Here is a 205,857-nt window from a genome sequence, read left to right as displayed (position 1 = left end):
TACGTGCTGTTGGGTTCATTTGTGGGTCTTTAGTTTTTTTCTCCTTTTATGTTTCATGGGGAAGCTTCCAGCCAAGACAGCAACCCCTCTGGAGGAAGTTCAAGCTGAGGCCTGCCCAGGAGTGGGGTGCCCAGAGGGACAAACCCTGGGGGTGCAGACCCCTGCTCTGTCTGGGCAGGGAGCATGCCACCCTCGGCCGCGGTGGGCTCAGTGAAGCGGGTGCTGTCGTTCCCACTGCGCAGGTCTAGCGCCTGGGGTGCAGTGAGCTAGGGACTTGCTGAGGGCCAACAGTTAGCGAGGGGCGGGGCTGCGACTGGGAAGGTCCAGCCCCGCCTCCCAGGCCCTTCTGAGCACCTTCTGCAGTGCTGCTTCCCTCGCTTGCCTGCAATCCTCCCTCGGGGTGTGGTGACACCCCCCACCATGGCTGACTTTCTGGCTGAGCCAGGGCACCGGTGTCCTCGCTCTAGAGATGGGCTCTTCTGAGGGGTGAGGTCCAGCCCCACCGGCAGTGGTCTTGTAACCCCTAAGCCTATTACCCTGTCTACAAAATACGGGGATTCACTTCCTTAGCAGGCACTTCCTGACCCCACAGGGTGCCCTGTCCCCTAGCTGGAGCTGATGAGGCGTGCCCTGATGCTTGCCGGGGGTCGGTGCTGCCCAGAAGTGAGGGTCCTTCCAGCAGTCTGACCATTTCCAGCATGTGGAGGGGGCCCGGGCCCTGGCAGAGACGGTGTGGAGCCGCCGGCCACATGTGGGGCTGCAGCTCGGGGCTGGCAGTGGGCTAAGGCCCTGTGTTCGGCACACGTATGAACTGCTATGAAAAGACTCTCAACACCCAGGGCCACAGGCCAGGGGGGCTCCCAAGGGTCTTTCCCACCAAGGTCCCAGGTGAGCCGCAGCCTGGGCCCAGCCACGCCTCCCAGGCTCCCAAGCTGCCAGGCCCAACCACTGAGAGTAGCAGCAGGGTAGGGGGCGGAGGGGCGGCAGAGAGAGCGGCACCCCTCTCCGGGGCCTCACCCACCCTCGCCCCTCCCAGCTCTAGGGCCCACACAGTACCAAGCCTAGATTAGTGTGCCACTTACGAACACTCAAAGTGGCTCAGTCCAACAAGAGACCTCGTGGTCTCAGGACCTAAAAGCCCAGGCCTGGCTGGGTCCAGGGTCCCAAGCGCCATCACAGGAACCCCTCTCTTCCCATCGCAGCTACTTGGCAGGTGGCAGAATGGCCCCACCCCCCCCAGACTTCCCCCTACCTGCTCAGCAACCCCAGGACTCAGACTGGCAAAGAGACCAGGCGGACCAGGAACAAGGGCGCAGTCTCCATCTCAACCAAACCCCAACCAGAGAAGACGGCATGTGGTGCCAGGCGGAGGACCGAGGCCGGTGAATGCCACTTCCTCAAATGACTGTCAAGACTCAGTTGTGGGCCGGGCACAGTGGCTCTCTTCTGTAATCCCAGCACTTTGGGAGGCTGAGGCAGGCGGATCACTTGAGGTCAGGAGTTCGAGACCAGCCTGGCCAAATGGCAAAATCCTGTCTCTACTAAAAAAACACAAAAAAAGTTAGCCAGGCATGGTGGCGGGCATCTGTAATTCCAGTTACTCACAAGCTGAGGCAGGAGAATCACTTAAACCCAAGAGGCAGAGGTTGCAGTGAGCCAAAAAAAGAAAAGGGCTCTGGGACGATAAGGGAATGTCCATGTCCTCATCTCGCTGACATGAGGCTGGGAACTGGGCCAAGTGAGGCAGAGGCCTCCACGTCAGATGGGAGTGCCCCTGGGCCAGCTGACTTCAGCTCTTTCCTCCTTCCGTTCATCTTGAGCCCGCGTAAAGGCTGAGGCCTGACCTGGTGCCACCGTCCTGGACCTGTCCTGCTGGGTGGTGGTTCCTGCCCCTCTCAGGGAGGCTGGCCAGCAGCTGGCAGGTGGCAAGGCTCCTGTATGTTAACTCAGGGCAGAGGTGGGGACATAGGGTGGGATGGACGAGTGTGGCGCAGCTCTCGGGTAGGTGCTCCGGAGTCCGCCTCCCGACCCAGAATGGTGCCAGCAGCTCCAGCTGCCCTCAGAACTGTCCTGGTGTAGGCGGTGACCACACTGGGCAGCCTGCATTCAGTTCTGATTTTTGTTTTTTGGGTTTTTTTTAACATCATAAAAGCAGCATGTGTTATTACAGGATATTTAACAGAAAAGTCTACAGGAAGAAACCAAGAGCCACCCGGGGGCCTGAGCACTGCGGTCTCTGTGGCATTTCCTCCCGGCCTTCCTCCGGCCCTCTTCCTGCACACTGGACAGAGTGGCCATCCAGGGTGGCCGCGGGGTTCACATTGATTCTCTCGTAAGCCCACAGGGTTATGATCGCCGTGCAGATAAGGAGACTCCATGTGTGTCCCATGTCAGAAGCACGTGCGCCTGGCCTGGGCACTGCACTGGGGTGAGGCCTAGGGACAGGCCCCACGGCAGGGCAGAATGGAGCTGCCACCCAGCCAGGGACCTCATCTGGGGATGGCGGGCGGCAAGGGGCTGACAAGGGCCAGAGGTTCTTCCAGGGCCACTCTGTGCCCTACCCATAGGTGGGGGCACTATGCTTGGTAGAAGCCCCCTGCCAGCCTCTGCCCTGCCTCATCCATCAGATACAAGGCAGGGGTGAGGGTGGGCTGGGGAAGTTGCTGCGTCCAGCCTCAGATCAGTGAGTCCCTGGGCCTTGGGTGCAGCAGTGGGGATGAGGGGCTCACCTCTCCCAGCGGCCCTGCTTCCCCCGTTTCTTGAGTTCAGTGTCCATAAACTTTTTTTTTAAGGCTCTTGCTAAAAGGAAAAACAAATCAAAAGAGAGGAGCGAGATTCCCAAGGGGCTGCCCTGGCCCTCACAAGTGTTCTAGGCCAGGCTTCCATGGGCAGATCATGTGGGCAAGTGTTGAGTTACAGAAACTGAACCTCTCCACACCTGCCCTCTAGGCCGCAAGCACCCCACTCCCGAGTCGGGGAAAGCAGAGGGCCACGCACGGGGACAGTGAGCCACACTGGGCTGGGTCTCGTGCTTCTGGGGCCCCCACAATTCATGCAGCAGAAGTCCGCACTGTGCTGCTTGCTGCGGGGGCAGAAACCTAGAGTGCTTTGTGCACCGCTCCTCCGCTACCCCGGTGGGTGGGTGGTAGGCGCCATCCCAGGCCCTACCTGGCTCTAGGCCAGGCTGGCTCAGCACCCCGCAGTGCGGCCTTGCCTCCCGGCACTGTCGAAGGCTGAGCTGATGTGCTCAAAAAGGCAGACTCCTCCGCTGCTCCTAACTCAAATGACATTAAGGAGCGTCTCCCCGCTGCTGTCCTGGGGGTCCCGGCTGGAGCCAGAACAGCCCAGCCCTGGAAGGGCTCCCACGACGCAGCTGTGGCCACGGTCAGCCTTCCCCCTTCCCCGGCTGCTCCCACACCATCCTGCGCCCGAGCCTCTCCACAGCTCTGTGACGTCTGCTAGCCCCATTTTACAGATTCAGACCCTGAGACTTGGAGGGGACAGAAGGGTCCAATCGTGTCCCTCCCAGCCCAGAGCTAATGCTCCTGCGGGCAGGGGGGTACCTGCCAGTTCACCACACCCAACAGAAACCACACAGCTGGCACCAGACACGTGGGGACTGAACCAGGAAGCTTTATTTACACAGTAAAAGTAACAAGCAAATTCCTGAGAGACTAGAGCGGCTGGAGTGCAAGCCACGGCCCGTGCGGGGAGGCCAGGCCGAGGGGGCGGCAGACCCTGGGCCCCGGGTCTCCGCTTTCTGCCCGCCACACTTCCTGAAGCTCTGCAACACCGACACGTCCAGCTCGGGAAGCTCCTGCACCCTCAGGGACACTGTGCTATCCATCACCCGACCCCCCAGGACAGCTTCCCCACGCGTGAAAACACAAATCATTTGCCAAAAAGACTATGCTAGAAGGTCAGACTATCCTACCTAGGCTAAACGATCTCCATTCGGTCTGCCATTAAAAAAAAAAAATCTTTCTCTTCTTTTCTCTTTAAAGAGGCATGACAAAGGGGTTTGACCAACAGCGTCGACATGGCAAGGTGCGGCATCATTGCCAGTGTGGGGCCAGGCGCCTGAGCCCCGGTGCGCAGCCAGCCTGCTGCCTCCCTGCCGGCCGGCGTCTGGAGTGGCCATGATTCAAGCGACCACCCCCGTATCCACAGACGGCACATCAGTGGAAACGGGGGTGCAGTGGGCGTGACACCAAAGCCGAGCCAGCAGCAGGGGGTCAGGGGTTCCGCAGCTGGGGAAGCTTGCTCACACAGGCAGCACAGCTAGAGCACGGCCACTCACGCCCCCGCGCCAGAAGACCCATTTGGAAGTTGGGGTTGGTTTTCTTTTTAATATGGACTTCCCCTTTAAACTTTCCTTCAGTGTACAAATTCACAAAACTGGCTACAAAAAATCTGTTGAAAAGTAAGGCTTTCTGAGAATGAAAATCTGTACGTCTGGTCAGAACAAGCTCCCTGTGGACCCGTGGCCCAGGGCAGCTCCGGCCTCCACTGCGAGTAAGGCAAGAGGGTGTGGTGATGAAAACAGCGAGGCTGTGGCCCCGGTCCCGGGCCCCACAGGTGGACAGCAGCCTCAGGCATTTGGGTGGCTTTACAATGAGTGGGTTGCACGTGGTGCAAAGCCCCTCCTCCCACCCGGCTTCCCTGCAGGCTTAGCCCACTCTTCAGGGTCCCAAGAGCAGGGAGGTGGCCTGGCAAGGCTTGCTCCTGGCCCTGCCCTTCCTCAGTCTCCCCTCAGAGGCAGGGCTCGTGGGCAAAAGTGAGGCTTCTGCTGCTGCCCCCGGCTGGTGGGGGTGAGCTATCTGCTGCCTGTGGGGACACCAACGTGGGGGGGCCATCTCCTGGGCGAGCCTCTCTCCCAGAGCTCTGAGACCAGAAGCCCTGGGGCCAGCAGGGTGGAGTGCAGGAACAGGCTGCTCCAGGCAGTGTGGTGGCTTGGATGACGGGGTGGCAACTATAGATGGGGTCTGCTCTCCAGCCAAAAGACAAATATGAAAACAGCTGAAGGCCATTTCTTTCTCTAAGCAGAAGGGACAGCCGCCATTTTCTCCCCTGACTGCTGCGTGGTGGGCTTGGGCTAGGAGCTGTGGTGGGCACAGGACAGGCAGGCGGGGTCTGAGGAGGCTGGGTCATTTCTGCCTAAGCGCCCTGGGGCTGAGCTTGCTGATGGATGGGACCAGCTTTGAGGGAGGCGGGGAGGTGGCTGTGACTTGGTCAGCTCCATGGCTTGTCCCACCCTGCCACCAGGCCTGAGTGGGGAGGTGGCAGGCAGGGTTTGAGGACAGGTCACCTCGCCCCCAGTTCCACGACACACACTTAACACTCTGTGCCTCCCATCCCAGCCCAAAGCAGAGGGAGCTGGGGGCTGCGGCACACCTCAGCCTCCGCTGCCACCACCTGCCTCCGTTACTGCCTCTGCCTCCCACAGGACAGCCTGCTTTAGAGGCTGTGTGTCCTCGGTGGCCACACAGGAGTGTGGTGCCAGGACCTCCTGTGCCCAGTGGTACTCTGGGGGCAAGGCATGGGATTGTGCCCTCTACTTTCACCCAATAAGTGCCCGGCCTCCTCCACACTTGCTCTAAGAGGACATGGTTTCCATGACCCCTAGGCAGGGACAGGGCACAAGGTCTCTGTCTGCTCAGAGCCCCCAGCTTTGGGTTTGGCTGTCTGGGGTCACAAGTAGATGTGCCTCTGGCAGGAGTTACGGCCACTGGAGGCGAGCTGGTTCCCCCACTCTGGGACCTGTCCAGTGCCTGGCACACCCCAAGTGCCACCCACCCTGAGCTGGCAACACCATCTCTCAGGGCCGTGGGGCTGGGGGCTTTCTGCCAGCTCCTTACAGCTGATTTTTAAGAACCACCACCCACATACTGGAATTTGAACCACCACCCTTTTGATGTAGTTAAAAAAGAAGGTTTAAACAAAGTTTCCCGAAAAGCATCTTTCTCTTTAGGAGAAAGAAGGTGAGAACCACCTGGACTCGACCTGCAGAAGCGAGGCATTCACTCGTCCACGGAAGACGAGCAAAAGCAAAGTGACTACAAAAGTGCTTTTAACGCATGTCAGCCAACACAAGGAGCGCGCCAGTTATTTTTAGCCTTATGGGAAAATGAGCCACTTGTTCCTAAGCCAGCCCAATTGCTATTGTCTGCAGAAGACGCCAAGTTCGCTAAAAGCCAGATTCCCATAGTGCAGAGCCTATGTGATGGTGTCTGCACGGCAGGGGAGAGGAGCTGCCCGAGAGCAAACCCTCAGGGGCCCAGGCTCCTTGGAGGCCCCCGGGTAGGGAGCCAGGGTGGGAGAGGGTGGGGCGGGGAGTATGAATCCAGCTTTGTGCCCGTGGCTGGGCCTACGGCAGAGACACAGCCTTCAGAACTGGGCTCCCCCTAAGCTGACAAGGGTGTGGGCTTGTCTTGGGGTGGGTGGTACACCCTGGTTACAGCCAGCAGTCCTCAAGAACAAATGGGAGGTGCTTGGAATCCTGCAGGGGCCCTGCAGAGCGGCCAGCGGACGCCCCTCACTCCTGACTGTGCACAGCACCTGCATCTGCGCACCCGCTCACAGCTCCTATCTCCCGCGGTCATTTCAAGAGATACCCCCTGGTATCGCGCCATCCCTAAACTCACCGGAATCAACCACATTGATCACTCAGTGACCAGCCAGCCACAGAGAAGGGCTGCCATCTGCTAACCTGCCTCAACGGTGGCGGAACCACGGGGCCCGGCTCTCCATGCTGCAGGAGGCACAGTGAGTCTGTCTTTTCAGCCAACAGATCCACCAAATTTCCACCCAGCGTGGAAGGCCCCTAACAAGCACCCTCCAAGCTGCTCCTTGGGCCTAAGACTCCGGACACAGGCTCACCCTCTGGAAGGCCAGTCCAGTACCCCAGGGATTCTGTCTCTCACACTTGGAATTAAGGCCAAATGGTTCTGGTGTTACAGAAAGAAGCATCTCCCGAACCTTCCCAAGCCTGAAGCAGGGAGCCCCGGGAGAGAAGGCACGGAATAGAACTGAGTGAAAGAAGCTGTGGGGCCAACTCCCCAAAAGCGAACCTGAGCGAGGCCACAAAGGGCCCTGGCGTAGCAGATGGCCCCCGGCCCCCACTCCAGGCCCTCCCTGACCGCCCCCACCAGGGGGATCCAGAGCGGCGCCCAGTTCTGCCGGGAACAACAGACTGCCCGACATCCCATGAGGAAAAAGGCAGAAAAGACCCAGACTCCAAAGCTGCTCCCTGGGCGCTGCAGTAGTTCCAAGGACCTGGTGGCTGCCACGCTTGGGGAGCTGGCGAGAGGCTAACACCTGGCTGTGTGGTGCGGCCAGGCCAGGCTCTCCCCCAGGCAGCGGGTGGGCTCCCTCTCTGGGACCCGACACCGCTCAGGAAGCTTTCATCAGGCCAAAGAGTTGGGCTTCCCTTCAAGGGCCGACCTAGTGCCCAGAGGGAGGGCTGTGGATTCCAGCACACCCAGCCCTACCTGGGCCCGCACCCCTCAGTTCTTCTCTATCTGCTCGATGTCCAACTCGCCATCCAGGGAGCAGAGGCTGTTCCCGGGGACCCCGCGGTCCCTCCAGGCTGTGGCCGGCTCCACTCTCCTGCCGCAATCCTCGTCCAGGGCGCAGCCGTCTGACTCCTCACAGGACAGGTCCTCCTGGCAGGTGAGGTGGTCGTCGAAGGAAGAGGGAAGAGGCTCAGGGACTGGGGTCCCAGCGGGGGTCCTGCCCCCTGGGCCGGAGGCTGAGAGCAGGGCGGTCCAGGCCCTGGTGGTGCTGACGTGGCAGGCGAAGGGGTTCTGGGGGCCGCAGTCCTCTGTCCCTGCGCTCAAGCAGCTGAGGCTGCTGAAGGCCTGACAGTTCTGTGGAGGGGCAGACATACAGGTTACTAAGGGCCACTCCCCTCCCGGAGCCCCAGGATTGCACACCCCACAAAGCGACCGCCAAAACCAGGTTGTGGTGAGACCACTCAAGTCCCAGGCTCCTCCCATCCAGGCAAGGACAGGGGCCATCAGCAACGCACTCATGAAGACACACCTCCGGCCCGTGCACGCGCTGTGCTCACGAAGACAGGCAAAGTTCCACTATTCACCTACTAACTCGGCAAAGCACACACATGTGATGCAGGCCCAGTTCTGGGGAAGCTGAAATGGAATGCTCCTAACACTTCATGCACAGCCCTTCTGAAGGGCGACCTGGGAAAAATGTGTCCAATTCCTTGATCAGGTGATTTCACTACTCGGATTTTTATCTTAAGAAAACATTCTAAGATGCACATAAAAGCTCAGCAGCTTACTGTTAGATGGAAATGAGGAGAGTCATCCACCCCACAACGGTGGTGACATCAAGGGTGCTTTTCAGACAGGACTTCTGCAAACACATGAATGAGCTGATGCACCGCGACGCTCCCCGTGAAAAGGGACCTGACTCGGAGATGTGGCCAGGCTGTACTGCTACACACAGGGTGATACGATGCCCGCTCTACCCACCCTCCGCAACCCGAGAGGGAGACGTGGGTGAAGGGGCGGAGCTGGTCCTGAACCTGGTGTGAAACAGAACCATGCGGGGAGCTGGCGGAATCATGAGTTCTAGGCTCGCCTGGATATGCCGAGTCTCTAGAGGGGAGTGGCCCAGTGCCCTCCACAGGTGCTGGGGACTGGGGAGTCTGGTCTGCTGAGCAGGGGCCAGGCTCCAGGTTCTGGTGCTTACCAGCTGGGGACCTCTTCTAAGAGCATGACGGTCCTTGCCTGCCTTGCTGGGCCCTTTGAGGCCCTAGAGAGAGAGTAGGCTGCACAAAAGCTTCTCTGCCCACCAAGTGCTCCCTGAGTGTGGGGGCTGGCCTGGGGCAGGAGGCGGCCTGGGGCCTGACCCAGCATCAGGTAAAGCACGAACAAGAATTCAAGGATACGCAGGCCGGGTCTGTTTGGAGTCACCTGCCAGCAATGGGCGTAGGGTAGGGTGCTGTGGTTCAAAGCCTGCTCCCAGGGCAAAGCACAAAACCCAGCCTTCTCCTCAGAATGATGCCCATGCCACCATCCAGCCAGTCAAGACGGAGGCTGGGACAGTGAGGGCCACCCGCGGCCCAGCCCTGGATATCCCCAACGGGACTGCCGCATGGAGGTCGCATCCCAGAGGGGAGCGCGGGGAGAGCTGCACACAGGGGGCAGCGGGATTCCAGCCTTTGGTTTCTTCCCTGAAGGGGGTGGGGACCGGGGGAGCAAAGCGAGGCCCTGGAGCACCCCCCGCCTCCCTCATCACACGCTGGCCAAGGCCAAGACCACAGACCTGTCCTGAGGGCTTGATCCTTTCAAAGGCTGCAGTGTTTGTGTGTCTCTTTGAAATACAGGTGACCACCGGCTGTCACAGCCAGCAAGCTGTCGGACCAGCCTCAGCAACCGGGAAATAAAAGGCACTGTCTCTGCCGTGGGCACGCGCATTGTTCCCAAACACTCCGTGGAGGAAGCCGTTCTGACGGGTTTGCTTTTCTTGGAATCTTTTGATTAACTGAGAAAGCTGAAGGCTGAGGTGCTGGAAGGAGCTGTGCACAGGGACTGGGGAGATGGGCAGGGCACCCGTGAGACTGGAGATGCTGGCCCAGGCCGCGGGGGAGCCCCTTCCCTGCAGTTGCCCCCATGGAGCCACAGGCCCGCCCTCCGGGCCACGGTGGGATTCAGCGCAGCCCAGGGTGTGCACAGAGCACAGTCTCCCCACCATGGGAGAGGGTGGGAGACGGCGACCCCTGCACGACAGCCCCGGGATTCTTGCCTGCCCCCGCCAGGGCTGGGTGACGGGCCAGCAGCTCCTGAGTGTGAGGTGGGGTTTTGAGGAAAGGGTCTCGGAGGCTCCTCCTGCTTCTCAGCCACCCTCCTGACTGGCCTAGACCTGAGCCAGGACAGGAGAACTGAGCAGGGGGCACAAAACAGGGGCGAGATGGCCCAGCCTGGGTGGCCTCAGCCGTGTGTCCCAGGTTCTGCCCAGCCAGGCTGCCCTGATAGAGGAGGCCTAGGGAGAGGCCAGGAGGGGCCCAGGGAGCCAGGCCCACCTCTCCCAACGCTGGCTGAGCAGCCTGTTTCTCGGCCTGTATAGAAGCCATGGTGTGTAAGAATAAGCAGTCATGTCCAGCCGAGGCCAGAGCAGCTGGATGATGTGCTGTGAACCGGTTCTAGGTGGGTGACTGAGTCTGTTGAGACCAGTGTGCCTGACGCCCGAACACGTGCCCATGTTTTCTGCGAGCTGTCATGTGAAAGGCTGTGAGTGTTTCTGTGGCCTCTCAGGTGGACGGAGTGGGAGCACAGCCTGCACACTCAACTGTGCTCGCCTTCTCGGTCCTACTCGGGGCGCCTATCTTGAGCCACCATGGCTGTGCAGGTCTGGGCACTAATCGTGGTGCTATGGTCTAAATTTGTGCCTCCTCCCCAATTCCGACATTGAAAGCTAAGGCTCAGTGCAAAAGTATGAAGAGGTGGGGCCTCTGGGAGGCAATGAAGTCATGCCAGGGGCCTTCATGGATGGGACTAGGGCTCATAACAGTGACTGGAGGGGGCGCAGGTGCCTCTCCCGCCAGGCAAGGACATGAGAAAGTGCCAACTATGAAGAGCGGGCCCTCACGAGACCCAAGTCTGCTGGCACCTGGGTCGTGGACTTCCCAGCTTCTAGCTAACAGCAATGCGTTTCTGCGGTGTGTAGGTTTCCCCAGTCTAAGGCTTCTTTGTCACAGCTGCCCAAAGTCAGCCACATTCTGCATTAGCCACAGCCAGGCAAGGGCGCTGGGGACCCATCGGCTGGACCTTTCACAGATGTGTGGCTTTTACCTCACTGTGACCCAGAAGGGGCTGAGGTCAGACAGGCAATACAGGGGCAGACTCCATCCATGTGGGCATCACAACGTCAGGCAATTCTTCCACCTCTGGGCTGCGGCCAGCCTGCCTGCCAAGTCGGGGTGTTCAGGGCTATCTGGACTAACTGAGCTCTTTCCGCTGTGATGCAGGGGGAATCTATGAGGACGTGCTGGTGAATCTCGTCACAGGCAAACCAGAGAATGCCACTGGGCCCCTCATATTCTTCAAATATACCTGCTCCTTGGCCTCAAAGCCAGTGTCACCTTGAGAACACTGTTGACTCAAAACTCAGCCATTTCAGCCACACTGAGAGAAGGCCAAGAACCACCCACTGTTTGCCCCAGCTGGTGGCGGGCCTCACCTGTAAGGAAGGAATGTGGCGGCCACAATGGGCGATGTGTGTTCTGCTCAAGCCCCATCCCTCGCGAGCCCTCCCCATGCAGACTCCCATGGCGTGCCACACCCAGGCCCTGCAGCTGCCCTGTGCCCTCCACGGCCCAGAGGCAAGGTCCTGCCCAGCATCTTCTAGCAGCTCCACCTACCGCATGAAAGAACACTGCACGACCAGTTGGAAGCCTGGCAGCCTGTGTGTCCTCAAAAACATCTGCAAAAAGCTGCAAAATGGCTAAGTTCAAAGTGCCACATGAACACATTATTCCAGGGTGAAACTGCTGCGCCGGGACCAACTGTCCCCCAGCCCGCCAACTTCTGTTCTCTTGACATCCAGCCCTATACCTGGACTGGGCCACCTACTCTGGCACAGCCCTGCCCAGGTGAAAAGCTCTGTGGGAACTGTCCATACAGCCTGAGGCCAGTGGCCAGGGACATGCATCAGGACCTACTCTTAGAGTCTGCAAAAGCTAGGCCACTGCAGCCTGCTGGAGAGGTAACTTTGGGATGGAGCCCCTGCCTTTCCCATCAGACCCCCTAGACCTCAGCTCTAGCCACGACAGAGACCCTAGTCACACCCACTGGCTGCAGCTTGGATTTCCTTCTCAGCCTGCCCCAGCCGGCCTCCCCAGGGCTTCCCAGCTAGGAGCAACAGCCCCTCTTCTGCAGGGCTGTTCTGTGCAGGTATTTATTCCTACACTTTCTCCTGAGTGGGAGGTCCCTGGCTGGGCACGGGAGTAAAGACGAAGGTGGCCTGGTCCCTGCCTTCTAGGTGCAAGCTGAAATCCAGTCCCGCCTTAGGAAACACGCTGACTCAGCATGACAGCTCTGTACTGCTGCCAGGCAGACCGCCACTTACCCTGTCCAGCCTCAGCCCAGCAAGCTCATTCCCTGCCCCATGTGCTGCTGTTCCTGGGCCTGCAGGGTGAAGATGTAGTAGAGACTCCAGAAACGTCTCCTGAGCTGAACTAAACCCCATGTTTTATCAGTAGTGACCAGAACCCACTCTGGGCTGTGAAGGGCAAGGCCTAGGAAGTGGAGGGGAAACAGCTCCCGGATTTCTCTAGGGAGAGCTGCCAGGGGCCTGGGAGTCCCCAGAACTCATGAACTACATCCTCACACACAGGAGTGGGCATCTGGTGACAAAGACTAAGCTGGCTGGTCAGGTGATGTATCTGGGAGCAGTGGCCACTCCTCTTTGTCCTGGTTGCCTTCTCTGAAGGAGGCCGGGTATTCTCACCCCATGGGCTCTGGCTCTGCCCTGAACCTGGAGAGCTCCGGGGAGGAGCAAGGGGAACCAGATTCTGCAGTTGGAGGCACTGAGTTCCTCTGCTGACCAAGTGGCCTCACTTCCTGTTTCCCCTCCTGGGAAGCGGAACTGCTGTCCCCGGCCAGGCTGCTTCACAGGGCCACTGCAAGGATCCCAAGAGGAAAGCCAGGCTGCTGGTGCCCCACCTGGAGTCCTAAACCCTGGGCAGCGCGCACTCTCCACTGTTGTGAGTGCTGGCTCTGACAGCTCATGGCTGCCGCTTCCAGAACTACTCTGGGCTGGGAGACCTAGGATAGGAGGTTATCCTTTCCCTTTGGGGTCGCCCCCGACCAATGACCAACGGATACAAGGACAGGAGCTGCCCCTCGCCTGGGCAGGATCAAGACCAAGGTGCCAATCACACTTCACAGTTTCCGAAGTGCCAGGCTGAGAAGTGACTTGAGCTGATCCCGCCTCCTTGCTGGGCCTCTGCCAGTCATGGGCTTCCCCTGCCTCCCTGAAGGCTCGTACTGGGAGCATCCCTCTATCTGTCACTGGCACAAGAATCCCCAGCTCAGGCCCTGCTTCCTAGGGACCCAATCTAAAGCCACAGGTAAAAAGCACCCCGGGTGTTAATGTAATTATAGTTGCACACTTGCTTCTTCTTGGTACTACTGTTATTTCTAGAAGAGAAATGTCAAGCTGTGGTCGGAGATGGGCCACCGCGACCCTGGGGCGTCCAGCTGCTGTTGGCATGTGCTGGGAGCAGTGGTGGCTGGGGACTCCTCTCCTCGGTTAGTCAGTGTCCTAAGGGTAGTGCCCACATGAGGCTTCCTCTCGGCCCCTGCCTGCGCCACGCCTGAGTGCGTCTCTTGAGCGAGTGGTGACCAATTCCCTCCTGTGCCGCCACTCCTCACAGCGGGCAGAACTGCGTTTCCTCCTTCCATTGCTCTCTCCCTCTTTTTAGTCCAGTTTTATGGCACTCTGTGTTACACGTCTTCATGGAGCTACCTCAAGTCCCTCTAAGAAAAGGCCATCAACAAACCCAACTCACAAGTCAGGAGCAGAGCTGGTCCCCAGCCTGGCCTGGCAGCTTCCCTGCTGGAAGCTGTGGGGGCTCCAGGCTCTGGCTGAGCGGAGGCATTCCCTCCCCAAACAGACGCTTGCATGAGAACGGAATTCTCCAAGTATCCAGAAAACACCAGGCTATGAGAACGATGGCCAACGGCCTGGAAATTTTCTAAGTCCCATTTGTGCTGGAAGCTGGCACAGAAACAACTAAGACGGCGAGGCATGTGGTTTCCTAGGCTTTTAAAAAACTATTTCGAAAAAGAAAAAAAGGCGCAAGCATATTTTTGGCCTATCTGTAATCCATCTTTGGTAAATCTGGATTTTGCATGAAGGCTGTTCTCTTTCTCACAGGAAGCTGCTGCCCCTGCCCCCTGGGGCCAGAGGGGTCAGGTGGCGGGGACTGCTTTTCCTCAGAGGTTGCAGGTGCTAGCGATGCCTCGAAGGCCGTGGGCATGGCCAACCTTTCCCTAGGGGCTGACTGCCCTGCCTCTGCAGGGCCCTTCCTCTGGGCATTTGGTCTGCTGCTCGTCCAGGGTCCTGTTGGTGCCCAGTTTTAAAAAGGGATAGCATCAGCCGGGCATGGTGGCTCACAGCTGTAATCCCACAACTTTGGGAAGCCAAGGCAGGTGGATTGCTTGAGCCCAGGAGTTCAAGATCAGCCTGGGCAACATGGCAAAACCTCATCTCTACCAAAAAAAACACCCTAAAAATTAGCCTGGCATAGTGGTACATGCCTGTGTCCCTGCTACTCAGGAGGCTGAGGTGGGAGGATCACTTGAGCTCAGGTGGCAGAGGTAGCAGTGAGCTGAGATGGCACCACTGCACTCTGGCCTGGGCAACAGAGCACAACCCTGTCTCTCCAAAAAAAAAAAAAAAAAAAAAAAAAAAAGTGGAGGACAGTTATCACGCCCAGCCCATTTTTGTGAAATGCTTGCCACCTCTGGACCCCAAAAGAGGCAGCCCTTCTGAGTGTGGTCTGTCCCTTACCCTCAGGAAGAAGGGCAGCAGTGCCAGCAAAACCCAGATGGGGAAGTCAGGTTGCCAGGGCCTGAAAAGAGGGAAATAAAGTTGCCAGGAGCAGGAAGGGACTCCAGGGTCCTGGGAGCACCACTGATTTGGCACTGAATACACAAGGCTCTTCCCAGACCACAAGTTCTAGAAGCAAATGGCCCAGTGTGGGCAGTAAATATCTATGGTGGGAGGCTGCCCTGCTCAGTTACTAGGGAAGTGCCCGCCTTCCTGTGAGTGTTTCCTCAGCTCATTTCTGCACAGGCCAACGAACGTGTACGGAGTGCCTGCCACACGCCAGAGAATGTGGTCACTCCTATTCCAGGAGCCAGTACAGCAGGGGACAGACTTCAGAGGCATTGTCTTGGGCTGGTCAGGCTCATGGGGCAGGCACCATTTTTCCTTTTCTGTGGACAAGGTATCTTGCCCCAAATCTGACATCCCCTCCAGGTCTGGGAGGCCCAGGTGGTGCCAGAGCCAGGTCAGGCCACCCTGTCACTTCAGGAAGGGTGGCACCCAGCTTGGGGCTCTCTCATGGCCTCCCCACCCCCAGCCATCCCTTGGCCCTGCTGTCCCTGCTCTGGTGGCTCTCTTGGGGCTCCCATCCCGTGCATCCTGGGGGCAGCCCTCCCACTGGATTCTTCATGCAGCGTGGCCTTGCCTCTAGTAACTCAAGGCCTAGGGCCCAGCTGAGGACAAGAACTATAAGGAAAAGGACCTATGGCCTTTGGAGGCTGAAGGAATGGGGGAAGGAGGAGTTGATCTTGGGGACAGCCCATCCCCAGCTCAGACACCTAAAAACCCAGGCCTCTGAAGACAGACCAAGAGCCAACAGGCCCAGTCTACTGTCTCCCCTGCCAGACTCACGGAAGGCAAGTGCAGGCTCCAGCAGCTCCTCTGTGGACTCCACTCATCCCGTGCGCTGTCGGCCACAGAGGGTTCCTCATAACGGAGCCCTGGAAAGTCACTCGGTCGGCCGGGGAGGTTGCAAAGTTCACCAGAGTGCTGCTCATCAGGCCAAGCCCGCCAAGCAGGCCAGAGCCTGGCCACCACTCTCGGGCTGGCCCTCCCCAAGGACCCTCTTCCTCCGTCTCTGCTGCCTGGGCCCCTCCGCCCTCACTGCTCCCACACATGCTCTGGCCCCTTCTACAGCAAAACTCTTTCAGCCACAGAAACCCCCTCTGCACCAGCCCTGGGTCAGCGCCAGCCTGGCGGCCCCACCCTGTCTCCCTCTTCACTGGCGGATTCCTTCTCTCCCAGCAAAACCCGCCTCTGCAGCAGCCACGCCGGAAGCAGGCCCAAATTCCTGTGTGTACCCCGTTTCCTGCCAGGCGTGCAGGGAACCCTGACCCCACATGCCATGGACTGGCTCACAGTGGGTGCATCGTGCAGCCTGGGGGCAAAGGGTCAATGGGAAGGAAGGGCCCACCCCAGTTGTGTGCACAGCCCTGGGGTCCTGAGGCCTACACCCCAGGGTGCTGTGGGTAGGAACAGGCCTTGGAGGCCCAGAGCCACGCACGCCCTCTGAATGGTGGCCAACCCTGTGGCCCCTCTCTGCGGGCACTCCACAGGCCACACGGTGGCGACGTTGTTTCTGCACCAGGTCCCAGATGGCCTGCCCCAACACAGAAGGTGTGGGAGCTGATGCCAAAGGGCCTCCCCGTGCTCTCACAATTGGAAAACAAACATTTTGTTTCTGCGGTGTACATTCCAGCCAGCACACACTCAGGACGGGACTTGTGAAACCACCTCACTCACAGCTTGGCGTGAAGAGAATTCTTTGCCTAACAAAAGTCGAGGGACCTTTCCAAAGCACACAGGGTTCTGGCGGGGCGGTGAGGCTGATGCACGGCCTGCGCCCACAGACCTTGAACAGAGCCAACCAGCAGGGCGCACAGTTCCAGGGGTGGCTTCTGAGCAGGACTAGGGATGCAGCAGGTATGTCCAAGGCTCTCAGAGGGGCTGGTGGGCACTCGTTTGGGGACACAGCAGGGTGCTAAAGACAGGACTCCTGGGCACGGGGGCCCTCTGGGCTCCACCCCAGCAGCTCACAGCTCAGTTCCAGATATTGCCTTCCACGGAAGGCGCACTGGAGAAAAGGGATCCTTCTTGTTGAGGTGAGCAAATCACCAACCGGTTTAGCCACTCTTGCAGATGAGCAGACAGAGGCCGAGCGAGGAGAAGGGACTTGCCCCAGACTGCACAGCTGCTTGATATGCAATCGGACCTCGTCACTCCCAGGCCATGCTCAGGAAAGCCCACGGTCCTCCGGCAGGACGGTGGGGCAGTGCGGGCTGGAATTCCAGCTCAGGGGATTGCCTCCAGGGACCCTGGCCAATCATTAAAGTTTAGTGCCTCAGTTTCTCATGTGTACGAGGCTCATAAGAGCCTCAAAGCCTCAGAGGTGTTCGGAGAGATAAACTGAGACCATCAAGGGGGGTGTGACCCCCCTTCCTACAGTCCAGCCCCGCACTGCGCCTGTGGCTCCTGGTGGTCTGGGAGCTCTGCTTCTATTCAACCTCTCTTGCTAACAAAAACCTGCTTTCAAAAGCAAGAAGACACGCCAGCAATGCTAAAGATAAAATACCTAGGAATAAACTTACCAGAACTGGCAAAATTGATAGAAAAAAAGAAAACTTTAAAAAACAGAAAAACAAGACTGAACAAATGGAAATAAATCCTGTGTCATGGATAGGAAGACTCAACCTCAAAAAGGTACAGATTCTTCCTAAATTAATTCATAAATCTAATATGATCCCAATCTAAAGTATCAACAGCACTCCCAATCCCCATGGTCTTAAGACAAACTAATTTTCAAGTTTTTAACGAAAAAATAAACAAGTGAGATTAGTCAGGAAAACTCTATAAAGAACAGTAGAGAAGCTAACCCTCCTAGACTACCCCATACCATATATAATACACCAGAACACATTCAGCCTCCATAATTAAAACAGCATATTAGTAGGAACGTACACACATAGCTATAGAGACCAATGAAACACTGTTCTGAAATAAACCCAGTTTAGTATATGATAAAGGTAAAATCTCAAAGCAGAGAGAAAAAGATGGCATTTTCAATAGATGGTACTGAAACAGACAGGCAGCTACATTAAAGAAAAAAGATTGGCTCTATATTCACAGCACACACAAGATAAACTCAACACAGACCAAAGAGCGTAACATAACCCATAAAAGTGCTAGAAGAAAACAGGAGACTTCCTTTATCATTTTGAGAAAAAAAAAAAGACCTTTCTAAAACTCAAAATCCAGAGCCATAAAAGTAATAAATTTGATAAAAACATTTACATGTCCACAAATGCCAGAAGCACTGGTAGGAATGTAAAATGATGCAGTCACTGTGGAAAACAGTTTGGCAGCTTCTCAAAATGTTACACACAGAGTTACCATTAGACCCAGCAATTCCACTTCTAGGAAATGAAAACGTATGTCTATGCAGAAACCTGTACATAAATGTTTACACAGCATTATTCGTAATATCCAAAAAGTAGAAACAGCCCAATGCCTATCAACTGGTGAATGAATACATAAAATGTGGTCTAGCCATACAACAGAACGTTATTTGGCCAAAAAAAGAAAAGAGATACTGCTACATGCTATGGTGTGGATGACCCTTGAAAGCATGATGCTAAGTGAAGGAAGCCAGACGCAAAAGGCCACATACTGTGTGGATCCGTTGATATGAAATGTCCAGAACAGGGAAACCCACTGACATGGTTTGGCTGTGTCCCCACCCAAATCTCATCTTGAATCGTAGTTCCCATAATTCCCATGGGTTGTGGGAGGATGCAGTCGAAGGCAACTGACTCCTGGGGGTGGTTACCTTCATGCTGTTCTCATGATAGTGAGTTATTTCTCATGAGATCTGATGGTTTTATAAGAGGCTTTCCCCGTTTTGTTCAGCACTTCTCTCTCCTGCCGCCATGTGAAGAAGGATGTGTTTGCTTCCCCTTCTCCAGTCATTCTAAGTTTCCTAAGTCCTCCCCAGCCGTGTGAAACTATGAGTCAATTAAGCCTCTTTCCTTCAAAATTACCCAGTCTCATGTATTTCCTTACAGTAATGTGAGAATGCACCAATACACCCATGGAGACAGAAAGCAGTTTCGTGGTTGCCAGTGGCCGGGAGTGGGGGTGGCTGAAGGGGATGCAGAGTGACTGCTAAGAGGCAGGGACTTTCTTTTGGGGTGACAAAAATGTTCTAAAATTGATTGTGATGATGCCTGCAGAACTCTGTGAATACATTCAAGACCACTAAGTTGTACACCTTAAATGGGTGAATTGTGTGGTATATGAATTCTACCTCAGTAAAGCTCAAGAATGTCAGAAGCAAAGTTAGAAAACAAAGAACAAATTAGTAGTAAAGATTTGTAACTCATATCACAGGCAAAAATTAATCTAATATACAACTGAGAAGAAAAAGACCAATGACACAATTTTTTTAAAAGGGCAAATGAAATGAACACAGTAAAGGACACACAAATGGCCTTTAAAGATACAAAAAGATGTTCAAGTGATTAGAAAAATACAAACTAAAATGACAGGGAAACTGTTTTTTACCTATCTGGTTGTGAAAAAGTCAAACGTTGGACCAGTGTCTACTGAGATGGCAGTGGGGAAACAAAGCACCCTGAACATGGCCCTCGGGATGCAAGGAGGAAGGGCTCCTACGGTGGTAACCTGGCACAGCCTCCGAGAGGCCAAATGCACACGGCCTGTGGCCAAGCAATCCTACTGACAGGAATTCACCGTGCAGAAGAAGATCCATCTCCCGTGTCCAAAAGGACTCATGAACTTGAAATTCATAGTTCAAGAAGCCTGGAAGAGTCTGCAGGGGGCCAGGCTAAGTGGGCACATCTGTGCAGTAGAACACCTCCAGGGTTTATTACTCAAAAAAACAAGGTGCAGCAAGGTATGTATCACATGCTATTATATCCTCTGTTATAAGAAAGGAGAATAAAATAAGTTGAAATTCCTATTTGCTTATATTTGTAAAAAGAAGCACAAGAAACAAGCCAGTCTTCTGAGGGCATGGGGGCTGGGAGAGATGGGGGATGGGAGAGATGGGGGATGGGGGGATGAGGGCTGGGAGAGATGGGGGATGGGGGGTGAGGGCTGGGAGATGCGAGGGATGGGGATGCGAGGGATGGGGGATGCGAGGGATGGGGATGCGAGGGATGGGGGATGGGAGGGATGGGGGATGGGAGGGATGGGGGATGCGAGGGATGGGGATGGGAGGGATGGGGGATGTGAGAGATGGAGGATGGGGGGATGGGAGATGGGAGAGATGGGGGATGGGAGGGATGGGGGATGGGGGAGGGGGGCTGGGAGAGATGGGGGATGCAAGGGCTGGGAGATGCGAGGGATGGGGGAAGCAAGGGATAGGGATGGGAGGGATGGGGGAAGCAAGGGATAGGGATGGGAGGGATGGGGGATGCAAGGGATGGGGATGGGAGGGATGGGGGATGCGAGGGATGGAGGATGGGAGGGATGGGGGATGCGAGGGATGGGGATGGGAGGGATGGGGGATGCGAGGGATGGGGGATGTGAGAGATGGGGGATGTGAGCGATGGGGGATGGGAGGGATGGGGGATGCGAGAGATGGAGGATGGGGGGATGGGAGATGGGAGAGATGGGGGATGGGAGGGATGGGGGATGGGAGGGATGGAGGACGGGAGGGATGGGGATGGGAGGGATGGGGGATGGGGGGAGGGGGGTTGGGAGAGATGGGGGATGCGAGGGCTGGGAGATGCGAGGGATGGGGGAAGCAAGGGATAGGGATGCGAGGGATGGGAGATGTGAGGGATGGGGATGGGAGGGATGGGGGATTCGAGAGATGGGGGATGTGAGAGATGGGGGATGGGAGGGATGGGGGATGTGAGGGATGGGGGATGTGAGGGATGGGGGATGCGAGGGATGGGGGATGCGAGAGATGGGGATGGGAGGGATGGGGGATGCGAGGGATGGGGGATGTGAGGGATGGGGATGGGAGGGATGGGGGATGCGAGAGATGGGGGATGTGAGAGATGGGGGATGGGAGGGATGGGGGATGTGAGAGATGGGGGATGGGGGGATGGGAGATGGGAGAGATGGGGGATGGGAGGGATGGGGGATGGGAGGGATGGAGGATGGGAGGGATGGGAGGGATGGGGGATGGGGGGAGGGGGGCTGGGAGAGATGGGGGATGCAAGGGCTGGGAGATGCGAGGGATGGGGGAAGCAAGGGATAGGGATGGGAGGGATGGGGGATGCAAGGGATGGGGATGGGAGGGACGGGGGATGCGAGGGATGGGGGATGGGAGGGACGGGGGATGCGAGGGATGGGGGATGGGAGGGATGGGGGATGCGAGGGATGGGGATGGGAGGGATGGGGGATGCGAGGGATGGGGGATGGGAGGGATGGGGGATGCGAGAGATGGGGGATGGGAGGGATGGGGGATGCGAGAGATGGGGTTGGGGGATGGGGGATGGGAGAGATGGGGGATGGGAGGGATGGTGGATGGGAGGGATGGAGGACAGGAGGGATGGGGAATGCGAGAGATAGGGAATAGGAGGGATGGGGCAAGAGTTTACTCTGTACATGGTTTTAACTTTTGAACATGTGAATGTACTATCCAAAAATGAAATGCATATGCCTATCTCTGTGTTTATGCATCTTAAGGGCAGAGGACACACTAAGTTAGAAATAAAGAAAAGGCTAAAATCCTATTCACATGATTGCTTGTATTTTCCAAAGTAGAATCCCCACCCCATCTCCATATTAAAATTTCTCAGTGTTTCTCTACCAAAGTTCTTTTCTTTCCTTTTCTCTTTATTGGTAACAACAAAGCGTATGCATTCTTTTTAAAGGCAATTTGCAAAATTTGTGGACAAAAAACCTCCACCAGCCCCAGGTTCCTGCACTTAATAATCACCAAATTAAATCTGAGTTTCACACAAGTGGGACATGCAGACATCAGGAGGGGCCAACCCCTGGGCGGCCAATGAGCCAGCCCTGTGCCAGACACCTGCATGTGGGCGGTTAGCCGGGTGGCTTTTCACATGGTTGGTAGGTGCTTTCACAGAACAACAGGAAGGGGGAGAGCCCAGGAAAACACTCAGTGTTCTGCTGTTACAGAGGTTCCGGTGGACCTGCCCGCCCACCCGGGAGCTGCTTTGCGCCTGCAGCCTCAGCTGTACCTGCCTTGTCCACAGAGGCCCACGTGGGGCACTGGGGGCCGCTGCCAGGCCTGGCCCCATCCTGTGGAGGTTAGAGGAGGAGGCTGCCTGTTTGTCACCAACGGTTCTTGGAGGGGAATGGCCTCTCGTGTCTGTGAGCAGCCTCGGTGTCCGCAGGAACATTCTGACACACGGGAACGCGGACACTTGGGCCAGGTGTCTACAGTTCTGATGCTTGTGAAGACCGAGCCCCGCTTCCACGGCTGTATTTTTACACCTACTGAGCAGATGAGATGCAGGGGCGGAGTTCAGAGTCAGATGCAGCTCGATTTCCTTTCGATTTGGGGGGAGCGAGACTTCTTTCCTCCCACATTGAAATAGAAGTCGTAAGGCGAAGGCAGGCAAGCACTACAGAAACACAACTGCTTTATCTGCCCAAACAGGCCTTAGCACAGAAAACTCTAGAAGCAAGCAGTCACCCCGACCCTTCACAGGCTGCTCTTTCTGCCTGACAAAGTGCTCCCTGCTCCCACTCGAGAGGGTCCCCTTGGAAATGGAGTCTAAACGCATCTCTGGGCACCTCCATCTCTCCTCTATTCTGAGCAGTGTCTGGGTCACCCTTGCTGGTGCTGGACCTCGCAGGGTCTGCAGGTGGCAGGAGACAACCAGATGTGCCATGAGGCAGCGCGGGTCCCGGGTGTGCCTGGCTTTGGCTCTGGCCACCTCATGCTGGGGGTGCCCTGGGGAAGCCTTGCCTCTTCTGGGCCCATCTGCACAACAAGGGTCTTCAGCTTGAGCCCCAGGCGGCCGTGCCCTGCCCTGCGAGGCCCCTGCACCGAGATGAGCTTCGCCTCCAGCTCTCAGAATGAAAAGCAAACGCCTCACTCCAGGGCTAAAGGCCTGGCATCTCCAGTCCCATCTCACTCATACCCTCCCTGCCGCTCAGGCTCCACTGAACACAGAGGTTTAGGAAGGGGGTGATCCTGGCCGATGGAGGGCACTCCTAAACCTCTGTCTCCCTGAAAGACTCTTCCTCTCATTGCACAGCCCAGCTCAAATAGGTACCCCAGCCCCCTTAAAGCCTCTCTGTCCAGGCGGAGGGAACTTAGCTCTCCACCCTGGAGCCCCCCACACGCATGAGCTGGTGGGCCCTTCCTGCCTGAGTGCCTCTGTCGGCTGTATCCCTGACACCTGGAAAAACAGGGTCAGGTGGCTGAATGAAGGACTGAAAATGACAGTCCATTTGGGGTGGAATCCTGCCTCTCAACACTAGGACCAGTATTTCCTTGGGCATGTTATGCAATCTGAGTTTCTCCTTCCCCGTCTGTAAAATGGGGAAACAAAACTGCCCTAGAGCGGTTATATGGAGTTGACATGAGATCACCAGCAGCACCGGGCTCAGAGGGGTTTGAACAGCACTTGATGGTGCCAGCTGTACCACAACAGAGGGAGCAGCCCACGCTCCCCACAAGCAGCCCCAGGCAGAGGCAGCACAAGGAGGGCCATTGACCACCTCGTCCCACCCACAAACAGTCCATGAGAGCAGAGATCCCAGGCATGCTGGGGACGGGGGCGGCCGTGCTGGCCCTCGCTGGCTACTGGAGCCCTTCAAGGGCGAGGACAAGGAGGCCGCCCAGCAAGCCTTGGCCAGCATGTCCCAGCATGCCCAGCAGGGCAGCTGGCCATGGACACACCCGCTGGTGGTGGGTGTGGCAGGACATTCCTGGGCACATTCTATTTCTCTGGGCTCACCTAGCCCCACCTGCAGTGCCAGAGATGAGTGGTGGGGACAAAGTATGTGGGGCCCTGGTGCTCCCTGAACCCCAGAGGACCTATTAGAAGACTGCATTTGCTAAGGTTTTTCTCACCTGGAGGCAAACCAAACACTTGCTTAGCTACTGGGTAGAGACGTGGGGAGACTCACCCCAGACTTACCCATCAGGGACCCCTCCTGGGGTGGCCCAGCCCCTTGCCCATGTAAGTCCCATCTCTCTAACCCAATGTGATGCCCTGACAGGGAGCCCCTAATTCAGGGCTTCCGGACCATAGGGATTCATTCGGGGTGAGGCCTGGGAGGGAGTTCTGTATTCTCTATCAGGACCAGGCCAGCCCCACCTGAGCAGGAGGTCAGGATTCTGGGCCAGGGACAGGCCCCAGGAAATGCTTCCTTAAAGGAGGAGGAAGATCCCCAAGAGGCTACTGAGGACAGCGCCCATCCTCAGCAGTGGGCATGCAGCCCAAGGCCTGCTGTTTGCCGCCAAACAGACACAGAAATAGAGAATCTGCCCTGTCTAGCTGAGTGGCCTTGGGCAGGTCATGGTGGGCATCATGAGTCAGACCTCTCAAGGCACTGTGCAGGCTGCATCAGGAAGGGCCCAGGGAGGCCCAGCTCAAGGCCCAGGGTGCCTGGCAGGTATGGCTCCCACTCGGAGGCCCGACTCAGGCTCCAGAAGGATTGGCCAGGGTGGGTCTCTGTTCTTTTGACTTTCCCAGGGACACACCTCAACATAACTATGTATTTCCTGATAGGCTTTTTTCCCCTCCTTTCTAGATTTTCCCCTTTTGTTCATTGCTGTTTAAATGCTCAGCAGAACACAAAAACACAGCACCCACATTCCAGAGTGCCTAGAAGCCCCAGACACCTTGCAGTCTGTGAAAGTGCTGGAGACGGATGCCTGGGACGGGCACGGGGGGACCTCTCACCTCCATTAGCTCATCATCCAGGCACGAGAGACGGCCTCTGCCAGCTTCCTGTTTACACCGGAGAGACCGAAGCTGTCTTGGGCAAACTCCCACCAAACGGCAATGGCAGGGCCAGGTTCAAATCTGGATCTGTCTGTTCAAAGCCTGCACCCACCCTTAACCACCACGCTTGACCTCACTGCTGCCGAAAACACCAGAATTCAGGACGGCAGAAAAGCACTTTCTACCCCTAGGAACCCCCAGCAATCCTTGTCTGTTGCTTGGTAAAAATTCCCAACTACAAGGCTGAAGGCCCTGGGGTACAGTCACCCCACCAACTGGAAGCAAATAAGGCAATTCAGGAAGCGCCGACAGCTGCACCTCGCGACAGGGGCATTCTGGGTCTGCAAGTGTGAGGAGCAGCACGGCCTTGGCCCGCCACGCCTCTCTGGCCACTGCCCTCAGCCTGCACAGCTCTGCAGGGCAGGTAGGGAGGGGCCACGTCCCTGAGCTGCCAAGCCTTGGCCCGTGAAAGGGTAGGCAGGCTGGGCTAACAAGGCAGGGGCACCAGGATGGCCCCTGAAGAATGTGCAGGGTTTGGAACTGCGCTAAATCACTCTTAAATCCACACATTTCTTCCTGTGCAGAAAACCAACCCAAAGGTGGAGCTGCCATAAATCCCACCAGTCCGACATCCCCTAGAATCCTGTCTTGTCCTGGGGGAAAGGCAGGGCATTTCTGGAGGTTCATTCTGGTGTCCTAGCAGCTGCAGAGCCTCGAATGATGGCAGAGCTAATGTTTACTAGGAATTTGCCCTGAGCTCCATGGGATCTTCCCAACCTTGGGAGGGGACGCTATTGTCATCAGAGGTTTGGAAACTTGCTGAGGCCACACACGGAGCGAGCGGGGAGGATCTGAGTGCCAGCAGTCTGAATCCAGGACCAAGCACTGACCACTGTGCGATACGGCCCCGGGCGCAGGACGAGAAGAGGAAAAAGACAGGCCTCCCTACAGCAGAGCAGAGTGAGGCAACAGCCTGGCAAAGGCCACAGAGGGCACGCCCCGCTGACCCCACACTACAGCCCTCAGCCAGATGGGAGGAAGGGGACAAAGGCCGTGGGGATTTTACTTTCCTCTGGAGCATACCCTCTAGTTGACACATGATGTGTCGGGGAGAGGCTGAAAGCATCCAGAAGACAAAACAGGCAAGAAACCAGGAGAGTGCCCAGTTCAGACACCCTGGGGGGCACCCAGAGTCCCGGGCAGCCTCCGAGGGACCCCGTTTGGCTCTCACCCAGTTCTTTTCCTTAAAGGTAAATGCTCACACATCACACGCATACCTCTTCCTCGCTATGTTGGATTCACTTCAAGATGTTGCAATTTCTACAGTGACCAATAATGCTGGGACCAGTCTGACTCTGAGCCCCCAGTGGCCCTCCCAATGCAGATGGGAAGTGAGAGCTGTGGTGGAGCAGTGAGAAGAGGGGTGCCTACCACACTACCCCAAGACCAGCTTCAGGGCAGGGCCCCAGCCTCTGGCTGAGACCATCACTGACTCAGCCCACCTCAGGAGATGAGCCGACTCCGTCCTGGCACCAACATCTGGTGCTTTGGAGAAAGCACAGAATCACCCAGGGAGGTGCCTCCCCTCCCATCAGCAAGCGGCTACCACACAAAGGAGCTACCAGACGCCATGTGTCATCAGCTGAGGCCCATGTTCACTAGAAAAAGGGAGCTGAGAGCCACGGGGACTTGGAGATGAGATTCTAAAATCCACAAGGAAGCCACCAACATGGCCTTAGGGGAAAGGAGACCTGCTGCCAGCCACCCCAACAGACTGGATCCCCTGGGCCTGCAAGAGGCCCCTTCCTTGGCAGCCACGGACCACAGAGAGAGGGGCCCCTTCTTGACCCTCTGTCCCAGGCAGACAGGTGGGTCATATTAAGAAGGCAAGTACTGATAAGACTTCTAGCTCCCATGAACTGTGTGCTGGGCACTGCAAAAGGAACTTGGCACACCGTGACTCACTGGTTCCTCCAGAACCCTCAGGAGGCCTGTCCAGTGATACTACTTTAGAGCTGAGAAAACTGAGGCCTAGAGAGACTGAGGAGCCTGTGAAGGTCACCCAGCTGGAGAGCCGGAAGCCTAAAGCAGGTATTTATCTGAGCAAACGGCGTGCATAGGCACGTACACACATGCCCACCCTGTGAACCTGAGCGTTCGAGGAAGAATGAGCCATCGGAGCCCCAAATGGAAGTCACTACGACTGCAGTCAGTGGCTGTGCCAGGCAGGCTCAGGCCACAGGGTGGCCACGTCTGACTCCGACCCTCAAGAACAGCAGCCCTCCCTGCTGAGCGAGGCTTTATGGGCAACCTGCCACATCCGCAGGCCCTGGAGATCTGAAAAGTCATGGGCTCCAGGCAAGGAGAGGACAGCCAGAGCACCATGCATGTGAACTCATCCACGGCGACTGGCCTCACGCTCACACCAATGCCTCTCCGGTGGCTGTGGGAAAAGCAGGCCAGCTTCAAGGTGGGGCAGTGAAGGCAGCGACTGTGCCACAATGGAAGGGCAGCCAGCATAGCCCAGATGGCCCAGATGTCACCTGCTCAAGCCTGATGACCCCCTCTGCAGAACCTGCCCGGTGGCCCAACAGGCAGATGGGTGCCTAGGCTGGCTTGCAGATGGGTGCCTAGGCTGGCTTGCAGATGGGTGCCTAGGCTGGCTTGCAGGCGTCCCGCTCAGCCACGGCAGCCAGACTGGTTAACATGCTTTGGCAGCAATGTCCGAGTGAACAAGGAACCTGAAATCCTTGTGAGTTAGTGTCCCCGAGACACACAGACACGTGCAAATGATGACCACAGAAGCTTTAAGACAGTGACTCCAGGCAGAAAGGGCAGCCTTCTCTTCTTGTGCAGTTGGAATTGGTTCTCACTGTACAATTAAAGAGGAGCCAAGAATTTTCCCCATAATTGTCCTGCAGGGTGGAGGTGAGTCTAGGAGAAGCCTCTAAGTCACGGCACACAGCCCTCCTGGGCCCGCAGGGGTGCCTTTTCCGTGTTACTTGCCCTCCTCTCCTTCCTTCCTTCATCTCCACCACTGTCTCCTCTAAGAGAGACCTCACAGTGTCTTCATGAAAGCAAGAAAAACTGACATTCCTGACAGTACTGTGGAAGCTGTCGAGGCAGAATCACTCACATATGCCTTTTCTCACTGTTAGCTTGAGATGATCTTAAAGAAAGAAAAGAAAGAGCACGAAGAGGACACACAAAACACAAATAAAAAAAGTCCCTTTCTCGATGGCCGACAGGAAATAAAGGCGGCTCTCCACCTCTGGAGAGAAACATCAATTGTTGGAACGCTCAGGTTAACGGAGAATCACAGAATCAAGGATCCCACTCACCCAGCTGAAAGCAAGAAAGTAACTTGCAATTGATGGAGGGAAAAAAATTAATTGCAGCTTTAGAAAAACCTTTTCTCTGAGGCAGGGCTGTGGGGCCATTGAAGCCCAGGCGGCTCTGCGGGGTTCGCAGCAGTTCTCTCTATTCACGACTCGCAGGTGGCTGATACGTTTCCCAGGGTTTCTCGGCGCAGTGATTGCGCCTGGCTCTTTCAGCGCGGCTGCAGGAATCTATACAGGTCCACTTAAATCAGTCTGAGGCTGTGAAAGGCTCCATCACTCGCCGTCCAGCCCGGCCGCCCAAACAGAGCCCCGGGAGGGCTGGCGGGCGGGTGCAGGGCTGGGCGGACAGCGCCAATTAAAAATCCGAGCCTGTGGGCCTTTCTCTTTCTCGTTTTCATTCCTACAGCTACATTGTGTCCACTGGCAGCGGATTCCAAAGGCGAAGCGGCTGCATTCACGGCCCAGAGCTTTAGAGCCGCCATCCTGAACCAGGCTAATTAAAAACGTGATCTCCTCCCACCCCCAGGCTGCCCCGGGGAGCAGTGAGGACCAAAGGCTCAGGAGATGAGGCGCAACTGTGCACGCGGAGCTCTCCTGGAGGGGCTGACAGGCTAGGAGGACAGGGCCCTTTCTGCCCACCACCCCACCCTCAGAGAGAGACACAGGGCATCTATTGGCTGTAGGGGCCCACCTGCACATGGCATCTGCCACCAGAAAAGGCTGGTCCCTTGGGTCTCTGAAACATTCTAGTGTTTCCTGCTCATGCCAGGGGCCTCCACACCTGCTGGGGAGAAAGGGCAAACCTGGCAGGGTAGGAGAGGGCTAGCTCACATAGCCCCACTCCAACGAGGTTGTGATTCAGGTAAATTCACCACCTGGTACCTACTCCCAAGGCACCTGTTGGGCCACAAGCCACCAGGCCGGCCGGCCAGTGCTTACTATTGAGCTGCTTACAGTTGGAGGAACAGAACACCCAGGCCTGGTCACTTGGCTCCTCCGAGCCTGCCTCCTCAATTGAAAAACGCCAGCAAGGAGAGCTAGCTCACTGAGTTAGCCGGGCTAGAAGTCAAGGCACACAGCCCTTACACGGTGACAGCTAAGATCACAACCCGTAGCACTACCAGTGGCTACAGCCCCTTCACGTCCTCTGCCAGCAAATCAAGGAGCTTTAGCTCTGCAAAGGCCAATTAGAAACCCCAGAGACAGGACTGGGGCTGCTCACTGCCCGCCTTCTTTCCTTCCCTTTAGAATTCTAGGACAGCTCCTAGCCTAGAAATGGATGAAGATGTGGGTGGCAACTCTTGTTCTTTCAGTGAAATGCACATCACTTCTGGCTGACCTGCCTGGCATTCAGCAACCCGTCTCCAAATTACCAGGGTTTCCTCCTGGCAGGCACAGCTCAGAAATGCACCACTCAAAGGTTTTTGCCACTGAGGGAGACCTGAGAGGTGACCTTCCTGGGTTGCTAGAGAAGCTTGGGACATCAGTTTCCCAGATGGCTGTGGGTAGGGGAACTGAGATGGCAGATGGGTCCTGGGGGTGGCAGCAGGGATAGGAATGGGGAGGGAGGCACAGAGGGGCCACTTGGGCGGGTTTTTCCAGACAGAGCCTGCTGTGACAGGTAGGCTGGGGACAGAAAGGGATGGCACATCAGTCCCTCTCTGCAGGACTCAGTGCTGTGGCCACATCTGCCCCTAAGTGGGTGACGGTGGTCTCCTATACATGCAGAGTTCTGAGGGGCCTGCCTCTTGCTCTCCCCCTGAATGCCAGGGGAGGAGCCCTGTGACTGTCACTTGCAGGGCTAAAGCCAGGCCACACAGCCAAGGCACCTAGCAGGGGTCACCTTGGGGACTACAGCAGAGCCATGACCAGGTTTTAGCCTCGGGCTGGGGCCCAGGGTACCTGTGGCCACAAGGAGCTGGCCAGAGTCCTTGGCATAGGATGGGGCAGCCGGGGCAGCCAGGGCAGCTAGGTCCTCCCAGGAGGCCTCAGGCACAGAGTGGGCCTTGCCATCACTGCCATTCTGTGGTCAGACCGCCTATCTGCTCTCTCAGCCTCTTCCTCAAGAGAGTAACTGGGAAAATCCTTCTTCTCTTTCACTTTTTAAAATTGAAAATGGAGAACAATAATAATTGAGAGCAATAATAAAAATAACACTAATTCTAACTGAGTACCCCCTAGGCCCTGCTGAGAGATGCAAAATCAAAGCCCCTGAGACAGGCTCTAGGGACCCGAGAAGGGCCCAGGCCAGCAGCATTCCCCACCCCACCCCCATCCACCAACAACCTTCCCAGCCTCTGCTGAAGGCAGACAGGTGAGGGTAAATTGAGTAGGGATTTTGCCAGGCAGTTGCTAAGATCACTCCGAGAATCCTGCAATCCTGATTAATGGGCAAGATGGCTCTGTGCTTTGGCAGAGGGTCTCAGCACCTTTTCTTATGGAAAGCAGTGCTGTACGCTGTTGGCGGCTGTCTGGCATAATGCCTGCTCGCCTGGCCTCATTCGAGGGGCTCAGGAGACCCCTGCATCACCCGGGAGCTGGCAGAAGTGCGCCAGGAAACTATCAACGTGACCATCCTTCCCAGCTCCTGGGGACGTGGACCCAGGGATAGAGAGGACGGAAAACGTGGGGCCAATGAAGATAAGCAGCCTGTCCCAGGGGGCAGCAGGCCTGTGTCGACAGGTAACAGGATGCCCTGCCGCCCAGCTCCAGCCCGCACAGCATGGCATTTGAGCTGAATGGGCACCGAGAAGGTGCGTCTCCCTTGCCACTGCCCAATTCAGAAGGATCAGCTTTCCTGTCTGAGGCCAAACAGGTAACAGGGCCTCAGGGACTGCAGCCACCAGGGAGGTCAGGGCCTCTCTCTCCCGCCAGGCTCCCCCACAGCAATGTTGTCCCCAGGTGATGATCACCTGTCAGGACTGGGGGAGGGGGAACAACGAGCATCTAGGGATGCAGCCAGGGATCCTCCAATGAAGGACAGCTCTCCGAAGGACAGCTCTCCAAAGGTCCGCAAGCCCCAGTGTCACTCTTAGCATCACAGCACTTCTCGCTCTGATCGCCTGTCAGAGTGCAGCTTGCTCTCTTCAGGCATTTGCTCTGTGCCTTAAAGAATGTTCCCATCGTGGCTTCAACACAGATTGGCTACATCTGCTCTGGCCCTGCAATGGGCTCCAACATCTTCCCCAGGCCTCTCAGGCCTGATAGGAGAGAGGAGGAGAAACGCAATTCTACAGCAAAGCGTGTAAGAAGTCCTAGAACAAATGGAACCGTTTTCTTACCATCGACCCCAGACCAAGGCCCTCCCATTGTGCCAGCGCCTCCTGTTTCCTCCCTGGGCCTTTGCTGTCAGCCCGGGACCTCTGGAATACGTGAGACAAGGTTCCCAACAAGTGCTGGGCTTTAGGGCTCCCTCGATGTCCCTGCATCCAGCTCAGATGGCCACCCTGTGACGCTCTTTCGCCCAGTCTCCTCCTGCTGCTGGGAGACCTGGCCTCCACCCAACCCCCTTATGTGAACTCTGACTTCCCTTCTTCTCTAACACATGGGCCTGCAATACTGGGGTGATTCATTTGATTACTTTAGGGGGAGACTGGAAGCAGCCATGATGGATGCCAGGGAGTCTGGGAACACTGCTGGCATCTCTTGCCCACTGCAGAAACATCCAAGGCGAGCAAAGAGGCAAGTGTGGGTGCACGGGTGTCAGCCTCTCCAGGTCCTGAGTGAGGCCCTATCCATGGAATCTCACATAGCCAGCCTCCTGGCAGGGCCATTCCTGGGCACCAAGCCCTCCTTTGGCAGACCCTGCACCAGGCGATGAGAGCTCAGAGCAGAACAGCCTCCACCTCTGAGGAGCCCACACTCAGCAAAGAGGCAGGGCTGGTGAGCAGCACGCACCAGGACGGGATGTGGAGCGGGGCCACACGTGCTGATGCTCAGGCTGTGCAGGGCACTCTGCCAGGCATGTGGGGAAATAGCATCTCATTTAATGTGTATCACTGCCCTGAAGCTCTCAACTTTACTGTTAGACCCATTTTGTAAACGGGGACTCTGAGCCTAAGTAACTTGAATGACAGGCGCAGATCGCCCTGTCTCTGAGGAGGCGGCCCTGAGGCCCCAGTCCTCAGGTGTTTCTTTTGCTCATAAACCCCTCGCCCCAAGCTGCAACAATCAGGTTTTTCAGGGTCTCAAGCTGAGTGTTGATCTGTACATTCTGAAGTTCCAAATGAACCGGAAGCTCCCTGTAGACAGGCAGGCAAGAGAAGAAAGGGAAATCAGCTGGCCGAGACCCCACCACATGTGGGAGCTTTCCATTAGCAGGACTGTGCTCAGAAGACAGTGAGCAGAGAGGCATGTCACCAACACGCTCGTGTGGCAGCTGAAGCTCAGGGAGGAAAGTGTGTGCCCAGTGTCACAGCTAGGAAGCAGCAGAGGACAGGGAAGGCCTATACCCTTCCCATGTCATCCCACAGGGTGGGGGGACTGCATCTCCCTTGAGGTCACCCGCTCCCCAAGGCACCATGCTGAAGTGTTGAGGGCAGACCCAAGACGGCTGCTTGAGATGAGCCAAGGAAAGTGTCTTTGGCTTCACCAGATACTGTAGGAGCTTAGAGCTCAAGGGATGGCCCCAGCCTGTTCACTGTTCCCTACCAAGCCCAGATCAGCCCGGTGGACATGAAGCAGGTCAGCAGTCACATGGAGCCATCAGCCAGCAGAGGGCTCAGGGTGGAGCCCGTATGGGAAAGGAAGTGGGTGTGGGCACGGGGAGAGTCAACAGGAAATGCACTGGGGACACCATGGGGCTGGCTGAGGCCTCACCGTCCCCAGACTTCTGCATTCTTGGTTCTTCCTTGCATGCTGAAGCTCTGGTTGGCCCTGCAGGGTACAATGGCATGCCCTGCCTGCTCCAGAAAGACCTCTCTGGGAGCACTGCAGCAGCCAAGCTTCCAGGAGGAAACCAAGACACATCGAGGCTCCGAGGCTCTGGAAGCGTCCGCTGGAAAACCCCACATCAAGACCACAGGCCTGGGCATGGCAGAGGGCCAAGCCTTGGGCAGGAAACCTCCAGGATGGAGAGGGACAGATGGGCAATGACTGCCTCCAGCCCAGTGTGCCCAGTGCCCACGAGCCTGCAGTCTCCACGGAGGGGAAGGTCTGGGGAGCTGGGGGAGGACGGGCTGCAGCCTGCTGTGTCCTGGCCTGGCTCTCCACCAGCTGCCATAAAGTCATCACGCATCTCCCCTTCCTGAGAGCCTCCCCCATCTGTAAAATGGCAACCATGGCCTGTCCTGACTGCCTCCTAGGAATGCCACGAGACCTCAAGGATAATCGCCGTAAGGCTTCACGAGGGAGAACTCACTAGGAGAGCCACAGCAGAGCCCGCCACCGTGCCTCACGATGGGCCAGGCACTGTGTGCACCAACCACAAGGCCCCAGAGGTGCTCTTTTTTGCTCTGCAGATGAGCAAACAGGCTCAGAGAAGCGAAGTAACTTGCCCAAGGTCCTGCAGATGAAACACCTCAGACCTAGTCCACCTGTCCCGCCTGTGCAGGACTCCTCTTGCTGCTGAGAGGCCTGGCCAGGATGGGCAGTCGTGGGAAGCTGCTCTGAGAACAGAAAGCGCCATCCCAGGCCTTAAGGAATGTGCAGCATCACTGGAGAGACTGGTGTGGAACATGCTTGCCACAACAAGCGAGCCACCTGCACTTGCAGGAGGCAGGATGGGACCGGCAGGGGACGAGAGGACCAGCGGGGTGAGAGCTGTGTCCTACTGACTTGCAGAAGCAGCTGCAGGCCTGCTGGGCAGATGCCAAAGGCAGGCGAGAGCAGCAGGGGAAGGCCAGGGCTGGCCACCGCCCCATCACCAGCTAACTTTCTAAGTGACCAAGGGCAAAGGACTGCAACTCTCTAGGCCTGTTTCACCAGATACATAATGACAGTTCCCTTCAAGCTCTGAAACTTACGGGCTCCAGTTAGAACCTTCTGCACCTACCTCTTCAACCTCTAACCTGGGAGTAAGGAAACCAGCCAGGATTATTTTGAAGTTTCCATGTCTTCCAAGTGAAAATATTGTTGTCTCAATAGATGGCAGCAAACAAACCCTGGCAGAGGCCTTCCTGCTATGGCTGGACCGGCTTGGCACCCTCCAACCACCCACCTGACCAAGCAGAATGGGGGGCGGGGTAGAGAGGGTGCTACAGGCAGGCTGGCCCAGGCATCAAAGCCATGGCGGGAAAGAGAAACAGCAGGCCTGGCCGGCCCCATGCCCGGGCACATCCACAGCTGTTTCTCCCAACACGGCTGCAGTCCATCACATCACACAAGGTAGTGCTAAAATCACAATCGCTGCAAGGATTTGGACAATGCCAGTTCTCAACGAGCTTCCAGCTCAAGCCTCAGTCTGCTTTCTCACAACTGGATAAAGGCCACCTACCATGAACACTGTCCCCTAGAAGATGGAGGGCTTACGGCCAGAGAGCTGCTCTCCCCAGAACCCAGGCTGCCAGTGTCCCTGGCCTCCCTGACACACTCTGTGAAGTGTGCACTTGATTCTTTGTACTCCCTCAGACCTCAAAAGCAACTAACATTTGCCAAATATACACCAGTCCCAGGAAGCGTGCCATGCATTTTATGTCTCCGTGGGGCCTTACTATTCCCGATTTTCAGATGAGAGCTCTGAGGCCCAGGACAGTCACTTGCCCAGGCCCTCTCCTCGCAGGCTCACTCCCTCTGCACTCTGCCTGCAGATTTCCAGGCATCTACTAGATATTTCTAGCAGTAAATGCTAACGTCATAACAGGACGAGTTGGAGACAGGTACAGATGACATAATTATCTATCAGACGACTTCTTTCCCTAATGGAGCCGGAATATTTTATTCTTAGTAATATAATTAAGTATAGGATAATTTTATAATACTGTAGGCTCTGCTCTGCCCCCAGAGTAAGCACTAAGGAGGCAGACCTCTTCCTCCAAGGAAGAACTTTCTACCAGTCGGAGGAGGCCAAAGATGAGAGAGGCCCAGGTCACTGCAGCACCCATGAGATGACAGGCATCGTCCACCCTGAGCCAGAGAACCAGGCATGAGCCGGGGTCTTCTCAGTGTTCCAGGTGGACCCCCCACACTAGATGATGACAATGATGGTGGTCTTGGTGGTGGTGCTTGTCATGGCGTGGATGGTGATGACAGCAGCTGCCATCTGCCTGGCACCCACAGTGTGGCCGGATGTGCTAGGTGCTTCACACCCTTCGGCTTATGTGATCTTCACACCAACCCTGTGAGGGAAGTTCTTCTCACTCCACTTTACAAATGAGGGCGCTGCGGCTCAGAGCTCACCTTGCCAGAGCGCAGCGAGGCTGGGCGCTGACCCCTAACCACAGGACTCCAGAGGCGCTGTTCTCTTCCACCTAATGCCTCTCCAAGGGAGGCATTCCTCCTCCAGAAGGAAAACCACTTCTGCAGATGATCCATTTCCAGACTGTTTCCATGGTACAAATGTCCCCAACCCCCCTAGGAAGCCAACATTCCTCTGCCATCAGCCATTTGCTTTGAGAGAGAGATGTATTTGAAAAGAAAGGGTTCATCCTAAAGGGAATTTTCTGTGCCCTAAACTCTGAACCCCCTCTTGCCTTCAACAATGAGATTGAAATCAAACCTAAGATAACAAAGAAAAAAGAGTCGCGGGGACCCATGGGCACTGGGTCACACCGGGGGCTCCGTGCATGTGAATTAACTACGCCAGACACCGGGAGCCCCTCAACCTCCCTTCGGAAGCCACTTCCTGCCCAAACCACCCCAAAACCAAAGCCACGATAGCAAAGCAGTGGCAGAGCAGGGCCAGCTGCACTCAGCACCGGGGCAAAGCCGAGCCTTCTGTCCTTGCCGGCCTCGGTTTCTCCCTTTGCACCACAGGGAGACGGAGCCAGGTGGCCCCCACTTGTCCTCAGAGCTTCTGTTGCGGACCTGCCGTCAGCCTTTTCTTAGGAGTTAAGGCCTCAGGGCCCTAACTCAGTTCTCCTGTGTTCCATTTCCCTCTGGTGCCAAAGGTGCAGGAGGAGGCCAGAGGGGTGGAGCTGAGCAAAGGGTAAGCCCAGCATCCTCCTGGGCCTGCCCTGTCCTCCCAGCTGCACAGGACAGGCAGGGACGAAGCTGAGAGGGCTGCCCAGGAGGCAGTATCCAGGTATGCGGTAGCCTCGCTGCCGAACTGCAGCCACTGCAGCACGGAGCCCAGCTGCTGGACAGAAGCGCGAGCCCACACACAGGCACCAGGGGCCTGGACGATGCACCCCACTTCTGTTCTCCCTGCCACGCCCGCCCCCTCGAGACAGCCAGGCCCAGCGGCCTCCTTATTTCCTCCTCAGGGGAGTCCTGTGGAGACTGTCAGTGGACTTCCTGCCCTGGGGCTGCCTGCTCTGCAGGGTCAAGGTCAGCAGAGTCCCGCAGATGTCTAGCCCCTGCCTCAGGTTGGCAGCGACCGGGCACTGGCACATGGCAGGGACACGCCACCGCTGCTACCGTGACTGGGCCTGGAACGTTCACACCAGTCCCAGCGTTAGGACAACTGCGACTGAGGCGGTTCGCTTGCTGGTTCCTTATTTGTCTCCCATCTGTGAAGCATCTGTGGTCCGCCAGGTGCTGCCTGAGCAACGTGAACTTGGGCCAGCAAGCGAGGCCCCTGCCCTCCTGGAGTCCCTTCCGAAGGGCGTGCCTGGAGAATTTCAAAGCCAACATCAAGGTGTGATAAGAATGAGCATCCTTTTGCAGCTGGAATTATCCCCGCTAGTTTTCATTTCCAGTCCTCCCTTCCACTTGAGTCCCAAGACTTTCCCAAGCCTGTCCCTGCGTGTCCAGACATGGCTGTGAACGCCTGCAGAGGGAAACACCGTCAGCTCCCAGCTGTTCTACTCAGCAGGTGTGAGCCCTGACACCAGTGCTCAGGACCATCCAGGGTTTCACCACATACACAACACGTCCACGCCCAGCCCTGCCCAGGGGTGAACTCAGCAAGCAACTCAGGCCCAATTCACAGATCAGGAAACTGAGGCCCTGGGCAGCACCAGGATGGGCTGAGTTCATGCTGCTGTGAGGTGTCAGAGGAGGCTGTGGCCACAGCCTTGGGGAGAAGGAGCCTGGCCCACAGCTGTCCTCAGATCTGGTCCCAGCCTGTCACCCAGGGTTATAACCAGCCACTTCCCTCCTCTGGGCCTTGGTGGCTTCACCTGCAGAGGCAAGGGGTCCAATGAGGTGAGTGACATTCCAGGGTTATAATAAACACCAGTCCCAGAGGTAGTGGGAAAGGACAGTATGTATTTTAATGACCACGAAGAAGCCTCGTGGTGAGGGCCTGAAACAGCAGCGCTCCCCATCTGTCCTATCTGGTTCCAGTTCGGGGTCCTACTTCCTTCAATGCGGAAGGTAGCAAGAGTACCCGGGGAACAGCCAAGCAAACCACAGAAAGGTAAAAAATCTCCTCCTAGCTGGAACCCTCAGGCCTGTCCCCTGGACAGAGGAGCCTCTTGCCTCTCCTCCAGCCCACACATGCAGACGACGCCCTGTGTGGGTGTACACTCGACCAATCAAAGGAAATGTAGACAAAATGGCCCTACCCTCCCTTGGGCACCCAGATACCTTTGCCATGAGGAGACTGTGCTTCCAGGCCCTAAGAGGGGGGACCCACATGCCCTTGAGGCCAGGAGAGCACTTTTCAATCAGGTCCCCAAGGGCTCTGAAGATAACTCAGCTAAACAGAGCCCCGAGGGCTGCCTGCCTCACCTCATATGCCCCAAAGACACTGGCAGGGTCTTGCTCCACAAAGACTATATGATTTCTATCACTGCTCAATGAATGGGGAGTTCCATAGGCTCTGATATGTTTCTCTGATGAAGCCCCAAGCTCAAGGCCAGCCAGGAAGTAATGTCCTCCAGATTTCTGGAAGAGTTGTGCCTGAAGCTGGGGCAACCAGCTTCCTTTATGCCAGGAGGGCTGGCATAAAGCAGGGGCTTGCAAGAAGGGCTCTGGCTTGGGACCCTGATGCTGATTCAACGGGCATCTCACAGAGCTGAAAACAGCCAGGCACTGCCAGGATTCTGGATGGCCAGGCCTCACTCTCCATGTTCCACTTTCAATAGGTCTTACAGGAGCAGGACAGATGGGCTGACTGCACTCGTCCGTAGGGCAGAGGGGTCCAGCTAGGTCTCACCGGCACAGCAAGATCAGACTCATGAGCCAGGCAGACTTGGGTCAAAGCCCTCTCTTAACCACTTCTTCTTAGGGTAACCTTGGCCAGGCCCCTCCCATCTAAGCCTCGCTTTCCTCATCCACGTGGGGCAAGCGGAGCCTATCTCAGAGAGATCCTGTGAGGAAGAAATGAATAGGGTGCAAGAACGTACTTCGGAACCTCCAAGATGCTGGGTAGATGGGGGATCTACGTGTGGCCAGGTCTGCAACACCTGCTGCCCAGCTCAGGGCTGATGCCAGCTGGAGTCTCCAGCTTCTTTATACTGACCAGTGCTGGGCAGAAACTCAGCTGGAAAGTCACAGGAGCCCGGTCCCACCCAGCAGCCTTCTGGAAGCTCACCAGGCAGCTCCCATCAGCACCCTTCCTGGGCCAAAGTCTTCCAAGTTGCTGAGGACACAGGAAGGACAGGCACTCAGAGCCAGTAAGGCACCCGCTGGACACCAGCCACAAGCTAGGCTGCCACATGTCCCCTTATTTGGAAAAACTGTGGCTCTGGGAACTCTTAGGGGCTATCCTAAAGAAAGAGGCTCATCATTGCCAAAGGAAATAATTACGTAGCATTAAATGAGAAAGATGCAGGTTGTGAGTGAAATGCTGTGCCCAGTCATGCCAAGTGTGTCTGTCATCATCATGCAATGCCATAGTGCTCAGAAAAAAAAAATCTTCAGACAAAGGACCTAGAGCCTGGGGCCTGGCCCTCCCAACCCCTGGGCCTGAGCAGGGACTTCCTCTCTCCACACCAGGACCAAAACTAGACCACACTGGAGCATCGACTCTGGGAAGGGACACTTCCAGTCTGTCGCCATGCTGGCAAGGATGGGTAGGAAGGGCGCTCCCAGGGAGGGGATGTTTGGTTCCCTGAAGGTCTGCAGGCATGGGGATGGCAGCAGAGATGGTAAGCAGTGACTTTCCACTTAGAGCAGAACAAAGAGAGTTACTGGAAGGCAGAATCCGCCTCTGATTCACCTCCCTGTGGCCCTCCCTGCCCAGGGCCAGGGTAGAAAACCCGACTCCAGGCATGCGCAGGAGTCCCCACCCCCAGCTTGGGCGGTGGCAGAGCCCACTCCCTTCCATTATAGAGGAGGGGTCAGCTCTGAGGACACAAGTGGCGTTGTGGGTAAGGCTGTAGCTGTTTGGCCTTCCTGAGGCCTGGGACCTTCTGCTCCCCCAGCTCCGATTCCCTGGGTTTGTGAGCAGGCCCCTTCCAGAAGAAGGTGAGGAGGCCGTGGCGTGCCTCTGCTCGCCCTGTCCGTGTCTGGTCTGAGGAACTCCATGGGGGAAGAAGTCACACCAGGCCCCTCGGGCTCCTTCTGAAAGCAAGACAGGCAGGAAATGCACAATGATTGCTTTGCCAACAGTCAGGACCGCCTTGAACCACAGGTTCCAAAGCAATGCCCAGCTTAGGGACCCGTTCATAACTTCACTCCACACTGGATACTCTTGGCTGGTGAGGGTAGACTGACCACAGTGTCCTGTCACATTCAGGTGACAAGGCCAGCTTCAGCCTATTGTCATCTCCCATCTCCCCACCCACACCCCATCTCACACAGCAGGAGGCCATTTGGAGGCTCAGCATTTCCACATGAATTTCGGGTCAGTGTCAGGACCTGCTGGCCTGGTGAGGGGCCTGAAAGCCACACCCTCTTGAACTAGGGACCCCTTGAACTTGCTACCTCCTTGACTTTCCCCACCAAGACATCTCATCCCATGAACTGCCTCAGGCCAATACCAGCAAGAAACACAGGATGCTGAGGAATGAGCGCTGGGGCTCTGGAGGTGGCTTCCCCTCTTCTCCATGTGGATTCTCTTCTCCACGCTTCACTGGAGTGAGCGTGGCCAGTCCAGGCAATGCCCACTATCATCCAGGGACTGCTTAGTGGCAGAGCTGGGGCTCCTGACTATGGCAGGGAATCAGCAGGCACAGATGAATATCCAGCAGCCTGTTCTCTGCTGGGGTCTCCCTGCCCCAGCCACAGCCAGCTCCTCCCACACACGCCAGCCTTGGAGGTCACTCATGCCAACCTTCCACATGGAAGATCCTTTTACTCCTCTGCTTGTCACCTCTGTCCCATTACCCATGTGTCTTTGCAGCACCTACTTTATCAACATCATCTGCTTTGCTCCTAATTCTGTCTGTCTACACTAGACAGAAGCTGCCAGAGCGAAGGGCCCATGGCCATCCTGTGCCACCCAGTCCTCAGTGCCAAGAGCAGTGTGTGCAAACAGTAGGTACATACCAAACAGAACTGCCCCAGAACAGGATCCATCCAACAGCAGGCAACGGGGCACTGCTTCTGTTTTTCCTGCTCTGCGGCAGAAGCACGGTACCCAGCACACATTAGGTCCCAGAAAGACATGCTGGATTGAACAGATGGCAAAGAGAGACCTGAACATGGGTCCTTTATGGGTGCAAAGGAAATTAGGAGGCAGGCTGGATTTTGTCCACTGGAACAGGGCAAGGCCTGAGATCTGGAAGGCCAACACACAGCAAAGGCGCAACCAGGTCTGCTCATTTACAGCAGCCACTCCCGCTGTGGAGGCGCAGTCTGGAGGCACACCAGGCCCGGCAATAAGCGTGCTCTGAATGACCAAGAGGGTCAAAGCCTCCAGGTAGCCCTGTTATAGTGGGAGCGCAGGTGTTTCCAGGCGCCATGGCCCTAGCAGAGGGCTGGTTTGGACACAATGCCACAGTGAGCACAGACCCCTGCTATTCATTAAGAACAAAACCAGAAAGTAAATAAAATAAAATAAAATAAAGAACAAAACCAAACTGGCCAGGCGGGATGGTTCACGCCTGTAATCCCAGCACTTTGGGAGGCCAAGGCAGACGGATCACGAGGTCAAGAGATCGAGACCATCCTGGCCAACACGGTGAAACACCATTTCTACTAAAACTGCAAAAATTAGCTGGGTGTGGTGGCGCATGCCTGTAGTCTCACCTACTTGGGAGGCTGAGGCAGGAGAAATGCTTGAACCCAGGAGGCGGAGGTTGCAGTGAGCCCAGATTGCGCCACTGCACTCCAGCCTGGAGACAGAGTGAGACTCCGTCTCAAAAAAAAAAAAAAAATTAATCTTAGAGCAGTGCCCCATCAGCACCCTTGCTCCAGTGTCCATGGCACAGGCCAATATTGGAAATAACTCTTGTTCATGGACAGGCTAGAAACAGTTGGTCAAACTGTGCTCGGTGCAGCCAGGACAGCCCCGCCCCTAAGGTCAGACAACACGACCCTCCCAAAGGGACAATCGGGTTGATTAAATCATAGGTGACGCGCTGCTCTCCCGCTGATGGAGTGTGTTCTTTGGTTTGAAGAGGAAATAGCATTATTACAAACTACGGATACAAGAGCATCAACACATTCAGTCTTTTCAACTGAACAGCTAAAATAATTCAATTCTATGTTGTACAAGCCAGTTTTTTTTTTTAACTGTATCTGCTTTTCATATTGGGCAGAGTTAAGAAACCAGTACTAAGCTCAGATGTTTTAATTCGTGTTTCCACCTTTAAAAGCAACAAATTTCTTGTAGTTGTTCCACACGTTGGTAGATGCTGATTATTTAAAATATGCATTTGAACCTGTGGAATCCACGGACTCCTGGGGCTAGAAAGGGTGTCAAGAGTCGCTCCTCAGTGTTGTAACTGCTTAGAAAAAGGACTGCATGGAACTACACTAAATATTTAAAGATCATTATCTCTGTAGGTGGATTTCAGAGGAATTTAAATTTCTGTGCTTTTACATTTCCAAACTATATTTTTTTGTCTTCTGAATTTCGAACTTTTTTTACATGAATGCATTAATTTTTAACCAGTAGAAACAGTGAATGTCAATAAGTCTGAAACTGACATACTCCTGAGCCGATGTACAAGTGTTTGTGTCCTCCACCAACAAGAATATGACTATTTCCCATGAATTAAGCATTTGTTGCATGCCGTTAGTCCTGAAGTCCTTTTTCACACCCATTTTACAAATGAGGAAACAGGCTCAGAGAAATCCAGTGACTTGCTCAAGGTCCCACAGCTAGAGCCGCACGCAGCTCCAAATGCCTCACTCTCAGCCAGCCTATTCCACAGCTTCTCCGCAGCCAGGAAGGTTCCTTTCTACTTGCTCCCTTTTCTACTCAGCCACTGAAAGCAGCTGTGATGATATGTAGGTCATACTAACCACAAATATTACAGAGACCACGGGACTGGGTGGGCATCGTGGTTGTGACTAGTGACTTTTCTCCCACAGTCAAAGAACCAGGTCAGTTCCCAGCCTCGCCCAGCAGAGAGTCTGGGGCAGAGACAGGGGCAGCGAGCAAGAGCCTAGGGGAGGGGCTTTATTATGCAAGAAACTAAGGAAAACACTCAGGTGCTTGGGGACAGGGGTCCCACTTGGCAAACGGAGGCCTGGCCATCTTCTGTGCTGCCATACATGACGCCACCCAAGGAGGTTTCAGGACTAGAAGCATCCCAGGTACCTCAGCAGGAGTCCCAGGCTATGGACCTCTGAATAGATGTCAAGGGAGTCTCTCTTGCCCACGGCCACATCCCTGCCCTGGTAACGTGACTGGTGTTTCTCAAAGGCTGTTTTGCCAAGGAAGTGGCCCCCACTCACACATACAAAATGGGATAAGAGGTGTATTCCTCACCCCTTCCAGGAGACACGAGCCGATTCAGACCTGGAGAGGCGTCACCTCAGTGAGCTCTATTTAATTGTGCTGGACCTTTGAGAACCGTCTATACAAGTCCTGAGAATAGCAAACTACCACAGGAGACAGGGAGTTGCACATGGCATGTGGAAGCAGTGAGATCCCAGGAATAGGCTAGGTGCCTCCGGCGGCACCCCTGTACTTCACCCCAGCAACCCAGGCCGCAGCTGAAGTGCAGTGAGCTAAAAGGCCACAGCCTGGAAGTGGTGGGACACCAAGGCCACGTTCCCTGCCTCCACTCCCCATGTCCACCTAGCAAAGCTTCTCCAGCCTTCTGGTCCTCAGACCCTGATCCCTGTGCCCCCTCTGAGACTGGGCTACCTGGGCTCAGCACACATACTGCTAGCCACACCACCCAAGTTCAAATCCCACACCTACCTGGAGCCGGCACCATGGCCCTAGGGGAGTAATTAAGTCTGTGCTTCTTTGTCTGTGGTGGTAACCTGGCATGACAATAACAGTATCTGTGTCCCAGACACTGGGGTGGCGACGGTGGGGATGGGCGGGTATGGTGGCTGACGTGCACCCACCCTTTCTGGCAGTGTCTTGTACATAGTGGGAGCTGGGTGTACATTTGTAGGACTTGCAGGACACAGACAACCTTTGAAGCTAAACTACCCTTTGGAAAATCATGACTCCTTCCACCTCTAGCCTTCCTGCTTTCAGCCGTGATAGCCCTGACATCTAAGCAGAGCTGCTCACCAAGCGGGGACAAAGGGGAGCCACAGGGAGCAGCTTTATTCAAAAGGGAGAGACACCCTGATCATCAGCTTTTCCTCCTCGCTCCTCATTTTCTCGTCATCAGCTTCAAAAAGGCCAGTGCCAGGGCCAGCGCCAACAGGAGTGGTGGAAGTGTTCTTGGTTACAGTAAGAACTTTCTACCACATTTCTGAGTCCCCAAAGATGCCCCAGCCCACGCAACAGCCTCCGGGCTCCGGGTTGGCTGCGGGTTTCTCAGACAACGGCAGCATCTGCCCTGGGACAGCCTCCACTGCCGAACTTCGAGGTGGGCACAGGATAAAACCACGGCCGGCTGAGGCTTTCAAATCTAAGCCAACCATTCCCACCCTTATTCTCACAGAGCAGCTGCAAAACCACCTTGCCAGGCCAAGCTCCATTACCACAAGCTCATCAACTCCACAAACTTCTGAGCTGGCTGTCTGCCTCAGGGCCAGAAGATTTCTGGCTGACAGAGAGATTTTTGGGTCCCAAGCCAGAATGACCTTTCTTTTTTCTTTTTTTGAGACGAAGTCTTGCTCTGTCGCCCAGGCTGGAGTGCCGTGGCGCAGCAATGCAACCTCTGTCTCCCAGGTTTGAGCAATTCTCCTGCCTCAGCCTCCTGAGTAGCTGGGATTACAGGCATGCACCACCAAGCCCAGCTAATTTTTGTATTTTTAGTAGAGACGGAGTTTCGTCATGATGGCCAGGCTGGTCTCAAACTCCTGACCACAAGTGACCCACCTGCCTCGACCTCCCACAGTGCTGGGATTACAGGTGTGAGCACCGTGCCCGGCCCAGAGTGAACTTTCTAGGGGTTTGTCTTCAGTTGTGAGAACCCCAATGCTGCCCTTGCTGTCTGTGTTTGGGTTTCGTTTCACCGTATAGAGCAGAACAGCCCCACCAAAATTCTTCAGGAGACAGAGAAAACTAAGGCAGCAAATGAAAGCAGAAACGATCCATCCTCGCTGTGGTCCACACTGTCTCAAGCATGAGGGCAACAGGAGACAGCTTGGAAAAGACAGCTCACTGGGACCGGACGAGCAACCCAGCTGGTGCTTCCAGAGGAATGCCCAAGACAACACAGTTTTCATTTTAAAAGTTACACTAATGCACAAGGAGATCCGTCGAATACACAACTCACCCTGACGCCAACGCTCGTTAGCCAACCCTCACGAGCACTAAGTGCCCCTTTCCCATGGCCCCCTCGCCAGCATGCCTGCTTACCACCTGGGGGCACAGGAAGGGGCCACACGAGGCCAACGGTGAGCACGGCAGAGCCTGAGACAGCCAAGCCGGCTGCAGCCGCACCACATTCTTGACTGGGTCCTATCGAGGGCCAGCTTTAGCTTTTGGTGAGACATTGCCAAGCAAATCCAATGACTTTCCAAACGAGAAAACAGAGATGTAAGGTCATCTAGATCAGGTGCCAGCAAACTCTTCTTAGAGAGCCAGAGGGTAAATATTTATGTTCTGTAGGCTATCGGGCTCTGTCGTAATGACCCAGCCCTGCCACTACACAAAGCTGCCACTGTAGCATGAATGCAGCCGGAGACAACAGGAACATACACAAGCAGAGCTGCGTGCCAATAAAACTTTATTTATGGCCGGGCGCAGTGGCTCAAGCCTGTAATCCCAGCACTTTGGGAGGCCGAGGCGGGTGGATCACGAGGTCAAGAAATCGAGACCATCCTGGTCAACATGGTGAAACCCCATCTCTACTAAAAATACAAAAAATTAGCTGGGCATAGTGGCACGTGCCTGTAATCCCAGTTACTCAGGAGGCTGAGGCAGGAGAATTGCCTGAACCCAGGAGGCGGAGGTTGCGGTGAGCCGAGATCGCGCCATTGCACTCCAGCCTGGGTAGCAAGAGCGAAACTCCGTCTCAAAAAAAAAAAAAACAAAAAAAAACTTTATTTATAAAAACCGGCAATCACTACATATTAGGTACATTGTACACTACTTGGGTGACCAGTGCACTAAAATCTCAGACTTCACCACTATACAATTCATCATGAAACCAAAAGCCACCTGTACCCCAAAAGCTATTAAAATTCTTTAAAAAAAAAAAAAAAACAGGCTTCTAAAGTTCCATGGCGCTGCCAGACGATGTCTCCGTGCCGGATGGTGGACTGCACTCTGGGAGCTAGAAGCTCTCCATGGTGATTTTCAGGCTTTCAACAAGGGTTCATCGTCCCGTATTCCAGAACAATCATTTATTAGTGTGTCTAGGTACTGCTAAATTCTTTCACGTTAACCCAGTGAGTTCTTCTTTTACCCAATTTTCAGACCAAGAAACTGAGGCACAGAGAGGTTAAGTAACCTGCCCCGGGCAGAAGGCCCATCATCTCACTGCGTGGGGCCAGAGGGAAGTCCCAAAGCCTCCTTCCACTGCCACTCGATCCAGGAGTGTTGCCTCTGGCTTTCTCGTCTCCGGACTTCTGACTCGGGTTGGCTCCCCAAGGACAAACATGGCGAAGCTCCTTTTTCCCTGACGAACTCTCCCTTCCTGGTAAGGCGGAAGGAGAACCCACCTGACTGGCTACGGAGCTCAACCCCAACCAGTGGCCCCGGCTTGTGTGCACCAGGCCCTTAGACCCGCCCTGAGAACCAGGCAAGACATTCCCAAGGGTCCGGGCACAAGCAGCTCATAGCCTCCAGTGCTCCGCATAGCTCCACAGCCCCCTTCTCCACTGAAGGGCACCAAATATGTGGGCATAGCCTTCTCTTCCTGCCCCAACCTGTCCACTGCCTGAGTGAGGTTCAAGTCCCTGGCCACCTGCCCAGGGTCATCCTTGGCTGCCCAGTGCCCACAGAAGAAAGCCCCAACTCTCCAGCTGGCTCTCAGGGCCGTGTTCTCCACCCCGCCCCCAGCTCTAGCCCGACTGTCTGCTCCTGGTCTCAGGAACACCTAAGTGCCTGTCTCTCTCCTCTCCACTCCAACTGCAGTGCAGCCCAGGTCTGTCCACTGGCTAGAGAGCTTCTTAGCTCCCCTGTAAAGGAGCCAATGCTAGGTCCTGCCCATGACAGGCAGAACCCACCATGTGCCCCTCGCTTCCTATTCCTGGCTTGCTAGAACATTATCCCATATGCATACTAAGTGCGAAAATGAAGGCCCCGTGTCCATCATCTTACTTCATCCTAGCAATGGCTATTATGGATCCTGCTAGATGGGTGAGAAAAACCAAGGCTCAGAGGGCAGAGCCCTGGGTGTTGGTCACGTGGGCAGGTGGTATGACCCCTTCCATGTTTCCAGGTCATCAGGTGATGACCTGCTGGTGCTGCGGCCTCCAGGGGCCAGGGCTAACTATTCTCTCTACTGCTGCATTCCTGGTGCCTACAAGGGCCTGACTCACAGCAAATGCTTGGTAAATAAATAGTGGCTGAACATAGAGATTAATCTAGAATTGAATCTTGATCCTCGGAGGACGAGACTAGCCCATCGTACTGTGACTCGGCTTATAGCCGGCTACACAGACACAGCTGTCCCCATCCCAGCCCTGTAGCCTGCACTACCTTGCAGGTAAGGATGGGGTCTTGTACATGCTAGTCTTCCCTGAGCCCTGGCCCATGCAGGGTACGCAGCTGGTGTTCAATCAATGCATTCTGATTTGAACCAGCTTACAGGGTTGTTGGCTGCCTGGACTCTGAAGGTCCAGAAAGTTCCCCTGGTAGGCAGGGCTACGTTCCCGAAGCTCCTAGGCTGATAAGCTAGAGGACCTGACATTCCTGTGAATCCCTCCCAGAAGGGCAGGGCAAACTAGAGCCACAAAGGCAGTCTTCCAGGAGAACCATGGTGAAGAGACCCTCCACCTGCCACTGCAACCTTCCAGGCTCACGCTCACTGCCCAAGTGCCAGTAGGTGGGGGCTCACCCCAAGGAGCTCCCTGCAGATGGGGCTTGCAGCTGGCCTGCTGTGTAGCACCTGATGCAAGTGGCTCGAGCAGGGGACGTGTGCGGACAAAGGCACAGGCCAGTCATGATATGCGGGCTCATGAGCATGGAAAAATAGCCCAGGGCTTGTCATGCTGCAAGCTGTCTTCTCAGCACCCCCTGATGAGAAGCCCCCACCTTCCTGTACCACTCCGTCTCCTGCCACCTCCCATCTCCCCCAGTCCTGCCCCAGCCACACACCAAGAACATCAGGCTGAGTGGATACAGTCGAAAAGCAGGCCTCAGAGACCAGGGCAGGATGCTCAGAGAAACAGAAACTCCCTGGGACCCCCAGAACAGCCCCACGATGGGGGTGGAGCAGGTGAGCCTAGGAACCTCTAGTTCCACCATGGAGCAGCTCCGTGGGCACAAGATGCTCTGGTCCTTGGGCCTCCTGTGCCTGAGGCAGAGGGCACAGCCTGGAGCACCCAGCACCCAGACCTCAGGCTGGGGCCTCTTGCCCAGCCCCTCCTTTACCAGCTGGCACTGGGGCCTTCCAGAGGAAAAGGGCCTATGGCAGCACCGAGTGGGAACCAAGGCTGACCCCCGATCCCTGAGCTTACACCTATACCCTAAAGCCCCACTCGGCAAAGCTACATGCAGCCGCTGAATGCTGGAGCAGTGGCCAGGCCAAACTGAGACCTACTGTCACCTGACACAACAGTGGATCTCTGAAACCAGGACTGAAAAACATAAAATAGTGCATTAATGATGTACTTACATTGATGACATGTGGAAATGATAGTATTTTGGAAATACTGGGTTAAACATATTATTTAAAATCATTTCACTTCTCTTTGTAACTGGTAGGAATTTGAAATTATATATGTGGCTTGAGTTCTGGTTTCACTGGACTGCTTCCTCTAAGACCCAGCCACCGCCTCTAAAATGGATAATGACATGCCTTCCTCACGGGGCTATCTGGAGGAGAAAATGCAACAGGCAGGTTTCTTCTGCAAATCTTCCCACCTCACCTGACAACAGTCAGCAGCCCACAGCTGTGGCCTGGCACTCCACCTGCGTGGTCAGAGGCTGCCCTCTGCACCTCCACATCCCCAGGGCTGAGGAGGGCTAGGCAGGGCTGGGAGGGGCTCCCATCCCTGATGCCTGGAGCGCGGGGCACAAGACTCTCCCCATTCTCGCACTGCAGACCCCCAGCCCCGTGCAGGGTCACAGGACCAAGGGCTGCTTCCTCTGTCACTGAACTGCCCCTCAAGCTAATGAGAATGATGCCTCCAGAGAGGCCACAAATGGAACATTTCATAGGAAGCAGAGACCCTACTTGAAGATCACAAGCAGCAAACAACAAAATAAGATCAAGGACACGGAGCCGGCACAGAGGCCTCTCCAGAGGGTGCTGCACAGGACCTCTGCCCTCATCACACACCTTAACTCCCACAGCACGAGGCCCAGGGAGGGGCAGCGACTTGCTCTGGGATACGTGGCTGGTGAGGGCACACCAGAACTGCAGACCAGGCCCCCCTATCTCTGGAGCCCAGACTCCTCCCAGAAGGGGACCCAGGCCAGACACTGCCTTCCACTCCCTGGTGCCCTAGGTTTGGAGCAGATGCTGGCATGCATATTTGCTCATAGTTTTCCCTGTGTGATTCAAGCTGAAGATCTGGTGTCTCTGCTGAGTGACAATTAACCTCACACCATTTCAGATGAGCTCCTCTTTCTTGCCAAACAGTTAATGCTGCATAATCAGCCCACATCTGCTGAAAGGCTCTCTCCAAACACAAGGCCGTCTCGCCCCTGTGCCTAAGCTGCTTCTGAGCAGCACTGCACCTCCAAAGCAGGGTCTTTCTTGCCACTGGCTCCCCTGCCTCGGTATTTGTTCCCATGTTTATCTCCCATCAATTCTCAAAAAATTCTGTGGTCCGAGATTGTTCTAGATTACAGTGAGATGGAAACTCTCGAGGTGAATCAGGCTTGTTTAAAGCTGGCTACCAGCTAGCAAGGGGGATACAGGCACATGCACTTTCACTGAGAACTGCCTGGACAATAGCACAGCGCTGAGCCCCCGGCGGGATCTGTCCTCCACAAGGGACACACAGTACCGAGCCAGAAAGGCACAAGGCCCAGGCAGCCCACGAGGGCCCTCTCCTTGTCTTATATTCCTGGGGGAGGCACACGAGGAATGAGGCAGATGGGAAATGGGGCCATGAGGCAAGAAGGGACCTCATGGACGCTGAGCAGGCACAGGAGCAAGTGTGACACAGACCAGGCCTGGCGTGGCATGACGTGGCGTGGCACGGTGTGGTATAGCCGCCGTTACAGTGAGCCCTCAAACCACCTTCCCCTTGTGTACCAAGTTTCAAGTATAGGCACTGGTAGGCTTTTTCCTTCTGGAACAGAGAATGCCAGGTTCTCCTACCACTCCTTCCTGAGGCTTGTGCCAGTCACTTCAAAGGTGCCCCTCAGGGAGAGAAGTGAGTGGAGGCAACCAGTGCTCGGCCAAGAGGTCCGAGAGCAGAGCCCAGCCAGACCCCTGGCCTGGGGAAAGTGCGGGGCTGGCTTGGACCTCCTCTCCACCATTCAAGACAAGCTGCTTTGTGGGGTGTGGGGTGTAGAAGGCAGTGGCCGAATGCTCAGAGGTCTTCAGCAAAGTCACCAAAAAAATGGTTTGTAAAGGTTCTGCTACAGGCAGTAAGGATTATTTCAAATATTGGATACATCCACTTGAGGGATGTCACCCGCACTGTCCACGCGCCTCAGCTTGGTGTGGCAGAGCGCCAGATCGCTGGGCCCTTCTGTCTCATGTCCTGGACTTATATAACAGGACAGCTGAACCACAGTGCCAGGCAGAGCTAAAGCGCTCTTCCAGAGACACCATGGTGCTGACCACAGAGCCTCTCTATGTCTCCGTGCCCAGCTTTGCCAACCTGCCAACAGTTCAGGAAGTGCAGAGTCTGTTCAAGGGCTGGGCGGAGGAGTCAGGGCCACTGGGGTTTCCATGATCCATCAGTTTATGGGCTCAGGGGATGTGATAAGTAACAGCCACACATTCCGAGTACCAGGCCCTTGGACCAAAGGCTGTGAGCTGCCCCTGTGAGGATGTCGCCATACCCACCATCATCGAACCCAAAGCCTCAGGCAAATACCAGATGTCCCTGGACCCTGTGCTTCACACGTGCTGGGGGAGTCACCCCAGGAAAGCAGCCCTATGGAAATGGAGGCCCACAGGCTGTAGAGGCCAAAGAGTGAGTGGGGTCCATTCAGCGCTCTGCCACGCAGCCAGTGAGCACATGGCTTCGGCACTCCACGTTCCTCCCTGAAAAGTAGGACAGGAGCCCCTCAGGGTCAGTGAGAGGACCACACAACTGAGGGAGGACACCCTGCAAACACTGGCCTGCGGTTTAGGAGTTGGTGACCCACTTCTCAGAGCCAGGGTCAGGCTGATGCGTGTGCAGATAAGGGAGGGGAGGACTCAGACACCCCCATGAGCCTCGGGCCACTTGCTGCCACTGTTCAGCAAGAGAGGGTGGGAGCTGACTCTCTTCACCATGACAGGCACTTGCAGAGGTGCCTAACTTCCTCCAAGCCTCTCCCTGACAATGGGGCCCTGCTTAAGGGTCTCTCTGGTAGCTTTCACGCTCATCATATGCCTTCTGCCCATGACCTCCTTGCACCGGTTTCTCCGGGGCTGTCTGCGGTCAAACCCCCGAGGTGGAAAATACACACAGCAGTCAGGTAAGGCAGGTGACTGAGCATCCCATCAGATCCTGGCCCCAAAACCCCGATGGCATTCCAACCCTGGGCTCCAAGCAAAAAGCCCGCTCCTCACCCCAGCCCGCAAGGCAGACCGTGATGGCACCTCCGACATCGCTGTGCACTGCAAGGGCTTGCCTTCCCTCTACTCAGGATGTTCTCCCTGATTATCTCTGCAAAGCTGATCTCATCATCTGTGACTTTGTGCCAGTGTCACCTCCTCAGCAAGGCCTCCCTGTCCCTCCAATCTGAAGCTGGCCACTTTCCACTTCTACCCGCTCTCATCCTGCCTGGAGATCCAAACCACACTGGCCTGCTGGATTCTCATTATCGCACATATCGCCAACTGAAATGGCCCCGCTGTCATCCATCCACCCACTTTCTGCATTGCAGAAACATGCCCAGGGCCTAGCTGAGTGCCGGGTGGCCAGGACACTCTAGGCAATGATCTGCTGAGTGAAGAATGAACTGGGACGGAGCCGCGATGTGCGCTAGAGGAGATCCCCAGCCCCGCTGGAAGAAGTTAGCACTCGACAGAAGGATGCTGAGCAGAGCGAGGCTGGGGGACAGTGGCGGCTATGCGTCTCCCCGTCTGCTTCCTGTGCTGTCACCGTCACACCGCCATGCTGCGGGACCTGCAGGAACAATCTGCTCCATTCGCAGCAGTTGCTTCCCGTTTGCTGCATTTCCAACATTCACAGAAGCAATTTCATCGCCTTCCCTTTCCGCGGGACCAGCTGGCCGGCACCCCCGCCTCTGAGGTCTTGTCCGAGCCCTGTGGGGCCAGTGGACTCCAAGCTGCCAAGCGTTCAGAAGTGCAGTCTCTGCCGGGGGGGTCCCCTCGCCTGTAGCTGCTTCTGCGTGATATTAGTACTTCGTTTTCTCTTCTTGGCTTTTCAATTCTTCAGAAACTGAGTTAACCACTGCTCACAGTGAATTCGCATGGATCTAACGGGCGGGTTTCTGTCTCCGACAGGCCCTGGCTCGTCCAGGGAGGCCTGCCTCACCCGCTCCATGCACAGAGCTCCAGCAGGGAAACAGGAGGTCACTCCAGCACTGCCACCCCACCACTCCAGGGAAGGGGTGGGGTGCCTGATGACCTCTGGTGACACATTACTGATGTAAGCTTGCCATTACTGCTCACAAATTAAGCTTCTGGTGGTTGCATTATATTTTGGAACCAATCGTTTCTTTTGTTTTCCAAGAGATCTTTTTTTTAAAGCCACTCCTCCCCCTCCCAAAAAGGAATTATCCAAGAGCACTACTATGTCTAACTTTCAAAGGAGGCATTGTTAATCTTTTGGCCATAAATAGGCAATTAACACCCACTCTGAGTCTAGTCGAACCAAGTTCCCACCGGTGTGGGGACTGCAGCAAAGGGTTTGTTCTTCGTGTGGCGTTTGGTTTCTGGTTTCTCGACTGTGGCTTGAAGCTGCAAGCAAGAGTGGTAATTTGGATGGCTGATACCACAAAAACAGTACATAAATGGGCTCCTGTCAGCAGGAGAAATTCTCTATCAACGCAGTGCTTGGGGAGACAGAGGACCACGCTGCCAAAGGCAAAGTGGGCTCAAGTGGCTTCACGCTGACGGGCCCAGAGGCCAGCGGCCTGCACGGTGTCAGGAAAAGGCCAGGTCAGGCGCCAGCCGTGCTCGGCTCTGGGCATAGCTGTCGCCATGCCATGCCCATCTCAAGGACATACCTCTTTCTGCTTCCTGCTCTGGCCCTCACTGGGCTCTCAACAGCCCACAGGCACCATGCTAACCTCAGGCTGGGAGGGCCTTCTCTGGGTGTCCCAGATAAGGAAGCAGAAGTAAGGCAAGGAACACCAAAATCCTCCTGGGGTTGCCAGGCGCTCCTTTCCCTGCATCCTCTGAGGCCCAGCTGGAGATTACTCGGCTTCATTAGGAGAATAGAGGAGACCATCACGGGCCCCTTGTTTCCCAGAGCTGCTGTCCCAGCTGTTGTAAACGGACCAGATGTGGCACAGCTGAGACAAGATCCAGCGTGACACATGTTAGAAACCATGAAAGAGTCCTCCTATGGCCCTAAGCTGCCCCCAGCCCTTCTGCAGCCCAGAGTTCAGAATGGGCAGCCGCTTTCAAAGGGACAAGAACAGAGACACTTGGGCAAAGGATTCAGAGGTTTGCAAACTGAAGGCTGACAGGAAAGGATCAGGAACGGGGCCTCCACGGGGGGGAAGGAGCAGCAAGGCTAGCGATCACAGATGCGCAAGCACTGTGGGTAAGACGGTCCCGCGGATACCTTCACACGGAGACAAAACAGGTCATGGTGATCCACGAGACTGCGTTTCTACTACTGACAGATCAAGAAGAAATACAGTCAAAGTGAGGGCTGCAGGTTAGATAACAAGAGGGACTTCCAATCAGCAAACACTAAACAGGGCAGCTTAAAGAAAGTTGCCACCTTTGGGGATTAGAGGATTGATTCTCTGTCCAGTGAATCCTATGACCAGGATTAGCTGGAAGCCAGTAACAAGATGAACCCTTCGGCCAGCCTGGCTGCTTTCACCGAGAGAACATTTCTCGAGCCCCTTATGCCTATCACCACTTCCACTGCCCCCGCCCTCGTCCAGCCCAGCTTCATGTTTGCCAAAAGCCTCCTGACTGGCCTCCCCATCTCCTCCAGAACCCACAGTCTATGCTGCTCACTGTTGTCCCAAAGGAGCTTTTTGTTGTTCCCCTGCTTAAAACCTTCTGATGCTTCCACCCTGCACCTAAGGTTCCCGGTCATTCATTCCCTCTGCTGCTGCACACAGGACAGGACGTGAAACAGCAATGTGGAACTTGCCCTCAGCAACCCCCCCATAAGAACTTGCCCTGGAAATCTTCAACGCTAGGTACCAGAACAGTTTTTTCAGACATTTCTGAAGCAGCGCCTTATACTCAACTCAGCAGAAGCCAACCCTGAGCCCTCCTGCGTGGGATATTTCACTGCCAGGAGGGGACACCATTGCTCTGCTGGGCACAGCAGCTCAGGGGGCACTCACCCTAGGACCTGGATCCCTCCTCCAGGTCAGGCCCTTCCTAATCCAGGTGGAGCTGGCACCTCCTGAGGGCCTGAACTCTCAACGCCATCTCCACATGGTACAATTTGGTCCCTGGGCATCTGTGGAGTCACTGGGCTGGTCATGTGCCCATCTCTGCTGCTCCCTCAAGTCCCAGACTTACCCAGGGAACTTCTGAGACCTCCAAGGTACTGGGGCTCTGTCCTAGACTTGCTAATTCAGGCTCTCTGGGACAAGGGCTAGGAACCTGCAGTGTGCTGGCTTCCCAGACAACTCTGATGCCCATGGTGACACCTGGGCAGATGCATGCAAGGTCAGAAACCCCAGGCTCAGAGAAGCAGGGCAACCGGCTCAGTCACCACACGGCTGGGTGGCAGACAGCCTCTCAAACCCAGGTCTTCTGACTCCAACCACAGCTCTGTTCCAACCACAGTCCACCTCTGTTTCCCTTAGGACATGACAGGCCTCTACCACACAGCGACAAGGCAAGACCCGGCCCTCAGAGTTACAGAGTCTTGGACTCACACCCCTGCAGCACAGCTCAGCAACTCCGCCATGCCCTCAGACGAGGCCTCCTTCTGGGGAGCAGGGATGCAGCACAGCACAGCGCTATAGAGACAAGGAATTCCTGAGGTGAGGCTGGTTCATGCTGACGAGCAGCAGTTCCCACCTTCTGCCAAATTTCTCTCCTTACTCCTAAAGTGCAACTCCCAATATGGCAGCCAACTCTGAGCACGTGTCCTGCGTACACAGAACTAAGCTCCAAGCACTTCATACAAATGAACTCATTTAATGAGTGAGACATTTAATGCAATGAGAGAAGGCGTACCACCTGTCCTCGTGGATGGGGAAACTGAGCCATGAAGAGGTTCCACAAGTTGCTCAGGGTAAGGATGGAGTTCACTCCACGGGCAGGGCTCCAGCCTGAGGCCCCACTTCCCACCAGCCCTGTCTCCTCGTCTCAGCCCATGCTCTCTGCTTCTCCTTCAGCAGCCTGGAAACATGAGGGTTTCTCTAAACTCTCCTCTGTGGGCCCTTGGAGTTGAACCAGTCAAAGGGGCAAGAGCCAGCTGACCCACAGGCCTTTCTTACTCTGGCTTCCACAAAGTAACACTGGCCATGTCCTCAGATGTGGCGAGGCCTCAGCTAGTAAGGCCTCGTTCTCCCTGCAGCCCATAGGCTGGGCCTCCCAAGCCTCTTTGCCAGCACCAGAGCAGGGCCTGGCAAACCAAGAGCGCTCACAGCACGCCCGGGGCTCTCATCTGAGCAGCTGGCTTTGGAAAAGGCCCCTACTTCAGAAAGTCCAAGCCTCCCAGCTTCTCAAACACTCTCTGCTCAGGATGGCTTTCAACTGAAGCGTGGAAATCACCAAGTGGCACTAAAAGCTGCCTCCCTAGCAGTCCCCAGATGAACTCCCATTTTCCTCTTCCCCAGGAGATCAAAGCTACTACGTCGACACTCGCCCCGATCCCAATGACCTTAAGCAGATTGCTTGTGCAACCCGAGGGCCGTGACTAGAGTCGGCAAGGAGGGATCTGGGCGGAGGCTGCAGTCAGCCGAGATCTCACCACTGCACTCCAGCCTGGCCACAGAGCAAGACTCTGTCAAAAGAAAGGGAGGGAAAGGAAGGGAGGGAAGCAGGGATGAGGACTAGAGCTGAAACGAGTCTCCTGGAACCCTGACGCCAGCATGCGCCATGGGTGGCAGGATCCTGGCCCACCAAGAGTGGAGAGCCCAGGAGACTGCCCAGAGCAGCAGAGGGAGCGACAAGATAAAGGCGGCGGCAGGCCTGGGCCTTCTTTGTTCATCAAAGCTGGCATCCGTTGAGTGCCAACCGTGTGTCAGATCCATGCCACGTGATTCCTCCCACACTCATGAGAAACAGGCACAGTTATTCCCATTTTACAGACACAGACACGAGGCCTGAGGCACACAGCTCAGAAGTGGCAGAATGGGGACACAGCCCCAATTATCTGACTCCACAGCTCCCAGTTCTCTCTGCCACACTCTCTATGTCCCATGGGCAGCATTTCTCCGGAAAGGCCAGCTCAGTGGTCGTCACCCAGGACCAAGCACAGCAGCGGGAGCACTGAGCCAGGGTCAGGAGGCCAGGGCTCCCACTTTCCAGGGTGTCTCACTAACCAGGTGACTTTGGCAAGGCCCCAACTCTCCCTGGACTCTAGAGGTCTCATCCTCAAGTGAGGGGATGGATTAGAACAGAGACGGCAGATGACGTTCAATTACTCATGAATTAGCAATGGCCACCAAGACCGACAAGGGGAGGATCCTAAGACCTCAGCTAAATTCACCTGAAAAGACTGCCATGACTGATTAGCCATGTCTGTCAAGAGCACGGAAGGAGGTGTGCTAGTTCAGCACCCAAAGCTGCCCCCTTGACGTCCCTCAACTCTAACAGTCCAGGTCTTCTTACCGGCTCTCTTCCTTTGTTCAAGACTATCCTAACTATCTCCAGGTCAGAGGCAACTATTCCCATGTGCCTGCCCACAAAAGGTTTTGCCTTTACTTGTATTTAGCATTTCTTTCATTCCAATGGGCTTTCTAGGGCTTTCCATGTCTACCTGTCTCACCAGATCTTCACACTGTCTGCAGTCGTGTTATAAGGGGTGTTCCACCTCTACCTGCCGTCGGCACAGCTCCCCACCCTGAGAGGAAGGGTGCTGAGGGTGCAGGGCGGCGGGAACCCTAGGCAGCTGAAGGGGAACAGTCACTGGCAGGGTGGACACAAGAAAGCCACAAAGGCGCGAGCAAGCTAGGCTTGCCACACAGGAAGTTGGCAAGGAAAGGCACAGCTGGCCTGCAGCTGCTGGGGGTGCCAGAGCAAGAAGTCATGCAGCCACCCCACATGGTGACCAAGAAGGGCCACTGTCCCTCAGAGGCGGCCCCCACCGGCACAAAAGATGGAAAGTGGAAGTTGGCTGGGGGGCTTCACCTGGGGAGGACCTGTCCAGCAAAGAGCTGCCGGTCACTGATGAGCGTCTGCACGAGCTCTCACGACTTCCTGCAGCAGCCCCCCATCCTGCGCAGCCCCTATGGTCCTGCCCACCCAGTTCTCCTGGACTCATCCCCAGGAACACGGCTCTCGGAGGCTTCCCAAAGACGTGCTGGCATGCTGGTTTCTACCTCATACTTCTTTTCTACCCCAAACTGCCCCTGGCCAGCTTTCACGGTCCCTCAAACATCTGCTAACACAACAGTTGCTGCCTGTTCTGAGGCCTGCTGGGGGAGGTTCGGGCCTCGGTGTGTGGGCAGCTGCAATCAATCAAACCTCTGTTTCGGCATCCCGACCCCTCCCCACAAACATCTTGCTTCTGTTTGAAGCACTGCTGAGAAATACAATTTGTTGCTCTTTCAAGCTGACCAGCTTGGAGTTAAAAATACGGCAGGGACTATGACACCCGGGGGACTGCATTCAATGGGTGATCTTTTTCATTGTTGCTTTTTTCTGAAATCTACACGTGATCCATGTCTAAATGGCCGCCTATAGCTCAAGTCTTGCTGGGAGCCAACCAATGCTGGGTGGTCAAACCAGGTCTCAAAAAAGCAGTAAGGAAAATGTCAGCAAAAGTCCTGCTAATAAACAACTTACACCCTCAGGCTGGGCCCTGCCCTCAATGGCACACATTGTCATATTGCAAAAGGAAGGCTACAGCTTCACAGAGAACAGCAACCAGAAGGGACGAAAACACCACGTGAGGGAGGCTGTGCAGGAGGTCCCGGAGCCGGCTGGAGCAGGGATCACAGCGTAACCAGTCCTCTGAGCTGCCTGTGGGCAACTTACTCTGTGGAACCGAGTGGTTGTAATTACAAGTCCAGGGAGGGCGGACACTGCTGCACTAGGTCCTTGCATCATTCCCCGCAGTAGGGCTTTCCTCACTAGTCAGCCTCCCCTGCTGAGGACCCAGATGGCCTGCTCACCTGCAGCCTCATTCAGCAGCTGTGCCTGCTCTCCTGGCACTGGGGTTTTAAGAAGATGTGAGCAAAGACCACCTGAAAGCAATGTCTACACCCCACCCAGGGCATCTCATCCCCGAGAGACAAGAGCCCCCACTGCCGTTAATTGGACAGCTGTGCCCCAGAGATGGGCTCGGAAGGGGTGGGGCGGCTGGCGGGCCCCTGGGATATTTCCACCCTAGTTTCAAGGGTGACAGACATGAGAATGCTCACACACGGCCAACTTCCTCTGGCGAGGGGTGCAAATCTGATTCCGTCACCATTTCATAACCCTGGGCTCTGAACAGAACTGACCGCAAGCTGAGCTGAGCCACAGGGCAGGGCTCCTTCCCATTTACCAAAGAAAAGCGATGAGGCAAGAAGATGAACGAATAAGACAAAGTGGCATGAACAGAAAAGGGAGGATGGAAACACAGGGAAAACGGTGGACAAAGAAAAAGAGGCATTCTCATAGCAGACTGAGGGCACCTCCCGGGAACGTCCACCCTCTGCTCCTAGTTCTGCCTCTGGAGGCACCCAGAAGCAGCCCACACCTTTCCTCCAAGTCCTGTGACTGTGACAATGATCACGGGTGTTTGTCAGCACCCACCCTGCTGGGCCAGCCAGTGCACTGGGTGCAGTGTGTGTGTACACATAGATACAGATACACACACGCATATCAACCGATGTGGATACACACACACACAGCTATAGATACCCATATGGACTGACACACACGTCCACATAAGCACATTCTCCACACACGTCGTTTCCCTTGCACCTGCCACAGTCCTGTCCTCCCACATGTTAAGCAATTTGCCCAGGGCTTCCAGTCTCTGGCCCCACCTCTGGAGGCCTTCTGGTTTGTCAATGTCACCTTCTAAATGCAGACCCAAAAGTGAATACCACGCCCAGACAAGCCCTGGTGGGCAGAGGGACCAACAGAGCTTCAGTTTCCTCAGGAGGGACTGGAATGGCCAACCTCTGAGGTCACATCTCCTGACATCCCCTGCACAGAGTCTATACCCAGGGCACCTGCTCCTGCTGCACTCAACTGTGGATACAGACAAGGGCAGGGCCTGGGACCTCAGCGCTTCCAGCCCTCTACTCTCTCGGGTTCTCTCTCTGGTCCCCTTCCTGCTGGCGGGTTGGAGGGGCTCCAGCTAGCACAGTCCATCTGGCTACACCGAATCATGGTCAGAGGGAAGCCCCTGTGTTCTCACGCACACCCTCAAGATCTGCTCTGGGACCCAGTCGGGGCCTCTAGGGGAGCTGGGGCTTTTCAGAATGGCCAGCTGCTCCAAAGGTCTAACTGAAAAGGCTGTCTGCACCTTTAACCTGAGGCGCTCACACACCTGGCCTCAGAACCCACAGGCGAAGGGCGCCTTTATAAGAATGCACAAGTGTAGCTCTCACCCCCAAAGGCAAAGGTGTAAACCGAGTTCAAAAGGCCCAGGAAAGAGAGGCCAGAGAACAGCAGAAGGAAGCGGGCCTTACCTGGTGCAAGCCTGCCCTTCCAAAGATATGGAAAGCCCAACTCCAAGCCTTACTTCCATAGGCAGGCAGGGCAGGCCCCACCCCCTTCTCGGTGGTCCCAAATGTTGAGTGAAGCCACAGCACGCAGATGCTGGGGTCTGTGGCCAGTGGTCCCACCTCAGTGGCCTTCTGGCAACATGTTAGTCCTTGTACACCAGCAACACGCCCAGCTCATCAGGTTCCCATGCACGAGGCCCTGCACTGTCCAGGGCTCTTGACAAATATACACAGGGATACCCTAGGCCTCGTTCTCAGGGCCCCATAGAAAAGCAAGGCCCACCTCCCCAGGCTGGAGATCATCTAATGGCAGAGTCTGACGGAGAGAGGGCTGGCCAGGGTCTAGACTCCAGGTGCGGACATGGCTCAGCGTCCACAGGCCCAGCCTCAGGGCTCATGCTTCCCAGAGGCCCCTCTCTACTTTCCCTGTGTCCAAGACCCACTGCCAAGCAGGCAGCCAAGGACAGACAGGCTGAACCAGAGCAGGCTCCTCAGGCTCCATGCACTTCCCAGATCCAGGAGGCCCGCCTGGAGCCAACGAAGCCATCTATACAACTGGGCACAGCCCCACTGAGCAATATATTTTTAAATAGTTTCTCACCAAACGAGGTCAGGAAATGTCTCCAATGATGCCAGTGGTGTTATTCCAACTGTGGCTAGTAAAATATAATAGCACGTATGTTGTTTTTATTACCTATCTAGCTTATTAGGTAATAAAATACGCTCAGCATTAAAAATTTAACTGAAGCCGTTATCATACCCAGAACTCTGGACTCTGGGTTTTCATCAGAAGTCACCCAAATCTGTCACCTCTCCAGCCTGTTTACCTATGTAAATTTTTCTAGAGAAGAGAAATTCCTCTTGGTATCCAATAAATGTGTTCAATCCCTGTCCAGCTAGTAAAGTCAAAAACGTCCACTATGCAGGAAAGAGAACGGCACATGCCTGGAGCCACAACGGAAGAAACAGAAACTGGATGAGGAGGGGCAGCAGCTCCGCCCCACACCCCTGCAGGCCCTCCCCCAAGCGGACCGCGCTGGCACAGAGGAGACACAAGCACACCACCATCTTGCCCTCCCATTGCCCCAGCCAGCACCCAGGCTCCTGAACAGAGGTGGCCAGAAAGTCTGGACTCGGGGCCAGGTATGCTCTGGACCTAAGACACCTGCACCTCTTCCCTTCTGCGTAGACCTCTATGTTAGTGGGAACTAAAGGAGAAAGGGGCAAAACCCCATGAAGAGAAACTGCACTTTCTTTGTAAAAGGAAAGAAGACCCAACTGAGAAAACAACATCGGGCACTGAAGGAAGTCAGCTATGCCCGCCTGAAACACGGTGAGCACGATGACCCTGCCTGCCCTGGATCCGGCCATAATGCTGAGTGACCAAGGCCAACCCCTCTGAAACCATCCTCACCAACAAGATCTTCACCTTCAAACCCAGTGAGGACCAATGTTTATAGAAACAAGTCCAGAAATGGTCAGACCGTGGCATTAAGCAACTGACAGCATCCTGAATGAACACAGAACCAAGAGCGTTGATCCTTGAGTCAGAGGTCACGGGGGCCAGAACCACTTCCTGGGCCTCACGATCACCTTGCCATCCCCAGCCACAACCAGATGCAGCAGGCTCAGAGACTCTCCTGATGACAGAGTATTAACTCCAAGTTCATCTCATTCAAATCAATATCCAAGATCAGTGTTAGCACCAGGCAGGGCTCCAAGACAAAGAGGATAAAAAGTCCAAGTGACAGGGGCGTGTGGCCAGGCACGTCCTCTACAGTGAAAGGCAAGGATGACTGCAGAGGCAGCTCAGAGGATACTGATCACAACTTCTCGACGGCCTCATATTTCAAGTTTAATCGAAGGAATAAACTGCCCCCAGTCACTAGTCTCAGCAACCATTACCCACAAGCCCAATCTCAGGATCAGCATCATCCAAGGGACACCGAATCCCAGTGTGTGTGAATGTTTCTTGCAGCAGCTACAGGGGGGGCTTCCTGGGAGAAACGGCTCCAGTGAAGGGCCAGAGGGGATTCCCAGTGTTTGGTCCCCGAGTCTGCCCACCAACGCCCCGCCTCTCACCATCTGCCTGCCCTTGTACCCCTAGCACTGTGCTCACAGTGAAAGGGAATATTTGGTTGTAAATAGAAAAAAACATGTTTTAAAAACAAACTGGAAATAAGCTTTCTTTGAACAGGTTTAAAACACAAAGAAATTAACTGACTCCTGGGTATTTCGGAAACCAGAGTTCTACGCTTGTCTAGGATGGCCCAGAACCAGCAGAGGCTCCAGTGAGCACCAAGGTGACTCCAGGCTGCCAGGACTCTTACCTGTGCCATCTTGGCAAGGTCTAGAGAAGGCCTCTGCTCCTGAACTTCTTCAGGGCGCCGCCTTTTAACACCGACCTTCTTGTCATTAAGGACACACGGCTGGGAGCGGCTGCGGGAAAGGCCGCTGGAGCGTCTCGCCAGCTCTGGCGTTGAGGCAGGTGTACTGCTGGCTGAGGGAGGACAGTATTCCACGAAGGAAAACTGCTCATGTGAGCAAGAGAGGGACCGCTGCAGGTCCAGCCGGCCCCCTCCCACGCGGTACGGGTCAGGGCTCCAGGTGTCACCTGCCTGTCCACAGGGGGCTGAACCTGGCACCCCTTGGCAGTGCGGCCCTCCAAATCGGTGGTGGAGTCCTGCCTGGTCACAGGGGGAGGAGAGCACGTTGGCCCGGGAAGGGAGGCTGAAGCTGGAGCTCCTCTGCATGGTGCTGAAGCCGTTGGAATAGCGCTGGACGCTGCCCCCGCTGTAGCAGCGTCTCTTTTCCACAGGAGTCCAGACTTTGGAGCCCAAGGGCCTCCATGATGTCCGGCAGCTGGACATCTCATCGGAGAAGGACAGTGAGCGGCACTGGCGCTTGCTAGGGGGTGCTGAGGGGTTCCCGTTGTGGTCACTGATGCTGAGGTCTTTGATCAGACTGGTCACAGCACAGGCGGTCACTCCCTCCCGGTGCCACAGTGAGCTGTCCTTTTCAGGCAGGCATTCCCAGATGCTGGTGCTCGGTTGGTCAATCTGAAGAGGGCATTTCCTGTCCAGGTCTCGCCATCTGTCATTTTCTGGTTCATAAATGACAAGGAGAAAACAGAATTTGAGAAGGCCTTCACTCCAGCCCTCTATTATCTCCACACCAACGGCCCATTTCAAACATAGCATCTTAAGAGCCAAAAGGCCCCTAGAAACCATCCAGTCCAACCTCATTTTACAGATGAGAAACTGAGGCTCAGAGACAGGAAGTGAATCCCAAGGCTTTGAGTTGAAAGTGGAAGCAGAGCAGGGCCTAGAATCCAGATATACCCCCGGGACTTCTGACAGGGTTTTCTTTCCAGTGTACCACACTGCCTCTCAGGAGAATCCAAAGCACATTTTCATCCAAAATGCCTTCTCATCTTATGGATGGGAAACCGAATCGCCCTGAACCCTGCCCTGGCTGGCAAAAGAGTCAGGACAAGACATGTGTTAAGTGCCACTAGGTTCTCTGCAGCTCTCAGGACTGGGACTTGATGCCCTGGCAGAAGACCACAACCAAAAATGTCTCTCAACACAAGACGGCTGGGGCACTGCCAGGTTAGTTCACCCGAATTCCATCTTTAAAGCCTTTGCTGAGAAGAGAAGCTGGAGCTTGTAGTGATTCAGGTCACTTCCACCAAAATGGTCAACACCAACCTCATCAATGGCTGCCAATCACAGCGCTTTCTCTGTGTTCACTTGATTTTTCACTTAAAGCAATTAAAATCTGTAAGGACAAGTCTTGGGCTTCACAGACTTAAGGGCACCACTTAAACTTATGTATTCAGGTCTTTACTTGAATACATGAATAAATAAGCTACATGAAATGCTACATTTGCACTTGAACCTTTATTTCTGTGAAATATTCAAGAACTAGATATTGTTTTTCTACTATGGAATCAGGCAAACCATGCTGGGAATTTTAAGAGATGCAAAGATAAATTTGACATAGTTCCTGTATTCAAGTTTATAGTAGAAAAGCAAAGTTAGGAGATATGCCGTGCTGTCAGGGAACAACTTGTTAGCACTATTTCCTCGAACCTATATATATTTACAAACCATGCACATGTGGATGGCTTGAGCCAGTCAAGAGAATAGAAGTGAAACCTGCAATGCTACTCGGTAGGTATTTAAATGCACGCCGGGTCTCAGAGCAATGCAGATCACTTACTGAGCATTTACCCTGGGCTGTGTCTACACAGCACCCTGTGTGCAGGTACAATCATGGACCAGATCGGGAGACTGAGGCTTGGGGGACATTGAGCAACTAGCCCAAGGCCACACGGCTAATACCTGACAGGATGTACACCCAGGTTAGTCAGGCCCCAGAGCACAGGCCCTTTTCTATACTACAAAGGGAGGGCCAGGAGCCCAGAGTAAAAGCCAAGGCAGAGCTAACAGTGGTACTCCTTCTTCTTGGGCATCCTGCCAAGGTCATGAGATAAGGATTGAGGGGCTGGGACCCTGGCAGGGAACACGGGAAGAAACTGTCCAGAGGCTGTGTTCACGGAGCACCTCAGAAGCTGGAGATGCAGGAGGGAGACAAAAGCCCAGGCAAGCCGGCTGCAACAAAGCAGGACTGTCGCTAAACATCGATTCATTCATCATACACTGTTCATCTCATCTCTGAGATTTCCCAGGCCCTGACCATGGCAGGTCTCGATATCTGCTCCTCCAAAAATCATCCAAAGTACCTTCCTGAAAGTTGCATTAGGATATTCAAATATGCTTCAGCACCCAAGGAAACCACTTCCTTTGGGTATTCACCATTCTGTTAAATCAGTTTCAGCTTGACACTAGTCAGCAGCTGAAAGTTCAATAAACTAATATAAAAAATTTTTTTTGAGACAGGACCTGGCTCTGTCGTCCAGGCTGGAGTGCAGTGGCATGATTTCAGCTTACTGCAACCTCCACCTCCCAGATTCAAGCTATTCTGGTGCCTCACCCTCCTGAGTAGCTGGGATTACAGGCATGTACCACACACCCAGCTAATTCTTTTTATTTTTTATAGACATGGGGTTTTACCATGTTAGCCAGGCTGGTCTCAAACTCTCGGTCTCAAGTGATCCGCCCACCCTGGCCTCCCAAAGTGCTGGGATTACAGGAGTGAGTCACCATGACCAACTATAAAGTAAAATTAAAGGAAATGTAAACTCTTGTTGACAGAGTCACAACTACCCCAGTTATCTGACTTAAAAGAAAACAAGTGAAGATGTATGTGTGATTACATTCATCAAAATGATGAGTGATAGCAAAATGGTAAACATAATTCAAACATCTTACAGCACGGGGCTGGTTAAAACAATTACCAAGGAATAACACGGAGCATGAAGAAGCAGAGTTTCAAAGAATATTAAACGACGTGGGGAAATGCTAGTAATATAAAGCTAAGCGTAAAGAAACAGGATATAGAACTATATAGATGGTGTGATTCCTACTTAGCAAAATGTGTATGTTGTGCTAGGAAGGAAATAAACCAAAATGTTAATAGCGGATTGGCAGACAGCTGGTTAATTTACCTTTTCTCTTTAGTTTTTCTATAGTCTCCAAATGTTCTATGAGACGAAATGTATTACCAAATACGTGGGGGGTGGGGGGGGCACCAGCCCACGGGTGCTGTGCCCTTGCTTAACTCAGGAAGTGAGCCAGGGTCGGGGTGGGGGCCTACAGCCCGCCCTCCTCTGGGTTGGCTCCTCTGGGTGTTCAGGAAGTTGCCGTACAAAAACGCTGGCCACTAACTTCTCTTTTGGGACAAGGCACTGAGACACCAGATGGGGCAGGAATGTGGCCGACTGAGGAGGAAACCAACGGGCTTGGCACGGAGCAGCGAGGGTGGCCGGCGCTCACGGAGCCCGAGGCGTGCTACAGACTGTGTCTCCGTCAGGTCTCGGGGAAACCTGGGATAAAAAGGAGTTAATCCCACTCTCAGAGGATACCATCTTCTCTTCCATTTTTGTGCCACTGGCCTGGAATTTTCCCCACCTCTAGGGAAATCATGAGAAGAAAGGGGAATTAGGAGCCAGGTAAACAGGAACACACCCTCTCTCTCATCTGCTAGTGCCCTTCCATTCCCACGGCCATCCGGCGATCTTGGTGCTTCTTGAAGGGACTCCTCAGGGCCTCCCTACTCCAGTCCTATCTCCTCACTGCCTCTAGAGAACTTTCTGAAGCCCCCACCTAGTACCTACCGTGGCCCATTCCCTTCAGCTGTTACCCGCTGCTTCCGGGAAAGAAGGCAAGCGTTTCAGATTGCCACCTGGGCCCATATCCTCATTGTTCCCCTCAACAAACCCTACGCTCCAGGTATCAAACCTCCTATGACAGTGAAGGTCACAAAAGAATCATACAGCATCAAATTCATCCTTGAAGAATTCCTGAACCAGCCCACAAAGTACACCTCCTCCCGCCAGCTTTGTGTAGAAAACCCAAAAGAGTAATTCTTACACACCAGTGATTCTTTATAAAACTAAAGTTTAATAACTGTACTGCAGGAGTGAGCACGGGTAAGATCTATATGCAGAAAGGCCGGAAGTCCCACTTGCGGGGCCTTGAGGGAACTATCAAAACCCAGGACATCAGAGCTGGACGATGAATTCCTACAGGACCTACTCATTCTGTGTTACAGAGTAAGCCTCTATGGCCTAATATATAAGATTTCTTTGTAGGAGGGAGGATTCAGTCAGTTTTTAACTGTGAAGGGAAGTGCAGCTTCCCGCAAACATCAGCTCTTTCACTCACCCACACCTTTGCAAAGGCCTGGAATGTTATTTTCCTGCCTTTATCCTCCTTTCACCAAGACGGTCTCCTCATTTAAAAAGCCAACTCAAAGCTCCCCTGAAGATACACCTTCTCCTAGCTCTGTGCACCTGAACTGTAATTACTGATCTGCTTACACATCTACTTCTCCTCCTAAGCCACAGACTCTCAAGCACAGTCCCAGTGAGGCTCCCCGGTGCCCAGCACAGAGCGGGGCACACAGCAGACCTGAGTCTGGTGCACGGATGAAGGACCGGATTGTAAACTGAAATAAAAGCTACAAGAGGATGTGGCGTTCCCTTGGACTCATGTGTCTTTTGTCCTTGGCAAAGGTGAGTCTTCCTTGGCCAGGTAAGTCCAACCTGGGCTGTGCCCTGAACCATCTGCCCCACCTGGGCCATGTGGCCATGTGCGACTCAGCCAGGAGATGGGCTGGCAGAGTCATGTCTAAGACACTCTGGAAATGTAAAGCACTGCTACTGTGTATCAACACCAGCCAGGTGGCCACTTGTGCAGCCTGCGGGCAGATTAATTGTTTCTATCTTTATCGCTTTGAGAAGTACAATATGAGAAAAGTAAAAACAATCGAGGCTATGTTTAGCCCTATGTTTTCGCCATTCGCTCAGGGAACAGAAGGCAATTTATTGGGTCAGATCACCAGACAAAAGAAACAGGAATAGAAGCTAATTTTTAATGGCAAACTGCCCCAACCGCTAGGCCCTGACGTCACACTATACAAAGGGTCTTGGTAGGCCTCTGAGAAGAGGATACGGGGTGCCCACCCCCCCATTCAATATCACTTCTGCACAAACAACTATAACTCTTTGAAGTCACAATGGCCATGGACGTAGGAGTCTACTGAGCAACAGTCACTTGGTGTAGTGGAAAGGGCAAGGGCCTGGGTTCAGACCTCAGCTCTGTAAGTTACTTACCCTCATAGCTATTATGAGAATTAAACAGGCATCTCGTACAGGGTATAGAGTAGGCTCTCAAAAACAGCAGTCATCACGAGGATAATTAACAGTATTGGAAACGCTCTCCTAGCTGAGGCTTGACTCAACTACAGCTGCAACTGGGTACCAGCCTCTGTGGAATCCAGCTGGAGTGGTAACCTGGCTTCTCTGCACTAGAATTTCTCAACATGTGGGTTCTAGGCCATCTACAGGAGCATCCTTTGGGGCTGTTTGTTAAAATGCAGATTTCTAGGCCCCATATCTGACTTGGTAAATCAGAATCTCTCTGGGTAGGCATTGGAATGCAGACGACATGGAGACCTGAGTTCTCAAACATCCGTCAGAATGGCGGCCACTGGGGCCATCCAGCACCATTGCCCAGAAGCTTCAGGAGGGTTGACAATTCTGGTCTCTACAAATTTGAATTCATAACATCATTGAAAGTTGGTGTTTATGTTTTGGTTTAGGCCAATTACAGGAAGTAGAAATATGGAGAGTAGAACTTAGAGGTTTCACAGGACAGGATGGGGACCTTCAGGACTTCCTTCTCAAGCTACACAACATGCTCTTGATAGAGAGCCACTAGCAAAGGCCTGAGAGGCTAACTCAACTCCTGTGAACAGGATGAGTGTGAAGCCTCCCACTTGCTCCCTGAGAACACACTATGGCCCATCAGCTGTGTCCCAAAGCCAGGCAGAGGGGATCCCCATCCACCTGCAGCCTGACACCAAGCCCCTGGGAGCCCTGAGCAGGGCGCGATGCCCCACAGCCTGAAAGTATGGCACCAGCCCGTTCAGTCCTGTGCTGCACCTGTTGCTTTAGCTTTTAGGACATACAAAGCTTCTCCATGTCCCCACTGAGCATATCTTCACAAGTCTGAAATGATACATATGTGACAGCATGTATATTTGTGTGTAGCATAAACACACACGGGGCTTTGCCTGCAGATGGGAAGGTGAGCCACAAAGTGTCCTGGGGCCCAGTTCTCTCTCAGTCTTGGACAGACTAGGTGACCGAGGTCTCTTCCAAAGCTGAGGTTCGATGTCTGAGCTTGCAGTTTCTGACTTTTGATTATGCCACAAAGAACAGGAGAAGGAGATGCCTACATACGCAGAGACAAGGACCCAAATCCCCAAATTCGCACTTGCAAGACTCTGGTCCTGCCACCGTGTGACTAAGAAGGGCAGAGGACTGCTGAGTGCACAGATCCTAGAGCTAGAAGCAAGAAAAACACTTAGAGGAACATCTGACCTCAAATCTTCTTATTTCCATTTCTACCCTTACATGTGAAGGAAAATTCCCGAGGCCCAGATTCTTGGGGGTCTGTAAGCCTTCATATATTCAAAAGAAAGAGGAGCTTTATAACCCTGGAGAGCTCTGTGCTGTTTTCAGTGGTGCCTCATAGTCACGTAAGTACAGCAGAATGTGGTTTTCAGAAAAGGTTAAGCACCTCATGTAGAGACCAAGAAACGAAATGCCCCGATTAGCAAGCCTGCTGTCAGATCCCGACCAGCTGACTCATTCTTAGATTTCACACCTATCTACTTGTGCTGACAATCTCTCTCCCCTGCCCTGTGGGTTGGGTTGTGCTAACTCAGCCTCACACAAAGATTCGATGCTTGGTTTGGGGACAAGCTCACCAATCCTTCAATGGTAAAATCAAGCCGAGGTATCTTTCTGAAGGTGGTTTTGCTAAACTGATCTTATGAAAAGAACATGGGGCTGGGAGGACACAGGCAGGGAAATGACATGAACTCCCCCACGATGGTGTCATCTGTTTCTATATGGACTTTAGAGCCTCTGGCTCCCTGGAGAGTCTCTTTGCCTATATTACCAGAAGGAGACTCAACTGAGACTGTGTCAGGAAGAAAAGGTCCTCGGGCTCTGCCTGCCAGGCCTCAGCTTCAGGTCCTGCCCACTCACCTGGGATGGACTATAAAATGGCAGCTGTGTCTTGGGTTCAGGGACAGCAACACAGGACACCGAGTTCCTCACACAAGACAGAAGGAACGAGGGATTAGGATGTTCCATCAGGCCCCACATCCAAGGAAGCAGGAAGGCGGGTCTGCAGGCCTCTGGGAGGTGACAGAGAGGCTGCTAAGGACAAAGATTAGGGTTCAGAGCCATTATCAGGGCCCTGCCCTTACCAACAGAGTTGGGGTGGCCCATGGCAGCTGCCACTGCTTCTGGGAAGTCTCTGCTCTTACAAAAAATGCCCAGTGGGATCCTCAAGGTTAAAAGCCACAGCAGATGGGGCACTGGGAACAGGGGCCTCAGTCTCACCATCTACACCCCCAGCTCCCACAGGCACTCATAAATGCACTGGGAGCAGCTAGTATTTGCAATGGCAACAAGAACTCCGAAGGGACAACAAGGTCAGTGTGCTCCATCTCCTCTGGATTTCCATCCTGACTGTGGGTGTGCACAGAGCATGTGAAACAGGCAGCTGCTGGTGATGCATCTCTCAACTGATGTGTACAGCAAAGCCAGCCACCATTACACAGACGAGGGAACTGATGGCAGACAGAGCTTTTCACGAAACTGTCAATAAATGCATATTCACTGCTAATCAGCTAACACTCCAACAGGGTCCTTGCTGAAGCTGAGAAAGAGAATGAGTGTGCATCCCAAGGACGAGACTCATCTCATGGGTTGTCACAGCAATGCCCATCTGATGGGGAAACTGGGCTTCAGAAAAATGTCACATCTCCTGCATAGACACACATCCAGCAAATGGCGGAGCCCAGACATCAACCTAGTCTGCAGCCCCAAGGTCATACTCTTGCAGTTGGGCCAGGCTGCCTAACATGACCATCTCTCCATGTGGAAGGCATGGCACTCAGACAGGCTGGCAGTGGCCATTCCCTGTCCCTCTGGCACTACTGTGGTCCCCTCCCCATCAAGTCAGCCCAACCTGGGCGAGACGGCAGCCCCAGGAAGCTCTGATTTCACTTGTCACTGGCAACACTACCATGTGCCAATCACATTTTACATCTACTTCCATTCTGTGCTTTATTACAGAAACACTGTCTGAAACCAATGAATGGTACAAGGAAGAATTTAAACATCCTATGTTGATGAACAAACAATTTTAGATATTTTTAAAAATCACGCAGATGACCATAACAAAAATAAACTAATAATAAAGCAAATCTTTAAAAATAATATATATACATATATACACACACATACTTATATATGGATGTAATGTTTTCTCAATGAAAACAAATCTCGTTCTAGCATACACTGGTTACCAAGCAGTCTCTTACCGGAGGACCTGGCCCAACGATCACATTCAAAATGACTATCTCTGAAAAACACAAGAAGTGGCAGAGACCAGTAATTGGGCCTGAGAAGCTCTGATTTGGTTATTGCCATCATTCATTTTGATTCATTCATTTGTTTATTTGTTCTAAGAAATCAAAACCACTCAAGCTCTGAAGGCCACCTTTTCCTGCAAGGTGCAATCATTTTCCACTTTCCCCGACAAATAGTGGCCGAGTTTAAAGACCAAAAGCTACCAAATCTCAAAGCAAAATCTCTTAGTCCTCCCCAGCTCAACACAGCCAACTGGTTTACCCTGTAGAAATTAATCCAGAGAGTGCCCCAGGGAACAACCCTTTTATGTACAGAGCAGACTTTAACAGCCAAGTAATTAAACCCTGAAAGTAAGGGCTTATAATTAAAATGCTGACAAACCTGAACTGGAGCGGCACAAGGAGGGCTGCTATAATATTTTTACAATTCCTTTTTATACATAATGTATGATCCTTCTGCTCAAGTTTCCTCTATGTTCTTTGCCTGTGAAATAATTTACATTAATAAATAATTTATTACCATAACTCCTAAAGTAATTATGGGTTTCCATCCAATTTTTTTTAGCATATGAATTGTTTTGTTCTCTGTCCATTGACTTGTATTTACAAGACTTTTCCGAGTAGCCTTTTTAAGATAATTGCTATTGCCTTCGCTTTCTCACATAGTATGTGATTTCCAGGTCCCCTCCTCGCCTGAGTGGTGAGGAAAATGGAATGTGTGGTGTCCATTGTCCCTACAATTCAAATGCACTGAATGGCTGCAATTAGCCAAGGGGGGTGAATGGAGACGGCGCTCACTCCACTTGCCCTGTTTCACCAAAAAAGATCAAACTAGTACGCGTGTGACCCCGGGTTCCCCACTGCAAATGGCAGAAGATCTGGAGAGAGCCTGGACTGGGTGCGCGTGCGGCTCCGCCCCTCCCCACACAGGATGCCACTCTGCCACAGCCCGGGCCCCTCTTTTACCCACTAGAAATGAGAACCAGGAGCAAGGGCTGGCTCCAACGCCCAGCCAGCTGACCGGTGGGTGGGATGCACCACGGAGATGCCACCTGACCCATGTTTCTTTCCTGTGTTGAGAGCACAAGACCCAGTCATATAAATGGCTCTTTCCCAGGAAGCTTTGCAGAGGGAATTCCACTTTAGCAAAGAAGGTGGGCTGGGGATGCTCTGGGAGATGAGAAAGGAGGCCCAGAGTCCAAACAGCCTCTGCTGCCAGGATCCCTGTGGCGGGGGCTGAGCTGACACCATCATAAGAGGCACTCAGCCCTGTGTAGGGCCGGCTGGGCAGCACTCAGCTCCACCCTCTCTGCTTCTCCCATCCACACTTCATGCTGGCTTTGTTCTCTCTTCCACACTGAAAAGCACAAAACCACTTCTCTGTATCAAGTTCCTAAACTGGGGTGGGGGACAGGAGTGGGGAGGGGCCTGGTATCCAGCTTGCAATCACAGGACGTGAAGCGCTTTAAAGAAAACAAAAAAAGCATAGGCCAGGCGCGGTGGCTCACACCTGTAATCCCAACACTTTGGGAGGCCGAGGTGGGTGGATCACCTGAGGTCAAAAGTTCCAGACCAGCCTGACCAACATTGTGAAACCCCGTCTCTACTGCAAATACAAAAATTCGCTGGGCACAGTGGCAGATGCCAGTAATTACAGCTACTCGGGAGACTGAGGCTAGAGAATCGCTTCAACCCAGGAGGCAAAGGTTGCAGTGAGTCAAGATTGTGCCATTGCACTCTAGCCTAGGCAACAGAGTGAGACTCTGTCTCAAAAATAAATAAATAAATAAATAATAAGGCATTGTTGTGAGCACTCAATTATATTAGTTACGTGTTTTATCTAAGTAGGTGCAGAGGAGGCTGAGCTACTTGAAAGGGTGACATTTTAAGAAGCTATCAGGATGCTGTGCTCCTTGCCCTAACGCACTTGCACAGATTTTCTGCAGAACATTTGTGAAATTTGAACTCATACTGACTTCCAGTGAGGACTGTGGCATGGGGGCTCAGGAGGAAAAAATCCTGAGTCAGAGGGCCAACTGTCCCCAGCTCTCCTGGGAGAATTCCACTGCTCAGCACCAGAACAGGAGTCCTTTATCTTCAGGAGACAGGCTGCAGGGTTGGTGATTATGATAATTTGGTGTTTTATCTTTGCACAGCATTGTCCAGCACTGGAAGGACCCAAAACCCTCTTGAAAAGTCCAGCCAGCCCCTCAGAGTATTCTCTTCCCCACTGTTGAAAAGCAGGCACACCGGGCATGGTGGCTCACGCCTGTAATCCCAGCACTCTGGGAGGCCGAGGCGGGCGGGTCACAAGGTCAGGAGATCAAGACTATCCTAGCCAACACGGTGAAACCCTGTCTCTACTAAAACTACCAAAAATAACTGGGCATGGGGGCATGTGCCTGTAGTCCCAGCTACTTGGAAGGCTGAGGCAGGAGAATAGCTTGAACCCGAGAGTTGGAGGTTACATTGAGCTGAAATCGCACCACTGCACTCCAGTCTGGCAACAGAGTGAGACCCCGTCTCAAAATAAGTACATATAAAATAAAATAAAAACAGGCCACCTGAGATGTAATCTCGCTGCCTGGGGTGCACTCCCAGTTCATGGAGCACAGGGAGGGCTGGAGAGGTAACCCGAGCTTCCACTAGACAGAGTGGACAGGGTGAGGCCCTTGACTGCTGACCCCCACCAGCAAGTGCAGGAAAGGGACAGAGGCAGGAGGGAGGATGTGTGCTGTGTGTGGCCGTCTCCTTAAATCCCCACAACTTGCAAGCTGAGGAAACCTAGCCAGGAAGACAGGGCGGTATCCCCATAGCTCAAGGGCCTCCACACTCATGGACGCTGGCCTAAGCTGTGTGGAATTCACTGTTATTGATCTTTCTTCTCCATCAGACAGAAATCTCCTTGAGGGAAGGGGCAGGGTCTGATCCACTCTCTCCCTCAGCAGGTGTCTGACACACAGCAGGCGCTCAAGTCGTATCTATGACAGCAAGCCATGAAAATGCAAAGGCAATGCAATGGTCACTCAGCGATGCATGGTCACGCAGGGCAGGGTTTTCCTGAATCAGGGAGGGGCTGAGCAACAGAAAGATGAGGCCCATGGGAGAGAGAGCAGCAGACGAGAACAAGAAGTCTCCAAAGACCCCCAAAGGCTCCCTGCTCCTCCCTCTGCTGCCTGGCAGTGTCCTGGCATTGTCCCACAGAGCAGAAGGAAGACAGGACCCTGCTGAAGAGAAGAAGAGCCTAGGATGGAGGCATTGGCACCCAGCCAGCACATCCTGAAGAGCCACTCTGTAAACAGGAGTCTGGAGACTCAACACAGTCCCTCCTGGAAACCATGACCTCCTCGGCAGGAAGCAGGTTGCTGGGCTCTGCAGCCTCTGACAGACTCTCCTGGGTCAGCTGGGCTTTTCCCCCGACACCTCCCTTCCCCGGGGTCTCTGCCTGGGTACCTGGGCCTCAAAACCTGCCCCTACAAGGGCATCTCTCTCTCTCTCTCTCATCACAAACCCACCAGACTTCCACCTTGTTATAACTTACACAGTGCAAAGATCAGAAAGCCTTGAACAGCCTTGAAATAAAGACCAATGTCTCCACAACCCAGTTTACTGGTCTGGCCCAGTTGACAGTGAAAGTCTAGGCTGGGTTGAGGGATTAGGCATGCCAGGGCCTCTCTCTCTTTCCCAGGCATGACACAGGTAGGAAGCTCAAAGGTGAGGCTGTCCAGGAAGCAAGCAAAGAGGCAGGCTTCTGAGCTATGTGTCTGGGGTGCCGAGGGTTTGCCGAAAGCTGTAAACCACCAGGGAGGTATTCAATCCTGTGGGAGAGGCCTCAGAAGTATGTCACACGGTAAACCAGGCCAGTTGATCTCCCTGTCTCCATCTTCTTCAGTGGCAGTGTCAGGAGCACTGCCAGGTGTCCCAGAGCCATGGCACATGGTGGAGAAGAAAACCATCTTCCTTCGCCACCCACCTGAGTCCAACTCTGCCTACTGAGGCACCTCGCTAGACCTCCGTTCTCCCATATGTAGATGAAGCCACTGGCAGAGCTGGCGGGGCCCTGCATGTAAGGAGACCAGCACAGTGCTCAATCTGACTGGCACCCTCCATCGCCTCCTCTATGGGGACTGTATCTAAAGAAGAAAAACAAAACACCGTATGTGGAGGGAAAGGACAGAGAAGGAAAGGCAAGGGAGACCACAAGGTCTGACCAAGTCAAACTTGGAATCTGAAAGGCCACAGTAGTCATCCATCATCCAAGAGTGGCTTCGGAGTCCAAACAGACGTTACGGAAACTCACCCGGCAAGATGTCCCCAAAGGTGGGCAAGGAGAGCCACAGAGAGACAGTGAGAGGTGAAACAACGCCCAACCAGCTGAAGCATCAAGAAATCAATATAATCAATAGTAATCTTTTTTCACCTCCTATAAAAACAGTAATTCACACCCGCACAGAATCAGAAGATGAAGGCAATCTTCTCTGGAAGGCATGTGAGCAATATGAATCAAGAGCCTTAAAAATGCCCCTGCCCTCCAGCCTGTCTATTCCACTCCTGGAGACTATCCTCACAAATCATCTAAAAGGCAGACAAAGACTTAGGCACTAACACAGTCACTGTTCATCCCCACAGCAAACAGAACGGCCCCTTGACCCCACAGCCTGGCCACAGTTCCATCGCTAAAGACATTCTGATGCATTTACTACACAACGCAGTACTGGAGACCATTCAGATGAACAATTTTAATGCTGTGGGAACATGATGGTAACCGCTCCAAGTGAAAAAAGCAAACGAATATAGTTTTACATAATTACATGTTCAACGTGGAGTGGGCTATATAAAAAATGCTAACAACATAAACATACACAAAAATATCAACAGTAACTCTCCCCGGGCACTGAGGCTACGAGAGTTTTGTTGCATATTTTACACTATTGTACATTTTCTGAATGAATAAAATCAACATGAATTACTTTAATCATCAGACAGAATTTCTCAATATTAGAGTTGTAAACCACACAACAGTGCCTGTCCCTTCACTCAGACACCATAGGGGACCAAAACAGTTAAAACACACAGAAGAGTCCCCAGGGCTGCTCTTTTTGAACTTGGGTCCAGAAAGTGCTTTGAGCGTCTCACCTGGAAGACTCAGACCCTGGCTGGAAGGGCTAGGAGGACAGCTCCCAGGACGGCCTTGAGTACTCACCCATAATTCCACAAGAGAAAAGTGTAGGTCCTTGACTCATCTTCTTTGGCGTGTGCTGAAAACAACCAGAAAAGCTATTCACTCTTCAAGTCATAGGAAGCATGTTTGCACTGACTCTGTACTGATCCCTTCTAAAGTCACAATAAAAGGGTGACTGTCCTTTGCCAATATCAGATCAGGGAAAGGAGGAAAAGATATTCAAAGATAAAACATCTGCACAGAATTAGGCCCACACTTTTTTTGTCCCAAGTCTCCAGTGAGTTAAGGAGTCCATTGAATTAATGGGCTTTGAAAACACACAGAAAGCCCCAGGACCTCTCACACGAGGGGATTTTTCTACATGAGTTAGGCGGAGGCGGCCCAGGGACAGGGTGGATGGTAAACAGTGGAACAAGCTTCCCTGAGCTGGGCTGAGAAGAGACCAAGAGAGGAGGGAACCTCCCTGGGGACATGAAAAACCTCAAGTAGGGAGCAGAGGGCCCTGGGTCCCACTCTGAGACCCCTCCCTTCCAGATTCAGGGACAACAGCTCTCCCGCTCTGGTGAGAAGCATGGGGAGAGCTTGGGAGGCCTGGCCTCTGCTCTGCGGGCTGTTTTGTGGCTACATCAAGGCCCCCTGAGGCATTTTCTCTGAACTGAAACAGAAATTCAAGGGTTATATTTGGTCTCCACATAGCAGCTCTGGCTTTTGAACTCCTTGGCACTGTAGTTCCACAACGGTTTCCCTTTCCACTGTCAGCACCCTTCGTCTTCCCTGATGCCCCACGTTACCCTCAATTGAAAGCTATGGCCATTAGGCAGAAAACAGGCCAATAAGGCCTAGAAGAACCCCAAATCCAGGGCGCTTGCTCCATGGCTACACAGTAAGCTGGGTGTGAAATATTCTGGGGCTTTCTCATGCTAGGTGACACCCAGGTCAACAGGCTTGCTCTGTCCTCTCACGAGCCAGAGCCCCAGGAAGCAGCTCGGTCAAGTGCGCTGAGGCTCCCTCACTCACTCACCCACTCTCTCAGTGGGCACAGGCTGGTGATTCTTTCTGTGCAGGCTGTGCTGGGGGCTGATCGTGCAATGGTGAAAGGAGCTCTCAGCCCTAGAGAAATCAGCCTGTCGTAGAAGGCTCTAACTTCTGAAAGGAACCCCCAACACTCCCCATCAAAATGACATGAACAGACAAGGCTTCCAGGCTGGGAAGTGGGCAAGGGCCCAGGTCCTGGCTCTTTAAGGCCTGGCAGGAGGCTGACTAGGAACGCCTGGCCCATCCAGTTAAGAGGGTGGCAGGCACCAGGCACCAGCTCCCTCACCCCATCCCCATCTGCCCAATCTGGGGACCTCTGCACTAGGTCAACAGTGTGTTCATCCCACAGGGTTACCAACAGTCCATTGTGCCCAACCCGGGGACACAGAGGCGGAGGAGGGCTCACACTTTATGGAAGATAGTCACAGACAAACCACAGGGAGATGGGGGCTGGAGGGGATGTCAAGGGAAGCATGCTGGGATGTGGGTGGAGGTCGGCGTAGCCTCCTGCAGGGAATGCCTAGACTGGTGCTGAAGAACCACAGGAGCTTACAGGGCTGAAGGGGAAATGGGGCAGTCTCCTACAGGTCACCCTCCTCAGTTTAAAATGATCCAAACAATATCATTAGGCCACATCACCCTCCTGGATTCCACAGTAACGTAACCATCCCCTCTACTGCCACCTGTGGGAATACCTGGAAAGAATTCAAAACGGCTGCACCTGCTTCCCCCCATTCCCCGACACAACCCCAGCTAAGAGGTACAGCTGAGACCACACCAAAGTCATCCCAGGGACAGTGGGTGACAAGCGCATGAGATCCTGCTGCTGGGGCTGCCTGCACAGTGGAGAGCTCAGCCTGTGGATGCCAGGCAGGCCCCCGACTCTCAGGCTCAGAGAAGGAAAGTGGGCCGGGGCCTCACTTGCCAAGGGAGGCGGCTCCCAATACTAAGGGAGCACCTGGGCACAAGGAAAACACCCCCGGCGAAACCCCAGCCCCCAGCCCTGCGCCTGCCAGGTGGGCAAAGGCAACCCAGGCTGGGAGCCCACAGAGGCCACACCAGGATGGGGGCTGGGGAGAGCAGAAGAGAGCAGGAACACTGGAGCACCCTGTGCGCTTCACTGGCATGCATGGAGGAGGGCTTGGGGTTTTCCACACGGATGCAGGAAGCCACAGGGAGTGAGCCGCCCCCAGCCTGGCCAGCAGAACAGTGCTTGCTGGCCGCCTCTCACCAAGCTGGCTTGTTCTCGATCAAAGGGGATCTCAGGGCCCTCCTGACCCAGGCCCTCACAAGGAACATTGCAGAGATGCTGGGCTCTGTCTGCCTGCCGAGGCAGCACTGGCCCAGCACAGAGAACACCCCAGGCACTCGCTGATACTCAACTTGCTCATTCTTTCATTCAATGAGGACTTGTCGGCATCTTCTGCAGGTCCCCAGAGTGGCCTGCCATTTCCAACCTGGAAAACACACTCCTCGCCACCCCACCGCTGGCCCTGATCCCAGAGCTGCCAGCCCCAGTAACACCCCTCCTAACCACTCTTACAGCCTGTGCCCTCGGCCCCCATTCCCTACCCTCCACCCAGAGCCCAGAGTCATCTTCTTAAAGCAGAGATCGGACCATGTCATTCTGTTCCACCAACTTCCCACTGCAACCAGAATCAAATCCAGCTGCTACCTCTCCTCCACAGCATACATGGCCCCGTATGAGCCAACTGGAATGCCCCCAACCTTGCTCCGGCCCTCCCCGCCTCACTCACTCCACCCAGTGGGGCCAGGCCAGTCAGTGCCATCTCAGGGGCTTTGTGCTGGGATCGTCACGCAGCAGGCTCTGCACTGTTCCTGTCCCGCGGCCTCCTCAATGGCCTTCCTGGACCATCCTGGCTAAAGTGGTGCCTCCTGCCACATGCTTCTCTCTCCCATCACCTCGATTAATGAACATGGTAGGTACTGGAACATCTGTTCCTCTACTGATCCTCTGCTCCATAGGAATGGAAGCTTCCTGAGAGGAGGGCTGTCTTGGTTCCAACATCCCAGCAGACAGCAGGTAGCACGGCCACAGCCACCTGCCAGCGCCAGCCTCACTCCTGCGGCCACACACCCAGCGGATGGCAGGCAATGGAAATAGATTTTCACTGAGCAGAAGCTACTGCCTCCCAAAATCACTGGCCTCGTGCCAAGTCAAATCTCAGTGGGGAAGAGGTGAGAGGCCAGCCTGAGAGTCAGAACTGGGGTACTTTCACCCTCACTGGATCATGTCTTAGTGGGACTGTCAACCAAGGTGCCTCCACCTCCCCTGGCCCCAGGCTGGGCCCAGAACTCAGGCCTGGCTGACCAGACACTGGCTCCATGGCTGACTCCTGACCACAGGGCTAGGGTTGATTAGCCCAGCAGCGAGGCCCTGAGCCTGCCCGTGAGCACCTGTTCCAAAGTGCTCCCAGCTGCTCCAGCCCTGCCCTTTCTGAGGCCCAACTTGCCCCCCTCCTCTCTAGCCCTGCCAGTTCTCCCTGTGCTCCAGAAAGTTCTCTTTTGGGGTAAGTGAGCTGGAGATGGCCTCTGGAGCTGACAAATGAGGAACCCTAACTGATTTCGTGCTTGACCTTGAGACCAGACCAGGGCCCATATCTTGCTTTCTCAGCCCCATCTGTGAGGCTAAGCCAGTGGTGGTCAGGCCAGAACGTCATGTACCGACAGCTCCCCAGGGCGCCAGGCCCAGCACACCCTGACCAGTGGCAGGTCTCCCTGGTCCAACTCCACAGGGGCAAAGCAGCAGAGTTCCCGCCTGGCTCTGGGTTAGCCAGGGCCTTTCTCCCCCGGATACCAGTACAGGCGAACATTCCCACTGGTGTGTGCCGTTCCTACAGCCAGCCTCTCCAGCCGTTTGAACCTCCGGCACCCACAGTGGGAAGAATGAGCAAATCACTGAGTGGAGGCCCACCAGGCCCTGAGGGAAACTCGGCCCTCTGAGGTTTCACAAGACACTCAGTGTCTGCACTCGGCGAGCACCCGAGCCCTAGCTGAGGTCTGCAGTGAAATCAGAACACAGCATGCTCCCCTTTGTGTGTCTCCCACTGTGAAGCCTCTGTTCCCAAGCCCACCCCGGGGCAGGGCCTCATCTCTCTGAGACTCCTCAGATCACGAGAGAAGGTTTTTGGAATTAGATCCTCATAGGAAAGGCAAAAGCTGGAAATCAAATGGATGCTTCAGGGCCATCTGTCTGACTAAAGAAAGCAGCCCTGGCTTAAATAAAGACACAATTAAGGCTCCAAATGAGGAACTGGCCCTGCAGAAAATGCCAGGCCACAACCACGGTTCTTCATAACTTTCCTCTGCACGGTATCGACTAAAGCAATCAAGTGGCCTTTTCTATCTCCTGACATGGCGTCACAGGGGCCACAGCGTGACAGGGGGAGGCTCGCACTCATGCCCTGCAGGGGAACGAGCGGGACACCCACACTTCCGAAATGGAACCCCGCAACACTGTGGCAGCCGAAAGCAAAAAGGAGATCCAGGCCTGAGACTAGAAAGAGAAGCTGAGCAGGGAACAGCGCCTTCAGGCGAAGGCTCTCAAAATGCTGACGGAGATCCAGTGGCTCTGACTCCCGGGACTCCAGGGTTAGCCAAAGCATGGGCAGGCCCCTTGGTATCTCTGCCTGCCCAGGGTGAAGGGCATCAGGCTGCCCGGGACCCTGTGCACCCCTGAGTTCTAACTTCAGGCCAGCCTTGGGCCTGCCAGGGATCGTGGCTGGGGCTGTTGAGCCCAAAGTGCCAACTTAGCATGGCCCAAAGTATGAAGAATCCCAGTGCCCAGGCAACTGGTGCAAGCCCCAATATGGCCACTAACGCCTCAGATGAGGAAAGTCATTTAAGCCCTGGCATCCTCATCTGACAAGTGCAGAAGGAAGTGCTTTTCTTTCTTTCTTTTTTTTTTTTTTGAGACGGAGTTTCGCTCTTGTTACCCAGGCTGGAGGGCAATGGCGCGATCTCGGCTCACCGCAACCTCCGCCTCCTGGGTTCAGTCAATTCTCCAGCCTCAGCCTCCAGAGTAGCTGGGATTACAGGCACGCGCCACCATGTCCAGCTAATTTTTTGTATTTTTTCAGTAGAGACAGGGTTTCACCATGTTGACCAGGATAGTCTCGATCTCTTGACCTCGCGATCCACCCGCCTCGGCCTCCCAAAGTGCTGGGATTACAGGCGTGAGCCACCGCGCCCGGCCCTGGAAGTGCTTTTCTATCTACCAGATCAGCCCCTCCAAAAGACTAGCCTTGATTGTTATGGGGAAAGTCAGGCCTCCTGGAGCCGCACGATGCCCTCTGCCCAGGGGCAGCCAGCCGTCAGCTCCCTTCGGTCTTCAGCCTTGTGGGAGGATGGGCGACTGGCTGCAGAGAGAACGGGCCTGGCCAAGGGAGGTGGTCACTCTGGAAACAAGAGAACAGGCCCTTGGCCCTGTTCTTGGCCCTGTTCTCTTGGGCGTGCGGGAAGGAGCTGAGGGAGCACAGTGCTCCAAGGTCAAACGTCTGGGCTGCCTTCCAGGGAGCAGCTCATGTTAGAACACTGGAAGGAAGAGCCCACTCGGCAGAGGACAGCACCGGGCAGAGTGGGGAAAGGGGAACCGGCCCCAGCCGTGGCTGCTGGCAGTGCAAGCAAGGCCAGGGCCACAGGCACAGCCTGAGCCTCAGGGCCTTCTCTCCCTGGGCGGGTGGGCCCTGTGCTGGGAAAGGCAAAATGCTGACCACTGGGCCTTTTTTCCTAGACCTTTCTTTGAGGAAGAGACAGCTGTGTCACCAGCATTTAGTTTTTTTAAAAAGGGGAACCAGAGGACCATGGTATGAACCCCTAAGAAGGCAGGGAGGGAGACAGAGTCCCCGCGCCCCTCAGCTGGCCTCAGAGTTGGCCACGAGCTCCTCCCCCAGTGCCACATGACACCCAGGGTTGCGAGGCCCCTGCGACTTTCCTGCCTCTGTGAGGCCTGACTCTGGGGACCCAGGGTGAGCTGCACCTCTGGGTCCTGCTCCTATAATTCCAAAGTGGCCTGTGCTGACCAGTCCTGGCCTCCCCCACAGTCATGTTTTCTTTCTAAATCTTAAACCTTCAACTGTTATCTACTTAGTCTGATTAGAAAACAAAAGACAAATTATTTTCCATCATTCCTATTGTTGTTATCTTGATGGTATTTACACGGGGATGATGTTACCCGTTTAGGAAACTAAAGCAAAACCCCGTCCACTTCCTCTGAACCTGTGCTGGCTGTTCAAAGCAAATGCTAGCATCAGCTGATCTCACATTCTGTCCTGCGGATGTCATCACTAGACTGAGATTATTTTCGGTATTTCTTCGGTTATTTACATTGTGTGTCTCTCCCCAAGGCCTGGAGAGGCTCCAAGGTGATCACAGCCTCTGGAACAAGGCCCATGCGAGAAGGTGCTGGGGAAGCAGACAGGGCCTGGACTTGAAATCTGTGACCGGGGCAGCCCCTCCCTGGGCTCTTTGAGCCCCCGTTTCCTGTCCGTATAATAGGGTAGAAATGGGGACACCCCTGCCCTTCAGCAGGTGGCATGAGGCTCAAGGGCAGGGAGGAGGCACTTGGACCTCTGAAAGTGCCCTCCTTATCATACAGTTTGGACATATGTCCCCACCAAATCTCATGCTGAAATGTATCCCCAAGTGCTGGAGGCAGGGCCTGGTGGGGTGTCTGGGTCATGGGGGTGGATCTCTCATGAGTGGCTTGGCGCCCTCCCCACGATAATCAGGGAGTTCTCACTCTTCTAGTTCATGTGAGGGCTGGTAGTTTCACGGATCTGGCACCTCGTCACTTCCCTCCTGCTCCCTCTCTCACCTGTGACACACCTATTCTCCCCTCACCTTTTGCCATGACTGGAAGCTTCCTGAGGCCTCACTAGAAACAGATGTAGACGCCTTACTTCTTATACAGCCTGCAGAACCATGAGCCAAGTAAACCTCTTTTTTATAAATTACCCAGCCTCGAGTATTCCTTATAGCAACACGATATGGACTAATACACCTCCCAGGACCCTGAGTGCAGCCGCACCCCGACACCTTCCTGCTGGCCCACGCTGCAGGGCAGGCAGCATGAGCCGGGCCAAGCCAGGCGCTGACACTCAATCAGTGTGTTCTGAGTGCATCAGCAAAGTGAGCAGCAAGAAGCCCCTCTTCAACAGGGCTGCTCCCCACAACGGATCTCTCATCTAGAGCCAAGGGGAGAGAAGAGGAGGAGGAGGACCACAGGTGGGCCTGAAGCACCGCACACTGGGTGGTTCTGGGCCGGACAGGCCTGTAACAAAACACAGCAGAAAGAAGGCTTTCCGACAAGGCCAGGGAGAGTTCAGGAAGAAGGCACAGATTCTAACCTGGGAGGCAGCAAGAGAGCACGTGGTGGAATCCCTTCCAGCAAAGCTGCCTGCTGTCCCCTGACCACTGTCCTTTTCTGAGAAGATGAGTTTTCCTTCCCTGGCTAGGGCTGGGAGGCCGTGCTCCTCCTGGCAGGGCTCAGGCCACATCTCTTGGAAGAGCACCTCAGCTAACCTTGGGCCCACGTGTCCTGGAAGCAGCTCTGAAGCCATCACCAGGCAGACCCACCCTGAGAAGGGATCAAGCACAGAGGCGGCCACTGCGGCCAACAGCACAGCTGGGCCCGGGCAGGGCTCCTCCCTCGGGACCTCCAGTGGCTCCTCAGCCTTGAGGTCACCTCTTTTTGGTGAGAGCTACTCTAGTCACACCGACTCAGTCGTGAACATGAGCAGCAGCCAGAAAGAGAGTAAGACAAAGAAGAAAGAGAAGCACCAGGCAACAGGAACCTGCACGCTCATCCATCCACAGACATCCACTGAGCACCTGCCATACGCTGGGCCCTGTGCATTCCGCCACAAGCAAGAGAGGCACCCCTGCCTTCGCAAAGCTCCCCTGCTAGTACAAGGACTCCGTCAAGATCCACAGGGACATGTTTAAAAATGCTAAGTGCCTAAGAGGGAAAAAGACAGGAAAAGGGGCAAGTGTGGTGGGGACAAGGGTAGGCACTGGCGGTGGGACTGACCTGTATGTGGAGAGGTCAGAGAAGGAAGGAGGGAGGGAGGGAGTGTGTCCTACTGTGGGGAGAGCGCTCCAGGCCAAGGAAACAGTACAAAGGCCTGAGGCAGGCTCACACTTGGCACGTTGGAACAGGGAGGCCAGTGGGGACTGAGCAGAGTGAGGAGGCAGAGTGCCAGGGATGGGGTCAGAGCAGTCACAGGGACAAGAATACCTGGGGCCACGTACATCCTAGTAAAGACTGGGTGTCTGCTGAGCATGCGGGGCAAAGCCAGTGGAAGGTTTTCCAGAGGAGGACAGCTCTGACCGCGACTCTCTCTGGCTGCTGGGTGGAGAACGGGTTAAAAAGAGCCAGAGGCAGGGGGCCAGTTACCACAAGAATCCAGGCGGGAAAACAGCAGGCGGAACCAGGGAGGCGGCAGTGGGGCTGGTGAGAAGCAACCTCGTTCCACGGTAAATGTGAACTGGAAAGGCAGGGGTGGTGGCAGAAGCACTGAATGGTCACGGCAGCTCTACCCCTGGCTGCAGGGACTGAGGCTGCCATAGAGCAAACACACCTCAGGTGCCTGCTATCTGCCCTGCCCCGGCAGTGCTGGGGAACAAGAGGAGCAAAGCTGGGTCCCCATCCTCGCAGCTGGGGGTGACACCCCGTAGAGACCTCACAGGCTGAGGCCCACGAGCAGAGTGGTACCAGCGCCACGCCTGGTAAGGGCTAGAGAGACCTGACTGAGGGAGGGCCGCTGAGACTGGCATCCAGATCCCAGGCAGCCGGCAGAGGCCTGAACGCAGGCCCGGGAAGTGGGGCCGGAGGGAGGGGGAGGCGGAGCCAGTGAGGCAGTTACTGCCAGCTCCGGGTTGCAGCTGCCTCGTTTGTAAAACGAGGCTGGGCCCAACGGTGTCTAAGCCACTTATCATCCTTCAAGGCCAAATCAAGTATCCCTGCTCTGCAAGGCTTTCCCTGGAGTGCTGCAGCCAGGCCGGCCCTGCTGCTCTACACGCCCTGGGCTGCCCATGGCCTCAGCTGGAGTTCTTATTCCTGGGATCCTCAAGTGTCGCTGTATTCACAGCTCTCCAGACACCCTCCCTCTGGACCCAGAGCTTCTCAGGGGTGAGGAAGGCAGGGCCTGGCTCCGTCTCAGCCTGTTCCCCGAGCTCCTCCAGCCTAGTGTCCAGCACATGGAAGGCTCTCTGTGAGGCCTGTGGAAAGAACACAGATCTCGGTGGCTTTCCCATGCTCCTGCCACAGCCAGAGACCTAGGTCTATGTGCTCGAGGCCTAGTTTCATTGGCATGAGACAGGGGAAGGGGGCCCACCAACGAGGCTTACTGTGGGTCCTCGTGAAGGCCTGTGAAGGGTGCCAGGAGGGGTCCTGGGCGAGGTGACCCTGGCAGTTGGCCCCTTCCTGACCACAGAAGCTGCAGAGAGTTCCAAAGACTGGCCCATCTGTAAAACTCGCCCACGAGACCGCTTATGACTGAGTGTGACTTCTCACCCGCTCCGTGCCCACTCGCATCTGAGGAACCGGGCTTGGAAGGACAGGTCTGCTGACTGGGTTCAGCTGTTGGAGGTGGTTTCGCTCACAGTCTAAGACAGCCGATTTATCTCCGTCTCTGCCCTCGTCCCCCATAAGGTCAGGGTGGTCCAGGCTGAACCACCTTTGGCAGAGGGTGGCTGCTGCCACAGCCCACACAGCCTCTCCCCATCTCCTCCCACTCTCGATGTTCCCAGGCAGTAGCTCTTGGGCAGCACCACCCAAGAGCTTATCTGGGCCCCCATTCAGGGAACCACCCCCCTCTGGAAACCACCTCTCGTTAAGGGGTGGAGACAGAAGGAATGCTGGTCCTGGCTGGCAGGCTGCAGAACCATGCTTGCTGTTATTTACCAGCGGATGGCCTCCCCTCCTCATTCACCAGGTGACCTCAAATCTCAGCTGAGCTCCTTCCTTCCAGCAAGTTCTCAGTCAAGGTCTGCTCCTGTGCCCTGTGGCCCCAGCCCGGGACGCCTCACAGAGCTTTGCTCTTGGGGGCTCTGAACACAGTTTGCCAAACCTGGGTGCTCAGTCCACAGCCCTATCTGTACATCAGGCCTCAAAAATGGTCATGGAAAGCAGGTCCTCACCAGTTCAGGGCTGAAGGTCCCGCATGCGATGGAGTCCACTCCCCGGGTGCTGAGGCTTTCACTTAGGATCATCACCATGATAAGGACCTCAGGCGCTGGGCTCCATCCCAGGGTGGGCATGAGCCATCTTCACTTGGGCAGACTTGGGGTGCGTACCTCCTGAATTGATGTCAGCAGAAATGGCTTCCCATTGGCCACATCCCCTTGGGGTGGGACCTTCTGGGAAATGGCCAAGTGTGGTCAACTCCCTGCTGGAAAGGCAAAAGAAAAGCAAAAAGATTCAGGACTACGGAAGACCGGGGCCCTGAGAGTCACCCCTCCCACGGTCCTGGAAACCCCATGGAACTGGAACCACCTCTCTGCTAAAGAAGATGCACTCTAGGAGAGTCGCTAAGGCCCAGAGTTACCTTCTCAGAGCCCCCACACTCCTGCAATGACAGCCTTGGGCTGCCTCATTTATAAAATGGCCTGATGGGCAGAACAACAGATCGGGGTCCAGCGACCTGATACCTTGAAGATCTATCTCAGGGTCTGGGTGGCTAACAATCTCCTGGCCCTGCAGTGTACTCAAGTCATGTGACGTACTAGCACTGAGCTGGCTTGCCAGGCAGCTTCAGCACACACCGGGAGGTGCTAAAGCAGGCCAAGGGTCGGAACACGCCTCATCCCCGCATCCAACACCAAAGAGGTCGGCCCTCAGGCAGCCAACTGGCAGCAGGGGACTGGCAGTCAGCATGCTGGCTCCCTTCCCTATCTAGTTATGAACAGGAGCTACTGGAACAATCAGGAGGGTCCATTTAAAAAGGCATACATTTGGCTGGGCGTGGTGGCTCCTGTCTATAATCCCAGCACTTTGGGAGGCGAAGGCAGGTGGATCACCTGAGGTCAGGAGTTAGAAACTAGCCTGGTCAACATGGTAAAACCCCGTCTCCACTAAAAATACAAAAAAATTAGCTGGCGTGGTGGTGTGTGCCTGTAATCGCAGCTACTCGGGAGGCTGAGGCAGGATAATCGCTTGAACCCAGGAGGCAGAGGTTGCAGTGAGCTGAGATTGCATCACTGCACTCAAGCTTGGGCAAGAAGAGTGAAACTCCGTGTCCCCCCCCACCCCAAAAAAAGGCATACATTTCTTGTCCTTGGAGGGACCACATTTCAACATCAACATCTTTGCAACACTGGGGGCCTTCAGAGCTTTGTCATCTTCCCCAGAATGAATTCAACTAAGTAAGCTTCCAGCAGTGATGGGACCCACTCACCATCGCCATTCTGCATAGGCCATCCACTTCCCCTCTCCAATAATCCACCATCATTTCCCAGCAAGCAAATGAAGAAAGAGCACACAGCCTTTGGTTCAGGTTTGAAAAATCCCTCCTTACAAACTCATGTCTCTGATTCTATTTCCCCATGCGGCTAAACCTTCAAAGAAAGTCACATGGATACAAGGAATCTGAAGATCACCATCGGAAAGTAAGAAATGATGATGATAATAGTATTAAATAGAAAAGAGCTCCTAATCTCTAATCAGAAACAAACTGTTCAGCACAAGAAAATGTTTTAGAATCTGCTGCTGTGTAAAAATTAATTGCACCCTGGTATTTACTTGCTGTCCAGATTGTAAATCATATTTTCCTGTTTACTTCGATTAGACTTTACAGTGGGTGTTATTGAAATTGCTCAATTACAGGCCAGCTGGCAAGCACAGGAAAATTACCTTCTACTGTTCTTCGAAAACAAGGTTCATCCAAAGTGCAAAAGCAGGGAAGGGGAGGAGGGAAATCAATACACATTTCAAGGCTTGACTGTTCAGGAAGGGCGCCCAGGGGAGTCTGAGGATCCCCAGGTCTCATTGAGAGACCTGATGCACAGGCTCAATATCACATTGATCCAGGAGTGACATGCTCTCACCAAGTGTGATCTGCTCAAGGAAAGAATTTCAGACCACTCGCCCAAGTTCTGGCCAGGCAGCTGAGCCAGAAACGCCTGTCAGCACCCACTGCAGGCTTAGCTCAGGAGCAGGCCAGAGAGGTGCTCCTGCACTCGCCTTTCAAAGGGGCCTTTTGTGCCTCCTCGGTGGTGGAGGCCTAATGGCGGCTGTCGTCTCTCTGCATGTGAGCCCCAATTCAGTTCTAGGGCAGCCAGTCATTGGCACAAGGCCTGGGAGGTGAGCTGTCTGTTCCCTCCTCCCCCATTTCCATCCTCTCTAGGAAGCCAGGTGGGCTCAGTAGCTACAGGCTCAGGTCTTGAGTCAAGCACAACTGGGTTGGAATCCCAGCTCCTGAAATATATGGCTTGAGGGGCCTTTGCCAAGTTATTCTCTGAACCTCAGTTTCCCTCTCTGTAAAACAGGTAAAATGGTGCCTGCCTCACCAGGTTACTGTAACTGATGAAAACAGCACCCAAGTGCTCTGCTCAGTGCCTCGCTCATCTGGGCTAGTGCTCAATCAACAGGAGCTACTGCTAGCAGTTTCATGGGAAAGGCTGGGAGTCCAGATCCTCTTCGCGGCCACAGACGTCCAAGCAGCCATCCTCTCAAATGTTTAAAGGGAAACAAGCTAAATTCCATCAACAAGGGCCTGGCTATTTGATGGTCCATCCCTCTGAGGAAGTAAGAGGAGGCCAGTAAGAATGAAACTGTGCAAGTCTATCGCCATGGGAACACATCAGCCTATCCAGACACAGCTCCGCATGGAGCAGGAAGCCAGACGGAGGCAAAGATGGGGCACCCCAGCTCTCTCCAGCTCCATCCCCAGCAGAGTCCAGACAAGGAGCCAGGGCTCAGAGAGGCGGCAGAAGCACCAGAAGCGCCCGGGTAACTGGGCGGTCAGCACACATGGCAGGCATGGAAAGGAGAAGGCAGGTGTGGCACAATCCCTGCCCTGGGGGTCTCAGAGAGTACAGTGACCCAGGCACCACATTCCAGAGGCAGGCAGAAGGGGATGTGACGTCGGACGTGGGTCTTAAAGACTCTTTCGCACGGGGGGGCCAAGCCCAAGAATGGGGACAACCTAGATGCCTACAAACTGGGGAAATGGTTAAATAAATGACAGTGTTGTTATGTAAGGAAATACCATGTGGCCTTCAAAACTATTTTAATGAGGCAGTTCAAACTGCGAATATAAAACAATCTCCAAGAAACGCCATAATGTGACAAAGGCAAGAAGAGTGAGTCCGCCAGCCTGAGTGATAGAGCAAGTCTCCACCTCAAAAAAGAAAAAAGAGGGCGTCCAGCATGGTCCCACATGGCGGGTGCCTTGAGAAGGGCACGACGGTTCCAGAGAGGAGCTTTGTCCAGCCCCCTGTGCAGTTTGAATATTCCAGCCCACGCTGGCCCATGGTACTTTTAGTTCTTAAAAAACAGGCAAGATTTCATCAGGAAGGGCAGGGCACCCAGGCAGAGGGAAGGGTGTAAGCAAGGCGTGGCCGCTGGCCCGGACTCGGAGTATGGGAATGGTGAGCATGCTGGTGGCTGGCACACAGGGCACACAGAGGGCACTGCAGCAGGATGGGAGCCAGAGACAGACTCAAACCAGACCCAGGGCTCTGAATGCCACATTCAAAGGAGACGTCATCATGCAGCTGTGGGGGCTCCCAAAGGAGGTTAGAAGCTGGAGGTGGCTGCTTTGATCTGTTGGGAGAGCAATTTTTTTCTGAACCCTTTGCAACACCTACCACAATCCCTCGCATACCCTAACAGCTCAATACACATCTCTGGAATCAAGCTAAATTACAGCGACATCTGAAATGATCTGGGCACATTCTCAGAATTTGTGAGGCGAATCCAAACCAACACAGCCCAGCACGCTCTGGGATTTCCTGGGATTCCTATGATCTGTGGCCCCGGCCTAGCCAATTTCACTGGGGAATGCCAGGACCAGGCCAGAGACTTACAGCCCAGTCTGCAAACAGGGTCAGGGTCTTTTCGAAGAGAAGCTGGGGTGGGGGAGGGTGCTATGGCCATGGAAAAGATAATAACTGGGTGATCCCACAGTGGGCAAAGCCCTCCTGGAGGCCACCTCTGAAGCCCAGACCCTGCTGTGGTCTAGTGGGTTTTCTCTTAACCTATATGAAGAAAAACTTCTATCTATTGAGCACCTACTATGTACCAGGCACTTTACACACATTAGCCACAAGCCAGGTTCAATTAGCCCCATTTTACAGCCATATATAGCAATTCACCCAGTCCAGGTTCAAAGCTGGGATCTGAACCCTGGTAGGCCAGCACCTAGGTCTGCACTGCCCACCAGTGCCTCGCCTCTCCATCCCCCCAAAAAACCCTTCAAATGCCCATTCAAACAACTACCAGCAAGAGTTCTTAGCATTTATTCCAGAGAGATTAAGATATACATTCACACGAAACCCACACACAAATGTTCGTAACAGCTCTTTCTTCATAATAGCCAAAACCAGGAAATACTCCAGAGGCCCTTCACTGGGTGAATAACTAAACAAGTGTGGCAGGGACAGCCGCACTGTGGAATACTACCCGCCAATAAAAAGGAACCAACCAGAGACACGCAGCAGAGAGCCTCCAGAGACTCGGGCAGGGTGAAAGAGCCAGTCCCCAAAGGCTTGCTATTCTAGGAGTCCATTTATGTCCCTTTCTTCAAATGACAAAATTACCGAATGAACGAAGAGATGAATGGTTGTCAGGGGTTGGGGAGGGGTCGTGGGAGCAGGAGGGACGCGGACGTGGCTATGAAAAGGCAGCAGGAGGGATCCTTGGAGACGGAGATGTTCTGTGTCTCGACTGTATCTGTGACAATTTTCTGCTTGTGACACTGCATTAGTCTGGCAGGATGTTACCGTTAGGGGGCAGTGAGTAGGGGGTATGCGAGATTTCTCTGTATTATTTCCTGTAACTGCATGAGTGTAAAATGATCTCAACATAAAAAATATAAATAAACCCCAATCTATGCATTTATCAAAATTCATAGAACTAAACACCAAAAGACTGGATTATGCTATATATAAAATTTTACAACTTTTTTAAAGCCCACTGATTATACCAGGGAGACCACGTGCCAGGGGAGGTGGGGGGAGTGTGTGTGTGCTGTAGAATTTGGCAGCCCTGGTCTTCGCCTTCAAATCACTTGGCTTTAGTTTCCTCATCTTTAAAATGGGGGTGAGGCTGGTCACAGTGGCTCACACCAGTAATCCCAGCATTTGAGAAGCTGAGGCAAGAGGACTGCTTGAGGCCAGGGGTTCAAGACCAGCCTAGGCAACACAGCAAGACCCCCGTCTCTACAAAAAGTAAAAACTAAAATAATTGGCCAGGCGTGGGAGTGTATGCCTGTAGTCCCAGCTACGTGGAAGTCTGAGGCAAAACTGCTTGAGCCCCAGAGTTTGAGGTTACAAATGAGCTGTGATCACGCTACTGCACTCCAGCCTGGGTGACCAGAGAGAGGCCTAATTATTTCAAAAGAAATAATTAGGCTGGGCTCAGTGGCTCATGCCTGTAATCCCAGCATTTTGGGAGACTAAGGTGAGTGGATCACTTGAAGTCAGAGTTAAAGAACAGCCTGGCCAACATGGTGAAACCCCATCTCTACTAAAAATACAAAAATTAGCTGGGCGTGGTGGTGCATACCTGTAATCCCAGCTACTCAGGAGGCTGAGGCAGGAGAAACACTTGAAATTGGGAAGCGGAGACTGCAGTGAGCCAAGACCGCACCACTGTACTCCAGCAGGGACAACAGAGACCCGTCTCAAAAAATCATCATCATTAATTAATTAAATAAACACAATGGGGATAATACCTTTGCCCTCGTGCTGCTGATCTAAATAAGAAAATGCATATGAAAGAGCTCAGCACAGAGAAGGCCGGGCATTGGTGTCCTTCCCCTTTGCACAAGTAGCCAGCGGGTGGGCGCTTCTCATCAGCCTCGCACCTCTGCAGCGGCTTTCCTTGCCCTGTATTTAGTCTCGTACTGTCACATCCCAGTCGTCAAGTTCACCTCCTGCCTCTCTCCTGTGACTCCCTGGGAAGTGCTCATGAGAGCAGGCCTCCAGCCTGCCTCCACTGGGGCTACCCAGTATCTGCCAAAGGAGGGCTGGGTGAGGGTCTCCCCTTGGCTGGCACCCCAACCTGATCATGGGGATGCAGCGCTCTGGCTCAACCCCAGGAGCCTCTACTCAGCGACTCATCTTCACCAGGATTTCCACTGAAAAGAGCAAAAGGCAAAGTCAGACTTTCCACTGATCTGTGATCCCACTTCCCTTACTACGTTTATGCTCCCTGGGTGCACATACGGTGGCAGAGGGCCCCTGCCCACCTCCCAAGTCCTCACCCCAAGAATGCATCTGCCTAAGAACAGCCCTGAACTCGCCAGCATTGTGCCCAAAGCAAGGCCTATGCGTGGAAGGGCACACACAGGCCCAGAGCCCATCTCCACCCCCATGAGCCCCACACAGCCAGACTTCCAGCCACAGCCCTCCACCCTCACCTCCATTCCCATCTCTCTGGGCGTCCACCACAGGCTAGGTTCTTCTCAGCTGATCCTCTCACATTCCTATGAATAGGCATTATTGTTGGTAGTATGAACATTTTCCAGATGGGAAGATTGAGGCTCCAAGAAAAGAAATCAAGTAATTTGTCCAACATCCTACAGCTAGCAGGGGCAAGGCCCCGATTCAAATCCAGGCCTTCCTCCCCAGGCCGCTCTGTCTCTGACACCACAGAAACAGGGGGACAGCTTTGCTCTCACACAACTCCTTGCTAACACAAACTTTTCTTGTTTTTGTTCTACGGTCTTCAGTGTGTCTTCATTTGTTTGCAGCCCTTGAACACAGCTGTCTGATATCACCGTGGCCTGGGACTCTCAGCTTCCAGCAAGTGGGAGCCCCACCTGCCTCATCCACTTCAAAAGAGGATTGCATGCTAATGAATTAATACATACGAGAAACTGCTGCAAACTCTACAATCCTATATAAATCTTAAGAAGATGAGAGGAGTTTACCAAATGCTCTGTAATGCATTTTGAAGGGCTATCCCTTAAAAGAAACTGACCATACTGGACATCATCAAGACAAACTTTTCCTTCTTCCAGCATCTTTATTTAGCCTGTACTTACTACTTGCACATGTTAGTTTCACAGTTAATTTTACCACCTTAAAAACAGGACTCAGATCAAAACCTAAACATAAACTTAGCCACTGACAGGGATTTTCCTGATGGCTCACGGAAGTCACTGCTCTCAGAGCTTCCATTTCCCCCTCCCATTAAGCAAAGGAAATGGGAGGGAAGACGGCATTTCCACAGGTCTTCTGCGAAGGCCCTGTGTACTTTTAAACTTTCACAGCTTCAGTTGTTGGTGTGACAAAAGCAACCTGTAGATGGAATCCAGAAGCAAGTGTATGAGCATCTGGGGAAGTGTGCTGCTTGGTGGGTCACGTTGTCTCCTGACAAATTCTGTGACAACCCAAAAGTGCGAGGAGGGTTCCGAGGGGAGCCGAATGCTACGGTCAAGCTCCATCTCCACCAAGACAAAGGGATTTAATCTGCTTGGGGACACTTCTGCTTGCTGATTTTATATAATAACTAAACCATCTGTATCTAAAGGATAAAAGTTGAAAGCTGCCTAAGAACTTTACCCAGGGCCTCTACTTTCCCAGACTAAGCTGATATTGGAAAGAGAGTCCGGTGTTCCAACCAGAGGACAGGGCCCACAAACATGCAGCTTCCGTATTACAGGGAACGTTTCAACAACTCCCACAGCCCAGGTGCCCATATCTTCAGGTCCCACTGAGAAGCAACTAACAGACAGACCTGCCAGCACCGCCTTCCACATACAGAAAAGGAGAGGCAAAGAAAACCTCTTCTGTCAATACTTTGCTAGTTCTATTAGCAGAAATAACAGGTGACACAGAGCCGACCTTTTAATGTAGCATGAGGAAAATATTAGCCATAGCAACAGGGCCAGGCCCTGTGCTTACTGTATCCTCAGAGTATCCCTATCAGAGGCAGCTACTGTTATCCCATTTTACAGAGGGGGAAATTGAGGCCTGGGCCCAAGGTCACCCGGTTGTGAACGAGCACAGACTCGACCCACATCTACTGAACTCCAAAGTCTTTGTATTAATCCCTGGACCCCACTACTCCAGGACCTGTAAGTTTCACTGTAATTATCCGTTAAGTACTTGATTTGTCAGCTAAATGATCAAATGCCAAAGCAGACACTAATTTTGCAATACACACACTCTCTAATACAGCCCATCCCGAGGTGCCCCAGCCAAACATCAACCTTCTGGAACTGATGTTGAAAGATGGCACGAGGGCTTCCACTGCAGGCAGGAAAAATTGGCAGATGACGAGTATCTCGGAGAGGGTACAAGTGGGACAGGAAGCTGTCACCTTCCATCCTTAACTGCATGGAGATGCAGCCACACTGGGTCATCTGCAGAAGGTGAAGTGTCTCCCAGGAAGCTCAGGGTGCTCCTGGGCCTGAAGGGAGTCACAGTGACTTCTACCTGTATCCATCTGTCCCTCTCTCCCCAGGCCCTGTGCCTCCTGCCTCTGCCTCTGCCACAGCCACCCTGCCCTTCTCTCAAAGTTCATTCCTAGGTTGTTTGTGGGGAGCCCTCTCCCTCCCCTCCATGTGTGCAGCCTAGGTGTGAACCTCCCTCGGTCATCCAGTGGCCTCAGCACAGAGACTGCCCACAGCAGCAGCCTGATTGCTATCTATCTGCTACGCCAGTATCACAGCGAGAGCACTGAACTTGAGTCCATGCTCAGCCCAGCTCAGTCCCAGAGGAGCTGCAGGGCCCTGGCTGAGTTATGTATCTTTGCTCAGCTTTCTGCCTTAGTAACATGTAAGAAGTTACTCTTGTTGTGCCCACCTCAGTTATAAGTTAAGGAGGTAATGCCCCGTAAGGTGGGGGCACTACAAAAATATCCCTAAAGCACTGAAATCCTTAGGTAGGCACAATTCCTAGCAGAGCATAGGCCCTTATTAAATGCTCATAAATTGGACAAAAACATCTCGCCTTCACAGCTACACCATTAGCTTCTAGGGGCCAAGAAAATGCTTTTGAGTCCTCCAAGTACCTTGCTCCTCCAACTGGGCTGGTGGGCATTTCAGGGCTAGTGAGACTGGCTGGCTGCAAGCATGAGGCAGCTGCTGTCCTTAGACAGAAACGGCATCCTCAGCCCTCCCTCATCCCTCTCTCCACAGGAAGGTACGTCCTTGGAGGTGCTTTCCTCAGTGACTGGGGCGAAAACATATTCCCCAAACTAGTCCTTCAAGTAATCAAAGGCCGCCAAAGGCCACACTTGGGGAAGGACTGGGAGTCTCACTACACAGCTTGAAAGAGACCTGACCTATGCCCCTGGCTGAACAAAGTGCCCCAGGCTCCCCTATGTCTCCTTAATGGAATGGAAAAAAACAAAACAAGACAAAACCGTAAAATGAGCTGAACCAAATCGGAACTCTGTTCTTCTGGACTTTTCAGAGACTCTCACAATGCTGTAGGGATTTTCTGCTTTTTAAAGTAAATAACATTTTAAGAGGAGGGGGAGGAATGACATTCTTCAGGGACATAAAACTGCTGAGAGCCAAAGTCAATCTGACCACGGGAATGAGACGGCCATGTCGGTTCTTGAAACCAAAGCCAAGTGCACGCATGACTTGTCAAGAGTTTGTTTATCAATGAAAAATAACTGACAGACGAGTTTCCTATCAGCACTCCTGTAATTCTCACTACCGTTCATGTCATTTAACCACCCCACGCTATGAAAGAAGAACTTGCTATAGACTAGAAGTTGCCTGACACGCTCGAGAGGAAGGAGATGAGGGGCAAGAGGCACGGAGAGAGACTCACCTTACCAAGTGGCCACAGAGCTGGATGCTGCCTTCTCCTCCAAGCCAGGGCACGGGAAAGAACGGGAAGAGAACCAGAGGACAGTGAGGGGACCGCAGCAGGCCCCAGCGATAACCTACTATCATGTTAAGTCACTTGGCCTAAGACGACCATGACCTGTTCTTCAGTCGGACCTGTTTATAAGTATACTGAACTGACTCAAACCGTGACCAAAAACCAACAGAAGAGGGTTTAAAACACATTTAGAAACAAAAATGGAAAGGCCCAAACAAAAGGCTGTGTGACCTAGGTGGAGGAAGCGGCACTCAGGGGACGGGGCTCTGGGCCCGACAGTGCCACTTACCAGCTCTGCCCCGTTTGCCAAGTAAGTTCCCCTCTTGGAGCCTCAGTTCCCTCACGTGTCAAAGGGATTCTGGGCCAGAGCAGCTCCGTTTATGACTAGTGAGACTGACTGCAGTCACATACCAGCTGTGTGGCTTTAGCCAGGTCTTTATGCCTCTCTGGGCCTCAGTTTCCTCACTTGTAATAGGCAAATGGCAACTCTGGAGAGAGCGTGAAAATCACTAGATTTGAAGGTGCTGAATGAACTATGAGAAAGGACAGTCAGCTGGTGACGCCTGTCCTGGAGCACCTGCTATGCTGGCTGTTGCAGGCCCGCCTTCCCAGTCCTACTCAGACCTGACCTGCAGTTCAAGATCCCAGGAAACTGGACAGTAGCAAAGGCCAAATCCTTACTTGCTGCTATCAAGTGCCCTGGCTGTGACCTTCCACAGAGCAGAGTCAGGAGCAGGAGACCACAGTGACATTCCTGCCTTGGGCGGGACAGGGGAAGGGGAGGTGGTGTTGCAGAAGCAGCCCCTTCTCTGACACATCCATGGGGTTAGGATGGGGGTGTATGCGTGATTGCATTTTCCGAGCTCAATCCTTCTGCACACAGGGGCATCTTGGTGTCTTTTGGTGAAGCTAACAACAACCTGATTTAGAGGAGTTATTGGAGAGCCAGAAGTTAGCCACTGGCCAGTTTTGACATCTTCATCATCTACCTCTCAGAACAAGAATCTCCTTCTCCTTTACAAAATGTTTATGGGCTCTCAGACAGCAACACTCCCCCTCCTGCAGGACAATCCACCCCAGCCCAGGCTACACACACAGCCTTCCTACCAGGGCAGCTCCAGCCACTCAGCAGGCAAGGAGAAGCATTCCTGTTGGTGTCTACAGCTCATGCCAAACCCCCAGAGCCACTGCACAGAGGGAAGGTAATCTCTCAGCAGCTGAGCCTGAGAACACAGCTGTGAGGGCCGTGATCTCTTTATCTAGGAGGCCTGCAGGCTGGTGGCCCCAACACACTGGTCTAAGACAGTATCACACTGGGACATGACAGGTGACGCAAGAGGGTCCCAATGTCTCTGTAAGAACTGCTATAGGAACGAGTGCCACCAGGTTGCCCAGCTGCCACCCACTCCGAGGTCACATCCTAACCTCAGCTCACACTTCAGGACTCCCCTCATTTCCTGATATCTGACAGAGTCATATCTACCAACCTACAAGGTCTCTTGAAGAAATTAATCAGACAGGCTCATCAATCACATGTTAAGCCTTCCGCCTTCTCCTTTCTCCCCCTACATCACACTACAAGTGCTACCACACATCCGAGAATGCCATCATCTTGCCAAAACAAAACTGGAGGGACTCTAAGCTGCTAGGCAGGTCTGTCATACAACAAGAATACCCGAGCTCTGTGGCACCTCTCAGGTCAAATGGCCAAAGCTATCTACCTGGCTCCTACCACAGGGGAGGGCTCTGGAGGACAGGATACACTCTAGTAAGACTACACCCACCACCAGCCACAGCACAATGGTGGGGGAGCTGCTGCATGTGTAACAGCCATCTGTCTATACACAGATCAAAACAGCACCAGATTCTTGCCTCTTAAGGCAGAGAAAGAGATTCCTGCAAAGAAGGGCTTCACTGCCAGGCACAGTGGCTCACACCTATAATCCCTGCACTTTGGCAGGCTGAGGCAGGTGAATTGCTTGAGCCCAAAAGTTCAAGACCAGCCTGGGCAACATGGAGAGATCCTCAACTCTATAAAAAATTTATAAAACGGCCAGGCATGGTGGCACACACCTGTGGTCCCAGCTACACAGGAGGCTAAGTTGGGAGGATCACTAGAGCTAGGAAGGTCGAGGCTGCAGTGAGCTATGATAGCACCACTTCATTACAGCTTATGTAACAGAGGAAGATCCTGTCTCACAAAAAAAAAAAAAGAAGAAGGGCTTCATGAAGTCCTAATTCAAAGCTAAGGCCAGGCATTTGTCCTTAAATTACTTAGAACTGGCCACGGTGAATCTAAGAAGTTTGGGGGAACAACTGCTCAATGGGTCTGGAGCGCCTTCTTTATTTTTTGGTATGCCATAGGGTGGAGAGCAGGAGAATAAAGGGGTACCTCATTTGCAAACACTTCCCCCACTTCCTTCTAAGCACTCTGGATATGACAGTCAAGCCTCCTGACTTAAAGACCTGGGTGGGGGAGTGTTAAAGAGAAAATGACACAGCCAACCAGATTCACCCGGCTTCAAACCAAACACCTTGGGATACCAAGGTGAACTCTTACAGGTTGTTCATTACAGATCTAAGCAAAACTCAAAGGACTTTGGAAGAGTTAACCCAACTTCCCAAAATGAGTAATCATCTTCCTCATCAGAAACGGCCCAGGCTCCAGAAACAAAGATTCATTCAATTGTTTGTCCGCAGCAAACCCCAAAGTGCTTGACAGACTGCCAAGTACACCAGCTGCAGCTGTGGCTGCCACCGTCCCCCTTGTGGAGCCATCTGAACCAGGCCTGGGTGTACTTCCCTTGCTCTCAGGAAGCTCACTCACTAAGTCAGCAGCGAAACTCTAAAGCCAGGCCTCTGAGCACATCACGTACCTCCCAAACCACATGTGGACTGGCCTTCACCTCACTGTGAAAAGGGGTTCCTCCCTGCCGTCATCTGGAGGAAGGAGTTCGAAAATGTGCAGGAGAAGGAAGGGTACACATAAAACCACCAACAGGGCCAGGCACGGTGGCACTCCAGCCTGGGCCACAAAGGAAGATCCTATCTCAAAACATAGTAATTTTTTAAAAGGTCATAAAACTTAAAAACAAAAAATGAAACCATATCAGACTGAATAACTGGATGGGATCAGACTGGATGAAATTTAACAAGTACTGGTCAGAGGTTGACAATGAAGCACCAAAACCAAGTTTCAAGTGTGCTGGATGACTAGTTAACAGCATGCCGTGGGCCCTGACCGAAGCCTGTGTGACAGGCAACTGTGTTCATTCATTCAACAAACCCTTACTGAGTGATTACTTTGTGACTGCTGGGATGACAGTAGGGTTGAACACACGGACATACATAAGCCACAGTCCCCACTCCCACAGAAGTGAAACTTACGAACTGATGTGTGAGCGAAATAAAAAGTCAATTAAAATGCACAAAAAGGCAGAGTATATTTTAAAAACAAATAGCATGATAAAATAACTGGGCCCTCTAAAGTTCAGAAATCTGGGTCAGGTGTGGTAGCTCACACTCACAATCCCAGCACTTTGGGAGGCGGAGGTGGGTGGATGCCTTGAGCTCAGGAGTTGGAGACCAGCCTGGGAAACACGGCGAAACCCCATCTCTACCAAAAATACAAAAAATTAGCTGGGCATGGTGGTGCATGCCTGCGGCCCAGCTATTCGGGAGGTTGGGGTGGGAGGCTCGCTTCAGCCCAAAAGGGGAGGTTGCACTGAGTCCAGATCATGCTGCTGCACTCCAGCCTGGGTGACAGAGTAAGAACCCATCTCAAAAAATAAAGTTCAGAAACATACATCACAACCTTCACAGGGTGGGTGCAGAGTCACCCTGCAGTCTCTCCCTCCCACACGCTGCAGGTCCTCTGCCTGGACAGACTCAAACTCACTTCAATTATTAATAAATCAACAACATACTGACTAGAACTGTGATGTTCATGACACCCAAGTCTAGCAAGTGCCTGGAAGTGGCATCTGCATCCACAAGGCCCCAGCATACAACGATGGCCGAGCCACACTGCGGGCCTCAGCTCTGGCTGGCCTTGTCCTGCAGGACATGGCCTGAAGGTCTGTAACGGAGTCTCCCGGAGCAACGCCAACCACACCCCTGGTGGAACCTTGCTTCCAGAGACCACCCTGGGCCAGGTCTCCTTTTGCAGAGGTTACTTATAGGATGCAGCAAAAGAATAAAACAGCTTCCCCAAAACTCAGCAGACTCCAATTGAAAAGTCACTTGCCTTTCACTAGGAGGAAGAAGTCAGCCGCTAGAGAGGAGCGCAAAACAACCTGCCCGTGTCCTCGTGCAGCTCCATCATCCTTACTCACTCTCCCTGTGAACCACGTGCACCTCAACTCAAATCAGCCTGCCCTGCAGAATGTCCTGCTAATGAGCAAAATAATACGTATCGTTAGGCAGAGCCAAGATGGGAAGTAGCCTAACCGCCTAACAGGAAGGACGGGCTAAATACACACTGCAACACCATGCAAAGGACAAAACGCAGCTTTCCAAAAGGCTATGAGGATATGTGGAAGCTTAAAAAAAATTGTTCTCATAGAAGAAAAAAGCAGAACAGATGAGACTAGAGGTTGGGAAGGGTAGGGGGAAGACAGGGAAGGGCAGGAGGAAGGCGGGAAAGAGAAAGCGATTTGTTAAAGGATCTGAAATTACAGCCAGACAGGGGGAGTAAGTTCCAGTGTTCTATAGCACTGCAGGATGAGTATAGTTAACCATATTATGTAATTTCAAATAGTTAGAAAGTAAAGCTTATAATTCTCAGAAATAATTAAAGTAAAATAAAGAAAAAAAAATAGAAGGAAGATATTGAACATTCCTGACACAAAGAAATGATAAATGTGTGAGATGCTGGATACGTGAATTACCCTGAACCGATCATCAAACATTACATGTGTCGCAACATCACCATGTACCATGTGAACAGCTAAAATTATGTGTCGGTTTAAATTTTAATTTTAAAAAAATTTTTTAAAGGCTTCAGGAGCCCAACATGTCCAAACAGGAAAGCATCTTCAGGTCAGGTCCAGCACTAAGTAGAAAAGCAAAGATCAGGACAGTGGGGAGATTCAGCTCCCATTTGAGTGAAACTAAATAAATAATTGTGCCCATAATACAGAAGTCCTGGAAGGATACAAAAGAAACTTAACACAAAAGCTGTCTTCAGAGAGGAGAAATGGGTAGCCGGGACCAGAGATGAGAGAAGACTCTTCAAGAAACAGCTTTTTGTATGTTTTGAAGTTAGAACCAAATGCGGTATTAACTTCCACAAGAAGTAGGTAATACTTCCTAAAATCAAAAACATAAAAAATAATGTATTTTATATACACATTTGTGTGTGTGTCTGTATATCCTTGCACATGCATGGAATATGTCTTGGAGGACAAATAAGAAAATAGCAACAGGAGCTCCCCCGGGAAGGACGGGGACAAGGAACCTGCTTTTCACTGTTAAGTCTGTGCGCGTGCACGTGTTGCCTATTCTTCAAACATTCTGCAGTTCTCCAAATACCACATACAGTTTCCTGTCCCCAGGCCTCTGCTCACGCTGGTCTCAGACTAGAACCTGCTTCCCGCCCTGCTCCCTGCTGCCCTCTCAGCCTCCAGCCTCTCTAACCTCATCTTTTAGACTCAGCTCAGGTGTCACCACCTCCAGGAAGACCTCCACACCCCACACTGAGTCAGTCATACCCTCTGCCTCCGTGCAGAATGCAGAGCTTGAATCACAGGGCCATGAAATGAACCAGCGAGCTGCCAGCCCCACAGACTGTGTGCTTCTGGAGGGCATGAGCCCGGCCTCAGTCCCCTGAGTCCCCAGAACCTGGCACAAAGAGCTGCTCAGGAAATGTCTGCTGAAACAAAGAACACAATCACCACGTTAAGTCAAGTCTCAACTTTCTTGGTGCCAAAAAACTGAAATCGCCCTTGCTTGTGGGGATTTCCGACAGCTAGCAAAGTGGTGTCAACACTCATTCGAAGAACTGCACCTCCCAACCCAGAGCGGACAGGCTCAAAGTTGTCTGGGTTCCACGGTGGCAGAGCACAACCAAAAAACCCAGTGACCAGCACAAAAACCCCTGTGTCTGATCACGCTCACACCTCTGCAGGAACCTGCAAACACTCCTCAGAACTTCTGTGGGCGGAGGGTGGCCAGAAGCCCTCTCACACCCAATCATGGGAAAATCGAGAGCCCAGGGCCCTGCCCTAACAGCTCTGTTTTCTATGTTCTGCTTTTAGAAGAATCTTGCTGCAGTCAGGGCCTGGTGTGAGGCAGCATATGCAGGGCCGACCCTGGGCCAGGCAGAGCCTGGACAGCCCAGGCTTCTGCAAGAACCCATGGGACAGGGAGGGCCAAGGTCCTGGGAGCCTCCACAGAGAGCAAGAAGGGTCAAGGGGAAGATTATATACACATGTGATGCTGTGCTCCTTAGAACAGACTTTTACCCAGAAACAGAAAATATTTCTAGGTGGCTGCAGCAGAGCCGGCAAATCTCACGCGCCTTCTGGGTTGTGCTTCTCTTTGGAGAGTATTTCCTCCCGGTAACAAAAACAAGTCCAACACACACCGGGCTGGCTGCGCTAGGGACTGAGGGGAGACAGCAGATAACACACAACTAAGTTCACGCAAACAGCAAGCGTTCAATTAGTTCTCCCACAAGGCGTAACATGTCATATGATAATGATGCCACAAGGACAGAGGAGTGAGCCTGGAATTCCAAGTGGGGAGGCAAAGATCTGGGGCGATTTCCCAGAGGAAGCAGCATGAGAGTTGGGCAGGCATTCCATGCCAGAGATGGGGTGAGGATACGGCTACTAGGATACTGCTAAATGACATGTGTGACACTCTAGCAAGCGGGGGGGATGGGGCTGGGAGTGGAGGCCCTCTTCCCGACTTTCAGTGGAAGGAGCCCCAGGATGCTCAGACAGGTCAGGTGCCACGATGTCTGCCAGTGCCAGCACCGGACAGCCACAAGTGGCCACCCTGCTCCCCACCGCCCGCCACTCTGCTTGCCTCCACTGCTCAGAGGTCTGCCCTCCCAGAGCTGTCCTGCCTGAATAGCAGGCAAGCAAGCTGAGCTACAAGGGGCACAGGCTGGTGGTTTACTCGACTGAACAAAGCCAGGTGACCCAGGGGATCCTGACAGGTCGTCCCAAACCTCCCTCTTTTGTAAATGGCAGCATAAAGGTTGAAAGCTGCAAAACGGTTATTTCCATCTCCCAGTATACCAACAGCCCCTGCCCTGACCCAAGCAGTTCGCCCAGAATGCCAAGACAATACAGTAATTGTGTTCTCCCTTGGGGAATGGGAGTGGCCACACACAGCCCCATACGAGAATGTCAGGATCATCTCAGACTCCAGAGTTACAAATATGTGATCAAGGCATGTGCTGGGCACGTGCTTCCCACGTGTTTTCATGGATATGAAAGGACAAGGGCCAGTGTGCCCAGCTGCCAGGGGCTGGGAGCTGCAGAAGGCAGAGTACCGAGGCAAGGAGAAAACCACACAGAAACGCTCCATTCAGAAGCATGACTGGGTTAGTGTCCCCCAGGTTCTGAGGAGTGAGAGGAGAAAAGGGAACACGGCCTTGACAAAACAAAACTGTGAGGAAAACTGCAAAGCCAGTGACTGTCCTTCACCTGCCAGGGATTATAGCTGGAGCTAAAGACACAAGGCCAGCAGTGATTTCAGGTTGACTCCACAACTAAAACCCAAAAGAGAGGAAACCACCACTAACCACTTAGATGTGACCACTGGTCAACTCTGCATGGACTCCAACACCCCCCTTCCTGGCTCTGGCTTCTTCCCCAGCTGGGTCCCAGGTCTCTCACCTCCAGCAGCCCAGGCTGGGCTCAGGTGTCATCAGGTAAGGGAAAGAAGGGGCACAGCAGTTGATTCTGGGCATGGTCAAGCACCCCATTTCCCATGGGGACACTGATTTCAGGGCACCTAACAAAGGGCGCCCAGCCTGGGACTGACGGCAGCGAACGGAAGCCTCGCGAAGCAACCCGAGCACAGGGTGACCCGCTGTCCACGCCGGCTCTGACAACTCAACCCAAACACAGCCTGGCTTTGGTGAAAATGGGTAAAAATCAACTTAACTGGGAAACCAAAACCGCAAAATTCAAAATCACCAAGGCTGCCTCCGTCAGCATCCGGCTTCTAGGGAGAGGGGTGGAGACCGAGACGGACAGAGGATGGTGTCTGTTAGTGAAAGATTTACCTAAAGGTAGGAAATAAATGTGTCTCCAAATATCATGGTGACAGTCTGAAGACAGCTTCCATGAAGATGGCTGTATGGAAACAAAACATCTCTGGGAATCTAGGTTCAAGTTCCCAGAAAACAAGACGCAGTGGGAAAATGAAAGACGAGCCTCACGTGCCAGGCAGCCAAGACCACACGGACCCACCCACATCCTTGCTGGGGGAAACACTGGGCATCTGGCACCTGCTTCAGTGACATGCACTGGTTTTCCAAGCACGGACCCCAAAGCAGTAGAGAACTGCCTGGGAACTCATTAGAAATGCAAAGTCTCAGTCCCCAACCCCAGATGAACTGAATTAGAAACTGTAGGAGTAGGACCCAGCAATTGTGTTTAGTAAGCCCTCCAGGTTGAGTTGGGTGGTCCCTAAAGTTTGAAAAACACATTTTCAGTGGATTTGGTGCCTAGAACCCTGGTAACTGCGAGGACAGTTTTGCAGATGAGAAAATTGGGATCCATAAAAGTTGAGTTTCTTGCAAAAGCCACAAGGTCAGAATGGGATGGGAGGCCTACTACCCACCCCCAGCACGTCCTCTGGCCAGGCCCTGGAAATCTAAACCTAGATCAAGGTGATCCTTGGCTTTCAGGAGTTCCAACAGTCCCTAGAATGCACTGAAGGAGATCAGTGGCATCATCAGAGCCTCGGGGCCCCTTCTCAAGACCCTTGGCCTAGCAGAACCAGAGGCTGAACCAACCACCCACAATGGGTAAAATCAACACACATGCCCTGACCGGTAGGTGAGAAGGAAGCAGATGAGGATGCCATGTTTCTGCGGCAAATGAAAAGAGGTGTGAAGGGCTTTCAGGCAATGGATTTCTAAGCTACATTTCTCAAATTCAGTAAACCATTTGAAATAACACTAAGAATCCCAAAGGTTGCCGATGCAGTAACCTTTGCATCGCTCAAGCGTGAGAATCAGAAAGAAACAAAAAGTCACAGAATAGTTGCCACAAGAGAGAAAAAAACAGGGTTGAGTGAAAAAGATAAATGACAGGAGGGATTCCTATTAGGTTGAAAAAATATGAAGAGAACACCTCAATTCTTTGAAAAATATTAGTTACCCTCTGGTGAATCTTTGCTTTACTTCCACTTGCTGTATTGAGTCTCCGTCAAAGAATGAGCTAGAAGAATGAGCTGAGATGCATGTTTCATCTACCCTAGGAAATTTTTGTCTAACACCAGAAGTTATCTGCTTGGTACACAGCAGTTAGACTGCCTGTCATGAGAATTTAAAAATTAAATCTTTATTTGAAAAAAATCCCTTGCAACATCTATTAACATCCAGAAGGCACTTTTTATTTATTTACTTATTTATATTTGGAGACAGGGTCTCTTGTTCTGTCACCCAGGCTGGAGTGCACCGGTACAATATTGGTTCACTGCAACCCAACTTCCACCTCCCAGGCTCAAGCGATCCTCATACCTCAGCCTCCCAGTAGCTGGGACTACGTACGGTGCATGCCATAACACCCAGCTAATTTTTTTATTCTCAGTAGAGATGGATTTTCTCTGTGTTGGCCAGCTTAGTCTCGAATTCCTGGGCTTGGGTGATCTGCCTGCCTTGGCCTCAGGAAGGCACTTTTAGATATGAAGATTAAACTAGGTGAAGCACCTGAGTGACTGGGGGGTGCGGGGGTACAAAATGAATCCCCGTCACCTAGTATCACTGGCCGAACCAGGGGGTAGAAGGGCCCCTGGGCTGAGACTGGCTCCCAAGAGATAAAGGACATATTTGTACTTTCAGAGTTCCCATGAGTGCCCTCTCCAAGGAGTGGCTTATCTTTGCAAGTTTACTAGCAGGTGGAACACGAGGTAGCAGGATTATGGTGGCAGTGACCTCGGGTACTGCAAACAGCCTGGCCATTTCTACTAGTCACTGCCATTCACCATGGTTCGCCCTGTGCCAATAACCTGGAGAGCCAGAAAATCTGAATCTGTCTTCTGAATGTCTTGTCCACTCCAGGGATCTCAAACTCAAATGCCTTCCAGGGCCAAGTAGGAAGCATAAATGAGAGAAGCACGCTGCATAGGCACCATGATGACGTGCAGAGAACATGGCCGGCCCACAGTGGACAGCGCTGGCTGCAGCTAACCGTTGTGAGTTGTTTGGGAAAGAGGACCCAGGCCACTGTTAATCTTCTGGCTTGTTAAGACAAACTGAAAATCAGGTCTTCTCTGCACAATCTCCTTTTTATGTTCTCAAGAAATTAAAAAATTTGTAAAGACTCATATGAGCCAAAAAAATCATGTCTGAGGACCACATCTGGGCCCCAGACCACCAGAGTGCAACTCTGGTCTAAACGATGCTGATGATTCAGACCCCTGAAAATACTCGAACAACTAAGATTCATCTTGGTTTGAAGATTCCCGTGGACTCACTTGGCCTTAGCAATCCAGTCACACATTCTCATCAGCACCGCGCCCTGGCTCATTCAGTAAGTTAGCTGGAGGCCTGAAAATGACCAGACAGCTCGGACTGTATGAAATTCCATCCACAACAAAGTAGACCCATAAAACTCCCAACACAGACAGCAGAGGCCTGCTTTTCCAACCGTGGACTTGGCGAGACAGTTGATCTGGTTTGTTCACTCGGCCTGGCCCCATGGGAGGCTGGGGCACCCATTCCACGGAGCAAACCACGGCATTATCCAGAGTAGAGCAGAGTTGGGATCTGCCCTGCCCCCACCAGGAGAGCTCCCTCCTGGCCTCGCCCACGAGGTAGGGTAGGGAAAGAGTTTCCATGCCAAATGCTTCTAACACACGCAAGTAAACCCAGCAGATGGAACAACCCATTCTGGATCCCTGACGCCTCCAGACTGCTGGCTATGGTTGGGTCATCATGAAGAGAACAGCTGCTTCCTCCATCATGACTACCGCACAGAACAGAGGATTCTGTTTTGATGACTTCTATGCAAGATATAGAAACGAGAGGGGAGTTTCCTGCCTTTTATTTCAAAATAGCCCAGGACAAACGAAGACTTCTTGTACCATAACAGCACATTCAAAGGGAAAGCTTGATGGAGTTGGTTTTCTTAAATGTCACCCCCCAGTGAGCAACCTACTTCTCTGCCCACAGGCCATGATAAAAATGTCATCAGGGAACCCATGCAGAGGAGCAAGAAATTTCTCTTTGAAACAGCAGCGTGTGCACGACTGGGGACAAAACTAGGTGGTGAGGAGAACCTGGCCTCGGAGCGGAGGGACCTGGATTTCAGGCAGGCTGTAGCCCATCACAAGCCACACTCTCTCAGGGACATGGCTGAAGCTCAGCTCCTGCCCAGTGAAGTGGGGCTAGTCACCCCCAGCTGGTTGTGCCACAAGCAGATGATGAGAATGTATGCAAGGTGCTTCACACACAGTAGGTGCTCAGAAAACACCAGCACTCTACATACAATTTCCATTATAAATTTATTTGTGCCAGGGTTCTTTTGGGCACATGCAGTTAGTCTCCCTGAGTGCTGGGACAGCAGTGAGAAATCTGGGGCAGAGCCTAATCTCAAATGATCTCACCCCTCCGCTGGCTGAAGGAGGAAGACACAGGAGACCATTCCAGGAGTGGCTGGCTAGAGGCAAGCAGTGTCAAACGTGGCGGTGGGATGGGAGGGGGACTCGTAATCAAGGCTGGCCGTCCAAGGTTATTCTTTTCCCTTTTAAAGCATGTGGGGGAAAAATTTTCCATGTACAACCTCTTAAACACAACTTCCTCCTTAGCAGGCACTTCCTTCAGGCAACTACTCTAGAGCTAAGTTGACCAGGCTTGCGTATCTGGTTTTCTTCTTTTTTTACTCTTGCTCAAGTCCTGAAAAGTCCTCCTGGTATCTTATTCTTACATTTTTTTTTTTTTTTTTTTTTTTTTTTGAGACGGAGTTTCACTCGTTACCCAGGCTGGAGTGCAATGGTGCAATCTCGGCTCACCGCAACCTCTGCCTCCTGAGTAGCTGGGATTACAGGCACGCGCCACTATGCCCAGCTAATTTTTTGTATTTGTAGTAGAGACGGGGTTTCACCATGCTGACCAGGATGGTCTCGATCTCTTCACCTCGTGATCCACCCATCTCGGCCTCCCAAAGTGCTGGGATTACAGGCTTGAGCCACCGCGCCCGGCCCTATTCATACATTTTACAAAGGTTTTCATCCTGATTACAGAGGGAGTGGGCATTGTCTAAAGCATGAAGATTCATGCAGACTGTACTCCTATAACCCAACATGGAGAAGCCAGCCATTCCTAATAGGAGCACTGGACTGGTCTCCTGACTGTACATTTCAGAGGCTCCAGTGTAGACAGCCTAGACTACAACCAGCTGTGTGGTAACTGACACACTCAGAGCCCATCAGCATGCACGAATGTCGGGGAGACGGAGGCAGCACTGATGCATTTCCTGGGTCTAATGAACTGGAGATCTATGCTCTATTTCCCTTCACCCCTCAAAATGACTCTGCCCCTAGTTAGCTTCCAAAGAGATTCCAATTCAGAACACTTATGCGCCAAGTAAGACAAGAGCTACAGTTCAGCCCAGCTCCACGCTGCTCGACAGACGGCATCAGGGTTGGCAGTGGACAGCATTTTAAGGAGTAAGTCAGTGATACCAGCTAGCTGTGGGACCTAGAACTCACCTTCCTTCCTCAGGCCACACAGTAGCCATCATTCTGAATGAAGTAGTTCCTTATCTGATGCCCATAGAAAACATGGTCATTTCATCAGACCATGAATTTCCCATGTTAGCACAGGATGACCAATGGTATAACCCATCAGGCCCAACTGGCCCAGAAGAGAACAGATCTGAATACAGGAAAATGGGGTTTCTGCAGGACCCAGCATGCAAACACAACATAGGGCACCAGACATGGCAGAGCTGATGAGGCCAACGGCCCCAGTGAACCAGGAGCTGGGGTTACAGGCTGCAGAGGGGCATGGCGGGGGCCTACCAAGGGTCATAGGATTTAGGGACAGTCTCTTCACTCCAGGGCCAGGTTCCCTCTGCCACAGCAGACATTCCTCCATTACCTCAGAGTCAATCCACTAATTTTCAATTCTGTGTTTTGGGAGCAGGAAGGTCCAGTGTCTTTCCTTTCACCAGAACGCCTCCTCTGCACTGCTAGTTCTCCCAGACTTGGATTCTCCCCGCACTGGGACACAGTCTCACACGCCCTTACCTGTTGGAACACTCTGTGATGGCAGCAACGCTCTGCGTCTGTGCTGTCCAACGTGAGAGGCGACCACCGCATGTGGCTATTAGGCATGTGGCATGTGGCTAGTGCCACCAAAGAACTGAAGTCTTCATTTCATTTAGTTTTAGTTAATTTAAACTGCCACATGTGGCTAGAGATAACATACTGAATAGCTCAGATCTGGAGTGCAGAGTATTCGTGTGGAGAATAGGTCAGTACATTCTTTTACTGTAAAGGGCCAGGCAATAAATATTTCAGGCTTTGTAGACCCTGTGGTCTGTAAACTCTGCTGCTGTGGTGTGAAGGCAGCCACAGACATTACCTACACAAATGGGTGTGGCTGTGTCCCAATAAAACTTTATTTACAAATGTAGGCAGTGGGCCAGATTTAGTCATCAGGCTATAGTTTGCCAACCCGAAAGTTGGGAGTTCAAACCCCAGAACTACCGCCCATGAGCTAAATGACCTTGGGCACTTTACTTTACAGAACCTTACATTCTTCATCTATAAAATGGGTATAATAATAGTACTCACTTCTCAGGGTGGTTATATGAATTAACTGAGAAGCCTAACACACAGTGGGCATTCAGCAAGTACTTGATGGGTGAATGAAAACGGGAAAGTACTGGGTGCTTAGACTCACACTACCCTATTGATTCCTTCTGCTCTGTTAAGTAGGCACTGTTATTCCCAGTCCACAGATGGGAAAATCACAGCTTAGAGAAGGGAAGTGACTGAACCAAAGTCAAAAGCAGTCAAGTGGCAGGACTGGAACCCAGGGCTCCTTTACACTGGTTCTGTGCCCTACTCTCTCTTCTCTCAGGCTTTTCTAACTGACATCAGCCCTACCCCACATTCTGCCCAAGTGTCTGGGCTCATCTGCACTACCTTGTACTATGAGAGGCTCCATTTATAAAGGAAATCATTAAGAAACACAAAATCAACCTTCTTTGTTTTGTTTTTTTTTCCCCCCTGAGACGGAGTCTCGCTCTGTCGCCAAGCTGGACTGCAGCAGGGCAATCTCAGCTCACTGGAACCTCTGCCTCCCAGGTTCAAGTGATTTTCCTGCCTCAGCCTCCTGAGTAGCTGGGACTACAGTGCCATCACACCCAGCTAATTTTTTACATTTTTAGTAGAGACAGGGTTACACCATGTTAGCCAGGATGATCTCCATCTCCTACTTCGTGATCCACCCACCTCAGCCTCCCAAAGTGCTATGATTACAGGTGTGAGTCACCACACCTGGCCAAAATCAACCATTTTTTTTTTTAAGGAATCTAAGACATCGAACGCTACTACTTCCTGTTCTAGACACTGTTCTGAAGCCCATGTCACCACCAGTAACACTGGAAGACCTCTCACAAGACGGCCCCACTGTAGCGTGCTGGGTCCCAGTGAGGTGTGGCATGACTCCACGTGAAGTTCTGACTGTAAAACGTTTCCCCCACCTTGGAGATGGGGGCCAGAGAGAGGCTCTCTGGAGTTCTTTCCAGAGGTGCAGCGGCCTTCACATGGGCTAATGCAGCTCAATTGTGAACTGAACGGTGGCTTGTTTCTTCCTGAATTTGGCATGAAGACTTGGCTCCCTCCCAAGTCTCCTCCTCCCTATATCCTCCTCCATGTCTGCCAGGATCAGCCCTGAGCAGAGGAGAGGGCACCTGGGAATGCTGTCTTCTCCTCCAGGGCCCTAAGACACCAGTGGCTGTGACCACCACGCTGGCTCCAGTAGCAACCACGTGATAGGACAAAAACCGAGCCAAAGCTAAATCAGAGATGGGCAGCCAGCCACACAGGGAGCAAGTGCCTGGGCTCCAGCTCTCACCTGTGCCTACACTCGGGGCTGAAAATTCAGCCCTGTCTCCAACAGCACCCAAAGCCTGGCCAGGCCAACAGCTGCCTCCCATAAGGGACTGTATCTGGTCCTCCAGATTCCACTGATCCACCAGAAATGAGGCAGGGTCAGCCATGCCGAGTCATCATAAGTGCAGGGGAAGGGCTTGGCCAGGCAGGGAGCTGGCGGAACAAGGGAGCTCCTCAGGTGAGCAGACGGACGCCACGCTGGCCATGCTCCTACATGGCAGAGGAGCATGCCACCACACCATGTCTCAAAACAATGACTTCCTTGAGTCATGTATAACACAGAAGGATTCACCCGAACCTCACATATGCTTTTAAAAATTATTTTTTGGCTGGGCACGGTGGCTCACGCCTGTAATCCCACCATTTTGGGAGGGCGAGGCAGGAGGATCACTTGAGGTCAGGAGTTCAAGACCAGACTGGCCAACATGGCAAAACCCCGTCTCTGCTAAAAATACAACAATCAACCAGGCATGGTGGCATGCGCCTGCAGTCCCAGCTATTCGGGAGGCTGAGGCAGGAGTATCACTTGAACCTGGGAGGCAGAGGTTGCAGTGAACCAAGATCGTGCCACTGCACTCCAGCCTGGGTGACAGAGTGAGACTCCATCTTAAAAAAAAAAAAAAACCGTTTCTCCCTACAGCAAGTCAGAACTCACTTCCCTGTGGACTACCAGGCACTCTGCTAAGCCCGGGTGTCTGCTCCCCTCTCTGCTCCTACTTCTGCCGTATCGCTCTTCCACTCCAGTTTGCCGCTCAACTTTTGGCCTATGTGGACGCAGCCAGACCAGATCTCTCTTTGGGTTTCTTTTCTAACAGGTGAAGGCATGTGCTAACCTCCCCAGGAATTAGATGAACAGGGAGGTTTACTGTTAAAATCAAAACCATTGGGCCAGGCGCAGTGGCTCACGCCTATAATCCCAGCACTTTGGGAGGCCAAGGCGGGCAAATCACGAAGTCAGGAGATCTAGACCATCCTGGCCAACATGGTGAAACCTCATCTCTACTAAAAATACAAAAATTAGCTGGGCATGGTGGTGGGCACCTATAATCCTAACTTCTTGGGAGGCTGAGGCAGAAGAATCGCTTGAACACGGGAGGTGGAGATTGCAGTGAGCCGAGACTGCACCACTGCAGCCCAGCCTGGCGACAGAGTGAGACTCCGTCTCAAAAACAAAAAAAAAAAGAAAAACAAAACCATTTGCAGCTAACTTACTTTCTTCTCCCCTCAGGAGTAAATGCAGATGAGCAAAACCCTCCCGGGCTTGGAAAAGACAGCCTCCAGAGCCAAGACGGGCAGCTAACTGCAGTTCTGCCCCTGCACAGCTCCAGGACTTTCCTTAATTCTCCTCTTCTGGGCCCAGGTCACATGCCACACAGCCAATGGGGCCTGGAATCTGGGCTGGCATCTGAGGGCGGCGGAGGCCTCAGGAGTCAGGTGACTCGGGCCCACCATTCTCAAGTGTCTGTGTCACCAGCCTCCCCCTCCCCTCTGGCAGAGCCAAGGGACACCGAAGCTCCTTCTCCATCACACCAGCATGGTTAGGTGCCTGCTTTTCCCTTTAAAGAGAAAACAAAGGTAGTTTGACACTGAATCAGACTGTTTCAACTCACACAATGCCAGAACATTTTGTTCATTTTGACTTCTTGAGTTCCAGTGCAGCACAGGCAAGAGCTTCTGGAAGCTCTTGGGAATCCCAACTGCCCCCGCTAAATGCGAGAGTTTTGACTAAAAATAAACAAAGATCACATCACTCTGGCCAAGGCAGCACTCCATGAAAATTCTCTCAGAGGCTGGTCTCATGCTCCTCCAGGAAGGTCACTCCAAGGTCAAAAGGCTGGGCCCTGGGCAGTGTCGTCCCTAACCCTTCTACGGACTGCTGGAGAAGACCAACTCCCTCTGCATCCTGCGCCCTCAGCAGCATTCAGCTGGCGACTACCCGATGGCCACTTACCCTCTGCGCCCCCCCACCCCTGTGCACTGTCTCTCTCCTAGGTCACAGTAGCCTCCAAGTTGTCTGCTCCAAACTCCATCAGCACCGTCACTCCCCAGTCACTGGGCCTTCGAAACTTCAAAGCACATCCTCCCCCAGCTCCCAGCTCTTTGCCTTACACTTTACTGCCATCCTGACATAGATCAGCCCCGCTCCCCACTGAAATCTATACTCTTCTCGCCCAGGCTCCAGGTCCCCCAGATTCCCTGACAGTCTCATGCTGCTGTGCCTGGGCACCCCTGCTTTCCTGGTCTGGAATAGTTCCTCCTCCCCCTTCTTCATCTGTCTAAACTCCTGCTCATTCCTCAAGACTCAGGTCAGCTGTCACCCCCTCCAGGAAGCCTTCCCTGCCCTCCTCCCTTCTGCTCAGTTTGAGACCTTCCTATGACTTCCAGAGGACAGTGGGACTCACCAGTACCTTATGTAAACATATCTTCATTCATTTATTATGCTGTGTCTGGCACATAGTAGAAACTCAATAATCACCTGCAGTCAGGCTGTCCATAACACAAGCTATGAGCTCCTTAAAAACAGGGGGTTCAGTAGATGCATCTCTGAATTCCTTGGGGCCTGATGAAGTGTCTGACACACACAGAGGCTGTCACTCCATACTGATTGAACTGCACTGAGCCTGGGGGCCACCGCCCTGCCAGAAATGTTCTGTGCTCACCACAGGAACGGTGACACACCCAAGAAGGACATAGTGGGCAAGGATGACACACTCCATCTGGCAGGTGAGTTATGCCACATCCATGAGACCAGAGGCAGCTGAGACACCTACCTCAGAGACCTCCCTTATATAGCCCTCGCTCACAAAGCTTCAGGATGTCATGGTCCTAACAGAGAGTCTGCTGCAAGGCCACCCATGCCCAGCCACCTTGGGGGGTCCTCTGGAGAGGATGCTCTAGGACCAGCCCCAGAGGGAGAAGCTGTCAGAGCCTGGAGTCAGGGACCCCTCCCACAACCTAATAAACAGCATGAGTCTTCAGACCCCACACAAAGGGGTCTCCCTCAAAGCTACCCAAAGTGCAGCCAGAAATCTCATCAGTCGAGACTGCCTATCGTGCTCACCCCACAGGATGCCAGCCCCAGACTCATGAGGAGCAATGCTCACCAGACCCAGGGAACAGACACGTCCGGAGTCAGAGGCCTGCACCAACAGAAGCCCGGGAGGCACAGGCTGAACCCTGCCCTCTGACCTCCAAGCCAAGGGCTCCTTTCAAAGCTTCAGCGAGCTTAGATGAGCTCTTGCTCCTGCAGACACTGGGGTCAGGTTCAGGCGGTAGGCAGTAGAGGGGTCTAGAAGCAGCCAGAATCATACCCTAGGGTGAGCTGGGGGCGGGCACTCCAGCTACAGCCACATAACCCGCACCTGAAGACGCTGACTCCAGGTGTCCAAGGCAGCTCCCGCAACGTGAGAGAAAGAGCAAGAAACAAAGGTGCCCACTGCAAAGCACCTAAAGAGAATCCAAAAGGTCGTAAGTGGGCCCCTCACTCACAGTCTAGATAGGTGTGCAGTCATTAATTCCTTGGTTTCCAAAGACTTCATTCACAGAAGTTATCAGTCCCAGCACATCCGAGATGGTGAGGCCACATCATGACCCATACGTGCATTTAATTTTCTATGCTTAGGACCAAAACTAAACCACTTTTGGTAAACAAAGATTTAGTTTCCTAAAGAGAAAGCTTAAAAGATTTACTAGTCTCAACTCTTGTTGACATACACTTCTAACTAAACTATAATGCACACTTCCAACTTTTCCTCCCAGAAAACCCTACGCTATCCGAAGAGGATGCTGGAGGAAAAAAGGCTCTATCTGCCCCAGCCTGACCTGTCCAGCCAAGCCCAGCTCCAGCTGAAGCCCCTCTGCTCTGTCCTGTATCTTGTCATGGCCTGCCTCCTGTCCTTCTGGCCTCCCTTCAGTCCTCCCGACAGCACGTGCTTGCCACAGGCTGCGTGAGATACTCACTAATGTTTGGTGGGCTCTAAGTGTCCCGACGTGTGATTTCACTCAGGGCCCCGAACCTAGGGGCTGGGGTGCTGTTAGCACTGCCACACTCCAGATGAGGGAATGGAGGCCAGAGACACAGTCGCCTGCTCAAAGGCACATGGCATGGCTGGCAAAGGGCAGACATGGGATTTGAACCCAGGCTTCTGATTCCAAAGCTGAATGCTACTTTTGCCCTCAATGATACAGAGAACTGGGTTTCACTTAGACTCTGCCCAAACTTCCTCTGTGACGTCAAACAGTCCCCATTCTTCCTGCAACCACAAGACGCACCTTGCTGGCATGCAGCCGACTGAGGGCTTTGCAGCAGAAGCCCTGGCTGCCCAGTCACACTCATTCCGTATCTGGCATCACTCTGCAAGGCACTACGCCCATTGCGAGAGGCTTCTCAAACAAGCTCTAAACTGATCTTTCTAAAAACACTGGGAGGCAGGACCAGCAAGGTGAGAAATGAGAGGCCCAGAGAGATTTACAGGGCAAATTCGGTCCAGCAAGCAGCCAGTCTGTGCCCACTACCTTCCAGCCAGGAAATTCAATCGTTTGACTGCCAAAGGGATTCCATGGGAGAATAGTTCCTACGGTCCGGTCCCCAGGATCATGCCACAGAGGGCCTTCCCTGCATTCTGCACTCCATCTGGAGACCCAAAACCACAGACACGTCTTTTCCCCCAGCTCAGGAGCCAGGCTCCCTCTGCTCACCCAGATCATGGAGACGGCCAGCTGCAGGGGACATCAGCTTTCCACCTCCACACATGCAGAGAAGCCGCTCCCAGCCTGCGGGTAGAACCTCCCTCCGCTCCCAGGCCCACGGCCAAGGCCAATGCCAGAGCAAGGGGAATTCCAGTCAGGGCCGCAGGCCTCTCCCAGCTGGGCTTTGTCTGTCAGGGTGCTTCAGGCTTCAGCCAGTGGGCAGCCTGGGCGGGAGGGTGGCCTCTGCGGTGTGGGGGCAGGCAGCAGCAGTAGAACCTGCAAAAGCCACCTTCCTGCACAAGGCACAGTCCAGCTGCCAGGACACACAATGGCCTCAGACAGGACCTGCACAGGCCCAGCTCTCCAGGAGCTCGAGGGCCCACCCACGCCCCCTCCTAGCAGTTACAGCATGGCATCCAGGCAGGAGTTGCCAGGGAGCGCCCACTGGGCAAAGCACATGTCTTACAGCAGGTACTCTCCTCCCCGGTGAGCACCGGATGGAAAAGCAGCACGGCGTGGCAGAAATAATACAGGGCTGAGGGCAGCTGGGCCAAGTTCAAACCCCAACTGCCCCTTCTCACCTGGGGTGAGCGATTCCTCCAGGCCACAGTGTCTTCAGCAACAAAACAGGGCTCATCCCTTAGCCACAGGTTATGCTGAGGATCAAATGAACTAACGAAGTAAAGTGCCTGGCTCCACACTGGACACCTAGCGGATGTCTAATCGGTGTCTGCTGAATGAATGTGAAAATTGCAGCCCTGAGGAAAATAACAATTCTCCTCTTCTCCCCTCACTCGGCCCAAACCCAACTCCCAACAGGGGAGAAAGAGCCCTTATTCACTACTCACCACCACCACGACACAGACGGGCAGACTGAGACACTTTTGGCAAAGAAGCCAAAACCTTCTTCATCAAGCTCACCTTCACAAGGTTTCAGCACCTTCCACTGGGACTTGCGGGGGGCGTGGGATGGACAGCATGTTTTCACTTGGCTAATGAACTCTGAGCAATGATCAAGTTCACCTGCTGGTCTACGCTAAAGCATGCTATCCTGCAAGCAGGCATAAGGTCCCACAACATGAGAACACAGCAGTAGGGCAGGGACTCAGGAGACAGAGGCTGCACCTTTGAGAACTGGCTACGTGACCCTGGGAGATTCACCTCACCTCTTAAGGCCTGGACTTCTCTTCCAGAAGCTGACCTCAGCAGGCCCAAGAAGCTCTCACTCTCCAAGGCCCCCAGCCATTCTAAACACAAGTCTATGAAATGTAATCCTGAGTATGCTCACAGGAAGACAGGCTCTGAGCTGTCAGGGACAACCAGGTGCCTGAGAGAGTGACATTCACGACCAACCTGGGTGAAAAAGACTCACCACTCACAGAGAGTTACCAGGATATGCCCGAGAACCAAACTGCATCTTTCCTCCCCTGAGCCCCAGGGGGGCACGATGTGCCAAACCCCCAGTAGGAACAAGACCACTAGGACAGCAGGGAGGCAGGGACTGCAGGAGAACCGCCCTGAAACCACAGCCTGAGTAAAATCCAGCCCCTTCAATCTGGAAAGAAGGTGGTTCAGAGGGACTGTGCTGAATGCTGGCCCAGCAGAAAGAGAATGACCTGGATGATGCCAAGCAGACACTTACCCTAGGGATGGGCCTTTCAGACACCACTTCACCAAGACCTAGCAGCAGCGGCAGAAAATCCCCACAGGTTTGCTCCACTCTTGAATAGGGAAGCCCCCAGTCTCCTGCTAAGGAATAGAGAGACTAAGGGATGACCCCTAGGTATGCATGGGGCCTATTACCGCCTCACTCCTCAATCTTGAATGCACAAGAGAATCAACTCAGGAACTTTAAAGATACCAGTGCTGGGGTGCTGCCCTCTCTCTCCAAGACTGATGTAATTGGTCCCAAATGCAGCCTTGGCATCTGAGTTTTTTTCCAACCTTCCCAGGTGACTCTAATGTGCAACCAAGGTTCAGAACCACTGCTCTAGCTTCTAGAAGTTCAGAGCACAGGGGCCCAGAACTCTCCTGCAGACTCTTCAGGGGCAGAAAGGACAGCATGCCCAGCCAGGCAGGCCGTGCTAGAGATGGATCTCCTTATTCTTCCTTCAAAACACACACACACTCACACCCCAGAACCAACCTGCAAAGAGCCGTATGTCTGAAACAGAATGCAGGGCTGCTGCCCAGCCCTGGCTGGGGAGGACCAAGTTCAGTCACACTGGAGGATATACAATTGTGTTCAGTTACTTGATTACTTCAGGCATGTAAACAAAATGTGATATTGTACAAACCCGGAGTGGCAAACACCACATCATAATTTACTTCGAGACATCTGAATTACAAATGCAAAAAAAAAAAAAAGTTGGAAATGCTTTCAAGAATCTCTTTGAATGGAAAATGGAATCTGAATAAATGTGATTTACTTCCTGTTTCCCCCAGAAGGTCAATGGAAATATTTTCTTGTGAATCTGCCTTTTCTGAGGTTGAGGCAAAACATCTCAGCCTCCCAGACTATGGCACTGCCTTTGGTCCTACAGTACATACAGATTTCAATCACTCAAAAAAAAAAAAAGAAAAAAAAGCAGCCCTAGGAAAGGGGAGTGCAGGGGGAAAAAGCAGTTAAAAGTTCTAGGTTTTCCTGTATTGTTAACAAGACTAAACAAAATTTATGCTTTGAGATAAAACAGAACTCAGTGCCTCTATCTTGTGAACACAGCCTGGTGTAGGGAAAGCAAGCAGGCTCGAAGGGCTAAAGCTCCTGCCTGGATTTCTGCCTTCCAGCTATGTGGCCTTGGGCCAGTTCCCTGGCCTCTCTGAGCCTCAGCCATAACTGCAGATTTGCTTCGAGAATTAGAGAGTGTCTGCAAAGCCCCGGGCCTAGGGTGGGCCTTCAACAACCAGTGGGTGCTGCTATTACTCTCTGAACAATCTGCACCCATTTCAGCTAAATCCTTGGGAATCACATTATAGCAGCACAGGGGAAGAATCTGTTTCTTTGTTTAATGAGAGAACAGAAAGAGTGAGTGGAGAAGTCAGGAGTTAGCCTGCCACTGCACTCTCGGGTCAAATGGGCTGTTTACCAACATGATGTGCTTTCACCCTCCTGAGAGTGGCACTGTGGAAAAAGTCCTTCCCGAGATCACAGATGCCCAAGAGGCAATGTGGTTTCCATGCTATTCCAGCGTGGTCTGGCCAGGATGTCCCCCATCCCCCCAAGCAAAAGGCAGCTTCCCCGTGCAGCCCCCACAGCAGGAGAGAAGGAGAAGCATTAAAGAAGCGGGGGTGCCTGTCACACTTCTCTGTAACCCCTGACGTGATGTGAAATTCTACAAGGTAGACCCTTTGAAATGCAAAATCTTCCAGAGTCCTTCAAATGTGTTTTTATTTTCTCGGGTTCCTAAGGCTGCTTTCAGATCCACCCATGAGCATTTCCCCTCTCAATCAACCCACATTTAACCGAAAAAAAAAAAAAAAAAAAAAAAGAAAGAAAAACCCAAGGACGTCTCTATTTTTCAGAAAAGCTCAAGTATCTCCAATCACTGTGAGGGGAAAGAAAAGAAAATCTTGTCATCAGCTCCAGCCTCCTTGCATCACTCTGAGACACCCAGAAGCCAAGTTTCCTCTGAAAGATTTCCTCCCGTCCTACCAGCACAGCACTCCGTCACTCAGGATCTTAGAGAACCGTCCTAGATAAGAATCCGAGTTCCCCTCAACCCAAATTCGGTAAGGTTAAGACAGGCACCACCAAAACCACGACCTGAAATACATGAACCCCAAATCTTGCCCCCAAACCCTGTGCACAGGAGGTTTGGATTCAGCATCAAAGAAGTTACCTTAAAACAAAGTTGTTTGGCAAAGAAAAATACTTCACTGTAAGAACCACCCTAGAGAATGGTAAATTGCTTTTGAATATGGACTTTTCAGTGGCGCAGTCATTAATCATGTTAATGTAAACTTCGCTACAACAAAAATTTTCTAAGCAAGTCTCAGGGCACATCAGCATATCTAAGCCTCTGGGTTTGTTTCCAAAGTTCACCTCCTGGCAGGCAATGAAACTGCTGTTAATGGGGTCAGCTATTACAGTGCTGTCCCCAACCTTGGGCCATAATAAAGGTGACTCAGCCATCCAAAAAGAACCCTCAAAGTTAGGCAGGAAACAAACAAATTAATCAGAGAAGGAGAGTCGATGATTTTGGAAAGTGTATTCACTGGACAAGTTTAAAAAGAAATTCTCCCTGGATGATGGGACGGACATTTCAGGAAGGAGTCGAGGGAGAACAATCAACACTCCTCCCAGCACCCAAGTCCCCCGGCCAGATCCTGTTTGGTAGAGTGGAGAAGAGGGCAGCAGCCGGACGAGCTAGGGAGGAGGAGAGTCCAGCAGAGCTAAGCTTCACCGAGCCCCACCAGCCCCGGCCATGTGCTTCGTGTTGGCAACAAACAGGTTCTTTCAAGAGAGGAAGAGTCTGACAAAAAGGACAGCTGCAGCAAAGCAGAAGCTGAGGGTGAAAACCTCTCCAAAGCCCTGACCTTGGGATTCTCCCCTAAAGTTACACAAAACAAAACACCACTGGCATTTGCAAGGACTAGTTAATCTATTAGTCTCCCCCTTGCTGGAACAATTAAAGAGAGTCCCTCCACAACTGGTTTCCATCGAAAACCGAAACGTGTATTATCAGCATATTACATAACAAATTATGCCTGCAGGTTTCTTTTATTACACATCCGAGAGGTGTGCATGGAGGTGGTAATGATGGGGGTTGTGTTGATCTGAGTATTTGCTTATTTCAGTCTTTTTATTTAAGGTCAAGAACAAAAAGTTTTCCATACAGTGCGCAATTTAACTGCAGAAAGTGACGACGCCCAGATAAAACATCACCTGAACAATCCGAAGGTGGGCCTAGAGCTCAGTCCTCAGGGCTCAAGGCATTGAGCGGTAGGTTTCGAGAAGGGTGTGCTTTTTAAAAGAGCTCTGCAGCGTCCCCTGCTGCCAGCTCCTAATATTCAAACACAGCTCTCTGGCCTCTAGAAGGGGAGGAGAGCAGGCTGGCCCTTCCTGAGCTTCAATCATGGGTCAGGCGCCTGCTCACTGGACCCGCTTAAAGGAACCCAAGCCCACTAGGCTTCAATAGAATGGGGGGATGGGGAGGCTAGGGGACAGTGAGGGAATCAACAAGGGGGAAGGGAAAGACTAAGAGATGGAAACAGAAAGAGCCCAGGAAATAATACCAGGGCTTCCCATAAAATGTCAACTAAGCCTAACCACCATGATGACAATAAGGTATCATAAAGCTCGTTCCAAAAAAACTTCATGAAACTTCCAAAATGCTATGTGCAACATACCCTAAGTTGAAAAGAGAAGGGAGAAACTGATTTAAAACATTATGAACCAAAACAGTGATGCTCTACTTTGTCCTGAGAAGACTGGAACATTCAAGTCCACTTCTGCAGCAGTGAGGTTGCTAGTTTCTATTTAAAAACTTGTCTTTGATAGTAAAATGGCTGCACATGAATCTCACCTTCTCAAAAAAAATAGGAAGTTGTTGGGCAAATATTTTTGAATTCAAATCGCCTCGTTCTCTGAAGGCACGTTTGGAAGAAAACAATACAGGCCTTCCCCAAGGCTCTCCTTAGCCAGATTCTAACCTGAAAAAGCGCCTGGAAGCTGGATCGGCACACTCCCAGGTGGCATGACTGGTGACAGCCAAGTGCAGACACAGAGTCAAGGGCTACCAATCCTGATCCAAACCTTCTCCCACTGAATGGGACTATCAGTTGGGACAAGTAGCTGTTTATGTAGTCCATAGCCAAAGACGGGGGAAAAAAACCCCTGTAGACCTGCGATTCAGTATCAAAACTGTATCTGAAACAAGTTACTCTTAAGTAGATACATTAAAATGAAACCAAAACCTGGCCTAATAAGGAACACTGAGTTTCACCTGGTCGGCTAACGCCATTCCTTCCCAAATCCTCAAACCAGGTGGCATCTTTTAAACGAGTCCAGGATCTGGAGCAAGGAGGGATCTCCCTGCCAGCCGGTGGGGACTGCTGGGAACACATATGCTAGCATGTCATTTGGAAGTCTGCTAATATGTTGTAAGCAGCACAAGACGCTTGCCTGGCTTCCCAGGCCAATAAACAATGCCATTCCAACTCCTGCAACAGTCAATAGGAAACAGTCCCTTTTCTCTACCATCCAACAATTCAACAAACATTTGTTCCTGTTGAACAACCGTCAGCCTGGCTCCATCTGCACCCGCTCCTACGACGCGAGCGCGGCGGCGAAGGCGGCGGCACAAATGCCCACCCCAGGATCCCGGACTCGGAATGCAACCCACTCCGGGGGCCACTTTCCTAACACCACCGAGTCCGGAGATTGTACCGTATGGAAGACTCGGAGTGTGGCCTATAGGAGGCAGAATCCCATTCATCAAACGCTGCAAAGAGCTTTTCTTTGTTCACCATCGTCCTAAGTACAGTACGTGTTAATGAGCCCGGGCGGTCAGATGGAAGGATCTCGGCTTCAGGGGGTGTCCGAACGCGAGAGACCCAGGCAAACCAGTCCGCGCGATTCGTCGCTGCTGCGGCGCCCCGGCCCGGACCACGAGCATTGTTCCCCAAGTCCGAAGACCGGGGTGGAAAGCTGGGGGCTGGGACGTGGGGGTACGGGGGGGCGAGAACACACTTGGGACAACACCAACGGCAAACCCTCCCCGGATTCTGGGTGTCCTCGCTTCTTTCGTCTCTGCCCCACCAAGGGAAACCCTGAGCTGGGAACCCGACTCCCACGGGCTTGCAAAATCCAAGACTGGCAAAAATGTGACTCGACCAGTGTGCCTGTGCCGGACGGCCCTTCTCGCCATGTGCAAAAGCCACGCCGGCGCGGACGCCCCCACTCCGCAAGCCCCAGCCGTGGCCACCCCGCGGGCTTCCCCCGCCCGGGACAGAACGCCCCCCTCACCCCCATCCTGACCGCCCCAGACAGTCCAGCAGCAGTGGAGCCCGCCGCCTCGCGCCCGCATCCCGGGGGTGGCGGGTGCAAACTTCCGCGAACAAAAGAGTTGCCTGCAAACGATGCGGGAACTTCGGGGCGAAATGGGGCCGCCCGGCTCCCGAGGCTCTGCGCCTCCGCCGCAGTGGCGAGTCCGGGCTCAAGCCGAGACGCGGAGAGGACGCCCCCGGGCGCAGCCGTTCCAGCGCCCGCCCGCCCTGGCCTGGGGAGCTTAGACTTTTCCGTCGCAGCCAGTCTGGTTCGTCCTCATGCCTGTGCTCTGACAAGTCCCACGCCTGCAATCAGGGGTGAGACTGAGCGCCCAGAGAAACCGCCCGACCCAACCCAAACGCGAAACAAGGCAGAAAAAAAGGAAACCAGCAACATTAGCAAAAGAAAAAAAAAGGCAAGCCCATTGCGCACGCAAGCCGGGCTCCCTCCGGCCGGCGGCCGGGACGCACACGGCCCGGACCTCGCCCGGGGCCAGCCCCCCGGCCACCGCCGCCGCCGTCGCCCGGCCCCGGGTCGCTTACTGTGCGCGGCGGGGCGCTCCGGGCGCGGACCCCGCGCAGTCACCGCCAGCGCTCGCCAAGTCGTCCGGGCTGCCCGCCGCGCGTCCGCCGCGCGCACGCTCGCCTGCCGGCGCCGAGCGCTTTGTACGAGCGGCTCCCGGGGAGGAGGAAATCGACTTGTCACTTCCTGAAGTGTTTGCAACTCGTCCTTTTAACCTGCCCCGGCCAGGCCGCCCGCGCCCGCCGCCGCCGCGGGGCCACCCGACCGCGACTGCGTGAACTCGGCCCGGCGCTCAGCGGGCGGCGTAGCGGGCCCCGGTGCTCGGCGCGGCGGCGGCGTGCAGGAGCCAGGCGGCGTGCGGCGGCGTGCGGCGGCGGGCGAGTGTGCAGTGCGCGCAGCCGCCAGTGGGCGGGGAGTGGGGGGTTCGCGGCGCGCCGCCGGCGGGGCTAGAGGGCGTCCTGCGGGCTCAGCAGCGCGCCGCTCGCCGCGCTCCCGCCTGCGAAGCCCCGGGACGCGGGAAGTGGCCCCGGGCCTGGGCCGCGACACAGCGGCTGCCTGGGCCCCGCGCCAGGGGCCCTACGGGCTTCTCTCCCCGCCCCCCGTACGAGCCGGGATGAAAACGCTGGGCCGCCTGGGCTTCAGGCGTCCAAGCTTCCGGGTTGTTAGGTGCCGAGGTTTAAAAGAAACGATCACTTCAGTGGCTTGCAGGACAGCGGGCTGGCCGGTGTGGAGGGGGGCGGATCTTGAAGTGTTGTCACAGTTTGGAAAAATAAAGCGCAAGTTTCCTAACTCGGGGCGCTGATCAAAATGAAGGAATGTGTACTTCAGAAGCCACATCCAAAATACATGCAACTGGCGAAGGAAGGATTTGTGGTTGCTAAGCAGAGGCAGAGCATGTTTAGTTCTGTAACTTAGGATGTTGACTTAAGTTCAGGAATGTAACCCTGATAGAATAAGCAGAGTATTTTCATTGTGCTGCTCACCTGGGGGAGGGGATTGTTTTCCTTGTGAAGTGAAGCCCTAGATTTCCCATTACTCCTTCCTACTGGTGTATGTTATTTTATTGACCTTGTATTCAAAAAGCGATTTTTAAAGAGAAGGTTTTTTAAAACTCCCTATGCCTGTTTTGTGTTCTCCTTTGCCAAAAAAACAAAACACCTCATTACTTTACATGGATTGTGTCTGCGCCATTTGAATGGTTCTATTCATAAATCAGGAAACTTTTTCTGTTGCTTCTAGGAACATTTAATTGGTTTTAATCCAATGTTTCAATCCCAGTATCAAACATAAATGAACAATTAACTTCTTGAGCTTTGTGCACTTGGGAAACTATTATATTTCATGGCTATTGTTGAAATATTTCAGAATATCATCACACTGGACCCATTCTTTTCAGAAAAGCATAAACTGACATCTCCTTTCATACTACAGCTCACTCCACTGAGTTCTGCTGCATGATTAGAATGGACAGCAATCAGTGGAAAGGATGTGAGTCTATTCATTTCAGGTTACATGATGTGGGATAGAGTCAGTTCATCCTAAGAAAGCCAAAATGAACTAATATACACAGTGCAGAATACTAAGATATTGATACCCTTATCCATATTCATTGCTTTTTAAAAATGCATTAAGGACCAGTCTTGAAAGTAGCAAGAACCAAGAACCGATGACGAACAAAAGGCGGCCCAAGGAATAATCTGAGAATGTTGCTACAGTTAACGGAAAGACTCAGTGTTTCCCTAAAGCCATCTAATGTCACAGAATCACCTCAGCCTTTGAGAGCTTTAAGGACAGAGTTTAATTTACTAACTTTTTATTAGGAAGCCTAGAGTGACTCCTGCTGGCCCTATTCAGTTTATTCCTACAATTACTAGTTCATCAGGTCAACTTAAAAAACAAGATGCAGGGTCCCAAGCCTGGAAACAATTATTACAACCATTATTCTTGTTGCTTTCAGGATGATCTGCGTTTCACATTCCAAGGATGGTGGTCATGGCCAGCTCCTCTGCAGTAACACCTCCTCTGCAACTTAAAGCAGCCTGTTTTTCTGGTTCTGAGGCTTTCTTGAGGCTGTCTAGAACTAATATACTTGCTTAAGAAGTTATGCTACTAAACAATGAATAGTTACTTCTCATTTTCTAGATTTGTATCTCCAAAAGCTAAAAATATATACATACATTAAGACCTGTGTCACACTTAACTTTCCATACTATAGGCTCTTCCCACATGATATAATAATCTTACAGCTATATTATAAAACACCCTCACTTCTTAGTGCTCAACTCCATAGTTCTTTACTATGAAAAACTTTTACCCAAAAGGTAGAGTTCTGCTCAATTCAGAAGAGTAGATAAAAATGTGGAACTCTGGATTTAAAGCTATGTAAAAGCTGCAAAGGGGCAGGGGCACAGATTGTCTACTTTTTTCAATCTGAAATGGTGGAAACCAAATCAAAACCAGATTTTGCACACAACCAGACACCTAAACACAAATTCATAGGCCAATTTAGGAATAAATCCATAAATAATCTAACTATTACTTGTAACTTTCCCATTATCATCAACCAACGTTAACCTGATTAAGGCAGAGAACACCCTGGGAAATATAAAATGCAGGGATCACTTGCAGTCTTTTTTTTTTTTTTTTTGAGACAGAGTTTTGCTCTGTTGCCAGGCGCCAGGCTGGAGTGCAGTGGCATGATCTCGGCTCACTGCAACCTCTGCCTCCCAGGTTCAAGCAATTCTCCTGCTTCAGCCTCCTAAGTAGCTAGCACTATAGGCAAACGCCACCATGCCCAGCTAATTTTTGTATTTTAGTAAAGACAGGGTTTCACTATGTGGGCTAGGATGGTCTCGATCTCTTGACCTCAGGATCTGCCCGCCTCGACCTCCCAAAGTGTTGGGATTACAGGCGTGAGCCACCATGCCCAGCCCTACTTGCAGTCTTTTACTTCAAGACCAATATATGACGGCCCAGTACTGTGGCGGGCCGTCATATATTGGTCTTGAAGTAAAACTAAATCATAGCACTTTGGAAGGCCGAGGCGGGCAGATCACTTGAGGTCAGGAGTTTGAGACTAGCCTGGCCAACAAAGTGAAACCCCATCTCTACCAAAAATATAAAAATTAGCCAGGCATGGTGGGGGGCACGTGTAATCCCAGCTACTCAGGAGGCTGAGGCAAGAGAATTGCTTGAACCTGAGAGGCAGAGGTTGCAGTGAGCCAAGATTGCACCATTGCCCTCCAACCTGGGCGGAAAAAATATATATATGAAAACCATGGATAAAACACAGCAATCCTAGTTCCCCCAAAGGAGGACTACCAAATAGAGGCACGCTTACGTGTGTAACGTATGCATCACATTTCCACTCAAAACTGCCTGGGAGATATAAACTGAATATCATTCTATATTACACAGCTCCCCTATTGCAAGTTTAAAGTTCTTAAGCAACAGGAGACAATAAGGGTGTGTTTTATTAAGGGTGTAACCAACTATAACTTGTATCAACAAGCTAATAAAAGTATTCACCTAAGCACATTTGTGCAGGGAGGGTAAAGGTTGGGTTTTGATATGCACTAAGGAGTGTCCTAGGTAGTTAGTGGGTGTTTTATTTTTATGCCTTTAGAACCAGATAAATGTGACGTTCAAACAAAGAGCTGAGCTTTGAGGCTTGAGCAAGCACCAGCAAATGTTCCGTTTTGCCCATCAAATCTATCTCTATGTATGGTTATAAAAAGAGCTCACCACTAAAAAAAATTATAAACTGGTTTGAGAGAATAACACATTATTCTTTTTAGACTAACAAGTGAACTAAACCAACGTCAAATGTTATACACTGGACCCAACAGCGGTATGCAGATGCACATGTATTCACCCCTTTATTTGGCTTCCAAAAGCCACTGCCTCTTTGTCACAACCCTTGTATTAAAAGCCAGTCATTCACATTTCACACTGTTCTTTCTACATTTGAAAAGATCTTTTTTAAAGCAGAACCTTTTAAAATTGCTTATAATAAATTATGGGAAGACAGACATCACCAACTCCACCTTAAATATTTTCAAAAAGATTGGTGACTAGAAATATGTTAGCAAAATATACTTCTTTGGAAAATATAAGAAGTTTCTGGTTATAGATGTAAATAAAAAATTGGAACCTATAATGGGGGCAAATTTTCATGTCTTACTCAGAAAAGAAAGTTCTGTAAATTTTCCCACATCTTTTTCCAGCTACAACTAATAACCCTACCTACATTAGTATGTAGGGATCGCATGACACATTAATCCTTCTGTTCTTTCCTTTCCGTCTTTTTATCCACTGAAGAAAATAAGAAATGAATTATAGCTCTGGCTGGAATCATGCATGTGTGTATACACACACACACACACACACACACACACACACACCCCTTTTTAAAGAGGTATTTGGTTCCTGAGGACAAAATTACTCTTTGATCCAATAACTAAATAAAACAAATTTATTTTCATTGAAAAATAACCTCAGCAATGAATTTAATAATACCAATCTCACTCCTTTGATACAAAATAAGAATTGAAAGCAGCTTGAAGAAGAGTGACTACTGAGATCAGCGCATGTGAAGCCACACAGCTTTGTAACTAACTGTCTAGCACCATTGAGGTACGAAAGCATGCCAGCTGGGCCAGCATTGTGCACCACAAAGTATGGGTTGTGAGCCTAAGTCCTGAGCACAAACCCTGCTTTCCGAGTTGGCAGGTGCTGAAAACACAGCAAATGTCACGCTTGCAACTCACTGGATGGAAGAGCTCTGGTAAAGTAAGCTAAAAAGAACAGAGTAACAGTTAAAACTTATTTCAACTTCATATTATCTTTTTTTTTCAAAATTAATAGTAGCTACAAGAAAACAGAAGCATGAGTAACAAACATTTAAAAGTTTATGTATGGTAAATAAAAAGCTTTAAAAAAAAGTGTAATATTGCTTATACCCATTACTGGAGATAGTAAAAAAGAAAAGTGTAATAAAGGCTTTTCACTATCTACATTCAAAGTAAATGGCATATGTAAAACTTACTAAACCTATTTTATTATCCTAATACTAAGGTTTAAAGCATAATCCCTAATCGGTTTATGATTTTACATGAAGTAGATTCTAATTATTATCATTATAACATGGTAGTTCTCTAGTTTGCTTCAGTTACCCCACCAAAAACATATCTAAAAATAAATTACAATATTTTCATATTGCTGTATTATAAATTGCATTTAATCTACAAAATATTTCAACTGTAGACCAGGCCAAATGTTTATGTTACCATCTTCAAACGAAACCATTTCAACTTTTTTTTCTCAAATATTCTTTAGTGGAATTCACATTCAGTATTTGAGACACAAGCTCAAAATTTCATTTTTCTCTTGTCAACTATCTGCCATAAGTCATTGCCGCAAGAAAAATCTGTTTTTAATTCATCCCTAGTGATATGCTCAAAGCTACTGCTCTCCTGCCTTTCCCCCTAAAAATGAAACTGAGTAAATTTTATTTTCATTAGGTAAAAAGGAAACTAAAACTAGATACAGTTGGTGATTTCACAGAGCTTAAAAACCCAATCTAAAGGCTCAATCCTTTGGATTTAAAATGTCAAGAAAAGAAATCAGTCTCTAGTTCTAAAGGGTAGAACATTGTGGGAGCAGTATGAAAAGAACATTTAGCCTATATACTAGCCTATGGATTTCTTAACCCTCCTCAGCAGTTCGTCAATCTATTATATTAACCAAAAGCAAAGATCTTTTGTGTGAATTCATACCCATGAATGTTCTGAGAGAGACTAGCTTGCTGATTCTGTATGTCTGTAACCTGCAGCTATAGTTTAACTATACCTAAAATACAAAAGAATTGATATGAATGAGAAGTTGGCTTGCTATTACTAGCTTACAACTTCTCTTAACTTTTGCAAGGGACAAAAACAAAACAAAACAAAAACACCTTGATTAAAAGCAGTGAGGCAACCGCCGTGCTGTTAAACTACCTAATGTAAAGACGCTTTGATTATGTTCTGTCCTAAGGAAGCACATCATATGATATTGACCTCAACTCTGTATAGCTCTCTTAAAATGGTTCAAAGACTACAACGCTCTAGAATTAACTAGAGAAAGCAATATGGCTATGGCCAACATATCTACAGTCATTATACTAAGCCTTCTAGACATTGAGATATTCATAGAACCACCAATACAAAGGTTAAAGAAATAAACCTGAAAAACCAAATGTATTCTTTTTCTTTTTTTTGGGAGGCAGGGTCTCGTTCTGTCGCCCAGGCTGGAGTACAGTGGCGCAATCTCGGCTCACTGCAACCTCTGCCTCCTGGGTTTAAGCAATTCTCCTGCCTCAGTCTCCTAAGGAGCTGGGACTACAAGCACACACCACCATGCCTGGCTAATTTTTTGTATTTCAGTAGAGATGGGGTTTTACCATGTTGCTAAGGCTGGTCTCGAACTCCTGAGCTCAGGCAATCCACCCACCTCGGCCTCCCAAAGTGCCAGGATTACAGGTGTGAACCACCGTGCCTGGCCAAACCAAATGTTTAGAGTAGCATAAACAACTGATTCACCATACTTTCTACACACTACACTGGTCTTAGTTCTAAACTAAGGACAAATCAGATAAACTAAAGTATTACTCAACATCAAACTTGAAAATGTCACTGTGAACGGCACTGTTAACTTAAAGCAAAGAAAATAAACCTGAGTCACTGATCAAGGAAATCAAATCTGGATGATGTAAGGTAGAAATCAATTATAAAATCTTAGCCCACTGCTTCCTAAATGGCCAATACAAAACCCAAATCCAATTCAACACTTTCATTAAACCCAATACTACCAGCTTCCTAATGCATGATCCTATGGGAACATGCTCTTGGTTCCTTTGTCTGATGTCACTTGGAATAATGCCTTGGCACTCAGACCTAATGAAGGAAGATATATCATATCTTTGTTCATTTGGTTTCAATTCAAATGCATTCACATTAACATTTTTCCCCATCATACCTGCATTTCTTAGTGAAAAATTGCTGAGGCCAGGCGTGGTGGCTCACACCTGTAATCCCAGCACTTCGGGAGGCCACGGCGGGAGGACTGTTAGAGGCAAGGAGTTGAAGACCAGCCTGGGTAACATGGCAAAACCCTGTCTCTACAAAAATCACAAAAATAGCTGCGTGTGGTGGGATATGCCTGTGGTCTCACCTACTAGGGAGGCTGAGGTGGGAGAATCACTTGAGCCCAGGAGATTGAGGTTGCAGTGAGCCATGATTGCACCACTGCACTCTAACTTGGGTGACACAGCGAGACACTATCTCAAAAAAAAAAAATTTACCACTTAAAACAGATAATGATCTAAATCTGAGGGGTATTCTTAATCTCTGCTGATTCTTAGTCATAAAGGACATTTCATGAAAATCTGGCATTATAATATCTGATCCTTATTTCTTCAGGGATTGAAAAAGAAAATGTACTTCAAGCCTAGCACAGTGGGAGTCCCAGCTACTCCACTGGGAGGCTGAGGCAGAAGAACTGATTGAGGCTAGGAGTTTGAGTCCAGCCCAGGCAATACAGTGAGACTTGGTCTATTAAAAAAATAAATAAATAAGTGCTTCAGTACCAGCCCCAGTTAGAGACTAAGGAAGAAGCAGCTACACAGTATGATTTTTAAGAAGTTCTAAAAGGTCTACCTATTCTAAACTTTCCCTCTCACTTATCTAGCACTCCTCCTCTCTTCACTCATTTAATCACTCCTAGAACACAAATGTCTACAATGGAACTGAATATATCAAAACCGTGGCACTGAGGAGTAAAATCTCAAACAACTAAACGTATTAGCTCCATGGGAAGAAGGGTCCTTGGAGGAAAGACCATTGATTTGGCCTTGGTGTGTGCTAGGAATCCCGCTAAGCTGCTTCACATTTCTCACCTAATATTCACATTCCTAATATGCAGAGTCTAAACCACTGCTTCTCTCTCCAAGCCGTTCCAAAGAAATGCAGGGAAGGGAAAGCAACCTTAAGTCCCTACTGTACAGAAGGCAATTTGCTAGCACCTTTAGCATACTTCAGTTTCACTGGGCAAGTAAGCAGTTCCAGAGACAAACTGAGAGTAGCCTCGAGAGGCATGGGGCATAAGAAAGGCAGACCCATATACGATACTCAAGCATGGCCTCTATGTGGCATGAGATGGTAGATGCCTGGGACTTTAGAGTGGCAAATTAGGTCATCTGTGTGTAGTCTGTGTCTTACACACACACACAAAAAAAAACCCATATTGGGGAGATTCCTCAAATTTATCACAATTTTCCTAAGGCCCAATCCTGATCTCAATCTATTTTAAAAATTGAAGTGGAAAAAGCTGGGCACAGTGTCTCAGGCCTGTAATCCCAACACTTTGGGAGGCCGAAGCGGGCGGATCACCTGAGGTTGGGAGTTCATGACCAGTCTGACCGACATGGAGAAACTCTGTCTCTACTAAAAATCTAAAATTAGCCAGGTGGGGTGGCGCGTGCCTGTAACCCCAGCTTCTTGGGAGGCTGAGGCAGAAGAATCGCTTTAGCCCGGGAAGCGGAGGTTGCAGTGAGATGAGATGGCACCATTACACCCCAGGCTGGGCAACAAGAGCGAAACTCCGTCTCAAAAAAAAAAAAAAAAAAAAAAGTGGAAGTGGACTAAACAATAAAATGTAAATTTCTGAGTTTCCTGGATATTTCTCGGCCAGGCACAGTGGCTCAAGTTTGTAATCTCAGCACTTTGAGAGGCTGAGGCAGGAGGATCTCTTGAACTCCAGAGTTCAAGACCAGCCTAGGCAACATAGTGAGACCCCTATCTCTACAAAAAATAGGAAAATTAGCCTGACATGGTGGCATGCACCTGTAGTCCCAGCTCCTAGGGAGGCTGAGGCAGAAGGATCGCTTAAGCCTGGGAGGTCAAAGCTGCAGTGAGTCATGATCACACCATGGCACTCCAGCCTGGGTGACAGAGTGAGACACTATCTCAAAAAAAAACCTCTGGTCAAATGCATACAAACTTATCAAATATGTATCAGAGAAAATATTCAAATTCAAACTTTAAGAAAACATGGACAAAGATTATTTAGATTTTTTTAGACTGAATACTCGTCTGACTGCTTCAAATATTTTATGTACATATGTATATATGAGTACAAATACTTTGGTTTAAAAGAACCATCAAGTTACCTAACAACTGATAGTTAACAAATGGAGTATTCAATCTCCCCATAAATACAGGCGACCCTTGAACAACATGGGTTTCAACTATGTGGGTCCACTTATACTTGGCTTTTTTCAATCAAACTCAGATCGAGAATACAATATTCTTGGGATGCAAAACTCACATATGTATAGATTTGGTTATAAGTGGGTGGTCCCAGTGTCCCTCGTGCGTACCAAGGGACAGCTATACTAGAAGCCTATTTTGTAGGGCTTTTTCTAAGCCTCAATCAATTTCAGGAGTATTATGGACTGAATGTTGGATTTCTCCTAAAATCCACATATTGAGGCCCTGACCCCCCTCCCTTAATGTGATGGTATCTGGAGATAGGACCTTTGTGAAATAATGAAGGTTAGAGTAGGGCATGAGAGTGAGGCCCTCAGGATGGGGTTAGTGCTCTTTTGTTTTTGTTTTGAGATGGAATCTTGTTCTGTCGCCCAGGCTGGAGTGCAGTGGCATGATCTCAGCTCACTGCAACCTCCACCTCCTGGGTTCTGGCAATTCTCCTGCCTCAGCCTCCCCAGTAGCTGGGACTACAGGCATGCACCACCACGTCCAGCTAATTTTTCTATTTTTAGTAGAGATGGGGTTTTGCCATGTTAGCCAAGCTGGTCTCGAACTACTGACCTCAGGTGATCTGCCCGCCTTGGCCTCCCAAAGTGCTAGGATTACAGGCATGAGCCATCATGCCCAGTCGGGGTTAGTGCTCTTTATGAGAAGAGACACCAGAGAGCTTATGTGCTCTCTCTCTCCTCTAACCCTACTGCACACAAAGAAGTCATGTAGACACACAGGGAGATGGCAGTCACCTACAAGCCTAGAGAAGAGGCCTTAAAATAAAACTACCTTGCCAGCATGATGATCTTGGAATTCCAGCCTTCAGAACTAACTTTCTAGAAATAAATTTCTGTTGTTTAAGCCACCAAGTTTATGGTATTTTATTATGGCAACATGAGCTGACAAGGATACAGAACTTTAAATATCATCTAAGTGCCCTTGTTTTATGGAGAGAAAAACTGAAGACCAAAAAAGGAAAGTGACTTGGCTACGTCTAATCATTTTTTCTCCAAAACTTAGTATTTTAAAAAATAATTTGTTTGACATCTATCCTATTGCTTAACAGATTTTAACAATTACCTGTAGTTATAAAATGAAAGGAACCAAAATAAATTCAACTGAATTTCAGGTTCAGAAAATCATCTGCTTAGTTCATTGCAAATAATGAAATGATCTTACTTCTGCTACATAATGTCTTCATCATACAAATTCCAATAGGAAACCTTAGCTCACTAACTGAATAATGGGGGAAGACAGCTTATTTCGTAGACAGCTCCAGTATTCAGAATTGCCCTTTCAGTTTAATCCAGTTAATTACTTTTTAATTAAATAATAACCACAACAATTGGTACTTCCAAATACAAAGCCAAGAAGAATTCTGTCCTATCTCTTGAACAAACTATATTATCAATTGTTTGATCCAACTGATTCTCTCACTGAATCTGGGCTTTCCCTGTAGGCCTGCTGGGGTTTACAGAGGGGATAAACAACTCAGCCTTGTGTGCCTTGCTTATGACTGCTTCTCAAAAATCAAAATATTACTGTCATTCAAAATAACAGTATAAAAGCAGTTTCACTGAAACACAAATAGATCTCTAAGGTTCTATTTATAAATAGCACCACATGTAGGTGCTATTTTCACTCACAATTTCAGGCCTTTCTTCCAAAGCTTGCATACAGCTCTTTAATTCCACCAAGTATGTTTTATTAAATACCATATTATAATTTTTCCCCATTCAGACACCAACTAGGCTTCTTATTGAGATCATATAAGGAAAACCTAATTATTACTGTTTCAATGCATCTAAATTTATTTCATTACCAAAACCAACAGAGTAGGGGCTAGCTGCTGTTGCAGCAAGGCAGACGGATATGGAGCATAAACTGCACTTTCCTCCACTCTTCCTTCCCCTACTCCACCCCTCAAAGTTCTACGGTTGGAAATCATCCTAACATTTTTTCATCCTAACATTTTTTTAGCCAGGATGTACTAAAATTAGATGGGAACAAAGGCCTGACATTTTCCTATTAGCAGAAGGGTTAGGAGGAAAATGTGAACTGACAGCACCCACACTCTTCTACATTTAGCCTCTTCCTCCTGACAATTCCCTCCTCTATGCAGCAGTAAGGCAGGCAAAAGCTGGGGAACTACAGCCATCCCACACCATTTCAACTCTGCTATCGTCATTGATGATAAACTGCCTGATCTGTAATATATTAATGAAAAGTGAGAAATACACTTCATAGTCCCCTTATTCAACCAGAGTATTTTCGTATTTTTTCCTAACCTACTCAATACTAACTGCTGGATTATGTGTAAATTTTTACATATTTGGGAAAACAGATGTATTAGCTTCGCTTTTCTTAAGACGCTTCCAGAAAGCATGAACAATAAAGATCACTCACTAAAATACTTATCATTTGCTGATATGGTACGGTAATAATAGAACAGAACATGGAAGAATTTATCATTTCTCATCTCTTCAGAAAACAAAGAAATCATTTCTTTTGAAAACAAAAATGTAGATTTTGGCTTTTTATTGCTTCTTCTAACAAGCTAGGCAAGTAATTTGCAAATACTTGAGGGCTCAATTGATCTCCTAGTTGTAAGTCTTTTTTTACAATGGTATCAGCATGACAAAAGTACATTCTGCCAGCCTACACATCTCAGTTTTTGAAGTTCTACTCCATAAAAGCAGGATAGGATATTGATACATTCATGTCTTAGGAATTATTCCTATCTTTTTAAGTTTATTTCCCTGGGCCTAAACTATAGTGACAGCTCAAAATTCAGCTAGAGAAGTCCTTTTAATGATCAGTCTAATGCACCGTGTTGTAAAAGATTTTTAAAACTCAGTAAGTACTGACTCAAGCTCTCTTTTTTTCCTGGTTACTGGAGCCCATCTTGACATCTAAGCTGGAAATGAATGATCTTTCAACAACACTCCAGGGATTTTGCTAAGGTCATATTCAATCATTCATTAGGCTTCTTACCCAGCGCTTTTCAGGGTTCCATTGTAGAGCTGGTTTTATTCAGCATTTATGTAGCCTGTGGGCTTGGGTATTTGTCTGCTTGATGTTGAGTTTCATTTCTATGCCCCGAACATAGGAATCCATCAATTGACCAAAGAATTTCAAACTATTCTTTTACTTTTCTAACAAATTGCATGGTGTATATGAAGAATAAATTAGCATTAATTTTCTTCCATTAACTGTTAATAAAACATGCTGATGAGCTCCCCTTTCTTCTATAGACATCTCTGTTTCCTGCCTAACCAAGAGAAATGTAAGGATTTCCTAATTTTTTTCCCACTATGCAATTGTCTTTCAGCCATATATGCTCCTCACCTCCCACAATCAAGCTCTAGGTCACAGGCAGCCTTCATTCAGTGAAGTGTACTAGACAAGACTTCTTTCAGAGCCCATCAACAGTCCCCTCCCACACACAGACACACAATTAGCTAAAGAAGTTACTACTGTGGAACACAAGACACTTGGTCTCATACTCTCAAAGCAGAGAGCTGTCCAGGAGCACATACACTTTAGCTTACAGAGCCAAAAACAGGAAATCAAACCCCAGGGATCTCCCCTGGAGACAAACTGTTCACATTTGTACAGATTTTCATTGTAGGCCACCAGACAGAGAGAGAGAAGACACACACATACACACACACAATTCATAAAATAAAATTACTTAAAAGAACATAAATGAAAGTCATTAACATAGGCAGGAATACGCTATTTCTCTGTATACCAATTTGAAGAAAATTATTTCAAGGCCATATGAAACAACTACTAATGCAGTTTCCTTAAAAATTGAGGTTTCTGTTATACTCTGGATAAAAGTGAACTGAGGTCAACATACAGTACTGCATTACAGTATCACAGAAATTTAAAAATAAGTCAGTCCACCGAAGCACATGACTCATAAAAAGATGGAAAGTCTTTTGTATATACTTAGCTCCCTTATTTCTTAAAAAAAAAAAAAAAAAAAAAAAAAAGACCCAGAAGATTGTAAGCATACCACAGATGAAGAAAAAAGGAAAACTCAGTGCTACTACAATGGGAAAAAAATCATTCAAGGACAGTTTGTACTTATTTTTAAATGGCTTTGGTCAGGCTGCCAAGAGTGGTATCAGGTTTGATTCTCACACACATAAATACCAGTCCCAAAAAGCAACTCTAACTTGTGCACCTGGCTTAAAACAAAATGTACTGAAAACTTTCTATTTGCCAATTGGTGTAACCCACCCATTCAGGCCTCAATTCCCTTTGGACTTGCATACGCACTTCCTACACACAGAAGTGGCCTGTTATGCAGCAATAACATCATAATGAAAAGCAACAATTCTGTGCAGGCTCCACAGAGATCTCGTTTGCATTTCAAACAAGTTTCCTCAAAATAAGTGTCTTTTGATTAAATGAAATTACAATTCCAACTTCTTATCCACAGAAAACAGAATTCACTACATAACTTACTGCTCCTTTTTATAACTGCATAATTTCTGTCACAGTTACCCACATATTTATACAATTTAACAATGCCAAGTTAAATAATGTATTTATAGTTTGTTTCAGGAAACTGGGAACATTTGCTGACCTGGTTTTTAACAGTTTGGTATTATGTGAAAATATTAATTTCTTATTGGCATTTTTCGACCTTCTATTTTTTCTGGTTTTAGTCCTAAAGAGGCTAGCTTCCAGGAGGATTACAGTAATAAGAAGAGATGACAACTTCCTTTTCCTAACCTTATCAAAAGCTCTATGATTTAAAAAAAAAAAAAACTTCACCTTTGCAAATGGCCCAAACATGCCCCAAATAGTGACTCGAAAAGCTTTTCAACAAACAACCATTCCAAGCTTTCTATGAATAAAACTCAACATCTCAGTCTAGTCACATAGAAAGCCTAGTCTGTAGGATTAGTGCATTAAAATAGCATATACTTAACTCAAAATCCTAAAAGAGTACTTAACTATATTTGAAATAAAATATTATGTGGAAAAAAACAACAAAGACCAGATCTCAAAAACTATGAAATTTTCTACAGTTTAAGATATGCTATCAGCCGGGCGTCGTGGCTCATGCCTGTAATCCAAGCACTTTGGAGGCTAAGGTGGGCGGATCACCTGATGTCGGGAGTTCAAGACCAGCCTGACCAACACGGTAAAACACCGTCTTTATTGAAAAAAAAAAAAAAAAAAAAGTGCTATGTTATAAAATCAACACAATTTTGTAAACAATTTAAATTGCATGTATTTTGAAGTAATTTCTCACTTTTTACATGTTGAAAATAAAAAATGTTATTTTTCTTTAAAGTCCACATACATGTCTTCAACTATCTTGTCTTAATGGCTGAATGATGCTGATCTAAATATAAAACTCACTCCCCCGCCTACCCCTCCCCAAAAAGAAAAAGGACATAATGTTAGACTTATTCAATACAGGAGTAACATTTGCCAAATAAACAAAAATTCTGTTAGTTATGTTACCCAATAGGCCCACAAAGCTGAAAATCATCAAAAAAGTATATAAAAATTTGTATTATGGCTCCAATATTAAAATATTACCACAAATACAAAACGGTATTAAGTGTGAATATGCCTTATCTTTTCAAAAACAAGCAGAGACTTAGCACCTGTGAGGCTGAATGTGCTAGGAGAAAAGAATGTGTTTTAAAGTCAGAGAGACCCAGATAAAAATCCTGGCTCCATCCTGTACTGTTTGACCTCATCAAAGTGACATCACTTCTCTCAGTTTCCTTTTTCTTACAGGTAGAAACAAGAAGGAGCAATACATACCTCAAGAAGATATTGAAAAGATTCAATTACTTAATAAGACAACTTAACATAACGCTAGCAAATAATAATATCCCTTAGTTCCCTTTCCTTCTACTACCTGTTTATCCCTTACAGTGTGTGGAAGACCACAGCTACAAAATGCAGGCTTGATAACTTTTGAGCAACTGATACATTTCTCCGATTTTGTTTAACTATATACATAAAGGTAACAGGCCTTTTCTCAGGTATTAATTAATTTTAAAAATAACCACCATCCAACACAAAATAGTATTTCTTGTTATATTTCATAAATAGTCTAACAAAATATTAAGAAAGCTGTTTGCTTATTATTCTGGTGCTGGAATAATTTGGTCAGATATTCATAAATAGTTATATTCAATCCAACTTTATGAAGGCACAAAAATTAAGAACACATGCTTTCTATAAACTCATTTACTACTTTAAAGTTTTTAACTGTTTAGCAGTTACGGGAAATTTTTTTAATCAAAAAGAAAACTACATTTCAAATACAAAAGAAAATTAAAAATTATTCTTGATTGATCTCTAAAACCCAACCACTTAGGTGCTCATGATTATTATTCTCTTTTACCAATCCATTATATTGTATTCAACATGTGCATCCTGTGTACTTACTAAGCATTTATTTGCACATGGATTTTCCGTGTCAGGGTAAATTTGCTGTGTAGATTCTGTGTAGCTACCTGAATTTGTCCAAGGAAGTCTCACATTTTTTGGAAAACCAATGCTGCTACACTGTTTCCAGATCTGCCTCCAAAGCTGAACTTGGGTGTTGGCAGCTCTTCGAAAAGTTCAAATCCTGTCAGACAAAATTAAAATACTTTTATTAAAGATTGAATCGCATAGTTACATTTATTTATATACATGCATTAACACTGTACTTTTAAACCCGTTATAAAACGATGATTCTAAACTCTATATTGTGCTGAATTTCATTTCACGATTTTTCAATTCTACTACGTACATACAGCATATGTATGCACACCCAAAATCACTTTGAATTTAACAAGGAAAAGACAAGACCAAAAACAAATTGCAAAGAACAGGCTTTCCATTCACATCCCATTTCCTCCACTTCCTGTTTATCATCCCTGCAAAGCTGTATCTCTGTTAGCCTCTAACACCTCAGTTGTAGGAAGCAGCTAGCGTATGTCAAGTTTTGTTTGTGTGTTTTTTTTTTGCGACGGAGTCTTACTCCATCACCCAGGCTGGAGTGCAATGGCACAAGCTCAGCTCACTGCAACCTCTGCCTCCTGAGTTCAATCGATTCTCGTGACTCAGCCTCTCGAGTATCTGGAATTACAGGTACACGCCATCACACCTGGCTAATTTTTTGTATTTTTAGTACAGATGGGGTTTCGCCGTGTTGGTCAGGCTGGTCTAGAACTCCTGATCTCAAGTGATAGACTCACCTCAGCCTCCCAAAGTACTGGGATTACAGGCGTGAGCCACATCGCCTGGCCCTGTGTCGAGTTCTTATTATGTGCCAGTCATTATTTTGAGTGATTTATATGTAGTAATCTAATTAATTCACACTACACATATAAAAGCAGTTAATACAGAAAGGCAAAATAACATGGAAATATAAATGAATCTGTAGAAGATGAAAAAGTTCTGGAGAAGGATGATGATGACAATTGCACAAAACTTTAAGTCTACTTAATACCACAGAAGTGTACACTTAAAAATGGTTATAAAATGATATATATATTTCAGCAGAATTAAAAACAATAATTTATAACAAAAATGAAGATTCAAACTAAACTAACTAATAAAGGGCCTGGAAGACAAGGAACTAATAACTTTCAAAGCATCACAGTATAGTTTAAAAAAAAATTAACTTGGAATCTAAAATCCTAGGTTCAAGTCTCAGCTTTACCACTTACTAAATGAGATAGGCTATCAAGTTACCTCTACCATGATCCTGAGTTCTATGCAAAGAGGCTACTTACTAATACCAATGCCCACCCCCACTCCCATCAAATTCACTGTGATTTTGTAAAGATCCAAATAAGATAATATAGTGTTTTCCAGCCAGGCGCAGTGGCTCATGCCTGTAATCCCAGCACTTTGGGAGGCCACAGCGGGAGGATCACCTGAGGTCTGGAGGTTGAGACCAATCAGACCAACATGGAGAAACTCCATCTCTACTAAAAATACAAAATTAGTCAGGCGTGGTGGCACATGCCTGTAATCCCAGCTACTCAGGAGGCTGAGGCAGGAGAATCGCTTGAACCCAGGAGGCAGAGGTTGCACTCCAGTCTGAACAATAAGAGTGAAACTCCATCTCAAAAAAAAAAGAAGGGGGATGTAGTGTTGTATTTTTCTAAACTATAAAATAAAATGTTTTATTATTTTGCTTTTAAAAAGGCCAGGCACAGTGGCTCATGCCTGTAATCCCAACACTTTGGGAGGCCAAGGCAGGCAAATCACCTGAGGTCAGGAGTTCGAGACCAGCTTGGCAGACATGGCAAAGCCCCGTCTCTACTATAAATACAAAAAATTAGCTGGGCATGATGACTCACACCTATAGTCCCAGCTACTTGGGAGGCTAAGGCAGGAGAATCGCTTGAACCCGGGAGGCAGAGGTTGCAGTGAGCAGAGATCGCACCGTTGCACTACAGCCTGGGCGACAAGGCAAGACTTCATCTCAAAAAATTAATTAATTGATTAAAATAATAAAATAAAACAAATAAAGCTGTAAGGTCACTTAATAAGATGTCGACCAGGGCCAGGCATGGTATAATCCCAGCACTTTGGGAGGCTAAGGTGGGCAGCTCTCTTGAGGCCAGGAATTTGAGACCGGCCTGGACAACATGGTGAAACCCCATCTCTACAAAAAACACACAAAAAAAGCTGTTGTGGTGACCTGTACCTGTGCACCTGTAGTCCCAGCTACTTGGGAGGCTGAGGTGGGAGACTGCTGGGTGATGGAGGCTGTGGTAAGCCAAGATTATGCCACTGCACTCCAGCCTGGGCAACAGAACCAGGCTCTGTCTCAAAATAAATTTAAAAATTAAAGTAAAATAAAATGCCAATCAAGGTTTTCCCTCATTGATGGATCTATTAATTTTTGAATTTTTTTTTTCTTGAGGCAAGGGTGGGATTCTGTATTTTCTAAATTTCCATGCTTTGAGCTCAAATAACTCTTGTAAACAGGAAAAAAAAATGTTTAAAATAATGTATACTGGCCAGGTGCAGTGGCTCGGGCCTCTAATCCCAGCACTTTGGGAGGCCCAGGTGGGAGAATCACTTGAGCCCAGGAGTTTGAGACCAGCCTGGACAACATGGCAAAATCCTGTCTCTACTAAAAATATAAAATTATCCAGGCATGATGACGTGAGCCTGTAGTTCCAGCTACTCAGAAGGCTGAAGTGGAAAGATCGCTTGAGCCCAAGAAGTCAAGGCTGCAGGGAGCCGAAATCCTGCCACTGCACTCCAACCTGGGCAACAGAGAGAAATAGAGAGACTCTGTCTCAAAAAAAAAGAAAGAAAGAAATTATATTATTGCATCAATTGGTCTATCATACTGTTTCATTATACATCCTAATTCATGTTCCTCATCTAATTTCACTAAATATTAATAACTAAATATTAAAATGCTTATTAAAAGCTTATTGTAAGAAAACTTCCAAATTAGGACATTCCTTTTAATAAAATAATATGATGTATCTTAATGCTGGAAAATGCAGGCATTGTGTTGGGTACATACATAGTTATACACTCATATTTGTTTTCAAAAATTTTACAAATGCTTTGGATGTTTAATAATACAAATTTTCTGTCTGTATAAATTTTCCAGGACTTTTTAACTACTTGAACTAACCCTACAGAATTGGAATTATTATATTTCAAGATAGAATACACCAAAAATATTAACAGCGGTTGTACTCCACTGATGGCAAACAAATTGTTTTAATTATTTTAATCTGTATATTTATATGTTGATGTTATTGATATTTTTCAACTATTTAAATAATAAATTTGAATTACTTTTTCTTTTAAAGGACAGCTCCCCAAACCAGAATAGGTTCAGAAAGACTCCTTTAAATTACTTCTAAAGTTAGATGGGTGGTTATTGTTTTCATTCTTTCGTTGCCATAAAGTCAAGTCCCTTGGACATCAAATTAAAATACAAGCAAGTGGTTCCAGGTAACCCTCACCAAAACAAATAACACAAAGTATTTGTATAATCAGGGGTATCATGGAAAAAAAAGAAAGATCTGTTTCAACAGTTTTATGAACATTTATATTTCAAATAATAAAAGAACCTTAAAAGATTGGTGAAACAAGCGTTATTCTATGCAAAGAGAATGTGGCAGCCAACTTGAGTAGTCAGAAACAAGACCTTTGGCAGTGACGCGTGCAGCAGTGTATTCTGTTACTTTCCCGTATCTAACTCCAAATATCATTTTCTAAGGGACTCATGCCTAAAAAATGTTTTCAATTGTATATAACTATTTATATAACGTTTCCCGTTATAACATTTCGCTTAAATACTGTATTTAGCTCTAAAATTGAACATAAAGAGTTTACTCAATAGTTTTCAGACACAGACACATTTTTAAGTACTCTAACCAGGCTAAAGTCTGTTCCTCATTATCAAAGACAGACAAATATGTTTTTGTCTGCTGGTTCTAGGAGTAAAAAAGAACACCTGTATTTAAAAACCAGAAAAGAAACTTGTCCTACACAGTGTAACTCTGAGCATTTATTAAAACTGTCAAGGTTCAGGAAGAGGAAAAGCCTATTGATACAGGGCCTCAACAGTTCTAAAGGAAACAAATTTAACATGGAGGATAATAAAATAAATGGCATGAAATAAAAAACAATAAATCACATATAATTCTTGTTTTCCAGAGGCAATAGTAATGAAGCCATAAGCTCACATTTCAAGCCTCAAACACTTCAGGTTTTACATTAAGTAATCTGTCAAAGCCATTGAACACACACAAAAGGACATGTGTTAAGTGTTCTCCCAGCCTGTTCCCTTAATACTAAAAAGAAAACAAACTCTAAAATAAGGTATATGCAGTGTGGTTATAACTAATGGTGCCCAGTAAACTACTCTCTTGAGGTAATTCACCTCCCATTAGCTTCTGACAACTGAGATTCAAAATTTAACCAAATATTGAGTACCATATTATTTACCCAAGACTCCACCCTGAAAATTTCTCCTATTCTATCAAAAAAAAAAAAAAAAAAAAAAGTGCAGTATCTGGAATAAAAAAGAAAAGAGAGGGGAAAAAAACCTAATCTAAAAGGATTCTAAGGAGAAAACAAGCAAATATCTACAGATTCTCAAGATACATTCCCAGAAATGGCTGTGTACTACATGAACAAACTGGCAGATAAAATATTTCTTAAAAAATGCAAAGAACAGCCTGCCAGAGAACTCAAAATATTCTGTGTGTAGATTACAGATTATCATTTCTCACAAGATCCCCGCTAAGTAGACACTGCACTAATTACACTTTGCTAACTAGGCAAAAAAGGATCCTGCCTCAGCACCAGAATCTTCTATCAATTCCATACATTTTAATTCTGTGTAATCTTAAAAATAATTGTTTTATATCCTCTGAAAACAAGAATTGTTCTATAATCTCTGAATACCTAAATGACCACTAGGACAAGACAGCTAAAATATCTATAATATTAAAACTCTCATCTTGTAAGACAAAAGTACTTCTTCCATTTGCATTATTATGGATTTGCCAGTAAATCAGTGCACTGAAGTCAGAAGCACAATATATGTGCTTTTGTTTGAGTCTATAAATAATAGATTATATACCTTAAATAAAAGACTGTGGCTGGGCGAGGTGGTTCATGCCTATAATCCCAGCACTTTGGGAGGCCAAGGCAGACGATCACCTGAGGTCAGTAGTTTGAGATCAGCCTGACCAATATGATGAAACCCCATCTCTACTAAAACTACAAAAATTAGTTGGGCATGGTGGCATGCGCCTGTAATCCCAGATACTCAGGAGACTGAGACAAGAGAATCGCTTGAACCTGGGAGGCGGAGGTTGCAGTGAGCCGAGATCGAGTCATTGCACTCCAGCCTCAGCAACAAGAGTGAAACTGCATCTCCAAAAAAAAAAAAAAAAAATTGTACAGCTCAAATAGAGAACTTAATTTTTTGTTTATTTTTTGTTTGTTTAGATGGGTCTCACTCTGTCACCCAGGCTGGAATGCAGTGGCGCGATCTCGGCTCACTGCAACCTCCGCCTCCTGGGCTTATGCAATCCTCTCACTTCGGCCTCCCAAGTAGCTGGGACTACAGGCACACGCCACCAACTCCGGCTAATTTTTTGTATTTTTAGCAGACACAGGGTTTCATCGTGTTGCCCAGGTTGAGACCTTAATTTTTACAGGCTCATAAATTTTAGTACTTAACTGCCAGGATTTCTTGGAAAATTTTTTAAAAGATCTCTGGATGTCAACCAATGTTATTTCTCTGTGCTTTGTATATACAGTCAAATGTTACTGTCAAAGTTATTAACAGAGAAAAAAGCAGGCAATTCCCACAAACAGAAAAGTAAAACACTGTAACACAAAGGGGAGAAAGCCTAAGTACATGAAACCTGAGGTGAGCACACATTTAAACACCACACAGTCATTACCTTCACTGAATTCATTTAGCAACTCTTCCTTGGTCCAATTACATGACGTTATTAAAAAAAAGCCTTTTACTTTCAACACCCTGGAGAGAGATTTCACATATTGCTTCCTCTTTTCAATTGCATTGTCAGGGTTAAGGCTGATGGCATCAAAAGTCCCTTTGTCAATACAAACATGAAATCCAGACAGCTGTGTGGAAAGATTCAAAAAGTCTTCTACCTATATTAAAAGTCAATGTCTATGTGAGAACACTTAAAACACAATCCTTACAGAATGTGACAACATGTAAAAGGTTATTAATAAAAGGACCCATTAATTATAATGACATTTTACATATAATATACATATTTACAACTTGATAGCTAACTTTTATGAGCTTCATTCCAAGATCACTAAAGCCAAGATAAGAGAGACTGATGTTTCCTGAACATTCCAAATCTCTACAAATCAAAGCCAGCCATATTCCCTAATAATACTAGCAGAGTATGGAGCTCACAAGCCTAGTTTATGAAAAACCTGTTTCTGTCAAAAAGCAGAATATCTGACACATTCTTAAAAATGACAATTTATTTGGAACTCAAGTCACTGGAAATAAGAGTTTAGAGACAGAAATTTTGCTATGTTGCCCGGGATAGACTTGAAAACCTGAGCTGAGCAATCTTCCCATCTCAGCCTCCTAAGCAGATGTGGCCACAGCACTCAGCTATGGGAAGATTTTTAGCTTATATTCCTAGTTGGTGTAACCTAAAATAAACACAGTAAATCGAAAGTTCTTGGGCCTTGGCTGGTCCAAGTGCAGTGGTGTTTACAACTCATCAATCACAACCAACTACAGATTTTTCTGTTCCTTCTCTATTACCACTGCTTCACTGACCAGTCTTTAAAAAAAAAGTTGCCGGGCGTGGTGGCTCACACCTGTAATCCAAGCACTTTGGAGGCCAAGGCAGGCAGATTACCTGAGGTCGGGAGTTCAAGACCAGCCTGACCAACATGGTGAAACCCTGTCTTTATTTTTTAAAAAAATAAAAATAAAAATAAATAAAAAATACGTTATTGGGTCTTGACTCAGCAGCTTACAAAATTACTAATGGATATAATGAATGGAATGGCATAAAGCTTAAGAAATTAAATAGCTTTTTAAATTTTTTTTTTTATAAGATGGGGTTTCACCATGTTGGTCAGGCTGGTCTTGAACCCCCAACCTCAGGTGATCCACCCGCCTTGGCCTCCAAAGTGCCTGAATTACAGGCATGAGCCACCATGCCCGGCCCAAGAAATTAAATAACTTTTTAAACTGTAATTACTTAAGTTGGTACATTTCATGCTCTTTAGATGTTTAAAGTCATACATCAGCATCTCATTCACTGTCAATAACTTGATACATAATAAGCATCTGAAATAGCAATCTGCCTCAATTTTATAAAATATTCACAATTTACCAATAAAAATTCTGAAGTTATTTTGAAAAAATAATTTGGCAATTAGCTCACAATTACTCACACAAATTTAATACAGTAATTGTAAATCATGTTTAATCTAAAACTCTTAATGACTTAAAAATGTATATATTGTGTTTCTGTATATTGGAAGATGGGTCTTCTCCCTTCTCGCATGTCCAAAGTATTCATTATACCTGAAGCAAAATAAGGACCATCACTCTGAAGCACTAACTTTGAAGAAGCTTCCTCATCCTAAATGCCTATATAAAAATATTCACCTATTCAACAAATATTTTGTGGACATCTATTGTCAGGTAGCTTTCAGACACTGGATATAATAAGTAAACAAAATAGAAAAGGTCCCTGTATGAAAATATACCTTATATTGGTCAGGCGTGGTGGCTCATGCCTGTAATCCCAGCACTTTAGGAGGCTGAGGTGGGCAGATCACGAGGTCAGGAGATCAAGACCATCCTGGCTACACAGTGAAAACCCGTCTCTACTAAAAATACAAAAAATTAGCCAGGCATGGTGGCACGCCCCTGTAGTTCCAGCTACTTAGGAGGCTGAGGCAGGAGAATCACTTGAACCCGGGAGGCAGGGGTTACAATGAGCCAAGATCGCCCATGGCACTCCAGCCTGGGCAACAGAGCAAGACTCCATCCCCCCCAAAAATACTTTATTGTTAAAAGACACAAACAAACTAGCAAACCATCATGTAAACCATGAGTAAGACATAATCTTTTCCCTGGCTGGAGGGCCTTGCCTCAATGACAATACCTGTTGACTGATCAGGGTGGTGGTTGCTGAAGGCTGCAGTGGCTGTGGCAATTTTTTAAAGTAAGACAATAATGAAGTTTGCTGCATCAATTGACTCTTCCTTTTATGAAAGATTTCTCTGGAGCACATGATATTGTTTGATAGCATTGTATACACAGAACTTCCTTCAATATGGGAGTCAATGCTCTCAAACCTTGTTTCTGCTTTATCAACTAAGTTTATGGAGTATTCAAAATCCTTTTTCAACAATGTTCACTATATCTTTACCAGTTGATTCCATCTCAAGAAACCACTTTCTTTGCTCATCCACCATAAGAAGCAACTCCTTATTTGATCAAGTTTTATCATGAGACTGTGGCAACTCAGTTACACCTTCAGGTTCCACTTCTAATTCTAGTCTGCTACTTCTACTACATTTGCAGTTAATTCCTCCATTTGAAATCTTGAACCTCTCTCCAAGTCATCCACTAGGGTGGGAATCAACTTCTTCCAAACTCATTAGTGTTGATATACTGATCTCCTATGAATTATAAATGTTCTTCATGACATCTAGAATGGTGAATCATTTCCAGAAGGTTTTCAATTTACTTTGTCCAGATCCATCCGTGAAATCACTATCTATTACAACTATAGCCTTATGAAATGCATTTCTTTTTTTTTTTTTTTTTGAAATGCGTTTCTTAAATAACACATTTAAGACTGTAAAGTCAAAATTACTTATTGATCATCATGGGCTGCAGAACAGATGCTGTGTTAAAAGGAATAAAAACAAGATTAATTTTCTTATGCATCTCCATCAGAGCTCTTGGGTGAATTTATGCATTGTCAATGATCAGTACTACTTTGAGTCTTCCTTTTGGGCTAGCAGGTCTCAAAAACGGGCTTAGAATATTCAATAAACCATACTGTAAACAGATGTGCCATCATCCAGGCTTTGTTTTGTTCCATTTATATAGAGCTCATGCAGAAATTTAGCATAATTCTTAGGGGCCCTAGGATTTTCACAACAGTAAATGGGCATTGGCTTCAGCTTAAAGTCATGAGCCGCATTAGGCCCCTCTAACAAGAATGTCAGTCTCTTCTTTGAAGCTTTAAAGCCAGGCACTGACTTCTCCTCTCTAGCTATGAAACTCCTACATGACATCTTCTTCTAATATAAGGCTGTTTCATCTCCATTGAAAATCTGTGTGTTGTTTAGCCAGCTTCACTGGTTATTTCCTAGCTAACTTGCTACAGCTTCTACATCAGCACTTAGTGCTTTATCTTGCACTTTCATGTCATGGAAATGGCTTCTTTTTTCTTTTTTTCTTTTTTGAGATGGAGTCTCACTCTGTTGCCCAGGCTAGAGTGCAGTGGCACAATCTTGGCTCATTGCAACCTCTACCTCCCAGGTTCAAGCAATTCTCCTGCCTCAGCCTCCCAAGAAGCTAGGATTACAGGCACCGGCCAACATGCCTGGCTAACTTTTTGTACTTTTAGTAAAGACAGGGTTTCAGCATGTTGGCCAGGCAGATCTCGAACTCCTGGCCTCAGGTGATCCTCCTGCCTTGGCCTCCCAAAGTGCTGGGATTACAGGTGTGAGCCACCATGCCCAGTCAAGATGGCTTCTTTTCTTAAATCTCATGAACTAACTACTGCTAGCTTCAAACTTTTCTTCTCCAGCTTCTTCACCTCTCTCAGCCTTCACAGAACTGAAGAGTCAGGGCCTTGCTCTGGATTACACTTCGGCTTAAGAGAATGCTGTGACTGGTTTGCTCTTCTACCTGGACCACTAAAACTTCCTCCGTATCAGCAATAAGGCTCTGTTTGACTTTCTCACTGTTCATGTGTTCACTGAAATATCACTTTTAATTTGCTTAAAGAAATTTTGTTTTACATTTACAACTTGACTAAATTTTGGCACAAGAGGCCTAGCTTCTGGCCTATCTCAGCTTTCAACATGCTTTCCTCACTAAGCTTAATCATTTCTAGCTTTTTATTTAAAGTGAGAGATGTGTGACTCTACCTGTCAATTGAACACTTACAGGTCACTGTATTGACAGGGAGGGGTTGTTCATTTTTTATGTTCGTTTTTTTCTTTTTGTTTTTTTGAGATGCAGTCTTCCTCTGTCACCCAGGCTAGAGTGCAGTGGCACAATCTTAGCTCACTGCAACCTCCGCCTCCCAGGTTCAGGTGATCCTCCCGCCTTAGCCTTTCAAGTAGGTAAGACTACAGGTGCACACCACCACACCTGGCTATTTTTTGTATTTTTAGTGGAGAGAGGTTTCACCATGTTGGCCAGGCTGGTCTCAAACTCCTGACCTCAAAGTGATCTGCCCACTTCAGCCTCCTAGTGTTGGGATTACAGGCGTTAGCCACCATGCCCGTCCCACTGTAGGGTTTTTAATTGGCCTAATTTCAATATTGCCATGTCCTGAGAAAGAAGGAGGCTTGAGGGGGAGGGAGGGAGATAGATAGGAGACCAGCCAGTAGGTAGAGCAGACAGAACATACGACATTTATCAATTCAGTTTACCATCTTATGTGGGCACAGTTCATGGTGCCCCAAAACAATTACAATAGTAGTATCAAAGATCATTGATCACAAATCACCATAATAGATATAATAATAATGAAAAGTTCTGGGCCAGGCACAGTGGCTCACACCTGTAATCCCAGCAATTTGGGAGGCTGAGGCAGGCGGATCACAAGGTCAAAAGATCAAGACCATCCTGGCCAACATGGCAAAATTCCATCTCTACTAAAAATACAAAGAATTATCTGGACGTGGTGGTGCACACCTGTAGTCCCAGCTACTTGGGAGGCTTAGGCAGGTGAACTGCTTGAATCCGGGAGGTGGAGGTTGCAGTCAGCCGAGATCGCGCCACTGCACTCTAGCCTGGTGACAGAGCAAGACTCCATCTCAAAAAAAAAAAGTTCTGAAATATTACAACAATTACCAAAATGTGACACAAAGTGAGAACACGCAGTTGGAAAAATAGTGCCAACAGACGGGCTCAACGGGCTTACCACAAACCTTTGATTTGTCAAAAAAAAAAAAAAAAGTGCCATTTGGGAAGCTACAAAAATGAGGCATGCCTGCCTATAACTCTAGAGCTCAGAAGAGAGGCCTGGGCTAGAAAAATAATTTAGGAGTCATCATCTCACAGTTCCTAGAACACAAAAATAAACTAAATGATTTTTGATGACATTACACCACTTGATGCATTTAAAACTTATTGATCTGGTTAATCCATAGTTAAGTATTATGTGTATTTGCAAACATCAGGAGCAGTAGTGTATGAACAAACATACAGAAGAGAAAGAAAAAATAATTTCCCCAAACCAACTAGATTAAATTTTTAATATGGCTACTTAAAAATATTTCAATTTGTATTATTTATAATTGATCCCTAATTTACGTGAGTTTAAAACATGTCAAGCAGGTGCAGTGGCTCACTCCTGTAATCCCAACACTTTGGGAGGCCAAGGTGGGTGGATCACCTGAGGTCAGGAATTAGAGACAAGCCTGGCCAACGTGGAGGAACCCCGTCTCTACTAAAAATACAAAAAAATCAGCCGGGTGTTGTGGCGGTCACCTGTAATCCCAGCTACTCGGGTGGCTGAGGCAAGAGAATTGCTTAAAACCGGGAGTCGGAGGTTGCAGTGAGCCGACATTGCACCATGGCACTCCAGCCAGGGTGACAGAGCCGGACTCTGTCTCAAAAAATAAATAAATAAAATAAAAAATAAAACATGTCAATTAATATACTTTAGAAACATTTAACTTCTATTATAAATATTATAGTAATATAAATAATAGTTACCTTTAACTTAATGTTGGATAAACCTTCTTTTTCTATAATACTTCCAGAAAGCTGAATTGCAGAAGGAGAGTAATCAATTCCAGTAATATTAGAGAAACCAAATTTTGCCTAGAGAGAAATAATTTTATACTTTAGTTAGTAAAAGCTTTAATATGATGTTTTATAGGACTGAAGTTATTTTTGTTGTAGAGAACATGACATATAATCCAATAATTCATAATTTTTAAATTTTATTGTAGACTCTAAATAAAAATTGAAAGTTTATATACTGTGACAATGCCTTTGTTTTCATAATATTTTATTTCTTTTCCAAAAGGAAATTCACGTTCTCAAAAATAATGAAAATATATGTATAAGCCCTTAGGCAGAAAAAGGTAACATTAACTTTTGATGCTGGTAATTTCCAATTCACACATAAATTTGTCATAAATTTTACTTAACCCACTTAAGTTATATGAATAAAATCAATGCAAATGTAATATGCTATCAATTTTTAAATTTTCCCTTCAGTGTAATTATACATTATGCAATTCTCCACTAATCGTGATTTTTAACCATCCTACATTTGTATATTACTTTTTCATTTTTTTGTTTTGTTTTTTAGTATTCAAAACAATATTTTTTCATTTTTAAAAATATTTCATACATTCCATTAGATCTTTACAAAAAAACCTGTGAGGTAGGGTGGGCAGCTATCAGTATCCCCAAGAAAGTTTCTTTAACTCACTGGACTTGAGAGTTTTGGTGTTTACTAACCTATCTAGGCTATGCGAGTCTGTGGCAAAAGCATGGTGGCTTCTGGTCTTTACACACCTGCTAACAAGGCCGAACATTTTTAGACCAATGAGACTAAAAATAATTTCAAAGGAAACACGAAAAACAAAGTAAGTTATAAAGTACAGAACAGCCTGAAATTCCCTTCCTGCTCTTCACCATTTCCTATAAAACTTAACTTACTGCCACATCTAAATCCATTAAGACCTACCAAGTCTTTTCAATGCTAAGTAACTGATTCCTAATCTAAACTCAAGGAAAAAGTATATCAATTATTTTCTACAGGCAGATTGCTCCCTTTATTTTGTTTTTAATCTAAAGGTCTAATATCCTCTTTTTTTAGCTGTATCCTTCCTTATTCTTTGAGATCTTATTTTCTCCCCATTTCCCTTAACTCCTTCTCTGGGAGATCTAGAACCCAGGATGAGTCTACTAACTGATTCTTATCAGCTCCTTCTTCTCCCATGCCTGTTTATTCTTCTAGTACAACTTAAAAATCACATATAGATGTTTTAGGTTTCTAGAGCTATCACTCAGGGCCTCAAACTATCTCCAATGTCTTTCACATTCAATTTCTGGCACCCAAAAATGAGCAGACATTCAAGGAAACAACCAAAACCAAGGGGAGAAATTGACTTTAGAAACAGACCACTCAGGAGACCCAAATAAATGAATTATCAGAAAAAGATTTTAAAACATGCCAGGTGTAACGGCTCACGCCTGTAATCCAAGCACTTTGGAGGCCAAGGCGGGCGGATCACCTGAGGTCGGGAGTTCAAGACCAGCCTGACCAACATGGTGAAACCTCGCCTTAAAATAAATAAATAAATAAATAAATAAATAAATAAATAAGATTCTAAAACAACTGACAGGAATGACAATGACAAGTGGGAGATTTCTAGCAGAGAACTGAAAACTACAACAAAGAAACAGGGCCCAGAGCAGTGGCTCACGCCTGTAAAGAAAAAGAGAAAGGCAGTAATACAGAAAAAAATTGAAAAAACAAAAGCTAGAAATATCTCAAATCTGGCAAAAGACATAAGCTTAGAGATACAAAAAGTTCAGTGAACACCAAATAAGATAACCCAAAGAAAACCAAGGAGCAGCACATCATAAACAAACAGCAAAAAACAAAACACAAAAAAAAAATCTTAAAAGCATCCAGAAAAATAATGTATTTATTTTTTCAACAACAATTCAAATGACTACAGATTCCTCATGAGAAAACATGGAAGTCAGAAACAAGTGACGTGACACTTTTAAAGTACTGAAAGAACCAGCTAGCTCAGAATTCTATATTCAAGCCGGGCGAGGTGGGTCATGCCTGTAATCCCAGCACTTTGGGAGGCCAAGGTGGGCAGATCACCTGAGATCAGGAGTTCAGTCAGCCTAGCCAACATGGTAAAACCCCGTCGCTACTAAAAATACAAAAAAATTAGCCGGATGTGGTGGTGCACTCCTGTAGTACCAGCTACTGAGGAGGCTAAGGCAGGAGAATCGCTTGAACCTGGTAGGTGGAGGTTGCAGTGAGCCGAGATCATGTCACGCCACTGCACTCCAGCCTAGGCAACACACCAAGACTCTATCTCAAAAACAAAAAAAAGATATACAGGTGGCAAATAAGCACATGAAAAGGTGCTCAACATCATTACTCATTAGAGAAATGCAAATTAAAACCATAAGAAACTACTATAGTTAATATCAAAAATAGCCTACTACATGATGATAGAAGTCACAGCAGTGGTCAATTTTAGAAAGGAAGGAGTGAGAGAGGGCACAAGGAGGCTCCTACGGAACTGGAAATGTCTTATTTTTTGGTCATGTTGGTGAGTAACACAAGTTCATTTTGTACCACTTGGGCTCAGCTTTCTATATAAACTACACTTCAATTAAGAAGTTCAATCCAGGTAGAGTGGCTCACACCTGTAATCTGAGCACTCCGGAAGACCGAGGCAGGCAGATTACCTGACATCAAGAGTTCAACACCAGCTGGCCAACATGGCAGAATCCCATCTCTACTAAAAATACAAAAATTAGCCAGGCATGGTGGTGCACACCTGTAGTCCCAGCTACTCAGGAGGCTGAAGCAGGAGAATCACTTGAACCCAGGAGGCAGAGGTTGCAGTGAGCCGAGATGGCACCACTACACTCAAGCCTGGGTGACAGAGCAAGACTCTGCCTCAAAAAAAAAAGGAAAGCAAAGAAAAGCTTACCTCAAAAAAGAAAAAGACTTCCCAAAAACGACCCCTTATCTAGGTGGTTTCACCAGTGAATTCTACCTGACATTTAAGAAAGAAATAACATCATTCTTAAAATTTCAAAAAAATAGAATTTCAACCAGCATAACCTAACACCAAAACTTGACAATCGCATCAACAAGAAAATTACAGGACAGTCTCCATCAAGAGAGGGCTGCAAAAATCCTAAACAAAATATTAAACTCAATCTAGTGGCATATGTAAGTTTGGTTTATTCCAGAAACGCACTTAACATTTGAAAATGAGTCCAATGTAATTCAACAACATTCACAGACTATAAGAGAAAAATCACTTGATTATTTTGATAACAGGAAAAACATTTGACAAACAACAAGATTCATAAGAAACACACACACAGCCAGGTGTGGTGTTGTATACCTGTAATCCCACCTACTTGGGAAGCCAAGGCAACAGAACTGCTTGAGCCCAAGTGTTCAAGGCTGTAGGGAGTTAGAATCGCACCACTGCACTCCAGGCTGGGAAACAGAGCGAGACTCTGTCTCTACATTTTAAAAAAAAAAAAAAAAAAGAAAGAAACCGGCTGGGTGTGGTGGCTCATGCCTGTAATCCTATGACTTTGGGAGGTGGGCAGATCACTGAGCTCAGAAGTTCAAGACAAGCCTGAGTAACCTAACGAAATCCTGTCTCTACTAAAAACACAAAAAATTATCCGGGTGTGGTGGCACACACCTGTAATCCCAGCTACTGGGAAGGCTGAGGCACAAGAATCGCTTAAACCTGGGAGGCGGAGGTTGCAGTGAGCCAAGACAGCATCACTGCACTCTAGCCTGGGTGACAGAGTGAGACTTCATCTCAAAAAAAAGAAACACACATACACATACACACAAACACCCCTCTTAGCAAAGTAGGAGTAGAAGGAAATTTCCTTAATCTGTTAGAAGTTATCTACAAAACAAACAGCTAACATGACACTTAAGACTGAAATATTGAAAGCATTTTCTGAAAAGAGAAAAAAAAGACAAGGATGCCTTCTATCATCACTACTTTTCAACATTCTACTGGAGGTCCTAGAAAACGTAATTAAGAGGAAAAGTTATAAAGGATTAGGAAAGAAAAAACAAAATTGCCACTATTCACAGTATACATAATTATATGTGAATAAAATCTAAAGGAATCTATAAACTGGCTGGGTGAGGTGGCTCACACCTATAATCCTAGCACTCTGGGAGGCCAAGACGGGCGGATTTGAGGTCAGGAGTTGGTGAGTTTCATTTACACATTCAAAAACAGGCAAATTAATCTGATTTAAAACTCATCTTTGATTCATGACTGGTAGATAGTGGTTACTTTTAAAAAGGAAGGAAGGCCAGCCTGGGCAACATAGTAAGACCTTGTCTCTACAAAAAAAATCAACAAATGAGGCGAGAGGATCACTTGAGTCTGAGAAGTTGAGGCTGCAATGAGCCGAGATCACACCACTGTTCTCCTACCCAGGTGACAAAGAAAGACTCTGCCTCAAAAAAAAAAAAAAAAAAAGGAAGGAGGGAATAATCGCTAGAGAGGTCTAGGGAAATTTCTAGAGTTCTGTAATATTCTTTATCTTGACCAAGTGATTGTTACGTGGATGTATTCACTTTCTGATAATTCATTTAGCTGTATACTTCTGGTTTGTGCACTTCAATGTACATATGCCATATCTCAATGTTTCAAAAAGGGGTATTTCAAGTTTTTCTAACCGTATTCCATTACTAAAAACATTTTTAAATTCTCCATAGCCTAAATGCAAAATTGAAGCTCTTAAGCATGGCAAAGCATAAAATGGTTCCTACCTTTAACTTAATCCTCATCTCTGTCCATCCCCACATATACTCTGTATTTCAATTTATCAAATTATTTACAGGCCCAGAACATAATATACTGCTTCAGCCTTCATGCCTTTAGAAAATACTTCGATCAGTTGAAGTCCTCTTCTTCTTTACACTCTACTAGGTCACCATGCTGTCCCTGAAATTTCTGCCCAACTTGGATATTAACTCCTCCAAGATGTTTCCCTATCCCTCCATTCCAAAATTAATCACCCTCTTTTCAGTATATTACTGCACGCATCAAGTGATAGCACAGCTGTCTATATGTCAGTCCATACTCTATTGTACTGTAAACAATTCAGGTACAGGGTGGGGCATGATGGCGCATGCCTGTAATCCCAGCACTTTGGGAGGTCCAGGCGGATGGATCACCTGAGGTCAGGAGTTCAAAACCAGCCTGACCAACATGATGAAAGCTTGTCTCTACTGAAAAATACAAAAAATTAGCCAGGCATGGTGGTGGGCACCTATAATCCCAGCTACTCAGGAGACTGAGGCAGGAGAATTGCTTGAACTCAAGAGGTGGAGGTTGCAGTGAGCCAAGATCACCCCATTGTACTCCAGCCCGGGCAACAGAGCAAGACTTCATCTCAAAAAAAAAAAAAATTCAAGTACAAATTTTCATGTTGCAAACGCCTAGCATGACGCTTGGCAAGTGGTACTCAACAAATTTCACTCTTATGTTTATTTCTGTACTAATTAAGACTGTAAAACTATCTAGGATGAAGCCTAAGTCTTATAATTCCTCCATAGCTCACAGTATACCAAGAGCACAGCACAGGCATGTAACAGTGGAATGGGTACCAAAACCCAACTCCACGGACAAAATGCTCTTTTCAAACCATATGCTCACCCAAGATAAGATATGTTAGGTCCTACTGGAATTGCAAAAGGTCAACTTTTTTTTAATATAAATAGATGTGCAGAGTTTTGAGCTACAAGAAACCAAAAGCAATCACCTAGTCACAATCCTTAGAAAAGAACTGAAGCCTAGAAAAATTCAGTAGCTTGCTCAAGGTTCAGGCTACAGCCAGAAGAACCAAAACTAGGACTCAGATCCCCTAGGTTCTCATTTAGTGCTTTCTCACAATCCATGTAGCCTCCCTTTTGTACTATGTGACTTCTCAAAGTATGACTGCTTTACTATTTTATATTTAGATAGTTAATATCCTCAATTGCAGGGCTTTTAAAATTTTTGATTTTAAAATTTGTCTCTAACAAACAAATACTAAAAGCACCAACAAGTTCAACCAGGAAAACACCATTTCCAGTTCCAATATCAAGCACTGAAGCATCCAATGGAATCTTGCGTTTCTGCATCCACCTTATTAGTCGATTCATACTCTCTTCTCCAAACCTGTTAAAAAGAGAGAATCAGTCAAATAATTGAGGGATACAGAGCAAAGGTCACCACTGTATTCTATTTAAGCTATTTATACCACATGCTCAAAGTCTTATTTGAAAGTAAGAATATCTGTGACTGCTTAAGCTTTGTCTCTACTGTAATTTAGGAGAAACCACCTCCAGGAATAGATAAGGTCAGTATGTTACTGATTAACTTTTTCTATATCAGCATTAATACTTGTAAATGTTGGTGGTTCAAAATTTTATTGCTTATTGAAAAAGGACAACTATAGCATGAAATATTGTCATCAAATATAAATGTGAGATATTAAAAGAGGGCTCACACCCATTCTCCCAACACTTTGGAAGGCCAAGGTGGGAGGATCACTTAAGGCCAAGAGTTCAAAGACCAGCCTGGGCAACACAGTGAGACCCTGTCTCTACAAAAAATTTTTTAAAATTTGCTGGGCATGGTGGCATGCAGCTATAGTCCCAGCTACCCAAGAGGCTGTAGCGGGAAGATCACTTGGGCCTAGGAGGTTCAGGTTGTAGTGAGCTATGATGATCATGCCACTGTACTCCAGCCTGGATGACAGAATGATACCCTCTCTAAAAAAAGCAAAAAAATAAAAAATAATAAAAGAAAGAAGAGACAGACTTTAAATCTACCCACTAAAGCAAGACTTAATCCAGGGTTCCCAGGATTTTTAGGCTGTCTTTCTTTGGGTATAAGCACTTGAATATACACATTTTTTTTAATTGCATTTTAGGTTTTGGGGTACATGTGAAGAACATGCAAGATTATTGCATAGGTACACACATGGCAGTGTGGTTTGATGCCTTCCTCCCCATCATCTATATCTGGCATTTCTCCCCATGTTATCCCTGCCCAATTCCCCACTCCCCGCTGTCCCTCCCCTAGTGAATATACACATTTTGTTTTTTTAAGACGCGGTTTCACCATGTTGGTCAGGCTGGTCTTGAACTCCTGACCTCAGGTGATGCGCCCACCTTGGCCTCCAAAGTGCTTGGATTACAGGCGTGAGCCACCACGCCCAGCTACACACATTTTTTTAAACACACACATATACATACAATCTTCTAGATTATAACTTGATCCTTTTCCTAACTCACCAGATTTCACCAGTATCTCCATATTCTTGGAAAGTTCGCAGTTCTCTCTCATAGACAGCATCCCAACTATGTAAATAATGAAATGCAAAGCGAGACTCTTGAATTAAACTGTATTATGAATTAAATGTATGTTTCTAATACATTACAGAACTATTTATGACAGAGGTTTAAAACATCACTAGTGTTACTAATAAGTACACATAGTTCAATCTTTTAACATCCTTGAGGTAAAAGAATGAAACACGTGGGCAAGCAGAATACGTTTATACTGTACATCTAAAGCATTTAGGACAATATCTGATGCACAACAATAAGTTTTAGCCTAAAAAAAATACAGAGACATTTCTCCATGTATCCCTAAGTCCTTGACCCAAGTCCAAAATTTGATGAAACAAGTACATCTGGTCTCAAGCGTGCAGGCACAGTCTCTTTCCTGTGCTGTCTGTCTCTGCCTATTCCAGTCTTCTAGCCCTCTGTTTAAATTTTCTCTGAATCCTTTTCTTTTCTTCTCTTTTTCTTTTCTTGAGACAGAGTCTCGCTCTGTCACCAGGCTGGAATGTGCAGCGGTGCGGTATCGGCTCACTGCAACCTCCACCAACTGAGTTCAAGCGATTCTCTTGCCTTAGCCTCCCGAGTAGCTGGGGTTCCAGGCGTGCGCCACCACGCCTGGCTAATTTTTGTATTTTTAGTAGAGACGGGGTTTCACCTTGTTGGTCAGAATGGTCTCAATCTCCTCACCTCGTGATCCCCCTGCCTCGGCCTCCCAAAGTGCTGGGATTACAGGCGTGAGCCACCGTGGCTGGCCCTCTGAATCCTTTTAATTTGACTTCTCTTTTCCTACAATGATTCTCTAGAATCCCTGCTCCTTCTCATCCCTACAACTTACTTACCTCTCCTTAACTGTTCTCTGCAGTCATTCATCCACCCATCCATCCATTAATTCATTTAATAATCCTGAGCGTCTGTTTTAGGTCAGATCGCTTTCTCTCACCCCAAGATGCCCCACTATCTCCTCGCTCCCCGTTTAGATCATCCGTTATTCCCACCCCTTCCAGCTCCCTCCTGCCCTTAGCCTTTTCGACTCCCAGGCCCGGCACTTCTCCCTCGGTCTCCCACTCTCGCCGACCAGCCCTATTCTCCAGCCTCGCCCTCTCCCCGTTTCCCCCAAGCCTGGCCCTCGGGTTCGAGACTCCCAAAAGGCCTCCCCAAGAGCTTCAAAGTCTGTCCCCCACCCACAAGCCCGTTGGGCTACAATCCCTTGAAACATCGGTTAACCGCACATGGTGACCCCAAGGTATTCACCCTTTCAAATCCCCGAGCCTCCCGCAAGGCGCCCCTGCTCGCGTCACGCCCCCGAGGGTCTCCCGGTCCCTGTGCCCCGGGTCTCCACCCCGCGGTCCCCTTCTCGGGGCCCAGGCAGGGCAGCACGGCTCACCCTCCCCTGCCCTGCGTCACACTCACTACTCGCGCGTCCCCAGCGCCGACGGAACGAAACCGTCCTCCCCGGGACTGCCCTCGCCCGACCGCGCCGCCACCGCAGGGCCACCGCTGCCGTTAGCGCCCGCGCTCATCTGACTCCACATCCTGGACGACCGTTGGGACCGCCATAGAGACGGGGCACAGGCAGAGCGGACGAATGGGCCGGCGCCTCTAGGCGGCAGGAGGCCGCCTTCTCGACTGCTCCAGGCCTCGCTCTGGGCCTGGGCTGGGGACGCTACTCCCTCCGCACTGTCCCCGGCTCCTGGCGCCCCGCTGACCTTGCGCTTTCCCCTTAGGGTTGGTGGCACCCCCTTCGTCAAGGCCCAAGCGCGGCTATATTTGGGGACTGCCAGGGACCATTAGAGGTACTGCCCCACCGTGGACACCTAAAGCCGACACCACTCTACCCAAACGCAGAAAGCCCCTCACCTCTCCACCGTGTGCGCCTGTCTGCGAAGCAGGTGGGAGTGTCCATCAGTTATTTGGCTCCTCTGGAAGAGGCCAACTTCGTTTCTGGCTGGAGGCTGACTTGAAAACCGCATTCCAAGCCGGGCGTGGTGGCTCACTCATGTAATCCCAGCACTTTGGGCGTCCGAGGCAGGAGGATCATCAGAGGTCAGGAGTTCGAGACCAACCTGGCCAACATGGAGAAACCCTGTCTCTACTAAAAATACAAAATTAGCCAGGTGTGGTGGTGCATGCCTGTAATCCCAGCTACTTGAGAGGCTGAAGCAGGAGAATCGCTTGAACCCTTGAGGCAGAGGTTGCAGTGAGCCGATATTGCTCCATTGCACTCCAGCCTGGGCAGCAAGAACGAAACTCCATCTCAAAAAAAAAGAAAAGAAAACTGCACTCTGGCCTCTTGTGACTTGATGTCACCAGTAGACGTGGGAATTTATGTCCATGGAAAGGAATGCCCTGCGACTCACCATAATATGCTGAACACGGGGATCAGTGTGTTGTAAAAGAAAGACTGCTAAGCAAGAAGACGCCTGGAGAAGCCTCAGCTCTGCCTCGACCCAGGCACCTGGCCTTGTCTAAGTCTTAAGCTCTGTGCGTTTCCTCCCTGTAGCATGCCAGAACTAGACGGTGACTTTATTTCAAAGACCGCTCCCAAATCGTGAACCGGAGATTGCATCTGCCTCTCGGCCTGACTGCCATTGGTAGATCTGCAGAATAATACGAGAGATTTATGTACTAAAAGTCTGGGGTATTTTCTGTAGTAGCTATGAAATACTGCTGGTCCAGGGCCGGACGTGGTGGCTCACGCCTGTAATCCCAGCACTTTGGGAGGCTGAGGCGGGTGGATCAAGAGGTCAGGAGATCGAGACTATCCGGGCTAACAGTGAAACCCTGTCTCTACTAAAAGTACAAAAAAAAAAAAAAAAGATGGGCGTGGTGGCTCATGCCTGTAATCCCAGCTACTCGAGAGGCTGAGGCAGGAGGATCACTTGAACCCAGGAAACAGAGGTTGCAGTCAGCCAAGATCACAGCCACTGCACTACAGCCTGAGCAACAGAGCGAGACTTCGTCTAAAATAAATAAATAAATAAATAAATCCAAGAAAGAAAGTAAGTAACCTTATTACAGAGCAATAAAAGAAAGAAAAAAAAAAGAAATACTACTGGTCTAATATCCTAGTCAAGGCCCTAAAAGGCCCCTGGCAAGACTGCCTTCCAACAAAAAGGAATTGTTTGCTAGGCACATCTCTGTTGTCGTGGCAGACAGAAGCCCAGTAACAAGTCCCTAAAGATAAACAGCATCAGAAATCCTTCTCGGATGCGCATCTCCTATACATGGTGTTCTGAGATCTTCAGGCAGCCACTAGTGACAGGGTAAAGTAAAAGGCAGATGGGAAGCCATGTGCATAGTAGTTAAAGAAAAGGTCTGGTGCCATGGCTCACACCTGTAATCCCAGCACTTTGGGAGGACAAGGCAGGCAGATCACTTGAGGTCAGGAGTTCGAGACCAGCCTGGCCAACATGGCAAAATCCCATCTCCACTAAAAACACAAAAATTAGCCATGCACGGTGGTGGTCACCTGTAATCCCAGCTACTCAGGAGGCTGAGGCATAAGAATTGCTTGAACCAGGGAGGTGAAGGTTGCAGTGAGCCAAGACTGCACCACTGCACTCCAGCCTGGGTGACAGAGTGAGACTTGTCTAAAATAAATAAATAAATAAGTTCAAGAAAGAAAGTAAGCAACCTTATTATAGAGCAATAAAACCACTGGATGCCACTGCCAATTAGTGCTGCCCTGGACGAGTGGTTGTTTTGATCTTTTATAGGTTCTAAATGCTAGATAAAGCAAGCTTGAGTAGGGGTCAGTGAGCCTTTAAAAGTTTTAGGTTCTAGGCCAGGTGTGGTGGCTCATGCCTGAATCTCAGCACTTTGGGAGGCCCAGGTGGGCAGATCAGTTGAGGTCGGGAGTTCAAGACCAGCCTGGCCAACATGGTGAAACCCTGTCTCTACTAAAAATACAAAAATTAGCCAGGTGTGGTGGCGCACACCTGTAATCCCAGCTACTCAGGAGGCTGAGGCAGGAGAATCGCTTGAACCCCGGAGGTAGAGGTTGCAGTGAGCCGAGATCATGCCATTGCACTCCAGCCTGGGTGACAGAAACTTCATCTCCAAAAAAAAAAAAAAAAAACGAGTTTTAGGTTCTAATTAGGAAACACTCATGAAAGATTAGCCTGGCTTCAACCTTGTATTGGTTTCTTGCCAATACTTAAGATATTTTTGCTGTGTGATAAAAGCTGTAAACAGTTGTTGGTTTGGAGCCCCAAAAAACCCCACGGTTTATATAGAGTTCCTTCTCTGGCTCCAGGCAGGATTATTGTGACTGTATAGTCCTGAAGGCTGTGGGTACCACCTCTGATCACCCAGGGCAACAGGATTTTTGGTTGAGGGTACAGAAGCTCAATCTGAGCAGAGCTGCCCATCACTAGGGAGAACCAAGTATGTGCCAAGAAACACAGTCCCTGGTGGGGTGCAGTGGCTCACGCCTGTAATCCCAGCACTTTGGTAGCCTGAGGCAGGTAGATCACGAGGACAGGAGTTCAAGACCAGACTGGCCAACGTGATGAAACCCCATCTCTACTAAAAAATACAAAAATGAGCTGGGCATGGTGGCTCGAGCTTGTAATCCCAGCTACTTGGGAGGCTGAGGTAGAAGAATTGCTTGAACCGGGACCCGGGAGGAGGAGGTTGCAGTGAGCCGAGATCACGCCACTGCACTCCAGCCTTGGCTACAGAGTGAGACTCCATCTCAAAAAAAAAAAAGAATAGAAACACAGTCCCTGTAAGGCCAGTTGCCTCACCGGGAGCTCGGAAGCACACCCCCCCTCCCTCGCTGGGAGCTCGCGCACACCCACCTCCCTCGCTGGGAGCTTGGAGACACCCCCTTCCCTCGCCAGGAGCTCGGACACACCCCCCCACCCACCGGGAGCCCAGAAAAAAAAGCCCTGCCAGGACCTACCCGATACCATTTGGTCCCATCCGGGCCCCACTCCCCGCCATTTTGTCCCATCCGGGCCCCACTCACCTTGGACACAACCAATCAAATGCCTCCACTCCCTATAAAACCCCACGTCTGAGAGGAGTCCGCATGACTTCTCTGGCCCCTCCTGTCGGACCGCAGAACCTTGTCCAGGAGCCTGAATAAATCCTTCTCATTGGATCTTCTTGTGCTGGCCTCAGTTTCTTCTGTTTTAAGCTCAGTGAGAACAAACCTTACATATGGTGCGGAAACCCGGGAGGAGTTGTAAGACCCCTCCTGGGGGAAACTGACTCCTCCATACAAAGCTGGACCAGGGAGCTGCCATTTCATCACAAGGTAAGACTTCTGTTGCCCACCACCCCACAGTCGGGGAGTCCCTGTTGGAAATCGCTATAGCGTCAGGGATTCCTGTTGGGAGTCCAGGACTCAAGTCCGGGACTCTGGCCCTGGGTCATCTGGGACTCTGGCTGCTTGCCGTGGGTCCGGGGCCCCAGCTTAGGACCTGAGTGTAAGAGGAGATGTCCCTACACTCTTGTTCTCTCCCTGTGAGGGGTTTTTTAGGGTCAGGAATTTGAGGGAGACATCCCCACTTTCCTGAACCCTCACCAGTAACTGAGGTGTGGGTACTCAGAAGCCCTGTTTAAGCAGCCCTGCCTCATGGCAGAGCCAAACCCCCCGGCTTACACCACCAAAATTCGAATTTTGAACCAGCCTATTGGCACAAAGCCTCCTGTTATTTAAGAAACTGTATTTTCAGTTTCTTTTTCTCTCTGACCCTTTTTCTCTCTTTTCTCTCTCCCTCTCAAAATGGTGGCCGCTCCCCGCTCCTAAAATGGCGGCTGCCTCCCGCTCTTAGCTCTCTTCCTCTCTCACCTAAGATGGTGGTCGTTCCTCGCCCCTATGATGGCGGCCACTTTCCACTTTTAACTCTATCTTTCTCTCTCTCTTCCTAATTCCGATGCGAGTGAGTGAGTGAGTTTATGTGTAGTCCCACGGCCTGACAGCTACAGGGCTTGTGTGGGCCTCCACCCACGGTTCCACGGGGACATCATAAGGCATAACGGTGATTCACCTCTGGACTGAAAAGTTCTGAGGTGACCAGGCCCGGGGGTTATATGGGTACACCTTAGCCAAGACACCCCTGAAACATCCCTTCGGGGACGTGGCCGGGAAGGCATCAGACTGGTCTCCCATCTGGGGGGCACCCACCCTTTGGTGGTCACTCTTATATGTGGTACTGTCTTTATTGTAGCCTCTAATTTTGCCATGTGGCAGGTAGCCCTAGCCCTGTCTTTTTTTTGTTTTCTTCCTGATTATAATCATTGTAAACGTGCAGGCTTTCTGGTATCTTTGTTCCTGCCCCACCCTCTGTTCCTCTTGCACCACTGCCCAGGTGCTCCTAGCCAAAGAAACCTCCTCTTCACCCTTAGCCCCTCCACCCTCCTTCTCTTCCTTTTCTGACCCCAATGCGTCTGAGGAACTCTCCTTTCTGCTGGCCCGACCCAATAATCCTCCACCCTATGACAAACCTCAACCCCCCTTAGCTCCACCTCCTAATTCCAACCTGGCCTCTCCTGTTAGTGCTCACACCCACTCGCACTGTGCTACTAAGGACGAAACCTCCCTCCTTTGCCCCCTCTGTGAGGTGGCCGGAGTAAAGAGCATTGTCTGAGTGCATGTTCCCTTCTCCCTCTCCAATCTATCAGCCATTGAAAAACTCCTGGGGTCTTTCTCCACCAATCCTACTGCTTACACCAAAGAATTCCACTATCTTACTCAGGCATATGACTTAACCTGGCATGACACATATGTAATCCTATCCTCCACCCTCACCCCAGACGAGTGTGACCAGGTCTTTCCAGCAGCCCGGGAACACGCTGATCAGGTACATCTAACTGACAACCAGATGCCAGTAGGTGCGGCAGCGGTCCCCGAGGCCGACCCTAATTGGAATTATCAGGACGGATGAGATGGCCGCTGCCGCCGAGACCAGATGCTACAGTGCCTCCTAGCGGGAATGCAAAGCGCAGCCCAGAAAGTGGTTAATTACGACAGATTAAGGGAAATAACTCAGGGACCTGATGAAAACCCAGCCACCTTCTTGACTGCTTGACTAATGCTATGATCCTCCATACACAGCTGGATCCGGCCTCCTTAGCAGGAGCTACAGTCCTAGCCACCCACTTTATCTCCCAGTCGGCAGCTGATATAAGGAGGAAACTTAAAAAAGCTGAGGAGGGCCCCCAGACTCCCATACAAGACCTGGTAAACATGGCATTTAAGGTTTTTAACGGCTGAGAGGATAAGGCTGAGGCCACCCAACAGGCCCACTTACAGCAGAAGGTAGGCCTCCAAACCTGAGCTCTCATAGCAGCCCTGAGGCCGGCAGCCCTCCGTACATCCGGTGGGGGAGGTCCATCAAAACTCTTCCAAAAATGCTTCAAGGGCCCGGTCCAGGGCCTGTTTCAGATGTGGTCGAGAGGGACATTGGGCCCAAGAGTGCCCCTGTCCTCATCCACCTCCTGGACCTTGCCCAGATTGCAAACGGACTGGACACTGGAAGGTTGATTGCCCATCCCGGACCAAAGGCCCACTCCCCGCACCTCTATGTGAGGAGCAGTCCGGTCTGCAGGAAGCAATCCCTTCGTCTGAATTTCTTGGCCTTCTGAATGACTGATACAGCCCGGACTCGAGGACCCCCATCACCCTTGCTGAGCCTAGGGTAACACTGCAGGTAGCGGGTAAGTCCATTTCCTTCTTAGTGGACACGGGGGCTACCTACTCTGTATTGCCTTCCTACTCAGGGCCTAGCATACCCTCCCAGGTCTTGGTCATGGGAGTTGATGGAAGGCCTTCCTGTCCTAACCAAACCCCTCCCCTAGCCTGTGTCCTCGAGGGACACCCCTTCTCTCACTTTTTTAAAATTATAACCTCATGCTCAGTTCCCTTGCTAGGATGGGATATTCTCCAGACTGTGGGGGCCACTCTCCAACTCACTAATCTCACATACTCGAATTCAAACCCCTCACATGCACACCTCCTCCTGTCTCTCCTAACTGAGACTATGCCCTGTCTTAACCCTTCGTCTCAACACCCTATCCCTCCTGATGTAGTCGATCCCTTGGTATGGGATACTTCTAAGCCTGTAGTGGCTAGACATCACACACCAGTTAAAATACTTCTCAAAAATCCTACTCGCTTTCCCTCACGTCCTCAGTTTCCTATTTCAAAGACCCACCATCAGGGCCTGAAGCCTATCATCATTCGACTCCTAGTCCAGGGACTCTTTGTTCCCACCAGTTCCCCTTGTAACACTCCTATATTACCAGTCCAAAAGCCGTCTGGTGACTACCGTTTGGTTCAGGACCTACACCTTATCAAAGAGGCGGTAGTACCCCTCCACCCAGTAGTCCCCAACCCATACACCATGCTATCTAACATTCCCTCCAATACCTCCCACTTCACAGTTCTGGACCTCAAGGCACCTCAAGGATGCCTTCTTTACCATCCCTCTACACCCCGAGTCTTATTTTCTCTTTGCCTTCACCTGGACTGATCCGGACACCAATTTGGCACAACAGCTTACCTGGACAGTCTTGCCCCAAGGATTTAGAGACAGCCCTCATATTTTTCGGCAGGCCTTAGCAGCTGATCTCAGCTCCTGCCCTCTCCAACCCAGTCTCCTCCTCCAATATGTGGACGACCTTTTACTTTGTAGTCCCTCCCTCTCCCTATCTCAACAGCATACTGTCGCCCTTCTTAACTTTTTGGGATCCAAAGGATACCGAGTATCCCCATCCAAGGCACAGTTGTCAGTCACCTCAATAGTTTACTTAGGCATTCGCCTCACCCCTACAACTAAAAGTCTGACAACAGACTGTAAAAAGGCACTCCTTTCACTACAGCCTCCAGAAACAGCAGACCAAATTCTCTCTTTTTTAGGTTTGTAGGATTTTTCCACCATTGGATACCTAACTTCACCTCTCTAGCTAAACCTTTGTATGTAGCTGCCAAAGACACATCCACGGGAACTTTCTCCCACTCTGGGGTAGTAAAACAGGCTTTTAAAACCCTACAAACTGCCTTGTCCATGGCACCCCTGCTCCAATTACCAGATCTCAATTGCCCCTTCCATTTGTTTACTGATGAAAAACAGGGAATTGTGGTTGGAGTCTTAACCCAGCCCCTAGGCCCTGTATATCATCCAGTAGCCTACTTATCAAAGCAACTTGACCCCACGGTCAGAGGATGGCAGCCTTGCCTGAGGGTCTTGGGAGCGGCAACAGAACTCACTAAGGAATCCCTAAAACTTACCTTAGGCCAGCCCATCTTGGTATTTTCTCCCCATCGGCTCACTGATCTTCTCTCTCACAAATCTCTCACACACCTAGGACCTTCTCGGTTACAAGAGTTTCATTTACTCTTTATTGAAATCCTTCAATTAGCCTTCATTCCACTTCTCCACTCATCCCAGCTACTTTACTTCCCCTTCCATCCCACTCCCCTTCCCCAACGCATTCCTGTCCTGAACTAATAGAGGCATTTGCTAAGCCGTGGGAGGGCCTGTCTAGCCTTCCACTCTCCAGCCCAGACCTTACCTTGTATGTAGATGGGAGTTCAGTAATGACAGCCGAGGGACGGTGAAAAGCGGCCCATGCTGTAGTCACAGATTCAGCCAACCTTGAGGTGTGCTGCCTCCCTGATGGGACAACATCACAAAAGGCAGAGCTCATTGCCTTAACCCGAGCTCTTACACTAGCAAAGGGGAAATGGGCAAATATCTATACAGACTTCTCAAGTATGCTTTCCTTATTACCCACTGTCACTCTGCCTTCTGGAAAGAGCGAGGATTCCTTACCATAAAGGGGACCCCCATAGTCAATGCCACCCAAATCTCAAACCTCCTACAGCCTCTGTTACTGCCCAAAGAGGTTACTGTCATCCACTGCCGAGGGCACTGGGCCCAGCAGGATGCTGTTTCTTGGGGCAATGCGAGAGCAGATGCAGTAGCAAAGGCCTTAACCAGTATCAGGCCAGCTCCCACTCCAGTTCTGTTCCTTACCACAGCTACATCGCTGGTTTACTCGCCATCAGAAAAACAGGACCTCACATTAAGAGGTGGAACCGAGTCTGACCAGGGCTGGATCTTCTTAAACAATAAGATCGCCCTTCCATGGGAACAGGCTCCTAAAATCATTGCCAAAATCCACCAATCCTTACATATAGGGCCCAAGGCGTTGCACCGCTTTATACAACCCCTCTTTTATTCACCAGGTTTACAACACACAGTTGAGCAGGTATACAAAACGTGTGTCACTTGCTCTAAGGTCTCGTTTTAGGGAAGCTTAAGGCCACAGTTTCCCACCCACCAAATGTGCGGCAACCTGCCGGCCCAGGATTGGCAAATTGATTTTACTCACATGCCCACTCACAAAAAACTTTGCTACCTCCTAACTTTTGTAGATACTTTTTCAGGTTGGATTGAAGCCTTCCCTACCTCTCGGGAAACAGCAGACACGATAGCCTCCATTCTTGCTCAAGAGATCATCCCTCACTTTGGCCTACCTGCCACTATCCAGTCGGACAACGGTCCAGCATTCATAGCCCAGGTAGTTCAACTGGTCACCAAGTCTCTCAACATATCCTGGAAAGTACACATCCCCTACCACCCTCAGTCATCAGGCAAAGTTGAATGGGCCTACGGCATCCTCAAGGACCATTTAGCCAAACTAATCCTCGAGGTAAAACGCTCTTGGCCCACTCTCCTACCTCTAGCTCTAGCTCAGATCCGAGCCACCCCACGGGAACCAACGGGCCTTAGCCCCTTTGAGCTGCTGTATGGCCAGCCCTTCCTGGTCTCCCATAATTTCCCTGCACAACCACCTCCCCTAGCCTCCTACCTTCCCTTTCTATCTCTCCTTCGCCACTTACTCAGGGAGCACGCAGATCGCACTCTCCCTGTTGTTACAGGGCTTGGAGACTCGCACCCGGCAGCACCCCTGCAGCCAGGTGACAGTGTTTTCCTCCAGGAGCTCCAACCAGGATCTCTGCAGCCCAGGTGGTCAGGACCTCACATCGTTATCCTAACCACCCCCACAGCTGCCAAGCTCCTGGGACATAGCCCGTGGTATCATGTGTCCCACCTTAAGAGAGCACCTCAAAATGATCAGTGGAAATTCGAATCCCTGAGCCCCACTCACCTCCACCTCACCCGCTGCCTCTGCCTGTCAACTCCTGATTCTTTAGCATCATCTTTAGTAGCCACTGGAGTAGGAAGTGGAGCGATGGGGTACAGTGTCACTTTAGCTGCCCAACTGGAGGATAAGCTCCGTGTGGCCATTAAAGTGTCAGCTGCCTCTCTGGCCTCCCTCCAGCGACAAATCACATCACTAGCCCAGGTTCCTACAAGCTCGTATGCAGGAAATTGGACGAGTGGCTGTTAACCAAATGCTGCTTCATCCCTTCGTCCGATTCTCAGTCGAGGCACCAGCCAACTGACCTGCCCCCCCACTCCACCCCTATTCAGCAGGAAGTAGTCAGGAAGAGTGGCACCCTCTATCTATCACCAAAAGGTCGGAATGTAAGGCCGATTGCCTCACTGGGAGCTCGGACGCACACACCCCCTCCCTTTCCGGGAGCTCACGCACACACCCCCTCCCTCACCAGGAGCTCAGACACACCCCCTTCCCTCGCCGGGAGCTTGGACACACCCCCCCACCCACTGGGAGCCTGGAAAAAAAAGCCCCACCAGGACCTACTCGATACCATTTTGTCCCATCCGGGTCCCGCTCCCTGCCTGCCATTTTTTCCCATCCGGGCCCCACTCCTTGCCTGCCATTTTGTCCCATCTGGGCCCCACTCCCTGCCTGCCATTATGTCCCATCCGGGCCCCACTCCTCACCTGCCATTCTGTCCCATACGGGCCCCACTCCCCACCTGCCATTCTGTCCCATCGGGGCCCCACTCCCTGCCATTTTTCCCATCTGGGCCCCACTCCCCGCCATTTTGTCCCATCTGGGCCCCACTCCCCGCCATATTGTCCCATCCGGGCCCCACTCACCTTGGGCACAACCAATCAAACGCCTCTACTCCCTATAAAACCCCACGTCTGAGAGGAATCCACGCGACTTCTCCGGCCCCTCCTGTCAGGCCGCAGAACCTCGTCTGGGAGCCTGAATAAATCCTTCACGTTGGATCTTCTTGTGCTGGCCTCAGTTTCTTCCATTTTAAGCTTGGCGAGAACAAACCTTACAGTCCCCCCACTGAGTGCCCATTACCTGAGACAGAGGGAGTCTGCAATCAGGTGGTTGCCTGTCTCCTCCCTCTTCCCTTCCCAGCAGCCTGGCACCCCATTACTGCAACACCTCAGAAATTGTGCTTCAAAGAGTTCTCAAGACACTTCTCAGTTGGCAAACCCAAAGGTCATGTTCCAGGCTTTTACCCTCCTTTGACTTTCCACAGCAATCAACACCTCTGAGCACATCCCTCTTGAAAACTCCTCCTTGTTTTCCCACCACCTCCGGCTTTTTTTGCTCTGTCATCCAGGCTGGAGTGCAGTGGTACAATCGTAGCTCACTGCAGCCTCGATTTCCCAGACTCAAGTGAACCTTCCAACTCAGTCTCCCAAATAGCTGGAATCATAGGCCCGTGCCACCATGCTCAGCTCATTTTTTGTAGAGACATGGTTTCACAACATTGCCCAAACTGGTCTCAAGCTCCTGAACTCAAGCAGGCCTCCTGCCTTGGCCTCCCAAAGTGCTGGGATTACAAGCGTGAGCCACTATGCCCAGCCCACCTCCTGCTCTTTTTCTTTTTTCTATTTTTTTTTTCAGAGATGGAGTTTCATTCACCCTTGTTGCCCAGGTTGGAGTGCAATGGCGCAATCTTGGCTCACGGCAACCTCTGCCTCCTGGGTTCAAGCAATTCTCCTGCCTCAGCCTCCTGAGTAGCTGGGATTACAGGCATGCTCCACCACACCCAGCTAATTTTGTATTTTTAGTAGAGCCAGGGTTTCTCCATATTGGTCAGGCTGATCTCGAACTCCTGACCTCAGGTGAACCACCCACCTTCACCTCCCAAAGTGCTGGGATTACAGGCATGAGCCACCGCACCTGGCCTAGATCTCTTATCCTTCAAACTAATTCATGATAATATAAATGATGGCTAGCAATCATACAGCTGTCACTGTGTGCCAAGAACTGTGTTCAGTGCACGCAATGTATTATTTCAGTTACTCCTAAAGATAGCCACATGAGGTAGATATTAGTATTAGCCTCATTTTGCAGATGAGCTAACTAGGGCACATAGAAGTTGCTCAAGGTTACAAAGTAAATTCTGGAGCTGAGATTGGCACCCAAGCAATCTACCATAAAGTTTTCAAGCATAATCACTACATGAGTATGCTGTATCACTATAGGTGTTTTGCTGAAGGTTTTCTTTTGTTTGTTTGTTTGTTTGAGACAGGGTCTCACTCTGTCGCCCACGCTGGAGTGCAGTGGCATGATCTCAGCTCACTGCAACCTCCGCCTCCTGAGTTCAAGCAATTCTCCTACCTCAGCTCCGGAGTAGCTGGGATTACAGGTGCCCACCACCACACCTGGCTCATTTTTTTTGTATTTTTAGTAGAGACGGGATTTCACCATGTTGGCAGGCTGGTCTTGAACTCCTGATCTCAAATGATCCGCCTGCCTCTGCCTCCCAAAGTGCTGGGATTACAGGCCTGAGCCACTGTGCCCAGCCCAGTGGCATGATCAGTTAACTCACTGCAGCCTCGACCTCCTGGGCTCAAGCAATCTTCCCACCTCAGCCTCCCAAGTATCTGGGGTTACAGGCACCCACCACCATGCCCAGCTAACTTTTTAAATTTTTTTTGTAGAGCTGGTGGTCTCACTATGTTGCCCAGGCTGATCTCAAACTCCTGGGCTCAAGCAATCCACCTGCCTCCACCTCCCAAATTGCTGGGATTACAGGTGTGAGCCACCGAGCCTGGTCAGAGCCTAAAAATTATTTATCCTCCTCTCTCTGTGCCTAAAGTCCAGAATCTCACTGCAACCACTCATCTCGTCTTCTCATTCTCTTTCTCCTTTACCCCCTAAATTTGCCCAGTTCATCTGCCTCTCTTTCCTCTCTCATCTCCTACATCCCAAATTGTTTCTTCAGTGAGCAAACCTAGGCACCTCCTTATTAGCAAGCCTACACTTTTATCAGCTGCTTCTGTCTCCATCCTCCTCTAGCACGCTGCTGATCAGACACAATTATCTTCCCTGGGACCCTCCCACTTTTTCATGCACTATTCATTCAACAGTCATATATTGGGCAATATTTACATGCCAGCCATTATTCTGGATGATGAAGATGCAACAGTAAATAAGCAGGAATCTCTGTCTTTGCCAGGTGTGGTGTCTCAAGTTTATTTTAGTTTATTTTATTTTGAGACAGAGTCTCGCTCTATCGCCAGGCTGGAGTACAGTGGCACGATCCCAGCTCACTGCAACTTCCGTTTTCCAGTTTCAAGCAATTCCCCTGCCTCAGCCTCCCGAGTAGCTGGGACTACAGGCACGCACCACCACACTCGTCTAATTTTTTTTGTATTTTTAGTAGAGATGGGGTTTCACCATGTTGGCCAAGATGGTCTCAATCTCCTGACCTGGTGATCTGCCTGCCTCAGCCTCCCAAAGTGTTGGGATTACAGGTGTGAGCCACCACGCTCGACCTGGTGTCTCACGTTTATAATCCCAGCTACTCAGGAGGCTGAGGAGGACAATCACTGGAGTCCAGGAATTTGAGGCTGCAGTGAGCTATTGGGTGACAGACCAAGACCCCATATCTAAAAATAAAAATAAAAAAAAGAAGAATCCCTGTCTTCATGAAGTTCAGAACATGAATAACAGAATATGAATAACACAGAGATGCTGCTGGATGATAAGTGGTAAAGGGAAAAGTAAAACAGGGAAGTCATATTGAGAACATGGAGTGAAGGTTGCAGTCCTTGACAGGGTACCAGGAAAGGACTCTCTGAGGGCAGCAGCACTGAGGGAAAATCTAAAAGAGGTTGTCATAGGTTTTGTTCCTAGGGAGCAAAGTCTGAGACGGAGATGAACGGGGAGGAAGTTGATTAGGAAGTATTTTGAGGATCATCACCTGTTGGGGAAGAAAAAGAAGCAGGAATGGATGAATGAAGTAGCTGAACTGAGGTACCACTATAACAGAACTTCAGCAAATCGCTCCTAGCCCTCCCATTTATTCCTCTACCTTGAACAGGCATTGAATGCTGGATGCCCAGGAAGGGAGGAGTGGCCTTAGGCAATGAAGCTCTCTGCACTAGGGATAATTACAGGAGAGCGCAGACCTGCTGCAATCAATCAATCCTGCAAGGCTGACGGGAGGTCTGGGTGGCACATCAAAGCATCTAGGGCAGAAATAGTAAACCATGCCATTGCCTGGGAGAAGAGCATCCCAGGCAAAGAAAACAGCAAGCGCAAAGGCCCTAAGGTAGAACGAGCTAGGGATGTCCAGGAAGTAGAAAGAAGACTAATGTAGTTAAACCTCAGTAAACAAAGCGGGCAGTAGCAGATAATGAAATCAGACAATAGGGGCCAGGTCTTGGCAAGACTTGGTGTTTGGCCAAGAAACAACATGGTTTCATTTTTACATTTAAATGTGGACCGCTTCGCTGTGTGGAGCACAGATTTGGCAAGGAGGGGATTAAAAGCTGAAGCAGGAACACCGGATTTCTCACTCTTGTCACCGCTGATCCTTCTTCATTGTGGGCCTGTCCCCGTGTGCTGTAAGATGTTTAGCCATTTCGCTGGCCTCTACCCACCCACCAGATGCCAGCGGCACCTGACTCCAAATTATAATATCTGATAATGTTTCCAAATATTGCCACATGCCTTTTGGGGGCCAAAACTGCCACCAATTCAGACTCCCTGAGTTACAGGTTACAAAAATCCGACAGAGAGAGATGATGGTGCCTTGAACCACCAAACTCTGCAACCAGAGTGGTCATGTTATCTGTTACGACATTATGTCACTACTATACCAAACTGTTTATTTGCCCAAATTATCTCCCTCCTTTCATCCTTGAGCACAGTAAATGTTGGCTTTTTTTTTTTTTTTTTTTTTTTTTGAGACAGGGCCGGAGTGCAGTGGCACAACCTTGGTACATGGCAACCTCTGCCTCCCGGGTTCAAGCAATTCTCATGCCTCAGCCTCCTGAGGCTCCTTCCTCAGGACCCCACCATCTTCCTTTGCCTGTCCCATTTTACAAGTTAAATACAGCTCCAGGACGCCTGTGGTGCTGACTCAGTCTCCCTGGCTGTGGCCAGGCGGTGGACTGGGCAGGTGCTCACAAGCACAGACAAGTGAAGCAGAAAGCTGTCCTTTCACAGGGAAAACCTTGCTGCCTGAGCAATCGGCCTCTCATCCAGCAGGACGCACCTGCCCTGAGCCACAGCCCTAAGGTCACCTTTGGAGGGGGTTGCTCTGGGCTGGACACAGGGAAGTTCCCTGGGAGGCCTGAGCCCCTCACAGGAGGCCCCCTTCCCAAGAGCAAGAGCAGGGCTTCCAACATGGGGTGGGGGGAGGGTCTCACCATGTTGGCCAGGCTGGTCTTGAACTCCTGACCTCAGGTGATACTCCTGCCTTGACCTCCTAAAGTGCTGGGTACAGGCGTGAGCCACCGCGCCCAGCCTTAAATGTTTGCTTTTTTTTTTTTCCTTTTTCATTTTTTAGACAGAAACTGGCTCTGTCACCCAGGCTGGAGTACAGTGGTGCGATCTCGGCTCACTGCAACCTCCACCTCCTGGGTTCAAGCAATTCTACTGCCTCAGTCTCCCGAGTAGCTGGAACTACAGGCGCGTACCACCACGCCCGGCTAATTTTTTGTATTTTTGGTAGAGACGGGGTTTCACCTTGTTAGCCAGGATCTCGATCTCCTGACCTCGTGATCCGCCCTCCTCGGCCTCCCAAAGTACTGGGATTACAGCTGTGAGCCACCGCGCCGGGTCTGAACGTTGGCTTTTAGTACTAAGAGTTTCATTTGCAAAGGGAAAGAACTGTTTAGGGAACGATCAATCGCTGTCTGAGGCGTGTCAGGAGCGACACCCCTGTGGAGGTTACAGTGCCAGGGTCCTTCCAATCGCTAGGGGGCGCTCAGGGCTCTCGGCGGCTGCCAGCTGCAGACTCCATTTCCCATGATGCCAAGGGGTAGGGCCGGCCGGAAGGCCGTGTGCCCTCCGCGGGGCATGATGGGGGAGCTGGAGATTTCCATCATGGCGGCGTCCATTTCGGGCTACACCTTCAGTGCTGTGTGTTTCCACAGCGCCAACAGCAACGCGGACCACGTAGGTGCCGGGCCCCCTGCCGCAGCCGCTGGAGGCTTTCAGCCTCTGTATCAGACCGGCGCTCGCGGCCAAGCTGGGACCGCATGCGGCTCGCCCTCTGGGCACCAGGGCCGGCCGGAGGAGCTGGTGACCCGGGCGGCTCCCGCCCCCGGTGAGCTCTTGCCTCTGGGGGCTCCTTCGCCCCCGGGACGGGCCCCTTCGCTTCGCGCTCTCCGCCGCTCGGCCGTCCCGGGACAGCCGTCTCCTGTGCAGCAAAGCTGCCCCGCTTGGCCTCCTGCAGTGTCAGGAGTCGCTCGGTGTAAACCGAGCGCCTGCCCCTCCCTGAGAGTCAGGCTTCTAGACTTAGGAGGGGCGCACGGGGTCGGGAAGGAATCTAGAGCCGGGCGTTTAGTCCAGGAGGCGAGGTACTCAGCCCCGCCCGCCGATCTCACAGGTTGTCGTGGGGGTGCTACGAGTGAAACCATGGCTGTCACTGTTCATACTTGTTAGACACGATTGTGTGTTTTCTTCGCCCCGATGCAAAATGGAGAATGTAAACAGGAGCGTTAGATGCAGGCTCTATTTGTATTTACTTGAAGTTGCGTGTTTAGTTCTTTGGCCAGAGTTCTCAGAGGACGGGACTAATCACAGTGAAATAGGGAAGTGACAGGCCCACGAGTGAATTAACGGAAATACATAGGCTTTGGAGCCCGTAGCAGGAGGAGATCCTCTCTGTTTCAGTGTCTTTATTTTACAAATTGTCTTTTAACGTCATTGGCCTCTGATTGGAAATGCTTTGTGAAACTAGATCACTTCTCTCTTAAAGGAAGTATATAATTTGGCCACCAAATTGGGGGATTATTTTAAGTGATGTTAACAGTGAATGATTCAAACTCATTAAACCTATGTGTGGGGTTTTTGGTTGTCATTACAAAGCAAAATGGTACACTGCAGAAGGAGGAACTGCATTTGGTTTGATGTCAGCAATCTTAGTTTCCCTTAATAAAAACTGATTTCACAGAGAGGTGATTCTGTTAGTAAACTGAATGCAATTAAATTATTGTACCTTTCATCTCTTCAGTGTTGATGGTAGAACTTAATGACAGGAATAGGAATATATACAGCATGGGTTTTTCCAGAGGCAGCTTTGAACACTATGGCCTAGGGTATTACAGCCAGCTATTTAATAATGTAATATAGTTCCATATGTAAGGGGTTTTTTTAGTGTCCATGGACTATTAAAAATGAGTCCTTTACCCTATTTCTTAGAATGCCTAGTAATAATCACAGTTTATGTATATGACAAGATTACTGTAAGAGCAAGCAGCTACCTGTTGAAAACAATTAATTGAAGAGATATTCCCTTAATATCTACTCTGTGTAAGGCGTGGTACTAGGCTTCATAGAAATTTTCACTAATGCCAATAGTTGGCAACTGTGTTTTATATGACCATCCATGCTTGTTGATATTAACTTTGCCACAATTATAGATGTGGAATCCTTGAAAATAAATTCAATTTTAAGGTTGAAGAACCAACAATTTACTTTTGCAGTACATGCTTATTTTGTCCAGGCAAGAAATTAATTTAAGACCACTCATCTGGGGCTAGCATACTTTTCTGTACAGGACCAGATAGTAAACTCTGGGCGTTGTAAGCCATATGGTCTCTATAGCAACTATTCAACTCTGCTGTTACTGGCAGAAAGCAGCGATAGACAGTAAAAGATTCAAGGAGACTGTGTTCTTGGCCAGGCATGGTAGCTAATTCCTGTAATTCCAGCACTTTGGGAGGCTGAGGCAGGCAGAGCACTTGAGGTCAAGACTTCGAGTCCAGCCTGTCCAACATGGAGAAACCCCACCTCTACTATAAACACAAAATTAGCTGGGCGCAGTGGCGCAAGCCTGTAATCCCAGTTACTCGGGAGGCTGTGGCAGGAGAATCGTTTGAACTTGGGAGGTGGGGATTGCAGTGAGCTGAGATCGTGCCATTGCACTCCAGCCTGGGCAACAAGAGCGAAACTCCATCTCAAAAAATAATAATAAAATAAAAACATAGAAACCATTGTTAGCTTACAGGCCATATATTAATAAGCATTAGGCTGGAATTAGTCCCTATGCCACAGTTTGCCAACTCCTATTATAAAGTAACAGTGATTCAGATAATCCAGACCATTATATGTCTAAACCTTCCTCTTGTACTTGGCTTTCGAATATCCCTATTTATTTTTATTTTTATTTTATTTTTTGAGACGGAGTTTCACTCTTGTTGCCCAGGCTGGAGTACAATGGTGTGATCTCAGCTCACCGCAACCTCCGCCTCCTGGGTTCAAGCAATTCTCCTGCCTCAGCCTCCCGAGTAGCTGGGATTACAAGCATGTGCCACCACGCCCAGCTAATTTTTTGTATTTTTTAATACAGACGGGGTTTCTCCATGTTGGTCAGGCTGGTCTCGATCTCCTGATCTCAGGTGATCCACCCACCTCGGCCTCCCAAAGTGCTGGAATTACAGGCATGAGCCACTGTGCCCAGCCACAGAATGTCCTTTTTTTAAAAAAAGCTACAGACAAGGTCTCACTATGTTGCCCAGGCTGGTCTCAAACTCCTGGCCTCAAGCAATCTTCCCTCTTTGGCCTCTTAAAGTGTTGAGATTACAGGCGTGAGCCACCTCATCTGACCTAGAATTTCTTGATGTCACTGTCGATTTATATCATTATTCCTCAAACGGAAGACTGTTGTGGGATTACCAGATGAAATACAGGACACTCAGTTAAATTTGAATTTTGGATAAATAGCAATTAATTTATAGTATAAGTATATCCTGAAACTTTACAAAATAATTATTTATCTGAAAATAAAATTTTGGTGTCTTGTAACTTTTTTGCTAAATCCGGCAACCCAATACTGTAGAATCCAAATCCAGCTATATTCTTAAGGTCTGAAGTTCTGTGTGAATATGAAATTATTTTTTCACTTTGATTTTTTGAAAGTGGAGTTTCTTTTGTTTATTTTGTTTGTCTTTTGCTTGTGACAAGACAAAGCTGCTTTTATGGTGAGAATTCATAACTGAAAGATTTTCATAGGATAAAACAAGCTTATTTAGCCAATATTTCTTAAATTAGCAGTCATGGACACTCCTTTGGGTCTGAGAGAGTTTTTTTTAAGGGAGTATATATATTTCTTATTTATTTATTTATTTGAGACAGAGTCTTGCTCTGTTGCCCAGGATTGAGTGTGGTGGCACGATCTTGGCTCACTGCAACCTCTACCTCCCAGGTTCAAGCAATTCTGCCTCAGCCCCTGAGTAGCTGGGATTACAGGCATACATCACCACACCTGGCTAGTTTTTGTATTTTTGGTAGAGACAGGGTTTCTCCATATTGGCCAGGCTGGTCTCGAACTCCTGATCTCAGACGATCCGCCTGCTTAGGCTTCCCAAAGTTCTGGGATTACAAGCAAGAGCCACCATGCCTGGCCTATATAATTCTTAATTGAAGAAATGCTCTGTGATGGTTTAGTATTTTAGGGCACTCCCACTCCTCAAATTAAATACAAAAACTTGACTGTAAAGCATCTGTCTTTCCCCTCAATCCCATAGATTCTCACTAAACTGGAAATGTTTTTAAACTAGGAAATTTCCTTAATTGATTTGAAGGATGAACTTAGAATAGAAGGATATATGGTACAAAGGCATTGTTTCAACAAATTTATTCAACCAGTGTTAGCGAGGCACCTACTAAGTGTTAGGCATTGTGCTGGGTGCTGAGATAGAGCAGTTAACAAGCACACAGTCCCTGCTCTCATGGAGTTTACATCCTTGCCAGGGATAATAAATGTATTTATAAATATATAATATGATGGATAGTGAGAAGACTAAGAAGATAAAGACTGTAAGGTAAAGTGGGCAGATGCTATTTCCATGAAGTTGATCAGGCAAGGCTTCTTTGCTAAGTTGCCATTTGTGTAAAGACCTGAATGCAGGAAAGGAGGAAGCCCTGTGCTATCTGGGGAGAGAGATTCCAGGACAGCTTCTCAGTTTACCCTCTGTACGGGAAAGTTACTTTAGGATTTAGAGTATGTCTTCTCCCAGCTGTGCTTGTGCAGAACATGGTAGCAAGTACGCAAAGAGTAGGTGATAAGCCAGTAATCTAGAATCAACAGTGGTGGTAAATGCCCTCCAAAAGTGTAAATCAGTTAACCTCTGCATTTATTAAAGAAAAATGTTAAGGCCGGGCGCGGTGGCTCACGCCTCTAATCCCAGCACTTTGGGAGGTCGAGGTGGGTGGATCACGAGGTCAAGAGATCGAGACCATCTTGGTCAACATGGTGAAACCCCGTCTCTACTAAAAATACAAAAATTAGCTGGGCATGGTGGCGCACGCCTGTAGTCCCAGCTACTCGGGAGGCTGAGGCAGGAGAATTGCTTGAACCCAGGAGGCGGAGGTTACGATAAGCCGAGATCAAGCCATCGCACTCCAGCCTGGGTAACAAGAGCGAAACTCTGTCTCAAAAAAAAAAGAAAAATGTTCATGTGGATGATAGGAAATTTAATTGTTTTGCTAAAATCCTAATTTTCTATGCCAGCCTGTATAAAAGCATTTACTTGGCATTATGTTAACTTTATCTTTTCATCATCAGCAACGTTTTTACGACAATGAAATACATTGTATATGATTTCAAGAAAACAACTTTGAAATGTTTCTACTTCCTGAGTTTTTTGACATTGGTACTTAAGATTTAGGTGATGAAATTCACTCTTCAAAAGACGGAAGAGTTGAAGGGATTAAAATAATGTTTTATCTTGTTTAGAATCCTTTCTTGGAATAATCTAATAGATATAGCTCAGAGTGCTTTACTCTTTGTAGGTTTATAGAACAGTGGTTCACATGGGAAGCTTGTTTGGATTATTGTGAAAATTACTATAAGTTTATGTGACCTCAGTTTCTCTTAATTTCAGTAAAAGTCATTTTTATTTTTAGTCTACAGCTATTTTCTTGTATTACTTTTAGGAAGGATTTTTGCTGGGAGAGGTAAGACAGGAGGAAACCTTTAGCATCAGTGACTCGCAGATCAGCAACACAGAATTTCTGCAAGTCATTGGTAAGTACATTTCTCAGTAGTTGGTAAGTAAATATCTTTTTTGTGTATTTACTTACTGTTCGTTTAGTTGTTTTGCCCTTAACTGATTTTATCCTAAAGAATTAAAAGAGTACATAGAAAAAAAAACTAAAATAAGGCCGAGGTGGTAGTTCATGCCTGTCCAGCACTCTGAGAGGCCCAGGCGGGCAGATCACCTGAAGTCAGGAGTTTGAGACCAGCCTGGCCAACATGGTGAAACCCCTTCTCTACTAAAAATACAAAAATTTGTCAGGCATGTGGCAGGTACCTGTCATCCCAGCTACTCAGGAGACTGAAGCAAGAGAATCACTTGAACCCGGGAGGCAGAGGTTGCATTGCACTCTAGCCTGGTTGACAAGAGTGAGACTTTGTCACAAAAAAAAAAAAACAAAAAAGAAAAACACTAAAATTATTTGTACTAATAAATGATATGAGATGTTTTCATGTCAGTATAAAGTCAGAGAGGCCTGGCGCCATGGCTCACGCCTATAATCCCAGCACTTTGGAAGACCGAGACTGGCGGATCACCTGAGGTCGGAAGTTCAAGACCAGCCTGACCAACATGGTGAAACCCTGTCTCTACTAACAATAGAAAATTAGCCGGGCATGGTGATGCACGCCTGTAATCCCAGCTACTTAGGAGGCTGAGGTAGATTTGCTTGAACCCAGGAGACGGAGGTTGTGGTGAGCCAAGATTGCCCCACTGCACTCCAGCCTGGACAACAAAGTGAAACTGGCTCTAAACAAGACAAAACAAAAAAACAGAGTGTCTAATAAGTATGGGTCTTCTATAAAGTATTCCTTACCCACCAATGGGGGTGACTTTTACTGAATTGCTGTGTGACCACTTGATTGAACCACCACGAACCTCAGGTTTGCAAATTAGGCTCTTCCCGTTGCCATTATCACCTCGTACTATGATGAATGCATGTATTGTGCTGGTCCTTCTAAAGGGATCCAGCAAGAATGTTTACATGTGTTTACATGGGATGTTTGCTAAACCTATACAGCCTTCTGTGGGATAAGCCAAATACCCATTTTGGAGGAGAGATCTGGGGAAGATGAAGGTGTCTGTATGGTTATAGATGCACCCCTTTTCTTTGGGTCAGTCTTCTTTTGATAAATAGAGGTTACAGTCTTTTCGAGTACACTTCAGGCAGATCACCAAACCGCATATCCTAATACTCTGAACAAAGCAAGGAACTTTTCATTTATTTATGCAGCAAACATTTATTGAAGAACTTTCATATATGAGGCATGTTCTGCACAGTGAAGGAAATCCCCAGAATCACCCCTGCCTTCTAGAGCTGTGAGCAGGATTAGACAGGCAAGAAGAATTACCAGACCGTGCAAGAGTGCTGTAAGAAAGTAATAAAGAAAATCCCCTAAGTGCCCAAAGGAGAGAGAAAACGGCTAGTGGGGAGATGAGTAGAGATGTCAGTAAGGAGGTAACCCTAACGGGCAGTACATTCATGGGAGCACAGAATGAGGACTGCAGAGAACATAAGGGAATCTGGCCTGTTTGATGACTAAAATACAGATATGTGGGGATGAGTGGTTTGCAGTTTGAAATACTGTTGGCTAGCTGGGCATGGCGTATCACGCCTGTAATCCCAGCACTTTGGAAGGCCAAGGTGGGTGGATCACCTGAGGTCGGGAGTTTGAGACCAATCTGACAAACATGGAGAAACCCCATCTTTACTAAAAATACAAAATTAGCTGGGCATGGTGGCACATGCCTGTAACCCCAGCTACTCAGGAAGCTGAGGCAAAGGAATCACTTGAACCCAGGAGACAGAGGTTGCAGTAAGCCGAGATTGTGCCATCGCACTCCAGCCTTAGCAATAAGAGTAAAATTCCATCTCAAAGAGAAAAAAAAGAAAAAAATGCTGTTGGCAAGTTTGGTCATGTTGCAAGTAAATAATTTCAAGCTTCTTCTGATAGGCTTCTAGTATGTGGGGTAGGGGATAAGGGTGTGTATTTTTTTTTTTTTTTTTTTTTTTTTGCGATGCAGTCTCATTCTGTCACCCAGGCTGGAATGCAGTATGCTATCTCGGCTCACTGCAACCTCTGCCTCCTGGGTTAAAGTGATTCTCCTGCCTGAGCTTCCTGAGCAGCTGGGATTACAGGTGCACGCCACCAAGCCCGGCTAATTTTTATGTTTTTAGTAAAGACAGAGTTTCACCATATTGGTCAGACTGGTCTCGAACTCCTGACCTTAGTTGATCCACCCTCCTCAGCCTCCCAAAGTGCTGGGATTACAAGCAAGAGCCACCTGTGCCTGGCCCCAAGGGTTTGTATTGAGGTTAGGTTAGGATTGGAGGAATCAAGAGACTGAACTGCCTCCTAATGCAGGCTTGCCCAACCCATGTCCTGTAGGCTGCATACAGCTCACAACAGCTTTGAATGCAGCCCAACACAAATTTATAAACTTTCTTAAAACATTATGAGATTTTCTTAAAGCTCATCAGCTATTGTTAGTATATTTTATGTGTGGCTCAAGACAATTGTTCTTGCAGTGTGACCCAGGAAAGCCAAAAGATTGGATACCCTTGCCCTAATGGATCAAAACTATCAAACCCACTCATCACATTATTGACTTCTTTACTAAGTAAAGGCTTGAGGCCAGGTGCAGTTGCTCATACCTGTAATCCCAACACTTTAGGAGGCTGAGGCAGGAGGATTGCTTGAGGCCAGGAGTTCAAGACCAGCCTGGTGGCAACACCTGGTGCCACCAAGACAAGGTGGCAACACCCTGTCTCTACAAGAGATTTTTACAATTAGTCAGGTGTGGTGATGTGTTCCTGTCCTGTAGTCCCAGCTACTCAGGAGGCTGAGGTGGGAGGATTGCTTGTGCCTAAAAGTTTGAGGCTACAGTGAACCATGATCATACCAGTGCACTCCAGCCTGGGCAACAGAGCAAGATCTCATCTCAAAAAAGAAAAAAGACTTGGTCTGTGTAAGATGGTATAGCTAGTCCTTCATCAAGGGTGTTTTTGTTTTGCCTCATTCTTTAAAATCCTAAAACAGAATTTTGTTTCTTAGACCATCTGTGGAGTTATTTATTATATGCACCTGGGTTTTCAAGCATACTCTGGTAGGCGAAGGTTAAATTGCCAGCTGCAGTTAATGGACAGCAAACCATGAAAGGAAGACCTGTTATCTGGCATGATCACAAAAAAGCACTTCTGATTAAAACCCTGACTTTATTTATTTTTAAAGAAATAAAATGATAAAATAATTAAAATTTTTTTTTTTTTTTTTTTTGAGACCAAGTTTTGCTCTTGTTGCCCAGGCTGGAGTGCAATGGCATGATCTCATAGCCTCCACCTCCTGAGTTCAAGCAGTTCTCTTGCCTCAGCCTCCTGAGTAGCTGGGATTACAGGCACACGCCACCATGCCTGGCTAATTTTGTATTTTTAGTAGAGACAGGGTCTCACTATATTGTCCAGGCTAGCCCTGAACTCCTGGCCTCAAGTGATCCTCCTACCTTGGCCTTCAAAAATGTTACAGGTGTGAGCCACCTCACTCGCTGTATTTATTTGTATTTGTATTTGTATTTTATTTTTTAATTTTTATAAATTTTTTTATTACATTTTTTTATTTCTTTATTTTTAAAAAAATTTACTTTTTTCTTAATAGAGACGGGGTTTCACCATATTGGTCAGGCTGGTCTTGAACTCCTGACCTCAGGTGATCCACCTGCTTCAGCCTCCCAAAGTGCTGGGATTACAGGCGTGAGCCACCGCACCCAGCCTATTTATTTTTAAAAGAAAAACGTTACAATGGGGACAACAAATTTAAGATACTAGCAAACATTTTGTCCATGAGATCCATAATCATTTCAATAAACTGAATGTCACTAATAAGTTAAAGATTGTACAGCACAAGATAGGAGAGCCCCCAGCTTGAGCCCAGGAGATTGAGGGTGCAGTGAACTGTGACCATGCCACTGAATTCCAGCCTGGGTGGAGCAAGACCTTGACTCAAAAATAAATAAATATATATTTGAGAACATAAACTGGGAACTCTGGAAAACCTGGGTTGAAAAGTCAAACATTAGGTAAAGTGCATTGAGTAATATCCACTACCAGTTGTATAAAGAGATTTTCTGGCATAGCTTATCCTCCAGAATAAGAATATTTATTTATTTATTTATTTATTCATTCATTCATTCATTCATTCATTCATCTATTGATTGATTGAGATAGAGTCTTGCTCTGTTGCCAGGCTGCCAGGCCGGAGTGCAGTAGCACGATAGTGGCTCACTTCAACCTCTGCCTCCCAGGTTCAAGCGATTCCCCTGCCTCAGCCTCCCAAGTAGCTGTTAGTATAGCTGAGACTATAGGCACGCACGACCATGCCCAGCTAATTTTTTTGTATTTTAGTAGAGATGGGGTTTCAGCATGTTGGGTAGGATGGTCTTGATCTGATCTGCCCGACTTAACCTCCTAAAGTGCTGAGATTATAGGCGTGAGCCACCATACTCGGCCTCTATCATTTTTAGTGATAAAAAGAAGGAAATATTTCTAGATAAGGTTTTATTTATTTATTTATTTATTTTTTTGAGATGCAGTCTCTCTCTGTCACCCAGACTGGAGTGCAGTGGCGTGATCTCAGCCCACTGCAACCTTCGCCTCCTGGGTTCAAGTGATTCTCCCACGCTTTAGCCTCCCAAGTAGCTGGAATTACAGGCACCCACCATCGTGCCTGGCTAATTTTTGTATTTTTAGTAGAGACAGGGTTTCACCATTTTGGCCAGGCTAGTCTTGAACCCCTGATCTCAGGTGATGCACCCACCTCAGCCTCCCAAAGTGCTGGGATTACAGGTGTGAGCCACCATGCCTGGCCTATTTTTATTTTATTTTATTTTTTGAGACAGAGTCTTGCTCTGTCGCCAGGCGCCAGGCTAGAGTGCAGTGGCGCGATCTTGGCTCACTGCAACCTCTGCCTCCTGGGTTTAAGCAATTCTCTCCTGCCTCAGCCTCCCGAGTAGCTGCGTGCCACCATGCCCAGCTAATTTTTATATTTTAGTAGAGACGAGGTTTCACTGTGTTGGCCAGAATGATCTCAATCTCTTGACCTTGTGATCCGCCTGCCTCAGCCTCCCAAAGTGCTGGGATTACAGGTGTGAGCCACCGCGCCCGGCCTATTTTTCTCTTTTTTTTTTTTTTTTTGAGACGGAGTTTCGCTCTTGTTACCCAGACTGGAGTGCAATGGCGCGATCTCGGCTCACCGCAACCTCCGCCTCCTGGGTTCAGGCAATTCTCCTGCCTCAGCCTCCTGAGTTGCTGGGATTACAGGCATGCACCACCGTGCCCAGCTAATTTTTTGTATTTTTAGTAGAGACAGGGTTTCACCATGTTGACCGGGATGGTCTTGATCTCTTGACCTCATAATCCACCCGCCTCAGCCTCCCAAAGTGCTGGGATTACAGGCGTGAGCCACCGCGCCCGGCCCTATTTTTCTTTTTAATGTATTTTATAAGACTAGTCAAGTGAAGTAGTGAGGCGGGGGAATAGAATAAGGGTTCAGGTCTATAACCATAAACAATCAATTGAGATAACTCTACCTTCAGACCAGCCGAGGTGAGGGTTAGCTTACTGTCTAGCTAGGCAAATGAACTTTTCTTTCCTTTTTTTAAATAGATAAGATTGAATAAGGCACACGATAGCTGCGTATTCCTGAATAGTATCTTTCAGATATGTGCTCTTCATACATGGACAAAAAGAAATAGAACTTTGGTTCTGTAGTCTCCTTTATTCTGAGAGTGTGTCACTCAGGGTGAGTGTTCAGAAGTCACCCTGCCCTCACTAGTGGACACATAGCAACTGTTTGGCAGAGGAAAAAACTGTCTTTGTTGTCAGAGATTTTGGTTTAAAAAAAAATCCTGAGCTATTTTATAGTTGCCTGTGCCTTACATGATTAACTAAGATGTATTTCCTCTTTCTGATTACAGAAATCCACAACCATCAGCCTTGTTCAAAACTTTTTAGGTAAGCCGCATGTAAGCTTTTAGTCCTTATTAAAAGGATTGATTGATGAAAAACTGGTGAATTAAGGCCTGTAGCTGATTGTGGCTGTAAAGTCGCTAGGGTGCCCAAATCCATGTATTTATTGAGTGCTATGTACACAGCACTGTTAGGTGAGGAGAGGGGGAGGGGGAGAGTGGAAATTGTGGCCTTAGTGATTCAGAATCACTCAGCCTATCCAGGGCTCTTCAATTACAGAGAACAAAGTTAACCAACATAAAATAACTTAATGGATGTTTTTAAGAAGAATAAGATGTGTTCAATGTTCAACTTTAAAAATGTAAGAAAAAGGAGCATAAAACTTTCTTTTTGTGTTTGTTTAAGTTAATACAGTAGTCTCTGCTTATCCTCGGGGGATATGTGCCAAAGCTCCCAGAAATTGTGGATAGGACTGAACCCTGTCTATATGCACTATGGTTTTTCCTATAGATACATACCTATGATGAAGTTCCACTTATGAATGAGGCACAGTAAGAGATGCTTGAAGTTATGTGAATGTGCTCACTCACTCTCCCTTCTCTTCACAAGGGAGAAAGCATACAACAGAAAGATTTGGAAAGTTCAGGGTCTCTTACTCACTGGACTTCCCCGCAAACCACCACCAGGCCTATGCCCCCTTTCTCAGCCCCAAACCCTTTCACCTAATGGCTAGGGTCATGATTTCAACTCTGTGTTTCATAAAACTCCCTGAGACCCTACTTACCCCTTACCAGAAGCCAGGCAAATACTTTCCTTCTGGCACTGCCCACGTGAATACAATCAGTGTTCTTGATCAGCACTTCCTTCTGTAGCACCAGCCAGCCCTTTCTGCTTAGCTCTTCCTGGTGTGTTCCCTGTAGCTTTCACCCTGACCACTCCCCCACTGTCAGCTGGCCCAAACACCTAGCCCCCTTGCACCCAAAAGCCCCTGGGGACCTGTGTCACATTCACCCCCGCACACCCACCCCCACCTATTGATTGCTTCAGAGAATTGTCATCATGCAAGATGGCTACCTATAAAGGAAGCCAACGATGGCTGAGAACCTTGCCTCTTTTACATTTACACATAACCGAAAGAGGACTGGGGAAGCAAGACGAGCAGCCAGCAGTTCATTTGAGTGGAATCTCCAAGCAAGTGAACTTGTTTAGACTCTGGTTCACACATTGCCTCTGTCTGGTCTACGAAGGTGTCTGATTTGGTCCTGACTGTCCAAAGCCTCACTAAGTGTACCCTGCCTAGCCTTCTGAGGAATCATTAAAATACTGTCAGCAAAGCAGTACCAGAACATGAATTTGAGTTTAAAGAATAGACTCAATTATTAGAGCCAAAAGAAACCTTAAATAACATGTCTATTCCAAACTCCTTATTTTGCAAAAAATGAAATGGAAACCAGGTTAAGTGACTTGCCCTAGATCATACAGTGAGAAACAGAACTGGAGCTGGAGCTTGTGTCTCTTGCCTTCCAAGTCAGTGTTTTTTTGTTTTTGTTTGTTTGTTGGTTTACCATATCTCAGACTCCTTTCTGGCTTATAAGGCCTGAGCTTATGGTGGTAGGGAGAGGTAGAGGGGTGGCCTTCCCAATCCCAAGTTCAGTGGTAGAGGAGGCCCACCCATCGTTATACCTGGATGCACACCACGGGATCCTGGTCATGTTGGTCTCTTTTGGAGGTGATTATATTAGGTTTGAAGCTAGCCAGACCTGGCTTCATATTCCAGTCCTTCTGTCTACCAGCTCTGTGATTTGGAGGAAGTCACTTGGCCCTCATGTGTTTATCTACAAAATTGGAAATACGATTTGTGGAATTGTTGGGTCAAACTAATACCTCCCAGCACTGAGGCAAGAAGGGGATGAAACAGCCTGAGGAATGCAGCCCAGTGTCTTCTTACACATTCAACAGATGCTTATTTCCCTTCTTCATTTCTCAGAAAATGAGCTGCTAGGTTATCTTTTTTTCATAAGTAATTGATAAGATGTAAAAGAAAAGATGTCACAACCATTTGAAACCCCACATTTTATAATTACTTGCTATCGACACCTCCCACATGTGAAAATAACATCATTTGAATGTAGCAATCTCTGAGTATTCTTCAATGCAAAAGGTACCTCATTTCAGAAAAGCATTTAGACTGATTTATCTTTATATACCTATGTAAGGTGAGAAATTAGGTCTTCATTAGGGTCAGCTGTCCCATAGACACATGTAGCTAAGCACGTCCATGTCACAATACTATATGGTTTTAATAAAATATTTTTTTCTCTTAAACAGTTTTTATGACTACGCAAGCAAGGTGAACGAGGAGAGTTTGGATAGGATTCTTAAAGATCGGAGAAAGGTATGTTCTGTTTGTTGTCCCAGTATGATTCTGAAGTCGTTCCTTATCACCCAAAGCTAAAACCAGACAGGAATGTAAAGTGGAACAATGAGATGTATGGTAATATTTAAGAGTTCTGTTAACCTATGTAGATTTTTTTGATATATTAATATAAAAAAATTTAGATATTTATAGCATGATTCCATTAGGTAAAAATTAGAAGGAAAGCATGAACTATGATCTGGACAGTTAACAGTAGTTCTTTTGACTCTAGGTGGTTCTTTCTGCTTTGTAATTAAAAACATAATTTTGCAGGTATTTAATATACATACATTAATCTTATGATCAGAAAAAATATTTCTGAAAAATGTAAGTTGTAATCAAACAGCTTTGGATAGTTTACTCTTTCAAGTTCAATTAAAGTTGAAAACAGGCCAGGTATAGTGGCTGACACCTGTAATCCCAGCATTTTGGGAGATAAGGCAGGTGAATCACCTGAGGTCAGGAGTTCAAGACCAGCCCGGGCAACATGGCGAAACTCCATCTCTACTAAAAATACAAAAAAATTGGCTGGATGTGGTGGCGTGTGCCTGTGGTCCCAGCCACTCGGGAGGCTGAGGCACAAGAATCGCTTGAACCTGGGTGGCAGAGGTTGCAGTGAGCCGAGATTGCACCACTGCACTCCAGCCTGGGTGACAGAGCGAGACTCTATCTCAATTTTAAAAAGTTGAACACAGATGTTTTTCTAAAAAGTCACGTGTTTATTATTTCTATCAACATTTGCATATAACTTTCTAGGTATGTGTAGACTAGGTTAGGAAGTCTGAACACAAGTGAAAATAAACCAAAGTTTTGTTGCTGCAGTAGTGTCTAATAATGTCATTTGTTATTTGCTGTGTTGTACTATGTATGGGTTTTACAGTTTCTACCTGGGGATATTAATTCTAGAAAAATAGATCGGTTACTAACCATGTCTTGGGGAAGAAAGTACCAATAAAAGCTTTCAACTTGTCAAACAGGAAACAAAATGCCTTTGTTTAACAGTGTCAGGAGTTGGCTGGGCGTGATGGCTCACGCCTGTAATCCAAGCACTTTGGAGGCCAAGGTGGGCGGATCACCTGAGGTTGGGAGTTCAAGACCAGCCTGAGCAACATGGCGAAACCTTGTCTTTATAAAAAAAAAAAAAAAAACAAAAAAAAAACAGTGTCAGGAGTTTAAGTGCATTTAGATTAAAACAACAGCCTTTCTAATGTACAAGACTTTCCAAGTACCACTGATGGGTATATTCCATGTAAAAGAGGAAAGAAAAGCAGGTAAGGATAAAAGGAAGAATAGGAAATGTGGAAGGATTGGTCAGAAGACAGGCAAATGGCTCTGTGTATGATAGTAAGCTCAAGAGGTGCTCCATCCTGGTGGTCTAACCAAGCTGCCTGCCCAACCAGGAAACGGTGTTAAAGCAGCCACTGGCATCATGTGGCCCAGCGCTCTCATTTTCAGCGATTTGCCTGGGAGCATCTCTTAGCCCCAGCCTGTCCCTCATCTCTCAGATGCTCCCTTACCTCCTCATTTTTCATATTTTAAATTATAAATCTTTATACTTAAAATATTTATTTATTTATTCAAGATGGAGTCTGGCTCTGACACCCAGGCTGCAGTGCAATGGTGCCATCTCAGCTCACTGCAACCTCCACCCACTAGGTTCAAGTGATTTTTCTGCCTGAGCCTCCCAAGTAGCTGGACTACAGGCATGCGCCACCACACCCGGCTAATGTTTACATTTTTAGTAGAGACAAGGTTTCACCATGTTGCCTAGGCTGCTCTCGAGCTTGAGTGGTACATGTGCCTCGGCCTCCGAAAGTGTTGGGGTTACAGGCATGAGCTCTGCACCCGGCCATGAATCTTTGTTATACTTTCTAAAACTAAAATTTGTTCTATGAAGATTCTTTTTGGAGCACAATTTTCTAGAGCACTCACTACATATTAGAAGTACCAGTAAGTATTTTTTAAAAACAGATTTCAAATTTTTATTTTATTTTCATTTATTTTGAGATGGGAGTTTCACGGTGTCACCCAGGGTGGAGTGCCCTGGCATGATCTTGGCTCACTGCAGCCTTGACCTCCCCAGGCTCAGGTGATTCTCCCATCTCAGCACCCCCAAGTAGCTGGGACTACAGGCATGCACACCACACCTGGCTAATTTTTTTGTTTTTTGTTTTTTGAGATGGAGTTTTGCTCTTGTTGCCGAGGCTGGAGTGCAATGGCACGATCTCAGCTCACTGCAAGCTCCACCTACCGGGTTCGAGCGATTCTCCTGTCTCAGCCTCCTGAGTAGCTGGGATTACAGGCGCATGCCACCATGTCCAGCTAATTTTTTTTTTAAATTTTTTAAATTTTGAGATAGAGTTTCGCTCTGTCGCCCAGGCTGGAGTGCAGTGGCGCGATCTCGGCTCACTGCAACCTCTGCCTCCCAGATTCAAGCGATTCTCCTGCCTCAGCCTCCCAAGTAGCTTGGATTACATACGGTCAAGTACCACCATGCCTGGCTAATAGTTGTATTTTTAGTAGAGGTGGGGTTTCACCATGTTGGCCAGGCTGGCCTCAAATTCCTGACCTCGGGTGATCCACCCACCTTGGCTTCCCAAAGTGCTGGGATTACAGGCATGAGTCACCAAGCCCAGCCAATTTTTTGTGTTTTTAGTAGAAACGGGGTTTTGCCATGTTGCTCAGACTGGTCTCAAAACTCCTGGGCTCAATTGATCAACCCACCTCAGCCCCCCAAGTGCTGGGATTACAGCGTGTGAGCCACTGCACCTGGCAGATTTCAAAATAAGTGAGAAAAATGAGTAACGACCATGAACATGAAATTCGCAAAAGAAAGAAGAAATCAGTCAGGCACAGTGGCTCACGCCTATAATCCCAGCACTTTGGGAGGCCGAGGCAGGCGGATCACTTGAGGTCAGCAGTTCGAGACCAGCCTGCAAGATAGCCACTTGAAAGATTCTGTTAGTCAATGAGTATTTCATGAAAACAGCCTGTGTGCTGAGCACTGTTCAGGTCTCTGCAGGAAGGCAGGGGAAGTACGAGGCATGCCTGGGTTCTGCTGAGTAGGGAATTCCAACATACCACGTAGAAGTTAAGTACAGAGTATTGAATCTTAGAATGAAATATGCTGTGTTCACATACGTCAATAGCTCTGTCTAATTGTATCCACATTTTCTTGAAAGGAAAACTGCTTTTACCTTTTTTATGACCACCATCATGTCTAAGTAGAATGTGAAAGCTAGCATTGCCCAGTGGAAAGAGGCAGGCATGTTGATTCCGCATCTTGGCTGTCACTCATGAGCTGTGTGACTTTGGACAAAACATCTCTTTTATAAGATTATACTGAGGCCGGGCACAGTGGCTCACGCCTGTAATCCCAGCACTTTGGGAGGCTGAGGCGGGTGGATCAGTTAAGGTCAGGAGTTTGAGACCCACCTGGCCAACATGGTAAAAGCTCATCTCTACTAAAAATATGAAAATTAGCCAGGCATAGTGGCTCATGCCTGTAATCCCAGTTACTTGGGAGGCTGAGGCAGGAGAATCGCTTGAACCTGGGAGGCAGAGATTGCCATGAGCCGATATTGCGCCACTGCACTCAGCCTGGGGGAGAGAGCAAGACTCCATCTCAAAAAAAAAAAAAGATTATACACTGAAAGAAAGGCTTGGGTTTTCTTTTTATTTAAGGGATGTCAGAATTAATTGCTTTAATCCATGGGAAGTTACCTTTTATGTTCAGTAGTACTCCTTGAGTTAGGAACTGTTGCTTATTTGTTCTTTGGAGTACTTTGCATGTGATATGAACTCAATGGAGAAAACATTATTCACTTAGTGTGGTGTAATAATTAGTGAAAATATTTGTGACACAGCTGCCTCAGCAAAAGTTGATTTACTTTCTTTCTACATGAAAGTGTCGAAATATCTCAATTTACTGTTGATTTTAATATGACACTAATAGATTTAAACTACCTTTACTTCTTAAAACAAGATTTTAATCCAGAATTTGTTTCAAAGAGGGAGGCTGTATGAAGATTGATCTTCTAGTAAAGAATTAAATGTTTTGACAACAGATGTTTTAAAATTTCAATATGTGAAAGAAAAACTCAGAAACTCATCTGAAATTCAGACTCCTGGCTCTGTCTTAAGGTTCTGATTCTGCAGATTTGGGTGGGGCCCAGGAGTCTGCACTGCAGCAGTCTTTCAGATAGCTCTGCAGTCATCTGACTTCCAGACGACCAACAAAGCCCATTGTAAGAAGTATTCTTCCAGAGAGCATAACAGTTTCATTAGCCAGTTTAGTTATGCCGTAGTTAGAGCTGACAAAGCTAAACTTCTAAAATAGTTTTATTGAGGTAAAATTGACACATAATAAACTGCACATATTTCAAAAGTATACTCTTACGAGGTTGATGTATGTAACCATCACCATAATAAGATAATGAGCATCTGTCACCTGCAAAAGCTTCCTCTTGCCTTTCCATTCCTACCTTCTCTCCTCATTCCTGTTAACAACGGATCTGCTTTATGTCACTGTAGGTTAGTTTTCCTTTTCTAGAATTTTGTGTAAATAGAATCCTATAACCTGTACTTTTTTTAGTGAGGAGGTGTCTAGCTTCTTTCACTCAGCATAGTTTTGGGACTCATCCATGTTCCTTTTTATGACTAAGCAGGAGTCCAGTGTATGCATAACCACAATCTGTTTATCCCTGCTCCTGCTGATGGACACTTGGGTTGTTTCAATGTGGGGCTGTATTGCACGTAAAGCTGCTGTGAACATTTGTGTGCGCGTGTTTGTATGGATACCTTCAGAATTAAATTGTAAGATTTCACGCGACTTTCTACACTTTTCTTGCAGAAAGTCATCGGGTGGTACAGATTCCGGCGCAACACGCAGCAGCAGATGTCCTACAGAGAGCAGGTTCTTCACAAGCAGCTCACCCGCATCCTCGGCGTGCCTGACCTCGTCTTTCTTCTCTTCAGCTTCATCTCCACTGCCAACAATTCGACTCATGCTTTAGAATACGTACTCTTTAGACCAAATAGAAGGTAAAGCTTGCTTTTCCATCTGCCTCACATATAAGAAGGACGTTGGAACCAGGCACAGTGGCTCATACCTGTAATCCTAGCACTTTGGGAGGCCAGGGCAGGTGGATCACGAGGTCAAGAGATCGAGACCATCCTGACCAACATAATGAAACCCAGTCTCTACTAAAAATACAAAAATTATCTGGGCCTGGTGGCGTGTGCCTGTAGTCCCAGCTACTGGGGAGACTGAGGCAGGAGAATTGCTTAAACCCAGGAGGCAGAGGTTGCAGTGAGCCTAGATTGCGCCACTGTACTCCAGCCTGGCAACAGAGCGAGACTCCATCTCAAAAAATAAAAATAAAAAAGAAGGACGTTGGTACAGGTCATTGAGGTTCATGTCAAAAATGTGCCTTATAGTGTACTTTATGCTTTTTTTTTTTTTTTTGAGACGGAGTCTAGCCCTGTCACTCAAGCTGTAGTGCAGTGGTGCAGTCTTGGCTCACTGCAACCTCCACCTCCCGGGTTCAAGCAATTCTCTTGCCTCAGCCTCTCAAGTAGCTGGGATGACAGGCACACACCACCATGCCCAGCTAATTTTTTTGTATTTTTAGTAGAGACAGGGTTTTGCTGTGTTGACCAGGCTGGTTTCAAACTCCTTACCTCAGGTGATCTGCCTGCCTCTTTTATGCATCTTTAAATAAAAACTTTTATTATTCTCTTTAGCTCTTTTTGTGGTTAGAAAAGGTATTTTTCTTTTTTTCTTTTTTTTTGAGTTGGAGTTTCGCTCTTGTTGCCCAGGCTGGAGTGCAATGGCACGATCTTGGCTCACTGCAACCTCCACCTCCCGCGTTCAAGCGATTCTTTTGCCTCAGCCTCCTGAGTAGCTGGGATGGCAGGCATGCGCCACCATGCCCAGCTAATTTTGTATTTTTAGTAGAGAAGGGGTTTCTCCATGCTGGTCAGGCTGTCCTTGAATTCCTAACCTCGGGTGATCCGCTCACCTCAGCCTCCCAAAGTGCTGGGATTACATGCATGAGCCACTGCGCCCAGCCTAAAGAAGGTATTTTTCTGTCAGTTATTTATTTACTTTTATTTATTTTTTATTTTTATTTTTTTTTGAGACAGAGTTTCGCTCTCGTTACCCAGGCTGGAGTGCAATGGCGCAATCTCGGCTCACCGCAACCTCCGCCTCCTGGATTCAGGCAATTCTCCTGCCTCCGCCTCCTGAGTAGCTGGGATTACAGGCACGCGCCACCATGCCCAGCTAATTTTTTGTGTTTTTAGTAGAGACGGGGTTTCACCATGTTGACCAGGATGGTCTCGATCTCTTGACCTCGTGATTCACCCGCCTCGGCCTCCCAAAGTGCTGGGATTACAGGCTTGAGCCACCGCCCCTGGCCTCTGTCAGTTATTTATATAAAATTATTTTTGGATCAAGAAGCATTAATAAGACAAGTTTATTATGCATAAATTCTTATAGGAATAAATACCTGGAAATTGTCATTTACGTCTCCATAATCCACTATGTGGAAATGCAGTTTTATTGCTGTGGAAGTCTGATTATAATTTTGAAACATAAATTTCAAATACAAAATTGTAAAATTGATCCACCTGCTGGTTAATAAGGGTTTTGCCTTGTGAACTTATTAAAGCAAAAAAATAAAAAAATATGATTATATGATCATGTTGTCTGTTTATAAACAGCAGAATGGTTTCCCTCTGGAGGTTTATTTGTTGTAGAATAAATTAAATTGACATCAGCGAAAATAATTGTTAATTGTTAAAAAGGCTTTTGTAAGATTTCATTATGTAATCTGTAGGTATGTCTTGAGCATTTACAACAGGCTCAGCATTGTGTCAGTCACTGGGTATACAAAAGATGTGTGAGGCATGACTTCTGCTCTCGAGTTGATAAGCAAGATTCTACTTTACAAGAAGGGAAAAAATTTCTAATTCATGTATCTTTGAGTTGTCTGTAGTCGAAGGTGCTCCATGAGACCTTCCTGTTAATCAGTGTCAGCAACTAAGACTCCTATCACCATGCCCTATTCTTTTTTTAGTTAATTAACTTTATTTATTTTAATTTTATTATTATTTTAGAGACAGGGTCTTGCTCTGTCACCCAGCCAGTACAGTGTCACTATCATAATTCACTGCAACCTTGAACTCCTGATCTTGTCACCTTAGCCTCCTAAGTAGCTGGGACTATAGGTACATGCCAGCATGCATGCCCTTTTAAATATTTAGTTATTTAGAGATGGAGTCTCGCTCTATTGCCCAGGCTGGAGTGCAGTGGCACGATCTTGGCTCACTGCAACCTCTGCCTCCCGGGTTCAAGTGATACTCCTGCCTCAGCCTCCAGAGTAGTTGGGACTGCAGGTGTGCACCACCATGCCTGGCTAACTTTTTTTGTATTTTTAGTAGAGGCAGGGTTTCACCATGTTGGCCAGGCTGGTCTCGAGCTCCTGATGCTCCTGACCTCAGGTGATCTGCACCCTTCAGCCTCCCTAAGTGCTAAGATTACACACACCCAGCCCCCCTTTTTTTTTTAAACTGTCAGTCTCACTTGTATATGATAGAATGGTACATTTAACATCATCTCTTTCTGAATTTTTCCCATAGGTATAATCAAAGGATATCACTTGCTATTCCCAATCTAGGAAATACTAGCCAGCAAGAGTACAAAGTGTCTTCAGTGCCAAATACTTCTCAGAGTTATGCCAAAGTGATTAAAGAACATGGGTAAGTTGAAAGGTAAAGTGCTGTTTTTTTCTTTTATCAGCAGTATTTCTTTTGTTAATAACATTTAAAAGTATATGGAAAAATGTAAAACCAAGTTGGTATGATTAAAATTGAAGAATACAGTAAGGTAATTATCTAGATACCACCAGCGTATATCAAAATTATATTCTTGTTGAAAAGATAATTTACTTTTACGAATTTTTTAAATCATTTGCCACAATGATAACAAAAGTTTTGGATAGAGTATTATTTCTGAGATTCTAAAAGCTAACCATAGTCACTGAAGAATACATACCTGTTTATTATTTTTTAAATGATCTTGGTAACATGGGTTCTTTTTAATTTCTCTTCCGTGATTCTTGTTGTCTGGGCATTATTCCTTAAGCACTTTAATGTTTAGATGGAGGCACAACATTTAAACAGTAGAGTAAAGTGGAAGAGATAGGAAAAATGCCTTTCCGTTTCACAGCAGTTACGATAACCTTGTGGCGTCTTTTTTCTCTTTGTCTTCTAGTACTGACTTTTTTGACAAGGATGGAGTAATGAAAGACATCAGGGCGATTTATCAGGTTTATAATGCACTTCAGGAGAAAGTACAGGTAACTGATTTATTTATTAGTTTTCATCTTGTCTTGCCCAAAAGCTTTTAATTCTACTAATTTTTAATTATCTTCCAACTGACAAATAGAGTTAGATCCGAAAGTCAGAATCTGCTTTCTTTTTATTTTTTAAATTTTATTTATTTTATTTTATTTATTTATTTTTTATAGAGATGGGGTTTCACCATGTTGGCCAGGCTGGTCTTGAACTCCTGACCTCAGGTGATCCACCCACCTCAGCCTCCCAAAGTGCTGGGATTGCAGGCGTGAGCCACCGCGCCCGGCTCAGAATCTGCTTTCACAGAATAGAGTCAAGCTGTTGACAAATACTTACGGCCCCATTTGTGATAGTAGTTTTTCTAGGAAACTGTATTCCATATTGAAGGAAGGCTTGCTAAGAGCACAGCTGTCTCCATCAGTTATATTCTAAGTAGAGACTATATCAAAAGGTACCCATAACTGGTTGCAGCTCTGCCTCTTCATCCTGGTTCACTCACTTTGCCCCAGCTGCCTCCATCGAGTGGAAGGGTCTCAATGGAGCCTGTTCGTTCCTAGTCATTATGCAACAGACATCGATGGAAACATCTCCTGTGAGCCAAATACTGAGCTAGGTGCTAATGATACCTTCCCACATTCTTTTCATCATCCCTGCTGTGTTCTCAGGAGTAGTTTACTCTAAACCCTAAGAACAAAAGGCCTTGGAACTTGCCTTTGAGTACAGCAAGGAAAGTGGTAAAGTTGATGAAGCTCTCCCAGACCTAGAGAAAGCCTAACTTTAAGGAAAAAGGCTTTGGCCAGGCATAGTGGCTCACACCTGTAATTCCAGCACTGTGGGAGGCCTAGGCAAGAGGATCGCTTGAGCCAAGGAGTTTGAGACCAGCCTGGGCAACATAATGAGACCCCATTTCTGTAAAAACATTTAAAAATTAACCCAGAGTGGCAGCATGTACCTATAGTCCCCAGCTACTTGGGGCGCTGAGGCAGGAGGATTGCTTGAGCCCAGAAGGTCAAGACTGGACTGCAGTGAGCTACAATTTTGCTGCTGCACTCCGTCCAGCCCAGGTGACAGAGTGAGACGCCATCTCTAAAATATAAAATTAAAAGGATGAAGGCCTCAATGAGTAGAAAGAGGAATGAAGGCAGGTACTGAAAAAGAGGAAAACAGGCTGAGTTCAGCACGGGGCAAAAGGAGAAGCATACAAGGGCCAATTCCAGTCTAGTGTTCCAAACTGGGGTCGCTGTGCACCGACCAGTATAAGGAACTTTATACAGGCTCACTGGTAACCAGCTTACTTTCTGGAAGCTTCTGGTATTTCTGCTATGGAAGGAACGTGCAGTGGAAAACAGCTTTTTGTCCTGAATTCATGACCATGCCCTTTTCACAATATCAGCACTGGCCAAAAGTGGCTGTTACATTTCATTGTTGATTGAATAAGGCCTGCTTTGAAAATATCAAATCACATAGAGTGTTCTCAGGATTATAAATGGCAAAATTACATAGAAGCAGTTTCAAATAGCTATCTTTTATTAAACCTTGACTTTGAAACTTTTTTTCAACTTTTCTTTATAAATATTTTCTGTTAAATTATCTGGTTTTTCAATGTTGGTAATAAAAGTTGGAAGCATCTTATTTCCGTCTTATCTTTTGTTCTTCCTTTTATGCTAAACTGGTAACAAGAGTTCCCTTTTCATTTCAATAAAAATGGTTAATCAAAGGAAAAGAATACATCTTTCCTGTCTTAACCGTATTGGTCAAGAATTTATAAGCTAAATAGCATAATCATCTTAAGAAAGCAAATCGGTGAATAATAACAATTCTAATCTTTTGGGCTTTCATGATTTTGTTCTACCTTATGTGGCTGCTTTTTAAACTCAATAAACCATCTGGACTTTTTCTAGAGTTGTAGTCAGCACTGAATTTATGGAATGCCTTGAGCTTGAACTTGAAGCTAACCTTGCTTGTTGTCATTTTTTTCCTCAGGCAGTGTGTGCAGATGTTGAAAAGAGTGAGCGAGTTGTTGAATCTTGTCAGGCAGAAGTGAACAAATTAAGAAGACAAATCACTCAGAGGAAAAATGAAAAGGAACAAGAAAGAAGTAAGTTTCTTGTTAATTTTACCATTTGGTATCAGGGAAAAGTTGTTTTAAACATCAGATCATATCATAGAATAAACGGTGTGCCTCTTCCTATGCTCAGCAAGTCTCAGATGAGCCTGATTGGGGCAGAGTAGTCTCTTGTTAAGCTCCTCTGGAGGGCAAGTGCCATTTTTCATAGTTACCCCTAATTCTCTGATACTTGAAGAAAAACAAAACTGAAGGTAGAAAAGCTGAAGTGGAAATTAGAAAAAAATCCCAAGAAGTTTTTGATACAGATTTGTGTATATATTAACAGTCGGATCTACTTACAGTGAATGTGATGGGCATCGCTAAGTTAACCCTGGCATGCCCAGCAGGCAAGCACTGTGTCCTGTCTTAAATATAGCCTCATAAAGGAGCTGTCGAATATTCTTTCAGCTTTATGTTCGGTCACAGTAAAGGTTTTAAATGGCTAATTTTGGTAGCCATGGATGGATAGACACCATTAGGCTAAGGAACCAAGTGATTGAGAATTAGGCCGAGGAACCTAATAATTCCAGCATAATAGACATGTTTACTGTAACACCATCAGAATTAATATCTGTGTGTAAAATGTGTAAACGTATGGCAGATAATATCAAGTGTTAAGGATAAGGTTGAGGCTAAACTTTTCTAATTTAATAAGAATATGTATAATCCAGTTAAAATGTAATTTATGTTTCCAGGCAAATATAACAGTATAATTTACTGTTATATTTTTCTAGAAATAATCAGAAATGCAGATAGGGCAGGGCATGGTGGTTCACGCCTATAATCCCAGCACTTTGGAAGGCCAAGACGGGCAGATCACCTGAGGTCAGGAGTTCAAGACTAACCTGGCCAGCATGGCGATACCTTGTCTCTACTAAAAATACAAAAATTAGCCAGGCATGGAGGCACCCACCTGTAATCTCAGCTACTGGGGACGCTGAGGCAGGAAAGTCACTTGAACCCGGGAGATGGAGTTTGCAGTGAGCCAAGATCACGCCACTGCACTGCAGTCCAACCTGGGTGACAGAGCAAGACTGTCTCAAAAAAAAAAAAAAAAAAGGCTTGGCCGGGCGCGGTGGCTCAAGCCTGTAATCCCAGCACTTTGGGAGGCCGAGGCGGGTGGATCACGAGGTCAAGAAATCGAGACCATCCTGGTCAACACGGTGAAATCCCGTCTCTACTAATACAAAAAAAATTAGCTGGGCATGGTGGCGTGTGCCTGTAATCCCAGCTACTCAGGAGGCTGAGGCAGGAGAATTGCCTGAACCCAGGAGGTGGAGGTTGTGGTGGGCCGAGATTGCACCATTGCACTCCAGCCTGGGTAACAAGAGCGAAACTCCGTCTCAAAAAAAAAAACAAAAAACGCTGGGCATAGTGGCTCACGCCTGTAATCCCAGCACTTTGGGAGGCCGAGGTGGGCGGATCATAAGGTAAGGAGTTCGAAACCAGCCTGGTCAACGTGGTGAAACCCAGCCTCTACTAAAAATACAAAATTAGCTGGATGTAGTGGTGGGTGCCTGTAATCTCAGCTACTCAGGAGGCTGAGGCAGGAGAATCGTTTGAACCTGGGAGGTGGAGGTTGCAGTGAGCCGAGATCTTGCCATTGCACTCCAGCCTGGGTGACAGGGCAACACTTTGTCAAAAAAAAAAGAAAGAAGGGAGGGAGGGAGGGAAGGAGATAGAAAGGAAGAAGATAGGAGAGAAGATAGAAATTTTTATTTTTATTTTTTAGAGATGAAGTCTCACTCTGTTGCCCAGGCTGGTCTCAAACTCCTGAATTCTAAATGATCTTGCCTCTGCCTCCCAAAGTGCTGGGATTACAGGTGTGAGCCACTGTGCCTGGCCAAAATAGGAATTTAAAGTAGTTAAATCAACAAAAGTAAAATAATTGAATAAATTACAGTATGTTACAAATATGTATAATTTGCCAATTTACAGTTCTGAGTTTTCTTTAAATTGTGGTATATATATGTATGATGGAATATTATACAACCATTGAAGTGAATTTGAGTTAATGCCCAATATATAATTTTAAGTAAAAAAACTAGGCCTACCATGGTGGCTCACACCTCTAATCACGGCACTTTGAGAGACCGAGGCAGGTGCATCACTTGGCGCCCAGGAGTATAAGACCAACCTGGGCAACATGGCAAAACCTCCTCTCTACTAAAAAAAGAAAAAGAAAATTAGCCAGGCATGGTGTTGTGCACCTCTAGCACCAGCTACTTAGGAGGCTGAGGTGGGAGAATCACCTGAGCCTGAGAGGTCAAGGCTGCAGTGAGCCATGATTGTGTCACTGCACTCCAGCCTGGGTGACAGAGTGAGACCCTGTCTCAACAAACAAAAAACTAGGATATAAAACAGTAGAAACAGGGTAATCTCAGCCATGTACAGACAAACATGTACATGGACAGACAGACACTCAAAGCTGGATAATAAAACCGGAGCTCAACAAGCATTAGTGACTTCTGTAATACAGCTAGGAAGTAAGGGCCTGATATTTACAATTTAGGTCTCTTCGCTTGAAATCCTGTGCTGTTTTCATCCTGACAGTGTTATTGGGGTGATGGAATTGTGGGCAGCTTTTATTTTCTTTCTTTGTTTCTAAATATTCTAAATATTGCACAAGTATGCATCAGTTTTATAGTATTTTTTAAGAAAAATTTAAATGTTACCTAGAAAAACCTTCAAGGCTATATAGACTATGTGGGTTCTTTGAGAACATTAATAAAAATAGAGTAAAGCTGTGGGTTCAGTACCTGCTTAACAAATAGGGCTTTTAAAGTTTTAACGAGAAAGAGGTGTATAAGTGTATTGTGACAGGTAGCTATAAATAAATTGGTTTTTTGATAGGATGCTGCTGAGAAAAGAATCTTACACTCCCATGCCGTGTACAAGACGTTTCCATTTCAACTTTTGGGCCCCACAGTGTGAGGCAGTGAGCCCCACACCTGGGAACTAGCTCAGGATGTGGAATGACACAGCCTGCATTCTGAGTCTCAGGCCCACTTCCCGCTGTCCCCATAGTCACATCACCTCACCTTTCTGAACTCTGGTTTCTTGGCATATATAATGGAAACAGTAATAATAATGATAATGATAACACTTCAGAAATTTGTCATGGGCTTAAATGAATTTAATGTTTAGGGAAATGCTTTGTAAATTATAAAGTACTATGCAATTGTAAAATAATTAGTAGCAGTCAACTTCATTGCCCCACTGCTACTTTCCAGAACATTTGGGTTGGCCGTGTTATGTATTGAGATGAAAAGCTGTGAGAATCTAGAAAGTGTTAGAATATTCTTTGTTTTCATCCAGGATTGCAGCAGGCAGTGTTAAGCAGACAGGTGCCATGTGAAAGTTTGGAACCAGCGTTCAGTCCTCGGATGCCCTATTCTGGGTTTGCAGCTGAAGGCAGAAGTACCCTTGGAGATGCAGAGGCCTCTGATCCTCCTCCCCCCTATTCTGATTTTCACCCAAACAATCAAGAAAGTACTTTGAGCCACTCTCGCACGGAAAGGAGTGTTTTTATGCCTCGACCTCAAGCTGTGGGCTCTTCCAATTATGCTTCCACCAGTGCCGGACTGAAGTATCCTGGAAGTGGAGCTGACCTTCCTCCTTCCCAAAGAGCAGCTGGAGACAGCGGTGAGGATTCAGACGACAGTGATTATGAAAATTTGATTGACCCTACAGAGCCCTCTAATAGCGAGTACTCACATTCAAAGGATTCTCGACCCATGACACATCCCGACGAGGACCCCAGGAACACTCAGACCTCCCAGATTTAACTAAACAAAAGAAACTCTGCACCTAGCACTGTTTTTCTTCATTGCATACCGAGAGGGTTTTTGATAACTTAATCTGGGGGGAGAACTGCTTTCTCAGATACCTTGACTCCCAAGAAGAGAGTCCTTGTGCACAGAACTGGTGGGAGCCTCCATCCGCTGGTCTTTACCTTTGGATGTAGGGTGCAAGTTTCATGACAGAATCATTAAGATAATCAAATTGTCCTAATTCTGGTGCGATTCATGGATGTACTGGTAAATTTAGGCAAAGTGAAACTAATCAGTGTAGTTTCTGTTCTTTAAAATAAATTGGAAATTAGAGACTAAGCACAATTAGTCTATAAATGTTCTATAAATCAAAAACTTACCTCTTGCACTATCATGCCTTGAAATTTACTTTTTCAAAGGGAAACAAGTTTAGCAGCAGCCTTCAAAGAACTTCTTTCTATGATGAGCCAAATTCATCTTTGCCAGAAAAGAAATTTTGTTAATTCTAAGAAGCCTGATTGGAACAAATCAGATATACCTTCTCTTGTCTGCATGACTTTGTGAGATCAAAAAAGAGGGCTTTCAACTTTTTTCTACTAGCCTGATATGTATTATCACTTAAAATGGTTGCCTTTAAAAAAAAAAAAAAGTAGAGATACTAACTACCAGTAAGTAATCATCCAAATAAATATGTCATAAAATAAATTATTTTTTTCTTGGTGGATTACAGTGACTGCTGTGTTGCACTGGCACATTTATGGTCTCTGTTCTAGAATCTTAAAGGACACACAGCTGTGGATAACAGAATGAGTTAGGTACCAGACCTGAGTTTTGTGATGAACAGATTCCAGACACGGTAGGTTTAGCTGAGTTCATACAGAAGGGATATAACTCATTTAGATCTTCTGGCACATCCTAGTGTTAGTTTTATTTGTGGAGGAAAGACATTTAATAATAAACTGTTTGGGAATCTTGGTGAATAAAGATTCATTTTCAAGCTGAATAACCATACTTATTTTAAGTTGCCATTTGGGGAATAATCACAGTATGTGTACAGACTCTCTTGGGATGCACTTAAATTTTTATTTAATGACTACTTGTTTTCTAGTTTTCCCACAATGTGTGAAACCACTAAGACACTCAGGAGCATGTCGGCTTCTGGTGTGGAAATGGCAAGACCCGCCATTTGTGACAAGGACGGCCACAAGGTTAATACTTGGAGTTTAACTGCCTTTCCTTTGAACTAGTTAAAACCTGTAAGAATAATGAAGTTGTTGGAGAGGCTTAAAATCTGGGTTCTGAAAAAGTAGTTTCGGTTTATAGGATAGACATTTACTCAGCTCCAGTTCCAGTGCTAAATTAGACAATATGATACAGACCGAAAGTGAAACGCTACAACTGCCATTCCTTGGATCGCCGCTCTATGGGCGTCTGTATTTTAACCACTCTCCTGGTTTTGTTGGCCTTACACCACTGCCATTTGATTTAAAATGCTGCAGACCACTTTCTCTGCAAATGTGTTCCAGTTTTTATCAGCTACCTGCCTACTAAGCAGCTTCAGCACCAGTGTGAATTTATTTTTTTAAAGTGCCATTGCCATCTCCTCTGTTCAGATTTTGACATTCAGAAAAATACTTTTATTTTGATGCCATACCGAAATCTACAATGTATATCTGACAAAGCAGTTAAATGTGACAATAAAAACATACTTAATCATGGTACCGTTGTTTTCATGTCTGTCTCAGCACCAGATGAGGCCTTGTCTCAGTGTACTCATCCTGGCAGTTCATCATGGACTTGAAAGAGCTTTTTAAAGGGTATCAAAACTCACCTCCATACAAAGCTTTTGTCAGGCTGGTTTCAGGAGAAATACAGGAACACAACTTGCTCAAATGTTTCTGTGATTTTCAGACGTTTCAGTTTCCAAAGTGTTTCTGTTGATTTCACGTTACCTTGAGTATAATTTTATACTCAAATATCAATTGAGTATAAAATTGAATCTTGGAAAGGGCCCTAAAAGGCATCTTTCGCAGAAGAACAGATCTTGTTTAAAGTGATTCTTCAGCCTGGATCCCCTAACAATGGAGATACTGTAGAACTTGTTGCCCAAGAGTGTCTTAGGAATTGCGGGGTCACTTTAGAACGAGGGTCGGCTGGCTAACACATGTATCCTGGATTCTGAGGGTGCCATTCCTGTCGAGTGATGTCTATTTCTTCCGAAATGCAAGGGGAGAGTGTTTTCAGTGGGGTTTTAACATGCGAATTACAGCGTTTTAG

General features: G+C 49.1%; 3 protein-coding genes across 8 annotated transcripts; 1 reads left to right on the top strand and 2 right to left on the bottom strand.

Annotated features, from left to right (window-relative positions):
- Nucleotides 1-3,613: 3,613 nt before the first annotated feature.
- Nucleotides 3,614-86,196, bottom strand: FAM53B (family with sequence similarity 53 member B). The gene is made up of 4 exons (XM_012453395.3): nucleotides 86,077-86,196; nucleotides 75,901-75,955; nucleotides 61,949-62,721; nucleotides 3,614-7,868 (listed from the first exon to the last, which is right to left on the bottom strand). Exons 1-4 carry the CDS (start codon nucleotides 86,194-86,196, stop codon nucleotides 7,506-7,508), a joined length of 1,311 nt encoding a protein of 436 aa, XP_012308818.1. The 3' UTR covers nucleotides 3,614-7,505.
- Nucleotides 86,197-86,242: 46 nt separating this feature from the next.
- On the bottom strand, nucleotides 86,243-160,126 carry EEF1AKMT2 (EEF1A lysine methyltransferase 2). Of its 6 annotated transcripts, none has more exons than XM_064373752.1 (7): nucleotides 160,017-160,126; nucleotides 158,556-158,621; nucleotides 157,320-157,434; nucleotides 151,220-151,327; nucleotides 145,197-145,413; nucleotides 139,257-139,372; nucleotides 86,243-86,327 (listed from the first exon to the last, which is right to left on the bottom strand). In XM_064373752.1, exons 1-6 carry the CDS (start codon nucleotides 160,124-160,126, stop codon nucleotides 139,278-139,280), a joined length of 711 nt encoding a protein of 236 aa, XP_064229822.1. In that variant the 3' UTR covers nucleotides 86,243-86,327; nucleotides 139,257-139,277. The 6 variants fall into 6 exon arrangements, 5 of the variants coding, with proteins under 5 accessions (XP_064229822.1, XP_064229823.1, XP_064229821.1 ...); XM_064373753.1 differs by lacking the exon at nucleotides 86,243-86,327 and adding an exon at nucleotides 87,406-87,492; XR_010341732.1 differs by lacking the exon at nucleotides 86,243-86,327 and adding an exon at nucleotides 127,904-128,253 and having other exon boundaries at nucleotides 139,189-139,372.
- A 15,652-nt stretch (nucleotides 160,127-175,778) lies between these two features.
- ABRAXAS2 (abraxas 2, BRISC complex subunit) lies at nucleotides 175,779-205,299 on the top strand. The gene is made up of 9 exons (XM_064373749.1): nucleotides 175,779-175,877; nucleotides 180,864-180,954; nucleotides 186,932-186,968; nucleotides 189,252-189,318; nucleotides 194,192-194,382; nucleotides 196,984-197,103; nucleotides 197,618-197,702; nucleotides 199,684-199,798; nucleotides 203,126-205,299. Exons 1-9 carry the CDS (start codon nucleotides 175,779-175,781, stop codon nucleotides 203,593-203,595), a joined length of 1,275 nt encoding a protein of 424 aa, XP_064229819.1. The 3' UTR covers nucleotides 203,596-205,299.
- Nucleotides 205,300-205,857: the final 558 nt, after the last annotated feature.

Source organism: Aotus nancymaae, unplaced genomic scaffold, assembly GCF_030222135.1.
Source record: "Aotus nancymaae isolate 86718 unplaced genomic scaffold, 86718_ANA_hifiasm-v0.15.2.pri h1tg000010l, whole genome shotgun sequence".
NCBI classification, from domain to species: domain Eukaryota; kingdom Metazoa; phylum Chordata; class Mammalia; order Primates; family Aotidae; genus Aotus; species Aotus nancymaae.
This window is presented reverse-complemented; position numbering and strand designations above follow the sequence as displayed.

Bases quoted from the DNA above. Each gene is read 5' to 3' on its own strand.
- ABRAXAS2 (XM_064373749.1), top strand. From the start codon at position 175,779: ATGATGGGGGAGCTGGAGATTTCCATCATGGCGGCGTCCATTTCGGGC. The intron at 180,955-186,931 runs GTAAGTACATTT...TTCTGATTACAG, and splicing joins AGAATTTCTGCAAGTCATTG to AAATCCACAACCATCAGCCT. The intron at 197,104-197,617 runs GTAAGTTGAAAG...TTTGTCTTCTAG, and splicing joins AAAGTGATTAAAGAACATGG to TACTGACTTTTTTGACAAGG.
- FAM53B (XM_012453395.3), bottom strand. From the start codon at position 86,196: ATGCCCACCCTGGGATGGAGCCCAGCGCCTGAGGTCCTTATCATGGTG. The intron at 75,956-86,076 runs GTGAGGACCTGC...GGTTGTTTTCAG, and splicing joins GGACCTTCAGCCCTGAACTG to CACACGCCAAAGAAGATGAG. The intron at 62,722-75,900 runs GTGAGTACTCAA...TTTATGAACCAG, and splicing joins TTTCTCTTGTGGAATTATGG to AAAATGACAGATGGCGAGAC.
- EEF1AKMT2 (XM_064373752.1), bottom strand. From the start codon at position 160,126: ATGAGCGCGGGCGCTAACGGCAGCGGTGGCCCTGCGGTGGCGGCGCGG. The intron at 145,414-151,219 runs GTAACTATTATT...CTTTTAATATAG, and splicing joins TATCCAACATTAAGTTAAAG to GTAGAAGACTTTTTGAATCT. The intron at 139,373-145,196 runs GTAATGACTGTG...TTTGTCTGACAG, and splicing joins GCTAAATGAATTCAGTGAAG to GATTTGAACTTTTCGAAGAG.